The 270746-nt window shown below is 42.6% G+C and overlaps 2 protein-coding genes across 3 annotated transcripts; both read right to left on the reverse strand.

The window, feature by feature from the left end:
* Positions 1 to 18319: 18319 nt before the first annotated feature.
* On the reverse strand, positions 18320 to 203432 carry tmtc1 (transmembrane O-mannosyltransferase targeting cadherins 1). Its single transcript, XM_079654937.1, has 19 exons — positions 202974 to 203432; positions 196058 to 196235; positions 180139 to 180212; positions 147584 to 147760; positions 145750 to 145831; positions 137730 to 137833; positions 127083 to 127272; positions 122491 to 122612; positions 116651 to 116818; positions 111061 to 111174; positions 99441 to 99584; positions 96353 to 96461; positions 94810 to 94912; positions 81810 to 81945; positions 81118 to 81262; positions 80823 to 80960; positions 50275 to 50397; positions 25413 to 25490; positions 18320 to 19689 (listed from the first exon to the last, which is right to left on the reverse strand). The coding sequence occupies exons 1-19, from the start codon at positions 203267 to 203269 to the stop codon at positions 19564 to 19566; spliced, it is 2607 nt and encodes an 868-aa protein (XP_079511063.1). The 5' UTR covers positions 203270 to 203432; the 3' UTR covers positions 18320 to 19563.
* A 25166-nt stretch (positions 203433 to 228598) lies between these two features.
* Positions 228599 to 270735, reverse strand: ipo8 (importin 8). Of its 2 annotated transcripts, none has more exons than XM_079654936.1 (23): positions 270513 to 270735; positions 270111 to 270269; positions 268901 to 269057; positions 266754 to 266843; positions 266106 to 266200; positions 265926 to 266010; positions 265577 to 265711; positions 258860 to 258959; positions 254222 to 254298; positions 249924 to 250040; positions 249724 to 249813; positions 249182 to 249347; positions 246549 to 246709; positions 245646 to 245771; positions 245491 to 245557; positions 243794 to 243919; positions 243056 to 243153; positions 242866 to 242961; positions 242260 to 242480; positions 235386 to 235591; positions 234290 to 234508; positions 233314 to 233437; positions 228599 to 228982 (listed from the first exon to the last, which is right to left on the reverse strand). In XM_079654936.1, coding segments are annotated over exons 2-23 (2703 nt in total). In that variant the 5' UTR covers positions 270257 to 270269; positions 270513 to 270735; the 3' UTR covers positions 228599 to 228981. The 2 variants fall into 2 exon arrangements, with proteins under 2 accessions (XP_079511062.1, XP_079511061.1); XM_079654935.1 differs by having other exon boundaries at positions 245482 to 245557.
* Between the last annotated feature and the right edge of the window lie 11 nt (positions 270736 to 270746).

The raw sequence follows: 270746 nt of genomic DNA on the forward strand, positions 1-270746 counted from the left end.
CATCTGGGGCGTTTTTGGAAAACCATGACATTAGTTTTCTTCATATTGACTGCCAGGGCCCAGTTCTTACAGTACTGGTCTACTATGTCCAGCTGTTGTTGTAGTCCTTGTTCAGTAGGAGACAGCAGAACAAGGTCATCAGCATAAAGCAGACACTTCACCTCTCTATCTAGGAGGGAGAGGCCAGGAGCAGCACAGTGATCCAACTGAACAGCAAGTTCATTTATATATATATTAAATAAAGTGGGACTTAAATTGCAACCCTGACGAACACCTCTTCTCTGGGTGAAGAATTCAGTTTGTTTGTCTCCAATTTTAACAGCACACTTATTCCCTAAATACATTGATTTAACCAGATCGTACATTTTGCCCCCTATACCAGGTAGAAGTCTATAATAGTGCCCTTCGTGCCGAATAGAGTTGAAAGCTTTTTTTAAATCAATGAAACAAGTGAATATCTTACCATGTTTTGTTTGGTGTACATGTTTGTTAACTAAAGTGTGAAGGGTATATACATGGTCGGTGGTGCGGTGTTTTGGAAGGAAGCCAATTTGATTTTGACTCAAGATGGATTGTTGGTTAAGGAAATCTTGTATTCTTTTATTTAGAATACTACAGAATAATTTCCCCAGACAGCTGCTGACACAGATGCCACGGTAGTTATTAGGGTCTGATTTGTCTCCACTCTTATGAATGGGGGAAATGAGCCCTTTGCACCAGATGTCAGGAAAACATCCTGACTGCAATATGATATTGAACAGCTTTAACACTGTACCCTGCATCTCTGGGGTGCTGCATCTGAGCATTTCGTTTTTAATGTTGTCTGGGCCACAAGCTTTCCTTGGCCGGAGAGATTGTGTCTGTGTGTTCAATTCTTCCCAAGTCATTATGAAACAGGGTATATGCAGGAATCCTGAAGTCAAATGTATTACCTTTTAAGACCTTTTTTAAGACCCTATCCATACATTTTAAGACCTCATCGCAACTTTGAGTTCTAACCGGTTACATTGGCAACACACTTTACCTCACATTTACTATATTGATTGTAAGATAGCAAAACTAAACCGAGTGCAGACAGACTACTGAAGCCTCCTTTCCACATGAACTTCAGCCTCTCTGTGAAGGTCAGGTTTAATGCAGTATGCTGCTTTTTTGCTTCTGTAGACTCTGTGCTCTTTCATTCCAGTAAAACTCCTCAGAAACCATTAGAAACCAGTATTTGACCAATAAACAAAACAATTGACAAAACTTTAAACTATGAAATATGTTTGATGAGCTTCAGCGGGGTAATGCCATATAGGAGCTCCCTCACAAATACCCAGGGGTTAAATTGGGCTGGGGCTGTCCGGGGCTAAGCCCTGGCACATAGGACGACGCTCTGACGTCATCACCCTCACACATTTGTCATATGTTTACAAAAAAGGATATATATGTTAAGACTTTTCTCGTTCTTAATATAGACTATATTTAGGGTCTATATATGTTGACTTTACTTTAAAATAGCAGATCTCTGTGACCGGATATAGTTTGGCTTAGACCCCGGCTCCAAGAGGACGCATACGGTAAAACGCATACGCAAGCGCAAAAAAGGCTTCCGTTCACACGCATTCGATTCATTAACGTGTCCGTTCACACTAGACTGCTGGAAATGCTGGAAACGATGTAGTACATGTCAGGCATGTAAGTGGCGCTGCTGCCGCCCGAAATACACCAAAAGCAGCGAAGAAGACCCCGGAGCATGGTTGCCATGGTTGCCCTTCTGTTTATTCTCCGCGGTGGACGGCGTGTTCTCCTGCTTTATCTCTCAGGTAGTCCACCAGCAGATGAAAAACACCCACCTCTCCGCCTCTTCCAAGGAACGAGGGAACCGTGCGGCAGATATTCCGTAAACATTTTTTTTCCGCCGGTCAACATGTCCGTTAAAGTTTAAATCTTCCGTACAAAATTAGAAAAGTGCCGGTCACAGGTCTTCTTTGTTATTTATTGAGCTTTAAAATGAATTGATAACGACTCTGTTCTCTGTATAGTAATATAATAATATTTAATAAACGGTGACTGCCTCTCTTTTCCTCCCCCTCTTCTGACAGCCCAGCAGCAGCAGGAGACGTGGGGAGAGGGAGGCGGGCTATTTCATCGTTATCAGAAAATGATCATATAGGGCTTACACACGGAGCCTTTGAACCCCCAGAGCGTTGCGTATGCCGGTCTACCCACCTTGGGACCCGTTACCGTAGCCGTTTAGTTCCCCCCCCACACACAGAGCGGAGCAAGGCAACGAAACTTAAAATAATAAGCAGCATTTTACGGCGCGCTAGGCATGGGGCCGCCTTGGGGGGATTCCCGAAATGTCGTTTGAGTAAATTAAAGGGTGTTTCATGTTGTCGTTGCTGTGAACCTCCTTAATACCTCGGAAAATGCCGTTTAATACTTTTGAATACTTTTGAATAGCCTTAATTTTCGCTAAATTGATTTATCAACTTTTAATACTTTTTAAGACCCCGCGGACACCCTGTGAAATCAAGGGGGTTTTGGTTGTCTTTAATAGTTTCTTCTAATGTTTGGAGTTTCTCTTTTGTAATACATTGATCTGAATTCATTAGATTTATTGGTATGTCTTTGTACAAACTTTCAAAATGTTCTCTCCAGATGTCACCGTTTTGGATGGTTAATGCTTGTGGTTGTTTTGTGTTGAAGTTGCTCCACAGATCCCAGAATTGATTTTGATCAATGGCTTTCTCAATATCCTCAAGTTTCATGTGGGTATAATTTTGTTTTTTGTTCCTTATTGTACATTTATATTTGTTTAAAACGTCATTGTATCTAATGCGTAAGGCTGGGTTGTTTGGTTGCCGATGTTTTTCATTTGCTATTTTTCTCAGGTCTTTTCTGATGGTCTTGCATTCCTGGTCAAACCATTTGTCAGCGTTTTGCCTTTTAACAGGCTTCCGCTTTTGTTTTACAAGGTCAGCTTTAATAGCTGCCTTGTGAAATATCATATTGATATAATCAATGGCCATGTTTACACCATCTTTGGTAGGAACATATTGATTTTGGTCAAATAGTGACATGTCATTCATCAGATCAGGTGAGTTCAAGGCCATGGTGAATTTGTCTCCACTGTCTGGGGCCCATCTGTAAGTAGGATTTAATGTATACAGCTTACTGGGTTCCCTTGTTGTGTCACTCATTTGACCTGAGACTTTAAAGAACACATTGATTTGGTTGTGGTCTGAAAAGGGGGATTGCTGTCTGACAGTGAATGCACTGATAGTGGAGGGGTCCATGTCAGTGATTGCATAGTCTACTACACTAGACCCTAGAGCTGAGGAGTATGTCAATCTCCCTAAAGAGTCCCCTCTGAACCTCCCGTTCACTATGTACAGGCCTAAGGCCCGACAGAGATGCACTATCTCTTTGCCATTCTGATTGATTTCAGAGTCAAGGCTGTTCCGATGGCTGACGGTTGGTGTGGTAAACAGGGGGGGGGGCTCACCAAATACATGGTGGCTGCCCTGTGGGTCTATGACATCAGGTTCAATTCCTGTTCGTCCGTTCAGATCTCCAGTTAGAAGCACATTTCCCTGGGCCTGAAAATAGGCTATTTCTGAATGGAGAGTTTCAAAAATGTCTTCTTCAAAATAAGGAGAATCTACTGGGGGTATATAAATAGCACACACGTATAGATTCCTGTCAGTTATGCCCAGGGTTTGATCTAACCTTAGCCAAATGTGTGATTTACCTTGTTTTACTACTGAGATCTGATGGCAAAGATCTCCTTTATACCACACCAAGAGGGTGTGGTGCGGTATAAATCTCTCTCTCTCTCTCTCTCTCTCTCATTGTAAGTGGACCGGTGAGTATAGCGGAGAGCAATCGTTTAAAGTTTACAACTTTTCAAACCATTGTTAACAATTCACTTTTCTCTGGGTGATAGTTTATGTCTTTGTGCATCATTTCACCGACTTTGGTGTTTTTTGGTGATGTTGTTTGGTTGCACTGATTGTCTATATGTTTGTCTAGCGGCTGCAGCTGCAGTCACGCCGCCCGGCATGGCGTTCCGTGGCAGCTGCGCTGGTTTAGAGAAGCTGACTCGCCTACACGCCATCAAGCTCTCTCCACCTGTCGGTGTGTCGGTGGAGGAGTGTGGTCTGGCTGTGGTGGGATATGGCAGAATTAAATCTGCCTCCCGCGTGAACAGTGCAGTGTGAAGAGTTTATCGCCGGCCACTAGAGGGCAGTGTCACTGCTGTCGCTGCCCGGTTATGCCGTGCTCTGACCCGGAAGTGCCGAGCGGCCATTTTAGTTCAAACATTGTTCATGCACTCCGCCTCGAGTTGAGACGTTCGTCCACTCATTCATGTAAGACTGTTTCCACTATTATATTATACCATATATTATACTATATATATATTATACTATTATACTACTATACTCTGTTTCGTGGTATATATTTGTGTTGATTGAATTGCATGGATGTAATACTTTGTCAGCTTATCTTGCTGCATTATTCTGTTTTAGGGTGTCGTCATCCTTGTCAATAAATCACCGAAACTGACATTGAGGAGTGTGTTTCTTCATGACGACACCATGGTCGTTGTTGGATGCCCTGTCCCCGGCTGCGAGTTCAAATCCGATGACTTGTCTGAAGCACTCGTCATTGCTATATTGACGATTCATGGATGTAGCCACCAGCACGCAGCGCCTGTCATGGCCGCGCCAGCCCAGGCCCCAGCCCCTCACGGCCCGAGACTCGATCGGCCCAAAGTTGATGTGGGCGTGTCAATAGAGGAATGGAACGTGTTCATCCGCCGTTGGAATGTATTCCGCGCCGGCTCAGGCATAGGGGACGCACAGGCCCCCTTCCAGCTGTTTCAGTGCGCTGGGCCTGTACTTGGAGACAGCCTGTTGAAAGCCGTCCCCGACGCCGCTTCCGGACCCTTGCCAGACCTGATCACCGTCATGCGTTCCCTAGCTGTCATCCCAGTTGCTACATGCGTCCTGCGCACCGAACTACTTCAGTTACGCCAGGAACGCGACGAGACATTCCGCGCATTCGCTGCCAGAGTGCGGGGTAAAGCAGAGACATGCGCATATAATGCGGTATGCGAGTGTGGTAAGGACGTGGACTATACCGACCACATTATCCGCGATGTGCTGCTCAATGGCATCTATGACTCGGACATACGCCGCGAGACGCTAGGGACAACTGACGTCCTGGTCAAGCCAGTTAATGACATGATTGCACTCGTCGAGAACAAAGAGATGGCCCGTAACGCTCTCCCGTCGTCCTCCCTATCAGCCATGTCGTCATTCCGGCGCTTGAAGACGACTCCACAGGCGAGCCCCGCCCCGAGCCCCGCGGACGGGGCTAAACGTGCCTCGTGTCCGGAATGTAAGAACGTCTTTAACGTCTTCACGGAGGGGCCTCGCGGGTGGAATCCTAAGCCTCACCAGGTGTGCATCGGCTGCTACAGGGCCCGCCGACAACAGAGGCGTCAACAGCCGTCATCCGACAGTCAACAGGCCGCCATGGGGTCGGAGCTGGTATCCCAGGTCTTGTCGGTGCAAGCTGGAGCCCGCCCTGGCCGACGTCGCGGGAGCCTTCGCCGACGCCGCGCCCCTACGTCGCACGGCTGTGTCGACAGGCCTTCACCTATCATACTCGAGCACCACATCTTCTCCAAGGGCGAATGGAGGCGAGCCAGGCTGAGAGACCACCCCCGGGCGTTAATCACCATCTCGATGGACATGCCAGTCGGGCCGAGGGATGGCACCAGCAACCGGGGCTCGGCCGACGGAGCTCGAATATCCGCCGTCGCAGACACTGGCGCGCAGTCGGACCTTTGGTTTCTGGAGGAGTTCCTGGCCTGCGGTTTCGCGCGGGACGACCTGCGACCCGTCAGCCTCAGCCTGTTGGCCGCCAACCGCTCCCCTATAGCCATCGAGGGAGCGTTCTTCGCTAGGCTCTCGACGACCTGCAGCGGGGGCCGTACTACATCCTGCCGTTCCATGGTATATGTGAGCAGCTCAGTCCGGGCCATGTACCTCTCCTACGAGTCGTTGCTCAACCTCGGCCTCTTGCCCATTAACTTCCCGTCGGACGACGTTGCAAGGGGGCCCAAGGACAGGCGTAGCCCTGACACGGCTGACACGCCAGTCCAGCCCCTGTCCATCAATGCGACGAGGTCAACCAACGGCGGCTGCGTGGGGCCAAGTGACCCCGGGGACGCCCAATGCTCATGTCCTCAGCGCACGGTCCCCCCGGCGCGCCCCGCAGCACTGCCGTTCCCTTGTACGCCAGAGAACAATAACCGGATGAAAGGTTGGCTACTCGGGAGATATGCCTCGTCGACATTCAATACTTGCCCCCATCGGGCACTACCATGCATGGAGGGGCCGCCTATCGAGATGCACGTGGACCCCGCAGCTACGCCTAAGGCATGCCACACCGCGGCTACGGTGCCTCTACACTGGCAGCGGAGGGTTCACGATGACCTCCTGCGGGACGAAGCCCTTGGGGTCATTGAACGCGTGCCGTACGGCGAGCCGGTGACGTGGTGCCATCGTATGGTAGTCACTCGGAAGCACGACGGTTCCCCCCGCAGGACCGTGGACCTCTCCCCCCTCAACAAGTTCTGCCAACGTGAGACCTTCGCCACTGAGTCCCCGTTCCACCTCGCACGCCGCGTCCCGAAGGGCACCTGGAAGACCGTCACGGACGCCTGGAACGGCTACCACAGTGTTCCCCTGCGTGAGTCGGATCGCCACCTCACTACCTTCATCACGCCCTTCGGCCGTTGGCGCTACACCAGGGCACCACAGGGTTTCCTGTCGTCAGGGGATGGCTACAACCGTCGGTTTGACGCCGTCCTCTCGGACTATGAACGCAAGGAACGTTGTGTGGATGACACCATCCACTATGACACCGACCTGGAGCAACACTGGTGGAGGACCATCGACTTCCTGACGCGTGTCGGCCGATCGGGGATCGTGCTGAATCCGGACAAGCTTCAGTTCGCGGAGAGGTGCGTCGACTTCGCTGGCTTCAGGGTGTCGGAATCTACCATCGAACCGCTCCCAAAATACTTGGACGCCATCCGGGACTTCCCCACCCCAGGCTCCACGACGGACATCAGGAGTTGGTTCGGCCTTGTCAACCAGGTGGCTAACTACGCCCAGTTGCGTGACACGATGGCTCCATTTAAGCCGTTCCTCAGCCCACGCTGTGCGTTCCTATGGTCCCCCGTTCTGGAGGAGGCCTTCCAGACGTCCAAGCAAGCCATAATGGAGGCCATCCGCGAGGGCGTGGAGATCTACGACATGCAGAAGCGTACCTGCCTCCGCCCTGACTGGTCCATGCGTGGCATTGGCTACTTCCTGCTCCAGCAACATTGTCACTGTGCCTCGGGCATACCGGACTGCTGTCCAGGAGGGTGGAGGGTCACCCTCGCGGGCTCGCGTTTCCTGTCCCCTGCGGAGCAGCGCTATGCAGCCGTCGAGGGAGAGGCCCTAGCTGTGGCATGGGGCCTGGAACAGACGCGGTACTTCACGCAGGGGTCCGACAACCTCGTCGTGGTCACCGACCATAAGCCGTTGGTGAAAATCTTTGGCGACCGTACGCTGGATGAGATCACAAACTCGCGTCTGTTTAGACTGAAGCAGCGCACCCTCCCATGGCGCTTCGACATTGTGCATCTGCCTGGCAAGAGCAACTATGCCGCTGATGCCACGTCGAGGCATCCTTCCCCCTCGGGTTCAGCGAACGGCCTCTCATTGGGGCTGCCGAGCGGGCCTGACGCCATGGAGTCAGCACTCATGGCCTCCATCCGCGACGACGCACGGGAGCTCGGAGCCGTCTCTTGGCCCCTCCTCGCACGGGAAACAGCGGCTGATGGATGCCTCGGCCACCTCCTCCAACTCATCGAGCAAGAGGGTGGGATTGACGTTAACGACCCTGCCCTGGCGAGTCTGTCATCGGTCTGTGAGTCCGTCTACGCCCAGGACGGCGTCCTGCTCTATCGGGACCGCGTCGTGGTTCCCCCATCCCTCCGTGGGAGGGTCCTTCGGCATCTCCATGCCGCTCACCAGGGGACCTCAGCCATGGGGCAGCATGCCCGAGCCATAGTTTACTGGCCCGGGATGTCCGGGGACATTCAGGCCACCAGGGACGGGTGTGCACACTGCAACCGCAATGCTCCGTCACAGGCGGCTACACCCCCCCGGCCGTCCCCACCCCCGTCCACGCCATTCGAGGCGGTGTTTGCTGACTTCTTCGACTATGGGGGCCGTCACTACCTAGTTGTCGGGGATCGGCTCTCGGGCTGGGTAGAGGTCCTGAGCTCTACGGCGGGTACTGCCCTGGCGGGCTCAGCTGGCCTGGTCCAACACCTCCGGTCGTTCTTCGCCACCTTCGGCGTACCGGAGGAGCTCTCGAGCGACGGTGGTCCGGAATTCAAGGCGAGCCACACCGAGGACTTCCTCCGCTTATGGCACGTCGAACACCGTGTGTCTTCCGTTAGCTTTCCGCAGTCGAATGGGAGGGCGGAGGTTGCGGTTAAGACTGCTAAGCGCCTCTTGATGTCCAACACCGGCCCGTCGGGCAGCCTTGATCAGGACCGCTTCCTGCGCGCTATGCTGCAGTTGCGTAACACGCCTGACCCCGACTGCGACCTCTCGCCAGCACAGATCATCTTCGGCCGCCCACTTCGTGGCTCGCTCTCCTTCGTGAACCGCCTCGAGAAGTTCTCGAACCCGCATATCCGCCTGCTATGGCGCGAGGCATGGGCGGCGAAGGAGGACGCCCTTCGGACCCGTATGTCCCGTACCACCGAGTCTCTGGGGACTCACTCGAGACCGCTCCGCCCATTGGCACTCGGCGAAAGGGTATTCCTCCAGAACCAGCAAGGCCCGAGCCCCCACAAATGGGACAGGTCGGGGATCGTGGTGAAGTCGCCGGGCCACGACCAGTATCGGGTCAGGGTTGACGGTTCGGGACGTCTGACACTGCGCAACCGGCGGTTCCTCCGTGCCTACACGCCGGCCACACCCTGCGCCCGCGAGCAGTCAGCTGCGCCGTCGCCGCCGCCCGCTGCCCTGGGTCATCAGCCCCCACCTATCCACCCGGGCTGGGCGACGCCCCAGGGGATTGCTCAGCGGCCGGCTGTCGGGCCCCGCGACTCGGCTATTGGCGCTTCCCCACCGACGCCTGCTGATGGGGCGTCCTCTGACCTCGCTGTTCCTACGGGTGCCTTCCTGGGTGCACCGCTCCCGGTGCCGCAGTCGCCGCCGACGCTGCCCCAGCCGACTCGGCCGGACCGCTTGAGGAGGCCGCCTGCACGTTACGAGCCCGAGTCTGGCAGCTGGATACGGGATGTAGACCGTTAACCTATTCCGGCCCATAGCTTTCCGGTCTGGGGGGGATGAAGAGTTTATCGCCGGCCACTAGAGGGCAGTGTCACTGCTGTCGCTGCCCGGTTATGCCGTGCTCTGACCCGGAAGTGCCGAGCGGCCATTTTAGTTCAAACATTGTTCATGCACTCCGCCTCGAGTTGAGACGTTCGTCCACTCATTCATGTAAGACTGTTTCCACTATTATATTATACCATATATTATACTATATATATATTATACTATTATACTACTATACTCTGTTTCATGGTATATATTTGTGTTGATTGAATTGCATGGATGTAATACTTTGTCAGCTTATCTTGCTGCATTATTCTGTTTTAGGGTGTCGTCATCCTTGTCAATAAATCACCGAAACTGACATTGAGGAGTGTGTTTCTTCACAGTGGTTATTTTTTTTAGACTGCACGGAGAAAGCTAACCAGCTGTTGGAGAGCGGGCTAGTGATTAAAGGGACGCTGTTACCTGTGCTACCCCTTGTCACTCCAGCTAAAAAAGTAATCATCTCTAATGTACATAGCCGTGGGAACATGTTTCAAATGGGGGGTGCTGTGGGGATGACACCAGGGCCGGTTTTCACCAATTTGCTGCCCTAGGCAAGATTTTAGCTGGCAATGAAAAAACCTCTACAAAAGACCAATACACTACAAACAGAGAAACGTATTGATATTGTGGACAGCTTATATAAAAAGGCTTCAAATGTATTTAGTATTGCCTGAACATGTTTTAATTGGGGGGTGGACTTAACATCCTCTAGGGGGGTCCGGGGGTGGCACCCGGGAAGATTTTTTTTAACATTTTAAAGTAAAATGCTTCAATCTGGTGCCCTTTGAGCACCCAATTACTAGAGACTGATCTAGTGGGTACAACTCTAAACACCCATATTAAAAAGATCGGTTTGCATTTTAATAATCAAATAAGTATGTGAACATATCCAATAACCCATAGCCAATAACAAATAAATGTAGGCTAACTTGTTTTATTTTTGTGGTTCATTTATATCATTTTATCAGTTAACATTAATTAATTTATGCATATTGTTAAATATCTCCAGTTTTAAACAATATTTTTGGTTTACTGTCCTATAGTATACATTGGAATGATTTCAAACCTGTTTTTATTTATCCTAATAATTATAAAGGAGTGCCTTGGAAATATTTGTTTACATAAATTGTGATCAAAACGTTTGAGACTCACTGAGATAACTTAGACTAAAGTGAACTATCTAAGACCTCAGAGTCCTTTACCTCACTGAGCCTCTCAGTCTGACAGGAGAGCCCTCCCTCCACATTATTGTAGAAACAGCTTCTTATATCCGTTAGCGCAGCAGAAGCTAACAACATTCCCCGCCTGTACCGGTGCACCCCCTCTCTCTATCTCTCTCTCTCACGCTGGCTGTGAGCTGCGGGCGCCTGATAAGCCAACATCCCCCACTTTCATCTCTTACAGCGTCCATCGTACAGGGCAAATGGAAAACGTAACCGGGGTGAAAACGGTGTTATCTTTACTTAATTATGAATGTTGTTACATCAAGGCTGAAAATTCTTTTTTTTTGGATTATATTTGTATTTAATCTTGTGGAAGTGCAGTTTTCCTGTCCTCCACCAGGGGGTGCTGCAGCACCCTCAGCACCCCTACTTCCCACGGCCCTGCTAATGTAACCCCGTTTCTGAAAAACGAGTTGTTGGAGAGAGAGCTGGCTCGACACGGGCAGCTTGCGTCTCCCATTAAGTTGATCCCCCTGGGCTGTAAATCCCCGCACCTCAAGCACGTTGTGTCTTTTAGGAGTCCTAAAGAAGGTCCTGAAGAAGGATGAAGGGGAACTTAATCTGGCTCTCAAGTTTAAAATGGATGATTTTGTGTATACTGTCCATGTTACGTCTGACATTTTGAGATGTTATGGTTGTGGAGCGGCGGACACCTGATCCGCGCGTGCCCGGAGAGGGCGGGTGACGCGCCCGTGGTGTCCACGCTCGCAGCCGGCCCGACGGTGCCCGCGGCGGAGCCGCTACCGGTTGCCTTGTCCATCGCCGGGCCGCCGGTGCTTGGGTCCGCGCCCGCGGCGGAGCCGCTGCAGGTCCTTTTGTCCACGGCCGGGCCGCCGGTGCTGGGGTCCGCGCCCGCGGCGGAGCCGCTGCCGGTTGCTTTGTCCACGGCCGGACCGGCGCCCGCGGCGGAAACGACGGTGGTGGAACCGCGGGTTAGTCGGTCCGTGGCAGAGCCCACGGTTTCACGCGTGGGAAGCACACAGGCAGCCGGTACACACAGTAGGCTATCACACACACAGACACTCAGGTCACACAGAAAGCAGATAGTGAGCACACTGCAGCCAGAGTGGCTGAGTCTGTTCGAGAGGATGTGGTAATGGATGAGGATTTGCTAAGGTTACCTGTTAAAAGGAAAAACGAACAAGTGAGCAAAGGAAGTGTGGCTCAAAAAGGGAAGGTGTCAAAGAAGGAGTCGCTGTGTTCCTCCTCTCAGCCAGAGGGAGTCTCAGAGGACTCAGAGGACAGTGACAGTGAGTCATTCTTTGACATCGTTGAGGGGAGAGGAGTACTCTTTCCAGAGGATCAGATCCTTTCTGGGGCAAACTAAAGGGGTGGAGGGGGGTGAAATTAGATGATTTTTTTACTGATTTGCAGATTTTTCACAATTCTGCCAGGTTTCTCATGCGGCGCAAAGAAGCCTTAGGGAAACCTTTCTTCAGCGGCCCAGAGAAGGCTCGGTTAAAGAAGATACTTCAGAGGATTAGAGAGGAAACTGCAAAGAAAGATGAATAAGTACATGTTGGTTTTATTTTTATTTATTTTTTATTTTTCTTCAGCCAGGTTTTTGATTTTGTTAGGATGCAACTATAATTTCATAATGAGTGACATAAAGATGGGCTCTTTAAACATTAACGGTGCTCGAGGGGATGCTAAGAGAGCACTTTTATTTACTTTATTAGGAAACAAGAGTTTAAATGTGACGTTTCTCCAGGAAACTCACAGTACTGCTGAGAACAAGAGTGACTGGAGGAGGGAATGGGGGGGGGGGGGCCTTCTTCAGCCATAAGCGCAGCAATAGTGGAGGGGTTGCCATTCTCTTTGCGAGGGGCTTTACACCCTTCTCCTGTATGGTCGATGAGGTCATCCCAGGACACTTGCTCAAAATAAATGCTGAATTTGAAAAAGTTAAAATATGTTTTATAAATATTTATGCTCCCAGTGTGGGCGCAGAGAGGCTTTTGTTTTTTGAGAAACTGAAACACAGTCTTAGCACCTGTGATAGTGAGGAGTATCTGTTCCTGGGGGGTGACTTCAACTGCACAGAGAACCCTGTGCTGGATAGGAACCACAAGGAACCGCATGCTGCCTCGAAGAGTGCCTTAATAAGATTAACAGAAAGCTTTGAGCTGTGTGATGTTTGGAGGCACTTCGACCCGGGCCAGCGGCAGTACACGTGGGTGCACTCCAGGGATAACCTGTTGTCTCTGGCTAGGCTGGATCGTGTCTATGTTTTTAATCATCACATTAATGTTAGCAGAAGCTGCTCCATCAGTCCAGTGGGAATCTCTGACCATTCCTTCGTACAAGTCTCAGTTTTTATTAATCATGTTAAGTGTAATAGTGCGTATTGGCACTTTAATGCTTCTCTGTTGGCCGACAACCATTTTAAAAATGTTTTTAAATTATTTTGGGAAAACTACCGTTTATCTAAGAGTGAGTACAATTCTCTTCAGCAGTGGTGGGATGTAGGTAAAGTGAAGATCAAGCAGCTTTGCCTACAGTACACTTTCAATATCACAAAGGACATGGCTAGATCTCTGAGAGCTCTGGAGAGAGAAGTGGTGGAGCTGCAGGGATTGGCAGACTCCACAGGAGAGCGAGAACTTGTTGAAGTTTTCAAAAGTAAAAACTCAGCTCTGTCTGACCTGCTGGGGTTTTCTGCTTAGGGTGTTCTGGTCAGATCCCGGTTTCAGAACATCGTGAAAATGGATGCTCCCTCTCACTTTTTCTTTGGTCTAGACGCGTAAGAATGGTCAGAGGAGGCTGATGCACTCCCTGCGATCCAATGCTGGGCAGCTGCTTCAGGAGTCCGCCGACATTCGTCAGTGTGCTGTGGAGTTTTACAAAGAGCTCTACAGAACAGAGTTCCAGGCCGAGCCAGAGGTGGCCCAGTCGTTCTATGAGGGCCTTCCTAACGTCCCTGAGGAGGACCATGCTGAGCTGGAGGCGGAGCTCTCTGCCCAGGAGCTGCAGGAGGCCCTGCAGAGCATGCAGAGTGGGAAGGCTCCTGGATTAGACGGCCTGCCTGCAGACTTCTATAAGGCTCTCTGGCCGGTTATAGGTGACGACCTGCTGAGTGTGCTCAGAGACAGTCTAAGTAACGGGAGGTTGCCTCTGAGTTGCAGGAGAGCTGTGCTCACTCTCCTCCCTAAGAAAGGAGACCTGCAGGAGATTAAGAACTGGCGTCCTGTGTCTCTACTCTGTACCACTGACTACAAGCTGCTTTCCAAAGTGTTGGCGACGAGGCTGAGAAAAGTGATGGAGCATGTCATTCACGTAGACCAGACATACTGTGTACCCAGCAGGTTGATAACTGACAACGTGACTCTAATTCGAGATGTTTTGGACCTCTCTGGTTCATTGGGCTGTGAGCTTGGTCTGATTTCTCTAGACCAAGAAAAGGCTTTTGACCGAGTTGAACACCAGTACTTGTGGCAGACGCTGGAAGCTTTTGGGTTCAGCTCTGTTCTCATAGCCAAGATCCAGGTCCTGTACAGGGACATTGAGAGTGTACTGAAGATAAACGGTAGTTTGTGTGCTCCTTTTGAAGCTCAGAGAGGAGTCCGACAGGGCTGCTCTTTGTCCGGGATGCTCTACTCCCTGGCCACAGAGCCCTTTTTACACCGGTTAAGGTCAAAGTTACAGGGTTTCTCTTTTCCTGGCTGTAGGGATGTTTTTAAATTGTCTGCGTATGCGGATGACATAATGGTCTTTGTTAAAAAACAAGATGACATCAATGTTTTAACTGAAACTGTGAGCAATGTTTGCAAAATCTCATCTGCTCGAGTCAACTGGGGGAAAAGTGAGGCCTTAGCAGTAGGAGAGGGCAGTATTCACAGCTTGTTGTTACCTGGGGGCCTTGGTTGGAAAAGGGCAGGGGTAAAGTACCTGGGTATTTATCTTGGTGATGACACGTTTTGTTTGAAAAACTGGGACGGGCTTATAGAGAAAGTGGAAGGCCGGTTAAAGAAGTGGATCCTTCCCAAACTTTCTTTTAAAGGGCGTATCCTTATTTTAAACAACCTTGTTTCCTCCATGCTGGCTCACCGGCTGGCATGCACCGACCCACCCGTAAACCTGCTGTCCAGGGTGCAGGCTTTCATGGTGGACTTCTTCTGGGACCGCATGCACTGGGTCCCTCAGAGCGTCCTGTTCCTGCCAAAGGAGGAGGGGGGACATGGCCTGGTTCACCTGGCAAGCAGAGGGGCTGCTTTCAGGCTCCGGTTCGTCCAGAGGTTCCTGACTGGACCTGCTGACCTGGTCTGGAGACCCGTAGCTCTGGCCTTATTGGAACGCTGTGGTGGGCTGGGTCTGGCTGAGTCGCTGTTCCTAATGGACCTAAAAGGATTACGCCTGAACAATCTCTCGGGTTTCTATGGAGGTCTCTTCAAGGTGTGGGGACTACTCAAAAAAGAGAGACCAGAGTGCTGTGGCTCACTGTTCTGGCTCCTCAGAGAGCCGGTGGTCCGTTGATCTTGGTTTGTGTGTGGAGTAGGGCCTTCTCTACAACAGAGACTCTGTGAGGAGAGGATCCTCACGCTGGGCCAGGGGGTGGAGGTGTGTGGCCTCCGTCTGGACAACGCTGCAGGCCTGGCCTCACGTCTGAGCCTCAGGTCAGTCCGGGTGGTCAGCCTCCTGCTGCAGAGCTGGAAACAGCAGCTCAGCCAATCAGAGCTGGCGCTGATCGCTGCTCACTGTAACGGACTGAAGTCTCCAAATGACAATGACTCTTTTCCAGAGATGCAATGTTTTCCTGACCTCAGTTGTGAGGGTTTTTTGTTAAAGTTGGACAATGTTACTGATTTTAAGTTTAGCACCATGTCCAACAAAACATTTTATTATTTGGTGACAAAGGTGCTGAATCATAGCAGACTCCAGGAGCGAGTGGACACCCGGTGGAGAGCCCATCTGGGCCTGACTGAGGCTCAGAGGCCTGAGTGGAGAGCGCTCTACAAGCCTCCGCTGACTAAGAGGGGTGGGGACCTCCAGTGGAGGATTCTCCACGCTGCGGTAGCTGTAAATGCGTTTGTTTCAGTTATCAACCCTACAGTGTTTGACGCCTGTCCTTTATGTGTACAGAGGGAAACCATTTTTCATTGTTTTACGGAATGTGGTCGATTCCTTTGTCTTTTTCAGTTACTCACTCAGATGTTGATTTTGTTTAATGTGTTTTTTTCTAAGACAATGTTCATTTTGGGTTGCAGGTACAGTCAGAAGCAAAAGTGCAAAAGTCAGCTTTTGAATTTTTTGTTGGGGCAGGCTAAAATGGCCATTTACCTCAGCAGGAGGAATAAAGTTGCGGAATCATTGGATACCGATGCAGTTTCGATTTTCAAGCGGATGGTTAAAGCAAGACTGAAAGCGGACTACGGTTACATTTGCTTAACAAAAAATGTGGGAGAATTTGAGGCCATGTGGTGCCTTAAAAATGCTTTGTCTTCTGTGGAGAATGAGGATCTTATTTGCAGTCGTTGTCTGAACTGACAATGTGTGTCAATGTGTCTGTTTGGTTATTTGCTTTTTGAATAAAAGTGGTTTGAAAAATCAAAAAAAAAAATCTCTCTTTTAAAGGGACAGCGATTTCATCTCACTCTGCATGACCCTAATATCATAACATGTGTGCTCTGGAGAATCACAGAACGGACGATCGTCCTTATGATCGTTATTATTATTATTATTATTATTATTATTATTATTATTATTATTATTTAAACCAATTATTTAAATGTGTTTGTTAAATTCGGCATCATGTAAGTTGCGCTGACAGGTCCACACACTGCTTCCTCACAGCGAGGCTCCCCCGCCATCCTGTTGATAGTTGACGAGCGTCAAGCTCCTCAACCCCCCCCCCCCGTTGATAATCCTCGATCGTTGGCACGCTGATAACAATTTCTTTTAAAAATGGCACTTCATATCAAAAAGGTTGCCGACCCCTGCTCACGCACGCACACACGCACACGCACACGCATACACACACACACACCTACCCATCAGAGATTGCAAACATTTCAGAAACAGCTAGAGGTAGGGGACAAACAACTTGTTCGCTGGGCATGTAAAAAACCTCCCTGCTTTGATCAAGACTTTAGGGAGCCTTTCAGCCCCTCTAGCAAAGGGACTGGAAAGCAAGCTTTGAAAACTCAGTTCCATCTACATGCTTGTCATGTTCCAGACACTGCTCTCAACCACTCAGGGCCTGCACAAATACCTGCAGAAAGAAACAATTGACTTGGTGCAGGCAGTAGATTACAAAACAGCAGTTGAGAACACACCGAAGTAACGAGAAAGCACATGAGGTATATGACAAGACCAAGGCCCTGTGCAATGATCTTGATATTCCCAAAACTGTGACGCAGAGGAAGAAGCGTAGAAACATGGAAGACTTTGTAGTCGAGGCATCATGTGGAGCAATGTGAAACATTAAACATAAATAAACTGGTGTACAAAACTCACATATGACTGCGACTGTGGCTGTGAGGGAGTGCGGTCGTCTTTCATCCAGAAGGTTGTGGGTTCGATCCCAGCCCATGCAGTCAACATGTCGATGTATCCTTGGGCAAGATACTTAACCCTGAGTTGCTCCCGATGGCATGGCCAACGGTGTGTGAATGTGTGTGAATGTTAGGTCCTAGAGTAAGGTACACTGCTCTGTATGAATGGGTGTGAATGGGTGAATGACATGTAGTATGTAAAGCGCTTTGAGGGGTCTTAAAGACTGGATAAAGCGCTATATAAGTACAGTCCATTTACCATTTACATACCTGCATTTCAATGGACAGCATAAAAGGACACGTGAGCTGGGTTCTGTTGCTCAGATTAGCTATTGATGATCTCGTTGATAAATCATATAAAACAAATAGCCAATCACACTAAACATATTACTGTGACAGTGAGCGTTAAACAATTGACAGTAAACTAAACAAACACAACAGTACGTTATTGTCCTTATAAAATAAAAACATACATTTTGTCCACCGAGATAATACAGGCACCTTACCCTCAAGGGATCCTCACGTGCTATGAGAATCTCCCACAATCCATTGCCGTAACAAAGCTAATGCAGGCACACGTTTGTGACACCAGATGGCGCAATTGTGTATGTGCGTGTGGGGAGTCTTGCAGTAGACAATTCGTCTGTAGCGCCGCCACTGTGGGCTGAGCCCCGAATGTTTCCAGGTCCAGGCGACGCCCCTGCTCATTACAACGGCCTACAGACCGATGTATAAAGAAAAATCAGATCAAATATGTTCAAACACGAACTGAAAGTATGACAGCGGTTGAGAAGCGGCAAACAAACCACGCCATCCTCCTCTCCTATCGGCAGTTGGAACTATGTATTCATCTATTCATTCAAGTGTTAACTTTGAGATGTTCTTATTTAATACATTTATAATTGTATCTATACATTCATGAAAAGTGTTTTTTTACGACTTGTATTTTTCTCGACCTGTAGAATAACTATTCAAACGAACATGTTAACATCTGGGATTGTAAACAGGTGGAAAGAGTTACTGTCGGCTTCCAAGGTCTGATCCAACCTCCTGTGGGAGAAGGGTGGAGGTTCTGGGAAAACTAGGAAAACCTGCTAAGTAGAGTCTAGTGGAGTGTGTGGAGCCTAAACAAATTCAGTCATTTGTAAATGTATTCAGTAACATTCACTTTATTTTCCTGGTGCATGTCAGTCATTGCACTTCACTTCATTTTCATCCTATAGTCTTTCAACAACAAAATCCATTTACAATCAAAACCACTGTCAACAGAACAACAAAAAGCGACCAAACAGAAGTGTTCAGTGACAGTCCACACACACACACACACACACACACACACACACACACACACACACACACACACACACACACACACACACACACACACACACACACACACACACACACACACACACACACACACACACACACACACACACACACACACACACACACACACACACACACACACACACACACACACACACACACACACACAACTTCAGGGGACATTACATTGATTTACATGCATTTCCTGGAGACTTATCCTAACCTTAACCAGAACCAACACATATCTATCCAGGTCTAACCTGTAGCTTGTTCTGGAAGTAGAGGTAATTTGAACCTAGTTCAGTTCATGTCTAAAAAGAAAGCAGCTGGTATGAATCTTATTCAATTTTTCATATAATCTGAGATCTTTACCTCTTTTGTTTTTAGTTACTTTGTACTCATTGATATCATTCAGAGAGTACAGTGATTACAGTGGGTTTACAGTTAATCTTGTCAACCCATTTTCTTCATGTGCAGCACAATAAACTAAACTCAAAGTTCCACTTAATAGATTTCCGGAGCTTTCAGTTGTATCTTTGGTGAACTACTTATAAAGAAGAGTATACAGGAAGCTTTCCAAACCCTGCTTGTGACAGTTCTGAAAGTTACAAAGTGGGGCTTTGAGAGAAATTATTTTTGTTCCCATGCTCATAACCTTCATAATAAAAAATGTTTCCCTCACACTTTCACTGTACTAATGTAGTTTCGTAAAACATTCTAACAGAATGAGGTTCAATCTGTGATTAGGTTCCATAAAGGAAATTCCTTTGCATAAAGCTAAATAATAAATCACACAAGCAGATGGGGCTTTTGAAGTAAAGCTGATGCAGATCACATGGAGCTCCAGTGGTCTTCAGCCGTGGTTCCCCTCTGCTCCCACGAGGAAAGCTTCCTGACTGTGGCTCCTCTGTCTCTCTCTGCAGCACCTGAAGAGTCCTTTGCTCCTCTGCTTTCAGGCCTGTTGTCTTTGTAACCAGCCTGTGGCTGGTGTCTGGACTCCAGAGGGCTTGCTGGGCCCTCTCCGCTGACTTGAGCCCAGGATGGTTGCATGTGGGGGCCTGTGGTAAACTACGACCCCCCTGTCACTTTCCTCTCAAGCCGGTCCAGCTTGGCCAGGTTTTCCTTCAGGAGTTTGGAGCCGGGGCTGAGCAGCAGGGCCCGCTGGTAATACATCCTGGCAGCTGCATAGTCTCCCTGCAAACACAAAACAATAAACCAATTACAAACAGGAACTGTGTGTTCAATAATATGTTTTGGGTCCAGAACCAACTCTCTCATACATCAACATTTTCAGCCTGAGTGCTGACCAGAGTCAGAAGTTGAGATCACATTGGGACTGTTTTAAAGTCCATTTGTTGCATGACAGTTCCCTTCATGAATGTTAAATGATAGAACTTAGGGTAACACTTTATATTAAGGTACACAAATTAACTATCAACTAGTTGTTAATTAACATGCATATTAGCAGTATATTGGCTCTTTATTAGTCATTATAAAACACTTATTAATGCCTTACTCTACATGACCATATTCTACAACTAATACGCCATTAATTGAGAGTTTTTCCTCAATAACCCTCTAATTAGTGCTTACTTATTGCAATTAAGGAAGTTGTTGTACATGAGTTTGGGTCTTAATATGCTCTGCTCAATATGGGCCTAATAAGGCAGTAGTACCACAAGAATAGTAATTCTCCCATAATAACACTTAATAAATATGACCTATTCTTATGTAACAAGACATTAAACTATAAGTGTTAATTGTGTCTAAATAACTCAAAATTAGGTATTTATATCTAAGAACATATTCCCTATTTTAAAGTGAAGTCTTGTTCATAACCAATAAGCTAGTAGTTTGATTCTAATTGACCTGAACATGTTCCCTATTCTAAAGTTGCCTCCTCTTCACACTTTGTAAATACATTATAGCACACAACTACTGAAATTAACCTCAACAGTACATGAACAAAGTAGGCACACGTTGAAATATCTGTTTTATTAATGAACCACTAAAGAGAGGTTCAGACACATACCAAAACATGTCAAGTTTCTCCAAGGCTGAGAACACATAGCAGCCTGTACTTTTGAATAAAAACAGATTTTTAACAGATGTTATATCTCTCACAGGCTCCGCCATCTACTGAACTCTATGGGTACTACCTTATCATGCAAGCATTCACCTACTGAGATTTCTATAGACGTAGCCAGCCCCGGGGCAGGCCTACCTGAATGCGCGCGCATCTCACCGTATAAAAGGAGGCCTCGCCTCCTGACTGTCATCCCTTTCTCTTCAGCGAGCGGAAGTGAACCCTGAGCAAAGACGTGAATAGGGAAAGAGAAGAAAAGTGGACTCAGCACTCCTTGAGCCACGGACCTGGCCGACATGCCCTGGCCACAAATTCTACACTCACACACAAAGTTGACCGTACAAATTCCCCACTCGCTGCCGCAGTGTAGCTCCTGTGAAGGAGGTAGCTAGTGGGCATGCGCAGATGAGAGTGATACATCGCAGGAAGTTCTATCGGAGCGCTATGCGGGTACAGGGGAATTATGGCCGGCGTCTTACTGTCAGGGAACACACTACGCCTAGAGTAAAGACTCCAATTAATGCAGTTTGCTGTAGAGGTGAAAACAGCATTTTGGTGGAGCGCGCGCTCACACAAGAGCGGCAGCGGTGCGTTCAGGGACCTCAGTAAAAAATCGTCCCTTTCTGTGTCGACCTTCCATGGGCAAAACTTCCCTTCACAGGGGTTTTTGCGGCGGAACTGGTCACCAGAGAGTATCACAGCTTCATAGCTGGGGCCCCACAGCTGAGAGCTTGTCCCCTAACACAATGTTATGGGGAATGGAAACTCAGCTGTGTGTTACAAAGTGGATGGACAGGACACTGAAACAGGGTTATTCACTCCGGTTTTGCAGCATCCCATCTCCATTCAAAGGCATGCGAGAGGTACATCTGTCATCCCAGGAGGAGATGGGTTTCCTCTCAGCAGAGATTCAGGCTCTGGTGCAAAAACAGGCGGTGTCTGTCGTGCATCCTCAGCACAGGGAAAAGGGGGCCTTTATTCCATGTTCTTCCTGGTTTTCCAGGGGAATTCAGACCTATTCTAGATCTCAGCAGCCTGAATCACTACATTACCTGCAGAAAATTCCGCATGTTAACTATAAAACAGCTAATGGGGCTAGTGCAAACCGGGCGATTGGTTGACCACCATCGACCTGAAAGACGCATACTTTCATGTGGAAATTGCTTAGGAGCACAGAAAGTATCTGCGTTTTTGCCTTACAGGGGATAGCCTACGAGTACAACAGATTACCATTCGGCTACTCCCTATCCCCACGCACGTTCAAATGTGTGGCCACTGCGTTTCAACCGCTGCGCACCCACAGCATGAGAGTTTTTCTTTTACCTAGACGACCTCATGGCCGGGTCCAGGGAACAGGCAATGCTTTGCACAGCACAATTGATCACACACCTAACCAAATTAGGCTTTGCGATCATTTGGAAAAAGAGCACCCCCATACCTCACCAACAGGCGTTGTATTTGGGAGTGGTGCTCGATGCAGGCGCGCTACGCACCACCCTGTCAGAGAGCAGAAGTGCGTCCCTTCTCCGGGCGGTTCACAGGCTGTGACAGGGGGCGACAGTGACAGCTTTAAATGTCATACAGACTATGGGTCTCATTGCGGCTGCTCACATTGTGGTCCCGCTGGGGTTACTGCATATGCGCCGCCTGCAGAGGTGGTTCTCCAACCTGCGTTTGGATCCCAAGAGGCACAAACGGCGGCTAGTGACCATCCCCCCCTCAGTGGAGGGCAACCTCTGGTTCTGGGGGTCCCCTGGTCACCTCCGGAGGGGGTCTTCACTGGGACGGGTAACCTCCTACATCACAGTGTTCACGGACGCATCCAGAACAGGATGGGGAGGGACCTGCCTGAAGAGGGCTATAGGTGGGCGCTGGTCTCTAACAGAGACACGACAAAGCAACTTCCTAGAGCTACGAGCGGTAGTGTTAGTCCTCCAGCATTTCATGCCCCTAATTCAAGGGAGACATGTATTGGTCAGGAGCGACAACAGCACCACAGTGGCTTATATCAACAGGCAGGGCGGAGTCCACTCTGCCGCCTTGTTGGCCACAGAGGAGAGGCTGTGGTTATGGGCTTCAGAGGTGGTGTTATCTCTGAGAGCCCTCCATATCCCGGAAATGGAGAACAGGGGGGCCGACCTCAAGTCGAGGGGCGACCCCCTGCCAGGCGAATGGACGCTTCACCCGGAGGTGGTGAAGCAGGTCTGGACTCAGTTCAGGAGAGCGGAAGTGGGTCTGTTCGCCAGCCGGCGCAACAGCCACTGTGCCCTTTGGTTCTCCATGGCCCTAAGTGACGACCCGCCCTTGGGGGTGGACGCGTTTGCACACGTGCCATGGCCAAGGAAGCTGCTATACGCCTTTCCACCGCTGTGTCTCATTCTCCCTCTCCTGGGGAGAGTGAGGCAAGAACGTCTGGCAGTCATCCTAGAAGCACAGGATCGCGTCGGGGCTCCTTGGCACTCAGAGATGACACAGATGAATGTGGGCCACAGCGGAGAGGCTGTGGTTATGGGTCTTGGTCAACGCCAGGCCCATTCATAAAGTTTTATCTCTTGGATATGTCTGGCTCTTTCTCAGCGTCTGTGCTTGCTGGGGCAACACAGGACTGGTGAAGAGCGGAGGGGCTGTGGGTCAGTGGGCATCTGACCCCCTCCCCGGGCGTAAATGCACTTACGTTTTCTCCGGGCCCCTGGAGGGTTGCGGGGTGACGTAGTTCAGGGAGAGGTGAGTGAGGCGCAGCGGCTGCTAAAGCCGGTCAGGGAGAGTGAGGCGGAACGGTGTGTGCTGGACGACAGTGCGTGTATACATCGGGACTCCGCCCACTGTACCCATAGAGTCCAGTAGAGGGCGGAGCCTGTGAGAGATATAACGGTGGGTTACGTATTGTAACTCTTGTTATATAAGCACAGGCGGAGCCCTCTACTCAGGGGCACCGTCTGTCCTATACCGCTCGCTGAAGAGAGGTGTAGGATGATGGTCAGGAGGCGAGGCCTCCTTTTATACGGAGGTGAGATGCGCGCGCATTCAGGTAGGCCCGCCCCAGGGCCGGCTACGTCTATAGAAATCTCAGTAGTTGAATGCTTGCATGATAAGGTAGTACCCATAGAGTCCAATAGAGGGCTCCGCCTGTGCTTATATAACAAGGGTTACAATACGTAACCCACCGTTATGTATTTGTGATCATACTGTGTGACCTGCTTGTATGTACTTACACAATAGGTGTACTGTTCTCTCTATGTGTTGTACTGTCTCTGTGTGAACATAGATTAAACTCTTTTGAGAGCCAGATTTTCCCCTTTTTTTCGTGTCACACCGAACGATTTTAAAAGCAATGCATTTCTATTGGACTGTGGCTGTGAGGGAGTGTGGTCGTCTTTTAACCAGAAGGTTGTGGGTTCGATCCCAGCCCATGCAGTCAACATGTCGATGTATCCTTGGGCAAGATACTTAACCCTGAGTTGCTCCCGATGGCATGGCCAACGGTGTGTGAATGTGTGTGAATGTTAGGTCCTAGAGCAAGGTACACTGCTCTGTATGAATGGGTTTGAATGGGGGAATGACATGTAGTATGTAAAGCGCTTTGAGGGATCTTAAAGACTGGATAAAGCGCTATATAAGTACAGTCCATTTACCATTTACCATTTATTGGTAGTGTTTTTCGTGCCTGCAACACGTCTTTTTGTCCTGTCGGGTCTTGGAAGACCGGAAGCTGTGTGCTTCATAAAAACATGTTCTTTATATATACAGTCTATGGTTCTTACTCAATATCAAGCCACGATTATTGTTTTGAATCGTTTTTTGCCATCAGTGAGGAAAATAAATGGGGCTCAGCGTCTCAGAATACTGAAATCTGTATTTTTAAAATATTTTTTTCCTTCTAATTTGTTATTATTTTCTAAATAAAACACTGTTATTTACTGAATAATAACAAAAATGTATCCTTGTTTTTATTTATTTGATTAATTCTATAATCTCTGGCTTTTTTGCCGTCCGTCAGGAACTGAATTCCAAAATAAAATAACCGGAAACAGATACACAGCCACTGAACTGATTACCCAAGATCCTCAGCTATGGTTTAAGCTCAGTGATTGGATTGTTTAACCGCAATGCACGTTGGGATATGGTGTTTATGCGATATGAAATCCGAAAAACATTTATAAAAAAAAGAAGAAAATAATACTTTATTCCGAGTGTGCTTGCTTTTCTCTTTGGAAGTCATCACATAACGGCATTGTAATACACAGTTCGGCTGCATTAAATATTACATATCTGCCGTAGTTCTTTATTTATAGAGAATAATAAAGAGCCAATATACTACTAACATGCATGTTAATTAACAACTAGTTGATGGTTAATTTGTGTACCTTAAAATAAAGAGTTACCGAACTTAGTACTAAAGCACATATTTTTTACGTTTTTAAAACTGTTACTGTTATTATGGCTTATTAGCCCCTGATCGATCCAAATCACAAACATACTAGGAATGTTTATAAATAATATTTAGATAAAGCAATATATAAATAGATACACATCTGATGCCATATTTCCCCCCCTACAAAACCTTTTTTCCTTTAGTATTTATGGATTTAGGAGCAAAAAAGTATTTAAATGGTAGCCATGATAAGATCTGTTCAGATCGCTAGATTAAAGGAAAGAAGCTTCAATGCTTCCATTATATTGTTTTATATTTATCTTAGGATACACTGGACGATCCTTGCTGCGTTACATACAGAGATTATGAATAACCTTCATCTTGTAAGCCGAGACATTTTTAGAAATGTTCTTCCTCTACCACAGTATGAAACAACATTAATGTGTTTTGACTTGCTACCTTGATGTGCTGAATCCCCCCCATGTTCATCCAGGCCTGGGACTGATCCGGTTTCAGTTCCACAGCTAGCTTGTAGCTCTAGTGGGAGACAACAAAAAACATACAGTTCAGTTTCAAATGACAAATGTTTTTAGTTCACTGGATTCCACTTCCTTACTTCCATACACATATGTTATACAAACTTAAAATTATTGCATTTTTTATGTTTTTTGCAACTCTGTTGACTCCTTGTCACTTTTGGACTGATTTGAAATATATACATGTGAACTCTACATAGTGGGGCGTCTTTGTGTTTAAGGAGTTGCCTGTAGCTGACCTAAATACAACTCTGTACCTGAACGCACCATGTGAACACAGACTGCTGCTACCAAATCAGGGTATATTAGGGGCTGTTGTCTTCACTGTCACTATCATTGTAGTGCAGGGGTCACAAACCTGACAACCAGACTGAGAGCTTCCTGAATGATAACGAACTCTCTGGAGGGCTACTTGTTTCTGAAGAATATACATTTGCAGTTTCCCTTTAAATAATGAATATTATGCATTGAATAGGCTACATATAAGAAAATGATTTTTACTTATTACTGTTTCCCATTGACTTTACATGTTGTACACAGTAATTTCCCTATTTGTAAGTAACACCTTTACAGTCAGAATACAGACTATTGTCGCAGGAACCATTATATGTGGTGGGGGGGAAATGATTGAGGAAGCCAATAATCTCCTCTTTTTTAGGAGCCTTGCACACGCCTGTTTTTTGCATTTCAAAACCGTTAATTAACATTAACATGCTTATTGTAGTTTTAAGTGCACTGCCTTGCGGCCTGTAGCACCATCCTTGATGGAGCATATGTGTGGGCTGGACCTGTATTTTACAGGAAAGGAGTGAGCAGAGGGTAGAGTTTTCGATTCTTGTTCAATTTTCTGTGACTATCTGCCTCACCCTCTCAGACTTTCAGTTGCGCGCGCTACTAAAGAGACGCGCTACCATGGAACCCAAACAATGGTGTAGCTGTATTAAAGTCAGAGTGGAAACAGTCCTGAGTAAATCTGATTTTGTCAGAAATCGGCAGAAATGCGGGAGAAATATGACCCCGGGAGGAAACCGGGAGAGGGCAGTGAAATCGTGAGTCTCCCGCAAAAATCGGGAGCGTTGGCAAGTATGACTGACACACATACCTGCAAACTCACCAGTTGAGAAAAAAGATAAACCAAACCCCTGTAGGGGGTCTGGGGAGATCCTCTATGGCGGCAAATCTCTTTCATAAATCACGAGGGTATATTAAATTCACGCGAGCACAAGTCAAGCAGCCGCGGACGCATATTATTTTCGCGAGCAATAAAACGGCACCCGCGCAAGAGCAATATTGAAGCCTGCAAGGGGAGAAACATGCCTTGAGCATGCTTAGTAACTACAGGAGCTCTCTTTGCTCTACTGCTCTTGCGCGAGGTCTCCTGCGCTCTCGCAAGCATTTCCTGCGCTCTCTGGGAGCTTTTCTGCTCGCAAAACTTTGGGTGTTTCTCAATGTCGAGGAAGGCTCCTCCAGAGCCACTATTTCAAGGATGCTACGTCATCGAGTCCCGCCCAAGGACTGTTCCAATGTCCAGGATACTTGGAATTCTACAGAGGCCGGCGTCCTTTGTTGCGGGAAATTTTGAGGCTGCACATGTGTATCCTCCACGGTCTTAAAATCCCCACAATGCTTTGCGCACGGACCAATTTCCAAATATTTGGCGGAAATCGCGCTCCATTTAAGGCGGGGCCTCACATATGACGCACACCTGCACACCTGTTAGCCTGTTCCACCATTCTTCGCTTTCTGAGGCTAGGAAGGATTCTTGCCTCGCTTCTGAAGGACCTGACTCGGAGGACATGTCCTACCAAGGAAGCGTCCTCGACATTGAGAAACACCCTTTGTCCTGCTCACTCACAGAGACATTTTATTTTTGACAGGAAGTGGGCGTACCGTGTCCCAGTAAAACCAAATCTAATTAGTTACACCCCTCTTATTTTACGATTGGTGTTTTCAGTAGAAGAGTGATATCGGAGCAGGAGAGCCACGAAGAAGAATGGCTGACGACAAGGAGTTACGTAAAAAAAAAAAACCACTTTCAACGATGCATATAGAAAACCATGGTTTAACATACAGTAGTTATCATTGTATCTGCTTGACCCACGAGAGCCTGCCTGCAGGAGCCAATCTCAGGACACCTCAACTCTGAGGACAGGAAATGCATGCTAAGAATTACAAAATAAAACCGTACTGACACTGCTGGTGAAAGCGATATGTTTCCACTATGGACTATAAGCTCTGTCCCAATATTTTATATATATATATATATATATATATATATATATATATATATATATATATATATATATATATATATATATATAACTGCACTATAGGCTTACGATTATGCATATTAAACTATTTGATAGAAATTATATCGATTTTCGATTACATTGTGTATTATAATTTCAATTTTATTCATATTTGGTACTTATTGTCTCTGCTAGATTAGTCCACTTGATGCTGGACTCCTAAGTTGCCCTTGTGGTGTGATGCGGGAGACAATAAAAGGCTTATCTTAAAGTAAACTATCATTCCTCTGTGGTGTTCATGGTATAATCAAAGTGAATTATTAAATCCTTAATTGAAAAACAAAACACACACAAACTGACAAAGTGTTCAAACTTTCTATTGCCCTTTATTTAGCAACCTCAAAGCCATCACACGCACTCACAATCTCAAATGAAACTGAACAAACACTTCACATTACTCCCTTAAATGGAGAAGGGCTCGCTTTAGCAGGAGAAAACAAACAATAAAAACAATTAAAGCCCTCAAAATGTGGGCATGTTTTTCCTCTTGCAGGCTTCAATATTGCTCTCGTACGGAGCCCCCTAGGGCAGCGGTCCCCAACCTTTTTTGCGCCACGGACCGGCTTAATGTCAGACAAATTTTCACGGACCGGCCTTTAAGGTGTGGCGGATAAATACAACAAAATAAAATGACAAGACCATGGTATTTTGTAAATATAATAATAAAAAGCCTGAATCCACTGTGTACTTGTATGTAACTTTATTAGCAGCGTCCTCCTGACATTTTTTTTTTTTTGCGTCCTCCTGACATCCACCAACAACAATAATAATAACATAATAATAACAATAACAACCTCTCTGCCTCGCGCTCTCTGGTCGCTTTGGTAACACTTAAACATACCTTCAAAATACAACATAAAACATATGAAGTTCATGAAAAATACAACTCACCATAACGCTAAATTAATGAGAGCCCTGAGCTTGTTTCTCTGCAATGAGACGGTCCCATCTCGGGGTGATGGGAGACAAAGACACCCGGAGTGTGTTGCTTATGTCCAGTCTATTTCGTGATTTTGTTTTGGTTGCTGTGACTGCAGAAAACCCCGCTTCACACAGATATGATGTCGGAAATGGCAACAGGGTTTTCAGAGCTGCTGTGGCAATCTCGGGGTATTCTGCCATGACTTTTATCCAGAATACCGGCAGAGTTGATGTCTCGAACATCCTTTTCAGGCCGCCGTCATTTGCGATCTCCAGCAGCTGATCTTCTTCTTGCGCGGACATGCTGGATTCGCCCGGTTTGTTGACAAATGGGTCGCGGATCCATTCCTTTTCAGTTCGTGGGTCTTTTGCGGTTGGGAAGTAGCGCTCGAACTCTTTTGAAAGCGAAGACAGGTGATCGTGCACCAGCTGGGAGAATGACTGCTCCGGCTGAGTCTCCTCCAAAATCCCCGCCAATGTTTGAAACATGTCAAATATGCCTCTGTTCACACGTCGTCTCCACAAATCCAGTTTGGCTTTAAATGCAGCTACTTTATCTGCCAACTTGAAGACTGTTGTCATTTTCCCCTGAAGAGACAGATTGAGTTCATTGAGCTGGCTAAATATGTCGCACAAGTAAGCCAGTTTTGCGACCCACTCCTCATCACTGAAATGTGCTGCCAGCGGTGACTTTTTTTCTAAGAGAAATCTTTGCAGCGGCTCTCGTAATTCATACACTCTGGCCAGCGATCTCCCTCGGGATAACCATCTTATTTCTGTGTATAACAGAAGGCGTCTGTGCTCCGCGTTCATCTCCTCACAAAGTTGCTCGAATAGGCGTGAGTTAAGTGCGTGTGCTTTGATGTGGTTGATAACTTTAAAAACATCATTCAATACGCTGTGAAGTTCCGGTGGCATTTTTCGGCTCGCCAGCATCTCTCTGTGTATGACACAATGTGTAGATTCACATTCAGGTGCAACCTCCTTAATCCGAGTAGTTAAACCAGACAGCCGTCCGGTCATGGCAGCAGCTCCGTCTGTGCATATGCCGACACAAAAAGACCATTTAAGTTTTCCTGATACGTAATTATCCAGCGTCTTAAATAGTTCTGCGGCTGTGGTTTTGGTTGTCAACGATAGTGCACACAACACATCCTCATGCACATCCTCCTGATAAAGGTATCGCACATAAACAAGCAGTATTGCCCTGTTGTCCACATCTGTTGACTCGTCAACCTGCAGTGCGTACCACGGTGATGTATTAATCCTCTCCAACAACTGTGTCTCAATGTCCTCTGCTATTTCCTCGATGCGCCGCGTGACGGTGCTAGCTGACAGAGGGACCTGTGCTATCTTTTTAACCGCAGCCTCCCCCAAAAGTTCACCGCAAATGTCTTTAGTAGCCGGAAGAATCAATTCTTCACCAATCGTGAATGGTTTTTTAGCCTTAGCTATTCGGTTAGCCACCAAGTAGGATGCTCTCAGTGCACTTGCATTTGTTGTTGCAGAGGCCCTCAGTAATTGCTTCTGTCCTTCTTGTTCCTGCTTTTTTCTTTCAAAGTACTCCAAAGGCTTGTTTTTTAAAGCAGGGTGCTTAGTCTCTAAGTGGCGAAGCAGTTTTGAAGGCTTCATTGCCTCATTGGAGAGCCGGTCACCACATATTATGCACAGCGGGCTTGGTGCGTGGGAATCACCTGTAGCGATAAATCCATATTTTAAGTAGGTCTCCTGGTACTGTCTGTTAAATGCAGCTTTCTTTTTCTTGGTGGGTATAGGCTCTTCTTCTGTCTCCTCACTGGCCCTTTTCCCCTTTGCAAAGAAACTTTCCAAAGACGTCTGTTTTTTACTCATCTTTCTAGCTTGTGAGTTTCTAGCTTGTGAGTTAGCGCGACCGTTAATATTTAATATTAGCGCTAACCGTTAATGTATCACGTGACCACAATATTGACATGTGTCAATCGCATAGGTCAAGCGGTGTCAAGAGTGGGTCACGTGAGTCATAGACGGATGTAACGGGGAGAATTCGGAGAATTTTTCAAAATAAAAGATTGTTCAGACTCGAATAATAAATAAAACGGAAATAATGAAAGTTATTTATTCTTTCTGTGCGGCCCGGTACTTAACGACCCACGGACCGGTACCGGTCCGGGGCCCGGGGGTTGGGGACCACTGCCCTAGGGGACATGGAGAAGGAAAAAAAAATGTAATTGAAAAAAAAAATGTTAACTTTTCATTTAGCTCAATGTACTTCCTGGTCAGTTCGGCAAGAAACCACAACAATGGAGCGGTTCATCGATTTTACTTTGAGCTTAGCCTTAAATATGAAGATATAACATCAGTGCTTGGCAATAGGCACGGGTTTCACATAAGTGAAAGACACCTCAAGAGAACACTCAGAGAAAGGGGACATGCACGTCGCAAAGCATACTCTGAGCTGAGTTATTGACGGATTCGAATTTTGCGGATCAATAACTCATGAACATAACGTTGTAAAAATACAAACAACATGACTTTACAATCATAGCAAGGTAGACAACGAGCTACAGAGTTGTTTTTATCAGAACAGTTCGATACGCGCCGTCATCCGAGCTAAACTTCAAGAATTGGTCACAATCTGCAGCTGGAAGAGGGAGAGGAGTGCTTCGGGGCCGTCTACAAACTGCACATTTTTTTTATATCCGTACTCTTTTACAGTGCCGTTTTAGTGCTCGCTCGCAAAAATAATATGCGTCCGCGGCTGCTTGACTTGTGCTAGCGTGGATCTCATATGCCCTCGTGATTTATGACAGAGATTTCTTTAATTGTAAACATTCTGTTACTCTGAGAGAAAAATAAAGCAAAAAGACACGGAAAATGACAGCGGAGGACAATATGAACAGCGAAATTTAAAAGGTGAGGGTTTGCCTCGGACAGACATGTTCACTTTGTTCTGACGGCAGATACTCTGCTGACACGGAGACTGAATCAACAGAAACACTTCGGTGCAGAGTTCACAAGTTTGAAACATTTCTCCCAGAAAAGTGATCCGAAGTCGAAAATGCACTCTGAATGTTGGATTTAATTTACCGATCCTGAAAACAATCTATACACGGGAAGGAAATCCTCCAGCATGCGCCCCCCAGCAGCAGAAGCTTTAGCTCACAGAGAGGGGAGGAGAGGAGACGCCCCCGAAGACTCTAAAGTCCACAGTCACTGTTTCAATCCTTTAAAATGATACACAACTTCAGATTTTGTGTGTCTTATTTTAAAAAACAAACATTGGTATTTTCTGTATTCATGTAAGGAAAAAGTTATTTATTTATTCAGCGATGACTAGCGCTATTTTTAGAACGCTTTCGCCTGCGGGCACCGCGTTGGCTACCCCTGCTGTAGTGTATATGCTATTAACGTTACATTTTTCATTTATTTTAAAGAATTTCTTAGAGCACTTGCATAAACTTTACACTTTCATACCTTTGGACAATCAGAAAAAGAGTGACTTGACTTCCACTGTAAAGACCACTTAAAGACGCCTCGCGGTTGAATGCCTTTAGCCCCTGTCACACTGTCCCGAAATTGACACCCGATGGACACACGATAAAGGAAATGTTCAAATTCGGCTCTTATCGTAACAACATCGGGCCATTCGTGAGGGCATCTTAAGCCATCGTATGACCGCCGGTGGACTTTCTCAGGCTCCGGCAGCAACTTCGTGAGCGGCAACTTCGTAAGGCACTCGTGAGGGCATCTTGTCAAATCGTGAGGGCATCTTGTTATCATCGGTGCCATCGGGCATTCGCCCTCACTCTGATCGGGGCGAATGCCCGATGGCACCGATGAGAACAAGATGCACTCACGATGGCCTTACGAAGGGCAAAATTGACACACAAATTCAACACGAAAATGAACCTTCGCAAGGTCCTTCGGCAATTTTTTGGCATGCCAAAGATTTTGCCACCGCTCACAAAGTTGCTGCCGGAGCCTAAGAAACTCCACCGGCAGTCATACGATGGCTTAAGATGCCCTCACGAATGTCCCGATGTTATTACGATCAGAGCTGAATTTGAACATTTCCTTTATCGTATGTCCATCGGGTTGTTTTATTGCACAACAAAATCATGTAAACATGTTATCTAAATAACCCAATTTTCTGTGAAACTGAAAAGGATATAATATATTACTTTGAAGGCGAGTTGACAGGAAGTTGTTGTTGCTATGGAAACAACATTACGGAGAAAACTTAATATCTTCTACATATAAAGACGGATAAAGTAAAGAACAAAGTCTGAAAATATCAGCACAGTATCATAGTACTTTAACATAATCATTTTTGTTACTTTCGTTGAAGTTGTATGTCTTAAATGTAATGTAAATGTTGCCTTCGTGTGTGGTTCGGGGCCATCTTCGTTCGAAATTCACAATTCTATATTCGTGTGTCCATCGGGTGTCAATTTCGGTACAGTGTGACAGGGGCTTTAAAGGGGACATATCATGCTATATTTCAACAATATATTGTTGAATATGGAAGTAACAATATATTGTTGCTTCCCTGATGGCTCCCACAAGATTGCTGACATCAGTGGATTCATCTTCTTATTATAGACACATGCATGTCCAAACATTTGGACTACCTATGTTGTAAATGTATTATCTTTTCGATTTACATACGGCATCTATTGCACGTCTGTCCGTCCTGGGAGAGGGATCCCTCCTCTGTTGCTCTCCCTGAGGTTTCTCCCATTTTTCCCTTTAAACTGTGGGTTTTCTCTGGAAGTTTTTCCTTGTACGATGTGAGGGTCAAAGGACAGAGGGTGTCGTATTGTCATACTGATATTCTGTACACACTGTGAAGTCCACTGAGACAAATGTAACATTTGTGATATTGGGCTATATAAATAAACATTGATTGATTGATTGATTGATTGATAGGGCCATACCTATATAAAGTATATAAATATCGTTTTCTTTTCAAAATACCAAACAGATCCTGCATTTTAGCCATGCCTCATTTCGCTCTTTCCAGCGCTGTTTTTGCAGGGGGCTGATTCTCTGAGCTGCAGCTGACCACGCTCCCCTCTCCTGCAGGGGGGCGTGGTCAGCTGCAGCTCACAGAATCAGCTTTGAGATCAGCTGCTGGGCTGCAGCGGGGAGAGGAGGGGGACAAAAAGAGATCTCCGTCCTCCGTGTTTTATTCTTATAGAAGTAAGAAGAGAAGTAATGGAGCAGAAACCCTCCTTTTTACGCAGCGGTCCAGACATAGACATCAAACGGCGACACATATTCAGTTGCCAGTTAATTTGGCATTAGGGCAGGGATATCTAGATACTTTCCAAGGTTTGACATAATGAATTGTGCTACTTTTAAAGCAATCAACGATGTTTTCAAATCTGTAATCAAAAAGCTCCTCAAAACCATTATCGAAGCAGTTCCTGTCGTTGCTACGTTAGTTCAAACAGTAACAACGGACTATTTTTCTTAGTGGATGCATGTCAATTTAAATCAATACAACTATTTTTTAAATCAATAAAATCATTTTCTAAATCCATAAAAGCATTTAAATTAATATTGGGAGTCATGTCGTTACTTTGTTGAGAATGTGGCCGTGTGATAAGCGGGATAATGTGCAGCGACTTGGTCATTATGGGGAAAATAACACCTTCATGCCAATCTAGATCAGCTCCTGATCAGCCTGTCGGTGCTCTTTTCCCCATAATGACCACGTCGCTGCACATTATCCCTTACATATGATTATATAGAGTCATTATTCATTTGTTTTAAAGCAGTAGGCGCAAACGCTTACCTCGGGGTGGGAGAAAAAGAGCCACAGAGGAGAATAAACAGAAGGGCAACCATGGCAAACATGGCAACCATGCGCTGGAAGTCTTCTTCGCTGCTTTTGTGGCAGACTACAGCGCCACTTACAGGCCTGGCATATGTACTACAGCGTCTCCAGCGCTTTTGAGCGGCAATGGCTGGCCGTGGCCCAACTCCACATTCCCCTGATAGGTGGAGAGTTGACCACTAAGCGGAGCACCCCTTTTGTGAAGTAGAAAATAATTCAAATCTGTATCAGTCTGTATCAGATCCGTTACAGCCCCTTTTTTTTTAAGAGATTTGGGTATAGAGGAAAAGAGAGAGGGTTGTGTTTTCTGACACTTGGTGAGTTCCCTGAAACACCAGGGACACATATTCATGTATAAAAGATGTACAAGAGTGCATTTTGCATGATAGGTCCCCTTTAAAGCAGTGGTTCCCAAACATTTTCAGTCGGGACTCCCTTGGGTAAATATTTTCGGGACCCCCCAACCCGGTTCCCATCTATATTGGTAGGATTAATGGTATATTGTTGTAAAAACATTACATTTTCTTTGCTAATAATAAGAGGATACAAAGATCCAACTATCATTTAATATTTTATTAGGGATTACACATGAACAAAAGTGAAAAATAGATTTTTTCATTCAAATTTCTTTAAGGAAAATATATGAATGAACACTGAACTACTATTTCTACTGCAGGTTGCAAACGATCACATCACTATACAATTCCTATTCCACACATAGCCTATCAATGACTTGTGCTTGCTTGCTTTCCCTCGCAGATCTTCTCAAACCGGGGCTGTTGTTTTGAGACCGCCACTCTCAGTTCATTCTCAATGTTCAGCTTTGATCTGTATTTGGTATTGATGGCAGCAACAGCAGAAAAGCCTGTCTCACACAAGTAGGATATGGCAAAAGGCAGCAGTATGCTCAAAGCTCTCTGACCAATGAGAGGGTACTCCTTCTCCACTCCAACCCAAAACCCAGCCATGGTCTTGGATTTGAACAGCAGCCTCATGGTTGAATCTGAAGTCATTTCAATGTACTGTTCCTCTTCTGCAGTGCTGAACGTGGTAGGTGGTGTTGCAACAAATGGATCTCTAATCCAGTCGTATTTGGCACTGTCATCCACAGAGAAGTATTTATGGAAGCTGACTTTCAGGGCTGAGATGTGATCTCTCATACATGGGAACGCTGTGTTCTGCAGCTCATTGGTCTCGAGGAATGCCTTGAGATTCTCAAATGAGTCGATATCCCCACGTTCTAGTCTCCTGTCCCACATGTCCAGTTTCCGTGTGAAGGATTGTATCTTGTCTGCCAGGTGTGGAAGGTATGTATTGTTGCCCTGCAACTGCAGATTCAATTCATTTAGCTTCACAAACATGTCGCTTAGGTAGGCCAGTTTCATGAGGAAGTGTACATCATTAAACTTGCTGGCAAGATCGTTCCCCTCCTCCTCCAAGAAGATTCTGATCTCATCTTTAAGCGCCAGCACAGCACATTTCCGTGAGAGAGCCATCGGGACTCGCTGTGAAAAAGAACAGCTGTGTACTCGGAGCCCATCCCCTTGCACAATGCGGAAAAAAGGCGAGCTTTCAGTGGTCTTGTTTTGATGTAATTGACGGTGGTTATAACACCGGACAAAACGGCATTAAGCTCCGGACTCAGCTGCTTTGACGCGAGTGTCTCTCTGTGTATTATACAGTGCGTCCACACTGCTCTCGGTGCAACGCGCTTGATGAGCGCCTGTAGCCCTCCCCGTGTTCCTGTCATAGCCCGATCACCGTCTTGGCAGATCCCCACACAGTCCTCCCATTTCATTTAGGCTTCACTCAGACAGGTGTCGATTATTTTGAACAGTTCATCAGCTGTTGCTCTATTTCGGGCATAGTCGCAAAATAGCAAATCCTCGCTCAGCTCATCTGTATCCACCTATCTGACATACGCAATTAACAGACAGTCCTTGTTACTGTCTGTAGCCTCGTCTACCTGGAGCGCAAAGTGTTTGTCTTTTACTTTCTCAGCAAGCTGCTCTTTCATGTCTTCTGAGATTTCATCAATGCGTCTAGCAATAGTGTTGTCGGACAAGGGGATGGCTTTGAGTTTTTGTGCAGTTGCATCGTCAATTAAAGTTGAAACCATATCTATAGCGCAAGGGAGTATGAGCTTCTCAGCGATGGTGTGTGGTTTTTTAGACTGGGCGATACGATAGGCCACTTTATAGGAGGCAAGGTGAGCATTAGATGTGACAGATGATGTTTTAAGAAAGCAGATCTGCTGACCACGATATTCTTGTAGTTTTCTCTGAAAGAAACCGAGGGGCTTGTTCACATCATTGGGGTGTGGTCTCCAAGTGACGTTTCATCTTGTTTGGTTTCATGCTCGCTACTGCAAAGGTTTTGAGACAGAGGACACACACTGGTCGTTCCTCCCCACCTACCACGTTAGATGTGAAGCCAAGGGAGATGTATGATGAGTCATACTTTCTTGATTAGGGCTTAGTTGCTGCAGGGCTTGTTGTAGACTCATCCACTTTTCTTTTAACTGACGGCCGTGTTAAAAACTTCTCAATTTTTTCGAGCAGCGTTTGTTTACAATTTCTTCCCGGGCCCCGCCCCACAGTTTGAAAACCACTACCTTAAGGATTAGCAGACAGGTTGAGTATATATGAAAAGAAAGAAGAAAATATGTCAATAATTTTGTTCTTAATCCCCAACGAGGAACTTACTACTATAACGTTTACCAAGGTTGGGGCACCACTCTCTGTCAAGAGAGAAAATAGGATAGCATAATCAATTATTGTAGTCTGATAATCTGAAAGTCGGAGTCGAAGCTCAGTGAACAGAGGCTGATTTACTTCACACACAAAAACACATAAACTGGTTCTTTATAAATGAAACATTTATTAACGACTAACAATATACAACACTAAATAATAACATAAGTATCCCATTATTAATATGATTGATAAATGTATGAATGGAAGGTTACACAATATATATGGACAGTAAATCAGATGGTTGGCAAATACTGAAAAGTATAGTTGAAACAATCTTTAACAGCAGAAAGATGCAGGGAAGTATTTTGGGAGTATTAAACCCTAATCTAACCTAAATTCAATAACTTAAAATGAGCATAACCCTAAAGTATACGGATCGCATTTTGCCTTACTGATCGATGAGCGGGTGGTGGCGTCCTGAAGAAAGAGGCAAACAGCGGGCGGAAGTGGGACCGGCCTGGGGTCAGATGCAGCCCGGTAAGTTTAGGCTTTAAGACAGCGTCAGATGGATTTAAATACTTTAAATAACACCCCGCACACTCACTGTTTGACTCACTTCCATCTGGCAAACGGTTCAGGACAATAAAATCACACACCAACAGACTGAGGAACAGCTTCTGTCCCAGAGCTGTCCATCACTCCCATCCCTGTCCAAACCTCAGAGCACATTACAACAACCATAGGCGGCGCGTGAGGCTCAGGTTTGGGAAGGCTAAACTACTAAATGTAATTGTTTCGTTTATTAACGCTACAACATAGCGTATTGTGAAGCGGTTGTCGTTGTTACAAGTACAACGTTACAATGTCTACCCCTTAATGTCTACCCCTGCCCAGTGCCGTATAAGCTTTTTATTTTATTGTTTATCAGTAGAGGTTGCTGCTTTATTCCTTGTATCTGTCCATGTATTTATTTATTTTTAACATTAACTTTTTTAAACAATAAACAGTGTCAATATCAATATTTGGCAGCTTATAACATTGTCCTACCTACCTTAATGGAGCAATATGCGACCGGCCTGGGGTCAGATGCAGCCCGGTAAATTTAGGCTTTAAGACAGCGTCAGATGGATTTAAATACTTGTGGGTGTACATCCCCAGATCCTTTAAAGAGCAACTTGCAGGTTTTTTTTTTTACTACATTTATGCTCAACCTTGCTTGAAAATTACAATTAAAAATGTTAATGCAGGATTTGATATGTTTTACAAGACATAAGGGCAGGAATTCAGAGGAAAATGAGCCGTTTTGAGCTCTGCTACTAAAAACTGCTTTTTTTTTAACGTCATACGTCAAACGGGTCATATTACGTCACATGGGGGAGCAACTTTCTCTGACTCGTTCTCTGCCCAATCCGCGGTAGTAGTTTGTAGTTGGTTTGAGTGGTTGTGATTTAGTGAGCTGGTATTTTTTCGGTAATTTTACATTGCATTTCACCATTTGTAATCATGGTGAGCTGGAGTTTGGGCAGGTTGCACAAACTCCAGCCTGTCAGGGCATCGAGTCCACAGTTTCCTTCACGGGAAAAGGACCGAAGCTAGCTTTCGTTCCTGGGTGCGTTGTGCATCCACCTCCCTGCAGCACATACTCTCCACAGCTTTAGCAGGAAACCGTATTACATCTCTCTCCCCCCCTTCGTTGCTCTCTCTCTCTCCCCCCCTTCGCTGCTCTCTCTCTCTCCCCTCTGGTACATAGCACCGTAAGACGTAGTGTGGAGTTGCATTAGGTAAAGCTGTGATGGCTGTACTGCTCCAGCCGTCTACTTTGTGTTTGTTTCCCCCTGTCTGTGTTGTTTGTGTGGGCGTGGTGGCTGTCACTCCTGGCTCCTGGCTCAACCTCCACTCATGCTGCAATCAGCTGTGCACCCTCCTGACTACACACCTGCTTTCCATCAAGCCATTTACAACGGCATATCAACGGAGGCTCCACAACCTTTCTCCGCCAGATCGTCAAGTATCAGCTTTATCTCGCGTCTCCCCTCCGATACACAGCACCGTAAGACGTAGTGTGGAGTTGCATTAGGTAACGCGAGATACGGCTGATACTTGCGCATTAGTTTCTGTTATGGATCAGTATCAACAGTCCTGCCAGTAACGTTACTATATTATCAATACTACTTTAGTTATAGCATTATATATGATTGCTAACTTTACAATGTTGTGATGTGACTGACGTTAGCTAACATTAACTTTAGCTAACGCCGGTAACTCACCAAGACAGCTGCTCTGTTCTCCATTGGTTCTCCACACACCAAAGCTCCATTTCTCTCCGATGGCCGTTATTTTTTCTAATCCTTGGCTGCTCCTGATCTCTTGGACGCATAGCAGGCTCATAATTATAATCATATGCATTCAAATATATATTTTCAACCTCTTCTGTGTCAAAACTAGCATTGTGATCCATGTTTATTCATACGTTAGACCGGCCACTCTCCCCCATGTCACGTCACACGCGGGAGGTCACGTGCGGAGGCTTTTTTATGCGGAAGTGAAAATGTCTTACTAAAACGACGCTAGATGTCACTGTAGTGTATATTTCTGTATATTTTCTGGAAAATCTAGTGTATTCATAATTTTCCTACACATTTATTCACTGGTGTCTCTAACCTGCAAGTTGCTCTTTAAGGATTTGTTTTGCAAAAAAGTCCAACCACTATTGGGTGAATGCAAATCGGACTTAGCTAGGTGGGACTCCCTCCACTTGTCCCTTGTGGGACGTGTTAATCTTATCAAAATGGTTATTCTGCAAAATTATTATATCTCTTCCAACATATTCCTATTTGTATCAATAAATCCTTCTTCACCAGTTTCGACAGACAATTTAATGCGTTCCTCTGGAATGACAAGCCAGCTCGTCTTAAAAGATCTATTCTTCAGCTCCCCAAGTCAGAAGGTGGTCTATCACCACTTTCTTTCAAATCGACCACGACAAATCAGAATCGGTAAGCACACATCATCCACCCTTATCCTAAACACCGGAACCCACCAAGGCTGTGTGCTTAGCCCTATGCTCTTCACACTTTTCAACCATGACTACACCCCCATCAACACCTCCAACACCATAATTACATTTGCAGATGACACCACAGTAGTCAGGGTTATTTCAGATAATGAGGAGATGGAACATCTGTTTGAATTGTGCAGGGACAACAACCTGGTCCTTAACACCTCTAAAACCAAGGAGCTCATCATTGACTTCAGGAGAACAAGAAAGGAAGTCCACCTCCCCCTCCATATACATGGAGAAGCAGTGGAGAGCGTGGAGGACCTCAAGTTCCTTGGAGTCAGCATGTCGAACCATCTGACATGGACCTCCAACACCTCAAACCTGGTGAAAAAGGAACAGCAACGACTTTTCTTCCTCTGGAAACTGAAAAAGGCCAGACTACAACAGACACTGCTGGTAAACTTCTACCGTTCCACCATCGAGAGCATCCTGACGAGCTGCATCACTGTGTGGTACGCCAGCTGCACAGCTGCAGAGCGAAAGGATCTTTAACGGGTGGCATCGTCGGTACTGAGCTCCAACACCTCGACAGCATCTATACAAATCGACTGAGGAAAAAGGCCAGCAGCATCATCAGAGACACCACACACCCCGCACACTCACTGTTTGACTCACTTCCATCTGGCAAACGGTTCAGGACAATAAAATCACACACCAACAGACTGAGGAACAGCTTCTGTCCCAGAGCTGTCCATCACTCCCATCCCTGTCCAAACCTTAGAGCACATTACAACAACCATAGGCGGCGCGTGAAGCTCAGGTTTGGGAAGGCTAAACTACTAAACGTAATTGTTTCGTTTATTAACGCTACAACATAGCGTATTGTGAGGCGGTTGTCGTTGTTACAAGTACAACGTTACAATGTGGGGCCATTGATAATGAAAAAAGATTTTTACCCTTAATGTCTACCCCTGCCCAGTGCCGTATAAGCTTTTAATTTTATTGTTTATCAGTAGAGGTTGCTGCTTTATTCCTTGTATCTGTCCATGTATTTATTTATTTGTAACATTAACTTTTTTAAACAATAAACAGTGTCAATATCAATATTTGGCAGCTTATAACATTGTCCTACCTACCTTAATGGAGCAATATGCGACACTTCGCCTTGGCATCATAGGCGTCAATAATGTCCTCTGCTTTGATTTTCTCTGTGAGGTTGCTCTCAATGTGAAGCAGGCTCAGGGTTGTCAACCTCTCCTGATGCATCGTTGTTCTGAGCCAGTTTCGGATACGCCGCATTGCTGAGAACGATCTCTCACATGTTGCTGTGCCAACGGGTAACGAGAGAGCCAGGCAGAACAGCTTTTTGAAGTTAGGATAATGTCCAGTGGCAAGTTCCTTTTTTATATTATCAACCAATACGCTTGGGATTTTTGTCGTCTCAGTCAGTGCACGTTTTGGGTTGATGGAGAGGAGGCTTGCGTATTGGCTGAGAAGGCTCTCTGCTCCTCTGAAGTCACATTTAAACATTGCATCCACACTTTCTGCAATGGCCATTGACTGCGGTGAAAACTGTGTTGAACACTCACATAGAAGTGTATCCAGCACAGGATAGTAGAGCTGAATTGCCCATTTCTTTTTCAAGCTGTTTTTGTCTGTGCTTGTTTGGTAATCTCTTTGGCCAAGGGTGCTGGTAACAAATGCACAGTCAAGAACAGACGGTTGTTTGACAGGCCTCTTGCGCGGTCTCTCGTCGTTGTCTTCAATGCATACGCCAACTGACTGACAGAATGCTTGGATTTCAATCCAGATGTCCTCCCACTTTTGACTTGTTGCCCTCATGTTTTCAAAGCATTTCATCATGGACTCAATGACACTTGCAGCCTTAGACAGGGTTGTCTCTTTCCCTTGAAGTGCCTTGTGTGCGACATGCACCTGACATGCTGAGTAACTGATGGAAAATAATCAGACTCACGCAGAAATCTGCACTTCTCACAGCATTTAACAGACCAGACGCCTCAACAAATCTGTGATAAGGTGGCACCGACAGTTCGGATAAGGTGGAGATCAGGGCCTTCATAGAGTCTTTTACAGGAGACACGTTTTTCCACCTACAAGCCCACCTTGTGTCGCTCAATGCTGTAAGCGTCCCAGCTTGCCTCCCGCCGCTCCCGGCTCGCGGCTCGGCTCATGGCTTGCCTCCCGTCTCGGCTCACGCCACTCCCGGCTAGGCTCCCGGCTCGGCTCCCGCCACTCCCGGCTCGGCTCCCGGCTCGCGTCCCGCCGATCCCGGCTTGCCTCCTGCCGCGATTCCCGGCTTGCCCCAGGCACTGCCCGGCTTAGTTGTAACCTTATCTTGGCAGGTGTTTGTTGTGGCATCGGGATTAGTTTGAATGTTTTCCTTGAAAAAAGTCTGTATATCCATTTTCGACCACCTGTTTCGACTACACTATACTATGCAGTAGCTAATTTTTCATTTGAAATTAGCGGGCTTCGCTGTCGGATCGCGATGTGATTGGCCACAGAGGTTGGCCAATCACATCACGATCCGACAGCGAAGCCCGCTTAATACAAAGATGCCTGCGCGTGCAACTGCGCGTCGTCCGGTGGCTGCATAGCAGCGCTAATGTCAAAGAGTCAAAGACATACATTATATTTAAATTTTACCAGGATGCAGTGACAAAAATATTTGGGAAGGCTTAGCCTTCCCTAGCCTACAGTACCCGCCGCCCCTGACAACAACTGAGAACGCACGCACGCACGCACGCACGCACGCACGCACGACACACACACACACACACACACACACACACACACACACACACACACACACACACACACACACACACACACACACACACACACACACACACACACACACACACACACACACACACACACACACACACACACACACACACACACACACACACACACACACACACACACACACACACACAGAATTTTATCTCGATGCACTGTCATCGCCACTACCTCTGCTTTTAGCACTGTTATTTATTTATTGTGTCTATTTTTTACTGCAGTGAGAGTTGCCAAGGAAATTTTGTTGTACTTTTGTTCGATGACAAATAAAGATATATTCTATATTCTATTAATCCCAAACTTCCGCTACTACTAATGGGCCTGTAATATAGTAATATAGACTCCTCTATTGGGCTGGCTGCAAATCTCAAGACTCCTGCCCACCCTGGGTTCATACTGAGACTTCCTCCTCCTCTGGTTCCTTGCACTCTATCCTTTGCTCTCAACTTCCCAGTGGTCACTAGTACCATTAAAATCTGGCTCCAATTCAGAAAATAACTTGGCCTACACAGGGCTTCAACGCTCGCACCGCTCTTGAACAATCACTTGTTCTCTCCATCCTGCTCTGACCCCTCCTTCCACATTTGGGCAACTAATGGTCTTGTTTCGATTAATGACTTGTACATGGATGGGGTTTTCTCATCCTTTGCATTTCTGTCAGCTAAATATAACCTGCCAAACAGCCATCTTTTTCGCTTTTTCCAAGTTAGGCATTTTGTCCAAAAGCAATTATAGTCGGACCGTGCTTCTCTACGCTTCCGCCATTTTTTTTTCGAGTGACAAGGAGAGTAACAACATAGACCCAACACATCGATAACTGAATTCGTAGCCAACTTTTTTAGCAAACGATTTTTATCAATTTTATCGATTAGTTGTTGCAGCCCAACATTATTGTACATTTAAACACATACATTCTGAGGATAATAAGTTACAGAATACTTGCCTGTGCCTGTGTGACGTTTCCAATTTTGAGAAAGAGATTGTAATCTATGCACCACGTGGCCAGCTGGTTCACCTCCCTCCTGTAGTGGGTTTCGTCGTTGTTGCTGATGAGACACACCATAGTTATGTCATCCGCAAATGTGATGAAGTGGTTGGAGCTGTGGGTGGGTGTGCAGTCATGGGTCAGCAGGGTGAAGAGCAGGGGGCTGAGCACACATCCTTGGGGGGCCCCCGTACTCAGTGTGATGGTGCCTGATGTGTTGTTGCCGACCCGTACAGATTGGAGTCTGGCAGTGAGGATGTCCAACAGCCAGTTGCAGAGAAAGGGGCTGAGGCCCAGGTTTGTTAGTTTACAAACCAGCTGCTGGGGGATGATGGTGTTGAACGCTGAACTAAAGTATATGAATAGCATCCTAACATAAGGGTTTTTAGTGTCCAGGTGAGTGAGGGCTGGGTGGAGAGCAGAGGAGATTGCATCCTCGGTGGACTGCTTCGCTCGATATGCAAACTGAAACGGATCCAGGGAGGGGGGAGGGTGGATGTGATTTGCTTCATGACTAGCCACTCAAAGCACTTCATGACGGTGGAAGTCAGCACTACAGGGCGGTATTCATTGAAGCAGGATGGTAATGACTTCTTCGACACAGATATGATGGTGGTTACCTTGAAGCACGAGGGAAAAACAGCCTGACTCAGGGAGATGTTGAAGATGTCTATGAGGACATACTGTATATATATTTTTTATCATACATTTTTTATTGCAATATCTTCAATTTACAACACTGTACAGAAGACAATTCAATTCAACATTTTGGATTAATTCAATCCCATCTCTCTATCCTACACCACAATCTTAACCCTATTAAATCTGTAAGGCCTCTAATAACCTCTCTCATATTTTTAAGTGGAATAACTTGCACAATTGGTGGCTGACTAAATACTTTTTTGCCCCACTGTATGTGAGCTCAGCTGCGCAGTCCTTTAGCACACGACCAGGAATGTTGTCAGGTCCAGAAGGGTGATAATCCTTAACAGTGTATTGCCTAGGGACAGACAGATAGCCTGGTCGTTAGGTGGAGGCCTTGTTTTCTGCGCAGGTGTGCTGTTCTGTGTTTTGAAGCGTGCGAAGAAGCCGTTGAGGTTGTTCAGCAGAGGGATGTCACTGTCACAGGTCTGTGGTGGTGGTTTGTAGTCTGTGATGATCCTAATACCCTGCAACAGGCTCCGTGTATCTCTGCTGTCACGGAAGTGAGCTGTAATCTTCCTGGTGTACTGTCGTTTGGCTTTACGGATGCCGCGGGATAGGTCGGCCCTGGCTGCTCTGGGACCAGCTAGATTGCCCCCTCTGAAGGTAATGTTGCGGGCCCTCAGCGGTCTGTGGACCTCTCCTGTCAGCCATGGCTTCTGGTTGTTCTTGATGGTGATGGATCTGGTGTGAGTCACATCCTCAATGCATTTGGTGATGTAGCTTGTAACAGTTTCTCTATATTCCTGGATGTTGGTGGTGTAGTTGTAGGTGGCTGCCTGCTTAAACATGTCCCAGTCTGTAGTTTCAAAGCAGTCTTTGAGTGCAACTGTGCTGTCCTCTGACCAGAGACGTACCTCTTTGGAAACTGGTCTGGTGCCTTTCACTCAGGGCCGTTATGCCGGTTTTAGCATAACAGTGAGGTGATCAGAGAGTCCGATGTGGGGGAGGGGAGAAGCCTTGTAAGATCCTTTGATTGTGGTATAAACAAGATCCAGAGTATTGTTTTCTCTTGTTGGGAAATCATCCCTACACCAAGCATCACTGATGTAAACAATGCCACCGCCACTGCGGGTCTTCCCCCGCTAAGCTTAGCTCTGTCTGAGCGGTAGCATGTTAGCCGGTCGAGCTGAATGGCAGAGTCAGAGCCATGTTTCAGTGAAAAGCTACACACAGCATTCTCTCACCTCACTCTGGGTCGCCCGGATAAGTCTTATGTTGTCTATTTTATTATCCAGTGAGCGTACATTAGCCATGAGAATGCTCGGGATAGCGGGCCTGTGTGGGCTAGCTGCTAGCCTAGCCTGGATGCCTCTGCACCCTCTTCTGCTTCCTCTCACACCGCCCTCCTATTCAGCATGTAGGTAGGTTTTTGGCTCTGGGACCACTATGAGTTTTAAAATGTTACAGACGGGCCTGGCCATTAGCAGATCGGTGAAAAAATATTTTAGATTTTAGAAGCAATGTATTTCTATTGTTCTGATGTTTCGTGCCTGCACCAAATAATAACAAATTAGAAGGAAAAAATATGACAAATAATACAGATTTCAGTATTCTGAGGCCCCATTTCTTTTCCTCACGGATGGCAAAAAAACTCAGACATTATACAATTTAAAATAAAAGGGATAGGGTTAGGCTTAGGGTAAGATATTGAGTGAGAAAATGTTTTTATGAACCACACAGCTTCTGGTATTCCAAGACCTGACCGGACAAAAATACGTGGTGCAGGGACAACACATACTACCAATAGAAATACATTGCTTTTAAAATCGTTGTGTGACACGAAAAAAATGCGAAAATCGTGTTGGTGAGACCAATTCAATAGATTAAATTAATTGTGACACACGAAATGCCGTGAGATTGGGTTGGACGAACATACATTAAAAACATTTAAAAAAAATCAAAAACACTGAAGACTCGGCAGATGTCTGGGCCGCCATCTTGTTAAAAGATCACCAGATTATAGAGCATCTTCGTTTCAAGTCACTTGTCACCAATCAGTGTTCTGCTAATAGCTACTGGTAAGGTCACTTCACAAGCTCTGTAAGCCATCCCTATGAACCTGGGGCCTGTTTTTCAGGTTTCAGGCTCGAAAATGACATGCCCAGAAAAAATGACTATACCTTGTCTTCTAAAAGGGTTAAATTAATAATCTTTCTTCTCAAATCAATGATACACCTGTGAGTCGGATGTAGAAAAGTCAGAATCAATATAGGTGTTTTTATTTTAAAGTAAATTCAGATTGAACATAGTAAAACAATTTAAATTATAGTTTCCGTCCAAAAAACCCCATTACTTATAGTGAAAACCACCCTTGAATGATGGGATAGTAGACAAAAAGCTTTAGGAATCCAAACTATAACATATAATAAGTACCCTGTATCAAGATTGATGCAAAAATAGTGACATTTTACCTTTTTAGAGAGGTTTAGAAAAAAAAAACACTTCTGGGGTAATTTGGGTGTATTTGCCATATCTCTGGAACTCATCGGTTGATTTTGGTGTTTGACACCACTTTGAACCGTTAGAGCCAATAGAATCGAGGGGAAGTTCCTAAATCCATCTAAACATTACCATTGTTGAATGAGAGTGATGTGCAGCCAGCATACCCCAAACCGGAAGCTGGGTTACAGCTCTCATACATATGAAAACTACTCCTATTGACAAAATGTTATGATGGATTATCAGTAATAATTTCAAAGTGACACAGAAACACGGGATTAACCCTCAGCAGTTTTTATATGCGTTTTAATGCCATTGAACACAACTTTTGATCAGAAAACAGCAAAGGTGAGACGTATTTTCCGTTTAGGCTCCGTAAAGTTAAGTTGTGTGTTGTCTTTGCTTGCCTTCGCTGCCGCACGTTTTGGTCGCACAGTGATGATAGTTATACCATTGGAAACTGTGGAATCTCAGCTTTCATATGATATATAGTTTGTGCATATCTGATGAAGTATAAAAGATCGCTAACGTGAGTTATGTGCTAAGTGAGTTAGCACTTTTTTGCTTAGTGCTAATTCAGACGCTTGGCGTTAGAGTTGTGTTTTGTTTCGGTAAAAATGTTTCATATCGTCAGTTAACTGAGTTGCTTCCCGTTAAGTGGGTATGACACATTAATAGGTTGTTAAATGTTAAGAAGCCCTGAGACACAGTTTCGTGAATATTGTTGTGTTTTGGGGGGGCATGGGGTTTAACAGGTTAATGCAAGGGCGCTTATCACCCTTGTATCAGCTGGTTTCAATGTACACGACTTGGATGAGTGAACACAGTCCATGTTAAATTGGTGGAGATCTTATTCTGGATCAAAGTGGTAGATCGATCGACTGAAAGAGGGATATTCCCAGTTTAAAGGTGGGGTAGGTAATTTTGGAGAAACCAGCTTGAGTGCTCTGGAATTTGAAAATACACAGCCGGAAAAAGTCTGTCACTTCCTTACAGAGCCCCTCCTCCAACACACATGAACGCGCACATGACCAATGAGGGCACGAGATAAGTTTGTGCACAGATTGAAGGCTGACAGGCAGGTAGGCCATCCAGTTATTTTAGCCGGGCCAGCTAAAATGATTGGTCATGCTTTTTACAGCGCTACGGCTTCCACAGATGACATTTTTTTATGGATTTTTTGTCAAAGCACTTAAGATATTCATTGCTATCGGGATTTTAAGAGCATTCCATGGAATATAACAAAAAATGTATCTCGAGCCGGTTTCTCAAACTTACCTACCCCACCTTTAAGGTTTGCCAAACTGTATGATTGATCAACTCAACTTTGATTCGTGAGTTTAAGGCAGCTTTGATATTTAAATAAAGCATCTTGCATTAGCTACAATGAGGCAGAGATGGAGTACTCGAGTGCCGATTTTCGGGACTCGTGACTCGACTCGGGCACTGATTGACGCGACTTGGACTCGTGAATTCTCGCGCACGATGACTTGGACTCGGACTAGTGAATTATCGCGTACGCTGACTTGGACTCGGACTCATGAATTTTTCCCCCCACGGTGACTCGGACTCGAGTTGTACATTGACGCTCCGACTTGGACTCGAGCAAATCTTCTCTTCAGTCTGATGTCCTCTATCCTGGTGTGTGCACCTGCGAGACGAGTTCACGTACTGGGCCCCGTTATTCCAGTCTAGAGATGTCTAGAGACACACCCCGCATCGTGCTGTATGCTTTCACACATTCTGCTTCCACATTGGAAAAAGAGCAGCGCAAAATGCTCGTTATGTGGAAACAATATTGAAGAGAAGGCTCCGTAACACATTACTCGAAGGATCGAGTTCAGACATGGCTGTCTTGAACACTATCATCAGAGTAACGTGATCTGATCAATAAATAAAGATTCAGCCGATAACACAAAGCACATGGCTACTTAACATGCAGAATGACCATTTTGCATGCTATGTAGCCATGTGCTTTCTGGGACTAAATCTTTATCAGTGAACCGATTTAACCGGTAAAAGTTCCTTCGAAATAAGAGTCCTGCTCTTATTACTATCAAAATAAAAGTGCAAAATGAAAACGTTACCATAGGAAAATATTGGCATACAAATATAATCACTTCTCTAAAAGGTAACTAATTTTAAATATAGTCAGACATTTTATAGGTCATTTACAATAATAATAATAATAATAATAATAATAATAATATTAATAATAAGCTTTATATTTGTATAGCACCTATTACAAGAATTGTAGCAAAACTCGCTTCACAGCAGTTCAATAGACAGATTAGTATAACATGACAGGATAACAGCAATGTAGAGGAGCAGCTACATTTCAAAACATATATCCACGAAGGTTAATACATGAAGACTTGTGACTCGGACTTGACTTTGACCCTTCTTAGGTGACTCGGACTCGAACACAGGTAATGATGACTCAGACTTGACTTGGACTCTTCTTAGGTGACTCGGACTTGGACTCGGACTCGAACATAGGTAATGATGACTCTGACTCGGACTCGACTCAGACACTCCTTAGGTGACCCCGACTTGGACTCGAACACAGGTAATGATGACTCGGACTCAGACTCGACTCGGACACTCCTTGGGTGACTCAGACTTGGACTCGGACTCGGACTCGAACACAGGTAATGATGACTCGGACTCGACTCGGACACTTCTTGGGTGACTCGGACTTGGACTCGACTACGACTCTCCCTTGGTGACTCAGACTTGGACTCGGACCCGAAGAGTGGTGACTCGAGAGTGACTTAGACTCGTGAATTGGTGACTTCACTACAACACTGCAATGAGGTGAATGCTTTGTTCCTTAAATTAATACATTATTCAAACCTGTTTCTACCTTGTCTTTCAACAAATGTGCACCCACTTCTGCATTCATTTCATGGCAGGAGACTGGAGAATTAGCAGCACCAGCCCCTCAAATTCACATAATGGTGGTTAATGAACACGGCATCTTCTTTGCCAATTTTTTGGAAGTTGGATTACATTTGAGGGGTATTTGGATGGAAACCTGACTGGAGAGAAGCAGAGAGAGAGGAGGAAGAAGACAGAACAATACCTGGAAGGCTCGGTCCAGCTGGTTCATCTCTCTAAACTGGTTCCCTTTGGAGAAATACAGCTCTGCTCTCACGGTCACATCACTGGGATTCTGCTGCAGGGCTCTGTCCAGAGCACCCAGTGCCTGGCATGGACACAAACAGTAATAAAAATGCAGGCATACATGAACAAACACAGAAAAAAGTGCCTATCTCATCTTGCTAATTGTTTGGATTCACTGAGAACACAAATCACAGCCATACTGAGATGAGTATGAGAGACAGTATGATCATAATTAAATCATTTGATTTGTGTTTTAATAATTTGTGTGTGACTTTAGCAAACTCCATGTTGTTTGACCTGCAGATAAAAACAAAGTGTACTTACACATTTTGTATATCTGGACAATCACCACATACAGTGGGGCAAAAAAGTATTTAGTCAGCCACCTCTTTGAACATTACTCAGATTATAGACAGTCCTACTCGCCCAAATATTAAGTCCCCAAATAAATCCTCCTTAATTGATCTCATTTTAACAAATGTTCCATATAAATACTCATCTGTGGGAGTATTTGCTAATGATGTGAGTGACCACTGTGTTGTAGCCACAATTAGGGACACTAAGGTCCAAAAAGTTAAACCACGCATCATCACAAAGAGAGATAAAAAACACTTAGTGGAGCAGGGTTTTTTACATGATCTGTTTGATTTTGATTGGGGAAAAATCGATCTCGGTGCTGATGTAGAAACTGCATGGTCTTATTTTTATCTTGGTTTTATAAAAATTATAGATAGACATGCACCTCTGCGTAAATTTAGAGTGAAGGGACGAAACAATCCCTGGTTTTCTGCTGAACTGTCCAGTCTCCTTCATGAGAGAAACAATGCCTGGGCAAAGGCTAGGAAATCAGGCTCAGAGGTAGAATGGCTACGCTTTAGGCAGCTAAGGAATAGCTTTACTTCACATGTCAAAAGTGCTAAGTCAAAGTACTATTTGTCAGTTACCACAGAAAACCTGAATAATCCTAGGAAATTTTGGAAAGCCATAAAATCGATTTCCACTGGTGATATCCCAAATGAGCTACCTCCGTGCCTCACCACAGCATCTGGCATTATATCAGACAGGGCCACCATGCTAAATTGCTTTAATAAGCATTTTGTCTCTTGTGGCTCTCTGTTTGATTCTGTCACTGACTGTGCTTCTGCTTCTGTGAACGCTCCAGTCCTTGACTCTGAACAATGTGGTCTGGAAAACCCTTTCAGTTTTACTCCTTTAACTGTTGGTATTGTCCATGAAGCTTTATCCAAGTTAGATCCTAGGAAACCGGCTGGCCCGGACAACGTAGAACCTTTCTTTTTAAAGATAGCTGCAGATTTTATTGCTCCACCTCTTACTTCTCTTTTTAACCTCTCCCTCAGCACAAATACAATTCCTAAAGTATGGAAGTCTGCTTATGTCCTGCCTCTACTGAAAGGAGGGGAGGCAACTATTTTAAATAACTATAGGCCAATCTCTAAATTGTCAGTTTTGGCTAAGGTGCTCGAACGACTTGTGAGTGAACAAGTAAAGGAGTTTTTATGTATAAATGATATCCTGTCTAAACATCAGTCAGGCTTCAGGAAGAAACATAGCACCATCACTGCAACAATGAAAGTGGTAAATGATATTACTAGTATGCTAGATAATAAACAGAGTTGTGCAGCTCTGTTTATTGACCTTTCCAAAGCGTTTGACACCGTTGATCATCGCGTCTTAAAACAGAGGCTACTCAGTACTGGCATATCCAGCCATGCAGTGGGGTGGTTTGTGAACTACCTCTCTGAAAGGTCCCAATGTGTTCACTTTGATGGGCCGTCTTCTGAGTGGTTAAACATTGCTAATGGTGTTCCTCAAGGTTCTGTTTTAGGTCCACTTTTATTCTCCATATATATCAACAGTTTAGGTGAAAATGTGGATGAAGCTACTTTACATTTTTATGCGGACGATACCGTGATGTATTGTGCAGGTCCCTCCATTCAGGAGGCGGTTGTTAAATTACAGGCTGTTTTTAACATTATTCAGACTCAGCTCTCTGAACTAAAGCTTCTTTTAAATGTGGATAAAACCAAGATAATGCTCTTTTCAAAAGCTAAAAAGACACCAGAGCCTGTTTTAGATATTGTATCAACGCAAGGAACAAAACTTGAAGTTGTTGCCTGTTACAAATACCTTGGTATCTTGCTTGATGACTGTCTCTCTTTTAAACTTCATGTCAATAACCTGCTTAAAAAACTGAGGGTTAGGCTAGGTTTCTTTTTCAGGAATAAGTCCTGTTTCTCACTTGAGGCCAGGAAAAGGCTAGTCACTGTGACCTTTTTACCTGTGCTGGACTATGGTGATCTGCTGTATATGAATGCACCTGCCAACTACCTGAGCAAACTAGATGCTGCGTATCATAGTGCTCTGAGATTTGTCACAAACTGTAAAGCACTTACTCATCACTGTACATTGTATACCAAGGCAGGTTTACCATCACTCACTGTACGGAGGCTCAGTCCCTGGTACACTTTTATCTATAAAGCTATGTTGGGCAAACTCCCGTATTATATCTGTTCATTGATAAAGCAGAAAGTTGCAAGCAGCTATTGTCTGCGATCACAGGATATAGTCTTGTTAGATGTGCCAAGAGTAAGGACTGTCTTAGGTAAGACAGCTTTTATGTGCGCAGCTCCACTTGCTTGGAACAGTCTACAGGCAAAATTGAAATTGAGCATTTTTATTTCTCTGAATGTATTTAAGGCATGTCTAAATGAAATGCTTTCTGACACTCTGGGTATTTGTAAATGTTGAATATGTAAATATGATATCCTCTGTTGTTTGTTTGTTTGTTGTTTTTATGTTTCATGTGGAACTAAATGATGCAGGTCTCCCTTGTAAATGAGATCGATGATCTCAAGGGACCAATCTGTCTAAATAAAGGTTTGAAATGAAATGAAATGAAATTGTGCAAGTTCTCCCACTTAAAAAGATGAGATTACAGCAGGGGTGGGGAACCTTTTTCCTTTCAATTTTTACAAAATCCTCCGAGGGCCATACAAATGATTGAACTCAACCTCTGCTTAAAAAAACTAAAATCACAGCCAATTCATTCGGCCTTTCTTTCATGCTGTGCAAAGAAAAAGCAACCTCTTAATCCAGATATCTTACCATGACTCGCGCATGGATGCATGCATGTGCACGGCGTGGCATCACCACCAAAACAGAAATATATGGACACAAGATGTGTGCAAATGTATTTAGTATCCATGTGAACATGATTTAAGTGGGGGGGACCTAACTTCCTCTAGGGGGGTCCGGGGGCATGCTCCCCCGGGAAGATTTTTGGTAAAATATTGAAGTTAAAAGCATCAATCTGTTGCACTTTGAGAGCAACATGAGGAGATCTATGGGTACATCTTTCAACACCGATTTGAAACAGAACTGTAAGCAGATTTTTCTTTTTGGATATTTTACAAATCACTCCCCTTTTAAACTCTATTCTTGTTATTTTTAACAACTTTTTTGTTACTGTCATATAGTATTTTATACCTGTTTTTCATTTAGTCTCTAATGTCTCATTAATAATTATAATGATCATATCAAGGTGTGCCTTAACCTCACTGAGCTGAGGTTATTTGAGCCTCTCAGGAGAGAGCTCTCTTCCACCTGGTTGTAGAAAAGCTCTTTAAATTTGTTAGCATAGCTAGCTAACCAGATGCTAATAACAACAGATCGCCACTGTGCTTACAACTAAAGACGCAGCCACGCAAACACTGCAGCATGTGTACGGCTCCTTATGGGTACTAAAATATTTGAAGAGCTGGAGCGGCGTTCCGGTGCTCTCCGTAAGCACTCTAGTCTAGTCTACACTCCTTTCAGACGAGACATAACCACGTTTAATTATTTTGCGATCTAGATTTCTTCTTCTTTTTTGAAGTGAGAAGTTGTCTGTCAGTCGGACGGACTAACGGACGGACTAACGGACGGACTAACGGACGGACTGATGGACACCCCCCCCGCCCCTCTTCGGTTCTCCATGAATTACACAAGTCACCCAAAGCAGCGTTAAAAAAGCGGGAGGTGCCGAAAAGCGACTAATTTGCATCACTGACAATGATCCCAAACACACCGCCCGGGCAACAAAGGAGTGGCTTCGTAAGAAGCATTTCAAGGTCCTGGAGTGGCCTAGCCAGTCTCCAGATCTCAACCCCATAGAAAATCTTTGGAGGGAGTTGAAATTCCGTGTTGCCCAGCGACAGCCCCAAAACATCACTGCTCTAGAGGAGATCTGCATGGAGGAATGGGCCAAAATACCAGCAACAGTGTGTGAAAACCTTGTGAAGACTTACAGAAAACGTTTGACCTCTGTCATTGCCAACAAAGGGTATATAACAAAGTATTGAGATGAACTTTTGTTATTGACCAAATACTTATTTTCCAACATAATTAGCAAATAAATTCTTTAAAAATCAGACAATGTGATTTTATGGATTTTTAAATCACATGGATTTTCTCATTTTGTCTCTCATAGTTGAGGTATACCTAGGATGAAAGTTACAGGCCTCTCTCATCTTTTTAAGTGGGAGAACTTGCACAATTGGTGGCTGACTAAATACTTTTTTGCCCCACTGTATATATTTCTTTTAATCATACATTTTTTATTGCAACATCTTCAATTTACAACACTGTACAGAAGACAATTCAATTCAACATTTTGGATTAATTCAATCCCATCCCTCTATCCTACACCACAATCTTAACCCTATTAAATCTGTAAGGCTACCAATAACCTTCCCCCAAAAGTGTAATACTCCTGGACACTCCCATACAACATATAAGAAAGAGCCAATGGTTCCCTGGTGACAAAATGAACAATACGGGTCAGGTACCAATCCAATTCTGTGTCTAATTATTGGTGTTAGATATGCTCTATGACAACATTTCAGATGTATATACTGATGGTTTGGGTTTTTGAAGCACCCGTAACATTAGCCCAAATTGCATCCCAATCCAATTCTTGTCCTAAAGTGGATATTTTCCTATCCCATGCTCTCATGCCTTATGTAGGCATATAGTTCTGGGAGTTAAGATTGTTATAGATAAACAAAACTATTTGTTTGGGAGCACTCTGCACCCAACTCAGAATAGGATGTTCTTTCAAATCTGACCCCCAGGGGACCCCATAGGCTTTACAGGCAGACCATATTCTAAAGTGTTGATCAATATTATATTGAGAGACCAGTTTTTGAAAGTCAAGAATACAATTTCCCCCATTAATGTCCTGAAGAGTTTTAATACCTTTATCCTCCCAAGCTTTGTTGTTAAATGGTTTCCTCCCAGTCAATAGGTTATGATTGTTCCATAATGGAGATGACCTACACCACACACTCTTAGTTTATGAATGTCCCTGCTACTCTGAACACTTTAATCATATAAGTTAAAATTGGACCATACAGTAAATCACATTTTTTGGTAGATATACCTAAAAGGAGAAAGTCCCTTAATCTTATCGGCGCTATTAAGTCTTGTTCCATATTCTTCCAAGATGGCATTTTATCCTCATTTACCCAATAGCTGAGAGATCTTAATATGTATGCCCAATGATATAGTTTAAAATGTGGGCATGCCAATCCCTCATCTGATTGTTTATACTGAAAAGCTGTCGTTTACCATTCCAGATATAGCATTGTAGTAAAGAATGTAGTTTTTGCCAGTATCCTGTTGGAGGTGCTAGCACAGGGGGATCATTGAGCTTACGAAATGTATGCGGGGTAATATGTTTTTTTTAACAACCGATAAACGGGCTGGGACTGATGCTGGAAGGTGTTTCCATCTTGTAATATCTTCTTCTATTTTTTTCAAAACTAAAGACTAATTTGTTTTAGCTATAGATGATAAGGAAGTACTAACCTTAGTACCTAAAGAGGACCTCATTTGAAACATTGATCTGGGGTGGGAGGGACACCTCACTTTGGCCTATGTTAAGAAGCATCAGTGTTGATTTTGATTGGTTAATCTTGTATCCCGAAAGCTGCCCAAACTTCTCCAATACTTCTAAGACACAGGGGAGGGTTCGCTGAACATCTGCCATACAGATTAATGTATCGTCCACATAATTATAGTGATATAGAGTGTGACGTTCCACCTATTGTGATGGGGGAAATCTGAGGGCAATTCCTAAGGAATTGAGATTGAAAATTAAAGGAGACAGAGGGTCTCCTTGCCTTGTACCCCGTTTTATGTCAAATAAGTCGGAGAAGCTTCCTCCCACACATACTCGAGCTGTGGGATTCGCATACAATGTTTGAATCATGTTTATAAATGTATCTCCACATTTAAATTCTTTCAGAACCCTTCATAGATATAGCCATTCCAGGCGATCAAACGCCTTTTCAGCATCTAAAAACAAAAGGCCACAGGCAGGTGGAATTGTATGTGTTGCGCCCAGTATGTGCAGGAGAATGCGGATATTATCAGATGCGAGCCGCCCTTTAATAAAGCCTGTTTGATCGGGGCTTATTAATTTCCCAACCACCGTCTCAAGTCTAATAGCTAAGACCTTGGAAAAAATGTTGAGGTCAGCATTTATCAGTGATATTGGGCGATAGTTAGAACATTCAAGGGGGTCCTTTCCAGGTTTTGGTATAACCGTAATCAGAGCCATATTTAAGTATTTGTGGAACATACCCTTATTGGTAGCATAATTAAGTGTTTCTAACCATACCGGTTCAATAATATCCCCAAATTTTAAATAGAGTTCCACAGGTATGCCATCTATACCCGGCGTACGGCCCTTATTTGTAGCTTTGACTGCTTTATATAGCTCCTGCAGCGTGACAGGTGAATCCAGTGTTTTGGTGTCATCTAATGATAATGTAGGGAGGCCTAACCCGCTAAAAATGTTGGCGAAGTCTTCGTCAGAAGGAACTGAGCTACTTGAATACAGTTCTTTAAAGTAATTTTTAAATGTTTAATTTATCTCCTCTGTAGAAGATACTGTTCCGCGTTTATTACATTGGATTGCTGGTATGGTCCTTTTAGCCTCTTGTTGTTTTAAAGTTAGTTCCAACAGGTGGCTTGGTCTGCTGCCTTCTGCATAATACTTGTGTTTGGTTATATGGATCATATATTCTGCCCTGTGTCTTAACCTGTTAGGCCCCAAGCCTGTTTTTCAGGTTACAGGCTCGAAAATGACATTCCCAGAACAAATGACCATATCTTCCCTTCTAAAAGGGTTAAATTAATAATATTTTTTCTCAAAGCAATGATAAACCTGTGAGTTGGATGTAGAAAATTCAGAATCAATATCGATGTTTTTTATTTTAAAGAAAATTCAGAATGAACATGGTAAAAAACTGTAAATTATAGTGTCCGTCCCAAAAATATTTTGTACTTATAGTGAAAACTAACCTTGGATGATGGGTTAGTAGACTAAAAGCTTTATGAATCCAAAGTACAACATATAATAAGTACCCTGTATCAAGATTGATGCAAAACAAGTGATATCTGACCTTTTTAGACAGATTTAGCAAAAAAAACCTCTTCTGGGGCCATTTGGGTGGATTTTCCATATCTCTGGCCCCCCTTGTTCAATTTTGACATGCTACATCTCTTTCTAACCGTTAGAGCCAATAGAATCCAAGAGAAATCGTCCCGCATACACTCAAGTTAAAAAAAAAAGGTGGCGTCTCTGCGCATGCTAGCTTGCAAAACATTATCAGAACATTTCAAAGGGGGACGCAGCCACATTGGACATTAACATATGGATTAACTACAGCATAGTTTTTATCATTTTAATGCCATTGAAGACCAGTTTAGACCAGACAAAGAAGAAGGTAAGCCATGTTAGCATTGTGGGCTACCTAGCGCCACTTGTTTTGATGTACGTTTTTGTTGATAAAGTCGCAAGTTTGTATCTTTCAGTTTTGGATATGCACCTAGGATAAGTAATAAGGGAGCTAGGAGTGATTATCGGTGCAGTAATAGGTTAGCATTTTTCGCTCAGGGGTCATTTAGATCAGGGGTTCCCAACCTTCATTGTGCCAAGGACCGGCAGATACATAAAAAAAAAATCGAGGACCGGTTGTCAATTTTAACTGATTTTAATATTTACTCACCACCAGCAGGTAGCAACAGAGGCTAATTGTATGTAACAGCCTGAAGAAAAATATTAGAACAATATGCATCCAAAACATATTAACAACGTTTAAAAAAGAAACGGTGTTGTTTTTTGGTTTTTCGGAAAAACGGAAAACCAAAAAAACGACGTTATTCCGTTTTTAAACCAAAACGGGGAAAACAGATAAATCAACGTTTTGTTTTTGTTTGTATGATTTACGGATAATCCAGTGAATGCTGGGAAAACAAGGAGAAGGCACATTATGAAGGAGATGTCCGGTGGGTGTGTGTGTGTGTGTGTGTGTGTGTGTGTGTGTGTGTGTGTGTGTGTGTGTGTGTGTGTGTGTGTGTCACTGGCATTTGTTTTCAGAAGATATTATGATAGTGACGTTCGTTCCGGTGCACGTCCGACAGCATTTAGCACTACATCGAGATTAAGATTAAACTAATTTATTTTCGGAACACCCGCATATAGGCTGCCTATGGAGTTAGCCAGATGTGTGTAAATTACTGTTCATGGTCATTTGAAAACAAATGCCGGTGTAGGACAGACACAAACACACCGAACACACAGAGCTGAGCAGAGCAGAGCAGAGCAGAGCAGAGCAGAGCAGAGCAGAGCAGACACACACACACACACACACACACACACACACACACACACACACACACACACACACACACACACACACACACACACACACACACACACACACACACACACACACACACACACACACACACACACACACACACACACACACACACACACACACACACACACACACACACACACACACACACACACACACACACACACACACACACACACACACACACACACATCATGCGCCTTGGTGACTGGACATCTCCTTAATAAAACTAATAAAAGGGGGAGTAATCGGGCATTTCAATGTATGTAGAGATGTGTGTAGAGGTGTGTGTGTGGTTAACACACAGCTGCAGTCACTCTTAAGCTGTTCTGATGAAGGTAAACACAGCGAAGGCGGTGCGTAAAAAGGCACGCGCGCTGGTGCTGCACTTCTCAGAGGCGGAGTATACGTCCCGCTGCCTCCTGATGCTGCAGCCATTTCATGAAGTGAAGGAGGTTTTCCTTCTATAAAACAGCTGTGGCAGCAGATACCGTGAGAGTCCCGGACATGAATTTATAGATCAAGGCAGACTGGTTTACTCTCCTGTTTTGTCAATCCGGTGCTTAAACAAATAGCTCTACACCCCTGGCCGACATGTCCTTAAAATGAAGTCCGAGTTTGAAATATATCTCAAATAATGTATGCACTTCCATTTCCCCACATAAACATAAAAGTCTGCAATTAAACGGTTGTCTCCTGTGCGCTCCTCTTCCCTACCCGGTCCGCGGACCGGGGGTTGGGAACCCCTGATTTAGATGCTTCTTATAAAACTTGTGTTTTGTTTTGGTAAAAATGGTTTGTATCGTCAGTTAGCTGAGATTATTCCCGTTAATCTGGTATAACACATTAATAGGTTCTTAAATATTAAGATCCCCTGAGACACAGTGTCGTGAAAAAAAAAAGAAAAAGTACCCGCCGGCGGGGATCTTGGGGCTTAACAGGTTAATAGATCGTTAAGTTCTGCTTGCTTTGTTTTGAGCTCACTTTCTATTGATATAGTGTATCTCTCTTTTAGGCCTTTTTCCAACATATTACATAGTTCTTCTAGGTGGGAAACCTTTTGCAGTCTGCTTTTATGTCGATGGGAACTGAACCGTATGGCATTATTTCGTATAAAACCCTTGATGGCGGCCCAAACCACGTCACATCTGTGACGCTATTCTTATTCAAGATTATATATTTTTGTCAGTTTTGATCTCAATTGCGATATAAATGTGTTGTTCTTTAAAACTAGAACCGCCAGAGGTCGTTGTATACCTAAAACCGCCAACGGGTAAAATGTACCCGCTATTGATTTGCAAGGCACAATGTTCTTTTATTTATCATACAGAACAGTGAGTTTTGATCGCACAGGGATGAAACTTATACCAATAAAATCTTTGGACTCTCAGATTTTCATATGATATAGTTTGTGCAGATAGCATGAAGTATAAAATATCGCTACCAGTGCTGATTTAAACGCTTGGTGTTAGACTTGTGTTTTGTTTAGGTACAAATCTCTCTATCTATCTATATATAACTATCTATCGATCCACCTGTAATGTTCTGTTCTATGGACATATAATTGTCTACATAAACAGACGAAGCGGACTACTTCTCTCATTCCGAGTGTCCATCTTTATTCAACTGGCACGTAACCTGCAAACATGCATTACGTCCTCAACGTGAGCTCAGTCATCCAAGATCTCTCTCTCTCTCCCTCCCTCTCTCTCCCTCCCTCTTCTTCTCCCCCTCCCTCTCCTTCTCCCCCTCCCTCTCCTTATCCCCCTCCCTCTCCTCACGACAGTCAGACTACACAGTCTGTATAGTCAGACTATGTTGACATTCTAAGAGTATTGATATCCTAAAAGCCTCACTAGGCTTGAATGAAATGTGGAGCTGGATATCGTCCGTGTATAAGTGATATGTAATGTTAAAACTATTTATGATCTGTCCTAAGGGTAGCAAATATAGGGAGAATAACAGAGGCCCCAAGACCGAGCCCTGCGGGACACCAAAGGACAGTGGAGAGTAGTCTGACACAAAGTCTCCAATCGAGACGGTGAAACTTCTATCAGCAAGATATGTTTCAAACCAGTCTAATGCTATGGCAGATATGCCCACCCAGTCACGTAACCTCTTGATCAGGATATGGTGGTCTACAGTGTCAAACGCAAAACTTAGGTCAAGAAGTACTAACACAGAGCAATCACCCACATCAGAAGCCATCAGGATGTCATTAGAAACCCTCAGGAGAGCCGTTTCAGTGGAGTGCTTTTTCCGAAAACCTGACTGGAACTTATCGTAAATATTGTGCCTCTCCAGTGCAGCAGTGAGTTGGTTGGCCATGACCTTCTCTAGAACTTTTGAGAGAAAGGGTAGTTTAGATATAGGCCTGTAGTTCACGGGCAAGGCTGGATCTAAGTTAGTTTTCTTTAATATGGGCTGAATAGTAGTATGCTTAAAATAGGAAGAGACACATCCTGTAGACAAGGAAGTATGTATCAACTATTAAGTTGATACAGCATTGTAAATGGTTGGTAAAACTTTCAAAAATAGGGAAGTCGGTATTACATCCAGGGGGCATGAAGATGGCTTCATTTTCCTAATTAAATCCATCAGGTCTTGTGAGTTGATAGGTTGTGATCCGAGAGATGTCTGGGTAGGAACTCAATTGACTGTATCAAAGGGATCAGCCCAGAAGATACAAGAATGTACTCTATTCGAGAGAAGATTTTATGTCTCGTGGAGAAAAATGTATAGTCTCTCGCAGATGGATTATGCACCCTCCACACATCAATTAAGTTTAAGTCTGTTATAAAGAGATTAAGGGTGCATTCACACCAGCCTTTTATAGTTCGGTTGAATCAAACCCTGGTGTGTTTAGCCGCTTGGTGCGGTTCGTTTCTTAAGTGAACTAAATTACCGGACTCTGGTCCGCTAAAATAGATGGTCTCGGAACGCTTGCTTGCAAACTCTGGAGCGGTTCATTGCTGGTGTGAACACAGTCCGCACCAAAACACAGGAAGCGTAGTATTTACGTGTCACAAGAACGCGGATGTCTTCAAAAATCTTTAGCGAAAGAGTCTTTAAAGACATCCACGGTTGTTTAGTTAAAGAGTGAAGCAAAATTAAGTGTTGAACAGTGTCGTGTAAAGTAAAAAATGCTACGTCAACTACATGAAATTAAGGACACCTGTCGTCGGTGAAACGCCCCTCCTTACTGCAGAACGTCTCTCATTATGTGTCATAATGTTTTTTAACGGACGTTGTCTGATTATATAATCATCTGGCGTCCTTTATTGTCAGAGCCAATCCTTTCAATTGATACATTTATGTTACGCCTCACAAGTATCATAGCTCGTTTAGTGCGAGTGACATCAGTTGATGCCACAAAAGGTTTATAGAATCTGTTTTGAACCCTTGAAATGTCATTAGGTTTAAGGTGTGTCTCCTGAAACATTGCAATATCTATCTTCTTTCTGCGTAAGAAATCTAAGATTTTTGAACGTTTATACGGAGAGTTAAGTCCTCTTACATTAAATGATACAATATTCAAATGTTCCAATTTATCTGTATTTATTCCCTGGACCTGTTGTGAGTTGGTGGTGGATCCCTGAGTTACAACCCTCCCCTTTCCCCCCCCATTCGACCCTCTTCTCGGTAACATATGTGAGCGTCAATTTGCTACGTCTAACACTGAACACTGATTGTTCCCCCCCTTGCATAAAGATAAAGCATAGCAGATCTCACAAACAGTAAAACTGTGGAATAGAAAAACTCTTTCAAACCGATCAACCTGTATCATTACAACCATCCCCCTCTCGTTCTCATGACATGGTATAGCCCATATACAGACCGTCGCCTGCCGATGACGTCATATCACGCGCCCATGAATGTAAACAGTGGAGGCACCGGGCTACCAGACCTATCGAAAAAGTTTTCAAAACACGCCTCCAGCTTCCCAAGCCTATTCCATTATAATGTACATTTATGTATGCCACATATTAAAGTATATATTCTGGGCGGACTATTACAGATGTAGCACTGCATTTCGGACTCCAGCTTACAGCTTCCTGCCTACTACCTGCCAAATACCAGTATAGAGGAATGTTAAGCCCTCCCACTCTTTTCCAAGAGGGCGTTGCCAGATTTTCAATTTCAGGTTTTAACCAGGAGATGGCGCTTCATTCACAAATACAGAAAGACAAGTTTCATGGACTTTCAGTTGTGTTTTGAAGAGCATTTGAACACATCAATATTTTAGATCAACTAAAGTATATCTAATCTTGTAATTCAATAATATATAGTCTTTATATATTAAATAATCATAATGTAAATGCTCATACTTTAACCTTTACAATCGTTTGCTTTAATATGCAGTATATGTTTGTGTTTGCTTACTCCTGCTCCCTTTCGGACACATACTGTATGATTTATTATTAATATGAAGATATTATTAAGATAAGATAAGATGTTACTTTATTGATTGAACATTTTAGTTTAGAATGTGCTGTCCCACGGTAATTCAGAAGGCTCACAGGTCACATTCCGACCATTATTTAAAACAATAGGTTCTTTCACGCCGTCTGCAGTTTGATTTGTATAGAGGGAGCTCTGTCAGTTTTCGAATTACCCATTTGCTTTCGGGGAGCCCTATTTTTCAGAGCACATCCTGCTACTAAATATGTCACACGCACGCTCTGTTGACTGGCGCAGCAGCGCGGATGCGATCAATTGCTATAAAAACACTCTTCTACTAATACAAACGGTGTCACTATGCTGGCGGATGTGGCCGTTGTTGAAGCCTCTTCAGGCTCCGCATCGGCAGGCCTCTCCCTCGGTTTGGAGCTTTCAAGCTCGACCCTAACGCCGCTTACAGCCAGCCAACTAAAAGTTGTTTTCCGTTCACGTTGTCATTTTTAGACTCCTTCGCTTCTTTGCTTGTGAATCCAAAAACTGTGACGCTTGGCTGTTTTCGTTTTGCCATATTTTTTTATTACACAGCCAGAGTTAAAAAAATATCAATATGAACATTTCAAATACCGCGCCGGCATCACCGCCATAACCATAGCAACGTAAGTAAGAATGCAGCGCCGCCACGTACAGATGGCAACACCCAGACATATTCACAAATATAAAACAAATATTCAGAAACTGTCATGAACAATAACTATTATTTATTTCAAGAACTGTTATTTACAGAAACTCAACATTTCTAATCTGTGTGACACAAATATGCACGATTGTTTTGGGCTCCCCCTATTTATCTCAAATTCAGCCTTCAGGGGAGCTGCCTCCCTCTTCGGGGGAGCCAAGCTCCCCCTAGCTCCCCCACATTTCGAACAGTGTCTGTGGCTGAATGGCCAGCGATTAGGTGCGGCGCATTTATCATAGGTGATCAGAGCTAACTGCCTGCCATCAGATTTCATTTAAAAAACAGATCTGATTTTAAGACTATTTCTGCGCTCATAAAGAATGATAAGAATAAGAATAATGCGTATTGAACTGGTTTCATTAATTAGTGAGTTTATTTAACACTAGAACCGCCAATCGGGTCAATTTGTGTGATGTGTGTTGTTTGTGTGCAATGTAAATTTTTTTCAATAAAATATTAAAGTCTCCCAGTCCGTGACTTTTCCTGAACGTGTGTTATGTAGCACTCTATGTTGTTAAAAATTGCATTCTAATAGCGGGATTTGACGGGTTTAGGTAGGCCTATACAAAAACCTCTGGCGGTTCTAGTGTTAAGGTAATTAGGTACAGTAGAAGCCCTTTTTTATCAGTAACGAATTTAGCAGTTGAACATAAAAGTCAACTAACTGAGGGTCACTTGCAATTACAGTGTTGTGTCTAACTGTAAGCTTGTCACTCAGAGTAACCTACCGTTAATTTAGCTGCTGGAGAAGAAAGATCAAGGGGGGAGGGGGGGAGAGAGCTGTGGTTGATGGGCCATTAGTTGTGTAAATACACAGCTGAGAGCTGCCGTTTCATTCAGACTGTTTAAAAAACTGTAACAACGGACTATTTTTCTTAGCGGATGCATGTCAATTTAAATCAATACATACAACTATTTTTTAAATCAATACATACAACTATTTTTTAGATCAATAAAAACATTTTCTAAATTCATAAAAGCATTTCAATTAATATTGGGAGTCATGTCGTTACTTTGTTGAGAATGTGGCCGTGTAATAAGCGGGATAATTTGCAGCGACTTGGTCCTTATGGGGAAAATAACACCCGTCATGTGTGTGTAGAGGTGTGTGTGGTTAAAACACTTTCATGAAGTGAAGGAATTTCCTTCTATAAAACAGCTGTGGGCAGCAGTGAGTGTCACGGACATGAATTCATAGATCAAGGCAGACTGGTGCACACACTCTCCTGTCCTGCCAGGCGACACGCCCGTTCTAAGCCGTGTCCCTCACTCCTCACATCCCAAGCATCCCCGAAAAGTGTATTATGTTGTTACATCTCAGATGTTATGTTTCAGTTGTGCTCTGTCTATGTTCAGTGATGCAAACTTGTCACCTTTCGGCGAAATTCGCCGTTTTGAATCCAAAATAAGTCGTTTGTGTGATTCATGTAGAGCTGCAATACAAATATTTTTGGGGTATGGGGGGGGCTGGGACCCGGAGTAATCTGCGGCCGTGAGCTGTTATGTGCCATCATGACACGCATGGTGTTCTTTTTTTATATATTATAATGAAGTACGAGCTGTGTGCTCGAGTCTTCCTGCCTGTCCGCTCTGCTCATGGATGTATAATAAGGCTCTGCTGCTCCGAGATGATGGTCTAGCTCAGGCATCCTCAAAGTCCGGACTCCGGTCCGGATCCGGACCGAACGACAACTGTCTCTGGACTCTGAGCGAAAATATACTTTTCATATGTATTATCTGTGTTATTTTTGAGACAACGCAACGAGTCAAAATTCTCCGTTGTGTACAAACAGCGCTCTATCTGTCTGTCTGTCTGTGTGTGTCTGTGTGTGTCTGTCAACGCATTGGTCCAATCACATTCAGCATCCCATCAGCGTTTTTTCCCCCCCACCAACAGTCTGCGAATCAGAGGCACAGTAGGGCGGGTCTTCACGGAATGCGGGTGGGAAAAATGTGTGTTTAAAAAAAAATAAGTCAGAGCGAGAGTTAACAGCTCATCTAGTTGCATCTGTACTGTAGCTAGCAGCCTAGTTTCACCTACCTGGGACCCCGGGGCGGCATGGCGTGGCAACTGCCACCCTAAAAATAGGCCTTGCCACCCCAGCTGCCACCCCAGTTGGCAGCTTTGTTTTGAAAGAAAAGTTGCGGCTCATCAGACATTTATGAGAGAACATCTCTAATGTCCGAGTGCAAGTGAATGCAGCACAAGACACACGTCTTGTAACGCACGTCAACCCATGGCGCGAGCGTTGAAATATGATTGGCGGCGATTTCATTTGAACGGTACGGCGCAAAACGAGAAGCATTCGGACCATAGACTGATTCGGACCCAAGTACTGAAGGAATGAGGTATTTGCGGTCTACAATGACAGAGAAGAGACTGTCAAGTTTGGCTGTACTCAGCATTGAATCAAAACGCACTAAAGCTTTGGATCTTACTAATTTTGTGAGGCGTTTTGCTGAACAAAATGGTAATCGCCGCATTCAGCTGTAATAGACATGATGCTCTGTTCACGGGATGAGCATACAAAACTGTTAAGATGATGACCTTACGTGTTTTTTCTTTGTGGGGGTCTGCCCCCAAAAAACCGTTCTAAGTCCTGAGAAAGTCAAATAAGACGGTGTGTAAAACTACACTGCCCAGTCAAACAAAAGTGACCACTAGGCCAGTAGGTAAGGACTTTCCACTCGATAATAACTGAAGTATAAAATAATGCATGACTGAAGTGATGGAGATCATGTTTGAAGGCAAACAAAAAGAGGAAATAACAGGTCAAATAAAGCAAATCCCCCTCTCAGATTCCACAGCAACCAGAAGAACATACATACTGGCTGGTGATTTGATTAATCAGCTTTGTGATGGAATACAAAATGCACAGTGCATTTCCTTAGCTGTGGATGAGTCCACTGGCACCACTGACAATGCTCAGTTGCTGGTGTTTGTGAGTTTTTATGATGAGGCAAAGGGGGAGTTTGTTGAAGATGTGTTGGGCCTGACGAACCTCAGTGGACACACAAGGGGGCAAGACATTTATAAAGCAATGATGGGAATGCTGGATGAAAGAGGGTGCGGCTGCCTTTATTCATAACTGTGCAGCTCTGCGACTCTGAGGGATCAAGCACAGACGCAATAACAATGAAAACTGCTGCATACAGATTATTTTTGTTTTTGCAACCTCGTGTTAAGAATCTTGTTGCAATTTTTTTAAATGTTGAATGACCGTAATAATCGGACCTTTGTCTTATTAAAAACTTTTTTTTGGACCTTTAACATTTGTATTTGAGTACCCCTGGTCTAGCTTCAGCAGCTATATTACCTACGGGTGCGTTCGTTAATATTAACTGTGCGTCCGGAGTCACTGTGGCACAGACTGGACCGCTGGTGAACAGCTGTTAGAACCGGCCGTTCAGGTGTTCAGAGCAGAGCTCCCTGTCGGAGCGGCAGAGCGTGATGTGAACTGAAAAGTTTTTCTGTGGCAATATTATTTAAGGAATCGTTGAGCTAGCTAGCTAGCATACATTGTCACTATCTGCTAACGTTAGCTTTAGCTTTCTATTTCTAATAGTTTTTTTCATAGGCTATAAACAGAGGTGGTATAAGTATATATATATTGTACTTGAGTAAAAGTAGAAGTACTCAGATCTTGTACTTGAGTAAAAGTAGAAGTACTCAGGTCTTGTACTTGAGTAAAAGTAGAAGCACACAGATCTTGTACTAGAGTAAAAGTAGAAGTACTCAAATCTTGTACTTGAGTAAAAGTAGAAGCACACAGATCTTGTACTAGAGTAAAAGTACTCAAATCTTGTACTTGAGTACAAGTAGAAGCACTCAGGTCTTGTACTTGAGTAAAAGTAGAAGCACACAGATCTTGTACTAGAGTAAAAGTAGAAGTACTCAGGTCTTGTACTTGAGTAAAAGTAGAAGTACTCAGATCTTGTAATTGAGTAAAAGTAATAGTCCCAGAGTGTAGGAATATTCTGTTACAGTAAAAGTCCTGCATTCAAAATGTTCCTCAAGTAAAAGTAGAAAAGTATTATCATCAAAATATAGTGAAAGTAGCGACAGTAAAAGTAGTCATTGTGCAGATTGGTCCATTTCAGAATAATATATATGATATGTTTTATAATGATTGATCATGAAAGTGTTCTCAAAGCTGGTAAAGGTGCAGCTACTTTGAATGACTTTGTATACTGCAGGGTAGCTTGTGGATTTACTCCAGGTGGAACTAAAGTCTGATTTAACACTTGATTATATTTCACTTAATTAATCCAGATCTGTGAATTAACTAAAGGTATTAAATACATGTAGTGGAGTCAAAGTACACCATGTACCTCTGAACTGTAGTGGAGTAGAAGAACAAAGTAGCAAAACATTGAAATACTTAAATAAAGTACAAGTATCTCAAAATGATGCCCAAGTATAGTACTTGTTGAGTTTATGAACTTAGTTACTTTACACCATGTGGCTATAAAGATAAAAAGACTTAAGCCTTGCACAGAGGCATGAAAATACATTTTCAAAATGCTCAACAGTGCTGCTAAAATTATAAACTGACTGCTACACAAGTTAAAATAAATGCTTTTATATGTTTCTATTAGATGTGACTCTTTGGCGTTTCTGTTATTATTAACACTGCTGCTTTAGTTGTTCTGACTGCTAAAATCCTCTGTCATTCCGTGGGGTGGGGGAGCCGGGGGCTCGGATCCTTGTCACCTTTTTCATACCTGATGAGTTTGCATCCCTGTATGTTAAAAAGCCTCAGTCCCCTTAATTCATGTAATAAAAACATCTCAGGTCAGTAACACTCAAAGCTAAATGTGCAATACCATGTTCAGCTATGTTACTATTTATAATGTTATTGTTGTTACATCAAAAGATGTACATATTGAAATGATTTCTTAACTTACAGTAGGCTATTTTTTACAATGTGTGTTGGAAGGATTTATTAAATTACAATGAATATTGTCATTGTTGAAGGCTTTTAGAGAAGGGTGAACTATAAGCCTGAATTACATAACATTTTATACCTAAAAACATAAAAGCCACAATAAATAAATCACAATTATTGTAGTTATTTTTACCTCCCGTATTGCTTTCAACCCACCAGCTTTATGGTGTTGTTACGTCACTAACTGTAAACTTGTCACATACAGTCTATGGTCACTCAGAGTAACCTACTGTTAATTTAGCTGCTGGAGAAGAAAGATCAGGGGGGGGATAGGGGGAGAGAGCTGTGGTTGATGGGCCATTTGTTGTGTAAAAACACAGCTGAGAGCTGCCGTTTCATTCAGACTGTTTAAAAAACGGTAACAACGGACTATCTTTCTAGCGGATGCATGTCAATTTAAATCAATACATACAACTATTTTTTAAATCAATAAAAACATTTTCTAAATCCATAAAAGCATTTAAATTAATATTGGGAGTCATGTCGTTACTTTGTTGAGAATGTGGCCATGTAATAAGCGGGATAATTTGCAGCGACTTGTTCCTTATGGGGAAAATAACACCCTTCATCCAGATCAGGATCCCTCCGCTACACTTTGGGATCCTGATCGACCGATGAAGCTCCATGAAAATATACATATTTTTGGTGAATTACTGAGTTTAGGCACGTTAATAACGTTTTAATGAAGTTGAATACAGTATATTCATATGTGTCAGTGATTTCATGTCCATTCGGCGAACATAAACATAAATGATCGTGGTGAAGATGATGATTAAATTAGGATTAAAAATCGAGAGCCGGGCTGCATTTCCTCCCGTTCGTTTTTTTCGAATAACAACATTATTTTGTTAAATAACAACATGGTGATGTTTTGTAAATGATTACATGTCTCTTATTTAGTACAGTAGTATGATATCCGTGACATATGGATCTTAACAAAGTTCCGCTGTACATCCAGCATACTGTATCTCACTTTATTTCACATGAGCTCCAGTGTGGAACCCCACTGCACCCCCTGGTGGATCAATGATCCATTGCAGCTGGCTTCATTATAATTACATTTATCTATCACGGGGGCGGTCTCAAGTCAAGCTGGAGGTTTTCCCTTGAGCGAGGGCAGATCACGTACCAATCACGGCCCTCGCGTTTCAAACTGTCTGAAATGAATCGCTACATCTGTACCTTAACACCATATAAACATGGCAATTAAACAATAACATTAAAACTCGGATCTGCAATAGTTTGAAACTAAACTGGCCCCTTTTTCAACATATTCAAGTGTTGAGACTCAACGAACATTGTGCAATATAAAATAAGCATAGAACATCACCTACATAGCGTCCACCTGTCCATATGTTATCTAGGTTCCAGACTAGGCTTTTCTCTGTCCTTATTGCAGATTCATCTTCTCCCTTGTAGTCCAGCAGATATGTGAAAGAATTGTGCTTTTGATGATAAAAGCATGAAATTTGGCACACTGTTAGAGCATGCCCTAAGGAAGATATTTGGCTATAGGGCCATCGCAAATTTGTCCAATGGTCCATTTAGAAAATGGCCGCCATTGGTTGTTATTTTACCAGTAGTTTAGGATCTAGACCACCTAGGATCTTGATTCTGGTGGCTAATCCTACATTTTCAAGGATGGAGAATGCATTGGTACTATTTACAACATGCTAGAATGTAGCTAACTATATGTATCTGGTATTCAGGGAATAAAATACACAGTAAACCATTAACATTTATTATGGTGAAGTCATATATGTTACATAATATATATTAAATATTACAGGTTTTCAACTAAATGCAGACTTAGTTCTGAAAACACAGTCCACCACAGTGGCAAAGGGCAGTGTACTGAATTGCTACCTTGACATATTCAGGAGGAGTTCACGACAGGCTTGGGTCGATTGGGCTGGTGTGATACCACATCCGTGTCAACTGTGCGTATTGACACCTTGCTATACCCTTCCTTCACAGCATCTCCTAGGTGCAGTAGGATGCGGGTATCAGCCTCCTCATGTGTGCATGTTGCAAGTACTGATTATTTGTTTGCCAGTGTTGAGGGCTGTCGCACTGGTTGCCAGGAAGAAGAACAGTTCAGCCTTCTTGTCTTCAATGCGCAGAAACTCTGGCCAGTTTCCAGGAATGACACTGGATGGCTCAACACGTCTATGAACTCCCTTCCCTCTCTTGCTGCGTGTTTCAGCCTTCAGACTTTCGGGGAAATATTCATCCCACACGACATCAATTCTGCTGACATGCTCCAGCTGAGACAGGATGTATGGTGAGAACGCTTTCTGCGCATAATAAAAAAACATCTTAGCAGCACCAGGTCGTAGCATGTTCACAAGAGTAGCCCCATCAAGGATGAGGCATTAACTGTGTGGTGGGATGCATTCTCTTGTAAAGACATCAGGTCCTCAAACAGCCCGCCAACCAAGTCTGACTTGGTACCAGTTCTGAGCTTGCCCATTTGTGACAATGATGATGGACATGCCTGGTTTTCAAGTTTATTATATTTCACATAATTAATCCCAAAAAACTCATCCAGACTTCCATCACGTATCTCAGATACAATGTACAGCCTAGAGAACAGAGAACAGTCGTTCTTCAGAGATGAGAGCTGTTGTTGGGACCTGGACTTATCTTGGACTGTAGGCTGGCTGAATAGAGGGAGGTTTTTACTTTTAATAGGACCTTTGATGGGCTTTTTCTGTTCGACCAGGCGCTCACTGACATACAGTGGAGGAAATAAGTATTTGATCCCTTGCAGATGTTGTAAGTTTGCCCAATTACAAATAAATGAACAGTCTATAATTGTAATGGTAGGTTTAATTTATCAGTGAGAATAAGAATATCAAAAAGAAAATCCAGAAATGTACATTATATAAAAGATACAAGTTGATATGTATTAAACTGTGGGAAATAAGTATTTGATCCCCTTGCAAAACATGTGTTAGTACTTGGTGGAGAAACCCTTGTTGGACACACAGAGGTCAGACACTTCTTGTAGTTGGTCTCCAGGTTTGTGCACATCTCAGGAAGGATTTTGGTCCACTCCTCTCTGAAGATCGTCTCCAAATCCTTCAGGTGTTGAGGCTGATTCTTGGCATCTCAAAACTTCAGCTCCCTCCACAGATTTTCTATGGGATTAAGGTCTGGAGACTGGCTAGGCCCATCCATCACCTAAATGTGCTTCTTCTTTAGCAGCTCCTGTGTTGTGTGCCGTATGTTCAGGTTTATTGTCCTGCTGGAAGACCCAGCCATGACCCTTTTCAGTGTCCTGGCTGAGGGAAGGAGGCTATCGGCCAATATGTTACAGTACATGGCCCTGTCCATCGTTTCCTCGATGCAGGGAAGTCGTCCTGTCCCCTTAGCAGAGAAACACCCCAAGATTATAATGTTTCCACCTCCATTTTGGTCTCATCTGACCACATCACCTTCTACCAAGCCTTCTCTGAATCATTCAGATGTTCATTGTCAAATTTCAGAAGGGCCTTTCATGTTGCCTTGATATCATTAACAAGTTCCTCCCTTCTAGTTCTTGGCTGATACCTCACCTTTCTCATGATCATCAATACCCCAAGGGGCGAGATCTTGTGTGGATTCCCAGACCGAGGGTGATTGATTGTTGATTGATGTCCATTTTTTTCCCTTCCATTTCCGAATAATCGCACCAACAGTTGTCACCTTCTCCCCAAGCTGCTTGCTGATGGTTTTGTAGCCAATCCCAGCCAAGTGCAGGTCTACAGTCTGGTCCCTGAGGTCTTTAGACAGCTCTTTAGTCTTGCCCATGGTGGAGAGGTTGGAATCTGATTGATTGATTCTGTGGACTGGTGTCTTTTATACAGGTAACAAGTTGATATGTAGGGTACTTTCCTAAAGGAAATGGACTTATGTAACCGGTCTGTGGGAGCCAGAATCCTTGTTTTTTGCAAGGGGATCAAATACTTATATCCCACAGTTAAATGCAAATAATTGTTTATCTTTTATATAATGTAATTTTCTGGTTTTTCTTTTTGATATTCTTACTCTCACTGTTAAAATAAACCTACCATTACAATTATAGACTGTTCATTTCTTTGTAAGTGGGTGAATTTACAAAATCGGCAAGGGATCAAATACTTATTTCCTCCACTGTATACGTGTCATACCCGTCCTGTTTCTCAATCTGGTTCAGAGTGTCAATGACTGCTGCATCTGCAAGGTCTCTAGTATCCAGTACAAGAAGATATTCACTGCTTATTTCACAGAATCGATTGTCCATGTCTTATGTAACACCCATTAGTGCTTTAACATCTTGTGCAAATGCCATTTGTGCATGTTTGGTCTGCTCATGTTGCAGGGTGTCAGTCTTCTTTCTCTTCTCAGTGGAGGCCTTAAACTCCCCAACCATACGTGCCATCTCGGGGCCAGACACCATCCAGCGTCGCAGAGCTGCAGGGTTCTCTGTCAGGCCTAGAGCACCACTATCACCTTTCACAGAGGCATTGTTCTGCTCGTGGGCTTGGTCAATGACAATAGCAGAGAAGCTGCGTGTCGTCTTCTTCACAGCAAAGTTTCCTTTCAGAAACTGTCCATGGACATCAGGATGGTTATCTTTTAGCACAATCATGTCACATAAGTGGACTGGTATCCATCCGGCATAGTGGGTGTGTCCCAGAAAAAGGACCCTTCAGGTCACCCTTGAAAAATAGATCAATGATCTCAATGGGATTCACCTGCATAAATAAAGGTTTGAAATGTAATGAACCAAGGCACAATCTTGGCCAAGGCATTTATGTAGAGTAGGAAGTCGGCCTCTCTTATTGATCGCACATAGATCATCAACTCCATTTCCAGCTGCAGGATGATAAACCAGAAGTGGAACTGGGAACATGACACTGCTCTTGTCCACCCGCTACCCCTCCAGGAGGTCGCCAAGTACCTTGAGTGCCGCCATCTCAATGTGAAACCCAACAAACATCACAATAAAATGATCTTCACTGTGAGTTGCTGGCCAGCTCCACTGGGTTTGTTTTGCCACAGCGTATAGAGGTTGATCCAGAGTGATCTGACCAGGATTCAGAATCTCCAATGCCTGCCTTACCGATCCATGGAATGATGAATCATGGCCACAGATTTGGCCTGGTCGTAGAAGAGGGGAAGTAGAGAAGTGAGCGTGACACTGCCCTCTGGTATGGTATGACCGGCACACTAGCAGCCAGGAGTCAGTCAATCAGGCATCAGCAGCTCTTCACCCAGAAAGGTAGAACAATTGAAGGACTCCCCCCAACACAAGCAGCATCGATTCAGCACACAAAGAGAGCTGCCTTCCAAGCTGGTCACTGCTGGGGACAGATGATGTTTGCAGCCCCTAAACTCCCATCCCCAGATGACTGGGGGTGGAAGAGGAAGGCCACAGGTGGATGGGAAGTTTACTGGACCACATTACCAGGCCTATTGTGAACTCCTCCGCTGTGGATGCAAAAAGGGGTGCAGTGGACAATGCAAATGTGTCAAGGCAGCAATTCAGTGCAGTGCCCTTTGCCACTGTGGTGGACTGTGTTTTCAGAACTAAGTCTGCATTTAGTTGAAAACCTGTAATATTTCATATATATTATGTAACATGTATGACTTCACCATAATAAATATGTTAATGGTTTACTGTGTATTTTATTCCCTGAATACCAGATACATATAGTTGACTACATTCTAGCATGTTGTAAATAGTACCAATGCATTCCCCATCCTTGAAAATGTAGGATTAGCCAACAGAATCAAGATCCTAGGTGGTCTAGATCCTAAACTACTGGTAAAGTAACAACCAATGGCGTTGGCGCCATTGGACAAATTCGCGATGGCCCTATAGCCAAAAATCTTCCTTAGGGCATGCTCTAACAGTGTGCCAAATGTCATGCTTTTATCATCAAAAGCACAATTCTTTCAGATATTTCACATAGCTGCTGGACTATGGGCACAGGTAGCGTATTCAATGTCCAGGATCTTCTCGCATGTGCAGCACCGTTGATTTAAGGGCTTCTTTCGCCTCTTCTGCCGTAATCAACGAGGCACAACAGCTGTGTCCCGTCTTGGAGAGTCGGTCTAACTTTCCTCGCGCCTTCAAGAATGGCCTGTCTGTCGGTATAGCGTAGGAGTTTGAGAACCATGGTCCGCGATCTTGAGGTGTTGTTGGAGAAAATACGATGCGCCCTATCGATTTCCAGAGGATTACTGTTGGGGCTCTTGATTGAAGGTATCGAGATATGCAGCATCTTTTGAAGGTAACCCCTGGGATCATCGCCCTCAACGCCTGTTGGTAAGTTGACAATACTTACATTGTTCATTCTGGACCTGTCCTCCAATTCATTGAGCTTCCTTCACATCTTTGTCACCTCCATGATACACAAGCTAGTTTCCTTCTCATTCTTGCTCACAGCAACCTAAATGCTATCAATCTTATTGAAAACCGTGTCAAACTTTTTTGCGTGACCATCAGCTTGTTCTTTTAATGTTACATTACATTACATTACATTGCATTTAGCTGACGCTTTTATCCAAAGCGACTTACAATAAGTGCATTCGACCAGGAAGATACAACCTTTAAGAAAACAGAATCATATAAGTACATCAGGTTTCATAGAGCCAAACATTTCAAGTGCTACTCAACTGGCATTTAGAAAGCCAGCCCTTTATTAGTATATAAGTGCTTTGTTAGTAATTTTATCGCTCGAAGTGGAGTCTAAAGAGATGAGTTTTCAGTTTGCGTCGGAAGATGTGTAAGCTATCTGCTGTCCTGATTTCAATGGGGAGCTCATTCCACCATTTTGGAGCCTTGATATGACCGGAGGATGTTGCTGTTTTCGACCAAGTGCTTCTCTATAGTGCTTCTCTATAGGATTGAGAGTCTTCTCAATTGCACCCTTTAGCATGTCTGCTACTGTTACCTGCAGAGTTTCCATCTCATCCGCTATCTGCCTTATCCTTTTTTGCTGAAGACATTTCTTCAGTTTTGTTCACTCTTACTTTAACTCAAATATGTGTTATTACTGTCTATGAGGATAACAACTGGTGACTTCTAGAATTGTGTGAGTAACATTCTGTTTTTAGACTTCTCTGTTTCAGTATGTGTACTCTGTATAAATGCTCTGTAGTTGATCTGACTGAAATTGTGATTTTAAATCTCAAAACCGCTACAGTATCTGTCAGGCAGAAACTTGGGACAAGTAATTTGACTGAAACCTTAAAACTGAACTAACTGACTGCTAGGGTTAACTTTGATTTAAAATGTTGGAGAATACTAAGAGCTTGATTGAGTAGGTGTAACTGTTTTAAGGGTTGAACTCATAACTTTATAACTTAGGGTTTAATGTAATTGGAAAACCATTGTGACACTGAAAATACAATAACAACTCAGGAGGGAGCCAGTCTAGATTTCCTTTTGAGGGCCACCAGCTTCAGAGAGTTAACTAATTAAAGGGGCGTAGACCCACAGCTGTGAGAACTCAGCAATTAGGTGTCCAGGCGTCAGCTTCAGTGTCAGACAGACGAAGACTGACAAAGACATTAGAGTCCTGTTGGAGTCAAAGACTGACAAAGACATTAGAGTCCTGTTGGAGTCACGAGGGAGGCAAAGAGGAGGCAAATCCTACTTTGATTGAGCTAAGTATCTCTAGTATTTTATTTTACTTGGTTTTTTAGCCCCTCATGCTATAATCATGTATATTTTCTCCATTCCTGTTTATGTGTCTTCCCGCGATTATCACTGGCCCTGTGTATCTCCTAATCGATATAACCGGCCTGCTCTCGTGTATCCCACATGCTCCACTGAGATCCAACATCTAGTTTCAGGGGGCCTGTGGAACAGCCAGTCAGCTGTTCCTAAGGCTGACTTCATTTCTGGCTACGCTTCCCTGCAGTCTCTGGATTTCCTTGCTCTCACTGAGACCTGGATTACTCCATCCAACACATCCACCCCAGCAGCTCTCTCCGCAGCATATTCCTTCACCCACACACCCAGACCCTCTGGCAGAGGAGGTGGCACTGGTCTCCTGCTCTCTCCCAACTGGAGCTTTTCCCTCAAGCTACCTAACTTCACTCCTTCCACCTTTGAATTCCATGCCGTCACAGTAACCCATCCTATACAATTAACCATTATTGTTCTCTCCCGTCCACCAGGCGCCTTGGGGGACTTCTAGGAGGAATTAGATAATCTCCTCACACACATCCCTGAAACTGGCCCTCCAGCTGTACTTCTCTGAGACTTCAACCTCCAGACAGGGAAGATAGACAAACTAACATCTCTGTTAACCACCTTTGCCTTCTCACTGTCTCCATCCCCACCAACTCATAACGCTGGCAATGTCCTTGATCTCATATTCTCAAGGAACTGCTCTATTTCTAACCTCTCTGTAAAACCTCTCTGTCGTAACCTCTGTTCCCTCTCCCCCTCTACCTTTGCCTCATCGTTGCTCTCAGCCCTCCCTTCCTCTGACTCGTTCCAACTCCAGCCTCCAAACTCTGCTGCAGAAACCCTCCTCTCTACTCTCTCTACTCTCTCATCCTCTCTGGACTCTCTCTGTCCTCTCACATCTCGGCAGGCTCGTCAGTCCCCTCCTGCTCCCTGGCTAAATGATGCACTGCGTGCTAATAGAACCATCCTTCGGGCAGCAGAGCGGAAATGGTGGAAATCCAAACACCATGACGACCTCCTAACCTATCAGGCTCTCCTCTCCTCTTTCTCTGCTTCCATCTCTCAGGCAAAAAGCACTTTCTTTCAAGATAAGATCCAATCTTCCTATTCCAATCCCCAAAAACTATTTTCCATCTTCTCCACCCTCTTGGACCCCCCCAAAGCCCCTCCCCCCTCCTCCCTTCTGTCAAGCGACTTTGTTAACCACTTTGAAAAAAAGGTTGATGATATTCGCTCTTCTTTTTCTGACTCACCTTTACTCACCGCTGGGTCACCAGACCCACCTTTCACCCAGACACTAACCTCCTTCTCCCCTCTCTCTCCGAGTGAGGTTCTTACCCTCATTAACTCTGCCGTCCTACCACCTGTCCTCTGGACCCTATCCCTTCAAACCTCCTTCCAACTATCGCTCCTGATATTCTACCGTTTCTCACCCATTTCATCAACACTTCTCTAACTTCTGGTCACTTTCCAAACAGTCTCAAGGAATAAACCCTCTCCTAAAGAAACCCACTCTCAACCCATCTGATGTTATAAACTACAGGCCTGTCTCTCTCCTCCCGTTCCTGTCTAAAACACTTGAACGCGCTGTCTTTAAACAACTCTCCTGTTATCTCCATCAGAACAACCTTCTGGATCCGCACCAGTCTGGTTTCAAGGCAGGTCACTCAACAGAAACTGCCCTCCTTGCTGTCACTGAGGAACTGTGGAACAAACTCGCTCGGATCAGTCATTAGCCCGCATGGTTTTTCATACCACTGCTACGCTAACGACACCCAATTAATTCTGTCCTTTCCCCGCTCAGAGACCTAGGTCGTCGCGCGCATCTCTGCTTGTCTAGCTGACATCTCTCAGTGGATGTCTGCTCACCACCTCAAGCTCAACCTTGACAAGACTGAACTGCTTTTCCTTCCGGGAAAAGATTGTCCCACTCTTGACCTAACAATCAACATCGGCACCTCTATTGTTTCCCCGACACAGACTGCAAGGAATCTGGGTGTGACCCTAGATAACAAACTGTCCTTCACTGTAAACATAGCTGCTACAACCCGCTGCTGCAGATACACTCTTTACAACATCAGGAGAATACGTCCCCAGCTGACCCAGAAAGCGACGCAGGTTCTGGTCAAGGCTTTCGTCATCTCAAGCCTAGACTACTGCAACTCCCTCCTGGCTGGTCTGCCTGCATGTGCCATCCGACCTCTGCAGCTCATTCAGAATGCAGCGGCTCGTCTGGTCTTCAACCTTCCTAAATTCTCCCACACCACGCCGCTCCTCCGCTCCCTTCACTGGCTTCCGGTAACTGCTAGAATCCACTTCAAGACAATGGTACTTGCGTACCATGCTGCGAATGGATCTGGCCCTTCCTATATCCAGGACATGGTTAAACCAAACACCCCAGTGCACTCCGCTCTGCATCAGCCAAACAGCTCGCTGCATCCGCACTGCGAGGGGGACCCAAGTTCCCATCAGCAAAAACACGTGGGTTTGCTATCCTGGCTCCAAAATGGTGGAATGAGCTCCCCATTGACATCAGGACAGCAGAAAGCTTACACATCTTCCGGCGCAGACTGAAAACTCATCTCTTTCGACTCCACTTCGAGCGATAGAACTATTAACAAAGCACTTATATACTAATAAAGGACTGGCTTATCTAAAGCCAGTTGAGTAGCACTTGAAATGTTTTAGCTCTATGAAACCTGATATACTTATATGATTCTGTTTTCTTCAAGTTTGTACTTTGTTGGTCGAACGCACTTATTGTAAGTCGCTCTGGATAAAAGCGTCAGCTAAATGCAATGTAATGTAATGAGTTGCAATAAATATGAAAAAGGGGGGGTTTTGTTCAGCACTCAGTATCTTGCTGCCATCAGCCTTGTGCCTCACCGGAAGTCTCACAATCACCACATATTAACACCACGAACACCATTTTTGAAGCGTAAATGTAATAGGAAGAAGTAAAAAAGCTATTTTTAGGCAACTAACAAACTTCATCATGGTCACACAGCTTCCCCACTGATCAGCTAAAGGCGGCTAACGTTCAGTGTGATGGTTTTTAGTATTTTCATTTAGTCACTTGGTAGCCACCGCCTTTTTAAGAAAGATAGAAGCTTCAACATTCACCAGTGGGGTATTTACTGATGTCATTTATCTCATAGAAAAAAAAGTGAAATCTCTTCAGCTTGTGTTAACCACAGACCTTATTTCAGGCATCTAACCAAAAACAAATTCCAAAAAACTTTGAGACGAGGGAACTGGAAGTGGTGGAATTATAATTAATTTCAGGGTTTGGGGAATCATCTCTGCACCAATCTATAGAACAATAGTGACAAACATGTCCACCAATACCACACTGGAGCTTGTACTGTATGTATGTGAGCATTTTATGGTTCTGCAGACTTGAGTGTGAACATTCTTCTCCCTGTGAAACTGGGTCATTGGGAAGTGCAGATGGTGATGACAAAACACTGGGAGGAAGAGTGGCAGCTGTTGTTCAGCTGTGTTGGGGAAATATTCCCAAAGGCCCATAACTTTGACCCAGTTTATCAGTTCATACTGTCCTGACTGAGCACAGGCACCTGCAACCTTGGCTGCTGTGCTCTCAGTGTTTTGTCTCCCTGTTCCTGCCTGTTGGCGTCCGCTGATAGAGGTGTTATGATTCTATCTTGTTATGCACAATGTTGATTATTCTCTCAGATCTAGCTAAACACATGGTTCTGGGGTAGAGTTCTTCAGAATTGATTGTGGCATCTCAACCGAGTGGTCAACTCGTGGCCCTGTGACATGTCTTGTGAATTCTCCGGCCGAAGCTCCAAATAAACCATCAGTGTTTGCCATCAAAGCTCCAGCTCTCCTTGTGTCTCTCTGAGTCCTGATAACAATTGCTTCAGAAGTGTCCCCCACAAGCGGTACAGCTGAGGTTATGAGTTTCCACGGTAAAATATCCTGCTGAGTTTATCACGACTGTGTGTTACCTTACCTCTAAAATTTGAGACACACAATTAAGAGTCACACTCTCACCTGTGTGTAGTTCCCACGCTTGCTGTAGATTGCAGACAGGAGGCGGTAACACTCAATGCAGCCGCTATCTCTGGATATGATGTCCAGCGTCATCTTCTCTGCCTCTTTGCTGCGACCAGCCATAGCTAAAACCTGAGCCTGGTACACAAAGAGCTTGTCAATTGTGGCTATGTGTGTGTACAATCATTTTTTTTGGGCCAACAGTTTCCATGATTCCTTGTGTGTGTGTGTGTGTGTGTGTGTGTGTGTGTGTGTGTGTGTGTGTGTGTGTGTGTGTGTGTGTGTGTGTGTTTACCAAAGCCAGCCAGATGTCGGTGCTGTGGGGCTGCAGGGCGGCGGCCTCGCTGTACACCTGCAGGGCCTCGTTGTAGCGGCCCGTGTTGTAGTACAGCGCTCCGAGCGGAGTCAGGATGTCCACCTTCCTCGTCACCTGCAGCGCCCTGCAGGAAGGTTACCATTGTCTTTTTCTTTTTATGTGCCATAAAAAAGATAACACATCTAAATGTGTATACTAATTTTAGTTACCAAGGTAAATGCTTAAGACTGCAATTTCAATAACCCTGTTGCTTCTTCAATCAAAAAGCCCTTGAATCTTTGCCGATTAAAAGAATGCCAAAAGAAAGACCAGTTTTCTCATGGTGATTTTTATATACAATATAATCATACAATTTTACATCCTTGAGATCCAGAGATATCCATGTTGTAATGATTCAAACAAAGTCCACAGAGGCAGAGACAATTATTTTACATAGATATTTTAACTTTAATTGACATGAATTCAACCCTAAAAAATAAAACAAGTATTATAACTGTTTTTTCTCAAGGTTCTTTATTTGTCATACGAACATAGCTACAGAGTAGTTATGTCGATGAAAATCTTAGGTCACAGGCTTCTCCAACAGTGCAACACAATAATACAGAAAAACAGAAACCTGCAGCTGATCAGGATTTTGCTCCTGAAAAGCAGTATGATAATACCTCACTCACCTCTTGTACCAAGACTCCGCTTCTGTGTTCTCATTGGATGATCGCAGTAGGCGGCCCAGGTTCACCATGGCAACATAGTGCGCTGGTTTGAGTCTGACAGCCTGCTGGTAGTGAGCGGCTGCCAGCTCCCCCTCTCCTGGGAACATGAGAGGAAAAGGAAGGAAAGGAAGTGGGAGTAAATACATGAACAAGTGGAAGAGAAATATTGCAGGAATTAAGAAGGAAATAAATAAAAAATACAGGAGGGAAAGAGGAAGAGATTTAAATCAGGAGTAAGGATTATCTATTGAATGTGTGTGCCTAGATTATTCAAATTGAATTCCTGCTGCAGCCTATTTACAATCAACAGAGTTGAAAAACAGGAAAAAACAGTATGACAGATGTAGCGATTCATTTCAGACAGTTTGAAACGCGAGGGCCGTGATTGGTACGTGATCTGCCCTCGCTCAATGGAAAACCTCCAGCTTGACTTGAAACTGCCCCCGTGATAGATAAATGTAATTATAATGAAGCCAGCTGCAATGGATCATTGATCCACCAGGGGGTGCAGTGGGGTTCCACACTGGAGCTCATGTGAAATAAAGTGAGATACAGTATGCTGGATGTACAGCGGAACTTTGTTAAGATCCATATGTCACGGATATCATACTACTGTGCTAAATAAGAGACATGTAATCATTTACAAAACATCACCATGTTGTTATTTAACAAAATATTTTTTTTATTCGAAAAAAACGAACGGGGGGAAATGCAGCCCGGCTCTCGATTTTTAATCCTAATTTAATCATCATCTTCACCACGATCATTTATGTTTATGTTCGCCGAATTGACATGAAATCACTGACACATATGAATATACTGTATTCAACTTCATTAAAACGTTATTAACGTGCCTAAACTCAGTAATTCACCAAAAATATGTATATTTTCATGGAGCTTCATCGGTCGATCAGGATCCCAAAGTGTAGCGGAGGGATCCTGATCTGGATGAAGGGTGTTATTTTCCCCATAAGGAACAAGTCGCTGCAAATTATCCCGCTTATTACACGGCCACATTCTCAACAAAGTAACGACATGACTCCCAATATTAATTGAAATGCTTTTATGGATTTAGAAAATGTTTTTATTGATTTAAAAAATAGTTGTATGTATTGATTTAAATTGACATGCATCCGCTAAGAAAAATAGTCCGTTGTTACCGTTTTTTAAACAGTCTGAGTGAAACGGCAGCTCTCAGCTGTGTATTTACACAACTAATGGCCCATCAACCACAGCTCTCTCCCCCCCTCCCCCTCTGATCTTTCTTCTCCAGCAGCTAAATTAACAGTAGGTTACTCTGAGTGACCATAGACTGTATGTGACAAGCTTACAGTTAGTGACGTAACAACACCATAAAAGCTGGTGGGTTGAAAGCAATACGGGAGGTAAAAATAACTAGAATAATTGTGATTTATTTATTGTTGGTTTTATGTTTTTAGGTATAAAATGTTATGTAATTCAGGCTTATAGTTCACCCTTCTCTAAAAGCCTTCAACAATGACAATATTCATTGTAATTTAATAAATCCTTCCAACACACATTGTAAAAAATAGCCTACTGTAAGTTAAGAAATCATTTCAATATGTACATCTTCTGATGTAACAACAATAACATTATAAATAGTAACATAGCTGAACATGGTATTGCACATTTAGCTTTGAGTGTTACTGACCTGAGATGTTTTTATTACATGAATTAAGGGGACTGAGGCTTTTTAACATACAGGGATGCAAACTCATCAGGTATGAAAAAGGTGACAAGGATCCGAGCCCCCGGCTCCCCCACCCCACGGAATGACAGAGGATTTTAGCAGTCAGAACAACTAAAGCAGCAGTGTTAATAATAACAGAAACGCCAAAGAGTCACATCTAATAGAAATATATAAAAGCATTTATTTTAAATGGTGTAGCAGTCAGTTTATAATTTTGGCAGCACTGTTGAGCATTTTGAAAGTGTATTTTCATGCCTCTGTGCAAGGCTTACAGGACTGTCTCAGAAAATTAGAATATTGTGATAAAGTTCTTTATTTTCTGTAATGCAATTAAAAAAACAAAAATGTCATACATTCTGGATTCATTACAAATCAACTGAAATATTGCAAGCCTTTTATTATTTTAATATTGCTGATTATTTGAGCATTTTGAAAATGTATTTTCGTGCCTCTGTGCAAGGCTTAAGTCTTTTTTATCTTTATAGCCACATGGTGTAAAGTAACTAAGTTCATAAACTCAACAAGTACTATACTTGGGCACAATTTTGAGATACTTGTACTTTATTTAAGTATTTCAATGTTTTGCTACTTTGTTCTTCTACTCCACTACAGTTCAGAGGTACATGGTGTACTTTGACTCCACTACATGTATTTAATACCTTTAGTTACTTCACAGATCTGGATTAATTAAGTGAAATATAATCAACTGTTAAATCAGACTTTAGTTCCACCTGGAGTAAATCCACAAGCTACCCTGCAGTATACAAAGTCATTCAAACTAGCTGCACCTTTACCAGCTTTGAGAACACTTTCATGATCAATCATTATAAAAACATATCATATCTATTATTCTGAAATGGACCAATCTGCACAATGACTACTTTTACTGTCGCTACTTTCACTATATTTTGATGATAATACTTTTCTACTTTTACTTGAGGAGCATTTTGAATGCAGGACTTTTACTGTAACAGAGTATTCATACACATGGGACTATTACTTTTACTCAAGTACAAGATCTGAGTACTTCTACTTTTACTCAAGTACAAGACCTGAGTACTTCTACTTTTACTCTAGTACAAGATCTGTGTGCTTCTACTTTTACTCAAGTACAAGACCTGAGTGCTTCTACTTTTACTCAAGTACAAGATTTGAGTACTTCTACTTTTACTCTAGTACAAGATCTGAGTAATTCTACTTTTACTCAAGTACAAGATCTGAGTAATTCTACTTTTACTCAAGTACAATATATATATACTTATACCACCTCTGTTTATAGCCTATGAAAAAAACTATTAGAAATAGAAGGCTAAAGCTAACGTTAGCAGATAGTGACAATGTGTGCTAGCTAGCTAGCTTAACGATTCCTTAAATAATATTGCCACAGAAAAACTTTTCAGTTCACATCACGCTCTGCCGCTCCGACAGGGAGCTCTGCTCTGAACACCTGAACGGCCCGTTCTAACAGCTGTTCACCAGCGGTCCAGTCTGTGCCACAGTGACTCCGGACGCACAGTTAATATTAACGAACGCACCCGTAGGTAATGTAGCTGCTGAAGCTAGACCATCATCTCGGAGCAGCAGAACCTTATTATACATCCATGAGCAGAGCCGACAGGCAGGAAGACTCGAGCACACAGCTCGTACTTCATTATAATATATAAAAAAAGAACACCATGCGTGTCATGATGGCACATAACAGCTCACGGCCGCAGATTACTCCGGGTCCCAGCCCCCCCCATACCCCAAAAATATTTGTATTGCAGATTTACATGAATCACACAAACGACTTATTTTGGATTCAAAACGGCGAATTTCGCCGAAAGGTGACAAGGTTTGCATCACTGAACATAGACAGAGCACAACTGAAACATAACATCTGAGATGTAACAACATAATACACTTTTCGGGGATGCTTGGGATGTGAGGAGTGAGGGACACGGCTTAGAACGGGCGTGTCGCCTGGCAGGACAGGAGAGTGTGTGCACCAGTCTGCCTTGATCTATGAATTCATGTCCGTGACACTCACTGCTGCTCACAGCTGTTTTATAGAAGGAAAACCTCCTTCACTTCATGAAAGTGTTTTAACCACACACACCTCTACTACACACACATGACGGGTGTTATTTTCCCCATAAGGAACAAGTCGCTGCAAATTATCCCGCTTATTACACGGCCACATTCTCAACAAAGTAACGACATGACTCGCAATATTAATTGAAATGCTTTTATGGATTTAGAAAATGTTTTTATTGATTTAAAAAATAGTTGTATCTATTGATTTAAATTGACATGCATCCGCTAAGAAAAATAGTCCGTTGTTACAGTTTTCTAAACAGTCTGAATGAAACGGCAGCTCTCAGCTGTGTATTTACACAACTAATGGCCCATCAACCACAGCTCTCTCCCCCCTCCCCCCTTGATCTTTCTTCTCCAGCAGCTAAATTAACGGTAGGTTACTCTGAGTGACAAGCTTACAGTTAGACACAACACTGTCATTGCAAGTGACCCTCAGTTAGTTGACTTTTATGTTCAACTGCTAAATTCGTTACTGATAAAAAAGGGCTTCTACTGTACCCATGGGCGCGGGAAGGGGGGTGCTGAGGGCGCTGCAGCACCCCTTAGCGGCAGGCAGGGGGTGCGGAGCTCCCCTGTCTGAATTATTATTTGACGGTTATTGCTGCTCCCGCTGTGCATAATCTGTGTAATATGTAGCCAATAAATTCCACATTGTTGGTAAAATGATATTTTGGCCTGCCCCGAATGTTTTTTCTGTAGCCCCGGACAATTCTACCTCAATAATATAATACATTAACCGTGCTTTACGTGAACCTCATCAAGACACGGACGGCAGGACTGTAATTTCCCGTGTTCAGTGAATGCAACAGAGGCATGATGGAAATAAAAGTGTGCTTGTGTCATTCAAGCTCGCGGCTCTGTGTGTGTGCGGATTAGCGCATCTAGTGTGTGTGAGAGAGGGGGAGAGAGAGAGGGACCGGTGCCAGCAGCAGGGACCGTGTTGTTAGCATCTGGTTAGCTAGCTGCACTAACGGACATACGGAGCTGTTTGTTCCACAACAAGCTGGAGGAGAGCTCTCCTCTCAGACTGAGAGGCTCAGGTGAGCTAAAGGACTCTCTGAGTGTTTAGATAGTTAACTTTAGTCTAAGTTATCTCAGTGGGTCTCAAACAGTTTGGTCAAAAATTATTAAAAAGATTATTTCCGCGGCACACCTTCAAATGATCATTATAGTTATAAAAAAAATAAGAGAATAAAGGAAAAACAATTATGAAATACTATATGGCAGTAAAACAAGAATACAGTTTGAAAGGGGAGTGATTTGTAAAATATCCATAAAGAAAAAGAACATCTGCTTACAGTTGTGTTTCATCTGGGTGTTGAGAGTATCCATAGATCTCTTAATGTTGCTCTGAAAGTGCACCAGATTGATGCTTTTAACTTCAATATTTAAAAAAAATCTTCCCGGGGGAGCATCCCCCCGGACCCCCCTAGAGGAGGTGAGGTCCGCTCCCCACTCGTAAAAAATAGCACTTTACCCCTGCCTATATGCCGTGAGCTGATTATCGAGCCTTCATTGTAACAGTCGCGGGTTTACTGTGTGTTTGCGTGTGGGGAGTTTTTTTGTGCGTGCTCTATAGTGCCCGTAATAGTGTTCACTGGAGTCCAGCACCTCAGCACCCCCACTCAAAATACCTTCCCGCGCCTCTGACTGTACCTAATTACCTTAACACTAGAACCGCCAGAGGTTTTTGTATAGGCCTACCTAAACCCATCGAATCCCGCTATTAGAATGCAATTTTTAACAATATAGGGTGCTACATAACACACTTTCAGGAAAAGTCACGGACTGGGAGACTTTAATATTTTATTGAAAAAAAGTTACATTGCACACACACAACACACATCACAGAAATTGACCCGATTGGCGGTTCTAGTGTTAAATAAACTCACTAATTAATTAAACCAGTTCAATACGCATTATTCTTATTCTTATCATTCTTTATGAGCGCAGAAATAGTCTTAAAATCAGATCTGTTTTTTAAATGAAATCTGACGGCTTGGCTCCCCCGAAGAGGGAGGGAGCTCCTAAAGGTTGACTTTGAGATAAATAGGGGGAGCCCAAAACAATTGTGCATATTTGTGTCACACAGATTAGAAATGTTGAGTTTCTGTAAATAACATTTCTTGAAATAAATAATAGTTATTGTTCATTACAGTTTCTGAATATTTGTTTTATATTTGTGAATATGTCTGGCTGTTGCCATCTGTACGTGGCGGCGCTGCATTCTTACTTACGTTGCTATGGTTATGGCGGTGATGCCGGCGCGGTATTTGAAATGTTCATATTGATATTTTTTTAACTCTGGCTGTGTAATAACAAAATATGGCAAAACGTGTATAGAGGGATTCACAAGCAAAGAAGCGAAGGAGTCTAAAAATGACAACGTGAACGGAAAACAACTTTTAGTTGGCCGGCTGTAAGCGGCGTTAGGGTAGAGCTTGACAGCTCCACACCGAGGGAGAGGCCTGCCGATGCGGAGCCTGAAGAGGCTTCAACAACGGCCACATCCGCCGGCATAGTGACACCGTCTCTATTAGTAGAAGAGTGTTTTTATAGCAATTGATCGCATCCACGCTGCTGCACCAGTCAACAGAGCGTGCGTGTGACATATTTAGTAGCAGGATGTGCTCTGAAAAATAGGGCTCCCCGAAAGCAAATGGGTAATTTGAAAACTGACAGAGCTCCCTCTATACAAATCAAACTGAAGACGGTGTGAAAGCACCTATTGTTTTAAATAATGGTTGGAATGTGACCTGTGAGCCTTCTGAATTACCGTGGGACAGCACATCTTATCTTATCTTAATAATATCTTCATATTAATAATAATAATAAATCATACAGTATGTGTCCGAAAGGGAGCAGGAGGAAGCAAACACAAAAATATACTTCATATTAAAGCAAACGATTGTAAAGGTTAAAGTATGAGCATAACAAATAAAGAAGTGTAATGTAAACATTTACATTATGATTATTTAATATATAAAGACTATATATTATTGAATTACAAGATTAGATATACTTTAGTTGATCTAAAATATTGATGTGTTCAAATGCTCTTCAAAACACAACTGAAAGTCCATGAAACTTGTCTTTCTGTATTTGTGAATGAAGCGCCATCTTCTGGTTAAAACCTGAAATTGAAAATCTGGCAACACCCTCTTGGAAAATAGTGGGAGGGCTTAAAGGCCCAGTGAAGTGTGCACCTGTGCATGATCTGTTATGCTAATACGTATAGTAATGACCAAAATTGTCCATTGGAACCCATATCAAAAAATGTTGGAATAGCAACAAATTTGACGAGTTTTGAATTTTCCGGGGAAATCTGCAGTCGACCTTCGCCTTCGTGGGCGTGGCTTGCGATCTACTGCGTGACGTCACGAGATGGACGCCGCTGCACTGTTTACATTCACCACCGTTCGTTTTTTCTCTTTTTCAAAGTCGAATTTCTCAACGTTTTTGAGCTAGTATTTTCCTGGAAAGTGTGTCGGAGTCGACTGGAAGTGATTGCCAATCGAGAAAACCTGACAATGGAGGCGACAGTGAAGAAAGAGGGATGAAAAACACAGGGGAAACGATGCATTGCCGCTGGCTGTAGTAATGTCAAGTCTGCCGAAGTGGCGATGTTTCTGTTCCCAAAAGATGAAGGTGAGCCTGGCTGGTGTCATTGTTTCGTAGATTATTTGATTGATCATGATAAATAAAGGCCAGTGGTCGATTCGAGAGAGAGAGAGAAAGAGAGACTGACAGAGTTACAGGGTTGTTGTTAGCATCTGGTGCTAGCTCGGAGCTAACGGAGATTAGCTGTTTCAACAATAAGGAGAGGGAGAGTGCTCTCCTGTGGGACTGAGAGAGATAACGTCAGCTCAGGGAGGTAAACTGTAGCCTAAGTTATCTCAGTGGGTTTGTTCATCTATGTAAACAAATATTTCCATCTATGTAATATTAGTTGTATAAAATAGGTTAAGAAATCCTTCCAATGTTTTTTGATTATTGAAATATATGTTTCATATGAGTGTTGAGAGCTGTATCCATAAATCTCTTAATGTTGCCCTCAAAGTGCACCAGATTGATCACTTTCCTCATCTATCCTGTCCGAAAAGCTGTCCAAATCAATCATTTCTCTCACACTAGTATCACTTTCCAGAGTCTCCGCCATGTTTACAATCGCAACTGGGTACATCTTGTGACGTCACAGCCACTATCGTCTGCAACTTCCGTTAGGCTCAGACGGCAAAATTAATAATTCATTCATTCATTAATTATGAATTATTAAAAATTATTTTAGCCATGAACAGGCACAATGATATGTAAGGAATGAAACTGCCATTTCATTTTGGTGCAAAAACATGCACTTCACTGGGCCTTTAACATTCCTCTATACTGGTCTTCAACGTTTTTCAGGCCAAGGACCCCCAAATTGATCGGGAGAAGGAACAGGGACCCCCTACTATATCTATTGTATCCAATTGTGTTTATATTAAACTGGGCCTAGTGCCATGTATAAACATACCGGTAGTTACTATTATTGTGCATTCAATACTAAGCTATTCAATTAATACACAGGTTCATAAATTCATGTTTATGTTTTAAACATATGCATGGGTCATGTTTTTATTTTAAACATACATGTGGAAGGGACAGTGAATCCCCAAGTCATCTGTGGATGGCACAAATACTCCCACATTAGTGAGATGTCTGACCCTGATGAGTAGCACATAGCTTATCCAACCTTGGACGGATGGAGGTTGTGGGGCAGAGGGTCATATCAGCCTCAGGCTGCAGTCTGGACCTGTATTTGTTGTTCAGGTAGGTGAGTGAGGAAATTCCACTTTTGAAAAAATATGTTTTTGCAAAGGGCAGAAGGCTCATCATAGCTTTTGCTGCCAATGGTGGAAAGTTTTTCTGGCAAGAGATCCAGAACTTGGTGAGTGGTTTCATATATGTTTCTGAACGTACTGTCAGTGGATTGCTCGATGAGCTGATCCTCCTCTGTCACTGTCTGGCGTGTGCCGTCTGCTGTGTGTCTCTGAATGGAAACTGGATCCATGTCTTGTCCATGCGCCAGGAGACAGATTCAGAAAAGTATTTCCTAAATTGTCCCTCGAGTGCCTCCAAGTGCGCAATAATTGCACCTGTATCGGGGGGCGAGAGGAAAGCAGAAACGCCCAGCTCACTCACTGATGGAAACATGGAAAATATTCCCTCCCCAACATGCTCCATCCATCTTCAGATGTTTTTGAGAAAGACTTCCATTCTGTCATACAGCTGAATGGCATGTGTATTATGACCTTGCATAGGATGTTAAAGAGCAACTTGCAGGTTTTTTTTTTTACTACATGTATGCTTAACCTTGCCTGAAAATTACAATTAAAAAGTTAATGTGGGATTTCATATGTTTTACGAGACATAAGGGCAGGAATTCAGAGGGAGAGGAGCCGTTTTGAGCTCTGCTACAAAAATCTTTTTTTTAACGTCACACATAAGGGAGCAACTTTCTCGGACTCCTTCTCTGCCCAATCCGCGTTAGTAGATTGAAGTTGGTTTGAGCGGTTGTGATTTAGTGAGCTGGTATTTTTTCGGTAATTTTACATTGCATTTCACAATTTTTAATCATTGTGAGCTTGTGTTTGTGCAGGTTGCAAAAACTCCAGCCTGTCAGGACATCGAGTCCACAGTTTGCCTAACAGGAAAAGGACCGGAGCTAGCCTTTGTTCCTGGGTGCGTTGTGCGAGGTGCATCCACCTCCCTGCAGCACATAATCTCCACAGCTGAGGCCATGGGCTGGCATTTCCCACACAAGCACCTATCATACAAATCGTTTATCAGGAAACCGTATTACATCTCTCTCCCCCCCTTCGCTCCTCTCTCTCTTCCCTCCGGTACACAGCTCCGTAAGACGTATTGTGGAGGTGCATTAGGTAACGCGAGATACGGCTGATACTTGCACATTAGTTTCTGTTATGGAGGATCAGTATCAACAGTCCTGCCAGTAACGTTACTATATTATCAATACTACTTTAGTTATAGCCTGATATATGATAGCTAACTTTACAATGTTGTGATGTGACCGACGTTAGCTAACATTAACTGTAGCTAACGCCGGTCACTCACCAAGACAGCTGCCCTGTTCTCCACTGGTTCTCCTCACACCACAGCTCCATTTCTCTCCGATGGCCTTTATTTTTTCTAATCCTTGGCTGCTCCTGGTCTCTTGGACGCCTAGCAGACTCATAATTATGGTCAATTAATTAATTAAGATTGTGGTCCGTCATATGCATACGAATCTACATTTTCAATCAATCAATCAATCAATCAATCAATCAATCAATCAATCAATCAGATACGGCTGTAATAGGCCTAAGGATCACTGTTCTTTATATACTATGGATGCTGGCAACAGTCACATAGTCCAAAGTGAAGGTGATGTTTGACCAGTAATGGTCGAGGCGGGACTTGAGACAGTTAACCGTCTTGGATGTGACAACGCTTTCTGGCAGATCATTCCACAAGTCAACCACACGCATGCTGAAAAAGTTGCGGCGGATAGGCAGTCTCTTGAGTACTGTTTCTTCAACTTGAGGCAGTGTCCACGAGTCCTGGTGTTATAATCCTGTTGTAGTGGGCATGATGTTTTGTAGATGTTGTGGAGATATTTGAAAACTTCGATCACAACTTCCCTCGCCCTTCTATAATACATACTCGGGATCTTAAGACTTTGCAGTCGTTCTTGATATGGTAGGTCCTTTAGTACCAGCTTAGTTGCCCGTCTCTGTATTTTCTCGATGAGCTCAGCATCCTTTTTGTACATGGGGGACCAAGCAGCATTCCCATACTCGAGGAGTGGCCGTACAAGAGGGATGTATAAATGACGTACTATGTCAGAGTCCAAATAAGTGTCTGATCTGCGGATCATTGCTAGGATACCATTCGCTTTGTTACTTGCCCGGGCGCATTTACGCCCCACAGTCCCCCGCCCCCCCCCCCCCCCCCCTCAACAGTCCTGTGTTGCCCCAGCAAGCACAGACGCGGAGAAAGAGCCAGACATATCCAAGAGATAAAACTTTATGAAGGGGCCTGGCGTTGACCAAGACGCCGCCGTACATATATTCTCCACACTCACACGTTGAATAAAGCTGTTGATGCAGCCACAGCCCGAGTGGAGTGCGCACGGACCCGACCCCTACGGGGCAGGCTCTCCCTGCTTGTTCGTAGGCGTGTGCAGAGCCAGCCTGCCAGGCGTTTCATGGACAGAACTTTCCCAGTCACCCCGCCCCCGAAGCACAGAAACAGCTGTTCAGTGCGTCTAAGGGCAGCTGTGCATCCACCAGAGTGGTTGCTGCTTCCGGTCTTGGCTATGCGGCAGTATAATACACACACATGACCAAATAAGGACTATGTGGGAGTTCCCCTCGATTCCATTGGCTCTGACGGTTAGAAAGAGATGTCACCTGTCAAAATCCAGGAGGGGGAGCCAGAGGTATGAAAAATCCACCCAAATGGCGCCAGAAGAGGTTTTTTTTTTGCTAAATCTGTCTAAAAATGTCAAATATCACCTGTTTTGCATCAAGCTTGATACAGGGTACTTATTATATGTTGTAATTTGGATTCCTAAAGCTTTTAGTCTACTAACCCATCATCCAAGGTTAGTTTTCACTATAAGTACAAAATATATTTTGGACCGACACTATAATTTACAGTTTTTTACCATGTTCAATCTGAATTTTCTTTAAAATAAAAAACATCTATATTGAATCTGACTTTTCTACATCCAACTGACAGGTTTATCATTACTTTGAGAAAAAATATTATTAATTTAACCCTTTTAGAAGGGAAGATATGGTCATTTGTTCTGGGAATGTCATTTTCGAGCCTGAAACCTGAAAAACAGGCTCAGGGTTTAATAGGTTAATATAGACTATATTTAGGGTCGATATGCATTGACTTTACTTTAAAATAGCAGATCTCTGTGACCGGATATAGTTTTTGTTGGCTTAGTGAATGCGTGTCTCTTCCTCGGAGGAGCAGCATCACCCGGACTCCGCTGCTCCTCCGCGGCTCCTCCGCGGCTCCTCCGTGCAGAGAGTCTGCACTGCAGCGGTGTGTGTCAGACTTGCGCAGACCTGAGTGCTGGACCCTCCTGGCCACCGGAACCGAAGGTGTCGGATAACGAGGCGTCCTCGTCATCCTCCCCTTCTGCGAAGTCGACCACCCGGTTCCTCGGGAGGGTGAACTCAAACGGCACGTCGTCCAGATCGTCCATGTCGACCACCTCGAGGTCCGGATTATCCAACTGTACCTGCGGGCCGAGCTTCCTCCGGAAGTGCTCTACACGATGCCGGCGGTTTAGCTGCAGAATCGAGCGACAGGCAATGCAGGCCAGCGTCTGGCCCAGGCCCTGCTCGGCATGGTTCGGCCCCAGGCACTGGAAGCACCGGCGGTGTGGGTCAGCGTCTGCAATCAGGCCAGGGTACAACTGACAGGTTCGGAGTTCCAGGAGTGGTTCCATTCTTTCAATAACTGTTTCTCTGCTTTCTCTCATACGTCTCACAGCTCAGTGTCACTTCTGCTCGCTGAAGAGAAAGGGATGATGGTCAGGAGGCGAGGCCTCCTTTTATACGGAGGTGAGATGCACGCGTATTCAGGTAGGCCCGCCCCGGGGCCGGCTACGTCTATAGAAATCTCAGTAGGTGAATGCTTGCATGATAAGGTAGTACCCATAGAGTCCAGTAGAGGGCAGAGCCTGTGAGAGATATAACGATTTCATTTGAATGAGCTGAACATGACAAACCCTTCCACCTCTTCTCTAGCTCCTCTTGGTATATCCTGAGCTATTTCTGTACTAATCTATACATTATGTATACTCATTGTACCTTTAATATTGAGTTAGCCAACCGATTGTTGTCTGATTGCTTTAGGTACTTTTAAGGCTTTTAAGTTTTAGTTCTCTGGCTACAGGTTGAGTTTGAGTGCTGAAAGTAACTGAAGTCAATGGCTGCTTACATTCTTAAGGAACTATGTTAGGATTACATCAGATCAAACCCCTTGTGATGATCTCCAGAACAGTATGAGCTTTTTTATTTTCTCTTGTCAAGGTTTAAACTGGGAATGTTTTTAATGGAAGCCATACCAACCAGCCCTGAAGCCAGAGAGCCATTGGATTTAACTCACCAGTATCCACCAGAAACACTCCGTAGTTATTATGCAGGTCAGAGCTGTCTGGACACTTCTCTATTCCCTCCATATACACTTCTTTGGCTTCAGCAAAGCGTTTCTGTGGAAGAAAGCAGATTCAATTAATACAGATTAAACCAGAAATGAAGTAGACCAAGAGAACACTAGAGCTACAGGTGCTGTGCATGTGGCTGCAGCTCCCTGTGTTTTTATAGATTTTTTTTTATCTTTTTACTACTTTTATTCTCTTAGTTGTACTTTTTTCTTTGGACATTTATTTTTGTTTTGTACCTAACTATGGCCACGTTTTGTTTCAAACGTTTCCTGGTCATTCTCCTTTTTTCCCTTTTTGTGACGGAGCCATGCACAGAGGAGTGACGGCATTGTTTACTACTGTGAGCAGCTGATTGCGCTGTGTAGACCCGTGCTGCTGCCCGGAGCGAGGCATGACATCCCGGAGGAGCTTCGGAGGCTAATGCGGGGCTGCAGGGGAATAAGATGGACGAGCTCAGCGTGCTGACGAAGGCGCAGTGGGAATACCGTGAGTGCAGCGTCATGTGTTTTACGGAGACTTGGGCCCTTTCTCATTTCTCTAATTCCCCTCCTCGACCTCCCCCTGGATGGATCGGGTTGCACTGTGAGAATCACCTTTTTTGATTTCTCCAGTGCTTTCAACACGATCCAGCAACGGCTACTGAGTGACAAGCATCAGAGCCGGTGACACCAGCAGAATCAATAAACTGATCAGGAAAGCTCGGTCTGTCATCAGCATCAAGCCGGACACTTTTGAAGCTCTGGTGGAGAGGAGGACACTGAACAGGCTGTTGTCCATGATGGATAACCGCACCCATCCTCTCCACCTGCAGCTGGACAGACAGCAGAGCTCCTTTTCCAACAGACTGCTGCAGCTTCACTGTCACAAGGACAGATGCAATAACTGCTGTGAACCAAATCACCTCTGGCAGCCTGGCAGAGAACTCTCTTGTCCATAGGTTCTCTTGGAATAAAATCACACTGTACATTTTACATTTATATATTCAGTTTAATATTTCATCTGTCACATAGTTATGTATATATAATACCTTGCTTTATATCTTGTTATTGTTAAATTGTAAGTTCAACATGTATATTTTCTACTTTCTTGTTTATTTCATGTCTTTTAATTTGTATTTTACAATGCCATGTCTATTTATGCTGCTGCAACACAAACATTTCCCAAATTGGGATCAATAAAGTACTATCTTATCTTAATGTAATTCAGGAGTTGTGAAGCAGTGTTGAGTTATAACATGCCTCCTAAAAGACAACATAAAACATACTTTAAAAAAAAGCAGCCATACTGAGCACTATCCCCCTTCATCTTTATTGGTCTTTGTTTTCTATTGTACCATGTGTGCTTATATCTTTAACCTCTGACTTTTATTAACTCTTATTTTCAGTTTCTCTCGTATTACGTGCATAATTGTTAAAAGCAAATAAAGCTTGATTATTATTATTATGATTATTATAGTGTCCTCCTTATATCTTTGTGATGTTTCACCTGTTCAGCATAGAGTGAAGCCAGACTGGAGTAAGCATCAGCAAAATGTGGACCGAAGTGTATGGAGTCCTTCAGCAGAGCCTCAGCTTCTTCTTCCTTCCCAAGTGACCTGGAACACATCGTATTTTTCTTATATATGCAGTAGTAGTATGTAAACTATACATATAATATATATACAGTGGAGGAAATAAGTTTACCCACTTACACAGAAATTAACAGTCTGTAATTTTAATGGTAGGTTTATATAAACAGTGAGGGTAAAAATATCAAAAGGAAAATCCAGAAATGTACATTATATAAAAGATCAAAATTGATTTGCATTTAACTTTGGGAAATAAGTATTTGATCCCCTTGCAGAACATGTGTTAGTACTTGGTGGAGAAACCCTTGTTGGACGCAGAGGTCAGACGCTTCTTGTAGCTGGTCTCCAGGTTTGTGAACATCTCAGGAAGGATGTTGGTCCACTCCTCTCTGAAGATCCTCTCTAAAACCTTCAGGTTTTGAGGCTGATGCTTGGCGTCTCCAAGCCTCAGCTCCCTCCACAGATTTTCTATGGGATTAAGGTCCGGAGACTGGCTAGGCCCCTCCATCACCTATAGGTGCTTCTTCTTTAGCCACTCCTGTGTTGCCTTGGCCGTATGTTCAGGGTCATTGTCCTGCTGGAAGACCCCTCCATGACCCATGTTCAGAGTCCTGGCTGAGGGAAGGAGGCTATCGGCCAAGATTTTACGGCCCCTACATCCTCTCCTCGATGCAGGGAAGTCATAATGTTTCCACCTCCATGCTTGACGGTGGGGATGGTGTTCTGGGGTTATAGTCAGCGTCTCTCTGAAACAGGGCGTGTCGGGTTGATGCCAAAGATCTCGAAGGTCTCATCTGACCACATCACCTTCTACCAAGCCTTCTCTGAATCATTCAGATGTTCATTGTCAAAATTCAGACGGGCCGTTTATGATCTTCTTGAGCAGGGGGGCCTTCAGGTGCTGCAGGATTTGATCCATTGTGGTGTAGTGTGTTACCAATAGTTTTCTTGGGGTCCCAGCTGCCTTGAGATCATTAACAAGTTCCTCCTGTGTAGTTCTTGGCTGATCCTTCACCTTTCTCATGGCCATCAATACCCCACGGGGCCAGATCTTGTGTGGAGTCCCAGACCGAGGGCGAATGATGCTCATTTGGTCTTTCTTCCTTTTCTGAATAATGGCACCAACAGTTGTCTCCTCCTCACCGAGCTGCTTTCTGATGGTCTTGTAGCCGATCCCAGCCTAGTGCAGGTCTACTATCTTGTCCCTGAGGTCCTTAGAAAGCTCTTTGGTCTTGTCCATGGTGGAGAGGTTGGAATATGATTGGTTGATTCGGTGGACAGGTGTCTTTAATACAGGTAACAAGTTGATATTAGGAGTACTTTTTTAAAGGAAGAGGACTTATTTAACCGGTCTGCGGGAGCCAGAATCCTTGTTTGTTACAAGGGGATCAAATACTTATTTCCAACAGTTAAATGCAAATACATTTTTATCTTTTATATAATGTCAATTTCTGGATTTTCTTTTTGATATTCTTACTCTCAATGTTTATATACACCTACCATTGCAATTATAGACCATTCATTTATTTGTAAGTGGGCAAACTTACAAAATATGCAGGGGATCAAATACTTATTTCCTCCACTGTATATACTGTAATTAGACCCTCCAGAAAAACGCGATCCTGCGATCGCAGAATTTACCGCATAATCAGCAAAATGGCGCAGATTTTTAAAAGGCCGCATATTTACCAAAAGGCCGCATAATCCCCGCATTTTTCCACACAAAGTTGAGAGAAAAAAAAGTTAACTCGTATTGACGTGAAGTAGTGATGATGATGACGTGACGTCATCAGCTCACGCATCCCAGAAGGTAAACAACAACGTAGAGTGAACGTGTGGAAGCAGTACCCCTATGTCTTTCACAAAAGTGGGGGGAAACTATTCCCCGTGCAACTGTGTGTTGGAGCATAAGTCTTAGAGAAAACCGACGGTGACGACCCACTTTGATTCAGTCAAACATCCGAAAATGCTTTCACCGAGGCATCAACCTTCAAAACCCTTTCGAGGACTACAAGAAACGAAGTGAGTATAGCCTACAAGATTGAAGCTGGTCAGATAACGAACGAGTAAATGAAAACAGAATGAGGCGGAGAAGTGTGTGTGTGTGTGTGTGTGTGTGTGTGTGTGTGTGTGTGTGTGTGTGTGTGTGTGTGTGTGTGTGTGTGTGTGTGTGTGTGTGTGTGTGTGTGTGTGTGTGTGTGTGTGTGTGTGTGTGTGTGTGTGTTTAATTGAATAGGGAAGGGGTTTAACATTAGTGGCAGGTTTTGTGTGAGAGAGAATAAATAAGGCAGCCCTATATTTAAAAAAAAAATCTATTATTTTTCGCAACTTTCCGCATATTTCGCAATTTCACCGCATAAAATCACATAAAGATTTTAGCCCGCATAATCAAGGATTTTAGCCCGCATAATCGAGGATTTTAGCCCGCATAATCAAGGATTTTTGCCCGTGTTTTTCTGAAGGGTCTATGTAATGTGTAATACCAGACCTGACCCTCACTCACAACTAAAACATACTTGTAAGGGTGTTTTATCCCCAGGATAAACATTTCCAGTGAAATTAAACATATCTAATATCGCAAGTGTTAGATATGTTTAAGAAATCATTGCTCATACACAGGTCCTCCCTGGACATATGCCTACACATATTAAAGCATGTACTCAATAGCACCACCATGTGGTCAGTTGTTAGGTATTTGACACTTTGTCTAAAATATATTCGCACTATGACTTCGCCAAATCATATTTGGATTTCACTTGCTAGTGAACCACATTTATTTTTTGTTAAAACCCAATTAATTATAAGAGTCAACTGAATGATTTATGATTATCTTTTGTTGTTGCGATTATTGATCATTCTTGGGTGAAAAGAAAATAAGTAACTTAGAATTTCCTTTGAGCAATAATTTAGAATTTGCTGCTTTAACAGGACCTTAGCAGTGAGCTAGTAAGCCGTCTTCTTCAATGGCCGCTCTGTTTGTGTTTCCGGAGTCTGAGCATGTCTTACTTGAGGAGGTTCCCCAGGTTAAACAGAGCTCGGTTATGCTGAGGGTTAGTGGCCAGTGCCTTCCTGTAGTAGCGCTCAGCCTCCTCTGGGTCACGGGTCAGAGTGCCCAGATTGTTCATGGCGCTGGCATGGCGGGGGTATAACCTAAGAGGAGGGGAGGAAAGCAAAGACAGCAAAAGAGGAGATTGGAGAAAGGAAATAAACGGGACAGCATATTAAAAAAATAAACTGTCATAAATATTTATTCTGCCAACAAAACAGTTTATCACTGGAAGCATAAAGACTTAATTTTCTTTGGACAGTATATCAATGATGACGGCGTAGTTTCTTTAAAAACTCCTAAAAATACAAGTTACCGTATTCACACTTTTTCAGATACCTTCAGGTTAGAAGCTACGTACGAAGCAGTATGCTGCAGATTAAAACCAATAAAGATGTACATCCATTAGTTAAGTTGTAGCAGGACAGGGGAAAAGGTAAACACAATCCTACAGATTGCCAGAGAAAATGACTGCTCAGAGGAGGGGATTTCTCATTTCACTAACCGCTTGCTGCTTCCACTCCTCTCTCCTTGGTTCCCCTCCTCGACTCCTCTGCTCGCATCTCTTGTGGGCGGCAGTAAGACACGAGGATAGGAGTCGAGGAGGGGAATTAGTTAAATGAGAAAGGGCCCAGGGCTGCGGTCGAATTGTCAGTTTAGCATTTTACAACTTATGTGGTAACTTGCCAAAGTGCTTTGTTTTGAACAATCAACACTATAACAATCAAAAGGAGAAATATGAACGTTAGTTTTTTAATGAAATTATCAAATAAAGTCAACATTTCATAGTGTTTACTCAGCTCAGTCAGCTATGTGGGGTTTCTTAAACTTTTAAAAGATGCTTTGAATGGTAATATACACAGTGATAGATGTTAAGGACTAACACGTTTATTTTAAGATCTTTAAAATACAATCATACATATTGGGATCATTTGTATTAATGTGGATGAGGGGTGAGGTTGACGAGCATAAGTGAGGTTGACGAGCATAAGTTTCACTTAACTTTTTATTTAAATTCCAACCTTGGTCACGAAAAATATTTGTTTCTCTGTTGTTCACGTTCATAAAGCATAAAACAACACCATAAGAGCACGGTGCATAGTATCTAGATTGCAGTAGTCCGCTGTTAAGCTGACCATTGAGCGGCCCGACCAAGCAAGGAGGCAGAGGCAGAACGTCCAAATATAACCCGGTGTGGGCATTTATTAAATCATAAACATATGACACAGCCTCAATCTGCTGCCCACGTGAACACAGTCACCAGCCACCACAAGGATCTCACACACACTACCTGCCCACTGACAGGGAAAACAGAGCCTAAATACACACATTAATCAATCAACAAGAAACAGGTGAGGGGGGAGGAGACAACATAGGGCACCAGGTGAACACAATCAACCACAATGAAGCTATACAATCCGTAACGGAGGCCGAGATCTATGGGCCCAGAGATCACCTCCGTGACATCCGCCGATCTTATTATACATCCATGTAGTTCGCTGTATAGAAAACTGTAGTTTCCCCACAGCAGCAGACGCACATTTATCACGTCCGCTAGCGCATCATAAATACGTCTGATAGTGTAAGTGCAGTCGGATTCTCAAAGCACCGCAGTCTCTTTTCCTAAGTCTTTTTTAATTATCCTATCCACTATTCCTTAACCCCGTGACGTGTCACAAAGAAGTCAAGGAATAGTGGATAGGAATAGACGATAGGAGCTGATTTTTAGACAATTCGACCGCAACCCAGGCAATTTTTGGGAGCTTTACCACTGAACTCAGGAGCTGTTGGGGCAACACAGTCTCACTCCCTGATGGTCAGGGTGCTTTGGCGTGCAGTTGTGACACTCCGAATCTCCTTCAGCTTCATAAATGGACGCAAAGAGCTTTCAACTGATTGCAATGTATTCCCATCGGCGGCAGTTAAAGGCAATGTGAGCGTCCATTCCCATTGGATAACGGAGAATTTTACACCCGGAAGTAAGTATTCCCCTTATTGAACCCTGTATTCTCTCTAATGTCGATTGATTTTACAGTGATATCTGCATTACTCATCAACTGAAAAACACCAGATTATACCTGTTAAATTGTGTACAATGCCTTTGTGTTTTTCCCCTTCGATTCGGAGAAACAAATCGTTTTTTCTGAGTTTAGGTTGGCCGAAGACACTACACTACCCATAATCCTCAGCTATCGTTTGGGAAGATACCAGTCCGCTTTGCTTGACATAACCCTTGATTAGTCCTCAAGCTCTGTGATTGGATGTTGGAGTGGCAGTGCGCCAAGGTTACGCCGAGCGTCAAACAGCACTTTGAAATGGAATGGAGCCACGGCAGACTATCCAAAACAGGATTCGAACAAGTCCACCCCCGCCCCCAAGAACTACACATGCTGGCTATTTGTGTGTTTTAGCAACATGTTCTATGGCGCGCCTCTACTGGGAATTGCAGTTTTAAAAGACGTTTTTGTATTTCCCATAATTAGAAGTTGCCAGGATTAAACTGTGTACACCCCTGGAGGTTTAGGGGATGGGAACCACATTGGTGCTCACATTAAAAAAATATCATTTATAAATGGGGGAAAATTGCTTGCGTCTATAATTGACAGCATTTATATACCCACATGACAGCTCAGGTCAGAAGAGTTTTATTTAATAGCTGTTCTTATGTCTGTTACCCCTCTTGTTGTTAATTGATAAGCCTTGAAACATGCACTTGTCAAGGTTCAGAGGCACATTTAGCAAATATGGCAGTAGCCATCGATCACCTTAAGATAAGATATACTTTATTGATCCCAAGTTGGGAAAACATTTTGTTACAGCAGCATGTAAAACACGCAATGTATTGTTACTTTGTTATTCTACTTGGGTCACAGGTTCCTCAACAGTGCATTACAAGACATTAGGGATGTTAAGACTCACCGATTCGCATCGGTGCAGCGGCATAAATGTTCAAGATGCGAGTGCACCGGTTGAAAGAGTGCACATCGGCTAAGTTTGGGTGGAACTCGTGATGCATCGATTGTAGCGTCTTTGCATCGGGTAAAAAAACGATTCATTCATATAATATCCTCTCATCCTGTCAGCACTCAGCAGAGACACTCTTTGATCTTTGCTTCGCACTACGGAGGCCGAGAGTCTCAGTTATCAACACACATGGAAGTCGAGGAGAAAGAGAAACACAGTGCACCGAAAAATACCTACAAGTCAAACGTTTGGCAGCACTTCGAATTTTCCAGAAAGACGGACAACTTGAAAAATCGCTCTCAAATTGTAAACGAGGCTGTGCCGCTTTAAAGTACACAAGTAGTACAAGGTACTTAGCGACGCTAATAAAGAGGCGACATGGGGTCTGCGGCTGAAAAGAGAAACCTGAAAGTTAGACATATGAGTGAAATCACTCAGTGAGGTGTTATGTCAGAGAGAGTGGTGTTTAGTTTACAGCAGCCTGTGACTGCCAATAATAGTTTAAATGTCTTCCTTACTGTAAGCAGTTATGATAGAGCTGTTTGTGAAAGGTTATTTGTATTTTTTATTGTTCATATAGAAACCACTGCGTTCTGCTCACTGGTGAGTTAGCCTATGAATGAGTGTTAAGCACATCAGGCTGGCAGCTGTATGGGCATTGCACTATGGTAGTTGTTATTTGCACATTGTTAATCATGGGCAATGCATCCTTAAATTGTTTAACTGTGAGGTGTTATACAATTGTGCTGTACTCTGGAGACAGAGAACACTACTACACTTGTGAAAAGGCCAGTTTGTGAAAGGTCCAAGTGTTTGTTTTGTTAAAGGTAAAAAAGGAATAGCATGATGGGATGTGCAGTACTAGTAGAGAGAACCACATATGTAAAGCACTTTTGTGTTAATTTATGATTTGCTGCATATGAGGAATAAAACAAAAATCCTCCGTCGTACCATATTGAATTGTATCATTACTTTGCATCGTGTTGAATCACATCGTATCGCCCGTATCACATAATGTTGAATCAAATCATATCGAACTGTATCGCAACAGGGGTGAATCGTATCACATCGCCTGGTGTTTCAAAGGTATCATTAATGTATCGTATCGTTGGCAGCGTATCGAGATGCGCATCGTATCGGCATCAGTGATGGAGATGCACATCCCTAGTGTTCACCATTAAACTGTCATATTCTGCACATTTCTTATACTATCTAAATACATCTTATAAGAGTATAATTAATATGTATAATATCAGTTAAAATAAGTGCTTCAAAAGCTGCAGCTAATTCAGAACGCCGCTGCTCGAGTCCTCACTAACACTAAGAAAGTGGATCAAATCACTCCAGTTCTGAAGTCTTTACACTGGCTTCCTGTGTGTCAAAGAATTGATTTCAAAATACTGCTGCTGGTTTATAAAGCTTTGAATGGTTTAGGCCCAAAATACATTTCTGACCTACTGCTAAATTATGAACCATCCAGATCAGAACTAAACATGGAGAAGCAGCATTCAGTTATTATGCTCCAAATATCTGGAACAAACTACCAGAAACATGCAGGTCCCCTTTTTTTTCTTTTAATGTTTATTTTATTATCTTTGCTTTTTAATTACTGTTTTTAAAGTCCATTTTCTTAATATCTATCTTTTTGTAAAGCACTTTGAATTGCCTTGTGTTCAAAGGTGCTATATAAATAAACTTGCCTTGCCTTGAACATAGTTAACATTGCAGGAAAGTTGATTGTCAATTCCCAAAACAAACAATGCATTATATTAGACGTTAAGTACTTTGTCAGGCTTAATATTTATCTGTAGATACCCCCAAAGCTTTTTGCTTATTTAAAAGAAGACCTTAACCTATGTATTATACCTAAGTATTATTATATATTAGGGGTGTAACGGTTCACAAACATTTCGGTTCGGTACGTACCTCGGTTTTTAGGTCACGGTTCGGTACGTTTTCGGTACAGCAGAAAAAATTATCACAAAACATAAAATATATATATATATTTTTATTATTATTAAACTGTGAATAATGTATTCACTCAAATAAATACAAAATATAATAAAATAAACATTAAGGTGCAGCATTTCGATGAACTGAAATAATCTGTATTTGAACTGTACTGTACTAGTATTCACAAAACATAAACTATTAGTTTTGGGTTTTTAATTATTATTAAACTGTGAATATTCACTCAAATAAATACAAAATATAATAAAATAAACATTAAGGTGCAGCATTTCGATGAACTGAAATAATTTGTATTTGAACTGTACTGTACTAGTACCTAAGCAGCCAGTTTGACATTAGGACTTGCTTGTCATTGTATTTTCATGTTTTTTTAAAGAAAAATGAACTTGTCCACATTGCTTGCCGAAAGGGCAGATCTGCTGGCACTAACAATGTCTCCTGCTGTGGAGAACACCCTCTCGCTAGGGACAGAGGTAGCAGATACAGCCAGGTAGCGCTTTGCTAACATGGCAACATAAGGATATTTGGCGTTTGTAATAGCTTTTGGCTCGGTCTGAACTTTTTGCGAGTGTTGGAGGCTTAAATGCTAGTGGGAGTTGGGTTTGCACTTCAGTCTTTTTTCTTTTGGTACCGGTGATATTCACGTTCGGGTGGTGCCTTTTCAAATGAGTGTGCAAGTTTGATGTATTGCCAGCCGCGTAACCAATTTTAGTTGAACAATGCCGACAAACAGCTTCGGTTCGGTTCGGTCCACCGTCATCCTTGTACTTAACTGCGAAACCAAAATGTTCCCAAACCGGAGACTTCAATGATGCTGGAGTATTTTCGAGCTCAACTTTATCTGCGTTCGCCATTTCCTCAAATTACTGACTACATTTGAACGCATCCCTGTGACCAGCTCTCATAGTATGCCTCTCGTCCAATGAAATGACTTGGTCGCTCTATGACGCGTTGAACCCAATGTGAGCAAATTACTCTGAATGCTGCGACGCAGAACCTGAGATTACTTCCAGAAAGTTGTTCACGTTCTCAATTTTTTACGTTTAACGTTATATTCGTTCGGTACACTTCCGTACACACGTGTACCGAACCGAAGGGCCCGAACCGAATAATTTCGTTACGGTATGTATGCCGTTACACCCCTATTATATATTATATTAGTTTGTCCGTTTTGCACATCCTCCTATTAATATCTTTGTACATCCGGCACTAAACTGTTTTATTCTAGATATAATTTACAGTATCTTCTTGATATTTTCTATTCTATATTTCTATCATTGACCTTCTACTTTCCCCCTATATACTCTTAATGTTTAAATGTTTTCATCAAATATAACACATTCAACAAAACATGCAGCAGACCTTAGGCAAGGCAAGGCACGTTTATTTATATAGCACCTTTCAACACAAGGCAATTCAAAGTGCTTTACAAAAATGAAAGACATTAAGAAAAAAGCATTTAAAAACAGTCATTAAAAAGCAACACAATCTACCTGCATTGCAGTTACTCTAAACGTGTAATCATGTGCTTTAACAACTAGGTGTTGCAGGTTAAAAAACTGTCAAGTTTACAGTGTTAACACAATAACTTATACTGCTGTTTCTGGTTTAGTTTACGACGGATATATTTTGTCATCCACTCATATATTGTTTTGATATAACACAAAAGCAATGGGAAAAACCCACAGCAACACAAAAAAGATGGTCTTAACATGACCCAGCGGTCTAGTTAATAAACAATTATAATATCAAACAAAATGTTAACTTTATTGTGAAATTAAAACAGAATTGTAAAAGAATAGTTTCCGGTCTATTCTGAGGCCCAATCTCTGTAGATAAATAAAGAACTAAGGCAGATGTGTAATATTTAATGCAGCCGAACCATTTATTACAATGCATTTATGTGAGGCGTGAGGCGTAGTGGACTAGTGCGTTGGTGTTCGGATCGGGTGGTCACAGGTTCAAACCCCACTGCAGTCAGCATGTCGTTGCGTCCCTGGGCAAGACACTTCATCCCAAATTGCTCCTGTGGTGATTGTCCACAGTATTGAGAATGTAAGTCGCTTTGGATAAAAGCGTCTAACAAGTAACATGTAAAGTAACATGTAATGTAATGTGATGACTTTCAAAGAGTAAAAGCAAGCACTGCTGAATAAAGTATTATTTTATCTTTTCCGAATCTTTTTTTCATATGGAATACAGTCGGAGGTCAACCAATCACAGAGCTTGAGTACTAATCACAGGGTGATAACATCAAAGTGCTATTTTTTTACAAGTGGGGGGTGGACTGAACATCCTTTAGGGGGTCGTCGCCTCCTCTAGGGGGGTCCGGGGCAGTGGTGTAGTCTACTTTTTTGTAGTGGGTATACTGTAATAATTGTATTCATCCTGTCTCGAAGCAACACCTCATGAACACCATCACACTTAGTAATGCATAGACTAGTCTTGAGACTGGTTATGTGTTATCAACATGTCAATGTATTATAAGCATTTTTATGTGACTTTTAACTGCCAGAGACATTAACAATAAAAAAATAAAAGAATGAACAATGATGGAAAAAGCCCACTTATCTTCTAGGGTTGAACAATTAATCGACATTTTTATCAAAATCTCAATATGGCCTACTGCAAACACTGTCTCTGACACAGCTCTCACCAAATTTCCAACTAAATCCTGTCCACCCTTCTCCGTGAGGTCCTGGGCTATTTTGTGTGCTCTGGACGTCTCATGTCGTCTAATCTTGTTTCTCAAAGAGGCCAGAGATGTTGATCTGCTTGAATCTGAGGACTGGATCTTAAAGTGCACCCACTCCTCAGACATAGACACTCGTTGTTCTGTGAGGACATCTGTTGATTTTGTAGCACTGCAAAGAGCACAGCCTGGAAATAAACAAAACCATGACTAATTAGCATAATACACGTTTTTACCAATAATATCTGCAGAAAAGAGCCAAGATTTACTCAAAAGTATTTAATAAACTGCTTACAATATTTACATCATGGCTAACAAATGCATGAAAAGCAGATAAAAGGAGAAAAATCTTCCACTTTTTCAATAGCTAATTATTTGACAACTACTGATAACTAACATATAGTAATATAATGGTGCAAATGTTTTAAATGCACTTTTAACATGACCATGAATTATCTCTCCTTTGCATAGTCATTGACTTTATGAATTTCTGTTGTTTAGATCAGCTTTCCTTTGCATGTCTGCTGACATTTACCTAACTTTCTATCCCTCCACTCTAACCAAGGATGCCTGTTCTTACATTCCAGCTACTGTTACGTTAATGATAACCATGCTAATTCCACTTACCGGGTAAATTTGCGGTAGCGCCGGGCTCGTTCTCTGTCACCTTTAGGACAGCCGCCTGACCTGGCTCTTCTTCTGTAGTGGTAATAGGGGAAAACTTCGGAAAACATTAAAATATTTTCGTCTGTTTTCGTTTCATGTTTGCTTCCTGTTTAGCGCTCCGCGAACTTGAATGATGGAAGGATCAAATTCTGATAACGTTAGAGAAACGTGGGGTTTGTCAGAGCCGAACAAAGTGTGTTGCTGTTGCTTAGCAACAGGCCAAAGGCGACGGAAGCCCCAGACGTCCAAAAGTATTAACACAGAAGGGGGCGAAAGCGTGAAAGCGAAGTCACAAAATGATGTTGTTACGTATCATCGCTCATTTTTAAGAGGGCATACGGAAATCACTGGCATTTTCTAGTGGGTATACGGCGTATACCTGCGTATCACGTAGACTACACCACTGGTCCGGGGGCATGCTCCCCCGGGAAGATTTATTTTAAAATATTGAAGTTAAAAGCATCAATCTGGTGTACTTTGAGAGCAACATTAACCCTACCTTAATAATACCTTAAAGCGGACAAAAGGCACTGGAGAATACTTATTCATTAATATCCTTTAATGAAGCAAATGCCTTAACTCACTCAAATACAGTCGTTTACTCATTTCGGTGAAACGAATGTGCGCAGAGTTTTAAAGGATGCGGATAGTCTCACCTTGATTCTGGCACATTGCTTATCGTTTTATAGATCTATTCTCATCCACCATCTTTGTTTGTGACGTGAAGAGTGTAAGAGTCACGTTTCTGACTGTCGCCTGTCGGTTCCGTGGTTATGTGTACTGAAACGAGAGCCGGTATAATTCCACGCGCGAAAACAAAATAAAAATTGGAATACGTTATTTTAGTGTCTTAAAAGTAGACTGAGGTATGAAGGGTTAACATTACATCTTAGAATCATTTTTAGTCATGTTCTGTATACATACTAACATATAAGGGTATACTTAGTGTGGTTATTCCATGTTTACTAGCTATAACATTAACGTTACATAACTCTTTTTCACTTCTTATTCAGTCAGCCAGAGTGCAGATATCACCATTAGATTCACAAACATGAAACATCATCCATTTCTTCACTGCTGGTGATGACATTGTTGTCAGCTGCTGATACTGCTGCTGCTACAGCTTGTGGCGCCTGCTTCGATGAAAATAACTTTCTAATATCCATAACTTTATAAGCTATTAGCTTAAAACTCGTCAGGCACTAGGAAGGATCACTTCTTCTTCAGGGCAGGGAAGGCTACGCAGTACGCAGGCTAATGTCCCGCAGCGGCTGCCTCTCTGGTGGACTCCGGTACTGCACATTACTCCCGAGACATTTAAAAAAATATATATATATACAGGACTGTCTCAGAAAATTAGAATATTGTGATAAAGTTCTTTATTTTCTGTAATGCAATTAAAAAAACAAAAATGTCATACATTCTGGATTCATTACAAATCAACTGAAATATTGCAAGCCTTTTATTATTTTAATATTGCTGATTATGGCATACAGCTTAAGAAAACTCAAATATCCTATCTCTAAATATTAGAATATCATGAAAAAGTATACTAGTAGGGTGTTCAACGAATCACTTGAATCGTCTAATTAACTCGAAACACCTGCAAGGGTTTCCTGAGCCTTGAAAAACACTCAGCTTGGTTCAGTAAACTAAATCACAAGTATGGGGAAGACTGCTGATCTGACTGCTGTCCAGAGGACCGTCATTGACACCCTCCAACGGAAGAGGCGTCTGACTTGGGCTAAGGAAAAGAAGCACTGGACAGTTGCACAGTGGTCCAAAGTCCTCTTTTCAGACGAAAGCAAGTTTTGTATTTCATTTGGAAGTCAAGGCGCCAGAGTCTGGAGAAAGGCTGGAGAGGAGCAAAATCCAAGTTGCTTGAAATCCAGTGTGAAGTTCCCACAGTCAGCGATGGTTTGGGGAGCCATGTCAGCTGCTGGTGTTGGTCCACTGTGTTTCATCAAGCCCAGAGTAAATGCAGCTGTGTACCAAGAGATTTTAGAGCACTACATGCTTCCGTCTGCTGAAAAGCTCTATGGAGATGAGGAATTCATTTTCCAGCATGATCTGGCACCTGCCCACAGTGCCAAAACCACCAGTAACTGGTGTACTGACCATGGCATTACTGTCCTCGATTGGCCTGCAAATTCCCCTGACCTGAACCCCATAGAGAATATGTGGGGTATTGTGAAGAAGAAGCTGAAAGACACCAGACCCAACAATGCTAATGAGCTAAAGGCCGCTATTGAAGCATCCTGGGCATCCATAACACCTCAGCAATGCCACAGGCTGATTGCCTCCATGCCACGCCGCATTGATGCAGTAATCCGTGCAAAAGGATTCCCAACCAAGTACTGAGTGCATTAATGGACATTTTCAAATGTTTGATTGTGTTTTGCTGTTATAAATCTTTTTTTTTTACTTGGTCTGAGGAACTATTCTAATTTTTTGAGATAGGATTTTTGAGTTTTCTTAAGCTGTATGCCATAATCAGCAATATTAAAATAATAAAAGGCTTGCAATATTTCAGTTGATTTGTAATGAATCCAGAATGTATGACATTTTTGTTTTTTTAATTGCATTACAGAAAATAAAGAACTTTATCACAATATTCTAATTTTCTGAGACAGTCCTGTATATATTTTTTTAAGTGAAACATCCGGGGCTTTTCAGAAAACATCCGGGGCTTGAGCCCAAGTAGCCACCCGCTAGCGCTGCCACTGCTCGGCGCGTCACAACTGCACGCCAAAGGACCCTGACCAAGCCTCCCTCTTTAACGATCAGGGAGTGAGACTGTGTTGGTTGGGAAACCATTTATCTTTCCCCTCCCCAGTTAAACCTGCACTCCGGTGATCTATTCCGGCCTGTAAGCCTCAGATAAGTTATTCTCACTACACCAATATAATTTCTCCTCCTCTTGAACTCTACACCTACACACCACACTCTGGACTAGAAAAACAGAACTTTATTTTCATACATCCCTATCCCCTGAACTACACTCTTAAACTGGTCTGGTTACAGAGTGACTAAGGACAAAAATGACTTATTTCCCCCCTTCCCCCCCACACTCACTCACAGTCACTCCCCATGATTTAACAATCGTAGTACTCTGAGTCAAATAAGTAATTGATGTTTTGTGAGTTAAATTGTCTAATTTGTTTGTTTTTTTGCCTAAAGAAACAATTCTAATAGCAATAGGCACAAAGTCACATTTGGCACATGCTGTGTGACTTCGAATCGTTAAAAGATGATCACAGTCATAGAGCTGTATTGCAGAGGCAGACCTGAGGGCAGTGATGTAGTGGTGAATGGCCTCCTGGTGCCGGCTGTTGTCTTTCAGGAAGTTGGCGTAGTTGTAGTGGACTTTGGCATTGTGTGGCAGAGTCTGGATACCAGAGCTGAAACGGGGAACAAGAATAGGAAAATAAGATGCAGGCCTCAGAGCAAAATCGGCATGAGAACAAAAACAAAGAATGAAACTATAGAGAGGCGAAGTCCCGCTACTTCCGACCCATGGGACCCTGGAAGCGGAAAATTATACATTGAAGTCAATCTTTCGATCCCGTTTGAATTGTGCCACGAATGACACATATGATGTTTGTCAAATTAAAAGAACATTTTGCAAGTCAAAAAAATAAAAATGTCTCTTAAAACTGTGAAGTTACAATTTTTTTTGTGTGAAACCTCTCAGTGAACTACAGGTCTCTTGTCTCGCACAATATGCGTCACCATCACAAAGATGGCCGCCACGTTATCAAATTTCACCTGTTTCTTTCAGAATGAGGCGAAAAGTATAAAACGAGGTGAAAATCCCTACAAGTCTGGGCATGTTGAGAGCTGTACATACACAAAAGGGGAGTTAGTCGGTTCTGTAAGAGCCAGCATGCGGGACCGGCTTTACAAGGTTTCGGTGAGTTATATGAGTGCAATATTTAACGTTAATGTCAGCTAGCTAACATTAGCTAACAAGGTACATGAACGTGTTTTGTTTTAGCAACTAGTTTTCTCCTTAAGAACTTCGTGGTCTCTGTGTATGCTGTGGATAACATTTGTGTTCACAAGAACAAGATACACTCCTGTGTTTTGTTTTAGTTGCTCTTCAGATTGAAGCGGCCAGTTTTATATCGACTATACTGTATGTGTGATCTCCTTTTACATCTCGTTGTGTCATTTGAGTTTATTTGCTGTGTGTAGATTCAAGGATTTTGGTTATCTTGTCAATTTGTTTGGTTATCTAGGCACAGCTGTGTGTGACTCCCTCTGGTACACTTGTATGTGTTTTCCTAATGTAGAGAGCATTTATTAATTAATAAACTACACACTGACTCTAGATCCTGACCAAATCCTTTTTTTTTGTTGATCAAATGTTTTTCAAAAATGTATTGTATTATATAACAGCTGCACATCACAGACCGGAGTCTCTGCTACTTTGTTGTGTGGACCACGAAGGAGGCGATCCTCATCCCCATCCCAAAAGACCCTGCATGGCATGGAAATCTCCTCCTCCTGGAACAATTCTAGACCCAGCATATGCTCCCTGTGTTGGCCAGTAGAGAGGAGGACATTTAAATAAACATACTCTTAACACCCTCGGACTCTGCGTTGTGTTTCGTATGTGTGATGGGGTGTTATGCAGAGGGGAGGAAAACAGGACACAGCAGATTGGGATTGTGGTGGAGATGCTGAGCAGTTATTTAATTGTTGCATGTAATTATTATTATACTGCGTGCTTCTTAGTTATTCCATCTTTTGCTGTAACATGGATCTGTATGTAACTCTATATTTACTTGTTATCTACCACACTTCCTTCTACATCATACACCATCATTATACATGATGTTGTATATAGGATATATATATTTGTATATCTTTAAATTATATAATTTTATTTTTCGTATTTGGGATTGTTGGAAACGTCTTTTTGATCTCTCTGTCTATAAACACAAACTGAGTAAGATTGACAATAAAGTTGACTTTGAATTTGAAAAATATATATATTCTTTATGAAAATAGTTGACTGTTGTCAAATGAATCCAAATGAAACGTTGGACTGAACTACAACTACGCCTTTAAATCTCTACGGACTTTTTTCAGTGGGTTAGTGGAGTTAGTAGTTTTCAGTTCCCTGGACTGATTAACAGCTAAGCTCCCTTTCTCTTTTGTCCACTCAAATACACTTGGCCCTTTCTCTTTTCCATGTGGAAAATGGTAGCTGCATATTCTCCTTTTCTCATCTGGCTCCCTGTCTGCTCGTCTACAATGAGAAAATTATATAATTAATTACTAATAATCATTTAAACCTGTTATTACCAATATTTCACAAATTCTTCATGTAAACTTAAGAGCACAGCTGTATGTTGAGTATGTCAACTTTGTTCATCTTACTGGGGGGCAGCTACATGGATGTCGGTGCAGACCACAATAATTTTGCAGTTGAAGGCAGAATGAAGCACAACTTCATGTCGTACAATACATTGACTTTATTTGTAATTGTGTAAAAAAATATGAGCATTGATTAGCAAGCAGGACCTGCAGGAACAGAGAATGGTGATGGATGGAGCTGGGAAGAGAGAAGAATAAAGAAAACCGGTTAAACTTTATTATCGGATATTAAAAATTCAATTTCAAAACAAGTTGCCGCTCCTACAGTTTTCTAGTATTTAATGATGATTTCACATGACCAATGCAAAATATCACACTCAATACATGTGTGTCTCTGGGGGGTGCATTGTGCCTTTGATGTATATAAATAATATACCATAACCAAATACTATTACGTACAGTGGAAATCAGGTTGCCAGAGCAGGTCAGTCCAGTGTGCATGTTCCTCAGGGTCTCAGCAGTTACAGGTGAGGTAAAGAAAATAAAAGAGAAAAAGGTCAGTAACAACACTTTAAAGTAACAACACTTTGAATAATTATCTCTTTTAATAATTTTCTCTCAGTACTCACTCAACTACTGTCTTTCCAACAAACAGATTGACTCACCCTCACTATCATCACAATGAAACACGTCCAGAAGAATGTCATGCAAAGCTGCCTGCCTTCCTTTGACTCTCCCTGAACTGCCTGATATTTTAATGTTCAATGTTAACCATTTGTGCAGATAGCATGAAGTAGAAAAGATCCCCGATGCTAATGTGGCGTTAGCCTACCTCCCGCCCCCTTAGCACCTGGTGGAGGGGGCGATAGGCTACTCTTCAAATGTTTCACAAAATACTTACCATCATGACTACTCTACTGTTTAACATTTTGGTTTACTTCATGTTAAGGCTAATACAAATGACAAGGCTAAGTAATGTAATGTATTGCTAACTAACGTGCTCGCTACTAGCTAGGTAGCTAACTTGACTATGTTCCATGCAAAACATGTATATTACCTGATATGTTTGGTCCTGGTCCTTTCACCAGACAGGAAGCGATAGAACGTGGTATGAAGTGGTATGATCAATTTTGTGATTACAACCTCGTACAAAGCACACAGGCATCTCTTTAAAAGTGAATTTATTGGAGCAATCTCTTATATTTATTGGAGGGAATAAATCAGTTATGAGATCTTGTTCTTCTTTGCTTTAATTGCGAGTCGCAACCAGTCTTGGAGCATTATCGCCTATGACATCACTTACGCGACCCAGAATGCGATTTGGGATTTGTAGTCTTTCTAGTTGCGTATTTTTCATAGTCTTATATTTCAACAGTTTTACGACAAACTGACTTTTTTTACATGGAAATGATTGTTTAAGATTGACAAACATCATATGTGTCATTCGTGGCACAATTCAAACGGGATCAAAAGATAACTTTTCTCTCTCCATTGACTTCAATGTATAATTTTCCGCTTCCGGGGTCCCATGGAGGCTCCCGGAAGGGGAGGGACTTCGCCTCTCTATACTGGAACAGGAGTTATGTGTCTGTAGGGGATGGGGGAACATTCTTACAGTGGTCACTCGTTTAATTTCTGTCCAAAATAACATCCTTGTCATAGTCCAGGGCTCGACAGTAACGGTTGCCAGGTTGCCATTGGCAACCATTCAGAAAAAATTTCAACCACTTCTTGGCCTTTGGTTGCCATCAGTGGCAACCAGTTTTTAACATAAAGAAATAAGGAAAGCAAACAGCTAAATGTGCACCCCAAAAAAGATAAATGTTAATTATTTGTTGCATTAAGAGTGATATTTAATTATTGTTGTGACCAGTCGGAACCTGATACCTAAATTTCACGTGCATTGGTGTGATTACGGAGCCAGAAAGCGATGCACGTTTACTAGCGTGCGCGGTGCGCCGTGTGTTTGTTTTACAAAACATGCCAAAGCAAATTAAGTTGTTTGACTGTGGGGTAAAAAGTTCGGCCAACACGTCAACTTCTCAAACGAATGTTCAAAGTGATTCAACTGATAAAGCGTAAGGTAAACCCGAACGAAAAGCAAAGAGGAATGTTGTCCATTCACTTCCGGTAAAAGTTCCTTCAAAATAAGAGTCTCGATCTTATTACTACCAAAATAAAAGTGCAAAACGAAACTTTACCATAGGAAAATATTGGCACACATTTATAATCACTTCTATAAAAAGGTAACACATTTCAAATATAGTTAGACATATTAAAGGTAATTTACAGCATTAATCATTAATTCTTAACTGTGAATGGTTTTCATTTATTTAACATTAGAAATGGATTAGTCTGGCCAATCCAAGACTTCAATGCTGAAGGGCCAATGGATCTATGGTGGGGTCAGCACAAAGGTCAGGAAAACCCAAATTTGAAAGGTAGACAACGGATGACCAAGAAACTAGTGACTTGCTCAATTCATTTTTGGGGGATCTGTGAAGAACAGGACAACAGCTGCACTACCGGTATTTAGTATACCAGCAATTGAGGGTGGACAAGTTTCCTCCCACTTAAGTTTCAATTAATTGTGTTAATTATTACTTATTGTAAAGCATTTGAACATTCTTTTGTGTCACATGTTCATTATTAAGTTGATGTATAACTGTATAGTATCTTAATTATTTAAAATATAAGGTGACTAAAAATGGCAACCGTATTTTCAGTTTTGCCAACTAAAAGCTGATGCCTGTTTGCCAGCCTGGCAACCACTTTTAAAAGTTAGCGTTGAGCCCTTGTAATTCCTTAATAATGTCAGGGTCATCACTTAAATAAACTAACAGCTTGTACAGATTATACTGAGACACACACTGACTCTTTATTATCATAAAAAAATAACAGGACAGAGAGAAGCCGGAAACTTTCTAGCAGCATTTTGTAATTAGCATATTTAAAATAAACTCCTTTTGTAAGTTCTTTTTTCAATATAATAGTGCAAGGGTTGTCTTACAACGTCTTACAATGTGGTCCCATTAAATAAATCAAATAACTATAATTGTATTTATTTTCAAAGTGAAAAAAACACAAGATCTGCAATTATAAGAAACATCCGTTTTCTATGATTTCTGAGCTGAAATATGGTTTACATATTTTACACAATGGAAATTCAAGCCGTACTGAATCCAAATATTTGTGTATCATTTAAATCACGATTGTTTTTTTTACCTGATCACTATCAGAGTATATTAGTACTGAATTTCTGGCGCAAATATGTGTGCCTATTTCAGAACAAGGGCAAAAGTTACACACACACACACACACACACACACACACACACACACACACACACACACACACACACACACACACACACACACACACACACACACACACACACACACACACACACACACACACACACACACACACACACACACACACACACACACACACACACACACACACACACACACACACACACACACACACACACACACACACACACACACACACACACACACACACACACACACACACACACACACACGTTACCGGAAGAGGGCCTCCCTGGAGCGCCAGACGTTGTTCTGCTGGACGGTCTTCCAGGAGAAGAGCAGGAGCAGCAGCAGCAAGGAGACGCTGAGGACTGTGGTACCCAAACGGCCAACCAGCGAACACAGGCGCCCCAGGCCGTGAGCCACCAGAATACAGTAACCCATACTGGAAGAGGGCGAGGGGGGGGGGGGGGGGGGGGGGGGGGGGGTAGGAAGACACACGGGACAGAATCTCTTACTGCAGTCCTACATTCTGATAGAGGTGTTTAGGCTGTTAAAAGGCATGCTGGCTGATTTGTACTGTCAAACAATGTTTAAAAGAAAAGACCATACCATTACATAGGAAACACAAGGAAATTAGTTCTAAAAGGAGTGAAAAAAACTGTGAAACGAATGGTTCTGAAGGTTTAATTGAGATGATTTAGCAGATTTTCCACCAAATAATATTGGGTATTTAATTTGTGACAACATGCAAATATTTCAAAAACTACGAGGGTTTGATGGCCAAAATAAAGGTTTCTATTAAGAAACTAAGGAACCACCAATAATTCCTTCAGTATGGTAATATGTGGAATGATAGCCGAAACAAAATATCAGTGAATTAGTTAAATATGTGCTATTATTATTTAAATGCTTGTTTTGCATTTAAAGTGTTTTTCAACAAGAGCAAATATCATCATGACACTGTGTGTGTCTTATTTAAGTCAGAGCTGCTGTATTTCCATTTAGCAATCCTAATATAAAAGGCACTTTATACACACATGCATTTCCAAACATTTGGACTACCTATGTTGCAAATGTATTATCTTTTCAATTTACACAATTTGCATCTATTGCACGTCTGTCCGTCCTGGGAGAGGGATCCCTCCTCTGTTGCTCTCCCTGAGGTTTCTCCCATGTTCCCCTTTAAACTGTGGGTTTTCTCCGGAAGTTTTTCCTTGTACGATGTGAGGGTCTAAGCCTCTAAGGACAGAGTGTGTCGTATTGTCATACTGACATTCTGTACAAACTGTGAAGTCCACTGAGACAAATGTAACATTTGTGATATTGGGCTATATAAATAAACATTGATTGATTGATTGACTTTGTTGTAAACAATTGCAAAAGGTAGAAAATAACCACGAAATGCAGAAAACACACCCCTTGAGAGAGTAAGCAGCTACTTCTGCCCTCGAGACCTTTCTTGCTCTTCTTCATCCTCTTCCACAACCTCAGTCTCAGTCAGCATCCGTCCTTAACCAGAGACTCTGTCCTCACTCCGCTGTTCTTCACTGTGTACCACCTCAGTGAAGGTTTCTGATGCTCTTTGTTTGTGATCAATCTCAGATCACTTGGCTATCGGTTTTCAATTGTTTTCAATGTAGCCGACGGATATCTGGGCTGAGTCTTACTCTGCCTTGCTCATAGTTTCAGTCCAATTAAGAAACTAAACTTGAACTATGAGATAAGGTTTAGAAACAAAGTCTTTGACCTCATTTTGAGGTTTCCTTACTCATCGATTAAGATTTTTCACTACAACTTGAGCTATTTCTGTGAATTTCTGAAAAATAAATGATTGAGTGAGTGCTCTGGCAGAAAATGTATGCTTTGTTTAACCAACTTCTGGCTAACACGGCAGCAGATTTAAAGAAAAGGTGATTAGTAAAAGAGAGAGAAAATTACGTCACAGCACAGAAAATGCAGAGTCACTAAATACATAGTGACTACCAGTGACGTGCGGTGAGGTTCATGGCTGGTGAGGCACTGACTCTTTCAGAGTCAGATTTACAAAAATTATATTTTGACCTTAATCAAAATATTAGGTTATTTTCAAAAGCTTTTTTAGTCTGATGCTTCGATTCCTTTTAAACAGACCGTTCAACGAAAGGATACCCAAAATCTAAATGTTGGATTGTTCTTTCTTAGTAAGATCCCATTTTCATTACAATTGTGGTCTTACCTTGACTTGAAGATTAAGTCTATGCTCTCCTTCTGGACAACAATCTCTATTAGTTTTTTGTAAAAGTCCTCCTTATCTTCCTGTAGTTTCAAAAGTCTAGTTTGTTGTTTGTGTCTACCGTCTCTGCGTAGAATAACAGTAGCAACAACAACCTGTGGGCTCACGTGCGCCCCCTTCAGTGCGGCAGAGGTTATGGCTGCCTCTCCTGCTGCTTTTTTCATTGCCGTTATATGATGAGACCAGCGAGTCTAAATATCATATATACGTTAAATAAGTTATTTAGAGACTATGGATGGCGAGGATAAATGTAATAAAGGGATCTACAAACATTACATTGGTGACCTACAGTGAGATGGTAACAGGCATGCACTTAGTGCCCGCGCTCCAGCCAGTTTCTGTGGGGTGACGCATTCTAAGGTGAGGCAGAGCTCATCTGTGCCTCACCTCACACCATAGTAACTGGCTTGAGCGCGCTCACAAAATAAGTGCCCGCGCTAAATTAGTGCCCGTGCTCCAGCAAGTTACTGTGGGCTTACGAGAGGCAGAGCTCATCCCTGCCTCACTTCTCATCGCTACCCGTAGTTGTAGCGGAGCTCGGCAAATTTGCTGATTTTGACTTTAAAAAGCGATTGGAATCATACATAAATAACACTTACATTATAGATCAGTGGAGACATTTTATTATTATTACTAATTAGTTTTTCTTAAGTTGTTTTTCCGTTACATTGGAGTATAACAGGTGAGGCTCTGCCTCCCCTGCCTCCACTGACTGCACGTCGCTGGTGACTACACAGTTCTGTGTCTGAAAGTACTGCAGTCTGCCGTAGTTGAAATGCATTAAACAGAAACATCTGCTGGCAGATACGCTGCATTAGCCATGCAGTCAGTTAACTGAGCGCTGAGTGTGATCAAGTCAGGGGATTTCCCTGAGTCCTTTCCCCTGAAGGAATGAGCATCCAGCTAAAGCCCCTGCTCTGAGAGAGGATTCACTGTGAATGTGTATGTGTGGACTTGAGCAGGTCACTCCACAGAAAATGCCCTCCTTGCTGTCTCTGAGGAACTGCACACTGCTAAAGCAGCCTCCCTCTCCTCTGTCATCATCCTTCTGGACCTGTCTGCTGCATTCGACATGGTGAACCATCAGATCCTCCTTCGCACTCTCCAAGAACTTGGAGTTTCAGGCTCTGCACTTTCCCTCCTCACCTCATACCTCAAAGACCGTACCTACAGGATTACTTGGAGAGGGTCGGAGTCCGACCCTTGTCAATTAACTACAGGGGTCCCTGTTCTCGGTCCCCTCGTCTTCTCTCTGTACATAAACTCGCTCGGATTAGTCATTAGCCCGCATGGTTTTTCATACCACTGCTACGCTAACGACACCCAATTAATTCTGTCCTTTCCCCGCTCAGAGACCCAGGTCGTCGCACGCATTTCTGCTTGTCTAGCTGACATCTCTCAGTGGATGTCTGCTCACCACCTCAAGCTCAACCTTGACAAGACTGAACTGCTTTTCCTTCCGGGAAAAGATTGTCCCACTCTTGACCTAACAATCAACATCGGCACCTCTGTTGTTTCCCCGACTCAGACTGCAAGGAATCTGGGTGTGATCCTAGATAACAAACTGTCCTTCACTGCAAACATCGCTGCTACAGCCCGCTGCTGCAGATACACTCTTTACAACATCAGGAGAATACTTCCCCAGCTGACCCAGAAAGCGACGCAGGTTCTGGTCCAGGCTCTCGTCATCTCACACCTAGACTACTGCAACTCCCTCCTGGCTGGTCTACCTGCATGTGCCATCTGACCTCTGCAGCTCATCCAGAATGCAGCGGCTCGTCTGGTCTTCAACCTTCCTAAATTCTCCCACACCACCCCGCTCCTCCACTCCCTTCACTGGCTTCCGGTAACTGCTAGAATCCACTTCAAGACAATGGTACTTGCGTACCATGCTGCGAATGGATCTGGCCCTTCCTACATCCAGGACATGGTTAAACCGTACACCCCAGCACGTGCACTCCGCTCTGCATCAGCCAAACAGCTCGCTGCACCTGCACTGCGAGGGGGACCCAAGTTCCCATCAGCAAAAACATGTGGGTTTGCTATCCTGGCTCCAAAATGGTGGAATGAGCTCCCCATTGAAATCAGGACAGCAGAAAGCTTACACATCTTCCGGCGCAGACTGAAAACTCATCTCTTTCGACTCCACTTTGAGCGATAGAATTATTAACAAAGCACTTACAGTTGCAAGAAAAAGTGAACCCTTTGGAACTACCTGGATTTCTGCATACATTGGTCATAAAATGTGTTCTGATCTTCATCTAAGTCACAACAATAGACAAACACAGTCTGCTTAAGCTAAAACCACACAAACAATTATATGTCTTTATGTTTTTATTGAACACATCATGTAAACATTCACAGTGTAGGGTGGAAAAAGTATGTGAACCCTTGGATTTAATAACTGGTTGACCCTCCTTTGGCAGCAATAACCTCAACCAAACGTTTCCTATAGTTGCATATCAGACCTGCACAACGGTCAGGAGGAATTTTGGACCATTCCTCTTTACAAAACTGTTTCAGTTCAGCAATATTCTTGGGATGTCTGGTGTGAATCGCTCTCTTGAGGTCATGCCACAGCATCTCAATTGGGTTGAGGTCAGGACTCTGACAGGGCCACTCCAGAAGGCGTATTTTCTTCTGTTGAAGCCATTCTGTTGTTGATTTACTCCTGTGCTTTGGGTCGTTGTCCTGTTGCATCACCCATCTTCTGTTGAGCTTCAATTGGTGGACAGATGGCCTTAAGTTCTCCTGCAAAATGTCTTGATAGACTTGAGAATTCATTTTTCCGTCGATGATGGCAATCTGTCCAGGCCCTGAGGCAGCAAAGCAGCCCCAAACCATGATGCTCCCTCCACCATACTTCACAGTTAGGATGAGGTTTTGATGTTGGTGTGCTGTGCCTTTTTTTCTCCACACATAGCGTTGTGTGTTCCTTCCAAACAACTCAACTTTGGTTTCATCTGTCCACAGAATATTTTGCCAGTAGTGCTGTGGAACATCAAGGTGCTCTTTTGCAAACTTCAAACGTGCAGCAATGTTTTTTCTGGACAGCAGTGGCTTCCTCCATTTTATTACCAACTTATGCAGATATCCAGGTAATTCCAAAGGGTTCACATACTTTTTCTTGCAAATGTATATACTAATAAAGGACTGGCTTATCTAAAGCCAGTTGAGTAGCACTTGAAATGTTTTAGCTCTATGAAACCTGATGTACTTATATGATTCTGTTTTCTTCAAGTTTGTATCTTCCTGGTCGAATGCACTTATTGTAAGTCGCTTTGGATAAAAGCGTTAGCTAAATGCAATGTAATTTAATGTAATGACACCATGGGCCCCTGTAAACCTAATCTAAGTCACCCACAACCCCTAAGGATCTTATACACAGCTAGTGTATTAACAGAGAAATTAAAACAAGATGTCAAATACAGAAGCACAGACTGATTAGCTAACGGAACAGAGAGAAAATGAGAGCAAGAAAAAAAACTCTCAAAGAAAAATGGAGAGGCCCTTGAATTGAGAGTAAAGAAAAGAAGAGTTGCCGCTGTCTGTCCACAGACAAATACATAACACACACAACAACCTGAGGTAAGATGTCACTGCAGAACATCTTATACATCATTAATATCATCTTTCCCTAAGCTCTGCTTTTCAACTGTGTTAATCTAGCTTCATCAGGGCCTACAGAAGGTTGGATATGTATATGTAAAACAACTTTGATAGATAAACAAAGAAACATGTTTGGAAGAAATGAGAAAGACTTACTCCTCATAGAAGAAGGGGAGTAGAAATCGGACACCACAAATATATGAAGGCAGGTACATGAACAAATACAGACTCACCTTGGCATGTAGAGGACCCTCTCTGCCACGACAAATCCAACCCTGAAGAAAAGGTTACTGGCAGGAATGAAGGGAAACATCAGGAATAACATCCCAACCAACATCTCCCTGCTCCCCTGGCCCTGCACAGACAAACACAAATTTTTTCAATAAACTCAGTCAATTCTCTGTGTAACCGCTGTCAGCACATGTATGCATGTTCTTCAGCTGTGACTACTGTCGATTGAATTATCTAATTACAGTTAACGTTTTTCTGTGAAGCCCATATCTGACGCAATTTATATTTGATGAAGCGCATAGCCTCTGCCCATCTTCCTCCATGGCTGTGTTATTAGTATTAAGAGCTAGAGATGTGTGAAGTCGCACCACTCAGAGGCTTTTTCTGCTGAGAGCAGCTTTGACACCTACCTGATGAGAGGCAAATTTAGGCCCCGGCCCCACGAGGACGAAAACGTTCGTTTGCGTTACTGTTTAGTGTCATATAGACCGTTCGGCCACACGAGGACGATCGAATGTGACAGTAAACAACTGCGGAAACGATAACGGTTCCCAAGGTGGATCGAACGGCATACGCAGCAGTACGTCGAGGGCAATGCTGGTAGATCGCGAGTCATTCATAAAAAAAAAAAATCCAGCTCCGTTAAAATAGACAAAACATGATCCCTCCTCCCTTGGCCTTCCTGCCACTTAATTCAGGAGTTTACTTGATTGACAGAAAAAGCGACCTATCGCTTTCCAGTCTGTTAACCCAGAATGCAAAGCGATACAAAATCAGTCAAGTGCCGGGAAAACTCAAATTAAGTTAAAGAGACAAACAACAAAATGAGTGCAGGACCGAGCAAAAAGCTAAAGACATACCACTTCCACACAGAATGGGAGGAAGAATGTTTTTTTTCTGATGTCACATTCAAAGGTTATTTGCCTTATTTGTAAAGCAAGCGTCGCTCTGCCAAAGAAAGGTAACGTGGAGAGGCATTATCAGAGTGTTCACAAGGCATATGCTAGCGACTTCCCCCCGAGTAGCGAGTTGAGAAAGAGAAAGGTCATGTATTATTGCTACATTGCTTATCTCGAAGTCTTAGTGTCGCCAACTCGTTTCTAATATGCAAAAAGACAAACAAATGCGTTTATGGTCGGTGTATTTTCGACCTTTCCAATCCAGAAGAGATCTCTCTCTCCCGTCTGTGTGCGAGGGGGCGGGGCAGTTTACACACACACGCGGCTACATGCAGCAACACACGGAGGAGATGGCGGAGAGAAGCGCTCCAAGGTGTGGTTAAATGTTACCCGTCTTGAGGTGGACAATGCTCGTTGCCAAGAGTGTTTAGCATTGTTGTTTCTTTTGATGTGAAATATTATTTATTTAATTCAAATAAAAAGCAATGTTAATTGTATTCATAATTTGTTAAGTTAATTTAATAATATATGTATTTTTGAATCAAGTATTCATCTTTATTGTCTTCATTGTTAGTTTCCACATGCCTAAAACAACCTCAAGCTAAATCTAAAAGTTGATGGCTAAATAAGAGCGTTTGAGAAATTGTGCAAGGCAGTAATAGTAAGTCCAACGGCTCAGTGTGTGCGCCCTATACGATACTTTTCTGATAATAGCCAGTTAATAGATAATAGCCCCGCCTCTCCCCACCTCTGCTGCTCACCCCCGCGTCAAAGTAAACTGCACACTGAATTCAGATTATTTATCTTTCTCTCGATATGGACATAAACGCGAGTGAAGTCTAATCTGACAGGACGGAGACACGCAGCTCTGCTCACCTGCAGCTCCTCCCGCTGTGATGCAGCGGTGAACGGAGCAAAACACACACTTCAAGTCAGATCATCACCCTTAGCTATTTTAATTACCTCTCAAACTACCTAAATTAGTTATAAATATGTTTATTTTTACTGTCGGGTCACTCATTACTGGATCAGCTGCTGCATGAGACAGACACTGACGCTGTCAGAAGAGAGGGAGGAAAAAGAGAGGCTCCGTGTATTTTATTATTATATTATATAGATTCGTTATTCATTTGTTTTAAAGCTCAATAAATAGCAAAGAAGACCTTTGGCTGGGACTTTTATAATTTTGTCCGGAAGAGTAAAACTCCAATACACGTTGACTGGCGCAAAACTCTGCCCGGTTCCCTCGGCCCCCACCACGGAGGATAAACAGAAGGGCAACCATGACAACCATGCTTCTTCGCTGCTTTTGTGAAGGAAGTTACAGCGCCACTTACAATTAATTATGTCCTTTCCCCGCATTAATCCTATGCATTTAGCCGTATGCGTCCTCGTGGGGCCGGGGCCTCAGTCTCACATCTAATGTGTAATAGCTCTGTCGGTCCACAGCACGAAACATAGTTGTATCACAATAGCACATCTTGTGAAGTGGCTATGTTTCTTCCCTCCATTAATTTCAAGAGGCCAGCGTACTGACACGTGATGTTCAAGTTCCTCTCACTGTAAACAAACAACATGGCAGCTCTCCTCTTATTCAGAGTGTATAATTCCATATGTTAGGATAGTCTTGCCTCTGATTAAATGTCTAGCAACAAATGTAAATTTTACTTTCAGAATCTTCATTCGGTCAATGTGTTTGAACTTGAGTTTGACAATTATTACAAAGATTATTTATCTCCAGAAAAGTGTGTGGATAGTACAGAGTGCCTCAACACCAGTGTCATTACAGCCACCTCACTCTGCAGAGTGTAACCGGCTGCTGTGTTGCACATTTTACTTGTACTTAATACACAGGTATTATGGTCCTAAACCAGAGATTTGGGAATTTCACAATCTTAGCATTTTAAAAGTCAACAGCATTTTTGCATGCATGTTCCAAATGAAAGTTGTGTAACCTCACACCTCTGTCCTTCATCCATATAGTGGAGAAAAATATATGGATGAAAAGAACATGATCTCAAGGTCCAAGCTCACACACACAGTATGAAAGAGTGGTGACTTTTGCGGAGCAGGAAAAACAAAGTATTCTGAATAGAGATCTATAAACTGCCTGAGGACAAAGTCCCAGCAACACCTGGATGCATTTAGTGTGGCTGCAGCACAGCAAAATAATAAACCCTCTGCCAAATGTCATCAAAAATGTATCGTGATGCTAGTGCCCGCCCCCATCACTCTGTGCGACTCCCCAGTCACTGCTGTGCACTCAGCAGAGACGATCTTTGATATTTGCTTCGCCACTACGGAGGCCGAGAGTCTCAGTTATCAACGAACATGGAAGTCGAGGAGAAAGAGAAACACAGCGCACCAAAAATACCTACGAATCAAACGTTTGGCAACACTTCGGATTTTTCAAGAAAGACGGACAACTTGAAAAATCTCTTTCAAATTGTAAACGAGGCCGTGCCGCTTTAAAGTACACAAGTAGTACGAGGAACTTAGTGACGCACATAAAGAAGCGACATGGGGTCTGCGGCTGAAAAGAGAAACCTGAAAGTTAGACAAATGAGTTCAATCACTCAGTGAGGTGTTCTGTCAGAGAGAGTGGTGTTTAGTTTACAGCAGCCTGTGACTGCCAATAATAGTTTAAATGTCTTCCTTACTGTAAGCAGTTATGAGATACATGTTTGTGAAAGGTTATTTGTATTCTTTATTGTTTCATAGAGAAACCACTGCTTTCTGCTCACTGGTGAGTTAGCCTATGAATGAGTGTTAAGCACATCAGGTTGGCAGCTGTATGGGCATTGCACTATGTTAGTTGTTATTTGCACATTGTTAATCCTGGGCAATGCATCCTTAAATTGTTTAACTGTACGTTATAAAATTGTACTGTACTCTGGAGACAGAGAACACTACTATAAAGGACTTGTGAAAAGGCCTGTTTGTGAAAGGTCCAAGTGTTTTTTTTAAGGTAAAAAATAAACAGCATGATGGGATGTGCAGTACTCAGTGTTTCCCCTATATACAAATACCCCCGGACCCCTCTAGAGGATGTGACGTCCACCCCCCAATTAAAACATGTTCATACAATACTGAATACATTTGAACCCATTTTGACGTATATTACCTATGTCAATAAGCTTCTGTTTTTGTAGTGTATTTGTCTTTTGTAGAGATTTTTCATGTATTCTTTATATATAAAATCTCGCCTAAAATCTCGCCTAGGGCAGCAAATTGGCTAGAACCGGCCCTGGTACTAGGCCTCAAGAGCCTTTCTTGTGCTGGCAGACACATAGAAACAAATTGGCGGGGTGCACTTCGCACGCACTAAAAGATTCCACACGCTCCGCGCTCACATTATGCTGGGCCCACGTGCCTTAGCACCGCTGCTATGACTCCATCCTAGGGGAAACACTGGTAGTATAATAATGTTGAATCAAATCGCATCACCTGGTGCTTCAAATATATCGATAATGTATCGTATCATTGGCAACGTATCGAGATGCGCATCACAACGGCCTCAGTGATGGAGATGCACATCCCTAATCTGCAGTGATGACATAGGGTTTTATTTTAGAACCTTGTTAACTCTCGACTCTTTCCAGCTCGTACAACTCTTCCCACTCTTTAAAGGAGGCAGTAGCATGTTACAAGGACAGACAATCATCAGGAGGCAGCAGAGTGCAGATAGAACTGACCTGCAGTGAGAACAAGCAGCTGAGGCAGAGGGCGACCATCACCACGGCCAGCAGCACCGTGGACACATTGCGGATGTCCACCAGCGACTCCACCAGGGGGATGCTGCCCACCTGCCAATCATAACACAGCACGACGGGGGCCAGCAGCAGCCAGGCATTGAAAGACAGCAGGTACCAATAGGTCAACATCCTAAAGAGCGCGGGGGCGTGGTAGGTGCGTTTGAGGTGGAAAGAGACAAAGGAGAAAACAAAGAGAATAAAAATGAATCATTTGGAAACCTAATGAGGATTTCAATCAATCATTACAGTGTTTCCCACATAATTTGATTCTATTTGTGGGGGCACCGCACCGCACCGCACCCCCCCCCCCCCCCCGGCAAGAAAAGCCAAAGGCCCCTCCACCTATTCGGGTGGTCGATGCATTCACCCCCCCTCAAATAAGATAATACATGCGGGTTCATGGCTACTGTAGACAACGATCTTGTTGCTCTGTGTTGCGTTGTTAATGAGTGAAACACACCGGAGTTGAGGATCTGTGGGGTTTATTCTCCCAAAAATATCATTTACAATTTACAATTCAGGCATTTAGCAGACGCCTTATTCCAAAGCGACTTACAATTACCAATTACAGGGACATTCTCCCTGGAGTAACCAAGGGCTAAGTGCCTTACTCAAGGGCACACTAGTAGTGGTGTTCCAGGCAGGATTTGAACTCGCAACCTTCCGATCATCAGCCCACCTCACTATCCATTAGACTACCAAATAATAAATAAAATAAATAAATAAATAAATTTAAAAAAGATTATTAATAATAATAAAAAAATAAAGATTTATGAGATCCATTTGTGGCGGACGATATTTAATTGTGGCGGCCCGCCACAAATAAATCAATGTATGGGAAACACTGTATTAGAATCATCTTGTTTGTCTCAATAAAACCATAAAGTTAGCTTCGTTATGTTTCTGCATGGTTTTTTGGTTGTATTTGTTCTGTTGTATTGGCTCTCTTTACCCCCCTCCCTACTCTGTTTCTCTTTCTCTGCACGGCTGGTATTCTCCTGGCTGCAGACGAGGCAAACCTGTTCCCATTATCAACCTTTTCTATAAGAGCCTGGCCCTCACTCCACTACTCTGCCAGATAATTAAATGTTGTTGGACAATCCAAAGTGCCTCTCTGCAGCCCAAGCCTTGTGTTTGCAGATTTATGTTTTTTGTGCAACTTTTTCTGTTTTTGCCTGGGACGTCTCTCTCAGCTTCATGGGGACTTTTTCTGCAACCAGCCAGCATTACCTGCCTTTGACTTGCTTTCCTAAAAAATATCCGAACACTAAACGCTTGGACGAACAGCAGGAGGCTCTTTTTCTAACCTGTGCTTATTCACAGTGTGTTCCTCTATCTTTCTCTAGATTTCTCTCAGTGGGTTCACCTTGCACTACTGTAGGTGTAGGAAGAACAATGAGTGGATGGACAGCACAGTGTTCATTTCGTCAGTGAAGACTATGACGAAAAATGTTCGTCAACGACCTTTTTTACATGACTAAGACGAGACGATGAGGAGCTAAAAATAGATTCTTGATAATAAAAACGATGACAAAATGTATATTTTGTTTTCGTCGACGAGACGAGACGGGACTAAGGTTTTAATGGTGGACTATCGGACATTCAAAATGCAGGATTTTTTTCCCCAATTGTCCGTCTTGTCTGTGAAAATGCATCTTACTTTTCTAACTTGCATTATCATTATTTCTGCTCTCTTCACTCCAGAAGAGCGATCTTCCTGTGTCTCTCTGTGTGCGGGGGGCGGGGCCTAACAGACACGCTGCAGTGGCACACAGAGATTTGCCGGGGACGGAGCGTTCGAAAGTATAGTGACACTCTACAAGGCCCGATGTGGACAAAGCTTGTTTGCCATTAGTGTTTTCGCGTAAGCGCGATGACACGAGCAGTCTGTCCAAACAGCTGGCCAAAAGGCATCATATTCAGTCGAAGAAATGCAAAATGTCCGACTTCCTTAACTCAGTAACGTTATCACATCAGGTGCGCAGAGGGGGCAGAAGTAGGCCTACTCATTTTTTGTAGTTAAGTAAAAAAGTACCAGATTGTAGGAATACTCTGTTACAGTAAAAGTACTGCATTCAAAATGTTACTCAAGTAAAAGTAGAAAAGTATTAGCATCATAATATAGGTAAAGTACCAAGTCATTGTGCAGATTGGACCTTTTCAGAATAATTTATATGATATGTTTTATAATTATTGATCATTAAAGTGTTCTCAAAGCTGGTAAAGGTGCAGCTAGTTTGAATGACTTTGTATACTGCAGGGCACAGATGTAGCACTTCATTTTCAGACTCCAGCTTACAGCTTCCTGCCTACGACCTGCCAAAGACCAGTATAGAGGAATGTTAAGCCCTCCCACTATTTTCCAAGAGGGCGTTGCCAGATTTTCAATTTCAGGTTTTAACCAGGAGATGGCGCTTCATTCACAAATACAGAAAGACAAGTTTCATGGACTTTCAGTTGTGTTTTGAAGAGCATTTGAACACATCAATATTTTAGATCAACTAAAGTATATCTAATCTTGTAATTCAATAATATAGTCTTTATATATTAAATAATCATAATGTAAATGTTTACATTACACTTCTTTATTAGTTATGCTCATACTTTTACCTTTACAATCGTTTGCTTTAATATGCAGTATATTTTTTGTATATTTTTGTGTTTGCTTCCTCCTGCTCCCTGTCGGACACATACTGTATGATTTATTATTATTATTAATATGAATATATTATTAAGATAAGATGTTACTTTATTGATTGAACATTGTAGTTGAGAATGTGCTGTCCCACGGTAATTCAGAAGGCTCACAGGTCACATTCCGACCATTATTTAAAACAATAGGGGCTTTCACACCGTCTACAGTTTGATTTGTATAGAGGGACCTCTGTGGCTGAATGGCCAGCGATTAGGTGTGGCACATTTATCATAGGTGATCAGAGCTAACTGCCTGCCGTCAGATTTCCTTTAAAAAACAGATCTGATTTTAAGACTATTTCTGCGCTCATAAAGAATGATAAGAATAAGAATAATGCGTATTGAACTGGTTTCATTAATTAGTGAGTTTAATTAACACTAGAACTGCCAACCGGGTCAATTTCTGTGATGTGTGTTGTGTGTGTGCAATGTAACTTTTTTTCAATAAAATATTAAAGTCTCCCAGTCCGTGACTTTTCCTGAAAGTGTGTTATGTAGCACCCTGTTGTTAGAAATTGCATTCTAATAGCGGGATTTGACGGGTTTAGGTAGGCCTATACAAAAACCTCTGGCGGTTCTAGTGTTAAGGTAATTAGGTACAGTAGAAGCCCTTTTTTATCAGTAACGAATGTAGCAGTTGAACATAAAAGTCAACTAACTGAGGGTCACTTGCAATGACAGTGTTGTGTCTAACTGTAAGCTTGTCACTCAGAGTAACCTACCGTTAATTTAGCTCCTGGAGAAGAAAGATCAAGGGGGGAGGGGGGGAGAGAGCTGTGGTTGATGGGCCATTAGTTGTGTAAATACACAGCTGAGAGCTGCCGTTTCATTCAGACTGTTTAAAAAACGGTAACAATGGACTATTTTTCTTAGTGGATGCATGTCAATTTAAATCAATACATACAACTATTTTTTAAATCAATACATTCAACTATTTTTTAAATCAATAAAAACATTTTTTAAATCCATAAAAGCATTTAAATTAATATTGGGAGTCATGTTGTTACTTTGTTGAGAATGTGGCCGTATAATAAGCGGGATAATTTGCAGCGACTTGTTCCTTATAGGGAAAATAACACCCGTCATGTGTGTGTAGAGGCGTGTGTGGTTAAAACACTTTCATGAAGTGAAGGAATTTCCTTCTATAAAACAGCTGTGGGCAGCAGTGAGTGTCACAGACATGAATTCATAGATCAAGGCAGACTGGTGCACACACTCTCCTGTCCTGCCAGGCGACACGCCCGTTCTAAGCCGTGTCCAACACTCCTCACATCCCTAGCATCCCCAAAAAGTTTATTATGTTGTTACATCTCAGATGTTATGTTTCAGTTGTGCCCTGTCTATGTTCAGTGATGCAAACTTGTCACCTTTCGGCGAAATTCGCCGTTTTGAATCCAAAATAAGTCGTTTGTGTGATTCATGTAGATCTGCAATAAAAATATTTTTGGGGTATGGGGGGGGTCTGGGACCCGGAGTAATCTGCGGCCATGAGCTGTTATGTGCCATCATGACACGCATGGTGTTCTTTTTTTATATATTATAATGAAGTACGAGCTGTGTGCTCGAGTCTTCCTGCCTGTCGGCTCTGCTCATGGATGTATAATAAGGCTCTGCTGCTCCGAGATGATGGTCTAGCTTCAGCAGCTACATTACCTACGGGTGCGTTCGTTAATATTAACTGTGCGTCCGGAGTCACTGTGGCACAGACTGGACCGCTGGTGAACAGCTGTTAGAACGGGCCGTTCAGGTGTTCAGAGCAGAGCTCCCTGTCGGAGTGGCAGAGCGTGATGTGAACTGAAAAGTTTTTCTGTGGCAATATTATTTAAGGAATCGTTGAGCTAGCTAGCTAGCATACATTGTCACTATCTGCTAACGTTAGCTTTAGACTTCTATTTAGTTAGTCTAATAGTTTTTTTCATAGGCTATAAACAGAGGTGGTATAAGTATATATATATTGTACTTGAGTAAAAGTAGAAGTAGTCAGATCTTGTACTTGAGTAAAAGTAGAAGCACACAGATCTTGAACTAGAGTAAAAGTAGAAGTACTCCAATCTTGTACTTGAGTAAAAGTAGAAGCACTCAGGTCTTGTACTTGAGTAAAAGCAGAAGCACACAGATCTTGTACTAGAGTAAAAGTAGAAATACTCAGTTATTGTACTTGAGTAAAAGTAGAAGGACTCAGGTCTTGTACTTGAGTAAAAGTAGAAGTACTCAGATCTTGTACTTGAGTAAAAGTACCGGTAATAGCACCAGAGTGTAGGAATACTCTGTTACAGTAAAAGTTCTGCATTCAAAATGTTCCTAAAGTAAAAGTAGAAAAGTATTATCATCAAAATATAGTGAAAGTAGCGACAGTAAAAGTAGTCATTTTGCAGATTGGTCCATTTCAGAATAATAGATATGATATGTTTTATAATGATTGATCATGAAAGTGTTCTCAAAGCTGGTAAAGGTGCAGCTAGTTTGAATGACTTTGTATACTGCAGGGTAGCTTGTGGATTTACTCCAGGTGGAACTAAAGTCTGATTTAACACTGGATTATATTTCACTTAATTAATCCAGATCTGTGAAGTAACTAAAGGTATTAAATACATGTAGTGGAGTCAAAGTACACCATGTACCTCTGAACTGTAGTGGAGTAGAAGAACAAAGTAACAAAACATTGAAATACTTAAATAAAGTATAAGTATCTCAAAATTGTGCCCAAGTATAGTACTTGTTGAGTTTATGAACTTAGTTACTTTACACCATGTGGCTATAAAGATAAAAAGACTTACAGGACTGTCTCAGAAAATTAGAATATTGTGATAAAGTTCTTTATTTTCTGTAATGCAATTAAAAAAACAAAAATGTCATACATTCTGGATTCATTACAAATCAACTGAAATATTGCAAGCCTTTTATTATTTTAATATTGCTGATTATGGCATACAGCTTAAGAAAACTCAAATATCCTATCTCTAAATATTAGAATATCATGAAAAAGTATACTAGTAGGGTGTTCAACGAATCACTTGAATCGTCTAATTAACTCGAAACACCTGCAAGGGTTTCCTGAGCCTTGAAAAACACTCAGCTTGGTTCAGTAAACTAAATCACAAGTATGGGGAAGACTGCTGATCTGACTGCTGTCCAGAGGACCGTCATTGACACCCTCCATCAGGAGGGTAAGACACAAAAAGAAATTTCTCAAAGAGCAAGCTTTTCACAGAGTGCAGTTTCAAAGCACATCCACAAAAAGTCTGTTGGAAGGGGGAAATGTGGCAGGAAACGCTGCACAACCAAGAGAGATGACCGCAGCCTTAACAGCATTGTGAAGAAGAGTCGCTTCCAGAATTTGGGGGAGCTTCAAAGACAGTGGACTGAAGCTGGAGTCCAGGTATCAAAAGTCACTGTTCACAGACGTGTCCGGGAAATGGGCTACAATAGCCGTATTCCCATGGTCAAGCCACTTCTGAACTCAAGACAACGGAAGAGGCGTCTGACTTGGGCTAAGGAAAAGAAGCACTGGACAGTTGCACAGTGGTCCAAAGTCCTCTTTTCAGACGAAAGCAAGTTTTGTATTTCATTTGGAAGTCAAGGCGCCAGAGTCTGGAGAAAGGCTGGAGAGGAGCAAAATCCAAGTTGCTTGAAATCCAGTGTGAAGTTCCCACAGTCAGCGATGGTTTGGGGAGCCATGTCAGCTGCTGGTGTTGGTCCACTGTGTTTCATCAAGCCCAGAGTAAATGCAGCTGTGTACCAAGAGATTTTAGAGCACTACATGCTTCCGTCTGCTGAAAAGCTCTATGGAGATGAGGAATTCATTTTCCAGCATGATCTGGCACCTGCCCACAGTGCCAAAACCACCAGTAACTGGTGTACTGACCATGGCATTACTGTCCTCGATTGGCCTGCAAATTCCCCTGACCTGAACCCCATAGAGAATATGTGGGGTATTGTGAAGAAGAAGCTGAAAGACACCAGACCCAACAATGCTAATGAGCTAAAGGCCGCTATTGAAGCATCCTGGGCATCCATAACACCTCAGCAATGCCACAGGCTGATTGCCTCCATGCCACGCCGCATTGATGCAGTAATCCGTGCAAAAGGATTCCCAACCAAGTACTGAGTGCATTAATGGACATTTTCAAATGTTTGATTGTGTTTTGCTGTTATAAATCTTTTTTTTTTACTTGGTCTGAGGAACTATTCTAATTTTTTGAGATAGGATTTTTGAGTTTTCTTAAGCTGTATGCCATAATCAGCAATATTAAAATAATAAAAGGCTTGCAATATTTCAGTTGATTTGTAATGAATCCAGAATGTATGACATTTTTGTTTTTTTTAAATTGCATTACAGAAAATAAAGAACTTTATCACAATATTCTAATTTTCTGAGACAGTCCTGTAAGCCTTGCACAGAGGCATGAAAATACACTTTCAAAATGCTCAACAGTGCTGCCAAAATTATAAACTGACTGCTACACAATTTAAAATAAATGCTTTTATATATTTCTATTAGATGTGACTCTTTGGCGTTTCTGTTATTATTAACACTGCAGCTTTATTAGTTGTTCTGACTGCTAAAATCCTCTGTCATTCCGTGGGGTGGGGGAGCCGGGGGCTTGGATCCTTGTCAACTTTTTCATACCTGATGAGTTTGCATCCCTGTATGTTAAAAAGCCTCAGTCCCCTTAATTCATGTAATAAAAACATCTCAGGTCAGTAACACTCAAAGCTAAATGTGCAATACCATGTTCAGCTATGTTACTATTTATAATGTTATTGTTGTTACATCAGAAGATGTACATATTGGAATGATTTCTTAACTTACAGTAGGATATTTTTTACAATGTGTGTTGGAAGGATTTATTAAATTACTATGAATATTGTCATTGTTGAAGGCTTTTAGAGAAGGGTGAACGATAAGCCTGAATTACATAAAATGTTATGCCTAAAAACATAAAAGCCACAATAAATAAATCACAATTATTCTAGTTATTTTTAACCTCCTGTATTGCTTTCAAGCCACCAGCGTTTATGGTGTTGTTACGTCACTAACTGTAAGCTTTTCACATAGTCTATGGTACATTTATCTATCACGGGGGCGGTCTCAAGTCAAGCTGGAGGTTTTCCCTTGAGCGAGGGCAGATCACGTACCAATCACGGCCCTCGCGTTTCAAACTGTCTGAAATGAATCGCTAGATCTGTAGCACAGAGTATGATATCCGTGACATATGGATCTTAACAAAGTTCCGCTGTACATCCAGCGTACTGTATCTGACTTTATTTCACATGAGCTCCAGTGTGGAACCCCACTGCACCCCCTGGTGGATCAATGATCCATTGCAGCTGGCTTCATTATAATTACATTTATCTATCACGGGGGCGGTCTCAAGTCAAGCTTGAGGTTTTCCCTTGAGCGAGGGCAGATCAAGTACCAATCACGGCCCTTGCGTTTCAAACTGTCTGAAATGAATCGCTACATCTGTAGCTTGTGAATTTACTCCAGGTGGAACTAAAGTCTGATTTAACACTTGATTATATTTCACATCATTCATCCAGATCTGTAAAGTAACTAAAGGTATTCAATACATGTAGTGCAGTCAAAGTACACCATTTACCTCTGAACTGTAGTGGAGTAGAAGCAAAACATTTAAATACACCAGTAAAGTACCTCAACATTTTACTCAATTACATTACAATATAATAACATAATTATATATAGTACCGGATCAATAAGCAGCATCGATAAGAGTAGTAGTACCGTTAAAAAACCTTAATGATACCCATCCCTAGATATCACACAAGTAAAGTGTTAAGAGAGTGAAATGTTGCTTTACGAATTTCAACACTTGATACTGTCACCTTGATTCCAATTTCAGATACCTGTATTTACTCAGCTGAATTAGTTTAAAGAGAGAAACATTTTTGACTAGAAGTGGATTAAAATGTAATGATTTGTCATCGAATAAAACTGGACTGAAACGTTTTGAGTTGTCGTCGACTAAAAGTAGACTAAAACTATGAAGGATAAAAAGGACTAAAATGTGACTAAAACTAAAAACCATTTTCATCTAAAGCAGGGGTCACCAACCTTTTTTTAGAATGAGGGCTACTTTCAAAAAATAAAGCAAGTAGGGGGCTACTTTTACTCCTCTTTTTTTTGTTTTTTGCAGTGTATATATTTTATATTATATATTATATGCTTACCTTTAACCTTTGTGTGCTGTTTGGGTCTGTGGGACCCTTTTTCAGTGTTTACTAAAAGAAAATGTATGCAATTTAATAATTGTAACCTGCTTTATTTGGGGGTGGACCTCACATCCTCTAGGGGGGGCCTCACATCCTCCAGGGGGGATCTCATATCTTCTAGGGGGGTTCTCACCTCCTCTAAAAGATTTGTTTTTAAATGTTGAAGTGAAATGCACCAATCTGCTGCACTTTGAGTACAAAATGAATTTATGGATACAGCTCTCAACACTCATATGAAAGGGAGCTGTATACTTTTCAATACTCCAATCATCTTTAGAATATTATCACAACCAATAACAAATCATTTAAACTGGTTTATTCATATCTTATTTTACCTAATTAGCATTCTATCTTTTTAATTATGCATATTTTACTAATCACTCCCCTTTTAAACTGTTTTTTGTACTGTCCTATAGTACACACTGGAATGACTTCTTACTTTATCTATATTAAATAGATAAAAGTGTGCTCTCCCTAGCTCTCTCTCTCGCTCTCTCTCTCTCTCTCTCTCTCTCTCCCTAGCTCTCTCGCTCGCTCACAGAGGCTGTGTGCTCCTCCTTGGAGATGACGGGTTGCGTTAAAAAATAATAATAAACATATTTGTAAAGTGGGAGGACACAAACGGGATTTCGAAAAGTGCGGGGGACATGTCCCCCCTGTCCCCAGTGGAGATTACGCCATGCGTGTGTGTGCGTCAAGTGGAATAAATATATATGCAAGTTACAACACACACAGAGTAAAACTCTGCTCCTCATGTGTGGTATCGGCTGGCATGATAGGCTGTTCAATGGGGCTGATGTGTTGTGTAGATTCTGCCAGAAGGAAAATCAGCGGGGAGGTGCCGCATTGCTTTTCTTCCCGACTGCAACGCTGGCTCCCGCAAATCAAGCAAGAACGTGATTGGTCGATATTCATTGTGGGGGTGGGGGAGGAGGGGTGTTAGATAGATATAGAGTTGTAGTAAGTAGATGGAGTTCGCTATGATTTAGGTTTCGTTTATGCATAGAGTAGATTATTTTAATTACATTTCCTTTCTTGTTTTGGATTTGCTTGGCGCGCTATTTTTAGAACATGCCCGGCGGGCGACTCACGTTGGCTACCCCTGATCTAAAGACTACATCAAAAATAGCTGCCAAAATTAACCAATGGGACAGCAGAAAGATATTTTTGCATGTTGAAAGAGACTCACATTTTTATTTTCAAAAAGTCATAATTATGGATCGTTGATGGTCGGCTGTCATATGAAAAACCCTCCTCCACACCTGAGATTCTCTCAAGAAGAGATGAAAGAACAAAAAGGAGTGAGGGGGTTGGCATCAATCGCCTTTCCTGATACTCATTGTTGGAGATGGCAATGGGCCTATGATAACAAAAGATAATAATAATAATAAAACAAACCTTAACTAAAGTTCTTTAGGTGCAACACCCTAACCACAGGTAAGGCAGGTTGTGAGCCTTTAACTCACAGGTCAAAGTCTTGGTGGAGACATGGTCTCAGCTCAATAGCTCTGTGTGTGTGTGTGTGTGTGTGTGTGTGTGTGTGTGTGTGTGTGTGTGTGTGTGTGTGTGTGTGTGTGTGTGTGTGTGTGTGTGTGTGTGTGTGTGTGTGTGTGTGTGTGTGTGTTTGTGTGTGTGTGTGTGTGTGTGTGTACCACTGACCTGGTAAGCAGGTGTGGGGAGAAGGAGGCGGGGTTGTCCTGCTCAGAGAACAGAGGCATGGATCCTCCCATCAGCCACAGCCTGACGGACATGATGATGAGCACCTGGAGGAGAAAGAGTGCAGCATGAGTACAGTTACAATCAAACACCAGCTGGTATTTTTTCATATTTGTATGAGCTCAATGTCTTTGAAATGCCTTTTACATTGTTTGCTTTCTATGCATACATTATCATTTATATCATTTGAATGGTCTGTGTTGTAAATGTATTATTGTGTATACACAAGAAAGCTGTCGCACATCCGTCCGTCTATTGCCCTGCGTTGATCACCTTAACCTGTTAAGCCCTGAGCCTGTTTTTCAGGTCTCAGGCTTGAAAATGACATTCCCAGAACAAATGAAGTGAATGGAGTGATGATGTACTGTATTCAAAAGAAGCAAAATTCCCATAAGATGTCTTCCTGCATTGAAGGGAATCATTGAACAAAGTAGCAACTCCTCCTCCTTTCTTATGCATTCTTTCCTGACTCATAAAAATAAAGTTGGGAGGGGTTGATTCGTTAAGAACAGCTGCACTGTTACTTTCTTCAATCCAAGTTTCTGTTAAAAACATAAAATCCAGATTGTGCTCAGTGATAAAATCATTGATTAAAAACGTTTTTCCTGCCAAAGACCTGACATTTAATAAAGCTAGTTTAAGTTTGTTAAATACACTATCTATCCAATGTTTTGTGACAAGCTGTGGCTGACATGGAATCACTGCTAAATTTGATAAACTCACACAAATGTTTGAGCGCTCCCTGTTTCTAAGCTGATTCACCGCTCTCAATCTATTACCTATCAACATATATATCGGCAAAGCTATTGGCAGTCAGAGAGAAAGATATACAGATCACTGCTCTAAACAAAGTCAAAAATCGTACATCCAAAACTGAATAAATATAATTAATTATTATTGATACGTTAAGTCTTGTTCATTGTTTTCCACTTTTATTAAATGTTTGATATTTCCACAGACCCTTTCATACCGGCAATGCGAGAGAAACAACAGGAACTGCGACAGCATAAATATGCAAACCCAAACCTACAGTTAAACTTTATTGCTGGAGAAGAGAGATCACAGCGGGGGTGGGAGATCACAGGGTCATTAGGTGTGTAAACAAAGACAGTCACACACAGCGCTAATCAGCTGATCACCTGATCACCTACTGAGAGCTGCCGAGTTTCATTATTATTATTATCATCATGCCGCGTTCACACCAAAAAGAGCCGGAACTAAAATTAGTTAATCAGAACCTTTTTACCCCCTTTTCTGTCCCTGCTCGAGAGCAGGTACTTTCATGGGAGAAAATTGGCTGGGCGGATTGTAAACCACGCCCCGTAAAACTCCCAAAAAGTTATGTGAAGCCGCCATTTTATTTGCTCGCATTATTAGCCCAGCGCACCAATGGAGAGAGTACTTTTGTGAAAGCAGTTATGGCAACAATAAGAAAATCATCGGAGCGGTGGAGTGATGAGGATGTGTCTGCGCTTCTGGCGATTTACTCGGAGGACGGGACCCAGCGGCTTCTACTGAAGGCAGTTTTCCAACTGCAAAATGTACGAGCGTTGTTCGGTAAAGTTAGCCGACCTGGGAATCTTCCACAGTGCAAACTAAATGCTTGGACAAAATAAAGAAACTAAAGCAGGACTACAACAAAATAAAAGACCATAACAACAAGAGTGGTAACGGCCGGAAGACCAGTAAATGGTATGATCGATTGGATGCTCTGCTCGGCCACAGACCCTCATTTTCCAGCACAGCATCGACCGTCGATTCGGGCGCGCTGGTGTGGGAGGCTGAAACGGCGGATTCAGTGGCCTGTGAATTGTACGATGACGAAGACGAAGGTAAAATAAACTACATGCACTGCATTGTGTTGATCTGCACAATACTAGTCTCAGATGTACTTTTATTTGCTCAGTAGATCGAGCTAGCCATGCTAGGCTGAACTGGCTATAGTGACTTATATTCTATTTACAATGCATGGTATTGTTATGTATTGACTGCGCTAAATAAAAGAGTACCCACATTGGCAATTAAATAGATCCTGTATCTTGCTTATTTCTCCTCTTAGTTAGATACTGACACTTTATCTTTACAGTGACCTGTGTACAGTTGCAAGAAAAAGTATGTGAACCCTTTGGAACTACCTGGATTTCTGCATAAATTGGTCATAAAATGTGTTCTGATCTTCATCTAAGTCACAACAATAGACAAACACAGTCTGCTTAAGCTAAAACCACACAAACAATTATATGTTTTTATGTTTTTATTGAATACGCCATGTAAACGTTCACAGTGCAGGGTGGAAAAAGTATGTGAACCCTTGGATTTAATAACTGGTGGACCCTCCTTTGGCAGCAATAACCTCAACCAAACGTTTCCTATAGTTGCATATCAGACCTGCACAATGGTCAGGAGGAATTTTGGACCATTCCTCTTTACAAAACTGTTTCAGTTCAGCAATATTCTTGGGATGTCTGGTGTGAATCGCTCTCTTGAGGTCAGGCCACAGCATCTCAATTGGGTTGAGGTCAGGACTCTGACTGGGCCACTCCAGAAGGCGTATTTTCTTCTGTTGAAGCCATTCTGTTGTTGATTTACTTCTGTGCTTTGGGTCGTTGTCCTGTTGCATCACCCATCTTCTGTTGAGCTTCAATTGGTGGACAGATGGCCTTAAGTTCTCCAGCAAAATGTCTTGATAGACTTGAGAATTCATTTTTCCGTCGATGATGGCAATCTGTCCAGGCCCTGAGGCAGCAAAGCAGCCCCAAACCATGATGCTCCCTCCACCATACTTGGGTTCGGATGAGGTTTTGATGTTGGTATGCTGTGCCTTTTTTTCTGCACACATAGCGTTGTGTGTTCCTTCCAAACAACTCAACTTTGGTTTCATCTGTCCACAGAATATTTTGCCAGTAGTGCTGTGGAACATCCAGGTGCTCTTTTGCAAACTTCAAACGTGCAGCAATGTTTTTTCTGGACAGCAGTGGCTTCCTCCATTTTATGACCAACTTATGCAGAAATCCAGGTAATTCCAAAGGGTTCACATACTTTTTCTTGCAACTGTAGTATCCTATACATCACATGTAAGTGATTATTCGGATACCATCATTGTTTCATCGGTTATAAACTGGCGAAGCTTTATTTATTGTGTCCCACCCCAAATTTGCAGCTGGGATAGAATATGAAAAAAATTAAGATTGGCTCCCGCAAGACATAATACGGGAATGTGAGAGCAGACAGGTGTCAGTGGTTGAATTTATCAACAATGTTGCAACCTTGAAAGGCAGGGGCAGAAACACAAAAGTCTTACTCCACTACATTTATTTGACGGCTTTAGTTACAAGTTTTGCAGATTTAGATAGTTCTTACGAAATATAAATCAAAAATACTATATAAGTACAGGTTAAGCTACCCACCATTATATAAAGCAATTTGATAAAAACTTTACCAACTGCAACATTGACATTTATGCATCAATAATTATAATTTAATATGATTCTAAAATCCTGAGGGGATAATATATAATGTGTTTGCTGCTGAGCCTATTTACTGTGCATACAACACACCTCGCACAGTTTGTTATTATATTGCCACACTGTATTGATACTGACACTTTATCTTTGCACTAAGGTGTGTCTGCACTATTAAGGTACACAAATTAACCATCAACTAGTTGTTAATTATCATGCATATTAGCAGTATTTTGGATCTTTATTAGTCATTATAAAACACTTATTAATGCCTTATTCTACATGACCATATTCTACAACCAGTGTTGTAGTCAAGTCACCAATTCACGAGTCCAAGTCACTCTCGAGTCACCACTCTTCGAGTCCGAGTCCAAGTCCGAGTCACCAAGGGAGAGTCGTAGTCGAGTCCGAGTCCAAGTCCGAGTCACCCAAGGAGTGTCCGAGTTGAGTCCGAGTAATCATTACCTGTGTTCGAGTCCGAGTCCAAGTCACCCAAGGAGTGTCCGAGTCGAGTCCGAGTCATCATTACCTGTGTTCGATTCAGAGTCCAAGTCCGATTCACCTAAGAAGAGTCCAAGTCAAGTCCGAGTCACAAATCGGTTTACTAATAAAGATTTAGCCCCAGAAAGCACATGGCTACTTAGCATGCAAAATGACCTCATTCTGCATGTTAAGTAGCCATGTTCTTTCGTGTTATCGGCTGAATCTTTATTTATTGATTAGATCACGTTACTCTGATGATAGTGTCCAAGACAGCCTATATGTCTGAACTCGATCCTTACGGCCCGTCTACACTACAGGCATCGAAAAATGCTTTCAACGCTTCGCCCATTCACTTGAATGGGGTGACGTAGAAGATTTTTAATCTTCGCCGAACTGCATTGTGGGGAGCATGGCATGGCTTTGCAAGCATCACGAGCATCTATCGGCATCAAAAGTTGAACAATGTTAAACTTTTGAGGCTCGATGCTTTGCATCAGCCAATCAAATCCCGTTTATGCAAATCCCGCCAGTGCAAGCGCAGCCAATCAAACCGCGTGCACGCTGGGAGAGCCAGACCGCAGTTCCTTTCCTCATATTCCAAACAAGATATTACGGTAGCAAATCACCCGGTTCTTTACGATCAGAACTATTTACCGGGATACAAACCGGAGGAACCAGGCATGGAGGGAGGTGGCAGAGACAGCGGGTGAAACTGGTAGGTTTTTCGCCTGTTTGGAGAGTTTATATCCAGTTTACTTCGTTTTAACATTGCTATTGCTTTGTATGTCGGGGGCGGGAGATTCATGTGATTGGTTGTTGGTCGCGTTGCTCGCAAAAAATCGCCAAGCTTCAGACACGCCCAGCTTCAAGATTTTTTTATGCCTGTAGTGTAGACGGGCCGTTAGAGTAATGTGTTACGGAGCCTTCTCTTCAATATTGTTTCCACATAACGAGCATTTTGCGCTGCTCTTTTCCAATGTGGAAGCAGAATGTGTGACAGCATACAGCACGATGCTGGGTGTGTCTCTAGACATCTCTAGACTGAAATAGCGGGGCCCAGTCCGTGAACTCGCCTCACAGGTGCACATGCCAGGATAGAGGAAATCAGACTCCAGAGAAAACTTGCTAGAGTCCGAGTCCGAGTCCAAGTCAGAGCGTCAATGTACAAGTCGAGTCCGAGTCATCGTGGGGGGGAAAATTCACAAGTCCGAGTCCGAGTCCAAGTCAGAGTTTCAACGTACAAGTTGAGTCCGAGTCATCGTGGGGGGAAAAATTCACGAGTCCGAGTCCAAGTCATCGTATGCGAGAATTCACGAGTCCAAGTCCGAGTTGCGTCAATCAGTGCACGAGTCCGAGTCGAGTCACGAGTCCCGAAAATCGGCACTCTGTCTACAACTAATACGCCATTAATTGAGAGTTTTTCCTCAATAACCCTCCAATTAGTGCTTATTTATTGCAAGTAAATATAGTCTGTAATTCATTTATTAATTAGGTTGTGAAAACTTTATAAATCATTAATAAGCTTTTATAAAGACATGAGATGAACAGGGCAACTGTGACCGGTTGCTCACCGAATTGATTCTCTCCCCATCCATCTTGATGTTTCTTGGCATCTCTTATGACCATTGATTTATGAGTTACTAACATTTATAACTGCTGTAGTTAGCTTCCTGTCTCTCTGCTAGCAGCTCCGTGATGCTACAGGGAGTCAGCCTGCTCAACTCATCCGGGGAACATAACTTGAACTCGGCCATGTTAGTTGTGCTGGTGCCTTGTGGATTATTCTTCCTGCTTATATTGGACTATTGTGACTCGCTTTGCGGTTAAAACAGACGCTGCGTGAATGCAGTTTTGCGGTAAGTGAAATTTGAGTACTTTATTCAGCTAACGTGCTATCTGTGCTAATGATGCGAGTCAGACTCGAGTCGCATATTTTTGGACTCGAGACTTGCTTGACTAACATCGATAAAAGACTTGACTTGACTTTGACTTGTATTCATGACTTGAGACTTGACTTAAGCTTGAGACAGATGACTTGAAAGGACTTGACTTTTTAAAATTAAATATTTGCGTTTGTTTTTGTATTGAGATATTATGTTTAGTTTTTCGAAATGTGATTGGGTGATTATAGCGACATGCGCGCAAACCTGGCAACCCACTAGAAGGCAGGAGTGTCAGTTAACATGGCAGCGGCTAGCGTTACTCCACAAATAGTCACGTTTGGATTCAAGGATTATGTTGTCGATGACGCTAATAAGAAGAGAACAGCGGTATGCAGGTTCTGCAGCATAAAGATCAGTGACACGACCACCACAACATCCAACTTCATTCGTCACTACAAAAAAACCCACAGAGAAAGGTACATGCATGTGTTGTGTTAGCTAGAAAGCTAACGTTAAGTTTAAGCTACGTTAGACTTGGTTTCAAATCGATTGAGCAAAGAGAAGACAAATCGGTAAATTAACACTAGAACCTCCAAGGGATTCATTTGTACCCTGATACTGACGGGCTGTCAGGAGAGGGAGAGAGAGAGAGGAAAAGAGATGCCTCGTTTATTTTCCCTATGTTATTATCAGAAGTTATTGTAAACTTTTGAATAATCTAGTTCATCTACTTTTAGTAGTTTGTTTAAATGTTTTAATGATGTTGTTTTTGTTTGTAGAAGTGCATCATTCCTTGATTTATTGTAAAATGAATCTGAACTTTTCGATCTGTTATGATGATAAACTGAAGCAATTTTTAAATTAAACCAATTAAGTGAGTTTTAAATCGTCCTACTTAGTTTATAAGGAAATTAGGAAGAGGAACAAATTAAATGATTTGAAAATGATATCTATGTACTGTAGGTGCTGATGCTGTTGGCGGTTCTAGTGTTAACAGACATTTAAATTAAATATGTGTAATGGCAAATGCCATATATGATTTTTTTACCTGGAATTCTTCCTTTTTGAACAGACTTTTTGATTGAGTCCTAGCTATATTGTCTGCAGTTCTGGGGTTAATATGAATCTAATAGGATTTTCATCGGTCTAAATTAGATTTCAAATGATTAACTGTGTATGTCAACAACAATGTCCCTCAACAACCAGGCCCCCCCCCTACCTCACAGATCTGCTGCACCACCACACCCCTTCCCGCTGCCTCCGCTCATCAGAAGCCAACCTCCTATCCATCCCCACCCGCACCAATCACCGGACCTGGGGGAACAGAGCCTTATCCGTCGCTGCCCCCTCCTTCTGGAACTCACTCCCACAACCCATCAGAGAATGCACCGACCTCACCACCTTCAAAAAAGTCACAAAAACTCACCTCTTCAATCTGGCTTTTAATGTGTGATTGTTTTTGTATTATTTGACTTTAACTTTAACTATATATTTATTTGTTGCTCCTTTCTTCTCTTTTCTTTTCTCTTCACTATTATCTGTAAAGCGTCTTTGAGCACCTGTAAAAGCGCTAACAAATTAAATCTATTATTATTATTATTATTATTATGTAATGAAGATCGGTGTGGGTTGAATCCATTCTCATAACCACTGTCTTTTAACTGATTTCAATGCGGAAACTGCAGGAAACAGCGTCTGAGGGCTTCTTAATATTTAATAAACTATGAATGTCTCATATCCATATAACGGGAAGAAACTCAGCTAACTGATCTTTTTTTTTTTTTGCAAAATAAAACACAAAGCTAACGCTGAGCCTCTGAATTAGCCTAGAGCGAAAAAATGCTAACACCGTTTGCACAGAAAACACGGTATAACACCCTTATTACTTATCGTAACTGCACATCCAACATATCGATTAGCATCGTGAGAATACACAGAATCGATAGGTATATATATCATGACTTGAAAAACGTAATACAAATATAAATAAAAAATTAAATGAAACCAAGGGAATACATTTACCATACCAATATACCAGTGTGTCTCAATCTTAAAATCTTTGTTTTGGAAAATGGCCAACAGTAATTTCTTTTAGAACCAACAGTATGGTACTTTTCAGTGTAAAAAAATACTCACAAAGCCAGAGATGAGGCAGGCTCGTTTGATGAAGGGGCTGCAGACGTAGCGGAGGTCCCTGATTCTGGAGCCCGACAGCTGACTGCAGGACACACAGAGCAGCTCAGTCAGACTTTATCAGGGCATCATTGGGCAACATTCAATAATGACCTTTCAGCATATAAGTGTGCAGGTTTCTTCAGATGCCAAATAGAGTGACGCATAATTATACCGGAAAAGTTGCTGTTTGATCATTGGCAACATCTGCACTGAAACATGGCAACTCCCCAAAAAAAGAAAGACAGACGTATGAAAGAGAGGTCAAACCTAATGATAGAGACGGAGAGAGACAGAATATGTTTGAAATGTGTCTGATGTAAATCTGTTAAACCTTTATGTTAAAATAAATGTATCTATATGAGTTGTTGTGTCTCTTGTTGTATTGATTTCCGCTACAGAGTTAAATTACTTCAGTTACTTGAAAATCACATGAGGCAATCAGCTGCAAAGGCTCATCACTCTGGTCTTGTTGTATGCCTCTCAAATATGACGCTGCATAGTATTTATAAGACTTTGATTTGAAATAATTGAAAAAACTAAAAACACTGTACCAGCCTAAATGAATGTAGTTCCATGACATAAAGAGATGTATCAAATATGTACAGAATGTAAATAGAAAGGCCATATTGAATGACTGTTACAAAGCTCTTTTAACCTGTTAAGTGCTGAGCCTGTTTTTCAGGTCTCAGGCTCGAAAATGACATGCTCAGAACAAATGACTATAACTTCACTTCTAAAAAGGGTAAATTAATATTTTTTCTCAAAGCAATGATAAATATGTGAGTTGGATGTAGAAGAGTCAGAATCAATATATAATTATTTTTATTTTATAGTAAATTCAGATTGAAGATAGTAAAAAAATTTAAACTATAGTGTCCGTCCAAAAAAAAACCATTACTTATAGTGAAAACAACCCTTGAATGATGGGATGGTAGAGTAAAGGCTTTAGGAATCCAAACTACAACATATAATAAGTACCCTGTATCAAGATTGATGCAAAACAAGTTAAATTTGACCTTTTTAGAGAGATTTAGAAGAAAAAAAACACCTCTGGGGTCATTTGGGTGGATTTTCCATATCTCAGGAACCCATCGGTCGATTTTGATGATTGACATCTCTTTTTAACTTTTAGAGCCAATAGAATCGAGGGGAAGTTCCTAAAAAATATATGAAAACTCAGTTTTTGCCATAAATATGACGATGGATTATCAGTAATCATTTCAAAGTGACCCAGACACATTGGATTAACCTATGGATTAACATTCAGCAGCGTTTTTATCGTTTTAATGCCATTGAACACAACTTTTGATCAGAACAACAGCAAAGGTAAGACAATGTCCCGTTTTTGCTCCGTAAAGCTCTGTGTTGTGATGTATGTGTTTGCTTCCCCTGTCGCGACTTCTGATCGCTCAGTGATGATACGTATACCCCTATAATCTGTGGAATCTCAGCTTGCTAATCGATATCTTGTTTGTGCAGAACCGATATGTAATAAGAGTATCTATACTCTAGAGTTCTGTGCTAAGTGTGTTAGCAGTTTTTCGCTCAGGGATCATTTAGACGCTTCTTGTGAGACTTGTGTTTTGTTTCGGTAAATATTGTTTGTATCGTCAGTTAGCTGAGTTTCTTCCCGTTAAGTGGCTATGACACATTGGCTGTAAATCAAATTCTCGGCAGAAGCCATGCTACAAGATAAAAAAGAGTTATATAATTATAAAGCATTTCTTAAAAATTTACCCACTCAATGAACTATGACAGTAATCAAAAGCAGAAAGCAATGAGCCTGTTTGCTTACTGGAGGAAGGGTCTGCGGCAAAGCACCAGGGCGTCGTAGAGCACGCACACGGCGAACACCGTGATGCCCGTCTCCTTCACCAGCATGGCCCCGGTGCCCAGGAACAAACTGGCCAGCAGAAACCATGCCGACACCGTGGGGGGCAGTGAGCCCTCACACACACAAACACCGACACTCCTGCAAGCCAGAGAGAAAGATTAATCATTTCAAATGAAAGACAAATGTCCACTAGTTTGTTAACAACAATTGATGGAATGGACAAGATATTTACTTTTTTCTGTGAGAAAGACTTAAAAAAAGTTCATTAAAAACATTAAAAGTTGATGTGTATAATATTCTTGATTTCCTTTTTAAGGCAATCAAGAATATTATAATTTAATTCTAGTGCTTGTTTGCGCTAATTCAATCTGAAAAGTATATAAGGATTGTAGATTTCTTCATTGAGCCATTATTACATAACTTCTAAATATTGCTTGTATCTACCAAAAGCTTTAAGGGTGGAGGTACAGAATGTATTCATTATTTACTCGTGTATGAATATGAGCAGGGCAGAGAAAGGTGTTCAGACAGCTGTTTGTAAATGTTAAAATGGTGTTTTAAAATTAAGAATATTAAAACACAATATTAATAATAACACAAAAAGGCACTTTGATGTAAGAAATACATACACTGACAGGTTATTACCATGCCAAACGTTTATCCCAAATATTTAAACCACTTTACTGGATGTAAAACAGTTAGTCAGCTAAGCTCAACTGAAATGTTGCTAAAACAGGATGATTGTGTAAATTGTGGGTTAGTAAACCGTGATAAATGTTTACGACGGACAGCTGTGGTTGTAGTTTTACTGTGCAACTGCATTAGCTCTCCATCCATCCATCCATCTTCTCCCGCTTATCCGTGGTCGGGTCGCGGAGGTAGCAGTTCCAGCAGAGAGCCCCAAACTTTCCTTTCCCTGGCCACATCAACCAGCTCTGACTGGGGGATCCCAAGGCGCTCCCAGGCCAGCGAAGATATATAATCCCTCCACCTGGTCCTAGGTCTACCCCTTGGTCTCTTCCCAGCTGAACGTGCCTGGAACACCTCCCTAGGGAGGCGCCCAGGTGGCATCCTAACTAGGTGCCCGAACCACCTCAACTGGCTCCTTTCGACGCGAAGGAGGAGCGGTTCAACTCCGAGTCCCTCCCGGATGACCGAACTTCTCACCTTATCCCTAAGGGAGACACCAGCCACCCTGCGGCGAAAACCCATCTCGGCCGCTTGTACCCGCAATCTCGTTCTTTCGGTCATGACCCATCCTTCATGACCATAGGTGAGGGTAGGAACGAAAATGGCGCGGTAGACAGAGAGCTTTGCCTTCTGGCTCAGCTCCCTTTTCGTCACAACGGTGCGGTAAAGCGACTGCAGTACCGCTCCCGCTGCTCCGATTCTCCGACCCATTTCACGCTCCATTGTTCCCTCATTCGAGAACAAGACCCCGAGATACTTGAACTCCTTCACTTGGGGTAAGGACTCATTCCCTACTTGGAGTGGACAGTAAGAACCACATCATCTGCAAAAAGCAGTGGTGCAATCCTTAGTCCACCGAACTGCAGACCCCCTCCCCCACGACTACGCCTCAAAATCCGATCCATGTATATTACAAAAAGGATTAGTGACAAAGCGCAGCCTTGGCGGAGGCCAACCCTCACCTGAAATGGGTCCGACTTACTGCCGAGGACCCGGACACAGCTCTCGCTTTGGGAGTACAGAGATTGGATGGCCCTGAGTAGAGACCCCCTCACCCCATACAACCGCAGCACCTCCCACAGTGACTCCCTGGGAACCTGGTCATACGCCTTCTCCAAGTCTACAAAACATATGTAGACTGGATGAGCGTACTCCCAGGCCCCCTCCAGGATCCTTGCGAGAGTAAAAAGCTGATCCGTCGTTCCACGACCAGGACGGAATCCGCATTGTTCCTCCTCAATCTGAGGTTCGACAATCGGCCTGACCCTCCTTTCGAGTACCTTCGAGTAAACTTTCCCGGGGAGGCTGAGTAGTGTGATGCCTCTGTAATTGGCACACACCCTCTGATCCCCCTTTATAAAAAGGGGAACCACCACCCCGGTCTGCCACTCCTTCGGTACTGTTTCCGACTTCCACGCAACGTTGATGAGACGTGTCAACCATGACAGTCCCTCAACACCCAGAGCCTTCAGCATTTCTGGGCGGATCTTATCCACCCCCGGGGCTTTGCCACTGTGAAGTTGTTTGACGACCTCAGTGACCTCCCCCCGGGAGATTGGTGTCGATCCCCCGTCATACTCCAGCTCTGCCTCTAACATAGAGGGCGGAGTTGTCGGGTTCAGGAGTTCCTCAAAGTGCTCCTTCCAACGCCCTAACACTCCATCAGTTGAGGTCAACAACGTCCCATCCTTACTGTACACAGCTTGGATGGTTCCCTGCTTCCCCCTCCTGAGGTGTCGGACAGTTTTCCAGAACAACTTTGTTGCCGCCCGAAAGTCCTTTTCCATGTCTTCTCCGAACTTCTCCCACACCCGCTGCTTTGCCTCGGCCATGGCTGAGGCTGCTGCCCTTCGGGCCTGTCGGTACCTTGCAACTGCCTCGGGAGTCCCCCGGGATAACAAATCCCTGAAGGCCTCCTTCTTCAGTCGGACGGCTTCCCTGACCACCGGTGTCTACCAGGAGGTTCGAGGGTTACCGCCTCTTGAGGCACCTAGGACCTTGAGACCACAGCTCCCCGCCGCGGCTTCGGCAATAGAGGCTTTGAACACCGACCACTCTGGTTCAATGTCCCCAACCTCCACAGGAATGCCCGAAAAGCTCCGCCGGAGGTGTGAGTTGAAGGCCTCCTGAACTTGGGCCTCCTCCAGACGTTCCCAGTTCACCCAAACTACACGTTCGGGCTTACCAGGTCTATCCAGAGGCTTCCCCCGCCACTCGAACCAACTCACCACCAGATGGTGATCAGTTGATAACTCCGCCCCTCTCTTTACCCGAGTGTCCAAAACATACGGCCTCAGGTCCGATGATACGATAACGAAATCGATCATGGACCTTCTGCCTAGGGTCCTCTGGTACCACGTACACTTATGAGCATCCTTATGTTTCGAACAGGGTGTTTGTTATGGCCAATCCATGACTAGCACAGAAATCCAGTAACAAACTACCACTCCGGTTCAGATCAGGGGCGCCGTTCCTCCCAATCACTCCCCTCCAAGTGTCTCCATCATTGCCCACGTGCGTTGAAGTCTCCGAGCTAAATTAAAGAGTCCCCTTCAGGAGCCCCATACAGGACTCTTTCCAGGGTCTCCAAGAAGGCTGTATACTCTGAACTGCTGTTGGATGCATAAGCACACACAACAGTCAGAGTTTTCCCCCCCATAACCCGCAGGCGTAGGGAGGCGACCCTCTCGTCCACTGGGGTAAACTCCAACAACAAAGCACCCAACCGGGGACTTGTGAGTATCCCCACACCCGCCCGGCGACTCAGACCTTGAGCAACTCCGGAGAAGAATAGAGTCCAACCCCTATCCAGAAGTAAGGTTCCAGAGCCGACGCTGTGCGTAGAGGTGAGCCCAATCAGATCCAACTGGTAACGCTCCACCTCCCGCACAAGCTCCGACTCCTTCCCCCCCAGAGAGGTGACGTTCCACGTCCCCAAAGCCAGCTTCTGTCGCCCGGGTCTGGTCCGTCGAGACCCTCTGCCTTCACTGCCACCTTTCTGGCAGCGCATCCGACCCCATCGCTGTTTCCCGTAGGTGGTGGGCCCGCGGGACGGAGAAGCGGAGGTGTTGCCCACGTTGCCTTATCGGGCTGTGCCCGGCCGGGCTCCGTGGCAAGCCCGGCCACCAGACGCTCGCCGACGAGTGGCTCCAGAAGGGGACCCCGGGCTTCCTCCGGGCCGGGTATCCTCACTTCTTTGTTGTTCTTTCATGAGGTCTTGTGAACCAATCTTAGTCTGGCCACTTGCCTGAGACCAATTTGCCATGGGAGACCCTACCAGGAACACAAGGTTCCAGACAACACAGCCCCCAGGTTCATCAGGGCACATAAACCTCTCTACCACGGTAAGGTGCTGGTTCTTCAGCTCTCTTAAGGCAATTATTATTTTACTTTTTAAATTACTACCATTTTTCTCTACATATTGTCTGTAAAAATGTGGTAAAAGTGGTTCTTGCAGTGAGACAACCGAATAGCATGACACTACAGTTGCACTAAGTTCTGATAAAAGTTGAATATTATTTTAATAACATATATTTGAATGTTGATTAACTGCAGACTGTTCATTCCTAATCTGATTATCTTTGTAGTACAAAGTGATTAATTTCAAAAACACGTTCAAATAATTTTGTATTTATTTCTAAAGCCCTCTAACGCACCTCTTTCATAAATAACACACTTACTCTGCAATAGTTTTTGCTGTTTCTTGTCATTTCTGTTAAGAAAGGACATACCTGAAGGACACATCTGCCTCACCGTTTTCTCCGAGGGGCAAGAAGAAAATGAAAAGCTGATATGAGATTAAAGACCAATACAAGACATTCACTAAGAAACTACACTTTTATTGTGAACAGAAAGATCTGCGCACTTAATAGTTTGTATTCAAACAGGACCATCATTTGTTTGTGACAGCTGTGCCCAGTATGGGCTCACAGATGCAGTTTGGTGGTTTCTTCATCAGGCCTGATCCTCCTTCCAGAGAAAGACCTTTCCACCTCAGTCCTCTCCAGCCAAACCCACAGACAGGACATCCGTCACGCTGAGGTTTCTCCCAAAGTCTCTGCAGCTCTCTGGACACTACGCCGTCTCAGTTGATCCACACTGTGAATATGAGAGGGGAAAATGTGTGTAATAAATGCTTTAGACAATAAGAAATATGAAGTTAACTGTAAGGAGTGGCTCAGTTTTTTTAAATAAACAATACTATTACTGTGTTTCAATATCTCACATCTGAAAGTTTAATTTAAAAGAAGAAAAGGCACCTCAAATTAAGATTGTTATTTCAATACATTTAGTTTATTTTGTCTTTTTAATTGTTTAAAGTAAAGTACATATAACTGGTACTTAAAGACCCAGTGAAGTGCATGTTTTTGCACCAAAATGAAATGGCAGTTTCATTCCTTACATATCATTGTGCCTGTTCATGGCTAAAATATTTTTTAATAATTCATAATTAATGAATTATTAATTTTGCCGTCTGAGCCTAACGGAAGTTGCAGACGATAGTGGCTGTGACGTCACAAGATGTACCCAGTTGCGATTGTAAACATGGCGGAGACTTTGGAAAGTGATACTAGTGTGAGAGAAATGATTGATTTGGACAGCTTTTCGGACAGGATAGATGAGGAAAGTGATCAATTTGGTGCACTTTGAGGGCAACATTAAGAGATTTATGGATACAGCTCTCAACACTCATATGAAACATATATTTCAATAATCAAAAAACATTGGAAGGATTTCTTAACCTATTTTATACAACTAATATTACATAGATGGAAATATTTGTTTACATAGATGACCAAACCCACTGAGATAACTTAGGCTACAGTTTACTTCCCTGAGCTGACGTTATCTCTCTCAGTCCCACAGGAGAGCACTCTCCCTCTCCTTATTGTTGAAACAGCTAATCTCCGTTAGTTCCGAGCTAGCACCAGATGCTAACGACAACCCTGTAACTCTCTCAGTCTCTCTTTCTCTCTCTCTCGAATCGACCAGTGGCCTTTATTTATCGTGATCAATCAAAGAATCTACGAAACAATGACACCAGCCAGGCTCACCTTCATCTTTTGGGAACAGAAACATCGCCACTTCGGCAGACTTGACATTACTACAGCCAGCGGCAATGCATCGTTTCCCCTGTGTTTTTCATCCCTCTTTCTTCACTGTCGCCTCCATTGTCAGGTTTTCTCGATTGGCAATCACTTCCAGTTGACTCCGACACACTTTCCAGGAAAATACTAGCTCAAAAACGTTGAGAAATTCGACTTTGAAAAAGAGAAAAAATGAACGGTGGTGAATGTAAACAGTGCGGAATCTTTTTTTGTGATGTCACATTCAAAGGTTATTTGCCTTATTTGTAAAGCAAGCGTCGCTCTGCCAAAGAAAGGTAACGTGGAGAGGCATTATCGTGTGTTCACAAGGCATATGACAGCGACTTCCCTCCGAGTAGCGAGTTGAGAAAGAGAAAGGTCATGTATTATTGCTACACAAACATTATCTCTTAGTCTTAGTGTCGCCAACTCGTTTCTAACATGCAAAAAGACAAACAAATGCGTCTATGGTCGGTGTATTTTCTATCTTTCCAATCCAGAAGAGATCTCTCTCTCCCCCGTCTGTTTGCAAGGGGGCGGGGCAGTTTACACACACGCATCTGCTACATGCAGCAACACACGGAGGAGATGGTGGAGAGAAGCGCTCCAAGGTGTGGTTACATGTTACCCGTCTTGAGGTGGACAATGCTCGTCACCAAAAGTGTTTAGCATGTAAGGGCGGTAACACGAGCAATTTGTCTAAACATTTAGCAAAAGTGCACCACATTCAGACGGAGGAATGCACCGGGTTCGACTGTCTTTCTAGTAGCTCTGTAGCCCCATCCACGAGTAACGTTTCCACGTCAGGTGTTATGTATGCTAGCAGCAACACACGGAGTTAACTACATTATACAAACATGGGTTAATGATTAGAGGTAACTGAGTTATTTATTTTGTTAAAGTTTCAGCTATTCTGTTTCCAGTTCTGTCATCAGATTATTTAATAAGATTTGTTAAAACATTGTTGTTTCTTTTGATGTGAAATATTATTTATTTAATTCAAATAAAAAGCAATGTTAATTTTGTTCACAATTTGTTAAGTTAATTTAATAATATATGTATTTTTGAATCAAGTATTCATCTTTATTGTCTTCATTGTTAGTTTCCACATGCCTAAAACAACCTCAAACTAAATCTAAAAGTTGATGGCTACATAAGAGCGTTTGAGAAATTGCGCAAGGCACACAGTAGTAGTCCGAATAGTCGATTCATCGTTTCATTAATCTATAGATTAATCGATAATCAAATTAGTCGTTTGTTGCAGCCCTATTGTAGTTATCCCATGTAAAAATAAAACGTGTTATTCAGCAACCCTTGCAATTTGGGATTTTATTTTTGGTTGGTAGACCTCGGTTAGCTGGTCATTTCAAAAGTAGCTCACCAGCCAAAAAAGTGTGGGCACCCCTGCCTTAGATTATTATTGAAGGTTTTGCTGAATAGTTTCATGTTCACTTACCTTAAGCAACGTAAAATGTTCAGACCGGGAGCAACAGATGTAGGTTAGCCGGCTAGCATCACAGAAAAGCACTGCTGAGTAGGGTTGGGTATCGTTTGAATTTCCACGATTCTGATTCCGATTCTGATTCTACTTTTCGATTCCGGTTCTTAACGGTTCTCAATTCCGATTCTTTGAGGGGCACGGTAAAAAAATTATACATGCTTCTTCCACCAAAGAAAATTACATTTATTCGAGAACGTTTTACACAGGTTAGTTTACAGCAGGGGTCGGCAACCATTTTGATATGAAGTGCCACTTAAAAAAAATGTTTTTATCACCCGCATGCGGCCCGTGGGCCGCCATTTGCCCATCCCTGACTTAGACTAAAGTGAACTATCTAAACACTCAAGAGTCCTTTACCTCACTGAGCTGTAGTTATCAGCCTCTCAGTCTGACTGGAGAGCACTCTCCCTCCACATTATTTTAGAAACATCTTCTAATATCCGTTAGAGCAGCTAGCACCAGATGCTAATAACAACAGCGCTGGTACCGGTGCACCCTCCCTTTCTCCCTCGCTTGCTCCCACGCTCACTTGCATGTTGGCTGGGAGCTGCGGGTGCCAGGTAAGCCAACATCCCCCATTTTCATCACTTACAGCGGCCATCGTACAGGGCAAATGAAAAGTGTAACCGGGATGAAAAGGGTGTTACATTTACTTAATTATGAATGGTGTTACATCAAGGCCGAAAATTAGGATGAGCACCAGCGGTCAAAATATTTTCTTTCCCTCCCAGAGCTGTCAGTGCAGCGCTTCCACAGATCTGGCGCCCTAGGCAAACATCTATAACGCCAGTGCGAGAGTCCCTGGTCCCAGGTTACGCTGTAGAAAGTGTAGGTACAACGCTACATTTCCCGCCCTGCCGCAGTCATACAGTGGGCTACGGAGAGCGGCGAGAAACCTTTCCTCAGGCATCGAAAAGCGGAACCGAAATTCACATTTCTAAATGATGCCGTTGGATTCGAAATGTTGGAACCGGTTCTCGGTACCCAACCCTACTGCTGAGCATGTTAGCTTAGCTTGGTAGCCTCAGCTAGTTCTGGAACTTCCAGCTCGGTGGCAGGAGGTCCCGCCTCTTTACCCTTATTTGGATCAGGATGGAGCAGGCGGGAGTTAGACTCTGACGTCACTGTCGAGCCGTTAGCGGTCAACACCGCCTACTTTGGGCTTCTCGCCAACTCTGCAGAATACTATGGGTGACGTCACGGACACTACGTCTATGAGTCCAGCGCACTTCCTGGGGGCTTGGTGTTATGTTGTATATCAATCAATCAATCAATCAATCAATCAATGTTTATTTATATAGCCCAATATCACAAATGTTACATTTGTCTCAGTGGACTTCACAGTTTGTACAGAATATCAGTATGACAATACACCCTCTGTCCTTAGACCCTCACATTGTACAGGGAAAAACTTCCGGAGAATACCCACAGTTTAAAGGGGAAAATGGGAGAAATCTCAGGGAGAGCAACAGAGGAGGGATCCCTCTCCCAGGACGGACAGACGTGCAATAGATGCCGTGTGTAAATTGAAAAGATAATACATTTACAACATAGGTATTCCAAATGTTTGGAAATGCATGTGTCTATAATAAGAAGATGAATCCACGAGGATATCCATCCAGGACTTATGATCCAGAACCACAGCAACAGGCACAGCCACGATTCAAGATCCAGGGCTTGCGATCCAGGACTCAGGACCACGGCAACAGGACCAGCCACGACTCAGGATCCCGCCGTAGATAGACAATGTTGGGGAAGCTGGGTTATTCGGAACATGAGAGTACACAGGTACAGACCGAGAAAAGGAAGAAGTAAGGTGTCCCCCGACAAACTAAGCCTATAGCAGCTAAACTAGGGGCTGAATCTAATCAGCCCTAACTATAAGCTTTATCAAAAAGGAAGGTCTTAATCGCACTCTTAAAAACGGATAGGGTGTCTGCCGCCCGAACACAAACTGGAAGCTGATTCCACAAATGTGGAGCTTGATAAGAAAAGGCTCCGGCTCCCATTGTACTTTTAGAGACTCTAGGAACAACCAACAACCCTGCATTCTTGGGACGCAATGCCCTAGTAGGACAATAGGGTATAATGAGTTCTTTAAAGTGGAACAATCATGCTATATTTGAAACATATATTGTAGGGCCATACCTATATAAAACATGTCTGTGAAGTTTTTCTTTCAAAATACCAAACAGATAATGCATTTTAGCCATTCCTCATTTCGCTCTATTTGCTCTTTTCCAGCCCTGTTTTTGCAAGGGCTGGTTCTGCTTTTGCGGCACACTACAGCGCCACTTACTGACCTGGCATACGTACTACAGCGTCTCCAGCGCTTTCGAGCGGTCTCTCATACCCCTGATAGGTGGAGAGTTGCCCATATACAGATGTAGCGCTTCATTTCAGACTCCAGTTTACAGCTTCCTGCCTACGACCTGCCTAAGACCAGCATCTGGGAATGTTAAGCCCTCCCACTATTTTCCAAGAGGGCGTTGCCAGATTTTCAATTTCAGGTTTTAACCAGGAGATGGCGCTTCATTCACAAATACAGAAAATCAACTTTTCCAGCACTTTCAGTTGTGTTTTGAAGAGCATTTGAACATATCAATATTTTAGATCAAATAAAGTATATCTAATCTTGTAATTCAATAATATATAGTCTTTATATATTAAATAATCATAATAATAATGTAAATGTTTACATTACACTTCTATATTTTTTGCGCTTATACTTTTACCTTTACAATCGTTTGCTTTAATATGCAGTATATTTTTTGTATATTTTTGTGTTTGCTTCCTACTCCTCCCTTTCGGACACATACTGTATGATTTATAGGGATGTAACGATACCAAAAACTCACGGTACGATAATATCGCGATAACAAGTCCACGGTACGGTATTTATCGCGATATTGAATAATAAAGGGGAAAAAAAATGCACATTTTTTTTTCTTAAAATAAAATATTTTTTTACTCGGAAAATGTTTCTTTATTACATAATACATCTGATTTGTACAGCATTTTAGTAGGATAGCAGTATTTTAAAGTGTCAAAAACTAAGTGACAGTAACAGACTGGAACAAGAAAACCAGTGTTTTTGTACCTACTAGTACTACCAAACTAAGTAGGCATTTTCTTTGTGCCACTGCATCTCACAAATAAACAAGCTAATAATCAGACCCTGCAATAAAATAAATCAAGTTTCACTTTAGTTTCTCAAGTAACTCAACTCAAACTCACTAGTCACTCACTCAGCATCATCAGACAGGTTTTTAGGAATATGAGAATGTCCACATTTCCAGGTATTTATAAGCTGGGATGTTTGGGCATTTACAATATCCCCTGCTCTGGAAAAAACTCTCTCGCTTGGTACTGATGTTGCTGGGACAGCAGTGGTCGCGTTAACCGAATATTTTATTTAACAATGGCGGAAAAATCTGAAAGCAGTCTGTCATTTTTGACAGATTAGAACAAACTCGGAACAGCGCCAACGTTTCCCCGCAGCGAGGCTCTGGTGTTATGCCGTGTTATGCATGCCCTCCAAAAGGAAATGATATAGTTTCCAAACCGTACTTTGCCGTACAGATCAATACATGTCCGGGAGGTTTTGCTTTGCGCTGTGCGCGCTCCCGCGAGGTGCATGTACACACGGCATAACACCGCCCCCCCCCCCCCTCCCCGTTGACAATTCACGAGCGTGCTCTCTCGTGAACAGTTCAGACCCGACGGGTAATAAGGGATTATGACGGATATGTTACGATCCTGTCGGTCAAAATGACGGACAGCGAAAAAGTCTAACGCCACCTAAGTGGGACGGAGATATATGCTTTGGCCATGGGTGACAGCAGTGGGTCAAACTGTGCATTGTCTCTTCACCACTTTAAAAACAATACAGTTTTTGCCAAGAAGGTGAGGCTTATTGACAGGGCGAGATATAAATATATTGTTGGTACTTGTCAATGTCTCTAGGTGTGTAAATGTAGCCCTGTAAATACGATGTCCTTTTGTGTTATCTGTTGTTTTATGTTCATGCTGTAACCTACTTGCTGCCATGTTGGACAGGTCTCCCTTGAAAAAGAGATCGATGATCTCAATGGGACCACCTGGTTAAATAAAGGTTTAAAAAAAAAAAGTGTTTACATTTATTTTAAATCGCGGTATATTCTGTCAGTCTCACGACGGTATTGGGACGTTTATTTACCGCGATATTCGGTATATCGTTACATCCCTAATGATTTATTATTATTATTATTATTAATATGAAGACATTATTAAGATAAGATAAGATAAGATGTTACTTTATTGATTGAACATTTTAGTTTAGAATGTGCTGTCCCACGGTAATTCAGAAGGCTCACAGGTTATAGGATTAGTTTTGTATCATAAAGATAAAGCAACACTTTCTCAGAATAAAGCAAAACTATGAGTTTAAAAGAAAAAAAAACGAAGTCAAGCAAAATCAAATACATTTCAAAAATAAAACTATAAGTTGCAAACAAATCATTTGTGTAATCATGTAAACTATAAGTCTTTTTTCTTTGTTTGAACATAGGTTTTTGTTTGCAGTTCTTGTTTCTTCTTTCTCAATGATCAGACTTTTGCTCTCTCTGCAGGTCTTCTCGTTTACGCTCCCTCATTTTTTGTTTGAGATTTTGACACAAACATCCCAGGTGGGGGGACTTTCAGGGGTGCGTCCCCATTGGCTACTCAGTTTTTGAGTGACAGCCCATCACACCACAGATCATACAGTGCAACTCATGCAACAAACTCCGGAGTCCACTTGTCCACGTTAGCGTTGGTGCCTCCTGGGGAGTTTCATGAACATATCGGACTTCTCTTATCGATTGCTGAGCCTTAGACTTGTGATGTGTAGCTCATACTTTATTCCAACTTTAAATATTTTAATACCTGAACACACTGCTGCCAGTGTTTCCCATACATTGATTTATTTGTGGCGGGCCGCCACGATTAAATATCGTCCGCCACAAATGGATCTCATAACAAATAAAAAAAGTATTATTATTATTTATTTTTTTGGTGGTCTAATGGATAGTGATGTGGGCTGATAATCGGAAGGATGCCAGTTCAAATCCTGCCTGGAACACCACTACTAGTGTGCCCTTGAGCAAGGCACTTAACCCTCGGTTACTCCAGGGAGAATGTCCCTGTAATTGGTCATTGTAAGTCACTTTGGAATAAGGCGTCTGCTAAATGCCTAAATTGTAAATTATATTTTTGGGAGAATAAACCCCACAGATCCTCAACTCCGGTGTGTTTCACTCATTAACAACGCAACACAGAGCAACAAGAACGTTGGGGGGGGCGGGCAATATAATCAAATTCTGTGGGAAACACTGGCTGCTGTTAAATAATTTCCCAATTTGGGATTGATAAAGTGTCTGTATTTATTAGGGCCGGGACTTTAACGCGTTAATTAAGATGAATTAATTACACAAACATTAACGCGTTAAAAAAATTAACGCATTTTAATCGCACTTATTTTTGCCCTGCGGAACGTTTCTCACTGGATGAGTTTCAGGCGTACCGATTATACTGGAACACCAACTAACGTTCATGACTTCAGACAACAACAAACCACAGTGAACAATAGTCAAACATGAACGAAGAAGCTGATGGGACCGCTTTGGTTGGCCCCGTGGATGGGAAATGTTGTTTTAAAAAACGGAAGGATGGAAGCGTCGATAAGAGCACGGTTGTATGCAAATTATGCAAAAAGGAATTCGCATATCACCGCAGCACATCAAGCCTCAAGTATCACCTCAATGCAAAACATATAGCAGCTAGCGTGGAAGCTAGCGTGGACGTTAGCCCGACTCCGAGTACAAGGACCAACACCATACTTGCCCTCAGAAATCGGGAGCATTTAAAAATGCAAAATTGGGGGGGGAGGGGGGGGTTCTAGTGGATCGCCGGAGCTGTTAGATTAACATTAACATGCTTATTGTAGTTGTAAGTGCACTGCCTTGCGGCCTGTAGCACCGTCCTTGATGGAGCATATGTGTGGACTGGACCTGCATTTTACAGGAAAGGAGTGAGCAGAGAGTAGAGTAGTTGTCGATTCTTGTTCTGTTTTCTGTGAATATCTGCCTCAACCTCTCAGACTTTGAGTTGCGCGCGCTACTAAAGAGACGTGTTACCATGGAAACCAAACAATGGTGTAGCTGTATTAAAGTCAGAGTGGAAACAGTCGTGTGTAAATCTGATTTTGTCAGAAATTGGGAGAAATATGACCCCGGGAGGAAACCGGGAGAGGGCAATGAAATCGGGAGTCTCCCGCGAAAATCGGGAGGGTTGACAAGTATGACCGAAACCCAACCCACACTCAACCAGATGACTGGTTTCAGGGCCAGGATAACTAAGTCCACGTCTGAAAAAATAACCAGCTCACTGGATTGCACTCGACTGTAGACCACTTGGAGTGGTAGAAGATAAGGGGCTGCAAAAGGTACTACAGATTGCATCGTCTGACACAACATATCAGCTGCCATGCAGAAAGACAGTGACAAAAAGAATCCAGCAGCTTTATGACAATGAAAAGGAAGATAAAGAGAATTTATTGGAGAAAGCCGAATGTGTTGCCCTAACTGGGGATCATTGGACCTCGGTAAGCAATTCAAATTACCTCTGTGTGACGGCACACTTTATTGACATCTTCTCACTGTTCTCAGGTCAAATATTTATATGTGATTAAAAATGTGATTAATTTCGATTAATTAATTACAAAACCTCTAATTAATTAGATTAATTTTTTTAATCGAGTCCCGGCCCTAGTATTTATTTTATAGATCTATTATTTTTCAAAGACATGTCACATTTATTTAGACAAACAATTAAAGACTGCTTTAATTTAACAAATTCTGCAATATAAATGTGGCAGATTTGCTTTATTAAACAAAGCAGACCTAGGTTGCATACCAACACAATTAGAAACATGCTCACATCTCACTATGTTGGTCTGAAGAGCTGAAGCATTCATACACAATGGATAAAACCGGTGTTGTCTCATTCTATATCCTGTGAGAAAATGATATACATTTAGCATTAAAAATTCGACATACTATTCCTAGCCTGAGGAATGTATGAATAATCAACAGATTTGAATGGAATCTCTAACATTTTCATGTAGAATAAAGACAAAAGAATGATTATACAAATTACATTTATTGAAATTTGAACCAGAAGATGAAGTCTCAAAGAATGTTTTAAATAAAAGGACATAAAACAAAAAGGTGGATAATAATAAAATCTATTAAATGTATATGTAAAGACATTTGGTCAAATAAAATGACACTGAGCAGGTGATAACAGTAACGCCAGCGTGGATGAAGCTGGTGCAGGTCTTTCTTCATGCCCCCCCTCCTTGCTGTCCCCTAAGAGGAAGTGGGAAAACGGGATAAGACTCTGGACGCCACGCTGTCTCAATGATCCACACTGTTAATATGAGAGGAAAATAAATGTTATAGGAAATGAAAAATATGAAGTTAACAAATAAAACACAGCTCAGGGGCAGTCATGGACGGTAGGTTTTCCTACAAAGTTAACTCAGCCTCCATTGATTTTCATATCAAATTAGCGTGTTAATAAAATAAGCTATCATGGCTTATACTTGCATATCTAAACAGAATCATGAAAGCCTGTTGGTAGAGTCAGGCACACAAAAGTGTGTGCGCCAGTGTCTGAATGCTCACTCACAGCTAGTTATGTAGCTAACTGTTAGGCTACTTAGCTTGCATTGTTATGGATCTAAAGGTAGCAAAAGCTAACTTTCATAGCACTGCTTTACTTCTCACTTAACACAATAAAGAAACAGACCGACAACAGAAATGATCAATACTTACATATATTTTCACTTGTAGTATTATAATAATTGAAATGTTGGTTATTCTGGGGGTGTTCTATCCACGCTCAGGCAGCCACCGCACCGCAGCTGCCTGCACTGTAGTGGTGGGTCGTTCGCGAACGATTCGTTCTTTTTGAACAAATCTTTGAAGTGAACGAGATGAACTGATTCCTCCCAGAAAACGATTCGTTTGTTTGAGTCGCCGCCTTCCGCCAAAAGCTAAAGAGAAGCAGTTCGCGAACGACGAACTTAAAGAACTGTTTCCTACAGTTCTTTTATCTTACATCCCTTTCTTTCAACAGGAGGGTCCCGTTAGGGCCCCTCCGAAATACTGGATGTTCCATCTACACAGAGTTGGACTCAGTTAGACAACTACCACAAATACAATGAAGTACTTTACTGTTGGACTCAGTACTAGTTGGACTTCTACCAAAAGTAGGCTACTTTGAAGTTATTTTACTGCGTACTTTTTCAGTTATTCTCTGTCAAACTCCTGTGGCAGAAAATCATTTTATCTCTCATCAAATATGGCAGAAAACATGCAGTTTGACATGTAACATGCAATTTGACTGTAATCAGAGCCCTCTCATCTGAGCTCCGTTACACACACACACAGGAGCGGGACATCCTCCTCAACCTGTCCGCCATAAATGCCTCAGAGGACGGATAACTGAACCGTATCGTCCAGCTAGCTTAGCCACTAGCTTAGCAATAAATACACACAGCGTTGTATTCTCCTCCCCCTGTCGGCCCTAAAAGCTTCAGAGGGCGGATAACTGAGCTCCATAGCGTCCCGTTAATGTGAAACGCACACACACAGCGTTAGCTGGACATTCTCCTCCCCCTGTCGACCCTAAAAGCTTCAGAGGGCGGATAGCTGGGCTCCGTAGCGTCCCACTAGCTTAGCCGCTAGCTAAAGGTAAACATAGATGGGTACATCTATGTTTACATCGTCACCGATGTAGAGGATATATTTTTTTATTCACTTTGAACTCGGCCAAATGGAGTTTAATGCTTTGGGATTTAAGTTAGGCCACATACAGGACTGTCTCAGAAAATTAGAATATTGTGATAAAGTTCTTTATTTTCTGTAATGCAATTAAAAAAACAAAAATGTCATACATTCTGGATTCATTACAAATCAACTGAAATATTGCAAGCCTTTTATTATTTTAATATTGCTGATTATGGCATACAGCTTAAGAAAACTCAAATATCCTATCTCTAAATATTAGAATATCATGAAAAAGTATACTAGTAGGGTGTTCAACGAATCACTTGAATCGTCTAATTAACTCGAAACACCTGCAAGGGTTTCCTGAGCCTTGAAAAACACTCAGCTTGGTTCAGTAAACTAAATCACAAGTATGGGGAAGACTGCTGATCTGACTGCTGTCCAGAGGACCGTCATTGACACCCTCCATCAGGAGGGTAAGACACAAAAAGAAATTTCTCAAAGAGCAAGCTGTTCACAGAGTGCAGTTTCAAAGCACATCCACAAAAAGTCTGTTGGAAGGGGTAAATGTGGCAGGAAACGCTGCACAACCAAGAGAGATGACCGCAGCCTTAACAGCATTGTGAAGAAGAGTCGCTTCCAGAATTTGGGGGAGCTTCAAAGACAGTGGACTGAAGCTGGAGTCCAGGTATCAAAAGTCACTGTTCACAGACGTGTCCGGGAAATGGGCTACAATAGCCGTATTCCCATGGTCAAGCCACTTCTGAACTCAAGACAACGGAAGAGGCGTCTGACTTGGGCTAAGGAAAAGAAGCACTGGACAGTTGCACAGTGGTCCAAAGTCCTCTTTTCAGACGAAAGCAAGTTTTGTATTTCATTTGGAAGTCAAGGCGCCAGAGTCTGGAGAAAGGCTGGAGAGGAGCAAAATCCAAGTTGCTTGAAATCCAGTGTGAAGTTCCCACAGTCAGCGATGGTTTGGGGAGCCATGTCAGCTGCTGGTGTTGGTCCACTGTGTTTCATCAAGCCCAGAGTAAATGCAGCTGTGTACCAAGAGATTTTAGAGCACTACATGCTTCCGTCTGCTGAAAAGCTCTATGGAGATGAGGAATTCATTTTCCAGCATGATCTGGCACCTGCCCACAGTGCCAAAACCACCAGTAACTGGTGTACTGACCATGGCATTACTGTCCTCGATTGGCCTGCAAATTCCCCTGACCTGAACCCCATAGAGAATATGTGGGGTATTGTGAAGAAGAAGCTGAAAGACACCAGACCCAACAATGCTAATGAGCTAAAGGCCGCTATTGAAGCATCCTGGGCATCCATAACACCTCAGCAATGCCACAGGCTGATTGCCTCCATGCCACGCCGCATTGATGCAGTAATCCGTGCAAAAAGGATTCCCAACCAAGTACTGAGTGCATTAATGGACATTTTCAAATGTTTGATTGTGTTTTGCTGTTATAAATCTTTTTTTTTTACTTGGTCTGAGGAACTATTCTAATTTTTTGAGATAGGATTTTTGAGTTTTCTTAAGCTGTATGCCATAATCAGCAATATTAAAATAATAAAAGGCTTGCAATATTTCAGTTGATTTGTAATGAATCCAGAATGTATGACATTTTTGTTTTTTTAAATTGCATTACAGAAAATAAAGAACTTTATCACAATATTCTAATTTTCTGAGACAGTCCTGTAGTACGTGCATGAGTTTGAAAGTATAACGTGCTAGCCTGCTGTAATACATCGTATAGTCAGGCACACATTTATGAGATTTAACAACGGCCAATTATATTTCTTAAATAATATGTAGCCTATTCCCAGACCATAGTTCATGGGGAAACAAGGTGAGGTATAAAATGTGTATTAATATCATACATTTTACGCCAGCAAACTTCTTGTACGGACTTCGGCAGTAGTGAAGACTCACTGAACGAATTAAGTACAAAGACGAATCTTTCGCGAACGTGCAAATCACCAGAAGTCGTTCGCGAATCGGTGAACGAATCAGTGAACGAATCTTTAAAGTGAACTGAATCAAAAGATTTGTGTCCCCGAAGCGATTCGAAATGCCCATCACTACTGCACTGTACAATCGCTGGAAGACTGGGCTGTCACTCAAAAACTGAGTAGCCAATGGGGACGCACCCCTGAAAGTCCCGCCCACCTGGGAGGTTTGTGTCAGAATCTCAAACCAAATATGAGGGAGCGCAAACGAGAAAGCTGCAGCGCGAGCAAAAGTCTGTTCATTGAGAAAGAAGAAACAAGAACTGCAAACAAAAACCTATGTTTAAACAAAGAAAAAAGACTTATAGTTTAAATGATTACACAAATGATTTGTTTGCAACTTATAGTTTTATTTTTTAAATGTATTTTATTTTGCTCGACTTCGTTTTTTTTTCTTTTAAACTCATAGTTTTGCTTTGTTCTTAGAAAGTGTTGCTTTATCTTTATGATACAAAACTAATCCCATACAGGTCACATTCCGACCATTATTTAAAACAATACTGTAGGTGCTTTCCCACCGTCTACAGTTTGATTTGGATAGAAGGAGCTCTGTGGCTGAATGGCCGGCGATTAGGTGTGGCGCATTTATCATTAGGTGATCAGAGCTAACTGCCTGCCGTCAGATTTCATTTAAAAACAGGTCTGATTTTAAGCTTTTATCTTCAGTAGACTCGACTACTGCAATGGTGTCTTCACAGGTCTCACTAAAAAATCTATTAGAAAGCTGCAGCTAATCCAGAACGCCGCTGCTCGAGTCCTTACCAACACTAAGAAAGTGGATCACATCACTCCTGTTCTGAAGTCTTTACACTGGCTTTCTGTGTGTCAAAGAATAGATTTCAAAATACTGCTGCTGGTTTATAAAGCACTGAATGGTTTAGGCCCAAAATACATTTCTGACCTCCTGCTAAATGATGAACCATCCAGATCTCTCAGGTCTTCTGGTCAGCTTTCTGTCCCCAGAGTGAGAACTAAACATGGAGAAGCAGTGTTCAGTTATTATGCTCCAAATATCTGGAACAAACTCCCAGAAACCTGCAGGTCCGCTGCAACTCTGACTACTTTTAAATCCAGGCTGAAGACTTTTCTATTTGTCACTGCTTTTAATTGAACTATTCACATCTTAAACTGCACTGTAACTTGTATCAATGTATTTTTTCTTTTAATATTTCTTTTATTATCTTTTCTTTTTAATGACTAATTTTAAATGCCATTTTCTTAATGTCTTTCATTTTTTGTAAAGCACTTTGAATTGCCGTGTGTTGATTTCGTCTTTATTATCATTATTAATATGAAGATATTATTAAGATAAGATGTTACTTTATTGATTGAACATTTTAGTTTAGAATGTGCTGTCCCACGGTAATTCAGAAGGCTCACAGGTCACATTCCGACCATTATTTAAAACAATAGGTACTTTCACACCGTCTACAGTTTGATTTGTATAGAGGGAGCTCTGTGGCTGAATGGCCAGCGATTAGGTGTGGCTCATTTATCATAGGTGATCAGAGCTAACTGCCTGCCGTCAGATTTCATTTAAAAAACAGATCTGATTTTAAGACTATTTCTGCGCTCATAATGAATGATAAGAATAAGAATAATGCGTATTGAACTGGTTTCATTAATTAGTGAGTTTATTTAACACTAGAACCGCCAATCGGGTCAATTTGTGTGATGTGTGTTGTGTGTGTGCAATGTAACTTTTTATCAATATTAAAGTCTCCCAGTCCGTGACTTTTCCTGAAAGTGTGTTATGTAGCACCCTATGTTGTTAAAAATTGCATTCTAATAGCGGAATTTGACGGTTGTAGGTAGGCCTATACAAAAACCCCTAGCTGAGTGTCACTTGCAATGACAGTGTTGTGTTTTTATTTTATGAACCTTTTACATTAAAAATGGTTGTTGAATATATAAATATTATTATGAATATGGATAAATACTAGGCTATTTATTATTATACACTTTAGTTCTTAACATCTATCACTGTGTCACCATTCTTTAATTAAATGTTTGATAAGTGCATGCAGATAAGTACAGTAAAACACGTACACAGATACATTATTTTGTATTTTTATTGAACAATGACAATTTCACTTTCCACTATGTCCACCTTTATTTTGCACAACCAATGGCAGAACTTTATTGAGGCCTGTAATCAGTCGACTACAGGTATCTTGGGTCAGTCTTGTCTTCCAAAAATCCTCTATCGCTTGCATCAGCTCCTGCTTCGAGCTTGGTTTAGCCTCCTTCCGAATGTAGTCTTTCATCAAGTGCCAGACCAACTCGATGGGATTCAAATCCGGAGTTCGGGTGGAGTTTTAACCCAGTTTATTCCCTCAGCCGCAATTCCAGCTGCAGCCGCGCTGTGTTTCGGGTCATTGTCTTGGAAGAAGCGGTGATCTGAACCAAAATGTTCCCTGATGTATGGACCTGCAGCTTCCTTGATGATACTGTTTTCAAAGTAGATTCTGTCCATGATTTCTTCATAGATAACCAAAGGTCCTGGACCGTGGCGCGAAATCAATCCCCAGACATGCAACATTATTGGATGTTTCGGTTGAGGCTTTGCAACAGAATGGTCCTTTTTGTTGAAACTGAACCTTGCAAAGTGTTCCAGAGCGATTGTGGATCCATCCGTAAAAAGCACATCATGCCACGTTTCCCCAGACTCGATCCAGGAGGGCTTGTCTCAGCCTTGCTTCTTTGTTGTGATCTCTGATCATTGGAGTGAAACGGGTCCTGCCATATTTCCAGCCAAGTTTTCTCCTGGCCTTTTGTATGCTGCTCAGTCCTAGCGAAATCCCAAAGTCCGCCTGAATTTTCCGCTTCACACCATGAGCCGTGAGCTCGTCGTCAGCCTTTGTCGCATTCTCGATCGCAGTCACGATATTGCTGTAAAAGAAAAAGACAAAAGCCATCAGGGAAATGCAGAACTGTCACATGTCAGCTGTTTACGATACGTGCTATACTGTAGCCTACTATTAAATAAGGTAGGCTACTTACTGTTGGAGTTTTTGTTGGACCTGAGCGGCGGGGTGGTTTCTCCTGAAAGTGGTTTCGCAGAGTGCTTTGTGAAACTTCTATGCCAAGGCTTGCAAAAAGTTCTTGCCCGCATGACACGAACCTCCTGGGACCTCTTTCGGTTGTCATCCTTGCTGTAATAGGCAATGGTGGATTCCCGAAGCCGGTTACGCAAATTAGTAGCGGACAAAAGTAGGTGCGGCTGTATACAGGTATCCAATCCAGGTGCACGAACACCATGTACGATTCACAGATAAATAGAGTGCATAACTTGCTTTTGGCACAACGTCTTTTTTGTGAATCAAGGAAGAACGCACAACCTCTTTTTTTGAAGAATGGATTCCAGCAATTTTTACCAGACCCGGAGAAAATGTCTTGCACAGGTGAGCTGACGGATTGTAAATAGGCCTAACCTATACTCTGCCCTTTAGAGCTACTGTATGTGTGATTATTTGTTAATTTCACTTGTGCTTATGTCTAATTGTGTTATATTCTTTATTCCTAATTCCTATAGTCCGCCCCGGTGGCTGCAAAAAAAGTGAAGCCGTCTCCTGCGCCAAAAAAACCAAGCAAAGTCAGACTTGTTAAAAAGAAAGCGGTACGTACTATTGGCCCACATTGTCAATCATTAATACTTACGCCATCTCTCTGCTATACAATATATTGTTTATTTCCATGTGATCACTGGTATTCATATTTTTTTCTGTTTCCTATCAGGCCATCAAACTTGCTCTGCTCTCGGCGTCTGCTTCCTGCACGCCTAGATTGGGTGACGCAGAAATTTGTGCACTTAAAATCCGGTTGACCGCCACGGAGGCACAAGTGTCCGACCTGACTCAAGAGCGGGATGCCATGAGGATTATGCAGCAGACTGCAGAGTCGGAGCGGGCTGCCATTACGTTGGCACAGAAGACTGCAGAGTCGGAGCGGGCTGCCATGAGGTTGGAACTGCAGCAGCTGAACACGAGCGCATACCAACCCAGGCGACTGTTTGGGTTCCATGTGGGAGACGCAGACCCACAGCCTATGCAGCCAGATGTGTCAATTCCAGTCGCTCCCATACTGACAGTGCCAGCAGCCAATCCAGCGGTCACTCCGGGGTCGGCAGCAACACCACGACCGTCGGCCACACCTGATGCGCGCACACCGGATGCGCCCACCACCACCAGGGCAGTTTCCTCGGATCGCGAGGACATGTTCTTCGAGGACTGCTTTCCAAAGGGACAGCGTAGCCCTGAGAAATTTGCGGGGGATATGTTCATGGCCATGTTGCCATTTGAAACATATGAAAACATGGTCAGAATAACTAACTGGAAAGGGAGCAAAGGGAAAATGCCCCTTCCCCTCAATGTAAGGCAGACACTTGAGTCCAGTGTCTCTCGTCGGTGACCACGGACCAGTGGCATAAAATTAGGAACCGGGTAAACGAGAGACTGAGGAGCCCACGGAAAACGGATCCAGAAACACCTCGCCCTGGTTTCCGCTGCAGATTATGGCCCGCCTTAACCTGCCCTCAGGCCCTGGGGCTGATGTTTTGTAGGCCCCCTGATGTTTTTTTTTTATTTATTTTTTTTAAATTGTATTTAAACAGCAAATCAAAGTCATTTATAGCCTCGGCAGGCTCTGTGATCGCACACAACAAACACACACACACACACACATTGCACTATTCATGTTGTTACCGCAGCAGTACTTGGAGCGGCCAAAAAGGCAGAAGAAAGGCCTGCATCACAGCAATAATTCATGACTCATCATATCGAAAATAGTCTTTATTTTTTTGGGCTAATACCAAATCCTATTATAACAAAAAACGTTTCCATATTGGGTTTGCTTATGAGGATTACTGCTCAAAATATTACTTGAACAATATATAACATTTGAAAAGGAAATTTGCGTGCTTCCAATTAGAGTTCTTTTCCTTTTCAAAGTTGTATTTATCATCTGAATTTGCCGAAACAAGTTTAATATTCTGAAAGCCAAGACTTTGTTTATTTGAAATCAGATGAAAACAAACTGTAACGGACCCTGCGGTGTTATCTATGATTACTATATGCCTTACATTCATAATTTCAGCAGAGGGAGTGGAAGCGGCGCTGTGGAAGAGCAGAGTGGCGAGGGAGAGCTGTCTTCTTCCCTTTACAAGCTTCAAAAATGTATTTATCGTGTGATTTTGGAAATAAAAGTTTCATATTCTAAAAGCCAAGACTTTGTTTATTTAAAATAAAAAATAAACACCAGAAATAAAAAAGAAAACTATTTGAATTTTATTTATTTATTTTTTTTGGCTCATGATAGGCCCCCAATCTCCGTAGACCCCTGGGCTTCAGCCCAGGTCAGCCCGTGCATTAAGTCGGCCCTGGGCATAGATAGGCCGCAGATAGCTGTATATGTTTGTATATTATAAGATTCAGATTTTTTACGATATCATATTTTGTTAAATAAAAACATGGTGATGTTTTGTAAATGTATGATCCTATCTGTGACATATGGATCTTAATAATATTACACTCGTAAAAATAAATGGTAGACATATACAATTGTTTCCTCTTTTTATTTCTTCAGTATGTACTGTATGGTGAATTGCCCTAATGTGGGACATTTTTTGCATTTCAGACTTCTGGAATATAGGCTATTGCGATATGAAGCCAATACAATAAATCAAAATCCAGTACCATTCTGAAATCCCCAGTATGTGTCCTAATCAGGGTTGGGTTGTAACGGAATACATGTAACGGCGTTACGTAATCAGAATAAAAAAAATCAAGTAGGCTAACTGTATTCAGCTCGCGTTACATTTTAAAAACGAGTAATCTGATTACAGTTACTTTCGCAAACTTGAAGTGAATACATTTTGGATTACTTATTGGAATTATTGGTGGAAAGATTTCCTCACAACATTTAATATTCATTACTAAAGGAACAGCCAAATCATCACAGCGCACAAAACCTAACAATTATAAGCCTGAATTATATAACATTTTATACCTAAAACATAAAAGCCACAATAAATAAATCACAATTATTCTAGTTATTTTACCTCCCGTATTGCTTTCAACCCACCAGCTTTTACGGCGTTGTTACGTCACTAACTGTAAACTTGTCACTCAGAGTAACCTACAGTTAATTTAGGCCCCGGCCACACGAGGACGAAAACGGTCGTTTGCGTTACTGTTTAGTATCATATAGACCGTTCGGCCATACGAGGACGACCGAATATTACAGTAAACAACTGCGGAAACGATAACGGGTCCCAAGGTGGATAGAACGGCATACGCAACGCTCTGGGGGGTCCAACGGCTGCGTGTGTGCGCCCTATACGATCATTTTCTGAGAATGATGACGCAATAGGCCCGCCTCTCCCCACCTCTGCTGCTCACCCCCGCGTCAAAGTAAACTGCACACTGAATTTAGATTATCTATCTTTCTCTCGATATGGACATAAACGCGAGTGAAGTCTAATCTGAGAGGACGGAGACACGCAGCTCTGCTCACCTGCAGCTCCTCCCGCTGGGATGCAGCGGTGAATGGAGGAAAACACACACTTCAAGTCAGATCATCACCCTTAGCTATTTTAATTACCTCTCAAACTACCTAAACTGGTTATAAATATGTTTATTTTTACTGTAGGGTCACTCATTACTAGATCAGCTGCTGCATGAGACAGACACTGACGCTATCAGAAGAGAGGGAGGAAAAAGAGAGGCTTCATGTATTTTATTATTAGAGAGTCGTTATTCATTTGTTTTAAAGCTCAATAAATAGCAAAGAAAACCTTTGACCGGCACTTTGATACTTTTGTCCGGAAGATTTCAACTTTAATACACGTTGACTGGCGAAAAACTTTGCCCGGTTCCCTCGGCCCCCCACCGCAGAGAATAAACAGAAGGGCAACCATGACAACCATGCTTCTTCGCTGCTTTTGTGGAGGAAGTTACAGCGCCACGTACAGGCTCCTGCATATGTACTGCAGCTTCTCCAGCGGTTGGAGCTAAACGAAGCTGTCTCGTGTGGACAGACACTATCCGGTGAACATTGCGTGTGGACGGAAGCTTTTTTGCGATTGCGTTTGCATTAATCCTATGCGTTTAGCCGTATGCGTCCTCGTGTGGCCGGGAACTTAGCTGCTGGAGAAGAAAAATCAGGAGGGGGTGGGGGGGGAGAGCTGTGGTTGATGGGCCATTAGTTGTGTAAATACACAGCTGAGAGCTGCCGTTTCATTCAGACTGTTTAAAAAAACAGAAACAACGGACTATTTTTCTTAGCGGATGCATGTCTATTTAAATCAATACATACAACTATTTTTTAAATCAATAAAAACATTTTCTAAATCCATAAAAGCATTTCAATCAATATTAATATCATGTTGTTACTTTGTTGAGAATGCGGTCATGTAATAAGCGGGATCCTGATCTGCCGACGAGACTCCATAAAAATATAAATATTTTTAGTGAATTACTGAGTTTAGGCACGTTAATAACGTTTTAATTAAGTTGAATACAGTATATTCATATGTGTCAGTGATTTCATGTCAATTCGGCGAACATAAACATAAATGATCGTTGTGAAGATGATGATTAAATTAGGATTAAAAATCGAGAGCCGGGCTGCATTTTCTCCCGTTCGTTTTTTTCGACTAAACAACATTATTTTGTTAAATAACAACATGGTGATGTTTTGTAAATTATTACATGTCTCTTATTTAGCACAGAGTATGATATCCGTGACATATGGATCTTAACAAAGTTCAGCTGTACATCCAGCGTACTGTATCTGACTTTATTTCACATGAGCTCCAGTGTGGAACCCCACTGCACCCCCTGGTGGATCAATGATCCATTGCAGCTGGCTTCATTATAATTACATTTATGTATCACGGGGGAGGTCTCAAGTCAAGCTGGAGGTTTTCCCTTGAGCGAGGGCAGATCACGTACCAATTACGGCCCTCACGTTTCAAACTGTCTGAAATGAAGCGCTACATCTGTAGGCGGAACACCTCTTTTCTGACGTCAGAAAAATTCGAATATTAATCAGCTCCGTTGCTGCCCTGTTTTTAGAGATTTGGGTATGGAGGAAAAGAGAGGGTTGTGTTTTCTGACACTTGGTGAGTTCCCTGACACACCGGGGACACATATTCAGGTATAAAAGACGTACAAAAGTGCATTTGCATGATAGGTCCCCTTTAAGATAAGATGGCGCCTGCCCATTAAGGGCTTTGTAGGCGAGAAGAAGAATTTTTAATTCTATCCTTTGTTCTATAGGGAGCCAGTGTAAGGCAGCCAGAACAGGAGTAATGTGGTCCCTTTTCCTAACTCTGGTTAGTACACGTGCTGCAGCATTTTGTATCAGTTGAAGCGACTTAACTGACTTCTTGGTACACTCTGATAATAAAGAGTTACAATAATCCAGCCTTGAAGTAACAAATGCATGGACTAGTTTCTCTGCATCGTTTTGAGGCAAGATATGCCTGATTTTTGCTATGTTACGTAGATGGAAGTAGGCGGTCCTTTAAATTGATTTTATGTGGGCGTTAAAGGATAAATCCTGATCAAATATAACCCCAAGATTCCTTACAGTCTCACTGGAGGCCAAATTAATGCCATCCATAGTTAGTATATCTTTAGATAATTTGTTTTATAGATTATTTGGGCCGAGTACAATAACTTCCGTTTTGGCCGTGTTTAACATCAAAAAGTTTAAATTCATCCACGTTTTTAAGTCCTTGAGGCAGTCTTGAGTTGTATTTAGATGATTAATTTCATCAGGCTTGATTGATAAATATAGTTGAGTATCATCCGCATAACAGTGGAAATGTACAGAATGATTCCATATAATATTGCCTAAGGGAAGCATATATAATGTGAACAAAATAGGTCCAAGCACTGAGCCCTGTGGCACTCCATGGCTAACTTTGGTTTGCATGGAAAATTCATCGTTGACACAAACTGAGAGTGTTGAAGCAAAGCTGCTGTTGAATTTGTTTCTACACGGACCACTATTGCGGTAAGCATGTTACCGCTTCCGGTTGTTGTTGTTGTTGTTGTGCCTGTTCTGTTGCTGATAGCTTATTATCTTAACTTAATCGATCGTTTTAAAACTCTTGATCACGGCAACTGTCTGACGTTGTAATCACACGTTACTACAGCTTAAGCACTCACAACTCTCCTACTCTTAGCGACTGTAACTCCACAGTTGCCTACACTCTTTTCGGGTTTGCTAACGGTAGCTACTTTAGCTTGATAGCTAGCCATGGCTCTTTCCCCACCCCCGGGTGCTATTTCCTGCTCTACCTGTCTCATGTTTGGTTACTTCCCTACCTCCTTTACTGGTACCGATACATGTGTTAAATGTAGTATAGTTGTTAGGTTGGAGGCGGGAATCATAGCCATAGAAGCCCGGCTCCGCATCTTAGAAAGTAACTCAGCTACAGTAAAGCCCATGTTAGCCGGTGCGGACCGGCAAAAGGTAGCTCCTCTTAGCCGTCCCCCGGCAACTCCCGAGCAGCAGGGAGACTGGGTGACTGTTCAGAAGGGGCATAACGCGAAACCCGCAGGTCCCCACCAACCCGTTCACGTATCTAACAGATATTCCCCACTCAGCAAGACACCCGCTGAGAAGCCAACTCTGGTTATTGGTACATATGTAGCACCTCATTTCGGACTCCAGCTGTCATTTTCCTGCCTACGACCTGCCTAAGGCCAGTATCGAGGAATGTTAAGCCCTCCCACCATTTTCCAAGGGGGCGTTGCCAGATTTCCAATTTCAGGTTTTAACCAGGAGATGGCGCTTCATTCACAAATACAGAAAGACAACTTTTCAAGCACTTTCAGTTGTGTTTTGAAGAGCATTTGAACACATCAATATTTTAGATCAAATAAAGTATATCTAATCTTGTAATTCAATAATATAGTCTTTATATATTAAATAATCATAATAATAATGTAAATGTTTACATTACACTTCTTTATTTATTATGCTCATTTTACCTTTACAATCGTTTGCTTTAATATGCAGTATATTTTTTGTATATTTTTGTGTTTGCTTCCTCCTGCTCCCTTTCGGACACATACTGTATGATTTATTATTATTATTAATATGAAGATAAGATAAGATGTTACTTTATTGATTGAACATTTTAGTTTAGAATGTGCTGTCCCACGGTAATTCAGAAGGCTCAAAGGTCACATTCCGACCATTATTTAAAACAATACTGTAGGTGCTTTCCCACCGTCTACAGTTTGATTTGTATAGATTGGCCGGTCATTAGGTGTGGCGCATGTATCATTAGGTGATCAGAGCTAACTGCCTGCTGTCAGATTTCATTTAAAAAACAGGTCTGATTTTAAGCTTTTATCTTCCGTAGACTCGACTACTGCAATGGTGTCTTCACAGGTCTCACTAAAACAATCTATTAGAAAGCTTCAGCTGATTCAGAACGCTGCTGCTCGAGTCCTCACTAACACTAAGAAAGTGGATCACATCACTCCAGTTCTGAAGTCTTTACACTGGCTTCCTGTGTGTCAAAGAATAGATTTCAAAATACTGCTGCTGGTTTACAAAGCATTGAATGGTTTAGGCCCAAAATACATTTCTGACCTACTGCTAAATTATGAACCATCCAGATCTCTCAGGTCTTCAGGGATGGGTCAGCTTTCTGTCCCCAGAGTCAGAACTAAACATGGAAAAGCAGTGTTCAGTTATTATGCTCCAAATATCTGGAACAAACTCCCAGAAACCTGCAGGTCCGCTGCAACTCTTACGACTTTTAAATCCAGGCTGAAGACTATTCTTTTTGTCGCTGCTTTTAATTGAACTATTCACATCTTAAACTGCACTATAACTTTTATCCATGTATTTTTTCTTTTAATGTTTATTTTATTATCTTTTTAATGACTGATTTTAAATGCCATTTTCTTAATGTCTTAAGGTCTGATTTTAAGACTATGTCTGCGCTCATAAAGAATGTTAAGAATAAGAATAATGCGTATTGAACTGGTTTAATTAATTAGTGAGTTTATTTAACACTAGAACCGCCAATCGGGTCAATTTGTGTGATGTGTGTTGTGTGTGTGCAATGTAACTTTTTTTCAATCAAATATTAAAGTCTCTAACAGTTACTTTCGTAAACCTGATACATTTTGGTTTACTTATTGGAATGATTGGTGGAAAGATTTCCTTACAACATTTAATATTCATTACTAAAGGAACAGCCGAATCATCACAGCGCACAAAACCTATTACCGCCGCAGACGGACCAAAAAAGGGAGCGTTTGAAAAAAATGTGTGGGGCCGCTCAGTGAAACAATAACAACGAAACATGGAGGAACAAAAGTCTGCGTTATTTAGCACAGAGTATGATATCCGTGACATATGGATCTTAACAAAGTTCCGCTGTACATCCAGCGTACTGTATCTGACTTTATTTCACATGAGCTCCAGTGTGGAACCGCATTGCACCCCCTGGTGGATCAATGATCCATTGCAGCTGGCTTCATTATAAATTACATTTATTTATCACGGGAGCGGTCTCAAGTCAAGCTAGAGGTTTTCCCTTGAGCGAGGGCAGATCACGTACCAATTACGGCCCTCGCGTTTCAAACTGTCCGAAATGAGGTGCTACATCTGTAGCTCTATTATGAGACACGTGAATTTAGAGACCGAAGCCTCCAGTCACATGCATTCCGGGGGCCAGAACGGGCGACGTTGAGGCGCATCTTAAACTGCTGGCTAAAAATAAACGTAAATACAGTGGTAATGATCTTCGTTTACGCCAATCAGAATGCACCAAACTTAATGTTGAGTCGGTGTGTAGTTATGCTAAAACAATGTCGGACACCGTAATCTTCTCTGGTCCCCTCCCCAATCTGATCAATGATGACATGTGTAGCCGCATGTCATCATTTCAGCGCTGGTTGTCTTGGTGGTGCCCAGCAAACAATGTAGGCTTCGTAAATAATTGGTCAGCCTTCTGGGGAAAACCTGGTCTGATTAAGAGAGACGGCATTCATCCTACTTTGGAAGGTGCAAATCTCATTTCGGCAAACATTTCCATGGGAGCCTGACAGGAAGTGCACGCTAAGAATTCCAAAATAAAATCGCCACTATCAGTACAGCGCCACTTTCCAAACAGGAAATGCACGCAAATACAAGATAAAATCGTATCGTGACACTTATTATCTATATATATATATATATATATATAGATAAAATCGTATCGTGACACTTATTATCTATATATATATATATATATATATATATATATATATATATATATATATATATATATATGTGTGGGGCCGCTCATATATATATATATATATATATATATATATATTTATTTATATATATATATATATATGTAGGGCTGTCGATTAAAATATTTAATCGGGATTAATCGCATGATTGTCCATAGTTAATCGCACATTTTTGGATCTGTTCTAAATGTACCTTAGAGGAATATTTTTCAAGTTTTTAATACTCTTATCAACATTTGAGTGGAAAAATATGCTTTATGCTAATGTTTATTATCATTTGAACAATGACAAATATTCTCATGAATATTAAACAACAACCTCTGAACATTACAAATATTCGCCTCAATTCAACCTGGAACCTCTATCATACAATACAAATGGTATGTGTATATATGTATATATGTATGTATGTATGTATGTATGTATGTATGTATGTATGTATGTATGTATGTATGTATGTATGTATGTATGTATGTATGTATGTATGTATGTATGTATGTATGTATGTGTGTGTGTGTGTGTGTGTGTGTGTGTGTGTGTGTGTGATGGATCGTTGGAGCTATGTGCAACTCAGGGCATATGCTCGAACGGGAGCTGCCTGGACGCTGCAATCATGTTGCGCGCACTATCCGTGCTGAGTGTGCTGACTTTTCGTACAATGTCCCACTGTCTGGCTGCCTGCATAAAGTAAAGTGCTCGGCGCAGTTGTGGCGAAATGTCGCTCCTCTGTTTTCATTTAAACAGCTCCTTATATCTGTTAGCGCAGCTAGCTAGCACCAGATGCTAACAACAACAAGACACGTAAGGTCTCTCTCTCGCGCCACACATACACACACCCTCCCGGTCCTCCCAATAGCCAGTCGGTGCCTGCCGGTGAGCGTGGAAGTGTTCGAGAAACAACCATGTTTGCCGGGTGCACAGCGGCGGAGATGGGGAGGTTCCAGCTGGGAACCTCCACCCCGCTGTGGGACCCTAAGGGAAGCATATATAATGTGAACAAAATAAGTCCAAGCACTGAGCCCCGTGGCACTCCATGGCTAACTTTGGTTTGCATAGAAGATTCATCGTTGACACATATAAACTGAGAGCGTTCAGATAGATAGGACCTAAACCAGCCTAAAGCAGTTCCCTTTATGCCAACTAAGTGCTCTAGTCTTTGCAATAAGATGTCGTGGTCGATAGTATCAAATGCAGCACTGAGATCGAGCAAGACAAGAATAGAGACAAGTCCTTTGTCTGAGGCTATTAGAATGTCATTTGTGACTTTAACCAGAGCTGTCTCTGTGCTATGATGTGTTCTAAAGCCAGACTGAAAATCTTCAAATAAATCATTGTTTTTTAAGCAATCACACAACTCTTTTGCGACTGCTTTCTCGAGAATTTTTGAGAGGAAAAGAAGATTAGAAATAGGTCTATAGTTGGCTAGAACCTCTGGATCGAGGTTGTGCTTTTCTTTTTAAGAAGCGATTTTATCACTGCTACTTCGAATGATTGTGGAACATAGCCTGATAATAAAGACTTCTTCATAATATTTAATAAAGAAGTGCTAATTAATGGAAAAACTTCCTTTAACAGCGTAGTTGGAATCGGGTCTAAGATACACGTTGATGGTTTAGAAGAAAGAATCATTGAATTTAATTGTTCAAGGTTTATGGCTGAAAAGCATCTAATGTACTATCTAGTGTAATATTAGAACTTACGTTTCCGGGAGCTGTTGATTACACTATTCTGGTCAAAGGCAAGAGGTCATTCATTTTGTTTCTAAGAGTAACAATTTTATCGTTAAAAAAGCACATAAAATCATTACTACTGAGTGCTATGGTATAGCATAGCATATATCTATAAAACTATTTCAAACGACAGTAGCTTCATTTACCAAACTGTACCAGCAAAGAACTAAATGAGTCATAAGTTATTCAACATTTCACCATGCAGGGGGTGATAAATGTTTTGAACTGGCAGACAATGTTATATTACCATCCTGTGTGTTCATAATAGTGTGTGTGTGTGTGTGTGTGTGTGTGTGTGTGTGTGTGTGTGTGTGTGTGTGTGTGTGTGTGTGTGTGTGTGTGTGTGTGTGTGTGTGTGTGTGTGTGTGTGTGTGTGTGTGTGTGTGTGTGTGCTGAGGCTGCTAAAGTTATCTTACCTGATGTAGGAGAGGAACGTCAGCAAGAACAGGAGACATGCTAAGACATCAGCCCTGCCGACGATACCAGACACCTGCAGCACACAAGGGTAAGGTTTTTTATTAAAATCAAACTACATTTGAGTGTGAGACCATCAAATAAACTCTACGGCAGAGTTACTCTTTTCTTGGAGTTGTTCTTTAACCTTTTTCAGGAGTTAAATCTGAACAATTAAGACTACTCCCATGTAGAGTAAAATGAAACTACCTCTTTAGAGTTCATTTGAATGTGAACTCTATAATAGTGTTAACGGTTAACACTTGAAAGCACGTTTATTTAACACTTATGGAGTTAAAATAAAAAAAACGACAAAACAACATATTGATTCATACAAATGTTTTGCTTTTATTTGTAAAATCCAGCGAACAGCGCATTTAGAGCAGTTGTGACATTTCAAATGAAACTAAACAATTAAATAAAAAAGAAATGTGCACCAAAGTGTCAAGTATTGCATAAACTCAGTGCATTAAGTGCAAACATTATAGACAAACGTGCTCACTACACGAAATAAAGCATTACAGAACTGCTCTGTATGAGGTAAACTAAATACTTTAAACCTGTAATTTAAGTACATATACATGTTCAAAATAAGAAAGGAAACATTCCAATGAGCCATCAATGTTGGCAAATTAAATAATACAACTCTCTGACACAACATCAAAATGTGAATCATACCCATATGACATTTGGGAATCAAAAGGTTTGAAATGTCTTAATCCTTCTCTTTCTAGGACAAGTATCTTCCTGGAGATTTTGTTCACTTATTTGGAAAGCATGAAAATGGTCATGGAAACAAGTTTCATACTCAACCAAAACAAAAATAACTTTTCCATCGTGAAGAAGGATACAGGTGATTTTGCTGAACACTGGCATGTTTTCCTCTGTGCTTGTACAAACCAAGAGGCCAACTCAACATTCAACTCCACAACACTTTACCCAGCTTGTGAGTTTGACAGTGGCTTGTGAATCAATGATGAGCTAGGCAGATATATCTTCTGCTTATTCTTGCGTTTCAAGTACACACATTTTGACTGGATTTTGACCCAATGATAAGCTAATGCAAACTGGTGTTTTTTCGCAAGGGATACTGTTAAATTCTTGAAGTTCTTTACACAGTCTTTGAAAAATGTGTGTTCGCTTCAAATCTCATAGTCCAGATATGAATGAGTGGCCCAATTGTTCGAGTGCACCTCGGATAGTGGACCATGAAATTATGTTTTGGAATCACGTTTGAAGGGTACAGTTCTTTAAAAAGTCGGTGATGTTCAATGATAAGGTGCTTTAAATACACAGTCCTCTCTTCGGTGATAGAGTATGAGAACACAATGTTTATAATGTTCAGCAAGAAGAGCAATAAGTGCCAGTGCAATTCATCCTCTGGTACCAAGTCACCAAATATCAGAGTTATGTTTGTGATCAAACACAGTGTTGGTGATGCATTTACCCCTATTCCATGAACTTTAAAGTCCAACTGACATCACATCTAGTCCTCCCTATTTGTAATGAAAAATAGTGTAAATGTGTTTTTCTTAATGAAAATATCAGAAATGATCCCTTTTATCAGCAAGCTGCTGAGAATTAAGAACGTATTACCAGGGCAGTACATAACTGGTACGCAGGTGCGCGGCAAACATCTGAAATGTGTAACTTCACTTGTGTCACTAAGGATCCACTGTTGAATTTACCACATATTATATATTTTAGAAACCTGAAGGCATTTTAAGATTTGTATGCAAGTATTATCCCAAAAACTCAGTAGCAGGACCGTACAACAGAATTGTGCCAAAACTACGCCAACTGTTATGTGATTGGTGTTTGTTATTGGCTAGTACAGAATATCAAACAACCTGTCTCATACAGATAGAAAATACAAATCTCTCAAATCATTTCTGCAACAAAACCCAGAAATATCACCTTAACATAATCAGTGTAGATGACAAAACATATGTCTTGGACTGTTGCAAGTTCAGGAAAGACATCCTCATCCACCTCTATGCCTTGCTCATCAGCACTTTATTTTCTGGTATGAGAAACTTCTTTTGCACTGAAGCATAACAATAAACAATTAACACAACGGCTTTTACTACCCCTTCAATGACTTTGAACAACACAGACAGAACTTACCTGCAAGTATGAAGTCTGAGAAGCTGACTTCATCCAGTTTAACATATTTGTTTGTTTCTCCACGTTTTACCTTTAGCAACATCTTGACCACTTAACCTGTTCAACCCTGAGGCCACCGCTCGTGGGGGCTGTGGCTTTTTTCTTCTTCACGAAACTGTGTCTCAGGGCTTCTTAACATTTAAAAACCTATTAATGTGTCATACCAACTTAACAGGAAGAAACTCAGCTAACTGACGATATGAACCATCTTTACCGAAACAAAACACAAGTCTCACAAGAATGAGCGAAAAAATGCTAACACACTTAGCACAGAACTCCAGGTTAAGATACCCTTATTACATATCGGCTCTGCACGAACAAGATATCGATTAGCAAGCTAAGATTCCACAGATTCTAGGGGTATAAATATCATCACCAAGCGATCTGAACACGAGACAGGGGAAGCAAACACAGACATCACAACACGGAGCTTTACGGAGCAAAAAAGGGACAATAGAGGTTTCTCAATACTCTAATTTCCCCTCCTCAACTCCTCGACTCCTCGGTCCTCCGGTAGTGACCCGGAAATGGATTTCAGCGCGCCATGTTGAAGGACATCTCATTTCTCTAAACGCACATCGAGGACCGAGCATCGAGGAGGCTCTCTGAAGGAGCTCTAACCGAGGAGACATTGATGGGTCCTCCACAGCTCTTCCGCGGATGCATTTCCGGGAACGGTGGAGGCGTGACGCACGGCCGGACTGATCTCAGCCAATGACAGCTCTGCATGCATACCCAGGATATTATTTTAGTAACTGCTTTCATCGCGACGCGGTGTTTACAGAGAGAACAGCTGTGAGGTCCGTGCAGAAAGCAGAGCAGTCTGTAAAATATAGGGATGCACCGAATATTCGGCCGAAATTGGTTAAAAAGGCCCTTTCGGCTTTTGGTTTTAGCACCGAAAAAATATCACCGAATGTCAAAGAACAGGGTTACGTTGATCATACTCCGCATATTTGTCCGGGTGTTTTGATTTCAAGTGGTGAGGAGTAATCCCGAAGTGGTGAAAGTCTTTGCAGTTACACCCCCTCGAGAAATGTCAGCTGAACACGTTTTACAAATCGCAATCCGCGGCTCTTTATCTGATATTTTGAAATATCTCCAAGTGGCAGACATGTTGGGTGTGAGCCAGCCGCGAGCATGGTCGCGCGCCGTGCTTGTCGCCACGTTTTGATTACGTCATCACAACAACACGTTAGGTTACCAAACATATAGGTGCATTTGTTGTTGTTGAAGGCCTGGCTGATACAGTCTTCATTTACACTATTTTGTTGTAGGCCTACTGGCCTAGATGTTTATGCCGTTTTAAAGCACCTTGGCTCTGTTCTGAATGCACTTTGTTGTAGTTATCCTACAGAGAAAAGAAAATGCACTTGACTTGGAATTAATGTAGTGTATGCATACAAAAGTGCTGAATAAATGTTTTATGGACCCATAGTGATTATTATTTAAGTTAAGTTTTGCCATAATCATGTCTTTTTCCATAAATCAGGTAGCTGAACAACATTGGTAAAAAATGTATACATTATATATATATATATATATATATATATATATATATATATATATATATATATATATTTCTATTAATCGTTTTTGGCCTTTCGGCATTCGGTTTTCGGCCAACTGTTTCCTATTTTCGGTATCGGTTTCGGCCAAGAATTTCCCATTTGGTGCACCCCTAGTAAAATATATATCACTCAGTATAACAGGCCTACATTACTCTCTGTATTTGCTGTAGTTTAGTAGATATCTACAAACAGAGTCGATATTTTTCTAAGACCATTTAGTGCTTCACATAATAAAATACACAACGGCTGTAGCCTGATTATGCTTTAGGAGCTAGGTGTGTGTGTGGTACAGTGTGTTGGTGTGTGTGTTGTACAGTGTGTAGATGCGGTGAACAGAGGGGTCTCAGTTTTGGTGTCGTATGCTTACTTTTAATTGAAGGTTTCGACGTGGCCGATCAACAACAGACATGGTCTTCACGGTGCGCCAGGTGCAAGAAAAGTGCAGAAAGCAAAACAAACCACTGCACTCTACTGTTTGTCGACCTGACGAAGGCGTTCGACATGGTGAGTCGGGAAGGACTGTTCGCCATCTTGCAAAAACTCGGCTGCCCACAGACACTGCTCGGGCTGGTCAAATCGCTTCACGAGGACATGTCAGCAACGGTTTTCTTTGAAGGATCTACTTCAGACAGCTTCTCCGTTCGCAGTGGAGTCAAACAAGGCTGCGTGTTAGCGCCCATACTCTTCGGCATCTTCTTCTCTGTTGTGCTGCATTATGCATTCAGCGATCACGTGGATGAAGACGGCGTATTCCTACACACGCGGTCAGACGGGAAGCTGTTTAATCTGGCCCGACTGCGCGCGAAAAGAAAGGTACGGAAGGTGCTAGTTCGTGAGCTCTTATTCGCGGACAACGCAGCTCTGGTGTCTCACAGCGCAGCTGGTCTACATCGCCTGATGGACAGATTCAGTGCAGCATGCTCTGAATTTGCACTGATCATCAACATAAAAAAAAACAGTTGTTATGCACCAAGCAGGAAGCGCAGCGTCGCCGGTAATGGTGAACGAGCATGTGCTGGAGACTGTTGAGCAGTTCACGTATCTTGGCTCAACAATCCGCAGTGACCTGTCATTAGTTAAGGAGATCCAGACTTGTATCGGCAAAGCCGCAACGTCTTTCAGTCGTTTGCGCTCAAGAGCCTGGAGCAACAAATACCTCACCGAGCGCACTAAGACACGCATCTACCAATGTTGCGTGGTCAGCGTCCTGCTGTATGGTTCCAAGGCGTGGTCAACTTACGCGCGGCACGAACGAGAGCTAAATGCTTCTCACATGCGGTGCCTGCGCAAAATCCTCAGGATCACATGGCGGGACAAGGTCACGAACGAGGCGGTGCTGGCGCGTACGGGCAGCAAGTCAATGTTCCAAACACTGAAGGTCAGGAGGCTGCGGTGGCTTGGTCACCTTCGCAGAATACCAGATGGCCGCCTGCCAAAGGACATCTTATACAGCGAGCTGAGCGCTGGTTCCAGAGGCAGAGGATGACCACTGCTGCGCTTCAAGGATGTCGTAAAACGTGAAATGAAGGCCCTGGACATTGCGACGGACAACTGGGAGAGGCTGGCGGAGGACCGGGCGAAGTGGCGCCAGCAGCTGCGCGAAGGTGGTGACAGACTTGACAAAGACTGGATTCGTGGACTTGCTCAAAAACGTGGACATACTGTATCTCTCTGATTGCACTGTACAATCTCTTGTAGATTTTCTTGCCAATAATAAGATTGTGTTGCGTTATTATGAGAGTGCTCTCATAATGAGATTGTATATATTTATATAAATATATGTGTGTGTGTGTGTGTGTGTGTGTGTGTCCGCATCTGTAGCCTGTTATTGTCTCATTATACCGAATTATACTGAATTAAAAGTAAATATATAAGTTGTTCAAAAGACCTCATGAAAGACGACACACGAAGTGAGGATACCCGGCCCGGAGGAAGCCCGGGGTCCCCTTCTGGAGCCAGGCCCAGAAGGAGGACTCGTCGGCGAGCGTCTGGTGGCCGGGCTTGCCACGGAGCCCGGCCGGGCACAGCCCGAAAAGGCAACGTGGGCAACACCTCCGCTTCTCCGTCCCGCGGGCCCACCACCTACGGGAAACAGCAATGGGGTCGGGTGCGCTGCCAGAAGGGTGGCAGTGAAGGCAGAGGGTCTCGACGGACCAGACCCGGGCGACAGAAGCTGGCTTTGGGGACGTGGAACGTCACCTCTCTGGGGGGGAAGGAGTCGGAGCTTGTGCGGGAGGTGGAGCGTTACCAGTTGGATCTGGTTGGGCTCACCTCTACGCACAGCGTCGGCTCTGGAACCTTACTTCTGGATAGGGGTTGGACTCTATTCTTCTCCGGAGTTGCTCAAGGTGTGAGGCGCCGGGCGGGTGTGGGGATACTCACAAGTCCCCGGTTGGGTGCTTCGTTGTTGGAGTCTACCCCAGTGGACGAGAGGGTTGCCTCCCTCGGCCTGCGGGTTATGGGGGGGAAAACTCTGACTGTTGTGTGTGCTTATGCACCCAACAGCAGTTCAGAGTATACGGCCTTCTTGGAGACCCTGGAAAGAGTCCTGTATGGGGCTCCTGAAGGGGACTCTTTAATCTTGCTGGGAGACTTCAACGCACATGTGGGCAATGATGGAGACACTTGGAGGGGAGTGATTGGGAGGAACGGCCCCCCTGATCTGAACCGGAGTGGTGGTTTGTTACTGGACTTCTGTGCTAGTCATGGATTGGCCATAACAAACACCATGTTCGAACATAAGGATGCTCATAAGTGTACGTGGTACCAGAGCACCCTAGGCAGAAGGTCCATGATCGATTTGGTTATCGTATCATCGGACCTGAGGCCGTATGTTTTGGACACTCGGGTAAAGAGAGGGGCGGAGTTGTCAACTGATCACCATCTGGTGGTGAGTTGGGTCGAGTGGCGGGGGAAGCCTTTGGATAGACCTGGTAAGCCCAAACGTGTAGTTCGGGTGAACTGGGAACGTCTGGAGGAGGCCCAAGTTCAGGAGGCCTTCAACTCACACCTCCGGCGGAGCTTTTCGGGCATTCCTGTGGAGGTTGGGGACATTGAACCAGAGTGGTCGGTGTTCAAAGCCTCTATTGCCGAAGCCGCGGCGGGGAGCTGTGGTCTCAAGGTCCTAGGTGCCTCAAGGGGCGGTAACCCTCGAACCTCCTGGTGGACACCGGTGGTCAGGGAAGCCGTCCGACTGAAGAAGGAGGCCTTCAGGGATTTGTTATCCCGGGGGACTCCCGAGGCAATTGCAAGGTACCGACAGGCCCGAAGGGCAGCAGCCTCAGCCGTGGCCGAGGCAAAGCAGCGGGTGTGGGAGAAGTTCGGAGAAGACATGGAAAAAGACTTTCGGGCGGCACCAAAGTTGTTCTGGAAAACTGTCCGACACCTCAGGAGGGGGAAGCAGGGAACCATCCAAGCTGTGTACAGTAAGGATGGGACGTTGTTGACCTCAACTGATGGAGTGTTAGGGCGTTGGAAGGAGCACTTTGAGGAACTCCTGAACCCGACAACTCCGCCCTCTATGTTAGAGGCAGAGCTGGAGTATGAAGGGGGATCGACACCAATCTCCCGGGGGGAGGTCACTGAGGTCGTCAAACAACTTCACAGTGGCAAAGCCCCGGGGGTGGATGAGATCCGCACAGAAATGCTGAAGGCTCTGGGTGTTGAGGGACTGTCATGGTTGACACGTCTCATCAACGTTGCGTGGAAGTCGGAAACAGTACCGAAGGAGTGGCAGACCGGAGTGGTGGTTCCCCTTTTCAAAAAGGGGGATCAGAGGGTGTGTGCCAATTACCGAGGCATCACACTACTCAGCCTCCCCGGGAAAGTTTACTCTAAGGTACTCGAAAGGAGGGTCAGGCCGATTGTCGAACCTCAGATTGAGGAGGAACAATGCGGATTCCGTCCTGGTCGTGGAACGACGGATCAGCTTTTTACTCTCGCAAGGATCCTGGAGGGTGCCTGGGAGTATGCTTATCCAGTCTACATGTGTTTTGTAGACTTGGAGAAGGCATATGACCGGGTTCCAAGGGAGTCACTGTGGGAGGTGCTGCGGGAGTATGGGGTGAGGGGGTCTCTACTCAGGGCCATCCAATCTCTGTACTCCCAAAGCGAGAGCTGTGTCCGGGTCCTCGGCAGTAAGTCGGACCCATTTCAGGTGAGGGTTGGCCTCCGCCAGGGCTGCGCTTTGTCACCAATCCTGTTTGTAATATACATGGATCGGATTTCGAGGCGTAGTCGTGGGGGAGGGGGTCTGCAGTTCGGTGGACTAAGGATTGCACCACTGCTTTTTGCAGATGATGTGGTTCTGATGGCTTCATCGGTCTGCGACCTTCAGCACTCACTGGATCGGTTCGCAACCGAGTGTGAAGCGGCTGGGATGAGGATCAGCACCTCCAAATCTGAGGCCATGGTTCTCAGCAGGAAACCGATGGACTGTCCACTCCAAGTAGGGAATGAGTCCTTACCCCAAGTGAAGGAGTTCAAGTATCTTGGGGTCTTGTTCTCGAGTGAGGGAACAATGGAGCGTGAGATGGGTCGGAGAATCGGAGCAGCGGGAGCGGTACTGCAGTCTCTTTACCGCACCGTTGTGACGAAAAGGGAGCTGAGCCAAAAGGCAAAGCTCTCTGTCTACCGGGCCATTTTCGTTCCTACCCTCACCTATGGTCATGAAGGATGGGTCATGACCGAAAGAACGAGATCGCGGGTACAAGCGGCCGAGATGGGTTTTCTCCGCAGGGTGGCTGGTGTCTCCCTTAGGGATAAGGTGAGAAGTTCGGTCATCCGGGAGGGACTCGGAGTTGAACCGCTCCTCCTTCGCGTCGAAAGGAGCCAGTTGAGGTGGTTCGGGCACCTAGTTAGGATGCCACCTGGGCGCCTCCCTAGGGAGGTGTTCCAGGCACGTCCAGCTGGGAAGAGACCAAGGGGTAGACCTAGAACCAGATGGAGGGATTATATCTCTTCTCTGGCCTGGGAGCGCCTTGGGATCCCCCAGTCAGAGCTGGTTGATGTGGCCAGGGAAAAGAAAGTTTGGGGCTCTCTGCTGGAACTGCTACCTCCGCGACCCGACCACGGATAAGCGGGAGAAGATGGATGGATGGATGGATATATAAGTTGTCATGAACACATCTGTCCATCAGACAGAGTGCTGTGCCTCCTGTCATCATTAACGGACGTCTCTTTAAAATGACCGCTCAGAGGAGAGGAGTTCTCATTTCTCTAACCGCCTGCTGCTTCCCCTCCTCTCTCCTCGGTTCCCCTCCTCGAGTCCTCCGCTCGCATCTCCTGTGGGCGGGACTAAGTCTCGAGGATAGGAGTCGAGGAGGGGAAATTAGAGTATTGGGAAACCTCTATTGTCTTACCTTAGCTGTTGTTCTGATTAAAAGTTGTGTTCAATGGCATTAAAACGATAAAAACGCTGCTGAAGGTTAATCCATAGGTTAATCCAATGTGTCTGTGTCACTTTGAAATGATTACTGATAATCCATCGTCATATTTATGGCAAAAACTGAGTTTTCATATACAGTGGGGCAAAAAAGTATTTAGTCAGCCATCAATTGTGCAAGTTCTCCCACCATAATTTGCAAATAAATTCTTTAAAAATCAGACAATGTGATTTTCTGGATTTTTAATCCTCATTTTGTCTCTCATAGTTGAGGTATAACTAGGATGAAAATTACAGGCCTCTTTCATCTTTTTAAGTGGGAGAACTTGCACGATTGGTGGCTGACTAAATACTTTTTTGCCCCACTGTATAGCTGTTATGATAGCTACTAGAGTGCTACAGCTTCTGATTTTGGGCATTCTAGCTGCACATCAGTCTATTCACCAATGGTTAATGTTTAGCTGGATTTTAGGAACTTCCCCTCGATTCTATCGGCTCTAACGGTTCAAAAGAGACGTCAATCATCAAAATCGACTGGGTTCCAGAGATATGGAAAATCCAACCAAATGACCCCAGAAGTGGGTTTCTTTTTTCTAAATCTCTCTAAAAAGGTCAAATTTAACTTGTGTTGCATCAATCTTGATAAGAGGGTACTTATATGTGTTATAGTTTGGATTCCTAAAGCTTTTAGTCTACCATCCCATCATTCAAGGGTGGTCTGCACTTTAAGTAATGTTTTTTTTTGGACGGGCACTATAGTTTACATTTCTTTACTATGTTCAATCTGAATTTACTGTAAAGAAATAAAAATGCTATATTGATTCTAACTTTTCGACATCCAACTCACAGGTTTATCATTAATTTACTCTTTTTTCGAGCCTTAGACCTGAAAAACAGGCTCAGGGCTTAACAGGTTAAGGGGGAAAAAATAGCTTTTACTTGAGCAACACTGTACTGTGTGTGCAACTCGATTTTGACAGAATAACAACTGGTGACTTCTAGAATTGTGTGAGTAACATTCTGTTTTTAGACTTCTCTGTTTCAGTGTGTGTACTCTGTATAAATGCTCTGTAGTTGATCTGACTGAAATTGTGATCTTAAATCTCAAAACCGCTACAGTATCTGTCAGGCAGAAACTTGGGAGAAGTAATTGGACTGAAACCTGAAAACTGAACTAACTGACTGCTAGGGTTAAACTTTGATTTAAACAATACTAAGAGCTTTATTGAGTAGGTTTAACTGTATTAAGGGTTGAACTCATAACTTTATAACTTAGGGTTTAATGTAATTGGAAAACCATTGTGACACTGAAAATACAATAACAACTCAGGAGGGAGCCAGTCTAGATTTCCTTTTGAGGGCCACCAGCTGCAGAGAGTTAACTAATTAAAGGGGCGTGGCACCACAGCTCTGAGAACTCAGCAATCAGGAGTCTATTTTAGGCGACTCTTTCCTGGAGCGTCAGCTTCAGACGAAGACTGACAAAGACATTAGAGTCCTGTTGGAGTCAAAGACTGACAAAGAAATTAGAGTCCTGTTGGAGTCAATAGGGAGGCAAATCCTACTTTGATTGAGCTAAGTATCTCTAGTATTTTTATTTTATTTTATTTTTTAGCCCCTCATGCTATAATCATGTGTATTTTATCCATTCCTGTTCATGTGTCTTCCCGCAATTATCACTGACCCCGTGTATCTCCTAATCGATATAACCGGCCTGCTCTCGTCTATCCCACATGCTCCACTGAGATCCAACATCTAGTTTCAGGGGGCCTGTGGAACTGCCAGTCAGCTGTTCCTAAGGCTGACTTCTTTTCTGGCTACGCTTCCCTGCAGTCTCTGGATTTCCTCCCTCTTCAAGCTACCTAACTTCACTCCTTCCACCTTTGAATTCCATGCCGTCACAGTAACCCATTCTATACAATTAACCATTGTTGTTCTCTACCGTACACCAGGCGCCTTGGGGGACTTCTTGGAGGAATTAGATAATCTCCTCTCACACATCCCTGAAACTGGCCTTCCCGCTGTACTTCTCTGAGACTTCAACCTCCAGTAGGGATGTCCCGATCACCTTTTTTTGCTCCCGATCCGATTCCGATCATTTGATTTTGACAATTTACCGATACCGATTTTTCCCGATCCGATCTTTATGCAATGCATTTAGAGAAAAAAAAGCATTCAAGTTGTCCCTTAAGGTTATTTTTTTATTTAAATCGGATATTCTATCCAACATGGATATAGCTTCTTTCTTTCACAGCAGCATTGGATCAGTTCAGTTGCGCAGCATTGGATCAAAACAAAATAAAGCTTTCAGTACTCGTTAGCTTACTGCTACAATTAGACACTGCGCCCTGCCCACTCTGTTGCCAGATTTGAGAGAAATAAGCAACCAGGTCTATGAAAACAAGCCCCAAAAAAGCAACACATACATGATGTTCTGTAATTTGAAACCAAAACTAAGGCCTCAGGATGACTTTAAGACTTGAACATGGTCATTTTTGTTTTGTAACATTGAATACAAAGTTAAAAAAAAGTATTTTAAAAAAAATTAAAGAAATTAAAAAAAATCCCGATCCCCGATTTTTTTTTCTCCCGATTCCGATCTTTTGAAAATCACGTGATTGGCTCCGATCCCCGATCACGTGATCGGATCGGGACATCTCTAACCTCCAGACAGGGAAGATAGCTGAACTAACATCTCTTTTAACCACCTTTGCTTTCTCACTGTCTCCATCCCCACCAACTCATAACGCTGGCAATGTCCTTGATCTCATATTCTCAAGGAACTGCACTACTTCTAACCTCACTGTAAACCCGCTTCACACATCCGATCACTTCTTCATTTCATTCTCTCTACCCCTTTCCAAACATAATGAACCAATCTCTTCTAATTCTGCACCTGTCCGCCGTAACCTCCGTCCCCTCTCCCCCTCTACCTTTGCCTCATTGGTGCTCTCAGCCCTCCCTTCCTCTGACTCGTTCCAACTCCTGCCTCCAAACTCTGCTGCAGAAACCCTCCTCTCTACTCTCTCTACTCTCTCATCCTCTCTGGACTCTCTCTGTCCTCTCACATCTCGGCAGGCTTGTCAGTCCCCTCCGGCTCCCTGGCTAAATGACGCACTGCGTGCTAAAAGAACCATCCTTCGGGCAGCAGAGCGGAAATGGTGGAAATCCAAACACCATGACGACCTCCTAACCTATCAGGCTCTCCTCTCCTCTTTCTCTGCTTCCATCTCTCAGGCAAAAAGCACTTTCTTTCAAGATAAGATCCAATCTTCCTATTCCAATCCCCCAAAAATATTTTCCATCTTCTCCACCCTCTTGGACCCCCCCAAAGCCCCTTCCCCCTCCTCCCTTCTGTCAAGCGACTTTGTTAACCACTTTGAAAAAAAAGGTTGATGATATTCGCTCTTCTTTTTCTGACTCACCTTTACTCACCGCTGGGTCACCAGACCCACCTTTCACCCACACGCTTTCCTCCTTCTCCCCTCTCTCTCCAAGTGAGGTTCTTACCCTCATTACCTCTGCCCGTCCTACCACCTGTCCTCTGGTGACCCTATCCCTTCAAACCTCCTTCAGACTATCGCTCCCGATATTCTACCGTTTCTCAACCATTTCATCAACACTTCTCTAACTTCTGGTCACTTTCAAAACACTCTCAAGGAGGCACGAGTAAACCTTCTCCTAAAGAAACCCACTCTCAACCCGTCTGATGTTATAAACTACAGGCCTGTCTCTCTCCTCCCGTTCCTGTCTAAAACACTTGAACGCGCTGTCTTTAAACAACTCTCCTGTTATCTACATCAGAACAACCTTCTGGATCCGCCGCACCAGTCTGGTTTCAAGGCAGGTCACTCAACAGAAACTGCCTTCCTTGCTGTCACTGAGGAACTGCACACGGCTAAAGCAGCCTCCCTCTCCTGTCATCATCCTTTTGGACCTGTCTGCTGCATTTGACACGTTGAATCATCAGATCCTAGTTCGCACTCTCCAAGAACTTGGGAGTTTCAGGCTCTGCACTTTCCCTCTTCACCTCATACCTCAAAGACCGCACCTACAGGGTAAGTTGGAGAGGGTCCGAGTCCGACCCTAGTCAATTAATTACAGGGGTCCCTCAGGGCTCTGTTCTTGGTCCCCTCCTCTTCTCCTTGTACACAAACTCGCTCGGATCAGTCATTAGCCCGCATGGTTTTTCATACCACTGCTACGCTGACGACACCCAATGAATTCTGTCCTTCCCCCGCTCAGAGACCCAGGTCGTCGCACGCATCTCTGCTTGTCTAGCTGACATCTCTCAGTGGATTTCTGCTCACCACCTCAAGCTCAACCTTGACAAGACTGAACTGCTTTTCCTTCCGGGAAAAGATTGTCCCACTCTTGACCTAACAATCAGCATCGGCACCTCTGTTGTTTCCCCGACTCAGACTGCAAGGAGTCTAGGTGTGACCCTAGATAACAAACTGTCCTTCACTGCAAACATCGCTGCTACAACCCGCTGCTGCAGATACACTCTTTACAACATCAGGAGAATACGTCCCCAGCTGACCCAGAAAGCAACGCAGGTTCTGGTCCAGGCTTTCGCCATCTCACGCCTAGACTACTGCAACTCCCTCCTGGCTGGTCTACCTGCATGTGCCATCCGACCTCTGCAGCTCATCCAGAATGCAGCGGCTCGTCTGGTCTTCAACCTTCCTAAATTCTCCCACACCACGCCGCTCCTCCGCTCCCTTCACTGGCTTCCGGTAACTGCTAGAATCCACTTCAAGACAATGGTACTTGCGTACCATGCTGCGAATGGATCTGGCCCTTCCTACATCCAGGACATGGTTAAACCGTACACCCCAGCACGTGCACTCCGCTCTGCATCAGCCAAACAGCTCGCTGCACCCGGACTGCGAGGGGGACCCAAGTTCCCATCAGCAAAAACACGTGGGTTTGCTATCCTGGCTCCAAAATGGTGGAATGAGCTCCCCATTGACATCAGTACAGCAGAAAGCTAACCTAACATCCTCTCGGGGGGTCCGGGGGCATGCACCCAAGGGAAGATTTTTTTTTTTTCATATTTAAGTTAAAAGCATCAATCTGGTGCACATTAAGAGCAAAATGAGGAGATCTATGGATACATCTCTCAACACCCATATGAAACAGATTTATTTGATTTATTATCATTTATTCTCTTTTTTTATAACTATATTGATCATATAAAAGGTGTGTCTCTACCTCACTGAGCTGGGGTTATCACAACCTCTCAGTCTGTCAGGAGAGAGCTCTCATCCACCTGGTTGTAGAAAAAGCTCCTTATATTCGTTAGCATAGCTAGCTAACCAGATGCAATAACACACACACACACAAAGCCGAGTTTGAATGACACAAAGACCGAGAAGTAGTTTTACTGTAATGTAGCATATTATTTTTGATGGCGTTATTGACTGTATGATCAGTATGTCAGATGAGCAGATCGCCACTGGGTTTACAACTAAAAACACAGCCACGCAAAAACTGCGCTGTTTTGCGTGCGTGGCTTCCTTCTGGAGGTAACGGGTAGACGCGCTCTGGTGGCGGTCTCGTTCAGGTTCCGAAAATACAATTTAAATATTTTGCACACTTATTCCTAGTGTGCCAATGGTTACGGTACCGCGTGCCAATGGTGGCACGCGTGCCTAGGGTTGCCGACCCCTGCTCTGTAACATCACCTGAAAAAGGGACGTTAGATTTATGTTTCTATCTACCCGTTATGCAGATAATGATAGTCGAAGACCGTAAAAGTAACGCAAGGAACAAGCTAATTTCGTGCTTAGTAACTGTAATGGGAATACTGCTGAACCAACAGTAAGGCATTACAGACAAAAGTAATCTGATTACTGTAACGCGTTACTTTGAAGCGGGTTACTTCCAACACTGATTAAGACGCCATTTACTTTGTCATGTTACTAGCTAGCTGTTAGCTCGAAAAGTGCGTCACCTCTTCCACATTCCTTCTATGCAGGTCGCGGGACTCGTCCGTTACAGTCGTAGCCGTTCAGACTCTTAACGTTTAATGCAAAGGAAAAGTTCGTCCTAGCGAAAACAAACAAACATTAACTTTACGCTGACAGAAAATATAGTTTGAGATGTTAAACAGCACTCTTGCCTTCCTTGGGACGAAGTCCAAGTGAAGCCTCGTGGTCGCGGCAGCAGAGCAGTTTATGAATATACACCTGAGCAACGTTGTATCACGCTCCTGAACACCCAGTGACTGACTCCGAAATATAACTCTGCCAACCCAGTACCCCTTAACCCAAACGGTAGTCTAAATTTGAAATAAACTCCCAAAATCTAACCCTTTCACACTTTTTTGTCTAACTACAGATTAGTTTACTCCAGAAATTTGCTGTGTACTAGCTCGTGACAGTTGACCTTTTTCCTTTTTCGTCGTGTTCCTTTGTTGGTGCGAGGCTTTTCTTAACTCTTTTAGGCATATTACTTTGCCTGCCGTGTATATGCTTGCTGTAAAGCGCTTCCTGGGTAATTCGAGTAAAACTTTGAGTTCTCACTGTCGGGAGCCTGTCAATCTATGCTGCGATCCCCATGCCTGCTAAACCGGAGTTTTCACATTTCTCATTGTTATACGCGTTACGTTTTTGTATACTTGTGGCTTTCGCTTGTTTGTGGAAGTAACTTTCTATTGTGTTCAAGAGGGGTCCCTAAGGGTTCAGCTCTTGAATGAACTCTGTTCTTGTCTCACTTTCTGAGCCAGTAGATCAAATCTGTGTATCATATACTCACAGCTTCGGTGTGGATGGGGTGCACAGCAAACAGAAGTGCTGTGACAAAGGCCAGGCGTGAGTCTTCAAACACGCAGCGTTCACACGTGTGCATGAGCAGGCAGGTTACAGCGCAGTGCAAACACACGTTGATGATGTGGAAGTAGAGAGGCGTCATGCCGCCCAGCAGGATGTTCAACCTGACAGACACAAAGATAGAAATCATCAGCACTGTTTGAGGAGGGAGCTGCATCTGAGTTGTATCAGACAGTGAGAATGTTTAAAATCAGCAATAAAGACAAAGAGTTCAGACTGCTCGATTATTAGTACAACAGGCTTCTTTCTTTTTTCTCATTAACCTCAAACATATAATGACAAGAACAGTCAAACTTATCGAATACAATAGCTCAGCGTTATAGCTCTGTGGGTTACATTTCCTCTATGAAGTGATGTCTCATCATCCTAAACAGAATCCTGATCCATTTTCCGCACTGCAATGAATTACAAAAGAAAGAGCATCTTGCTTTGAGAGCGAGTTTAAGATTCCCAACACCAAATCACACCCTGTTTGTCAACTTCTAGTAACTAATCATTCAGTGAAGAATAACAGTGAAATATTATATTTTCACAGGCTTCATCATAATTGGTATTACAAAAATTCCCTCTCCACACGACAGAACATCAACCAGCTTATAATAGCTTGGCCACATCAACCAGCTCTGACTGGGGGATCCCAAGGCGCTCCCAGGCCAGCGAAGAGATATAATCCCTCCACCTGGTCCTAGGTCTACCCCTTGGTCTCTTCCCAGCTGGACGTGCCTGGAACACCTCCCTAGGGAGGCGCCCAGGTGGCATCCTAACTAGGTGCCCGAACCACCTCAACTGGATCCTTTCGACGCGAAGGAGGAGCGGTTCAACTCCGAGTCCCTCCCGGATGACCGAACTTCTCACCTCATCCCTAAGGGAGACACCAGCCACCCTGCGGAGAAAACCCATCTCGGCCGCTTGTGTGAAAAACCAATTAAAACGATTATAAAATAAATAATATTTATATCTACATTTAAATAAATAATAAATACCAATAAAGAAGATCAACAAATATTTTGGAGCGCACTTCCACAACCTACTAAACATATATAAATATGATAACTAATGTCACTCACAACCTGTAATGTTGAATTATACTGCTACACGTAGTACTCTTATTTTGGTAACCCCTTATCCGGAAACAGCTAAGAAGCTCCGGCTTGACGAGGTTAGTAAAAGTTGACTGTACGCTGACCGGAGAATAAAGACACGGCAACTAAAGCTTCCCTTGTAACGTGTTTATATTAGGGCTGTCAAGTTAACGCGTTAATAACGTGTTAGCGCAAAAAAAAATTAACACCACTAATTATTTTAACGCGATTAACGCATGTGTATTTTTTTTCCTCGGCCGCCCCGTAGTTTCAGAGCGCATGGAGTTTAAAATACCATCTACAGGCTGATGCTGACAGCCCCGCTCCTGCCGCCCGCTTGCAGCAGACCACACTTCCACGCTCACCGGCAGGCACCGACTGGCTATTGGGAGGACCGGGAGGGTGTGTGTATGTGTGGCGTGAGAGAGAGACCCTACGTGTATTGTTGTTGTTGTTAGCATCTGGTGCTAGCTAGCTGCGCTAACGGATATAAGGAGCTGTTTAAATTAAAACAGAGGAGCGACATTTCGCCACAACTGCGCAGAGCACTTGACTTTATGCAGGTAGGCAGACAGAGGGACATTGTACGAAAAGTCAGCACACTCAGCACGGATAGTGCGCGCAACATGATTGCAGCGTCCAGGCAGCTCTCGTTCGAGCATATGCCTTGAGATGCACATAGCTCCAACACACACACACACACACACACACACACACACACACACACACACACACACACACACACACACACCAGGTTGAATTGAGGCGAATATTTGTAATGTTCAGATGTTGTTGTGTTTAATATTCATGAGAATATTTGTCATTGTTCAAATGATAATAAACATTAGCATAATGCATATTTGTCCACTCATATGTTGATAAGAGTATTAAAAACATGAAAAATATTCCTCTAAGGTACATTTAGAACGGATCAAAAATGTGCGATTAATTTACGATTCATCGCTTTTAACTATGGTCAATCATGCGATTAAAATTTTAATCGACTGACAGCCCTAGTTTATATGGATTTATTAAACAGACTGCAAGTCAAAACACAACCTGGCCGAGAGGGCTTTTAGGGAGCGCGAAAGTGCACCCGCTGGCAGGATGTATAACGCAAGACGAATTGAGAGCATCATGGCGAAAGGGAATGCAGCAAAATAAGTTGTTTTCGTAATTGTTGCAAGCCAAAATCGTAATCGAGATTAAAATACGTTTAATTGCACAGCCCTACCAGTATGGTGAGCCTACATGCAATTAACAAGACGGATACAGTGGGGCAAAAAAGTATTTAGTCAGCCACCAATTGTGCAAGTTCTCCCCCATGAGAGAGGCCTGTAATTGTCATCATAGGTATACCTCAACTGTGAGAGACAAAATGAGAAAAAGAAAATCCAGAAAATCACATTGTCTGATTTTTAAAGACTTTATTTGCAAATTATGGTGGAAAATAAGTATTTGGTCAATAACAAAAGTTCACCTCAATAACCTTTGTTGGCAATGACAGAGGTCAAACGTTTTCTGTAAGTCTTCACAAGGTTTTCACACACTGTTGCTGGTATTTTGGCCCATTCCTCCATGCAGAACTCCTCTAGAGCAGTGATGTTTTGGGGCTGTCGCTGGGCAACACAGACTTTCAACTCCCTCCAAAGATTTTCTATGGGGTTGAGATCTTGAGACTGGCTAGGCCACTCCATGACCTTGAAATGCTTCTTACGAAGCCACTCCTTCGTTGCCCGGGCGGTGTGTTTGGGATCATTGTCATGCTGAAAGACCCAGCCACGTTTCATCTTCAATACCCTTGCTGATGGAAGGAGGTTGTCACTCAAAATCTCACGATACATGGCCCCATTCATTCTTTCCTTTACACGGATCAGTCGTCCTGGTCCCTTGATGATGTTTCCACCCCCATGTTTCACAGTAGGTATGGTGTTCTTTGGATGCAACTCAGCATTCTTTCTCCTCCAAACACGTCTAGTGTTTTTACCAAAAAGTTATATTTTGGTTTCATCTGACCATATGACATTCTCCCAATCCTCTTCTGGATCATCTAAATGCTCTCTAGCAAACTTCAGACGGGCCTGGACATGTACTGGCTTAAGCAGGGGGACACGTCTGGCACTGCAGGATTTGAGTCCCTGGCGGCGTAGTGTGTTACTGATGGTAGCCTTTGTTACTTTGGTCCCAGCTCTCTGCAGGTCATTGACTAGGTCCCCCGTGTGGTTCTGGGATTTTTGCTCACCGTTCTTGTGATCATTTTGACCCTACGGGGTGAGATCTTGCGTGGAGCCCCATATCGAGGGAGATTATCAGTGGAAGACATAGGACGTATGTCTTCCATTTTCTAATAATTGCTCCCACAGTTGATTTATTCACACCAAGCTGCTTACCTATTGCAGATTCAGTCTTCCCAGCCTGGTGCAGGTCTACAATTTTGTTTCTGGTGTCCTTTGACAGCTCTTTGGTCTTGGCCATAGTGGAGTTTGCAGTGTGACTGTTTGTGGTTGTGGACAGGTGTCTTTTATACTGATAACGAGTTCAAACAGGTGCCATTAATACAGTTAACAAGTGGAGGACAGAGGAGGCTCTTAAAGAAGAAGTTACAGGTCTGTGAGAGCCAGAAATCGTGTTTGTTTGTAGGTGAACAAATACTTATTCTCCACCATAATTTGCAAATAAAATCTTTAAAATCAGACAATGTGATTTTCTGGCTTTTTTTTCTCATTTTGTCTCTCATAGTTGAGGTATAGGCCTACCTAGGATGAAAATTACAGGCCTCTCATCTTTTTGAGTGGGAGAACTTGCACAATTGGTGGCTGACTAAATAATTTTTTTCCCCACTATATATATATATATATATATATATATATATATATATATATATATATACACATATATATACACATATATATATATATATATATATATATATATATATATATATATACTAGAGATGTTAAGATTCACCGATTCGCATCGGTGCACCGGCATAAACGTTCAAGATGCGAGTGCACCGGTTGAAAGAGTGCACATCGGCTACAGTTTGGGTTGAAATCGCGATGCATCGATTGCGTAGCGTCTTTGCATCGGTAAAAAACCGATTCATTCATATAAAATCCCCTTATCTTGTCAACGTTCAGCAGAGACGATCTTTGATATTTGCTTCGCCACTACGGAGAACGAGAGTCTCAGTTATCAACACACACGGAAGTTGAGGAGAAAGAGAAACACAGCGCAGCGAAAAATACCTACAAATCAAACGTTTGGCAACACTTCGGATTGTTCAAGAAAGACGGTGTAATAGTCATTTATGCTATATAGTTGCCCGCAGGTCATGGAGAGTAATAAGGTATCCGTAGACCTTTGTATGAGGTATCTTTATTACTTAACAGGTCTACAGCCATGATACATAGATCCGTCCTAGATGCGGACTTGCATACACACAGTATCACTCCGCAGCCGCACCCCATCAGTAACGTCCTGATGGTATATGTGCGCGGCACTATTACTACAGACGGTCAACTTGAAAAATCACTCGCAAATTGTTAACGATGCCGAGCCGCTTTAAAGTACACAAGTAGTACGAGGAACTTAGCGACGCACATAAAGAGGCGACATGGGGTCTGCGGCTGAAAAGAGAAACCTGAAAGTGAGACATATGAGTTAAATCACTCAGTGAGGTGTTCTGTCAGAGAGAGGTGTTTAGCTTACAGCAGCCTGTGACGGCCAATAATAATTTAAATGTCTTCCTTACTGTAAGCAGTTATGAAATACCTGTTTGTGAAAGGTTATTTTTTTTCTTTATTGTTCAGATAGAAACCAATGCTTTCTGCTCACTGGTGTGTTAGCCTCTGAATGTTAAGCACATCAGGCTGGCAGCTGTATGGGCATTGCTCTATGGTAGCTGTTATTTGCACATTGTTAATCATGAGCAATGCATCCTTACATTGTTTAACTGTGAGGTGTTATACAATTGTACTCTGGAGAGCTTTTAAAGGTAAAAAAATAAACGGCATGATGGGATGTGCAGTACCAAATATGTAAAGCACTTTTTTGTTAATGTATGATTTGCTGCATATAAGGAATAAAACAAAAATCCTCTGTCGTACCATATTGAATTATCATTATTTTTGCATCGTGTTGAATCGCATCGTATCGCCCCGAATCGCATAATGTTGAATCAAATCGTATCGAACTGTATCGCAACAGGGGTGAATCGTATCGCATCGCATCGCCTGGTGTTTCAAAGGTATCGTTAATGTATCGTATCGTGGTAACGTATCGAGATGCGCATCGCATCGGCCTCAGTGATGGAGATGCACATCCCTAATATATACACATATATATATATATATATACAAAAATATAAATGCAACACTTTTGTTTTTGCTCCCATTTTTCATGAGATGAACTCAAAGATCTAAAACATTTTCTATATACATAAAATAACCATTTCTCTCAAATATTGTTCACAAAACTGAAAAAATCTGTGATAGTGAGCACTTATCCTTTGCCGAGATAATCCATCCCACCTCACAGGTGTGGCATATCAAGATGCTGATTAGACAGCATGATTATTGCACAGGTGTGCCTTAGGGTGGCCACAATGAAAGGCCACTCTGAAACGTGCAGTTTTGCTTTATTGGGGGGGGTCCGAAAACCAGTCAGGTTTAACCCTAACATGTCACCCATTGAGCATGTTTGGGATGCTCTGGATCAGCGTATACGACAGCGTGTTCCAGTTCCTGCCAATATCCAGCAACTTCACACAGCCATTGAAGAGGAGTGGACCAACATTCCACAGGCCACAATCAACAACCTGATCAACTCTATGCGAAGGAGATGGGTGACATGTTAGGGGGTTAGGGTTAGGGTTTAACCCTAGGGTTTTCGGACCCCCCCAGAACCCCCAATAAAGCAAAACTGCATCTTGATATGCCACACCTGTGAGGTGGGATGGATTATCTCGGCAAAGGAGAAGTGCTCACATGAAGACATGAAGTTAAAACCGCGGCACACACCGGTTGGGAACCGTTGTGATAGACACATTAATCCGACACTAAACATTATACAATCATTTCAAATATGATTCTGAAATGGGCCTTTATGCTTTAAGTAGTTTTTTTAAACACTGATTGTATATTTTGATCGCAAGGCTTCAGCTGTTATTTAAGTAAGATTTAATTTCAACGCTGCGCTGTTACAGAGAGTATGTTAAACAATTCAGTATTGCTACTTTTACTTAAGGATTACATCAAAGTACTTCCACCACTGCTAATACCAGTGATAGAGCTAGAGCTGTGCAACAAGTCCACATAAACAGTGCGTGTATTTGTTGGCTAGGTCTCATCTGAATGGGTTCAATCCTGAAGAATAACGTTGTACTGTGGTCAGGGGGCTGCTCTCCTACTCTCACTCATAGAAATATGACTGACACATCTCTATGATATAACTACCACACATATTGGGAGTTTTAGTGTGACCAGCACACTCTGTGTATTGTGTATGCCACGTGAGGCTCCTCCAACAAGGTGTCCAGAAGAAATGTGTAGCTTGTATAATTCTAAATAGCTTCTGCAACCCCTTCTCTTCACAAGGGGACAGCTGTGTGACGTCAGCGTTGATAGCGTGTTTATATCATGCAGACGGTCGTCAGCTACATGTACTGCGGGTCGTTAACACTGCGCTTTAAATAAATGTGGTGTTATTGTTAGGAAGTGAAGGTGGAAACACAGAAATGGGAAAGCTGGGGAAACTAACCTGAAGGTGAGGATGCACAGCGGTCTGTAGGACTTGTGGCTCGTGTTGTCCGCCATCCTCTTGCCCCAGAAGTCGTTGCTGAAGACGTTCTTGAGGCTGGAGCCGGGTCGGACGTCCGGGTTGTTGATGATAGCCCACACATCGTCGTGCACCAACTCTCCGTGGAGAGAGCTGCTGTAGCAGACGGCGCACACGGCGGCGAGCAGGGCGTATCGACCCACAGCCAACACCACCTCGGGGCGGACGGTTTGCCGTAGCGGCGGAGGGGATTTCTTCTCCCGTCCCGGTGCTGTCATGTCAGGCCTGGCTTGTCCCGCTGCAGCGCTGTGCTGAGGGTGGATCCAGGGGCCCCGGAGAACACGTCCATCCCGCTGACAGAGAGCGGCTGTGTGTAGACCAGAGCGCGAGGACGTTGTGGTTGAGCTCTGCTGCCTTCAGGTGAAGTCGGGGAATGCCATAATCTTGGTTTCTCTATGCCCTCCTGTCTATTCGGTTATTTTATTTCGTTGTGGCTATTATTTAACATTAATTGGTTCATAAACATATTCGTCTGTAAACATATATATATATATATATATATATATATATATATATATATATATATATATATATATATATATATATATATATATATATATATATATATATATATATATATATAGGATATTTCTTCTTAAACATTTTCTGTAATTAATTGTCTTAAAAGATACTTTTGAAATCATTTGTTATATTTAAACAGTCGTTTGAGAGAAAGTTCTGAAATGTACGGTAACAGAAAACCTCAAAATGTTTTCTTTGTGCGGTTGTCAGATGACAGACGGTTAAAAGCCGTTTCTTATTATTATTGACATATGAACATGCAAACATGTATCTTCTCATACAGCAAGAATAAAAAGGTGAAAAATAATTATTCTGGAGGAATGAGCCTAGATAGCACCATGCTGTCTGTATCAAAAGTCTGATCAAATGTCTACACGAGGAGATGAACGGCAAACATTTAAATAGGCTACACTGAATGTAATATTATTGGGAAAGTATGATTTTACTATGTATAGTATTCCTTTTCTTTTGTTATTGACAGGTTATTACGTCTAGAAATTGGACAAAATACACGATTAAGTCTTTATTTTATACGAGCTCATGTGCAGTACTAGAACGCAACATCAGTTCCAAGAACCCGCCTGCGGACGCATGCGCAGCAGCACTTGCCAGGCCGACAGAAACATCAGCGCAGAAAAAAAATTAAGTTCTGCGGCACACACTTGTCCTTTCTATCGCACACCGAGTCAATAGTGACACACGACACGAGTCTAGTGACTGCAGACCAAGGAGACACATTACAGGCTGTTTTGAGTCCTGCAGGAGAGTTTCTATATATATAGTGGAGGAAATAAGTATTTGATCCCTTGCAGATTTTTTAAGTTTGCCCACTTACAAAGAAATTAACAATCTATATTTTTAATGGTAGGTTTATTTTTAACAGTCGGAGTAAGAATATCGAAAAGATATCCAGAAATTGACATTATATAAAAGATAAAAATTGATTTGCATTTAATTGTGGGAAATAAGTACTTGGTGGAGAAACCCTTGTTGGACGCACAGAGGTCAGACGCTTCTTGTAGTTGGTCACCAGATTTGTGCACATCTCAGGAAGGATTTTGGTCCACTCCTCTCTTAAGATCCTCTCCAAATTGACTCAAAACCTTAAAGATTGGCGGTTCTAGACGAATTTTACTGGGGGGGCCAGGCTAGGGCCAGTTATTTCATGAGAGGGGCACAATAAAAGCGGGTTAAAAAGACAAACATTTACATTTACCAACACTCTCGGGGTGTTTGGTACTCTGGAGCCGCTGCAGGTGGGCTGGCTTCATGGAATTATTTGACTGGATTGCGCCGCAAAAAAACACTGTGACTGCAGTGGATTATTCGATGTACAGGTAAATCCATGAGAAATATATTCCTCACTATGTTGGGGAAATATTTTCCTTGGCCCATACCTTTGACCGAGTTTATCAGTTTGTTCTGCCCTCACTGAGCACAGGCCTGCAACCTTGGGCTGCTCTCAGTGTTTTGTCTCCCTGTTGCTGCCTGTTGGCGTCAGCTGATGTTATAGTGCTTTATCTTGTTATGCAGCATGTTGATTATTCTCTCAGAGCTAAATACATGGGACTGCAGTAGAGATCTTCAGAATCGTGGCAAAGCACATGTCTTGCGTTTTTGCGGGACAATGCGGGGCATGTTACTGCATTGCTAAGAGCTAGATTAGATATATATAATGTCTATCTAACCCTTAAGAGGAACATTTCTATGAAACTATTAGCTTATACATATTAATAACAACGCTTTACTTTGGTTTAATGTTTGCACAAACTATGCAAGTGAAGGAATTAATTAAATTTGTTTTGAATGGAATTAACGTAACAAATGATTATGACTAGAACAAATTTACTAACACAGTCTGCTGACCTGTGTGTTAAACGTTAATTAAATCAGCTGCTGTTACCTCATCTCTTTTGGTTTCAGGAGGAATATGTCCATAGATCGATATTTTCTTTATGAGCCAGGCGTTTCTTCTACCTGGTCACCCAACCCAGTCTCACAAAAAAACGTGTAATAACTACGTTGGTCCACAACGTAGGACGTATTATTTATTTCTACAAAAACGCCTCTGAAATTTTAAGATCCCTACGTTTTTTTTCAACATTCATTCCAATGGCTGGCGTCTATGTCATGTGATCTTCACATTTCTCCCTGCAGAAAAAAAAACATGGCCGAACTTCGTTTTATTCTCGGTGTAAAATGCCTATTTTAAAGTTAGTTTGGCCATTAAAATGCGTTTTGATGTCATTTGATGCAAGAAATACGAGTTGTTATTTCAGATTATGTGTGCAGTGGATGTACATGATCTTTAGTTTGCTAGTTATTACGAAGATTACTTCAGGAAATTGTGTCTATACAACGTTTTCATTGTTACCAAGGTGGTTGCTAGGGACGCTGCTATCGATACTATTTCTGTTATGTTGTGTAACTGTTTAATGGTGTTATCTTTATTGCTACCCCCTTCCCCGTCAATGTATAGTGTTGGTCCACAGCGCAAAAGTATTAGTTTAACAAAATCCGCATCTAAAATGGTGCCATAGATACGTTATTTTCCCCTGTGCAATTCCATTTCACATGTCACATCACATCGTCATAAACAAATACCGGAAACAGACCGAAAACACTCTCTTTGGAGGTTATCACATAACGGCATTGTAATACACGGTTCGGCTGCATTAAATGTTACATATCTGCTGTAATTCTCTATTTACAGAGCCTTGATGAGAAGACTTCTAGACAAACATGAGGAACTGCCGCCAACACTGAAAACGTGACGTGGATCATAAATATATCAGCAATTAAACAACATCTTACATTTATTTTCACACAATACATCTCCTCACAGTATCAACACTAATTCGGCTGACTTTTATATTTGATCCAATTGGTAGATAGGCTGTATTTACACCATAAACGTGCACTCCTGATATAAAGGGACACCTAGTGGTTAAAGCATGTTATTGAATTTCATTATTTTTATTATTAGATATTAATAGGATCCCTATAAAGTATATTCATTACTCGTTATTCTCTACTAATAGTTAATTAAAGACTGTATATAATGATTATTTTGCACATCCCTTTCAAGATTTTCTAAGGTTTATTGACATATTTACACAAACGGTGTAGTTATGCAGTGAATTAAAAACTTTGTGTATACCTCCAGCAATGTTAACTATGTTCAAGCACTTATTTTAACTGATATTATACATATGTATTATACTCTTATATAAGATGTATGTATATAGTATAAGAAATGTGCAGAATATGACAGTTTAATGGTGGAGGTATACACAAATATTGATAGATGTCTTGTGATGCACTGTTGAGGAACCTGCGACCCAAGTCTTTCATCTCCGGCCTTGTCAGGTATTGAACAATCAATAAATAAAGAACACAGAATTATTAAATATAAAACACAGAATTCGTGTGATTATACTAAATGATTTACAAATAAACACCACTGCATATTTACAACTGTTACACATGCTGATGTAACGCAAATGTTTCCAACTTGGGATCAATAAAGTATATCTTATCTTAAGATGATCGATGGCTACTGCCATATTTGCGAAATGTGCCTCTGAACCTTGACAAGTGCATGTTTCAGGCTTATCAATTAACAACAGGAGGGGTCACAAACATAAGAACAGCTGTTAAATAAAGCTCTTCTGGCCTTAGCTGTCATGTGGGTATATATTAATGCTGCCCATTATGGGCACAAGCAATTTTCACCAATTTATTAATTATATGTTTTAAATTTGAGTGTTTCCTATCCCCTAAACTTCCAGGGATGTACATGGGAGGCAGACTGGAGTGTCAATGAAGGCAGCTGAATGACTCCCTTCAGTTACTTCTTCCAGCTATTCTTCCACTGCTATTGTCTTATGGGTTTGGGTCAACACGAAAAACAAAACCCAAAACATCTGAGATGATTTACAGCCAAGTACAGTATATTAGTAATCTCAAACTCAGAAGATCTCTCGTTAACTGCTCTTTTATAGAAGCCTCAGTTTTCTGATTACAGTTCCGTCCAATTCAAATGGTAATGATCAGGGCTGCACATAACTGGACATTTCGCGATACAGAGGGCTTCATACTCCACTAGCACATAGAAATTCATAGGGTCCGTACAACCAGAAGAACTTTTTGTATCTCAGCCTGTGGAGTGAGACTATGGAACAGTGTGAATGTGGAGCTAAAGCGATGTCCAGACATTAACCAGCTCAAGAGGAAATACAGAGAAATAATTTTCTCGAGGTACAGGGATGGGGAAGGTGTTTGACTATGTGTATGTGTATATGTGTATGTGTGAGTATGTAGGTGTGTATATGTATATGTGCATATATGTATATATGTGTAGTGTATGGGTGTGTATATATTTTTTCCGGTTGTGTATTTTCAAATTCTAGCGCACTCGAGCTGGTTTCTCCAAAATGACATACCCCACCTTTAAGTGGACTGCTGGCCTGGCAATTTTTTCTTGGTGGACTCTCAAATTCCCTTGCTCTTGAGAAACTTACCTTTATGCTTAAGTGTTAGGAAAAATATCACTCGTCACCGGCTTGGTCTTCAATATCAGGATACATGTATTTGATATCCTAGTAGTAGTCATCACGCACAGGGCTGCATGGGACAAATAGTTCCCAGAACAGTGTCGTGGACATGCCTATATAAGAGAGTGTGCAGTCACAAGATGGAGAATACCGGTTCAAAGTAGTGTTCAATGTTTAGTTCAGATTAGCTAAGGCCCATGTAGGCAATAAACATGACAGTCATATGTCTATCTCCATAGAGGCTGAATCATCATGTTAATTGTTGTCACATAGCTATCACAATGCCTAAAACAGTGTGTCCTGACGCTCTTCTAGGTAATCATACATCCCGTTACATACACAGCTACGTAGGGCCTGTGCTACTCTGATATTAGAAGAGAACATTCAGTATTTTCCCAACATTAATTCCCAACACTCAGGTGTGTGTTCCAAGATGGCAGCACGTTGATTTGTCTCGGTTAGTATTTGTCTCATTCTCGTCTTTTGGCATTGACTATCTCTTGTGCATACTGCCATTTTATAATTTTTACTTAGCTTTCTAGACCCGTTTTTTTAATTGGTCTGCTGCGCTTTTAAAAGTGTTAAAAGCTTTTGGGCTGTTTTGTGCAGGTGCCTCGCTGTAACTGGATTGCTTGCTCTCTGCCTGAGCTGTCGCTCTTTCGGACTCTGATTGCTGTCTGTCCTGCCGTGCTGTCTGGGGCTGATTGACCTGAGCTGCTGATCAACCTGAGTTGCTGATCAACCTGAGTTGCTGATCGACCTGAGCTGCTGATCTGGAATTAGGTGTGTTGCAGCACAATGTTGCAGAAAGTTACCCTCGTGTTCGCTTTTTTCATGGGATTAATTGTCAACCCGCATGTTGGCAAAGCTGACTGATTGCCTCCCAGCGATGTCTCTGCTCACTTCGGACATTCGGATGGTGGAACCTCTGGAGCGCTGACTCCATCGGATAGCTTTTACCAAAAGCTGACGTTTTATGGCACGAAAAGCGCTCTCCCGAATGAGCATTTGACTCTGGACCATAGCTCTGGACTCATTAATATCGAAGGATCGGAGCGGCCCCACCCCCCTGAGGAGTGAAGCGTCCAGAACCCATGTGAAAAAATCATCTTCCAGGCTGTTAATATTGTTACTGCTTTTACTCTCTGGTAACGTTAACATCAACCCTGGTCCCGAGTGTTTCTCTGCTTCCTTGCAGCATTTGCCAACTCCGAATGAGTTTAGCTGTAGGCAAGGATTGGGTTTTCTGCATGTTAATGCTAGAAGCCTAGTGCCCAAATTAGATGTTTTCAAGACCTGTTTTTTAGTTGATAAACCTGATATTGTTGTAGTTTCTGAAACCTGGTTAAAACCGTCTGTCACTGACAATGTTATTCACATTGATGGATATAATGTATTCAGAGTGGATCGTAAGGGCAGAGCTGGTGGTGTTGCAATATATACTGCTGGGAAACTACAGTGCTCTGTCCTTCATTTTATTTCAATTCCAAGACAATTTGAGTTGCTAGCAGTCCAAATAACTATGGCAAATGCTCCTCTCACTGTTATTGGCTGTAATAGGCCTCCATCGGCCATCATTGATTCAACTTCTAGCCTTACTGAATTGTTGTCTACGTTTTCTTCTGAAATCATATTATTGGGTGATTTAAATTGGGACTGGTTGAGTGATACATCTTCACAGTTTAAGCATGTTTGTGATTCTTTGAAAATAACTCAGCTTATTGGTAGTCCCACTAGAATAAAGTGATACCAATAACGATACCCTTATAGATGTCATTCTAACAAATGCAGCTCATAAGTATGTGTCTGTTGCAACAAGTCCTCCAACTCATACGACCAAATGAGCCGATTGTTCAGGCCGATTGTTCAGGCCCTTATTACGACCAAATATGTTGTTTGTTCAAGCGCTTAATACGTCCTATAGTTACGTTTTAAAGTGTTCGCCCTCTAGTGCTCCCGTTGAATGCTAACATTACAGACGGTTGTTTATTCACAAATAACCCTCTCTGTAAAATCCTAAATTGTAGGATAGTTTGGCCATTAAAACGCTTTTTGATTAGATTTCTAGCGAGAAGTGTATATTGTACTTTTAGAATCCATGTCCAGTCGATATGTAGGATATATAGTTTGATAGATATTATGAAGATGATTTGAGGTATGCGACAGCCTCCAAGTTACGGGTTGAAAACAGTATTTCCGGTCTCAACGTTTTCATAATAAAACCAATGATCAAATGATTTTACAGTGATATCTGCAGTACTCAACTAAAAAACATCAGCTTATCCTTGTTAATTATACGACATTTATTGGTTTAAATTGTGTACAATGCTTTTGTGTTTTTCCCATAGGTTTTTCTCTATCGATTCTGAGAGACACCTTTATTTTTTCAGAAGTTTTGATTGGCTAAAACATCGTGTTTAGAGCCCTGATCAGAAGACCTTTTGACAAACTAAGAAATGCCGCCAAAACTGAATATGTGACGTGGATCATAAATATATCAGCAATTAAACAACATCTTCCATTTCTTTTCACACAATACGTCTCCTTGCATAGAAGGCATGATAGAAATATAGAATATAAAATATCAAGAAGATACTGTAGTGATCTCTAAAACAGTTTAGTGCAGGACGTCCAAAGATATTAACAGGAGGATGTGCAAAACAGACAAACTAATAAGGCTTAATTAAAAATTAAAGAATAATTTAAGTTAAGGACTTCTTTTGAATAAGAAAAAAACGTTGGGGTTATCCACAGATAAATATGAAGTCTGACAAAGTACTTAACGTCCAATATATTGTATAGTTTATTTTGGCACTTGACAATCACCTTCCCTGAACTTGACTCAGGTGTAACTAAAGTCTGATTTAAGGGTTGTTTATATTTCACATCATTAATCAGAATCTGCAAAGTAACTAAAAATAAATGTAGTGGAGTAAAAATACCAGGTTAACCTCTGAATTGTAGTGGAGTAGAACAAAGTAATATGCTGCTGTAACAAAAACATTTCCCAACTTGGGATCAATAAAGTATATCTTATCTAATCTTATCTTAAGATGATCGATGGCTACTGACATATTTGCCTCTGAACCTTGACAAGTGCATGTTTCAGGCTTATCAATGAACTACAGGCGGGGTCAGAAATCGAATCAAAAAGCATTTTGATGGCCAAACTATTCCACAATTTAGGATTTTCCAGATAGGGTTATTTGTGAATAAACGTCCCTCCGGAGCGTTTGCAATCAACGGGCTGGGAGCATGTCGTTTCTTACACGACCACTAGAGCCCCTCTAGTAACAAGCAACATACACTTTAAAACGTATCTCTGGGTCGTAATAAGGGCATGAACGATCGGCCTATGTGATCGTTTTTTGTAGGAGGACATGCTGGTCTGTTGGTGTTTTTCCTAATGATATCAGCGACCATTGCACTATTGCTTGCGTTAGGAGCAATAAGTTGCACAAAGCCAAAGGCCTGCTTCAAATACTTCTCTGAGCAGGCTTTCCTACACGATCTGGCGGAGGTTTTATGGCACTACCTAGCGTTAATTCCATCTGTCGATGTTGCGGTCCAATTCTTTATTGATAACTTTTTATCGATTATTAATAGACATGCCCCTCTTGGAAAATTCAGAGTTAAGAATAGGAACACTCCATGGTTTACTAGCGAATTATCTGATCTCATTCATGATCGCAATAAGCTATGGTCTTTAGCTAGAAAGTCTAACACTAATGATGACTGGCTTCTTTTTCGTGTCCTCAGAAATAAATGTTAAGCTCTTATTAAAGGTGGGGTAGGTAAGTTTGAGAAACCGGCTCGAGATACACTTTTTGTTATATTCCATGGAATGCTCTTAACATCCCGATAGCAATGAATATTTAAGATTTATAGCGCAATATGCACAACATAACTATCAAACACGACATACAATTGAACGAAGGTTTGTATTACCCAAATCTAAGTCAAATATGGGACAGAAAACATGTACAGAGCCATGATCAGCTGGAACTCTTTACCGGTCCACATCATTCAGGAACAATTCAAAAGGTTGCTAAAAGATTATTTCAGTGTTATAAAGTAAATTTGAACTGTGCCTGTAGCTATGTATGCATATATTATGATGTAAACTTATTTGTATTTACTTTTGTTTGGCCTTAGGATGGCGATAATTGGATGACCATTTTAGTTTTCACTTAATTTCACTTTAAATTGCATGCAATTATGAGCTGTTTTGTTTTGTTTTAATTTTGTTTTCTTTTAATTTTGTTGTATGTATGTTTTGAGTGTGTGAGGACTCCAGGAAGAATAGCCAATGCTCATGCTAGTGCTAACGGGGATCCTAATAAAGACAAATAAATATCTTAAGTGCTTTGACAAAAAATCCATGAAAAAATTTCCTCTGTGGAAGCCGTAGTACTGTAAAAAGCACGACCAATCATTTTAGCCGCCCGGCTAAAATAACTGGATGGCCTACCTGCCTGTCAGCCTTCCATCTGTGCACAAACTTATCTCGTGCCCTCATTGGTCATGTGCGCGTTTGTTGGAGGTGTGGCTCTGTAAGGAAGTGGCAAATTTTCTCCAGTTGTGTATTTTCAAATTCTAGCCCACTCGAGCTGGTTTCTCCGAAATTACCTACCCCACCTTTAACCTGTTAAACCCATAGACTGTATATATAATGGGTGTATATAAATGGGTTAAACCCCATCCCTGTTTTTCAGGTCTCAGGCTCGAAAATGACATTTCCAGAATACATTACCATAACTACACTTCTAAAAGGGGAAAATTAATAATCTTTTTTCTCAAAGTAATGATAAAGCTGTGAGTTGGATGTAGAAAAGTCAGAATCAATAAAGATGTTTTTTATTTTCAAAGAAAATTCAGACACTAAATTATGGTGTCCGTCCAAACATTCTTTTTTACTTATAGTGAAAACAACCCTTGAATGATGGGACGGTAGACTAAAAGCTTTAGGAATCCAAAGTACAACATATAAGTACCCTGTATCAAGATTGATAGAGGTTTAGCAAAAAAAACTCCACCTCTGGGGTCATTTGGGTGGAAATGGGCGTTTTTGCTGTTTCTCTGGAACCCATTGGTCGATTTTGATGATTGACATCTCTTTTTAACCGTTAGAGCCAATAGAATCAAAGGGGGATTTCCACATACGTACTAGGGGTTTCACAACTACCAATATTTACTAGTCGACTAGTTTTTCAAAATAGTAGTCGACTAGTCGTTACGTCATAATAGAGACACACAAAGAGAGGTTTACAACTGTATTTTCTATTGGAACTCATACAGTAACATTAAACACTGCATTTTAATTTGTGTTACATGGCTGAGTAAATAACAAACACTGGACTCACCAAAATCGACAGCAAAAAACTCTTGTTTACATAAATGCCACGTAAATCCAGTGCGCAACAGCGCATTGCGCAACACTTTATTTGCTGTCCTCCACGATAACGTCCACCTTTCCATATTTTTGGTTTGAACACCAACGCATCGACATGTGAGGGAAGGAGGCTTGACTGCTTTCGGGTGACAGTGTTGCCTGCCAGGGAAAAAACCCTCTCACTCGGGGTGCTTGTGGCTGGAATAGCCAGGTAGCTCCTCGAAAGCGGGGGAAGCGGTGCACGTTTTCTGCCCACCACTCCAGTGGATTATCCATTGTGGGGATATGCGGTGTCCGCTGGCAGTAATCCCGTAGCTCATCATCCGCATCACTGTTGACCCGTGTTTTCTTGCTGTTTGTTTGCCTCTGTTCAGTGCTGACGCTGCTCACTGGTGCTAGCATTACTGCTAGTGCTAGCTGTCGGCAGCGGGTGTTTCATCTTCAGATGGTTGCACATAGCAGATGCATTTGTATTGTACTTCAGTACAGCTGTACACAACTGACACTTCACTGTGGAGTTGGTTACATCTTCGTTGAAGTACTGTTGAGATTTGATGGGATATATGTCCTCACTTGTATGTGGTACTGTACTGTTCCATGTGATGTGCAATGTTGTGCTTGTGCCACAGTGAGGCGCAAGGACAAGGGGTATAGGATGCATGCCTGCCTCCTATAGGCTAATCACAGCTCTTGATTGCCACGTGTGTGTGGAACCAGTTCATTCCAGTGGAGGCTGTCCCCGTGAGAGTGATGCGTGCAGCCCTTATAATAAAATATGCCAGGCTTGGCTAAATGGATTACATCTCCGTGTTTTTCTCCGAATGCAACGTTAAGCTGCAGAACTAAGCGTAACTTAACAGGTTATGGGCCCAGGAGTCGTTCAGAAGAAAAGTTTGTCGGTTTCCACCGTGTAGTAGTCGCAACAAACAGCGTGCTAACGGGTTGCTAAGCTAGCAAGGAGAGCAAGCTAGCATCATGGATCAACGAGGAACAAGCAGGTTGCCTCGACTGGCGTTCGACGGAGATGAGACCAAATATGAGATTTGGGAGACCAAAATGTTGGGACATTTCCATTTAATTGGACTAAAACACACGGTCCTGGGAGAACCGAGGACTGAAGCGGAAAGAGCGGCAGACGACAAGAAAAATGCCGACGCGTATGCCGAGATGATTCAACTGTTGGACGACAAGAGCCTCTCATTAGTTATGAGGGATGCTGCCGACGATGGAAGAAAGGCTCTAAACATATTAAGAGAGTATTATGCCGGGAAGGGAAAACCCCGGATAATTAACCTGTACACCATGCTTACATCGCTCCAGAAAGCGGGCGACGAAAGTATTATGGACTACATCATCAGAGCAGAAACAGCCATCACAGCACTGCGAAATGCAGGTGAGACGTTTGGAGATGGTCTACTAGTAGCTATGGTCTTAAAAGGACTGCCTGGGAGTTTTAAGCCATTCGCAATACATGTGGCACATACAAATGATAATATCAGCTGAGTTGGGCGACAGTGTGATGAAGACCCAGGGGAGAACCGGGCGGCGACCCGCCAAGACAAACGCACGTGACCGGTACAAAGAAGACACAGAGATGGTGTGCTTCAAGTGTGGCACCAAAGGTCACCGAGCGAAAGACTGTCGACAGAAGACATGGTGTAGTCGATGCAGAAGCGACACACACAAAGACGCCACATGTAGGCGTAAGGATAAGGACGGTAAGGACAAAAGGGATGGAGCGTGTAAAATCACAGAAGATGATGACGGCGCCGACTTCGCGTTCAAGATGAGGGACGGGGAGCAGCAGCCGGCGAGCGGCATCCAGGAGAAGGGCCTGATGGTGGACACGGGAGCCACATCACATATCATCACCGACGTGACCCAGTTCAAAGATTTCGACAGCGCGTTCAGACCAGAAAAGCACAGCGTCGAGTTGGCAGACGGCACCCGATGCAGCGGGGTCGCTCAGAGAAGGGGAAATGCTGAGGTTTCCCTAATCGACAGCGGAGGATGGCGACACAAGGCGACGCTGAGAGACGCTTTATTCATACCGTCGTACCCCCAGAACATCTTCTCGGTAAAGGCGGCGACTACCAGTGGGGCCACGGTTGTCTTTAAAGAAGAGGAAAACGCACTGATAACCAGAGACGGTACCAGATTTGACATTCATGTTTATGGAAAATTGTACTATCTGCATACTGAGGGTGAGTCTAATGACAAATGTAATGCATGTCATGACATTCAGACATGGCATGAGATATTAGGCCACTGTAATTATGACGATGTTCTTAAGTTGCAGAATGTGGTTGAGGGTATGCAGATCAAGGGCAAAGCAGTTAGGCCCGAACATGAGTGTGAGGTGTGTATTCAAGGAAAGTTTGCCCAAACGAGAAATAGAAACCCTGATACCAGAGCAGAGGCTCCCTTACAGATGGTGCACACAGACCTAGCAGGTCCTGTAGCCACACAGTCAGCAGATGGTTACAAATATGCGCTGTCGTTCACTGACGATTACTCGAGCGCAGTGTTCGTATATTTTCTGAAAAAGAAAAGCGACACAGTACAAGCTACGGAAAAGTTCCTAGCAGATATATCCCCTTATGGGAAAGTGATGTGCATGCGATCAGATAACGGAACGGAGTATACATGCAATGATTTCCAAACACTGATGAGGAAAAATAAAATCAGACATGAAACGTCAGCTCCGTATTCCCCGCACCAGAACGGGACTGCTGAGAGGGGTTGGCGTACTCTATTTGAGATGGGCAGGTGCATGCTAGTTGAAAGCAAGCTACCAAAACAGCTATGGCACTATGCAATACAAACAGCAGCGGTGGTACGTAACAGATGCTTTAATAGGCGTACAGGGCAGACCCCTTACCAGCTGCTGACAGGCAAGAAGGCTAATGTATCTAACATGCAGAAATGTGGGTCTGTATGCTACATGTACAAACAGGATAAGGGTAAACTGGATTCCAGGTGTGACCAGGGGTGTTTTGTGGGATATGACAAAAACAGCCCGGCGTATTTGGTATATAATCCAGATACTAATAAAGTACACAAACACAGGCTAGTGAAGTTTGTGAGCAGGGCAGCTGTAGAGAAACAGACACAGACAGGAGAGACAGATCCAAATGATGGCTATGGCCATATGAGACAGCCTAGGACTAGCGAGACCACGCAAGAGGTCAATAGGAGAGCGGAGAATGCTCAAGAGCCAAGTGTGCGGAGTAGAAGTACACATAGTGGTGGTCCAGGTGCAGTTATGAGGCCAAATGGCCATAACCAAACACAACAGAGTGTGACAGGTGATGAACCTGAGACTAGGAGGTATCCAACTAGAGGAAGGAGGAAACCTAGTCACTTAGATGACTTCGTAGATGAAGACAGTGATAGTGATGGGGTTCATACCACTGTAGACTACTGCTACAGAGCGGTATATGGTGTTCCACAGACTTTTGGGGAGGCTATGAGGTCGGCTAACTCAAAAGAGTGGGTAAAAGCCATGGATGAGGAGGTCCACTCATTAAATGAGAACAAAACATTTACCCCAACAACCCTGCCAATAGGCAAGAAAACAGTGGGGGGTAAATGGGTTTACTCCATCAAGAGCGATGTAGAGGGAAGAGACAAATACAAAGCACGGTTTGTGGCCAAGGGTTACAGCCAGGTAATGGGAATAGACTATGGGGAGACGTTTTCACCCACAGCAAACCTGAGGAGTGTAAGGGTGGTGTTACAGAAAGCAGCGCAGGAGGACCTGCTCCTACACCAGATGGACGTGAAAACAGCGTATTTGCACGCTCCCATAGACTATGATATATATATCAATCCACCAGAGGGTTATGAAGAGAAGGATGATGGTCTAGTGTATAAGCTAGAAAAATCACTTTATGGTCTCAAACAATCAGGGCGAAATTGGAATAGAGTCTTGCACGATTGTTTAACTGAAAACGAATACACACAAAATCCAGCCGACCACTGTGTTTATGCCAAAGAGTCAAAAGACAAAAAGGCGATCATAATCATATGGGTCGATGACTTGATCATTGCAGCCAGCAATGAGAAGATTTTGAGAGAGGTGAAAGAGATGCTCGCAGGAAAGTTTCAAATGAAAGATCTAGGCAGACTCAAACATTTTCTGGGTATCGATTTCAGCCAATCTGATGGATGTGTAACCATGTCACAGGAAAAGTACACTAACAAGATACTACAGCGTTTTAATATGGAAAACTGTAGAACCAGAGAAACGCCCTGTGAACCAAAACTAGAATATACTGAGGATGCAGTAAAAATGAATAATGTCAGGATGTACAGGGAGGCTGTAGGAAGCCTTATATACCTAACCACTTGTACCAGACCAGACTTAAGCTTTGTGGTAAGCAGGTTATCACAGTATTTTGCTGAGCCTACAGAAGAGCAGTGGGTTACTGTGAAACATGTTCTAAGATACCTCAACGGTACTTCTGAGAAAGGGTTAAGTTTCAAAAGAAACAACAGTGAGCAGCTAGGTATACAGGCCTACAGTGATGCTGACTGGGCGTCTGATGTCAGCGACAGGCGCAGTACCACAGGATACTGTGTGAGTCTTAGTAAGAACAGCTGTCTAGTTTCATGGAAAACTAGAAAACAGCCCACAGTAGCGCTCTCCACATGCGAGGCGGAGTACATGGCACTGGCTTCAACCATACAGGAGTGTCTATACCTAGAACAGTTACTAGAAGGTATAGATAACTACAAGTACACACAAACTGTAGTACATGAGGATAATCAGGGAACGATTGCTCTCGCCAAAAACCCTGTAAACAGACAGAGGAGTAAGCACGTGGACATAAAGTACCACTTTATCAGATCCACTGTGAGTGAGGGGAGAGTCATTCTGATGTATTGTCCTACAGATGATATGGTTGCTGATATAATGACGAAACCTGCAACTAAATTGAAACTAAAGAGGTTTGGTGCAATTATTTTTGGAGTTTGAAATGTGTAACAAGACACAGGGGTTCACATTCATTCTGTATTTTTTTTTCGGATGTTTTTGTTTTGTTTTTCTTGTTTAAGATTATAACAACCTGAGAACAAGTGGGGGTGTTGAGATTTGATGGGATATATGTCCTCACTTGTATGTGGTACTGTACTGTTCCATGTGATGTGCAATGTTGTGCTTGTGCCACAGTGATGCGCAAGGACAAGGGGTATAGGATGCATGCCTGCCTCCTATAGGCTAATCACAGCTTTTGATTGCCACGTGTGTGTGGAATATGCCAGGCTTGGCTAAATGGATTACATCTCCGTGGTTTTCTCCGAATGCAACGTTAAGCTGCAGAACTAAGCGTAACTTAACAAGTACTGCCATACATAAGAATGTCGGACGTGTTTTGTAGCATTTTGCAGCACCTTGTTTACCTCCATTTTTTTCCACGACTAGTCGACTAGGGCCTACAGCGCCGACTAGTGGTAAAGGTAGGCGACTAGTCGACTAGTCGATTAGTTGGTGAAACCCCTAATACGTACACACCAACGTTACCATTGTGAAGTGGGGTTTATGCACATGCAGTTTGCCTAAAGCGAAACCTGTCTCACGCTGTGAAATCGGAAAACTTAAAAGTAGGTTTATTGCTGACGGATTATCAGAAATCATTTCAAAGTGACACAGACTTGGATTGGATTAACCTATGGATTAACCTTCAGCAGCATTTTTATCATTTTAATGCCATTGAAGACAACGTTTGATCAGACAACGACGAAGGTAAGACATATTGCCGTGTTCGCTACCTAGCGCCACGTGTGAGGTCTGTTTTTGTTTATAATGTCGCGAGTACTTATAATGGAGTGATGATATATATACCTATCGATTATGTGTATTCTAACAATATTAATAATCGATATGTTGGATGTGCAGTTACGATAAGTAATAAGGGTGTTATACCCAGTAGCGTGGGGAAAAGAATATGGGAAGCCAATAATACGTCCTTTCTTTTGGGTCGGGGGTGTGGTGGTCAATGTAATAACGTAACCAGATGAGTGATTACAGCACCCGGTATCATTTTACACACATTTGTATCATACAGATGCAGGACTTACACACGCCTGTTATCTAACCGACAGGTCCACACTCACTCTCCAGCTGAAACTCTAATAAGCATTCATTCACAAACTAAATCAGGAGACCTTTAACGTTTTACGTCCGGTTCGCTCCTTTTTTCCTCGCTCTACACAGCTCCAGTTTGGGCATTGGCCTGTCATCAGATTGTATTTGTTGTTGCTGCTGTAGCGGAAGTTTAGTACAATTATTTTTGATTAAATACTCCAAATCTCCACCCTCCATAATTGACCTTTCGCAAAGCCACGCCCCTAAATGCCTGTTGTCCAATCATATTCGATCACGTGCGCGGCTCCCTGTGGAAGTCCGACAAGCTTAGCGTTCAAATGCATTGCGAAAATGGTGAAGCGTTGTGTTTATGGTCTTTGGAAATCGGATAGCAGATATCCCATAAGCTTAGAGGGGGGGGGGGGTGATATTTTACCCGTTTCCTAAACCCAAAACCCGAGAGGAGAGATGCTGCCAGTGGATAAAGAAATGCGGCAGGCCCCATGCAAAGCTGAATATGGCGAATATCAACAAACACAAATACGTTTGCTCCAAGGTAAATACGTGCTAACGTAGCTAGCTAGCTAGCAAAGATTACATTCACAAATGAACTAACTCATTTAATTAACTAATTTCACTAACTAACGTTAGCTAAAGTCACACGACTACAGCTGTAAGCTGTGTGCTTCTCGGTCGTTTTGACCATGTATATCACTTGATGCATAATAATGTCTGAACAGCTGAGCTCCGTTATTAGTCTACCTGTGGTCAAAGTACAAACAAGAAAGCCAACAGGCAATCATTCATTTATATTTTGCTTTAATCTTTGTAGCATTTTGTTAATGGAAAGCCTACTGCCGACTTCCCTAATCCTGCTGCACAAGTGGGCACCCCAACCCCCACAAAGGAACAACAAGGTGGATGCAGAAAGCCACCAAGGAAACGGTAGTTAACTTTAGACAAACTACAACATTTAATGCCTCTTGTGATTGTATTGTTTTATTCCAAAATAATAATAATAATTCTGTCGAATTTGACATACAGCTCATGTGGTTTTTCACTCTTGCACTGCGACCTGTATGCAAGTGCCTCTATTGATGTTGTGCCTCCCTCTTTTCTAATGTTTATACTGTGGATATAACCCTCCATAGCGTATTGTAGCCCCTTTTGTCGGGACCTGGAGGATATTGCTGCGTTATTGCTCCAAAATGAGTCTGTTAAGGCGACTCCGACGTTACGGAGACCCTCCATTATGGCTTTGTTTAACGCATCTGGCTCTCAGCTTGTCGGACTAGCAACAGTAACCAAGGGGGGGGCGTGGCTTTGCGAAAGGTCAATTGCACTTGCTCTGCTTGCTACTTTATAACGGCGGTGAGAGTGGTGCAGTGACGCTATCTATCTTCTATCGATTAGATTTATGACTTGAAAACTATAAAAGTAGAGTAGACATGTGGATATTATCAAGCTGAACAAAACGCGCATTTATCCAACAGGTTCGTTTTCCACTGACCTTATTTCGAGCTATTTTCCAAAATCCTATGGAGAAATCCCATTGCTTTTTTGTCGAGGGTAACCGAGCGCAACTTACTTCCTGGTTTTAGGACGCGTCACTGCAACACTAAATTGATCCGATTTGATTGGATTGTGAGACAAGGGAAGCCAGCCGCCTCTGGCTTCCCTTGGCATGGCCCTGACCAGCGCCATATAGATAGATTCTCTCTATATGGCGCTGGCCCTGACTAATCAAAGGTTGGCAGGGGCATGACGTGAGCCTCATCTGATTGGTCAATCCCTCCATTTTTTTTCACCAAGGGAAGCCAATTTCGGCTGGCCTCCTCTCGCAACAGAGAGTGCAATCTACTGTTTCACCATAACATCTAGAGGGGCGCTGTTTCACTCTTTGTAAAATACTCAATGAGAATGGGGGAGAGACGGGCCGGCAGCAACACACAACAAAGAATTTCCGAAACTAAACTAAGTGTTTTTATGTATTTATTAAAATTATAACTACAATCCGAAAAAACAGGGGAAGCCTGTCTTCCCTTGGCCTCCAGGAGAAAACGCCACTGGTATGGAGTCAGATTTGGGCATATATTATAGCGCACAAAACAAGCTACTCACGAGCGGAAAATGCGCTTTTACACGCGCATGAAATGACCCTCGCATGCAGATTAAACCCCCGCGAGCAGAGACAGCCCTCATGCTCGCTCGTGGAGTCTGTCTTCGCGCGCGTGAAAAGTTTCTCACACTTTGGGGCGGAGCCACTGGACTTTGATTTACAGCTGCCAGGAAAACTGGAGTTGCCAGGTTTGATAAATGCCTGAACTACCAAGAGCCGAGGAGTGACAGCAGCAATATCAGTTTGACGAGATTCAATGGTAAAGATGCATTTAAAGGGCAAAGGGCATCTTTACCATTCAATCTCGTCCAACTGATATTGCTGCTGTCACTCCTCGGCTCTTGGTAGTTCAGGCATTTATCAAACCTGGCCACTCCAGGTTTCCTGTGCAGCTGTCAATCAAAGTCCAGTGGCTCCGCCCAAAAGTGTCAGAAACTTTTCACACGCGCGCAGTCAGACTCCGCGAGCGAGTGAGGCTGACACTCCCGCGAGCGAGCAAGAGGGCTGTCTCTGCTCGCGGTGGTTTCAATCTGCGCACGAGGGTAATTTCATGCGCATGTAAAAGCACATTTTCCGCTCGTGAGTAGCTTGTTTTGCACGCTAGAATATTGATCCAAATCTGACTCCATAACTGGTTATACCGTGTTTTCTGTGCAAACAGAGTTAGAATTTTTTCGCACGGGGCTAATTCAGAGGCTCAGCGTTAGCTTTGTGTTTTCTTTTGCAAAAAAAAATAAAAAGATCAGTTAGCTGAGTTTCTTCCCGTTACATGGATATGAAACATTCATAGTTTATTCAATCGTAAGAAGCCCTCAGACGCTGTTTCCTGCAGATGATGCGTTTTTCCGCCCGGGGGCGGGCCGATGGGGTTCAACAGCTTAAAAAAGCTAAAGCTGATTACTATCTGAGATTAACCACTGATAGTTTTAATGACCATTCTAAGTTCAGGAAAACAATTAAATCACTTCAGAACAAGAAGGTTTCTAGTTTCCCTCATAAACTGAAGGTCAGTGATTCTTTATCAGTTCAGATACAAATGATATGTCTAATGCCTTTAATGCTCACTTCAAAAAGGCTGGTCACATTTTTGATGAGCAAAGTCATGACTCTCTGCATGGTCGTACTCACAGCCATAGTCAAAAGATGAACTCCCCTGTTTTTGATTTCGCTTCTTGCTCTGTCTCTGAAGTCTTACACGGTTTGCACTCAATTGATCCTAAAAAGTCTACCGGGCCTCACGGCCTGATGCTTTCTTTTTAAACATTGCAGCTCAGATTATAGCTCAAGCAATTATCGCCCCTCTTGAAAACTGGTGATCCCACGGAGTTGAATACCTATCGTCCTATCTAAAATCTCTCTGTGTTATCAAAGATTCTTGAGTCCCTAGTTTCTACTCAGCTAAAACTTTTTTAAATTCACACAACATCCTTAACCCTATGCAATCTGGATTCAGATCAAAGCACAGTACTGTGAATGCCAGTCTTAAAGTCTTAGACGATATTAAGGCTCCTTTGGATAAAAAATATGTTTGTGTTGCATTGTTTATTGACTTAGCCAAAGCATTTGACACTGTAGATCACCACATTATGTCTAATGTTATGCTGGTGTCTTGTTTAGGTCATAACGCCATTTGCTGGTTTCAAAGTTATCTAACCGACCATACTCAATGCGTCAGGTTGGGTAGTACTGTCTCTGACCCTGTCACCTTGGAGAAGGGAGTTCCACAGGGCTTTATTTTGGGGCCCATGCTCTTTTTATTATATGTAAACAATATTTGTAATCAGATGCAACTTTTGACCTATCATATGTATGCTGATGACACTATTGTATACTCATTGCTCCTTCTCTGGACTTGGCCATTTCCAATTTAAAAACTGATTTGATCACGCTACAGCATGCGCTTATTGATTCGAAACTTCTATTGAACAGTAAGCAAACCAAAGCAATGCTCTTTGCTCCCAAGTCAGCGTCCTCTTGCCTGTCCATAGACACCCTTGATCGCGTCTCCGTTGAGTTTGTCAATATACATACAAATATCTGGGCTTTTGGTTGGACAGAAATCTAAATTTTAAACACCACATTGAAGCTCAAACTAAGAAATTGAAATTCACTCTTGTCTTCATTTAAGCCCCTGTCACACTGTCCCGAAATTGACACCCGATGGACACACGATTAAGGAAATGTTCAAATTCGGCTCCGATCGTAACATCGGGCCATTCGTGAGGGCATCTTAAGCCATCGTATGACGCCGGTGGAGTTTCTCAGGCTCCGGCAGCAACTTCGGGAGCGGTGGCAACACCTTTGGCATCACAAAGCATTGCCGAAGGACCTTGTGAAGGTTCATTTTCGTGTTGAGTTCGTGTGTCCATTTTGCCCTTCGTAAGGCATTCGTGAGGGCATCTTAAAGAGCCTGTGACACGATTTCCCCCCATCATCCAAACCCATCAATTTGAGTAAATATTGTCCCCTTGAAAACCGTTACTGAACTGATTTTGGATATTTGTACTTTGATAACCATTAATCTGCCCTTCAATGTTGACCATTTCCTGGATCTTCTCGGGGATTCTTCAAGTCCCGCCAAATTATGGGTGATGTCAATGCGGGCACAGCGCTCCAGCTGCACCGTTCAGGATCCCAGCATCTGCATGTAAACGCACGATGGCGCACACAGCAGCAAGCTCAGACAGCGATGACAGTTTAACTTTGAACGTGTCTGAGAGCTCATATGAGGCTGAAGGATCGGTTTATTTTGTATCTGTTAGAAGTTTAGGAATTAGGTGCGTAAATATGGGCGATCATACGGTCATGTAGCCAGTGGTGGACTGGGACTAAAAATCAGCCCGGGACTCTCGACCGGCCCACTTCGGTACAACTAGTAAATTGTCAACGGGGGGAGTGGGGGATGTGCTAGTGACTTATCCGACCGGCCCACTTCAGTACCGGCCCATCGGGATTCGTCCCGATGGCCAGTCCGCCACTGCACCCAGCCCAGCCCACGTAAACTGTCAACGGGGGGAGCCTCGCTGCGGGGAAACGGTGGACCTAGTGTCCCGATCGGAGTGGGAATAATAATAATAATAATAATAATCCGTGCATTTTATCCATTAATTTCCCCAACATTGTGGTAAAAAAAAACACAAGTTAAATCCATGTTGGTGTACTACTACAACCAGTGGTGTAGTGGGGATGTTTAACTGGGTGGACGGGGTGGTGGGTGGACGGGAGACACTATGGACGCGCTCGTGAACTGTCAACGGGGGGGGGGGGGGCTTGGGGACCTCTGTGTCGCCTGTCAGCGCAACTTACATGATGCCGTTTAGACAATATAATAATAAAGGGCGGTGCCGGCTGTCAGCGAACCGATCCGGCCTTTCTGCGCGACTATCACTCAAATGCGGGACATAGTCTCAATGTGTGGGACACGGGACAAATAATAAAAATGCTGTGTGTGCAGTCCCGCACAGTGCGGGACACCTGGTCACCCTACACACACAGTTCTGCCCCTCACACACACACGCTTCAAATCAAGTTGCATAAATAATTGAGCTACGTTTTTATTATTACTGTGAAATCTGCCTATTATGTTTTCGTCATTATTACAACAAACACACACTTGCAACTGATAACACTGGCAATGATTTTAGATGTATTAGACTATTTAAAAAAGAAATCATGCTTCAAATAAGTGGGGGTACGGCGTACCCCCGCGTCCAACGCCCACTACACCACTGACTGCAACTACAAAAAGCTAAGGTTTGTTTTCTCATCAGGAAATGCAGACCGGCTCAAACAAAAGATTCTTACATCATCATCATCCTCACGATCATTTAATGTGTCATATGTTCGCCGAATTGACATGAAAGCACTAATAAATGTAGTTTCATCCACTTGAGTTTACAAAAATAATCGATTTGTTTTTATATCACATCCAACGGGAGGAAATTCAGCAGCTCTCACTACCGATTTTTAATCCTAATTTAATCATCATCTTCACCACGATCATTTATGTTTGCCGAATTGACATGAAAGCACTGACAAATATGAATATACTGTAGTCAACTTCATTAAAACGTTATTAACGTGCCTAAACTCAGTAATTCACCATTTCTACGCATGACAACACACTTTGTCCGTGTTTGGCTCTCTCGCCGCACAGTGAAGTGTTCCCGCATTGACGTCACTTCCGGCTTCCCCCAAAACCTCAAAATGAGTCGAAGGAATTTTCCCGCGATGTTCGAAATTATTGATATTTATCGGAACGGTATAGCTTTTTCTTTTTTAAACTGACGGTTCGAGATTACTAGTAGCCCACTATTTCATTGCACAACAGTTGTTGGGTTCGTGTCACAGGCTCTTTAAGCCATCGTATGACCGCCGGTGGAATTTATCAGGCTCCGGCAGCAACTTCGGGAGCGGTGGCGAAATCTTTGGCATGCCAAAGATGGCTTAAGATGCCCTCACGAATGGCCCGATGTTGCTAAGATCAGAGCCGAATTTGAACATTTCCTTTATCGTGTGTCCATCTGGTTGTTTTATTGCACAACAAAATCATGTAAACATATTATGTAAATAACCCAATTTGTGTTCTCTGAAACTAAAAAGGATATAATATATTATTTTGAAGGCGAGGAAGTTGTTGTTGCTATGGAAACAACATGACGGAGAAAACTTAATATCTTCTACATATAAAGACGGAGAAAGTAAAGAACAAAGTCAGAAAATATCAACATAATTGTTTGTGTTACTTTTGTTGCAGTTGTATCTCTTAAATGTAATGCAAATGTTGCCTTCGTGTGTGGTTCGGGGCCATCTTCGTGCGGAATTCACAATTCCATATTCGTGTGTCCATCGGGTGTCAATTTCGGGACAGTGTGACAGGGGCTTTACAGACTTAAATGTTGTGTTTCAATTTCTTCCCGTAAAAGATTGGTCTCTGGCTTATTCCTGTCCCAGCTTGACTACGGTGATACAATTTATAGATTTGTCTGTCCCACTGTTTCGGCCAAACTTGACCCACCCTACCATGCTGCACTGCGATATATATCAAATGCACCCTATAGGAATCATCATTGCAAACTGTATAGCCTAACTGGATGGTCCTCACTTACTATGCGTAGGATGCAGCATTGGTTTTTATGAATGTATAAAGCCATTTTAGGTAAGCTTCCACTGTACATATGTGCCAGATTTGCTCCAGTTTGTGACTCTTATAACCTCAGATCCAGTGCCCGGATACGGTTCCAGGTACCTGCTGTGCGGACTGAGGCTGGAAAAACAAGTATTTTTCATTATGGTCCTGGAATGACCTTCAAATCATTGTAAAATGAAATTTTATCTCAATGCTTTTTAACTGGTTAAATAAAATAAAGAAGCTTAGGAAACACTGGATCTTCCTTAACGAAAGAAAAATAGACAATTCTGCCCCACAATGCCTTGCGGCCGCAACATTTAAGGCGAGGGAATATTCGGCCGTTCACCGAAACAACCGATTATGACCGACAAATTATATCATGAAAGTTACGGTGCTTATTAAGCATTTTAAAACGTATGTGGTAAGTTGCCAAAGTGCTTTGTTCTGAACGTTCATCAGTATTATAATCAAAAAGAGAAATATGAACGTTAGTTTTTACTGAAATCATAAAATAAAGTCAACATTTCACTGAGCTGTGTGGGGTTTGTTCAACTTTTAAAAGATGTTTGAATGGTGATATACACAGTGATAAATGTTAAGGACTAACGTTTATAATAAATACATTTGTATTGATTTTAAGATCTTTTCATACAATCATACGTATTGGAATCATTTGTATTAATGTGGACCGGAGGGAGAGGGTGACGAGCATAAGTTTCACTTTCCTTATTTATTTCAATTACAACCTTGTTCATGAAGAATTTATGTTTCTATGTTGTCCACGTTCATAAAGCATAAAACAACAGCATCAGAGCACGGTGCAGAGTCTCTAGATGCGTCCGTCGTTCTTATTAAACATCCATGTAGTCTGCTCACTCCGCTGTATAGAAAACTGTAGTTTCGCCACAGCAGCAGACGTCTGCTGGCGCATCATAAACACGTCGGATAGTGAAAGTGCAGTCCGATTCTCTAAAGCACCGCAGTCTCTTCTCCTAAATCCTTTTGAATTCTCCTATCCACTATGACATATCCCCGTGACATTTCACACAGAGGTTAAGAAATAGACGATAGTGGCAGATCTTTTGGACTATTCTACTGCAGCCTAGTACTTTACCCAAGTATTTAATTGTTTTGCTACTTTATACTTCTACTCCACTACAGTTCAGAGGTCAATGGTGTATCTGCACAATGACTACTTTTACTTTTGGTACTTTCTGAATGCAGGACTTTTACTTGTAACAGAGTAATCCTACACTCTGGTAGTTCTACTTTTACTCAAGTACAAGATCTGAGTAATTCTACTTTGACTTAAGTACAGTATCTGAGTACTCATCCCACCTCTGGTTATAGCCTTAATGTGGGTTTTAAAACCTATCAATATTGACATGTGATAGTGTGTAACAATGCACCCATGAACAAAATCAATTAGAAAACACAAGCTTAAGCTAACGTTAGGAGTTTGTGAGAATGTATGCTAGATAGCAGGCTAAACGATTCATTAAATCATATTACGAAACATTCACTACACATCACTGCCGCTCCGACCCTGAGCCCTGCTCACACAGTGCTCTGTTTCCTGCCAGAGTTACTCCGGCGAACACATTGACTAATACCAAACGTAGTTAACGTACCTTTATACGGTCTGTGTTAACGTAGCTGTCTGAAGGGAGTCCGTAATCAGGAAGAGAAATAACACCCTGCTCGTCATGATGGCATAGAATAGAAAAACACAGACGGTGTCTTTATTCTTTTTAATGTTTTTGTAACAAAAAGACAAAGGTGAAGAGGATGAATTGTAATGACTGTGGATCTTCTCATTTAGCTCCACCACAAGTTAAAGGTGTCATTTGGGTTGTTTAATGTTTACTAAGACTAAAAGCATTTACACAGCAAAAACACCAAACAAGCCGTTGAGTTTAGGTGGGAAGGAGTACAGGAAGAAATGACAACTTAAATGTTACATTATTTTGTATGAAAATGAGCTCTGACAACCGTTTCACCAACATCCCTCTCCGATTTCATGCGAGTCATGGGTAGAGGCCACAGGTCACACACACACACACACACACACACACACGCACACACCCGACGATTCTGCCGTCCATCTTTCTGCACAGCATCTGAAAACACACATCAGATTGAGTTCCAAAAAATACTACGTTTGACATTTTAAATGGTAAACAAAGGTACATCACAACAATGTGGGAAGATCTAAGAATTTCTACTCAGATTGACCTAAAACCCCACTAAAATCAAACTTTTTAGAATTGTTTAATAGTACTATAATTTGCTCTAAATTGGAATAATGCTACCTACTAGCTTGAAGCCCTAATTAGTAATTGGTGTCAGAAAAGTAATGGAAATGAAATACATGTGTATTCTTTAGCTTCAAAGTCAAATGGAATAACAAATATAAATACACATCTCTGTTTTTAAATCTTAGTTTTTTTGTGCTTATACAGTACTTTTAAAGGAATTGGTCAACATTGTGGATAATAACTGTTATTTCAAGATTAATCTTGAGCTAGATACCTGATGGTTAGCCCAGCTTAGCGTCAACATGGCCATCCTGGGTTCTTTCAAATTTCACAATACACAAAACCTCTTAAGCTCACTGATCATTATTATTATATATTTATTGAACAAGGACTAGAATAGATGGCTTCTCAGCGGGGTAAATCTCCATTTAGAGCAGATATTTTGTTCCTCTCCGAGTGGGGACAAAGCTTCTCAAAGTGCAGTGGCATGATATCTGATCACATCTTTGAGAACAGAAGCAGATTATTAAAGCTGAGGAGATTGAATTTGGATTGTATATTGCAATGATGGTGTTTTAATTAATTATTCTAAAAATGTGAAAGCTTGTTTGAAAATAATCTCAACCGGTTTAAGCAGTCTTACTGACCTGAGACCAGCAGGTGATACAATGCTGAAGATATGAGTCATGCTGTGTTTGATGCTTCTCCTGTTAATGAGTTCCTAATATGTCTACATTCAAAGATGTTGTATTCAGTTTTCAACTCGTGTTTTCAATCAATATGTATGTCGTTTTTCTGTATACAAACAGAAATCTAAAAATATCAATTTTAAAAATTGTAGTTGCTTATGCGCTGGAATTATTTATTGGTCATCATTTTGGCTTGCAACGATTACGAAAACAACAATCGAAATAAAACGATTATTTTGCTGCGTGCTCTTTCGCCCCTCCCTAAAAGCCCTCTCGGCCAGTTTGTGAGTGACAATAGTTGTGTGAGTTCAGCGCGAGCGAAGATGGCAGAACAAGAGCAACTCGTGAACAAGAAAGGCAAAACGAATTCTGCTGTTTGGAAATACTTTGGGTTTAAGGAATCCGACGTGGAACAAAGAAAAGTACAGTGCAGCAGGGGCGGACTGGCCATCTGTGTGTTCTGGAGAATCACAGAATGAATACTTTGAAGTTGAATTATACTTGAAGTTCAGGGTAATCAACTGTTAAAAAGATACTGTTCAAATTGTTTTTAAAGTTCAATAAATGGATGTTTTCAAAGTCAATGAATAATCGTATTTAATAATCGTGATATCAAAATTTACCAACATAATCGTTATTATGATTTTTGCCATAATCGAGCAGCCCTACATCTACATCTTCCATTCCAGTGATCTTCATGCTGTGTTCAATTACTTACAATGTATTGGATATTTTGCCATTATCTGGACGCTGGTCGCGTTCACTCCCAAATGTTTGTCCTACTGACGAGAACAATGTACACCAGGGCTATTCAATTAGTTTGGAATGGGGGCCGGTTGATGAAAATGATCCAAAGCAAGGGGCCGGGAAAAAAATGGCTTGAAATATGAGCAATCATATTAAGAGCTTCAGATACAGTAAATACTACAGTAGGTCACCCTTGAAAAAGAGATCAATGATCTCAATGGGATTCACCAGCATAAATAAAGGTATGAAATGAAATGACTACAACAGCATAGTGGAGTGCATATATTTTGTTTAATTAAATCAAACATAGGCCCAAGGCCTTTATAAATGGCAAGTTCAGAACTCAGTACATGTGAAGCTAATATAACCAACATCATTAGATTTAGATTAAATTATCAAATAATTCACACAAAATAGCAATTTAGGGCCATACACAAACAACAGTGCATATTATGGTATAATAACAATAAAGACAAGTGAGCCATACCACATAAATTGCTTAATTAAAAGCAAAAACAATTATCAAAAGACTTGTATTAATTACCAAACCACAACACACAGCCTTTTAAAACTCAAACCTTTTTTGATTAACATAGTGATAACTGACATACAGTATGCAACCAACTTGGCAGATATGTGCCATCTAATGAGAGAAATGGCATTTTTTCGATTTAGCAAGAGCAGGGAAGTCGGGAGTATACGTTGTCATGGCAATATGCATACAGTGATGCAGATACTGGTCAGTGAGGGATGCTCGATTATTAGTTTTTATGGCATTCATGTGTGAGAATGCCGATTCGCACGTGTAAGTCGAGCCAAACATTGTGAGGACAAAAAGTATAAGACCCCTTGAATGAGGGAATTTCTCGTGGCTGACTTCATGAGTCCAGAACTTTTCAGAACCTGCCAGCTGAAATGACTGTCGCAGGTCATCTGATGACGGAATGTGAATGAGTTTGAGTTGTTAAGACGCCTCATTTAATGTCACAATCAGCTCCTTTGCTTTCAGTGCAAACTCCCCCTCTACATTCACAGAGAAAGGGTCCTTCACAAATCTCATCACTTCAGTCGGGAGACTGAAATGGTCAAACCTCGCGGCAAAGTTGGTTTTCAATGCGTCCATAAATCCAGTCATCACCTTGGTGATTTGTAAACCTGCAGTGCGCATGGTTGGAAAATGGAGCATTTTGCCTGGACATAAATCCGCAAAAAAAAGTGTGAGCTTTTTTTGAAACGCATGGAGTCTCTCGACAAGTTGTGTAACCATGTTATCTCTGCCCTGCAGCTCCAAATTGAGTTGGTTCAGATGTTGGAAAATGTCGCTCAAAATGCAAACAGCAGCGTAAAACTCATAATTCTCTATCAGACACAGAAAGGCGTTGGCTTTTTTATGTTTTGAATTGCGGAGAAACGCCATGATCTCCTCCTTAAGTTCACAAAATCGTTTTAAGACGTTTCCTTTGCTTAGGCATCTAATGTCACTGTGCATGAACAAATCATTATATCGAGCTGACATGTCTGACAACATCTGGCGGAAAAGGCGGTGCTGTGAACTAGAGTTACAACGAATAAAGTTAATAATCGCCATGACAGAGTCCATTGTGTTTTTTAACTCACCACTCAGTTTTGCGCACAGGAGGCTTTGGTGGATGAGGCAATGAAGCGATCTCAGCTGTGGAGCCCCATCTGCCAGCCTAGCGGACAGTCCCTGTGTTCGGCCCGACATCGCAGGGGCCCCATCCGTTACAAGCATGTTAATACGATCCAATCCCAACTTGTGCTCCTTGAAAAACGAAACCACTTTGTGGAACATCACCTCACCGGTCGTGTGTCCATCCAAAGGAATTAATCCAAGTAGATCCTCCCGAAAGAACTCACCATCAAAAAATCTAACATAGAGGCACAGCTGTGCAACATCGCTGCTGTCAGTGGATTCATCAATAGCTAGCGACATAACCTCCGCCTTTCTCAGTTTGTCCAAGAGAATCTCAAAAACGTCCGATGCAAGGGTCTCCATTCTCCTTGATGTTGACGTGTCAGAAATCGGAATGTTCTTAATTGAGTCAATAACGCTTTTTCTGATTTTCTCATCTGCAACCACTTCCTCAATTGATGCAAGCATACACTCTTTGACTGTCTCTGCGTCCGTAAAAGGCCTTTTCTTTTTGCCTAATATCCAGGTCACTCGTAGGGACGCTGCGGTAGCTCTCTCTTGGTCAGTGCAAGCCCGAAACAGGGAGCTACGTCTTTGGTCATAGCACGAAGTTAGCCCCAAAATCTTCTGGCGGCGAGCATCAGAGCCCGCTGGAAAAGTGGCGTCAAAGTTGGCGTGAGCTGTCTTAAAATGCCTTCTCAAGTTGTACTCTTTACACACCGATAAACACTCATTGCTGATTAAACACACGGGCCTCCCACTGACATTTACACACAAGTACTTCTCTTTCCACTCGCTGTTGAATTGCCGGTTTTCTGTGTCAACCTTTCGTTTTTTTAACGTAGAAAGAGACAGTTTGATAGTCAACTATGCTGACCAGGTTTGATTAATCGTACCATTGGCGCGAAATCGTCGAAGGTGCGCGAGCTTGTAGTGAAGGGCAGCGTGAGCCGCGAGGATGCTTGTCTCCGCCTTTGTGATTATGTTTAGTCTATTCTTAACGCTCTACATCCCTCTTCTGTGTGTGTGTGTGTGTGTGCTTGCATGCGTGCGTGCGTGCGTGCGTGTGTGTGTGTGTGTGTCTGTGTGTGTGTGTCTCTCACCACTTGGCAGCAGTGCTCCTCCTCTGCTGAGAAACACTGTAGATCTCCTGCAGCTGTTTCTTCTGGTCGTCGCTGAGTGGCGCAGTCAGACTCTGGTACCATGCTGCATCAGCATTCTGGATCCCTAACACACGTGGGTTTAGATCAGGAAATGTCAGATCAAATCATTAGTAAGTGTTTCAGTGACAAAAGCAGCTGTGGTAAAAACAAACCCGCATGTGATGTAGCATGGAGACAAATCCCTAAGCAGTATCTGAACCTGAAAAATAATTTAAAACATTACAAATTACTCCAGCTAACAAATATTGGGTACTCCCAGAATCATTTTTTTGTTTAGAAATAACACCTTATCAGTTCGTTTATTTATTTAATATGTTCTACATTGCTTTTTATTAATTTTTTCCTTCTTATTTATTTTCATCGTTATGGGGTTGAATTATTATTTCAGCCCTGGAAATTGCCTTGCAATGGTGTATATGGGTGCTTATGTATATTTTGTGTGTGTGAACATATGAATGTAAAAAAAGTAACTTGAAATTAAGTGTTCACAATGTTTATATGCATATATTATATGCATATATTATTATTATTGTTTATTTTCTAAGTACATGTGTACATATATATATATTTATATAAAGTATTTCCCTTTTCAAAAAAGATAGTCAACTGCTATTGACATGTGCAGAAAATGACCCTATATCTAGTTTTCATATATATATATACGTATATGCATTTATTTTTTTCTTGCCCTAACTTTTATTTATTTTTTCTCCAGTTTTCTTTGTACTCCTTAATTTCTATACTTTTTTGACGCAATAATGCCAATGTTGTATTAGGATGATTCACGGGAGGGCTACATCCCATAAGATATGCTTCAGCCCTCCCGCTTCTACTCATTTTGTTCATCTTTGTGTGTATGAATTACACTTTTTTAGTTTTTAATTAATTAGTAGAATACAAAAAAAAACTAAATTACTTAGCAGGGCGGAGGTGAAGAAGCTATACTCGTCCTCTCCGTTGTCGTAGTCCAGCGGAGTGCTGTACTCCTCCAGGGGCGTTCCCTCAAACCCGTCGTCATCCCAGTAATCCTCTTCGTCGTCATCGTCCTCCTCCTCCTCCCCGGCCTGACTGCTGGACTGATGCTGCATGGCGCTCTGGTTCTCGCTCACCTCATCTTCATCACTGGGAATCTCCTCTGTCCATACACAACATCATACAATCATTTGGATCACAGCCTTCATAATTCCCTATGTCTTCAGACTTCACTCTCTTGAACCGAACGACAGACACTTTACAAAACAAGCACACGGAACTGCATGATACGAATGTTTCTCCTTTTTAGCAGGAGCCGTACTGGCAGCAAAGCCCGGCAGCTGTTAGGTCACTGTAGACCCATTTTACAATGAAAGGTACATTTAAAGTTGAGGTTTTTTATATTTGTACAATTTTATAATGTGCATTTTTTCCAGTGATGAAATTGCCAAATCGCATCCACTACAGTTGACTGTGGTCCTAACATCAAGGACATCATTTCACTTGAGCCTTTAAGACAGAGTGCATCTTATACAAAGTTAGAATGCTTTATATATATATATAGATATAGAGATATAGAGATATAGATAGATTTATTTATAGATATCTATCTATCTATCTAGATATCTATCTATCTATCTATCTATCTATCTATCTATCTATCTATCTATCTATCTAGAATCTAGATATATATCGAGAGCGAGAGCGAGAGCGAGAGCGAAAAAAAACACTTATTCCTACACACAAAGTCAAACGCAATGCTAATCTGAATCTGCTCGTTCATGTTCAAAAAGTAATGTAATTTTGCTTCTGTTGAATGTGATGAAATCCATGTACTTCAAATACCCGGCCGCAGGAGAAACTCTGAGCTCAGTGTGCTACAAGATTAGAAGACAAGCTTTCATCACCGAGCCAATCGGTTTTCTTCCCTCTGCTCTCTGTCTGTCTTATTATACTTAGTTTACACACTCTAACCCTGTCCTGCACACTTCTTTTATATTATCTTCATTATCCTCCAATCGTCCTGATTATTTTCTCACCATTCTGGTCTTCGTCCTGTGCCCCTGCATTGGCCAGCAGGTCTGGTTTGTTGACGAGGCGGGAGGCGTAGAGGTGTTTGAGGCCCAGGAACAGAAGCAGAACTGAGGGGAGGATCTGGGCAGAGACCCCCTCCAGCACTGGGGGCCGGCGGGGCAGCTCCATCAGCACGCTCAGGCCAACGATGCACATCTTACGGTCATGGAGCCTGGGGAGTGGAAGAGAGCCCAACGTTTAATTAAATACACAACATATAAACGGACATAAATATGTTGACCAATCAAACCTAAAGAAAGCAGAGTTTGTCAAGGATCAAGGTCGATTTATTATTGTTTAACAGTCCTGACCAACTAAATGCTGTTGTAATCCCTTTATATTGAACACATAAAACCTGACAAAACTTGCGTTAGCCCATATTTCTCCTGAAGCTGCTGAAATGATGACAATGTACCCTGAATGTATAAATTGCTAGGGCTTTACAACTCTTAAATCTTTCCATCAATCAAAAGCTTCGTCAATGGTTGGAGGGGTAAATAACTCAACAATATGGCCACAGGAGCTTGAATTATTGTCTAATGTGCTGTGCTATGATCAATCTGGCTGGAATTATAATGTATTTATTGGGGGGGTGCAGACCTGGTACACTTTCAAGAGCCCCTGCTTGTCAGTGGGTGTTTCTCAATCGAGAGTAAAGCTGCTCCAGAGCCACTATTTCAAGCATACTACGTCATAGAGTGCCGCCGAAGTACTGTTCCAATGTCCAGCATACTTGGAATTCTACCGAGCTCGCAAGACTCCGCGGTCTTAAAATCCCCACAATACTTTGCGCATGGACCAATTTCCCCAAATCTGTGGCGGAAAATGTAAGGCGGGTCCTCTCATATGACACACACTTGCTAGCCTGTTCCACTCTTTGTTTTCCGAATGCCAGGAAGGATTCTTGCCTCGCTTCTGAAGCAAGATGCTCAGAAGACATGTGCTACCAAGCCAGCGTACTCGAGATTGAGAAACACCCTGTGTGTGTGTGTTTATTTGAGCACTTTGATAGTGATCTTTTGTTCCATATTCAGCCAGTAAAAAGGCAGGTAGGGCCGCTGCCCTCCCGCCTTATCCTCACACAGTCAAACTTTTCTGATCTTATGGGATTTAAATATTACAGTTAAAAAGGGAAAATAATTTAGTCCAGTCATGTAAAAAATAATTTGGTCAGATATAGAGGTCTATTTTGAAAGAAGTATGACAACTGAGGGAGAAAGATCGTTTTAACTGCATTGATTGTACTTTACGAAGAAATGTGTTTTCCAAAACTTTAAATTTGGTCCTAAATTTGTCTGAAATGGCCAACATTAGCTCCAAAGGACGACTTTTTGGGGATCTCTACTACGCGTCGTTGCAATGTTCAGGCAGTCCAGTTTTTCTTATATCCAAAAAAACTATTCTATTGTCTCTAGTAAAATAAGTCTGTGGGCTGAATATAAACATTAAAAATAAATTGTCTGAGCAAACAGTAAGAGCACATCCCTACCAATTACTCAGTTTAGGTAAGGATTTGCGTATTATGGTTGGAATATAGCGATTTAATCCATGAGATAAATCTCACTCCAAATTAATTATTTTCAAGAACTTTATAGATTAAGGACTATTACTATTACCTGGCAGCTTCTCTGCTCAGCCTCTCTGCCACCTCTCCCATCTGCGTGTGGGTTGTGTGTGTGCATGTATATCCTCCCCTGTGCGTGTAATGTGTGTAAACACAACAGAGTGGGGAAAGACATGTCCCTGTAAGGGATTAATAAAGTATATCTTCTTCTACTTCTTTCTAAACACAAACAAAGGCCATTCCTTAATCTAAACTCAAGATAAACATATCCTGTTTAGTGCGTCTAGGAGAGCACATATTATTTAGAAGATGTCGGAAATTATTAAATGAGTGTCCTTCGGGACCGTTTGGTTATTGTTTATTGGTGCTGCGGTGGAAATGCGCCATAAACGTCCCATGTGGCCTTTTAGCACTTTTTTATTTCCTCCATGTCATTTCCTTCTCCAATCTGCTTAAATGTAAGGAATTAACATGCCTATATAAATGAGTCCATAACATCAGGAGGTGCATGAACTTGAGGTAAGCAAATCTTCACATAAATGCCAAAACGTATTTGTGATATGGCTATGAGAGGTCAAATGTGAAGTAAGTATGTTTAGTAAATATAAAGGCTTTAGATTTCTTTCTGAAAATAACTCATTAATTATGTTTTTTAAGTGAATATTTGACAAATTGACAAAATAGAAACAAGACCACTGAGTTTATTCAGTGACGGCCCAAGTAGGTTTAATATTGTATCCTATAATGTTCACGGTTTAAATCACCCCATAAAAAGCAAAAAGATAATGAGCCAACTAAAGAAACTAAAATGTTCAATTGCGTTGCTTCAAGAAACCCATCTTGTCGAGGTTGAAAGCCAATAGCTAAAAAGAGAGTGGGTAAATCAAGTATTTCATGCTTCATATGGCAAGAGAAGGGGCGTGGCCATACTAATTAATAGATCTTTGCCATTTTCAGCAGAGAAAGTGATAAAAGACCACATGGGAAGATTTGTAATGGTAATTGGCTCTATTGGAGACATGGCTATTTCCATACTGAACGTGTACGGAGAGAACAAGGATTTATTTTTAAACATAGCTAAGATTATTACTACTAATGGAAAAGGGATGATAATAGTTGGAGGGGATTTTAATACTGTACAGAGCGGCAAATTAGACAGGTTGCCACCAGAACAAGGACCACCTTCCAAAAAATCTAAGGTGTTGAACAATGTTGTTAAAGAGCTGGGTCTCATAGATCCATGGAGAAACAACAACCCCAGAGGGAAGGATTTGACTTTCTATTCTAACCCACATGGTAGCTATTCAAGGACAGACTTTTGTTGTGTGTCACAACAACATATACACAAAGTCTTGAATTGTGACAGAGACTATAACCATAAGTGACCATGCTCCTATAACATTGACTATAGACATGGGAAGAGAATCTTTTTTCAAATATTGGCGGCTTAATGTGTAAATTCTATCGGACCAGAAAGTGGTGAAGGAGATAAAACAAAATCTAATGGAATACTTTCAAATTAATGATAATGGAGAGGTATCACCATCAACTTTATGGGAGGCTGGAAAAGCAGTTCTTAGAGGGGAAATAATTGAAATAACATCTAGGCCGAGAAAGGCTCGCCTGGAACAGCCAAAAAGTTTGGAGAGTAAAATTAGAGAATTGGAGGCAGAACATAAAAGAACATCCAACAATAGCACCTTACTTGAACTAAAAAGAAACCGATGTAAATTGGATGAACTTCTGACATACAAAGCAAAAGGAGCTCTACGTTTTACAAAACAGAGATACTATGAAATGGTAATACTAATGACAGGTATCAAATAACATGATCTATCCGAGCTTTAAAATGATGCAGGGGAACCAAAATGCTCATAGTGTTCCAAGCTAGATGAAGAACACACATAAAAGCTTTAGTACCTAAAACAGTCCTAGCACTTGGCACATGTAATAAAAACACATCCTGGGATCTCAGGCAATAGCTACTTGCCACTCTCTCTGAGATCAAAGAGCAGATATAAGGTGGTAGTTTACCCAGCATGGCTTTATAGATAAACATGTACCAATGACTGAGCCTCCGAACAGTAAGTGAAGGCAGACCTGCCTTGGCATACAGTGTACAGTGATGAGTCAGTGCTTTACAGTTAGTAACAAATCTCAGCGCACTGTGATAGGCGGCATCTAACTTTTCCAGGCAATGGGCAGGTGCATTCATATAGACCAGATCACCATAGTCCAGCACAGGTAAAAAGGTCACAGTGACTAGTCTTTTCCTGGCTTCAAGTGAGAAACAGGACTTGTTCCTGAAAAAGAAACATAGCCTAACCCTCAGCTTTTTAAGCAGGTTATTGACATGAAGTTTCAAAGAGAGACAATCATCAAGCCAGATACCAAGGTATTTATAACAGGTAACCACTTTAAGTACTTTTCCTTTCGTAGTAACAATATCCAAACTTGTCTCCGGTGTCTTTTTGGCATTACCTTAGTTTTATCCACCTTTAAAAGAAGCTTAAGCTCAGCGAGCTGAGTCTGAATAATATTAAAAACAGCCTGTAATTTAACACCAGCCTCCTTAATGGAGGGACCTGCACAGTACATCACGGTATCATCCGCATGCAAATGTAAGGTTGCTCCATCCACATTTTGACCTAAGCTGTTGATATAGATGGAGAATAAAAGTGGACCTAAAACAGAACCTTGGGGAACACCATTAGCAATGTTCAACCACTCAGAAGTGAGCCCATCAAAGTGAACACATTTGGGACCTTTCAGAGAGGTAGTTCACAAAACAACCCACTGCATGGCTGGATATGCCAATACTGGCCAGCCGCTGCTTCATGATATGATGATCGACGGTATCAAACGCTTTGGACAGGTCAACAAATAGAGCTGCACAACTCTGCCTATTATCTAAAATACTCGCCATATCATTCAACACTTTCATTGTCGCAGTGATGGTGCTATGCTGCTTTCTGAAACCTGACTGATGTTTACATAGGATGTAATTTTTACATAAAAACACCTTTACCTGCTCACTCACTAGGCTTTCAAGAACCTTTGCCAGAACTGATAATTTAGAGATGGGCCTATATCAAAACTTTACAAGGTACTACATTATGAATGTAACAGCAATAATAAGGATGTCAAAGTGGGAGTTAGTAGCGAATATTATAATATGTGACGAGGATTGGGAAGAAACATTCAAGGTGGGACATACTATAACAAACAGTCCAACATGGAGGGAATTTGAATGGAAGGTGAAAATTAGATATTTTAACACCCCATCTATCACTTCAAAATATAGCAATACCTCTCATTTGTGCTGGAGGGGCTGTGGACGGGTGGGAGACTTCACACATATATTTTGGGACTGTCCAAACATCCAGGGCTACTGGAAGGATGTTCAAAAGGAGATGAAACAGGTGATGGGCATTACCTTTACTTTGGACCAAGCACTTTATATACTGGGTATACTGCCCAGTGATATGGACAGAAATTTAGCTTTCTTACTAAGAATTGTTCTCCTAATTGCGAAAATGATAACGATCTCGTGGCTGAAGCCGCAGTCCCCCAGCATAGTCAACTGAAGAAACAGGGTAAAAAATGTTTATTTAATGAAGAAAATCACAGCAAGACTACAGCTGAAAACTGATACCTTCAAAGAAAAATGGTCCCCATTAATACAAGCAACACCAGAACTCTAGCAGCACCTCTTAACTTATTTATTTATTTTTACTGCACTTGTACTTGTTTCACCTGGATGGTAAAGCACTGGCTCTTACTATCATAATGGTTCAGGTATTGTGCGATCATGTTTCCGATGAGGGGGAGCAGGGCTGCACGATACATCGTGTCGTGACGATAATCACGGTATGCGCATGCGTGATATTCAGATCGCAGGATGTGACGATTTTTTTTTTCTTCTTCATTTTATTTTTTTTATTTTTTTTTTAGGACTTTAGCGATATTAAGTAGGCAAATTAACTCAAACACGTCATGTTACAATTATTTTGCTGCTTGCTACAAAAGGAAAACTTGTGCGGCTCTCATGTCAGGGTTACTTGAGTGAGTGACATGCAGGCTCTGCATGCACAGCAAACCACCAATCAAAATCAAATCTCCAAAGCAAACGGACCCGGAGATTAAAGGTAAAAACACTGAATAAAGTAGTTTCATGTGTTTCTCCAGGGCAGTTTGGCACTGCTAACCGAGCTAGCTCAGCTTGTTGCACTGATAACTTAAGATCCAGATGTCCGTGACTAATATCCTTCATCCGGTTAAATATAGTTAAAAAAGTACCAATTGTATAGCATTAAACTTCAAGATGGTTTGCGGGGGGAAAAACTGTCTTTTTCTTCAATTCCTGTATGTTTTCATATCGCAATATATATCGCAGGGGGGGGGGGGGGAAATCGCAATGTCAGTTTTTTCCAATATCGTGCAGCCCTAAGGGGGAGTGATAATGTCTGTAATATGTTGATAATGTTTGCACAATATGGAAATTGATATCAAGAAACTGTTTGTCCTTTTGGTGCCCAAGGAGGGCATGAATGATTAAACCTGATGTAGAACAGCTGTAGTTATGTAAGCATCTCCATGTATGTTCTATTGATGTAATGTATGAAAAATAAATAAAAAGTTAAACAAAAAAAAAAAACTGTGTAAGTTTAAAGTTTCAAATGATCTTAGACTCCAGCACTGTGAGCCTCCTTTATTTCATATCTGGAGATACGAATGGCGCTCTGTATACCAACAAGCCTCCCCTGGGTCCACAAAGAAACCCTCTGACCCGTAGTGTGAAGTCCAACTTCTGGCTGAGGTGAAAACTGTCCACCGAAGATCTGTTGACCTTGGAAGGTTAGATCCTTAATGAACATCTCCTTTTGTATAATGTCTTCATAACCGTGACCGTGATGAAAACTGCAGAATGGAGCGCTGCCATGGCAAACAGTATGTCTCTGTTGTCCACTGTACCAGAGAGCTCTGGTGTTTCCTTTAGAAATTGAGCACAAGGCTTCATTCGTGACTACTTTGCTGCTCAGGTCAAACTTTTGACGGGTTTCTCTTCGCCTTAGTTTCCACAGTTGCTTAAAATACACAGTTAGAAAAATGTCTTAGCTTACACTTAAAAATTGAATTTTACGCAAAAAATCAGCTGGAGCGACCGGTGAGTGTGTCCTCACTTCTTATCACTCAACCAGGAAGTTCTCTGGGGTATTTTTACCTGAAATTATTCTAACGTGTCCATTTGCCAACAACAGAAACCTCCCACTCACCCCAGAAAGAACTCTGTGTCGTTCATCCACTGGTTGATGAAGTGGGCAGTAATGGGCTGGGGGTTGTGCTGGAAGTGCATATTGTCCAGAGTGTGGATGAGCAGAGCTGGGTTATAGTACAGAGCAGCAATGGCTACCTGCAGGCACATGGTCCTCAGCTCACTGGACTTCACCCCCCGCATCAAACGTTCCAGAACTACCTCCACAAACAGAGGGATGCACTGCAAGCAGGGAAAACAGAGGAATGAGGGAGGGGTTACTCTACAGCTAAATCTTTGGTGGGTCAATCCATAAGGAGTACTTGTATTCTACAATTTAAGGCTAACCCAGCTGGTAAGCAACAGTCTCATTTTATGATCTTACTCTCTGAAGGATAACAAGTAAGGGGCCATTTCCCAAAATGTTGAACCACTGCTTTAACATGGTAATTGTAGGACAGAACATGTTTTTGTTCAATTGCGTGCAGGAATTTTTGTTGACAGGTATGATGATTGACTGTAAAAACACTGGTTCCAGTACACCTAATGTATTGAATGTACCATAGTTGTTTGTAAAACCAAATGTTTGGTGAGTGATTTGAAAGGAATGTATTGCGCTCAGTCAGACCTGGTCAATGCCTCTTCCTCGGCACTGCAAGATGATGACCTCCAAAAGTTTGGCAGCGTGACACTCTGCATCCTCCCCTGCATCTATGGTTAACACCTATAATATGACAATGGTAGAGTAAGAATAACACAGGATCATGTTCACATGATATGGACTAGTGGACAGCAGGTAAGGACAGTTATAGCCTGACCTTTTTGCACATGCTGTAGATGACTTCTAAGTGCTTAGGGTTCGACAGGAGCATATCTGTATCCACGGTAACATAGTTGTGCAAAAGAGGCATCATATCTGTAACAAAAACACAGAGCACCTTTAACATTACCACCATTACTTTAGGGTTGATGCATCGACAAACAGCAACATTTATTTTAAAACGTGGATTAAGTATTACGGTTTCATTTTTTTATAACACTTTGAAACTCAGAGGAAATGAATTTACAAGGACAAATATTTGGGAGAATGCAAATATCTATATGTAATAGAGCAAAGCAACTACAATGTAGGGTGTTACAACGTCTTCAGATATCACCTCAACTCAGGAATAACATGGACCCAAAGAAATCAGCTTTATGTATGACGTGCATTACAGAAGTGGGTCGTTTTTTTCATGCTATATGGACCTGTGTGCATATTCAAGATTTCTGGGGGAAAGTTGTTTCAAAGTATAATTAGATTTTTCATAAAGAACGGATACAAATGTAAAACTTGAGTATATTGGATGATACATAATTTATGCACAATTTATAGTAAATATATTTTCCCCAAAAATATTTTAAAAACTCAGATGAAAACAAAGTGGTTACTAACATGAGAATGCAAAAAGCAGCACAACAGTAAACCTATTGTAGTCCTATTTGTACCATACCTTTACATTACAACCAACCAAAGGATGGCATCTTCTACTGAAAGCGTTTAAGTGTTCACATACCTGTGAAGTAGTCAAAGCAGTCGTGCTGGAAAACCTCATACAGTACGCCAAGTAGCTGCCACATCTGAGGGGAGATGCTCTGACAGGTGAGGCCGAACGCCAGGGACAAGATCTCCTCGTAGAACTCTGCACAGTTCAGGGATACTGTTAATCACTCTCTCTCTCATGTATGTATACTAATTCACAACATAGACTGTATAACTTCCCCTGGAGGGGGGATCTCTAAGTGTAAAGATAGGTGTTTGTATATGTGCTCAACGTGTCCTGAGTGACATGAACATGGAGCTGTACACACAGCTGAAGCTGGAACGTTTTTGAAAACCACAATGAGATGTTCACTTGTGGGAAATGTGTGAAAAGCATGGAGGTGTCTTGCTTATGGGAGGCATGGTTAAGAGTAAAGTGCTTATTTATAATAAATTAATTTAGCCATGGAATGCCCTCAGACGTACTCAATAACAACAACATACACCGATCAGCCATAACATCATGACCATCTGCCTATTATTGTGTAGGACCCCCTTTTGGGTCCAGAACAGACCCTGACCCGTGGAGGCATGGACTCCACTAGACTAGACCTCTGAAGGTGTGCTGTGGTGTCTGGCACCAAGACGTTAGCAGCAGGTCCTTTAAGTCTGAAAGTTGCGAGGTGACTTGTTTATCCAGCACACCCCACAGATGCTCGATTGCATTGAGATGTGGGGAATTTGGAGGCCAAGTTAACACCTTGAAATTGTGGTTTTGCACATTTTTGCAGTGTGGCAGGACGCATTATCCTGCTGAAAGAGGCCACTGCCATTAGGGAATACAGTCTCCATGAAGAGATGCATGGCCCCTGACAGGTCTGAAGCTACGCAGCCCAATATACAACAAACTGCTCTGTATTTTCTGACACCTTTCTAACAGAACCAGCATTAATTGTTTCAGTAATTTGAGCAACAGTAGGTCTTCTGTTGGATCGGACCACACAGGCCAGCCTCTGCTCTCCACGCCCATCAAGGAGCCTTGGTCACCCATGACCCTGTCGTCGGTTTGGTAGGTCAACATCAACTTTGAGGACCTAGCCTAACCTATCCCACCCACTGACAGGTGCCATTGAAACGAGATCTATGCTCTTCACTTCACCTGTCAGTGGTCATAATGTTGGCTGATCGGTGTATAAGCCTATGGTTTCAGAATCAAACAATACATTTATTTATCAGACTCATTATTTATTTATACAATCTGAACCAACAGTCAGATCTTAAACATGTATTGGAATCTGTACAGACCATGTTTCGAGTAGATTACTGAGAAAGTTAGCTAAGAGCATCCTATGAATGCCTTGGCTGCCTTCTGTCCATTACCATGACTCTGTCTCCTGGAAACCTTCCATCTGTTCATTTCCCTGTTTCGCCTGATCTTATGGCTCAGCTATAAACTGCAACTAGTAAAACCAAACCCAACTATAAAGTTTTGAAATGTAAAAAAAGAATCACAACACTATTTCTCTGTGAACTATGTTGTGAAGGAGATCAGTTGGGGAACATTACTTTTATAAATCGACAACGGCGCTTTGGAGGAAAGCACACAAGAACAAACGTTTCAATGCCAGGTTGCCATGGGGGCAGCAGAACGCCAAGAAGGAACAGCCCGAACCCTGATTATGAGTACGTTTATGTAACACCGAGGCGCCTGTGCAAACACACCTGCCATACCTATGATGGGCTTTTGCAAGACCAGACCGATCACCTGCAAACAGATCCCCTCCAGCTGCTGAGTGATCTGAGAAGAAAAATATATAAAAAAGGTATCAAATATCACATACAAGAGCAAAACAGTTCAAGTTTCTATGTGTGTGTGCATGTTAGACCTCCTTGTGGTCCTCCATGACAGTGAGGATTGTGTCGATGGTGCTGAGGATGCCCAACGCCATGACGGTCTTGTCCTCGTTCTCCTCATACTCCTCACTTTGCAGGACCCTGGTGAAAATATCTGCCTGCCAAACATACACATGCAAACACAGTAGTTACACACACTGCAGATCGACCTCACAATATGTCTTTAGCTGTGACGAATGTAGATAAAGAGATCAAGCCCCCAGAAAGGGAGCCAGGCATTGAACCCAATTTTCATAGTGGCAATATGGTAGCAACATGCACATAAAGCAGAGTCCAGTTTTTATCCCTTTATTGAACTGAGCCGATACGGGACATGACAGTGCGGATTGGAGGCGGGCATAAGGGTAAAGATGATTGCGCATGTTATATCTATGAGCCTCATGGATGTAGAAGATCCAGGGAAAAGGAGGGAGGTTGTGTTCTTAAGAGTCAGGCTGTTTTGGCTTCATGCACCACAGAGCAACTCTCATAGTGTCTGCAACACTGAATCCAGTTATTTATACATCCATGGTACAATCACCATGCATCTAAAAGTTTCAGGGATCAAAATGAAGACTATTGTAATACTACTATCTATGCAGCGTTGAGGGAATGCCACCCCTCTGGTTCCCCCCTCGTTTGAGGCCAGTTTCATTCTTCTTGCTGCCAGCAGAGTGGGCGCAGTGCAGTGCCTGCATGAAACAGTTCTGTTGGGTTCCTTTGTTAGCATTGTTAGCACTGTGAGCAACCTGCTATGTGCCGACTCATCCATCTCATAAGAGACATGTAGAGGCATACCTCAATAATAGATATGCTCGAAATTACATATAAAGTACCTTTATGAATTTGTCCTTGGTAAAATGATAAGAAACGTGATTGTGATTGTGTGTCCCTACCAGGTTCTGTGTCATGTCCACAGCAATGGCAGCCACCTCCTGGTTGTACTCGCAGATCATCTTCTGAATGACATTGGTCAGGTCGTCATTCTCCGTCTCTTTGACCACGTGCAGCAGCTCCTGCATGACGGGTTTGATGTGGGCTCTGATGTAGATCTTGGCTGCACACAAACACAAAGCATGTGGTTGCAAGAGGACCTCTTAAAGAGCAACTTCCAGGTTAAAGACACCTGTGAATAAATGTGTAGGAAAATGATGAATACACTAGATTTTCAAAAAAATATACAAAAATATACACTACAGTGACATCTGGCGTCGTTTTTATAAGAAATGTTCACTTCCGCATAAAAAAGCCTCGGCACGTAACCTCCCGCGTGTGACGTAACACGGGGGACACAAGGGGGAGAGCGGCCAGTGTAACGTATTAATAAACATGGATCCCAATGCTAGTTTCGACACAGAAGACACAGAAGAAGTTGAACATGAATATTCGAATGCATATGACGGACCACAACCTTATAATTATGAGCCTGCTAGGTGTCCAAGAGACCAGGAGCAGCCAAGGATTAGAAGAAATAACGGCCATCAGAGAGAAATTGAGCTGTGGTGTGAGGAGAACCAGTGGAAAACTGGGCAGCTATCTTGGTGAATGACCGGCGTTAGCTACAGAATGTTAGCTAACGTCACATCACAACATTGTAAAGTTAGCTATCATATATCAGGCGAAAACTAAAGTAGCATTGATAATATAGTAACGTTACTGGCAGGACTGTTGATACTGATCCATAACAGAAACTAATGCGCAAGTATCAGCCGTATCTCGCGTTACCTAATGCAACTCCACACTACGGTGCTGTGTACCGGAGGAGAGACGCGAGATACGGCTGATACTTGACGATCTGGCGGAGAAAGGTTGTGGAGCCTCCGTTGATATGCCGTTGTAAATGGCTTGATGGAAAGCAGGTGTGTAGTCGGGGAGGGTGCACAGCTGATTGCAGCAGGTGAGTGGAGGTTGAGCCGGGAGCCAGGAGTGACAGCCACCACGCCCACACAAACAACACAGACAGGGGGAAACAAACAAACACAAAGGAGACGGCTGGAGCAGTACAGCCACCACAGCGTTACCTAATGCAACTCCACACTACGACTTACGGTGCCGTGTACCGGAGGGGAGAGAGAGAGAGCAGCGAAGGGGGGGGGGGAGAGAGAAGTAATACGGTTTCCTGATAAAGCTGTGGAGAGTATTTGCTGCAGGGAGGTGGATGCACAACGCACCCAGGAACGAACGCTAGCTCCGGTCCTTTTTACTGTGGACTCGATGTCCTGACAGGCTGGTATTTGTGCAACCTGCACAAACACAATACTGCACCATGATTACAAATGGTGAAATACAATGTAAAACTACAGAAAAATAGCAGCTCCTTAAAACACAACCGCTCTACTCAACGCAACTCTACTATACCCGCGGTCAGAGAGCGGAGATGTGTCCCCTGCGTGATGTAATATGACATGTTTGACGTATGACCTTAAAAAAAAGCCGTTTTTAAGAGCAGAGCTCAAAATTGCTCCTTTCCCTCTGAATTCCTGCCCTTATGTCTCGTAAAACATATAAAATCCTGCATTCACTTTTTTAATTGTAATTTTCAAGCAAGTTTAAGCATAAATGTAGAAAAAATAAAAACCTGCAAGATCCTCTTTAAACTAATAGGATAGTTATGCTTATTATTATTTTTGAAAAATAGTAGAAGTAATAGAAGTAAACTAAAACTTGAAGTACTTAAGGCAGGGATGGACTGGCCATCTGTTCAGGACCATCACAGAACCAGCAGCCATAAATTTATGTTTTTTTTCCTTTAAACATCATCATTTATGTTGCACACTGACAGAGGACGACATCACTAATATAAACATGTAGTGCTTACTCGCCAAGTTAAGACATCTCTGATAATATTATGAGTGCAGATTATTGTGTTGTGACTCCGCTGCTATGGACCTCCATGCGCAGTGCTGCCGGAGTGCACCAGAACAACCCCGGACTTTGTTTCAGAGGAAAAATATTATTTGTGGTTCACAAGGGGCCATACATACTGTATGGCTTTTCTATGTGATCAAGTCCAGGCACAGGGTAATTTTATATGTAATGGTATACACAGATGAAGGTTGGATTGAGCAGTGGGAAGGCTTGTGTTTTTTTACCAGGGCAAGAGAGGAGGTAAAAGCTGCTGTTCATTGAGCTTGATTTGTGTTGAAAAGAGTATAAACTGCAAACACGATCTTCCTCTCTGGACATTGGATTTAATCCCTGCTTAAGATATAGATCTAGCCATCTATATATATTATAACATATACAGGCCCTTTAAGCGATGCAATGCAGCTGAAGCAATATACTGTATGTTGACCCTCTCCTTGCTTTTTGCCTTTATGATATTGAAGGCTAACCACTTCCTGACTCAGATTGACTGATCTCTCTTGGTCACATACACTTTTTATATTACTCATATTTATCCAGTAGTTTGCTTCATCCTTTCAATTACTTGACCTTTTTTTCTTTATAGAATCTTAGAGCAGTAAAAGCTGATTGAAGCGGTAAGGTGGTTAGTTAAACAAAAAAATAAGTATATGCCTCCAATGACCTTGTTCCTGGTTGCTGACCAGGGTCTGCAGAGCAATGGCGGCTTCAACCTTGACAGGCATCTCTTTGTCCTCAATCAGATCCTGTTTGACCAATTCCACAGCGTTCCTCAGTAAGAGCTCATCTTGAAAACGCAAAGGGCTGAAGGAGTGAAGCACCCAGCATGACTGGCAGGACACAGCAAAGGAGCAAACATTAGTGCAACAAACAGTCTTCAAATATTATATTCCAATAGTGAAGAGGCACACACCATTAACACCAGAAGATCAAACAAACCAATTGTAAGTGACAGCACTGAGAGGGTTTGTAGTGTCAGCTACAGTTCAAACATTAAACAGATGTCAGTTGTAGTGTAAGAGCAGAGCTTAAGAGTCAGAGAATAGGATCTATGGTCTGGTTACAGTACCTAATCAGCCAGTGCTTGTATGTTCTGTATATAAACTATCCAGGTTAAAAGCATTCTCCATAGAACTGGTGTCTCTCTCGTATACCGTGAACAAAGAGATATAATCCCTGTGAAGAAATGAAGGGGGGTGCACTCACCCTGGCTCGAAGGTAACCCATAGGAGAGTTGAGCAGAGGGAAGACATAGTTCTGCAGCATCAGCTCCATCTGCTCCTTGTACCCCCGCTTCTGTAGGATGAGAAGCATACATACAGCACATCCAAAACAGAATTAACACACGAGAGGTGACGATCATTTTAATCACTAGCAAGGCTTAAAGGATCTGATGTAGGGCTGACCTTCAGTAAGAGCTCAGCCAGAGCTCCAATGCAGTGCAGGGCCCCGTCCTTCCTGCGGGGGTCGGCCGAGGGGTCCCTCAGTATCTGGTGGCAGAACTCCATCATCTGAGGAAGAACCTGCCAAAAGGAAGTGCAAAGGTCACATGGAGGAAAGGCTGATGCAGTCATTAGAGGTTTCTCAATACTGTAATTTCCCCTCCTCGACTCCTTTCCTCAACTCCTATCCTCGAGACCTAGTCCCGTCCACAGGAATGCGAGCGGAGGACTGAGGAGGGGAACCAAGGAGAGGAGGGGAAGCAGCAGGCGGGTAGAGAAATGAGAACTCCTCCCCTCTGAGCGGTCATTTTAAAGAGACGTCCATTAATGATGACAGGAGGCACAGCAGCCCTCTTTCTGATGGACAGATGTGTTCATGACCACTTATATATTTACTTTTAATTAATTGACAGTGCGATATAATGAGACAATAACAGGCTACAGATACGGACATATACACACACATATATTTATATAAATATATACAATTTCAGAATCAAAACAAGTATGAGAGCACTCGCATAATAACGTAACACAATCAGAGACTGGATATATATACCCCCCCCCCCCCCCAAGAACAAACCAACTGAGACCCGTCTGTCCGCCGCATCTACGCATTGTACAACACACACACCTACACACTGTGGTACAGTGCATAGGTGTGTGCGTTGTACAGTCTGCACCACACACACACCTACACTGTACCACACACACCTACAGCTCCTAAAGCATAATCAGGCTACAGCCGTTGTGTATTTTATTATGTGAAGCACTAAATGGTCTTAGAAAAATATCGACTCTTTGTTTGTAGATATCTACTAAACTACAGTATACAAATACAGAGAGTAATGTAGGCCTGTTATACTGAGTGATATATATTTTACACACTGCTCTGCTTTCTGCACGGACCTCACAGCTGTTCTCACTGTAAACATCGCGTCGCCGTTCAAGCGGTTACAAAAATAATATCCAGGGGATGCATGCAGAGCTGTCATTGGCTGAGATAAGTCCGGCTGTGCGTAACGCTTCCACCGTTCCCGGAAATGCATCCGTGGAGGAGCCGTAGAGGACCCATTAGTGTCTCCTCGGTTAGAGCTCCTCCAGAGAGCCCCCTCGATGCTCGACGCTCGGTCCTCAATGTGCATTTAGAGAAATGAGATGTCCTTCAACATGGCACGCTGAAATCCATTTCCGGGTCACAACCGGAGGACCAAGGAGTCGAGGAGTCGAGGAGGGGACATTAGAGTATTGAGAAACCTCTATTGATCCGGTATTGGACATTTCAAAGTCAACTTTAATGTCAATCTTTCAGTTTGTGTGTACACTACAGACAGAGATCAAAATAACGTTTCCAACAATCCCGAATATAAAAATACAAATATGTATACAAATATGTTTTAAAATTTAAATATTAGATGGGTTTCACTGTAATAGAAATATACATTTAATGCGTTTTGCTTATTCTCTCTATTCAAGAGACAAAAAATGCCTCACCTGTGTGTTAGTCACCCCCTGGAAAGACCAACACTGGATAGATATGTGGGCTTGAATCCACATCACTGACATCAGCAATGAGGAAAGTTTCACTATACAATGAGGATGCCTGTGACGGAGCGATGTGAGACATCAACTGACCTGACTTAAGCATTTCACACCTTCCTCTGAGTTCTTCGCAGTGCCCTATCCAAAGGCTGATTCACTGGGCCCTGATGCTCCAGTATTATAATTTAGACATTTGTCATATCAAGGGGGGGAGTAATGTGGTGGCAGATGCATTAGGCGCTTTCACACCGGAGTACTTTTCCCAGGAATAGTTCCAATAGTTTCTGGGATTTTGCGTTCCCACCAAAAAGATCTGGAACTAGAGCTTTTTTTTTGCTAACCTTTTCACCCCCATATAGTCCCTGCTAGAGAGCAGGGACTTTCCTGGGGAGAAAAAGGTTCCAATTTCTGATTGGCTGGGCGAATTGCAAACCACGCCCCGTAAAACTCTGAAAAGTTTTTGTGAAGCCGCCATTTTATTTGCTCGCATTAGCATTATTAGCATTAGCCCATCGTACCAACGGAGAGAGACTAACTTATGGCAACACAAAAGAAAACATGGGAGCGGTGGAGTAATGAGGAGGTGTCGGCGCTTCTGGCGATTTACTCGGAAGGCTTCAGTAACACAACTCCGGGGACTTCCGGAGGGTGGCAGTATACGCCGTGAAGTTGTTTGCGGCCTGCCAGTAAACCCAAAGCAGAAGAAGAAGAAGAAGAAGAAGTGACGTCAGCGACTCCGTCAGGGACTTATTCCGGTGTGAACATGGTTTTCTAGATAGTTCCAGGAAATAAAGGTTTCGGGAACTATTCCTGGGAAAAGTACTTGGTGTGAAAGCGCCAAATAGCCGCGTTCACACAGAGTACTTTTCAACCGTACTTTTCGCGTTTAGTTCTGTTAGTACCTCTGATGTCGCGTTCACACCAAAAAAATAACTAAGTGCCGGGAACTTTTCACCCCATTTTTAGCGCCTGCTGAGAGCAGGTACTCTCCTGGGGAAAAAAAGTACCACAGTTCTGATTGGCTGGGCGATTGCAAACCACGCCCCGTAAAACTCTGAAATATTTTGTAGATCCGCCATTTTTTTTGCTCGCTATATTAGCCCAGCGCACCAACGGAGAGAGTATTTTGTTGTGAAAAGCAGTTATGGCAAGCATCAATAAAGCATCGGATCGGTGGAGTGATGAGGAGGTGTCGGCGCTTCTGGCAATTTACTCCGAGGACATGACCCAGGAGCTGCTACTGAAGCCAGTACCCAACGCTAAAATGTTCGACCGTTGCTCGGCTAAATTACTCGAACTGGCCTTTGATGCTGAACCAGCTTTGCGATTATAGCATTCGACTGGTGGCGGCTCTGGATTTGTGTCGAAGGCCTAGTTCGCTCAGGCTTCAATAACCCAGTTACAAAGCTGTATAACTTGAGCACAAACAGCACAACTTCAGTCGACTCAGTCTCCATCATGTCTGAGGTCGGATGTAAACAGACGCCTGTAATCGCGGGAAGTTTTACTTCTTCTTCTCTTGGTTTTTTAGCGGATTGCAAACAACTTTAAGGTGCATACCGCCACCTACTGAACTCGCCATGAAGTGGTTTGTTGCCTGCCAGTAAACCCAAAGCAGAAGAAGAAGAAGTGACGTCAGCGGCTCATTTGCATAATCTTCAGTGACATTTCTGATTTATATAAATAAATGTGCCGTTGTTATTGCGGAAATCCCTCTTTTTTGTTTGTCATAACCGGTCAAACTTGCTCGCCTAAAGCTTCCACTGGAGAAGGGGGGCTTAGCTGTTCCTAACATTAAACTATATCAACTCTCATGTCTCTGCAGATATATTACAGACTGGTTTAAAGAAGACCCAGAGTCTATATGGCTTAATATTGAGGCAGACCCGATAAGCCTGATACATCTGAAAAATGTTATATTTACTTACAGGAAGTGGATTGGTTCAGCTGTTAAAGGCAACTTTCTTTTACAGACTACCCTTAACGTTTGGAGATTAACTAGGGAGATGGAGGGGATGGAAGGCACTACATCCCCGCTGACGCCCCTGTACTCTAATCCAGACTTCCCCTCTGCTCTGGAGCATAACTCTTTCTCTTTATGGTCTGGTAAAGGCATAAAGACACTGGAAGACAGTGTGGAAAATGGCTAAATTGTGACCTTTGATAAGTTAAAAGATAGTCACAAAATCCCAGCCTCTCATTTGTATTTTGGTACTTGCAATTACACAGCTTTTGTATATCCAGACTCAATTTTTTAAAATTATTTCGTGAAATCTTCTCATTAGAACAAATACTTAACACAATTAATAACACGGTTCTATGGGTCACTCTCCAGGATAATGTAAGATAAAACATTGCGTTTTACTAAAGTATGTGTCGGAGGAATCCCCAAATGTTACACAGTGGATAAGTAGTGTGTTAGAGTTCCTGCCTCTTGAAGCCCTCAGCTTTTATTTAAGAGATGAACCATTTCAGTTTCATAAAGTTTGGAGTCCTTTTCCCACTTATTTAGGACCTGAGTTCCAACAAACTATAACAGCAGGGCTCTGTGGTCTGGCATGGGGACAATAGATGTTTTGTCTTTTGTATTAATGATATTATTTTAATATCTATACATTCTTGTATAATGTGGTAAACATTTGTTTCATCTATTGATGATTGGTTTCAGTTGGGTTAATGTTGTGCATGTAAATGTGTTCAGATCTAAAGCAGCTCCTCACCTCCTTCCTCTTGCGAGCAGCTTTACACAGGAAGCTCTGGGCAGCAGTGGCTGGTAGGGCATGGTCATCATAGAGGTCTGCAACAGACAAAAATACACTCAAAAAGAATCGGAAGAAAGAATGCGTTCAAAAACCTGGTGGACATCCTTCCTCCACCATTACATATAACTGAAATGAATTAGCTGAAAGTATACACAAATATATACATACTCACCGGCCACTTTATTAGGTACACTTAATTATTTTTGGCATAGACTCAACAAGGCGCTGGAAACATCCCTCAGAGATTCTGGTTCATATTCAAATTATAGCATCATGCAGTTGCTGCAGATTTGTCGGCTGCACATCCATGATGTGAATCTCTTGTTCCACCACATCCCAAATGTGCTGTATAGGATTTAGATCTGGGGCTCTTTGAGTAGAGTGAACTCATTGTCACGTTAAATAAACCAGTTGGAGATGATTTGAGCTGTGTGACATGGCGCGTAATCCTGCTGATCTACACTGTGGTCATAAAGGGATGGACATGGTCAGCAAAAAAACTCAGGTAGGCTGTGGTATTTAAACCATGCTCAATTGTTACAAAGGGAAACAAAGTATGCCAAGAAAATATCCCCCACACTATTACACCACCACCCCCAGCCTGAACCGTTGGCACAAGGCAGGACGGATCCATGCTCTCATGTTGTTTACGACACATTGTGACCCTACCGTCCGAATGTCCCAGCAGAAATTATGACTCTTCAGACCAGGCAACATCTTTCCAATCTTCTATTGTCCAGTTATGTTGAGCCCGTTGAATTGTAGCCTCAGTTTCCTGTTCTTATCTGACAGGAGGGGCACCCGGTGGGGTCTTCTGCTGCTGTAGCCTATCTGCTTCAGGGTTCCACGTGTTGTGTTCAGAGATGGTCTTCTGCATACCTTGATTGTAACGATTAGTTATTGGAGTTACTGTTGCCTTTCTATCATCTTGAACCAGTCCATTCTCCTCTGACCTCTGGCATCAACAAGGCATTTTGTCCCAGAGGACTGCCGCTCACTGGATATTTTCTCTCTTTCGGACCATTCTCTGTAATCCCTAGAGATGGATGTGAAAACCCCATCAGATCAGCAGATTCTGACATACGCAGACCAGTCCGTCTGTCATCAACAACCATGCTACGTTCAAAGCAGTGACGTGCAGTGAGGTTCATGGCTGGTGAGGCACTGACTCTTTCAGAGTCAGATTTACAAATATTATATTTTGACCTTAAATCGGAATATTCTGTTATTTTCAAAAGCTTTTTCAGTCTGATGTTTCGATACATTTTAAACAGACCGTTCAACTAAAGGATACCCAAAATCTAAATATTGGATTGTTCTTCTTAGTAAGATCCCATTTTCATTACAATTGTGGTCTTACCTTGACTTGAAGATGAAGTCCATTTGCCTATCCTTCTGGACAACAATCTTTATTACTTTTTTGTAAAGTCCTCCTTATCTTCCTCTAGTTTCAAAAGTGTAGCTTTGTTGTTTGCGTCTACCGTCTCTGTGTAGAATACCATTAGCAACAAGAACCTGTGGGCTCACGTGCGCCCCTTTCAGTGCGGCAGAGGATATGGCTGCCTCCCCTGGTGCTTTTTCATTGCCGTTGTATGATGAGACCAGCGAGCTTAAATATCATCAGCTCTCAGGGACAAAATAAACCACCACCTACCCTTAGCCAGCACTGAATCACCCTTAACACCGGACATATACTTAGAGTGCTTCTCTCCTATAGAACTAAACCAACTAAATTCAATTATTTCATTCTAAAGCATCTACCTGTACCTTAGACCCTGTTCCATCTAAGCTGTTCAAGGAAATTGCACCCCTAATTAATACACCCGAATTAAATATGATGAATATATCTTTACTGTCAGACTATGTTCCACAGTCATTTAAACTTAAGTGGCTGTAATTAAACCTATTATACAAAATAAAAAAACTTGATCCTGAGGTTATGGCCATCTACAGGCCAATATCAAACATTCCCTCTCAAAAATCCTTGAAAAAGCAGTGGCCTCACAATTGTGTGCATTTTTAAATATAAATTGTTTATTTGAGAAATTCTATGCAGGTTTTAGAAAACATCATAGCACAGAGACAGCACTGGTTAAAGTCACAAATGACCTGCTTTGTGCATCTGATAATGGACTTGCCTCTATCCTCGTTCTGTTAGATCCGAGTGCTGCCTTTGACACTATTGACCATAACATACTACTCCAAAGATTAGAGTTTTTGATAGGTATAAGGGGAACTGCACTAAGCTGGTTCAGGTCTTATCTATCAAAACGGTCTCAGTTTGTATCTGTCAACGATGAATCCTCATTACAAACTACAGTCAGTCATGGAGTACCGCAAGGGTCTGTACTTGGACCCATCCTGTTGATCATATATATGCTACCATTGGGCAATATCATAAGGATTAACTCCATCAATTTTCATTGTTATGCAGATGATACACAATTGTATCTATCAATTAAACCAGATGTACAATTTCTATTCGTAAAACTGCAAGAATGCCTCACAGGCATAAAGACATGGATGACCAGCAACTTTCTATTATTAAACTCAGACAAAAAACATAAGTCATTATACTAGGCCCCCAGCACCTTCGGAACGAACTGTCCAACAATATAATTTCTTCGGATGGTATTACCTTAACCTCCAGCACCACAGTAAAAAAATCTTGGTGTTATTTTTGACAAGGATTTGTCTTTTAAATCCCATATAAAGCAAATTTCAAGGACTGCCTACTTCCATCTACGGAATATTGCAAAAATGAGGCACATTCTAAATCACAACAATGCAGAAACACTAATCCATGCTTTTAGCACCTCCAAGATGGATTATTGCAATTCCCTTTTATCAGGCCGTCTAAACTCATCATTAAAGACCCTTCAATTCGAACAAAATGCTGCAGCACAGGTTTTAACAGGAACGAAAAAGATGGACCACATCACTCCTGTTTTAGCAGCATTGCATTAAGTCCAGGATTGATTTTAAAATACTTTTACTCACATACAAAAGTGCTAAATGGTCAGGGACCATCCTACCTACAGGAGCTTTTAATCTCCTATTGCCCCTCTAGGGCATTAAGATCCCTGTCCGTTGGTGGTTCCCAGAGTCCACAAAAAAAGGTCAGGTGCTAGAGCTTTCGGCTACCAAGCCCCGTTCCTCTGGAATCAACTTCCAGGGACGATTAGGGAGGCAGACAGTGTCCACACATTTAAGAGTAGGTTAAAGACTTTCCTTTTTAGTACAGCATACAGTTAGGACTGGTTTTAAACCCCCTTTTATACATCCTCGACCCTTTGTTTTATGAAATTGTATTTATTGTACTCTAGCTGTATTTGTGTCATTGTGTTATGTTCCTTTTTTAAATTAGTATTTTCACATTGATCTTGTAACATACGTTTGTTGTTTTTTACATTGTTTTACATTGCCAATTGTGTTTGTTGACTTGTGAAGCCCTCTGAGGTGATTTTGGGCTATAAAAATAAACTTAAATTGAATGTAATAAAGGGATCTAAAAACATTACATTTGGGACATACTGTGAGATGGTAACAGGCATGCGCTTAGTGCCCGCGCTCCAGACAGTTTCTGTGGGTTGATGCATCTGAGATGAGGCAGATCTCATCTGTGCACCACCTTACCCCACAGAAACTTGCTGGAGCGCACTCACAAAATAAGTGCCCGCGCGGGGTCCAGCCAGTTTCTGTAGGGTTACGTGAGGCCGGGCTCGTCCCTGCCTCACTTGTCATCGCTCCCATGCAGTTGTAGCGGAGCTCTGCAAATTTGACGATTTTGTACTATAAAAAGCAATTGGAATAATACAGAAATCACATTTACAACACAGATCAGTGGAGACATTTTATTATTATTATTATTTAGTTTTTCTGTAGTTTTTTTCCCATTACATTGGAGTATGATGGCTCTGCCTCCCCTGACTGCACGTCGCTGGTTCAAAGTCACTTAAATCACCTTTCTTCCCCGTTCTGATGCTCTGTTTATACTTCACCAGGTCGTCTTCACCATGTCTACATGACTAAATGCATTAAGTTGCTGCCCTGTGATTGGCTGATTAGATATTTGCATTACGAGCAGTTGAACAGGTGTACCTAATAAAGTGGCCAGTGAGTATACATATACATTTTCATACATACAAACAGTATATTTAGGTATATGTATATACGCAAACATACTATATACGCATACATAAATACATTATTAACATATTATTTGTGTGCGTTTATTGTGGAAATGATGAAGAATGACATCCATAGCCCACATTCTGGTGACTTTAAGCCACAATATACAAGTCATATTATCATACTAATCTGAAGCCTATGATAGAATACATTAGTATAACAATACAATCCAACACATTCTATTAAATAACTTGCTGGCTCATAGTAAAGGATGAAGGTTTATTAAATGCTTGTTCCTCTCTCCTCCCATGCTTCCCTTACATTTCCCGTCGGCAGCACTGACGTGGTGAGAGGAACGGAGGCAAACTGGGAATTGGGAAAGGCTATGGTGTTGCCGGTTAGCCAACCACTCTTGCATACTGGTTTTGATAGTATAATATCACAACGGAATGTTGCAGTACTCACTGAACTTCATGCGGATGTACTCATAAGGGTCTTCCTGCCAAAGCTTCTCATCCTCATCTTTGTAACACATCAGTGGAAAAATGACCTCCTGGCATATTGTCTGTAAGAGAGGATGATCTTCATAAGCTCAGGAGGAGTATTACATGGGCTTAAAAACAACAAACAATACCAAGGAGAAAAATCAATCACAAAGATGGATGAACATTTGTATTCCTATGCCCACCTTTAATGTAACGTGGACAGAGATGTGAATTTATGAGGTTTGTTCAGTTCTGATTCTTAAGCATATAAAAAAAAAACTTTAAATTAGAGCTGCGAGCAGCATTTAGCGGGCCCTCGCTCTCCCACGGGAGTCAAGGTAACTGGCGGGTAAAGTTTCCATGCCAACCCTCAGCTAAGGTAGATTGTCCCTCCCGCAAGTGTCAATGGCCAACAGCTCATGGGTTCATAATGACGTAAACACTCCCGACTGCTGAATGGTCAGAGGGAATCGTCACAATTCTTCGGCGAGCCAGTCTCCAAGCGTCGCATAAGCACCATTTTTAAAAACAGACAAGCTACCGTCAACAAATCCATAAAGAAATGGCAGCAACAACAAAACGCGCCATGGTCGTTTGACGAGGTACAGACATTACTCCATCTCGTTGCGGATGAAAAAATACAGCGAAACGACGCCTGGACTCGGCAACGACAGGGACAGTTGAAATAAATAAACATTGCAGTCAATGTGCCAGTTAGCCAAGAGGCTATTTTCAATCTATAACTCCTGGACAGATGCTAAAAACATAGTGTTGGGCAGCGATGAGAATGAATAGATTTTTTGGGTGGTTAATAGTGGTTTCATACTTGTACTGGCCTGTGAGAAGTTGTTATACAGTAAGTGATGTGAGAGAGGACAATATAATGCATGTACACCATATCTATAGTACCTGTCAAAGGTTTGGACACATCTTCTCATTCAAAGGTTTTTATTTATTTGAATATTTTTCTACATTGTAGATTAATACTGAATACATCACAACTATAAAATAACACATTACTACAATTATGTAGTAAACAAAAAAGTGTTAAAGAATCCAGAATATGATTTATATTTTAGATTCTTCAAAGTAGCCCCCTTTTGCCTTGATGACAGCTTTGCACACTCTTGGCTTCTCTCAGACCCCATTTACACGGGAACGTTTACGCACTGCATGCGCTTTCAAAAAAGTCTTCCGTTCACACGCATTGGGCTCAATTAACGTGTTCGTTCACACGAGACCGCTGGAAACGCTGTAGTACATATGCCGGGCCTGTAATTGGCGCTGCTGACGCCGCAAAATACACCAAAAGCAGCGAAGAAGACCCGGAGCATGGTTGCCATGGTTGCCCTTCTGTTTATTCTCTGCGGTGAACGGCGTGCGCTACTGCTTTAAATCTCTCCGGTAGTCCAACAGCAGATGAAAAACACCTACCTCTCCGACCTCTTCCAAGGGACGAGGGAACCGTGCGGCAGAGTTTTCGTTAACATTTTTTTCGCCGGTCAACATGTCCGTTACATTTTAAATCTTCCAGACAAAATTAGAATGACTTACCTTCTTAATGTGTTTGAGGCCATCAGTTGTGTTGTGCAGAGTTAGTGCACAGTGGAAAGCCCTACTTGACTACTGTTGTAATCCATATTATGGCAAGAACAACTCAACTCAGTAAAGATAAATGACAGTCCATCATTACTTTAAGAAATGAAGGCCTGTCGATCCGGAACATTTCAAGAACTTTGAATGTGTCCTCAAGTGCAGTCGCAAAAAACATAGAATGCTATGATGAAACTGGCTCTCATGAGGACTCCCCGGGAAAGGAAGAGCAAGAGTTACCTCTGCTCAGAGGATAAATACATCAGAGTTACCAGACTCAGAAACCACACATTAAAGCACCTCAGATTAGAGCCCACATAAATGTTCACAGAGCTGAAGTAGCAGACAATCTCAGCATCCACCGTTCAGAGGAGACTGCGTGAATCAGGCCTTCATGGTCCAATCGCTGCAAAGGTCCACTACTGAGGATGAACAACAAGAAGAAGAGAATTGTTTGGGCCAAGAAACGCAAGGAATGGACATTAGACCAGTGAAATCTGGACTTTGGTCTGATGAGTCCAAATCTGAGTTTTTGGTTCCTGCCGCCGTGTCTTTGTGAGACGCAGGGAAGGTGAGCGGATTGTGTCTGCATGTGTGGTTCCACCCGTGAAGCATGGAGGAGGAAGTGTGATGGTGTAGGGGGGCTTTGCTGGTGACACTGTTGGTGATTTATTCAGCATGGCTACCACAACATTCTGCAGCGCCATGCCATCCCACCTGGTTTGCTCTTACTGGGAGCATCATTTGTTTTTCAACGCACAATGACCCCAAACACACCTCCAGGCTATGTAAGGGCTATTTGACTAAGAAGGAAAGTGATGGAGAGCTGCGTCAGAGGACCTGGCCTCCACAATCACCGGCCTCAACCCAATTGAGATGGTTTGGGATCAGTTGGACTGCAGAGTGAAGGAAAAGCAGCCAACAAGTGCTCAGCACCTCTGGGAAGTCCTTCAAGACGGTTGGAAAACTATTCCATTTGACGAACTCATGAAGCTGACTGAGAGAAGCCAAGAGTGTGCCAAGCTGTCAACAAGGCCCTCACACCAGATACTGACTGGTTTTCGGACCCCCCCAGACCCCCCCAATAAAGCAAAAATGCACGTTTCAGAGTGGCCTTTTATTGTGACCAGCCTAAGGCACACCTGTGCAATAATCATGCTGTCTAATCAGCATCTTGATATGCCACACCTGTGAGGTGGGATGGATTATCTCGGCAAAGGAGAAGTGCTCACTATCACAGATTTTTTCAGATTTGTGAACAATATTTGAGAGAAATGGTTTGGATCTTTGAGTTTATCTCATGAAAAATGGGAGCAAAAACAAAAGTGTTGCGTTTATATTTTTGTTCAGTGTAGAATAGATTTATACTGTGCAATTTTCAAAACTCACATTGGTTTCTCATACAGCATCTCTGTAAAGTATGTGTATTCACCGCTATTCACTCTGTCCTAAACGGCTTGTTGGAGCTCCTGCCCCCCCTCCCTGTGAGCCCAGTGTGCTCTGATTGGTCGGGAAGCTGAGCAGCTCCTCGCAGCTGTTTGAGCTGCTCCAGGAGAAGACAGGCTTTCCGTCTCGGCGATACAGGAGAACAAGCGAAACTCATCCTGAGCACACACAAACACTCACAGCTGAAGTAAAAACAATAAGTGTGGCTTGACATTGAGTAAGAAAAAGGTTTATAATGCTGAGAGAGTGAGAATGGGTCTGCGGAAAGCATTTATCCGCGATCCCAACGTAGTAGCCCGAAAAACTTTCACCCATTTAAACAGTCATGGTAGATACCTTGTTTGTTTTAAACATCATAAATACACAAATAGCAATGAATACTTACAGGTTGTGTACCCGAATCTCCCGCTGGTCCAAACAAAGTAGGAACAGCATCGTTATTCAGTGCCCTACGCTGTACATATCCGGCATGAATCACTGAAAGGTTTGGGAAGCTTTGTTTCGTGAAAGGCTGGCAGAGGGTGCGTCCATAGCTCTGGGCGAGGCTACTGGGTATCCCTACGTAGCGATACCCAGAAAGAAAACATTTGAAAATGAGAAATCTCCAACGAGGCGTTTTGGGGTGTACTTTGAGGGTTTGTGACTCTGCAGACCGTTTACATGCATAAAAACCTTCATAACACACAAGGGGAAGGGTAATAACCGGAAAAGCATGACATGGGACCTTTAAATCACGGTAACATTTGTTCATTTTGTTGTAGCTGTAGCCCCCTTGCCAGCGATTCTCTCTGACTATTTGGCAGTCGAGAGTGTTTACGTCACTAGTTTAGCATATTCAGCCTGGTTGTTGGCCCGGTAGGAACCTCGATTTTGGAGGGCCAGAAAAAAGGTGAAAAAGTAGCCCTGAGCCGGAACTACCTCTAGTGGAAAAGCAAAAAAAGCTTAAACCGTGCTACGAGCGGAAGTGGAAAAGCGCCATTTGTGTACCCCTGATCAGTCCATATCAGGGGGTCAACTCAATTTCATGGCGGGCCACATCAGCATTATGGTTGCACTAAAAGGGGCGGTTGTAACTTTAAGACTATATAAATATACATATATAATATATATAAAATAATGTATTACATTACATTATTGCCTCTGCATTGTATTATTATCGGTTTTGGTAATAACTTAAAGGTCCCATTTCATTGCCATTTCCACTGATCATAATTCCATTGTTGAGGTCTACTAGAATAGATTTATATTGTGCAATTTTCCAAAATCACTTTGGTTTCTCAAACAGCATCTCTGTAAACTACGTGTATTCACTGAATTTCACTCTCTGCCTTTAACGGCTCGTTGTAGCTCCAATAGCTACAGCCCCCACCCTCCCTGTGAGCACAGTGTGCTCCGATTGGTTGGTTCACGTTGTGAATCGCGCTGAGCTCCGTGGAGGTGTGGTTTCCTTCTTTAGCGATACACAGCCAAACTCACCCTGAGCACACACAAAGTCACAGCCGTAGTAAGAACAATAAGTGTGGCTTGATATTGATTAAGAAAAAGGTTGATAAACGCTGTGAGAATGGGTCTGCAGAGAGAATTTTGCCGCGATCCCAACTGTCTGTTATCAGCCTGCAGCCAGGGAGGAGAGATCAGCAGAGCTGCATGTACTGAGTGTGTGTGTGAGGAAGTCCGTGGATTGGTCAATTTGGACCAATCAGCGGGGGCTTAACATAACGGCTCCGCGGACGTAACGTAACGGCTCCACGGATTGGTCCATTTGGTTCCGGGATACGCATGACATCATGAGTTACCCGGAAGAATCAATGGACAGTGAAATATCTCCAACGAGGCATTTTGGGGAGGTATTTTCTGTGTTAGAGTTTTACTCGCTACAGTGTGTACTTTGAGGGTTTTGACTCTGCAGACCGTTTACATGCAGAAAAACCTTCATAACACATAAGGGGATGGGTAATAACCGGAAAAGCATGACATGGGACCTTTAATAAATAACTACATCTGAAAGCTCACCCCAAGATATTTTTCACTAAAGTTTTTAAAGTCAACCATGACCAATGTTTTGTCCTGAATGATGAAAGGCACAAGGTCTCCAGCTTCCCTGGGGTCAAACACCATCTCCTCTGTGCTTTTAACATTTGGGAGAATAAACATTTACATCTCTTCATAATAGTCAAGTAACTATCCTTTAAAAAAGATCAAGATAGAGGATTAACTGAGATTGAATGATGTGATCATTATGGTTATATCTTCTACACTAGTTTGTGTAGAAGGTCAAAAAGGAAAGAGGAACAGACACAGCTCTGGGGGTCTTCTGTGCTCAAGGTTCTAGTTTCTGTGAGAGTTCAACAACTGCTGACCGAAAAATAAGTGGTACCATCCAATAAGGAGAGGGCTTGTGGCAACATCTTATGGTAAAGTAATGGCAGCTCATAGTAAAATATAAAGTTAATGCTGATACTGAAATGCAAAACAACTTTTCAATATAATTATGCAGCATAACCATTTGTCAATTCTTAACCTGTTAAGCACTGAGCCTGTTTTTCAGGTCTCAGGCTCGAAAATTACATTCCCAGAACAAATGACCATATCTTCCCTTCTAAAAAAGGGGGAAATTAATAATCTTTTTTCTCAAAGTAATGAGTTGGATGTAGAAAAGTAAGAATCAATATACATGTTTTTTATTTTAAAGAAAATTCAGATTGAACATAGTAGAAAACTGTAAATTATAGTGTCCGTCCAAACATTCTTTTTTACTTATAGTGAAAACTAACCTTGGATGATGGTAAGGTAGACTACAAGTTTTAGGAATCCAAAGTACAACATATAATAAGTACCCTGTATCAAGATTGATGCAAAACAAGTGACATTTGACGTTTTTGGAGAGGTTTAGCAAAAATAACTCCACCTCTGAGGTGATTTGGGTGGACATGGGCGTTTTTACCGTTTTTCTGGAACCCATTGGTCGATTTTGATGATTGACATCTCTTTTTAACCGTTAGAGCCAATAGAATCGAAGGGGAATTTCCACATACACACCAACGTTATCAAAAAGCTAAACCTATCTCACGCTCTGAAATCTGAAACTGGAAAAGTAGGTTTATTGCTGATGGATTATCAGAAATCATTTCAAAGTGACACAGACACATCGGATTAAACTATGGACCTTCAGCAGCGTTTGTATCGTTTTAATGCCATTGAAGATCAATTTTGATCAGACAGCGACTAAGGTAAGACATATTGCCGTGTTTGCTACCTAGCGCCACATGTTTTGATGTCTGTTTTTGTTAATATTGTCGTGAGTTCTTATCATGGAGTGATGATATAAATACCTATCGATTCTGTGTATTCTCACGATGCAAATCAATATGTTGGATGTGCAGTTACGTAATAAGGGTGTTACACCGTGTTTTCTGTGCAAACGCGTTATTATTTTTCCGCTTGTGGCTAATTCAGAGGCTCAGCGTTAGCTTTGTGGGTTTTTTTGCAAAAAAAAGAAAAGAAGATCAGTTAGCTGAGTTTCTTCCCGTTACATTGATATGAAACATTCATAGTTTATTAAATATTAAGAAGCCCTCAGACGCTGTTTCCTGCAGATGACGCGTTTTTCCACCCGGGGGCGGGTCAATGGGGTTCAACAGGTTAATGACTGTCGTACCTGCATATGTGGTTTCATGTGTTTCCAGGTCAGTGAGTGTGACAGGCCCAGGTTGAGGTAGTTGAGGCACTGCTGCAGGACACGAGGGGTAACGTACTGCTTCTGCCTGTACTGGTCCACCACCTTCAGCAGGACCTGGACACGCAACACACACACAAATGTTGTTTGATGGACTATAACGTAAAGACACCATCAAATCCTGGATCAAACACTTGCAAAGAACTTTAAATTAACTTTTTTTAAATGTGTTACATAAATAAACGTGCCATACCTTGGTAAATAAATTGACACTGTGATATTGATAACTGAATTAAACTAAAATGTTTAAGTCTTAGGAACACATTCTTACCTGCTGTATGCCCATTGCGTATGTCTTTAAGAAAAAGTCTGCAAACTCGTTATACTCCTTTGTCACATTGCCAGGGCTTCCATACCTGTAAGTGACACAAGAAGCATTTGAGTTTATGTGACTGTCCCTCTGCTTACCAAAAATATGTCTTTAGTGAAGTGAGAGCAGGTCTGGACCCACCGTTCAAACAGTCTGGTGATGATGCGTAACGCCCACTTCTTACACTTCCACCATGCCAGATCAGGACGGTCGTCCTCATCCACCTCTAGGGTCTCCTAACACACACACTTCATTTTAGATATCCAGCATATAATAAGACTTCTCCTTATAATATGATAAGTTAGCATGTTGTAAAAGAAAGTTCCTTTTGATGTTAAAACAGGATTGATTGAGCTTCTACTGCCGACTGCAGCGGGAGGGGTCTGGGAGTAACCAACCATCTTTAGTGAGGTCAGAGTTACCTTGACCACAATTCTAGATGGTTAATCGTAGAGTCAGAGTAGACCTGTGTCACAAAGTCCATTGCCAGATCAGAAGCACACACATTTAAGTAATCTAAATACATATTTGAGAGGATTGCTGGGCTTCAAAATGGATGGCAGCATGGACACATCACTCTGTTTACCAGTGTCATCCACCTTGATCAAGCTTCAATTAAACCTTCAGTTTGCCAGACATCGGATCGCTCTCCAGTCTCCATCACAGTAAGTAAAACTACTAGTAGTACAAGTGGCTGTGTGTGTGTGTGTGTGTGTGTGTGTGTGTGTGTGTGTGTGTGTGTGTGTGTGTGTGTGTGTGTGTGTGTGTGTGTGTGTGTGTGTGTCTCACAGCTGGGACGCCTCGGTCCATTATCGCTCGAAGGATTTCCATCCACTGAGTCATCACTGTGTTGTTGATCAGCTGGAGAGGCAGCGAGTACTGTTGGACATCGACATCATTATCATCATCATCAGAAATGTTGTTGTTTGACCATCAGGGTCACCATAGCATTCCCAGTGCAGACTCTAAAATGTATCAATTATGAATTTGAGGGACACTTGTTCAGTTCTGACAGTGTGACAAATGAAGTTGATCTTAAAGGTCCCATTTCATGGCCATTTCCACTGATCATAATTCCATTGTTGAGGTCTACTAGAATAGATTTATATTGTGCAATTTTCCAAAATCACTTTGGTTTCTCATACAGCATAAACTACGTGTATTCACTGAATTTCACTCTCTGCCTTTAACGGCTCGTTGTAGCTCCAATAGCTACAGCCCCCACCCTCCCTGTGAGCACAGTGTGCTCTGATTGGTTGGTTCACGTTGTGAATCGCGCTGAGCTCCGTGGAGGTGTGGTTTCCTTGTTTAGCGATACACAGCGAAAAACAGCTAAACTCACCCTGACCACACACAAAGTCACAGCCGAAGTAAAAACAATAAGTGTGGCTTGATATTGAGTGAGAAAAAGGTTGATAAACGCTGTGAGAATGGGTCTGCAGAGAGAATTTCGCTGCGATCCCAACTGTCTGTTATCAGCCTGCAGCCAGGGAGGAGAGATCAGCAGAGCTGCATGCACTGAGTGTGTGTGTGAGGAAGTCCGTGGATTGGTCAATTCAGACAGGAAAATGTATTATTATTATGTACAGAGGATGTCAAAACTGAAGAAGCTGGCATGATTGATGAAAGGGTGGCCGACCTAATGATTATTCGAGATTATCCAGAATGAGAAGCCTTATTTTGTAGGTTGCTCGGATGTATTTCTTCGAGGGCTGTCAAAGTTAACGCATGTGATTAATCTCGAGGCTTTAATACGCACAATTTTTTTGTAGCTCAAATTAATCATAGTATCCAGTTTAGACGGTACCTCCCTCAGTATTTCCAGCACGCATTTTCACCTGGGAATTATCTAAGAGACAGGCACGTTAAACTAACAGGATGACTGAGGAGTTGGGTTGGGTACCGAAATCCGAATTTTCGATTCCATCGGTATCGTTTAGAAATGTTAGTTTCGGTTCTGCTTATCGGTGCATCTCGACGCTTTCTGTACTGTTACGGGTGTGGGGCGGGACGTGTAGCAAGCACAGTTGCAGGGTTTGGAAGCAAAACTCGGTTCTGAGTAAGAACAAATAACAATTGTCCGGGACCGGGATTAATAGTTGTGAGGACAGGAGGACCGCAGCTCTCTCTCTCCCTCTCTCTACACACACAGCGGCTCCGCTCCTTTCTTGTGTTCTTTCTTTAACACGTAATGAAGGTTATTAAGCGTTTTAGCTCCTGTGTTGTTAATATTGACAGCCATTTCCTCTATGAAGTAAACCAGCCTCCCTGTCTGTGTTCTCGTGCTGTCCTCCCCGGACTGTGAGACAGACTCGGAGGAGCACAGGGAAGTCAGTATTGTTTATGAAGCAGGGTATAGAAAGTACATTTTTTAAATGAAAATACTATTTATTTACTTTTACAAACAGTGAGCAGCTGGGCAGCTGTAGCATGTGTATTGCAGGTCATGTGTTGGACACAGACTGTATGGTTGGACTCACAGTGTCTCACAGGCAGGTTGCAGTGTAACTTTAGAGAAGACTGGGCCAATTGTACATTCTCAAACTGCACCACTTAGAACTAATTAAACAATGCAGCGATTATTTTTATATAATTTATTATCGATGTTTTGGTCAATACTAAACACTCCCCGAGACATTTTTGCTCAGAAAAACTCAAGTGAAAAGTAACAAATAAAATAATACAAATCTTGATCCATCTGCTTTTAGCATCTCATTCTTCCATACCTGCATTTGTCTTTCCACCAACAAAATATTAAACTACAAATAAATATGTTCCTTTTAAACTTGTGATTAATCCGATTAAATATTTTTATCTTTTGACAGCACTAATTTCTTCATAAAGATATTCCCAAGAACAGGTCTTAAGACATTACGCTTCTGAATCAAGTCAAGCTAAAAAAAAACACACATGAACACATGCACACGCACACACACCTGTACGAGAGCGTGAAAGGTCTTAAGGATCTGTTTCTGGATGAGGACAGAGAAGATGGTGGCGTCGGCCAGCAGCTGGCTGATGAGCTGCTGAATCCTCGGCAGAAAGATCTGCATTGCTGCCAACAATGGTTGCCTCTCATCCGCCTTCCTGTACCTGGAACATGTAGATATGCAAGTATGCACACAATCAATAATAGAATGGATCTCTTCTGCACATTTCATCTCCTGTTTATAACTTCTGCTCGTAACTTATTAAGATGTGCCTTCTCTAATCTGTTTTGTAGGGAGAGATTTTGAAGTTTTTTTTGCCATTGGGTGCTGCTGTTGTGCATACATGCTACTGTTGTGCAGCAACCCCACGGCTGTCTGAAGCCGGCTAGCATGGTGGTCATATTTACTGATTTGAATATGGTGCAACTGTCACAAAACCTATGTCCCCGGGGATTAATAAAGTATTTTCATTGATTGATTGTACAAAAAGTAATGTTTTAATAATTGTAATGGCAATAAAAATGCCTGATCGTAATGAGACTTGTGTGTTGCCAATTAATGCTGCTTGATTTGGGAAAAAGGTAACAAATATTTTGACTGATATTGTGATAGGTTCGTAAATTACCTTCTTTTTTTTTTTTTCCACACAATCATGGAAAAATATATTGAAATGGTGATGATGTACAAAATAAATGATTTTTTATTTCATACCTGCAAACTCACAAGATAAGCATTTTTGTAAATTGAGCATTCTGGTAAACTACAGACTTATTGAGCTAATTTCTTCTGTCTTTTTGCCTGCATAGACTTCTCAAAGTGCTTGTTGGTATTTGTTTCAGAGGAAAAATATTATTTGTGGTTCACAGGGGCCTTCGCAAGTCAGAAGGAGGACTTCTCCATCATCAGGAATCAGAATATGAAGTGCTAATGTAATAACCGAGCCTGTGTATAGAGTTCGCTGGTTATACTATAGCAGCAGCTGTTGTTTTTAACAGATCTAATGACTGGTCTTCCTAAAGGTATTCAAGAAGGATATTTGTATGTGGTGTTGAGGCTGGATTTTTATTAAAGAAATATTGGAAATAACAGAGTTCAGAGTCATTCTCCCAGCATGGGCGCCTCCTCCTTTAAACCTGTGATGTGAGGGCTAATGACTCCCCAGGAGGGTCCTTCTCAGCAGTGAGGTGATGCAGATGAAAATGAACAGCTTACTCACTCGTATGTTTTGACCAGCTGGTAGAGAGCCAGCAGGCTGCCGTACCAGCTGCCGCTGCTCTGAGACTGCAGGTACGCGCCGATCTTATCCACTATGGCTGTCCAGCGGCCGGGGAAGTCGTGTTTGATGACAACTCGCAGACACATGGTCAGCTGCGAACTGCGGACAGTGCATAAACATATGAAGTCAGTTATTGTATTAGTCAGGAGGAAAGTGTATTCTTTCAAAGCATACATTTCAGGTTCCCATTGTTATCTAAATATAAAACTAATCGCAATGGTTAAAACGATTTTATAGATTAACAGGCCTATCCATTACAAACACTACAGAAGAGATGCAGAAATGTGTGATGAATGACAAGTATGTGTGCTATATATGTGCGGCCATGTTTTGTCTATTTACCGTATTGACTCAGGACAGCGGATGATACCCTCCACTAGGTGGTCTCTGATTTGCTGCCGGTCGTTCTCGTGGATGTTGAAGGGAAAGACCACTTCCCCAGAGAGGGCTCCCTGTCCTGCCAGTACTGACTCACCATGTTCTTCAGGTAGATGGCCGCTACACACAGAGTCAGACAGAGTCAGAACCCTAACCTGTAAGGGGAGCTCAAAGAGCAGCAGAATATGTTTACGTTTT

This window comes from Notothenia rossii (genome assembly GCF_949606895.1).
Source record: "Notothenia rossii genome assembly, chromosome: 10".
NCBI lineage: Eukaryota > Metazoa > Chordata > Actinopteri > Perciformes > Nototheniidae > Notothenia > Notothenia rossii.

Excerpts from the sequence above, each read along its gene's own strand:
- ipo8 (XM_079654935.1), bottom strand. The coding sequence starts at position 270,256 with ATGTGTCTGCGAGTTGTCATCAAACACGACTTCCCCGGCCGCTGGACA. Across the intron at positions 258,960-265,576 it reads ACATGAAACCACATATGCAG|ACAATATGCCAGGAGGTCAT; the intron begins GTACGACAGTCA and ends CCTCTCTTACAG. Across the intron at positions 243,920-245,481 it reads GCCCATCATAGGTATGGCAG|AGTTCTACGAGGAGATCTTG; the intron begins GTGTGTTTGCAC and ends TGAACTGTGCAG.
- tmtc1 (XM_079654937.1), bottom strand. The coding sequence starts at position 203,269 with ATGACAGCACCGGGACGGGAGAAGAAATCCCCTCCGCCGCTACGGCAA. Across the intron at positions 81,263-81,809 it reads GCGGAGTCTTGGTACAAGAG|GGCGCTGCAGGTGACGAGGA; the intron begins GTGAGTGAGGTA and ends ACCTTCCTGCAG. Across the intron at positions 25,491-50,274 it reads AGCTGGACCGAGCCTTCCAG|AGCTACAAGCTAGCTGTGGA; the intron begins GTATTGTTCTGT and ends GTCTCCCACTAG.